The 277,898-nt window shown below is 45.0% G+C and overlaps 2 protein-coding genes across 2 annotated transcripts in view; both read left to right on the forward strand.

The window, feature by feature from the left end:
* Window positions 1-19,451: 19,451 nt before the first annotated feature.
* Window positions 19,452-242,187, forward strand: LOC115481021 (ephrin type-A receptor 7-like). The gene is made up of 17 exons (XM_030220005.1): window positions 19,452-19,817; window positions 68,820-68,930; window positions 71,458-72,127; window positions 148,459-148,614; window positions 152,492-152,827; window positions 186,220-186,344; window positions 194,155-194,317; window positions 197,406-197,514; window positions 204,562-204,617; window positions 209,440-209,565; window positions 216,377-216,562; window positions 221,134-221,195; window positions 223,641-223,844; window positions 232,013-232,162; window positions 234,234-234,427; window positions 237,989-238,153; window positions 242,073-242,187. Exons 1-17 carry the CDS (start codon window positions 19,452-19,454, stop codon window positions 242,185-242,187), a joined length of 3,294 nt encoding a protein of 1,097 aa, XP_030075865.1.
* An 18,698-nt stretch (window positions 242,188-260,885) lies between these two features.
* Window positions 260,886-277,898, forward strand: part of LOC115481022 (ephrin type-A receptor 7-like) — a 150,578-nt gene continuing 133,565 nt past the window's right edge. Inside the window, 1 exon segment of the mRNA XM_030220006.1 lies at window positions 260,886-260,994. Within this exon segment, the coding sequence (XP_030075866.1) occupies window positions 260,886-260,994 (109 nt within the window).

Genomic DNA, 277,898 nt, shown 5'->3' on the forward strand with positions numbered 1-277,898 from the left:
GCTGCTCCTCAGTGACGTAGCCATGGGGGTCCTTGGGGGCCTGGAACCCCCGATTTTAGTTTGGGGTTCCCCAAGCCCCTCCAACAGAAGCTTTCCCGCGGCGATATTTGCTGCCTCACCACCTGCGCTGTTTCCCCCTCCCCGTGCGCATGCTCATTTTTAGTGAATTTAAAAGAGGTCAGACAAGCCATAGTTAGGATATGCAACATCTGCCTTGCTCTGTCCAAAAAAAAAAAAAAAATCCCCTTGCCTTCTGCTCAAGGACAAGGAGAAGAGCTTAAGGGGAGCAGAGAAGTTCCAGCCCTAAAAGTACCCTGACATTGTGGCCTGCAAGTGAACATAGTAGATGACGGCAGAAAAAGACCTGCACGGTCCATCCAGTCTGCCCAAGGTAAGTACTTTTGGAAAGCGTAATTATGCAGAAATCCTCTCTCATCCAAAAGACTTCTGGATGCCAAGGTCACTAGAGCAAGTAATTACAGGTCATTAAAACAGCATTAGATCTCATGGAGCAGGGAAGAGGATGCCAAAAGGACAGCAAAGCACAGTCCTGCGGCTCCCTTGCTGCTGGGTTGGATATGCCAGAACGTCATTGCAAGACCTGCCTCGGGTTTATTAACGAAGTAATGCCAGTGAAAACCAGAAAACGGAAGAACATCAGGACAAAAGCGCAACAGGGAACAAAAGCTAGTTGCATTGATGTGGAGGGTTAGCAGAATTGGGTGGCAAGCCAGGGTTCAAATCCCAGCTTTGTGATACCCTTTGTGACCTTGTTCACATCAGTGTTTCCCAAGTCCCATCCTGGAGTACTCCTTGCCAGTCAGGCTTTCAGGCTATCCACAATGAATATGCATGCAAGAGATTTGCATATAATGGGAGGCAGTCTATGCAAAACGACTTCATGCATATTCATTGTGGATATCCTGAAAACCTGACTGGCAAAGGGGTACTCCAGGACTGGACTTGGGAAACACTGGGATAAATTCAGTATAGGGTGCAAAAAAATGCAGATGTTCTCAACCCAGTCTTCAGAAAACACATAGTCAGTCAGGTTTTCAGGATACCCACAATGAATATGCATTAGAGATATATTTGCATGCAAACCTATCTCATTAGAGGAAGAGTGGCCTAGTGGTTAGGGTGGTGGACTTTGGTCCTGGGGAACTGAGGAACTGAGTTTGATTCCCACTTCAGGCACAGGCAGCTCCTTGTGACTCTGGGCAAGTCACTTAACCCTCCATTGCCCCATGTAAGCCGCATTGAGCCTGGCATGAGTGGGAAAGCGCAGGGTACAAATGTAACAAAAATAAAACAGATACTATTGGAGATTCTACATGGAATTCTACGGGCGGTTAGCTTGACGGAGTTTAAAAAGGGGTTAGATAGATTCCTAAAGGACAAGTCCATAGACCGCTATTAAATGGACTTGGAAAAATTCCGCATTTTTAGGTATAACTTGTCTGGAATGTTTTTACGTTTGGGGAGCGTGCCAGGTGCCCTTGACCTGGATTGGCCACTGTCGGTGACAGGATGCTGGGCTAGATGGACCTTTGGTCTTTCCCAGTATGGCACTACTTATGTACTTATGTACTTATGTAACATTCCATGTAGAAGGCTGCGCAGGCTTCTGTTTCTGTGAGTCTGACGTCCTGCACGTACATACGTCAGACTCACAGAAGCAGAAGCCTGCGCGGCCATGAGGAACTGAGTTGGATTCCCACTTCAGGCACAGGCAGCTCCTTGTGACTCTGGGCAAGTCACTTAACCCTCCATTGCCCCATCTAAGCCGCATTGAGCCTGCCATGAGTGGGAAAGCGCGGGGTACAAATATAACAAAAAGAAAAAATTCATATTCATTGTGGGTGTCCTGAATCCTGACTAGCTAAGTGTGTCCCGAGGACTAGGTTGAGAAACCCTTCTCTAATAGAACATAAGTTGGTATTTACATGTCAACATTCAGGCGTGAGCACTTACGCCTGATCAATGGCAAGCAGGTTGGCATGCAAATGATGCTTGCAAATCTGATATGTACAGACGGGAGAGAGATCTAGGGGTGATGTATCTGAGGATCTGAAGGTGATGAAATAGTGTGACAAGGTGATGGCCGGTGGCCATAGCTAGAAGGTTGCTAGGATGTATAGAGAGAGGTGTGACCAGCAGAAAAAAGGAAGTGTTGATGCCCCTGTATAAGCCGTTGGTGAGGCCCCACCTGGAGTATCGTGTTTAGTTTTGGAGGCTGTATCTTGCTAAGGATGTAAAAAGAATTGAAGCGGTGCAAAAAAAAAAGCTACGAGAATGGTATGGGATTTGCGTTACAAGACGTATGAGGAGAGACTTGCTGAACTGAACATGTATACTCTGGAGGAAAGGAGAAACAGGGGTGATATGATACAGACGTTCAAATATTTGAAAGGTATTAATCTGCAAACGAACCTTTTCTGTAGATGGGAAGGCGGTAGAACGAGAGGACATGAAATGAGATTGAAGGGGGGCAGACTCAAGAAAACGTCAGGAAGTAGTTTTTCACGGTGAGAGTGGTGGATACTTGGAATGCCCTCCCACGGGAGGTGGTGGAGATGAAAACGGTAACGGAATTCAAAAAAGCGTGGGATTAACATAAAGGAATCCTGTTCAGAAGGAATGGATCCTCAGAAGCTTAGCAGAGATTGGGTGGCAGAGCCGGTAGGGGGAGGCGGGGCTGGTGTTTGGGAGGCGGGGCTAGTGCTGGGCAAGACTTTTACGGTCTGTGCCCTGAAAATGGCAGATAGAAATCAAGGTAAGGTATACACATAAAGTAGCACATATGAGTTTATCTTGTTGGGAAGACTGAATGGACCGTGCAGGTCGTTCTCTGCCGTCATCTACTATGTTACTATGTAAGTGCTTAACGTATAGTGTTCTCTAAGTTACATGCGTAAGTGTAGGTGCTGCCCATAACCTCCCCTCCCCAATGTGCATGCCCTGTTGTGCATTTGCTCACATAGACATACTGATGTGAATGTAACATTCACATGAAGAAATGCGACTATCCTATAATCTTAGGGTGGGGGGAATCTATAAATGGCGCTCAAAAATGGGCATCAGAAAAGATCAACGCTAAGTGGTATTCCGCGAAGATGCAGCCCCTCTGTAGAATAACACCTTGCACCGATTCTCCAGGCACCAGACAGACCTGCTGAAACCTGGTGTAAATCCTTATCTATTCTTTTTCTTTTTTTTTTTTTACATTTATTGGGGTTTATTAACCATCTTTGTGAAGAGATTCAACCAAGGCAGTGTGTAGCAGGTACAGTCTAACATCAAACTTGCAATTTTATTAACAGCATAACAATAGTAAAATGAACGAGACAGAGACAGAATAAAGACGAAAATATGAAAGCAGCAAATTGAGACCTAATAATAGGTCTGCCATGAAACAGGATAAAAAATATACATATTTAATAGCATTGAAATTCAAACAACAGAGATATGTGATGTGAGCATATTAGTGCTGGAATATCTAATAAGCACACGATTAGAACATTCAAACAACACTGCTCTGATACTTAATGCTTTTTTTACAGCACAGCTTAATTTATAGCTGAGGGGACAAGTGCAGATATATATAACACTGCATACAACCTTTAGGAACACCCCTGACCCGCCCATACCCGTCCCATTGCCATGCCTCCTTTTGGGTTGCATGCTATGGGATTTAGGTGCCCAGTGTTAAGAATCAGTGCCGATTAATGTCAGTAGTTGGTTGATAGCATTGATGGCTAGCCAATTAGGGAAAGGGAACTGGGACTTGATATACCGCCTTTCTGAAGTTTTTGCAACTACATTCAAAGCGGTTTACATACATTCAGGTACTTATTTTGTACCAGGGGCAATGGAGGGCTAAGTGACTTGTCCAGAGTCACAAGGAGCTGCAGTGGGAATCAAACTCAGTTCCCCAGGATCAAAGTCCTCTGCACTAACCACTAGGCTACGCCTCCACTCATTCCACCAATAAGAGCGAACCTCATCAGTGATGTCACAATGGCTTAAAGCCCATTGCACTAACCACTAGGCTACTCCTCCACTCATTCCACCAATAAGAGCCAACCTCATCAGTGATGTCACAATGGCTTGATTGCCCGATACTTGGCTCACTTCTGATATTGTGATGTCATAAGGGAAAGGGAAACGGGACTTGATATGTCACCTTTCTGAGGATTTTTTTTGCAACTACATTCAAAGCGGTTTACATATATTCAGGTATATAGGGGCAATGGAGGGTTAAGTGACTTGTCCAGAGTCACAAGGAGCTGCAGTGGGAATTGAACTTAGTTCCCCAGGATCAAAGTCCACTGCACTAACCACTAGGCTACTCCTCCACTCCATTCAGGTTGCATGCACATCTCCGAGTGTAAGTTCACTAGGAGGTCCTATTACTGAGCTGCGGTAAAAAGTAGCCCGTGGTAGTGTGGACGTGTGAAATTGGTACACACTGGGCCATTTTTTTACCGTGGCTGGGAAAAAGGGCTTTTTAAAAATTGGAGTCAGTAAATGGCTGTGCGGTAAAATTAAAAGTAGCGCATGGCTATTTACTGCCTGAGTCCTTACCATCACACATTAACCTAGCGGTAAGGGCTGACGCGCTACTCATGCAATGATCAGGTGGCGGGCGCCAGTGTGGCTGCGCTGCTGATTACGACTGGGAATGGCCCCAGCAGTAGGAAATAGAAAATGACTTTCTACCATGGGGAACAGCTCACACCAACTCTGGAATTACCACTGGGCGCCCTCGCTACCCCAGCGGTAGTTCCGACTTGGCGCGCACTACCCATGCGTTAGTCCTACCACTGCTTAGTAAAAGGGCCGCTGAGGTAGGTGTCTATGGTAGCATTTACCTGCATGTAACTCGCTGTGAGGTCAGAACTAGAAAAGGAAGTAAGAAATCCTTCACTTCCGCACATATGAGGGAATAATCAGCAGTTTTGTGTATCCGCATTGGTTTGCACAATCCTCGTGGTTTGTGTTTGCAGGAAGAAGGAATTTCAAAATAGCAGCTGTGTCCCTTCCACTCAAGCAGGAGGCCCAAAGCATGCTAGTGCCAAAATAGTCAGTGGCTTTTCAACAACCTGAGGCGGAACAGACCCTGGACTGCACCAAGGTGCATGTTCTGATTTTCTGTAGCTTTTCTACTTGTTCTCTCTGGCGATTCAGACTCTTTTGTGAAACCCCATCTAAAACCTTCTATCAGATAATTGAATCCTTTATATAAAATTCTAAATCCTTTAAAATCTTCTTTGCAATACTAATTACCTGTCCAGGGTCTCTTTTGTGTTGCCTTAATGCTTTCTGGTCAGCATCTTTCCCCCACATTGTCTCTTATCTTTTCACTGAATATGGGACTGTGAAATTAGGATTAAGACGTGCCACTGTCTGATGCTGTCATAAGGATGTGTAGGAACCTTTCCCAGAGGTGTTAGCAATGCTGAAGGTTCCTCCACTCTCCCCAACCCCCACACTGTTCTGGAGTTAAGCAAATTATGATGCTGCTGCTGCTGCTCTGATTGTCATCAAAACTCCTTCATCTGCATCTACCTTTCTGGATGAGGGTCTAAAACTGTTGCATGTAAAGTATGAATTGAGCGTGAAAGAGGAGATTCAGGGAGAATCACTTTAAAAACAGGTAGCAAAATAGTGAGCAAGTTTTTTAACATTTATTTTTATAAAGGTATAAGGGGAGATTTTATATATGGTGCCTAAAAGGTCAGCATGGAAATCAGTGCCGACTAAGCATATTCTACGTGGCACCTAGATTTAGGAATAGCTATATAATTTATCTGATATTGCTTTTATTTACTATAACATTTCTGACTAGTTCATATGAGATCTTTCCCCCACAGGTTTATCTTATTCACATATTAATTATTCTCCATAACACAAAATAACATACAGTTATCTCAAATTTTCAACTGATTCATTCAGACATAATCTATGTCTTATGTACAAAGCAGATCGTTAAGAACGTAATTTATTAATACAATTCAAAAAAATACACATAAATACATATATAAAAAATTAGCCTAATTGGGCTAATTTTTTATATATGTATTTATGTGTATTTTTTTGAATTGTATTAATAAATTACGTTCTTAACGATCTGCTTTGTACATTTCCCATCTTGGAGCTTGCAGACCGTCTGCCTTTGTGCTTTCTTGGATAATCTATGTCTTAGTCATGATAGTATTAACCAATGTCAGCTGTTCAAAAGTCCTTGTGATCAAAGAATAATATTATTAGTCCCGTAGTACCGTATCACTTTACTCCACAGTAGTTCTTGTCCAGCCAAATACACTGACTGGATGATCAAATAATAAGTGGTATCCACAATTTTCTTTTTATTTCAACAATCTGTGTGTAAAAGAATTCTTGCAGCTCTACACAGTGCTGTGTTTCGCCGTTGGCATCCTCAGGAGCTCTTCATAAATCTCTAAAAATAGCGACATACCAACACGATTCATCCACTGTATATTTTTTCAACTAGTCAGAAATGTTATAGTAAATAAAAGCAGTATCACATAAACCTATTTTGATTTTATTCTATATAGCTTTGGAGGAATAGTACAGAACGGCCATTTCCCCACCCATAACCGTGCCCCTTTTGCCTGCGCGTGTTAGAAATTAGAAAACAACACAGAGTGGAGGAAAAAAACAAATCCAAAGTGACCAGCCAAACACAGCAGTGAGAGCTCCAGACAAAGTTTATTAGGGACCCAACACGGTCTGTATTTTGGCAAAAAGCCTTCCTCAGGGGTCGATAGATCCTCTGCAGAACGTATAATCAACTGTGCGTGCTTGGAAAGCACAGATCGAATGCCACTGGAATCCGTGAAGGCTTTTTGCCGAAACACGGACCGTGTTGGGTCCTAATAAACTTTGTTTGGAGCTCTCACCGCTGTTCTAGTCTACCTTAAAGGTGGTCTTCTGTTGGTTCCTGGAAGTGGCAGCATTTCGCATATGCTGCCTGTGGCCTGACCTGAAACTTTCCCTCTAGCCTGTCCTGACTCCTCTGACATCCCTTCTTTTTTCTGCATGGGTGGGACGGGTCAGAGCGAAAGCTTTGGACAAGGCTGCAGACAGCATATCACCTTTAAGGTAGACCGGCTCAGGGGTGGGTGATGTTGAAACACGAGTTGGGGGGGGAAGATGTCGGATTGCGCTGAGGATGGGGGTTGATAGTGGAAGAGACCGGAAGAGTAGAAGAGATATGTGGAGGAGACAAGTGATGCTGCAATACGATTAACTGTTTTAATCGCGATTAATGGCCGAGGCATCCGTTGCAGAGTTAACTGCGATTAAAATAATTAGAGATAGGAAGTCATTGATGTTGCAGAGAATTGAGGTGGAAGATAGTACAGCACGTAAAAGCACTGTATGTCAGGAAAGGGGTTAATGACACAGGGGCCCAAGCAGAAAACGTGCATAATTTTAGGGTTTGATAGCAATGCAGGAAGGGTTTCAGTGCTGGGATAGGAAACCCAATTATGTCCCAGCAGTTTACTTCATTCTGCTAATTTGCTGGTAACCAAGCTTCAGTTTCCTTTGCAAACTGGCCCAGAAGAGAGGGTTGGGGAAGCAGAGCCAGGCGGGAGCGTGCTTTTTGCATTTCTTCTTGAATATAGACCACAGCATAAAGGTGGCAGCACCAAACACCTCCAGTGAGACTCGTACTCTGAAGTGGAACTATTAATTGGAAAGATGGTGTCTTAAAAGCAGTTCTGGAAGACAGAGCAATTAATGGTATCTGACATCTTTATAAAGTGCTCTCCAATTCTGACAGCCCTGCTGCTATCCTGGAAAACTCAGAGAAGGAACATCCACTGAGCCCCTTCATCACTCTCCCTCTGCTCAAAGGAATGGATGGAAACTCTTGTGAAAAAAGAATCTGGGTGAAGCTGAAAGTGTCGCTGTGCTGTTTGCAATCAGCGGCGCACCTGCACATGGGACTTCTATTGTGGAACAGGTCAGCTGTCATGTTTTTCCTTCTCTGCGTCTGATTCTTTAATTCATGTTTCAGTTATAAAAATGATCAACCTGGGCCTCTAAAGCCAAGTTTCCTTTGACCCCCCCCCCCCCCCCACCACTAAAGAAAAACAAGCGATTTCATAGTTTGTCTTAACGTATGAAAACTAATGTAAAGATACCAGCTATTAACACAACCGGAGGTTTCAGGTGACTATCAAGTATAGAGAAGTTTCCTAGTGGATAAAGCAGTGGGTTGCAGACCAGTGAAGCCAGAGTTCAAATCCTGCTTCTTCCACTAACTGCCTGAGGGGTCATTTTACCAAGGTGCGCTGAAAAATGGCTTGCATTAGGGTAGGCATGGATTTTGTGCACGCGCTGATCCATTTTTTCAGTGTGCCTGCAAAAAAGGCCTTCTTAAAAATTTTGACGAAAATGGACGTGCGGCAAAATCAAAATTGCCGCACGTCCATTTCGGGTAAGCCAGCCGTTGACCTAGCGGTAAAGTCTCACCTGGTAACCAGGCGGTAATGACCTACGCGCATCGAATGCCACTCGGCGCGTGTCCGACACATGCTTCTGAAAATAAAAATTATTTTCGGCTGTGCGTATTGGATTTGTGCCAAAAACGAAATTACCGCAAGAGCCACACGGTAGCCGGGCAGTAACTCCATTTTGGTGTGCATTGGACGCGCATAGACGCTTATGCGGCTTAGTAAAAGGGCACCTTAGAACTTCAAGCAAGTTACTTCACCTTCTATTCTCTAGGTACAACTAGATTATAAGCCTGCTGGAGCCGGAAAACGTCTACTGTACCTGTAGGGAAACTCACCTCAAGCATGTGTTTGGAAAGGTAAGAAAATCTAAACTACAAATCTCTTGTGAGATTTCAGCTTCGAACCAAAGGATTGGATTGACCACGCTAAAGAACCCACCTTACTCCCAGTGGTTGACAAAAAAATAGGCAAAGGAGAATCAGGAATAAGACTAACAATGACATATAAGAAGGAAATTGAGAGTTTGGCTGTATTACCGCCGGAGTTTGAAGTACAACCGAATTGTGTAGGTAGAAGATGGGAATTACCAGCTGGAGTATAATGAGTTTGGGATGATCCCAAGATGTGAGAAAGAGGTTTTACAGCCATTTCTGAAGGAGAGTTTATTCATGAGGTGCTATACATAAGGCAGGCAGCAGAGTTTATGAGAACTGAGCCCTCTGGGTCAAGAAAATCATTAGTTTATCACTCTATCCTCTCTTTAGGCAGAATTTATCAGAAGAGACCAGCAGCATCTCGTATCTCGTGCTGGACATTTTCTTTGCTGATATGGACTGATGGAGCAGGACAGTTGCTGGGGATGCGCTGCCAGTTAAATTAATATATACAGCAAGTCTGCTAATGCTCAGTTTTCTGGGGCTCATCTTATATAGGAAGGCTGCCCCTATGGCTGCATCTGAGAATGAAGAACCGGATTCCTGTCAGTGACAGTGCTGCAGAAAAAATTCTATTTGGTTCACTGCCAGATGGTCCTTGTCTAAGATCTCTTCTCAGGTCTGCAAGAGTGTCAGGTAGCGTTAATGGGAAGCTGCTGCAGTGAGACTGCCGTTCCCCTCTAATTACAGCTTGATTCTGATCTGATTTGCACAGGCTCCTGCATTCAGGGCCGGCTTAACCATTCAATACACCGGGAAGTTGCCATGAGCAGTAATTTCTGAGGAGCAGCTAAAAAAGAACAGCTGTACTCAAAACAAAACAAGAGATCCAACCACTCAGAAAAACTCTAAGAACCACCAGCGCTTACTGTTATCTGCAGGAGTGTGGTAGCCATGTTAGTCCACTCTTAAGGTTATCAATAGAAATCAAACAAAATAAAACATGGAAAAGAAAATAAGATGATACCTTTTTTATTGGACATAACAATACATTTCTTGATTAGCTTTCGAAGGTTGCCCTTCTTGCTCAGATCGAAAATAAGCAAATGTGCTAGCTGACAGTGTATATAAGTGAAAACATTCAAGCATTACTATGACAGTCTGACAGGGTGGGAGGATGGGGGTGGGTCGGAGGTATGCATGGGGACATCAAAGCATATCATTGATATTCTAACAGGATGGGTGTGGATAGGTGAGGGGTGGGGTGATCAACAGAGACATACAGCTTTATGGTTTATAATGGGCTAGGAACCCCAGATCCTTGTTAAGTCCTTTCTGTTGGGTGTTAAAATATTCAATCATTCTGACTTCAAAGGTCTTACATTCTTGTATGGTTTTAAAGTTACCTTTCAGGATTCTCACTGTGAAGTCACTGGTACAGTGTCCTGGTCCTGTAAAATGTTGACCAACAGATGTGGGAACCCTAATGGCACCAGTATTGTTCATATGATGTCTATGTAAATTGAATCTTGTCTTAAGCATCTGGCCTGTTTCTCCAATATAGCATCCTTCGTTACATTTTTTACACTGAATGATATATACCACATTGGAAGATGAGCAAGTGAAAGATCCCTTTATGTTGAATATCTTTCCTTTGTGGATGACTGTGGGGTCCTGTGAAATATTTTGGCATAGTTTGCAACTGGATAAATTACAGGGAAGTGTGCCCTTCTGTTCCTTTTCAGTCTGTGATGGAAGTTTACTTCTGATTAGCTTGTGTTTTAAGTTGGGTGGCTGTCGGAAGGCCAGTACTGGTGGGGATGGGAATATCTCTTTCAGTAATTCATCCTCCTGGAGTATAGGTTGTAGATCTCTTATGATTTTCCTCAGTTTTCCCAGCTCTGGATTGTATGTCACTACAAGGGGGATTCTGTCTGTGGATTTTTTCTCCTTGTACTGTAGCAGATTCTCCCTGGGTGTTTTGAGGGAGGAGGCAATATTCTTGGAGATTATTTTGGGGTTGTAGCCTTTCTGTTTGAAGGATGCAGTCAGGCTTTTAAGGTATCTGTCTCTGTCCCCCTGGGTCAGAGCAGATACGGTGGTATCTTGTGGCTTGGCTGTAAATGATGGATCTTTTTGTATGTGAAGGATGGAAGCTGGAGTTGTGGAGGTAGCTGCTAATCAAGAAATGTATTATGTCCAATAAAAAAGGTATCCTTATTTTCTTTTCCATGTTTTATTTTGTTTGATTTCTATTGTTATCTGCAGGGAAAGAGGCTGATTTTCACATAGCCCTATAACCTGGATAAATAGCCATTTAGTCTGGTAAATGACTTTTGGAAATTGCCCTCATTATATGTACATAGAAAACAAAGTGATAATAGTGGTTAGCATAGCAGGGTTTAAAAAAAAGGTTTTAGGCTCGTTCCTGAAAGAAAAGTCCATAAGCCATTATTAAGATGGGATAAGCAGCTTGGCTTATGGATTATAGTATTTGATTCACCACATTTTCTGAGAGACATAGCAAAGCAGTTTACAAAGTTAAAATTCTGAAAGAAAGGAACACCATTTTGTTATAGGAAGAAAGGAAAAGGAGCAAAGGAAAGGGGAGGGAGAGAAATAGGCAATCATCAGTATTAGTATCATGAAATCCATTTTGTTCTTTTGGGATCAGCAGGTACTTGTGACCTGGATTGGCCACTGTTGGAAACAGGATGCTGGGCTCGATGGACCTTTGGTCTTTCCCAGTATGGCAAGTACTTATGTACTTGGGATTCTGAATGGAATCTTGCTACTCTTTGGGGTTCTACATGGATGTTGCTATTCTTTGTCTTTCTGCCAGGTACTTCTGACCTGGATTGGCCACTGTTGAAAACAGGATGCTGAATGGAATCTTGCTACACTTTAGGATTCTATATAGAATGTTGCTACACTTTCAAATTCTGCATGGAATCTTCTTATTCTTTAGAATTCTAGAATCTTGGTACTCTTTGGGGTTCTACATGGAATGTTGCTACTATTTGGGTTTCTGCCAGGTACTTCTGACCTGGATTGGCCACTGTTGGAAACTGGATACTGGACTTGATGGTCCTTTGGGCTGTCCCAGTACGGCGATGTTTATATACTCGTGGGAGAACCATTGTTTATTCCTGAAAATGAACTATGGGAAATTAATCTACGATTTGGGATCTGCCGGGTGCTTGTGACCCAGCCTGGTTGCTGTTGGAGACAGGATCCTGGGCTCGATGACCCTTGGTTTAAATCATCTTAACTGTTCTTAGGTTCTTTGCACCTGAAGAGATATATCCAGCTTACGGGTCAAGAGGACAATTTACGCTTGAATATCACGTTCATCGTTGGTTTAATTATGAATTGATCATGAGTGTGACGGTTGGGCAGACTGGATGGACCGTTCATGTCTTTATCTGCCGTCATCTACTTTGTTTCTGGGTTACTGTGAGTAGACAGACCATGTCACAATTCAGAAAGCAGCTGAACTGGAAATAATCCTGACAGTGGCCAGGGGAAAAGACCTTTTTTTTATGAAGGCAGGAGGGGGAGATTGTAAGCTTAATGCTGGAGCAAAGGACTAGAAATTGAGGTCACATAGGTACAAAACCTTTGCTCTGCACTAACTCTTTCTGTAACTCTGAAGCTTTTTTTTTTTTAACCTCCCTAAGCTGCAGGTCACCAGTGTATTTGTGTTATAATAACCCAGAAGCTGTGTAGCTGTGATATCCACCTCAGAGATGGCTGCGCATGTGTCCAGGGGCCATGCAATCTGATTTTTCTCATAATAATCTAAGGCAAAGGTTTGAAATCTTTAGGGTAACAAGATAGTCACCTGGTACAATCTTTAGGTCAGGGATTCCCAAACTTCTTTGGTTCATGGCACCTTTAGTGTCTGAGCAATTTTTCACGGCACCCCCTTCCCCCGGCCACATAGGTCTTCACTCCCCCGCCACACAGGTCTCTACCCCCCGCCACACAAGATTCCACCCCTCCCTCCCCCCGCCACACATTAAGTCCAATATTTCTCTCCCTTTCTCCCCCATTCACCACCTGCCTCTTCACCTCTATGTCCAGCATTTCTCCCTCTCTGTGCAGCATCTCCGCTTCACCACCCCTTTGCTGTATCTCTCCCACTTACCACCTAGAGCTTAGCTGGGGGAGGAGGATGAAGAAGATCCTGGAGCTGAGCACGTGATGTTTCACAGCCCCGGACTCCCTCCCTGAGAGCTGAGTAGTGAGCAGCCAAAGTCCCGGGGCAGGAGCAGGCCTCTAAACTTCCAGGCTGCCGTCATCTGCAGCAATGTGTAAGCGCTGCCTTCATCCTGCCCTGGAAGCCTTCTTTCTGCAGCCACTTCCTGTTCTCGCATAGGCGGGATGCTGTACAAAGAAGGCTTCGGGGGGGGGGGGGGGGGGCAAGCTGGAGGCAGTGCTTACATCATGACCAGCAGCTGGCACTGAGCGAGCGAGCGGGCGGGGCAGGGGTAGAGAGAGGAAGGTGAACGATACTGCACCAATCGGGGGGGGGGGGGGGAACGGGTGCCCATGGGAGCACCCCTTCAACTTGTTCCAGTGCTTGGCATGTGAAGTCCCATCTCCCTGCGGCACCCCCCTGTGAGTTTGCCAGGGCACACAGTTTGGGAAACGCTACCTTAGATGTGAGTTCCCTCCCTTCCCCCTCCCCACTTTGTGGGTAAAAATACCTCATCTGTTAAAAAGCTGGGGTTTTGGTTGTGCTCCATGGGGTAGACAACAGAGACGTCACAATGACATTTGTTTCATTTTTTGCCCTCCAATACAACACACGTAAAGCAACAAACTACTTTCTTGTTTTGTTCTGGGCTTTCCTGTTTACTAAAACAATGTAGCAAACCTAAATACCTTTGTATTGTAAAATTGGATTCTTACAACAAATTACTTTCTTATGCATTATTCTTTGTTATGTATCCTATACTGTTTATTGTAAGCCACATTGAACTCAAACTTGTTTGGGATAATGTGGGATATAAGTGTTTTTGAAAATCTCAGCAGTCTTGCTGTGTGTCACCCTTTCTGAGGTCTTTTCCCTCCGTTTTTTCTTATTTCCTTCCCTGCTGAGTATATATTATGTGAAGAGACTCGTTTCTCGACCATTGTTAGATATAAGTGTCACAACGAAATGAAATTTAAAATTTTCTAAAGAAGATTAATAATATAAAAAAAAACAACATGAAAGCTTTTCCCACTCACAACCCTGTTACACAGATGGAGTTTGTTTTTAAAGCATTGACATAAATGAATTTCCTGGGTTTTCTGAGATTAAAAAAAAAAAAAAAAATGATTAGCATTGAATGCTCTCTTGCAAGTTGACAGGTACAAAGCATCCCGTGTCTTGAAGGGAAACAGCACCAGCATGAACCGGCAGCGAGTTTTCTATCATTTTCCCCCCAATTCCGGTGGATTCAGCACAGAACTTGAGATGTCAAATTCAGTTTTATTTCCGTATCTACCACTTCCTGTGTCGCCTATACCCACTGCTGAAACGTAACCCATAAGCTCTTTGGGGCAAGGGTCACTGCAAACCAATGGGGCCTTTTACTAAGGTGTGCTAAGCCCTAACATGGGTTTCATGTGCTGAAAAATGCTTATGAGGAACAAAAGAAGAGGACGAAGGGTTCCTCGCGCAAACGTGAGCAGCAAAACTAAAAAGGAGGATATCAAAATATAAAAGTCTTTTATTCTAAAAGGTTATCAATAGAAATCAAACAAAATAAAACATGGAAAAGAAAATAAGATGATACCTTTTTTATTGGACATAACTTAATACATTTCTTGATTAGCTTTCGAAGGTTGCCCTTCTTCCTCAGATCGGAAATAAGCAAATGTGCTAGCTGACAGTGTATATAAGTGAAAACATTCAAGCATTACTATGACAGTAAAATAGATACTATTGGAGATTCTACATAGAATGTTGCTACTATTGGACATTCTACATGGAATGTTGCTATTCCACTAGCAACATTCCTGCGCAGGCTTCTGTTTCTGTGAGTCTGACGTCCTGCACGTACGTGCAGGACGTCAGACTCACAGAAGCAGAAGCCTGCGCGGCCACATTGGTGATCTACAAGGGCCGACTTCTACATGGAATGTTGCTACTATTGGAGATTCTACATGGAATGTTGCTATTCCACTAGCAACATTCCATGTAGAAGGCTGCGCAGGCTTCTGTTTCTGTGAGTCTGACGTCCTGCACGTACGTGCAGGACGTCAGACTCACAGAAGCAGAAGCCTGCGCGGCCACATTGGTGATCTCCAAGGGCCGACTTCTACATGGAATGTTGCTAGTGGAATAGCAACATTCCATGTAGAATCTATAGAAATCAAACAAAATAAAACATGGAAAAGAAAATAAGATGATACCTTTTTTTATTGGACATAACTTAATACATTTCTTGATTAGCTTTCGAAGGTTGCCCTTCTTCGTCAGATCGGAAATAAGCAAATGTGCTAGCTGACAGTGTATATAAGTGAAAACATTCAAGCATTACTATGACAGTCTGACAGGGTGGGAGGATGGGGGTGGGTAGGAGGTATGCATGGGGACATCAAAGCATATCATTGATATTCTAACAGGATGGGTGTGGATAGGTGAGGGGTGGGGTGATCAACAGAGACATACAGCTTTATGGTTTATAATGGGCTAGGAACCACAGATCCTTGTTAAGTCCTTTCTGTTGGGTGTTAAAATATTCAATCAGACTGTCAGACTGTCATAGTAATGCTTGAATGTTTTCACTTATATACACTGTCAGCTAGCACATTTGCTTATTTCCGATCTGACGAAGAAGGGCAACCTTCGAAAGCTAATCAAGAAATGTATTAAGTTATGTCCAATAAACAAGGTATCATCTTATTTTCTTTTCCATGTTTTATTTTGTTTGATTTCTATTGATAACCTTAAGAGTGGACTAACACGGCTACCACACTCCTCTACTATTCTAAAAGGTATAAAGCCGACCCGACACGGCCGTGTTTCGGCACAAAGGCCTGCCTCAGGGATCAAGAGGACCTCTTGTGTTGAGACGACAAAACTTAAAGAAGATATCAAGAATCCTGGCTGCTGAATCGCTGTGTGATCCCCAACAGGAAGTTGCCAGCTAGACCGGTGACATAATCAATGCAAAATGCGTGCAGGACATGCTAAAGCATCTCGTGGTACATGTCCTTTTTCTGTGCGTTAACTGCACAGTATTTTTTTTAATATTTAATTTTTGGAAGGGGTGTGACAGCACGTGCTAACTGAATAATTCTAATTTAGGGGTGCTGTTACTGAAAAGCGGAAAAAGTGCCTTGAGTTAGTGACGGAGGTCATTTTTCCTGCACTTCAGGGCCCTTTTTACCGCAGGCAATAAAATCCCCCCCCCCCCCCCCAAACAATGGCCATGAGGTAAGATAACTCTTACCGCTTGGCCATGTGGCGGGGAGCACTTACTGCCCCCCCCCCACTGAGGTGGCGGTAAGGGGTCCTGCGGTAACCCGGTGGTAACCAGGCAGCGTGTGGCGATGCCCGATTACCGCCAGGTTAGCGCAGCGCTAGGGAAAAAAAATTTCCCAGAGCTTTGGAAATGGTGCGTGCTCCAGCCAGAACTACCGCCGACAGTGGTAATTCCAGGTTTTTTTTTTGTTGCATTTTTGCGTTGGGCTTACGTGGAGGGGCATAATCGAACGAAAACGTCTATCTCCATGGGCGTTTATCTCCGAGAACGGGTCCGTGAAGGGGCGGACCGAATCGTATTTTCGAAAAAAATAGACGTCCATGTTTTATTCGACAATTTGTGAGCTGGGCGTTTTTGTTTTTCAGTGATAATGGAAAATGAAAGCGCCCAGCTCAAAAACGAATAAATCCAAGGCATTTGTTCGTGGGAGGGGCCAGGAGTCGTAGTGCACTGGTCCCCCTCACATGCCAGGACACCAACCGGGCACCCTAGGGGGCACTTTTACAAAAACAAAAAAAAAAGGTAAAAGAGCTCCCAGGTGCATAGCACCCTTCCCTTGTGTGTTGAGCCCCCCAAATCCCCCTCAAAACCCACTGCCCAAAAGTCTACACCATTACTATAGCCCTAAGGGGTGAAGGGGGGGCACCTACATGTGGGTACAGTGGGTTTGGGGGGGTTGGACGACTAAGCATTAAGCAGCACAATTGTAACAGGTAGGGGGGGATGGGCCTGGGTCCACCTGCCTGAAGTCCACTGCACCCCCTAACAACTGCTCCAGGGACCTGCATACTGCTGCCAGGGAGGTGGGTATGACATTTGAGGGTGAAAATAAAAAGTTGTGAAACATCATATTTTGTGGTGGGAGGGGGTTAGTGACCACTGGGGGAGTCAGGGGAGGTCATCCCCGATTCCCTCTGGGGGGTAATCTGGTCATTTAGGGCACTTTTGGGGGCCTTATTCGTGAAAAAACAGGGTCCAGGAAAAGTGCCCTAAATTCTAGCTACAAACGCATACGTTTTTTCCATTATCGGCGAAAGGCGCCCATCTCTCCTCGGTCGATAACCACGCCCCAGTTCCACCTTCGCCACGCCTCCGACACGCCCCCGTCAACTTTGTACGCTTCCGCGATGAAGTGCAGTTGAAAACGTCCAAAATCGGCTTTCGATTATACCGATTTATTCGTTTTTGTGAGATAAACGTCTATCTCCCGATTTGGGTCGAAATCTAGGCGTTTTTCTCTTTCGATTATAAGGTGGATAGTAACATAGTAGATGACGGCAGAAAAAGACCTGCGCGGTACATCTAGTCTGCCCAACAATTTAAACTCATACGTGCTACTTTATGTGTTGATTTGTTTCTGCCATTTTCAGGGCACAGACCGTAGAAGTCTGTCCAGAATCAGGCCCACCCCCCAACCACCAGCCCCGCCTCCCCCCACCGGCTCTGCCACCCAATCTCGGCTAAGCTTCTGAGGATCCGTTATATCGTTTCATGATGCATCCACTGTCATTTTGTTTAAAAAAAGCCCCTTAATGCAGGAGCCTTCAGCACGTTTATTTTTTTTTCAGTGGCTGCACTTGAATGCTAACATTTTTTTTTTTAAATTTGTACCCCGCACTTTCCCGCTCATGGCAGACTCAATGTGGCTTACATGGGGCAATGGAGGGTTAAGTGACTTGCCCAGAGTCACAAGGAGCTGCCTGTGCCTGGAATTGAACTCAGTTCCTCAGGGCCAAAGTCCACCACCCTAACCACTAGGCTACTCCTCCACTGTTGCTACTATTGGAGATTCTACATGGAATGTTGCTATTCCACTAGCAACATTCCACGTAGAAGTCGGCCCTTGCAGATCACCAATATGGCCGCGCAGGCTTCTGCTTCTGTGAGTCTGAAGTCCTGCACGTCAGACTCACAGAAACAGAAGCCTGCGCAGCCTTCTACATGGAATGTTGCTAGTGGAATAGCAACATTCCATGTAGAAAATAGTAGCAACATTCCATGTAGAATCTCCAATAGTATCTATTTTATTTTTGTTACATTTCTACCCCGCGCTTTCCCACTTATGGCAGGCTCAATGCGGCTTACATGGGGCAATGGAGGGTTAAGTGACTTGCCCAGAGTCACAAGGAGCTGCCTGTGCCTGAAGTGGGAATCAAACCCAGTTCCCCAGGACCAAAGTCCACCACCCTAACCACTAGGCCACTCCTGCACGTTAGCGCGTGATCAGAAATTCAACAAATAGAAAAAGGCCTATATTATTCCTGTGCTAGAAATGCGTTTTCTAGCGCTGCTTACTAAAAGAGGCCTCATATAAATTACCACTGACAGTATCCTGCAGTCTGATATTACATAAATAATAATACTCCATCTCCCTCGCTAAAATCCAGCTTTATTGAAGTGGATCTTTTATATAATTCCAGTAATCCATATCCCACATAACTGCTCGTTTTATTATCTTTTCCACGGTACATGAGAATTTAGCTCAAACTGAGTGAAAGTAGGACTTGGATGATTTCATGCCAGCGCGTCAGTCGCATGTATGAATTATCTTACGCCATGTATTCTGAGAGATGCTCTCATTACATGACACATTTAGGGCATCTGAAAGAATTAGCATGCTAACTGCCTCTTTCTTTTGTTTAAATGTCTCTTTATTGAGCGAGTAATCAACATTACAGAAATAATATTTGTCATGAAATGATAACATTGAATAGAACGTGGAGTCCCTCCCCCCTTATAACCCTCCACACTAATAAGGCTACGCTCCCCTCCTCCCTGCACAAGTATCGTGCAAGACACTATTTTCAGGGGGTGTGTCAAGATGGCGCCGTGAGCGGACGCGTTGGAGCGAGCTCCTGCCTTCTACTTGCTTGAATTGAATTATTTACCTGTAATATCTCCAAATGCCGCACACCAAACGTAAGGGAACGACCCGAGGGATTACCCTTCATCCCACGACGTCTACCCCGGCAAGTGGAGGACTAGAACGCTTCTTCCCCGCATTATCCCGTAGAAGCGGAGCGGAATCCTTAGCGGGTGGAACCGGTGAAGCGAGTCCCCCGCAGGAAATTGAAATATCTTTATCCCCGCCTTCCTCTACGATGCCTCCATGCCCTGCAACTGCTCTGAGCACGACGGGGTTTCTTTCGGAGCCCGAAAAGGGTTATTCCGAAGAGCCCAGAAGGGAGTCTAACTCAGCAAAGACAACCGCAGCTGCAGAAGAGACGGAGGTGAGCCTGGGCAAGATTTGGTTGAAACTGTTGGAAATAGAGACAACTTTGAGACAGTCCTCGGAAGAGGTAAAGATATTAAATGTAAATGTACAGGAGGTGAAGGGCTCCCTAGATTTGGCAAAACAAGAATTTTCCTCAAAAATTGAAGCCCTAGAGAGAGAGTCAAAGCAAACTGAGGACTTCAAGTTGGCTGTGATAAAAGACAATATGGAACTTAGGAAAAAACTGGAACAGGTAGAAAACTTTAATAGGAGATTAAATCTCCGAATATTGAATTTTCCAAGAATATTGGGAGAATCCCCAAGAGATATATTCCAGAGATATTTGAAAGAAAATTTAAATTTTCCCCAAGAAGCTTTCCCACCTATGAATAAGATTTATTATATTCCTAGCACGATGAAAAAAGTTGGAACAACGAATATTTCAGATCTGCAAAATGTAACAGCCATCTTGGAGCAAACAATTGAGGATTCACCTGAAAGAGGGACGTTGATAATTTCCTTTGTATTTCAGCAGGATTTAAATGCTGTAATGCGCCTTTATTTTAAATCAACAAATCGTATTTTTGCCGGCCAAAAGATCTGGCTGTATCCAGATGTGACTAAATCTACACAAGAAAAAAGGAAAAAATTTCTCTCAATGAGGCCGAAAGTATTGGAAATGGGAGGTTCTTTCCTCCTGGCTTACCCCTGTAAATGTGTTGTTAAGTTAAACCAAGTTAAATATATTTTTTATATGCCTGATCAGCTTCAGACTCTATTAGACAATAAACAACGATAGAGAGTTGTGATATAATGGGATTCACGAAACCATAAAATTTTCCTTTATATGTTATCTTAATGTATATCTTCACTATATTCCTACCCCCCCTTTCTAAAATAGGGGTCTAAGGAAGCCAATATTATTTGTATTTTGCTTGTTTAAATTCTTCCAGTTCTTTATAGAATGGCTGTATTACACTTTGCAGTTAGATAAATTTCTGTAATAGTATATAAAACTCAATAAAAATTATTTAAACATAAGACACTATTTTCAGAAACTGACAAAACAACGAAATAGACAGAAAAACACAAATAAAATGAAAAGACCGCTAAACGACACAGAAAACAGAACAAAATGAAAATGTTCTGCCTGCCCATCTGTAGTGATTTCATGGGAGCATTTGTGTAGTTCTTCATGGCTTTGGTCTCAGATATGGTTCAATGTTTATTTTGATGAGGGTAATTCCATCACCCCAGTGTGTGGATCTCTAACTTGTGGGTTACCTTCAAGCTTCATGTCATTAGGGCTGTGCTGAACCAGGCCTGCTTTCACCCCCTCTGTCTTTCATAAGGTGTCTTTTAATAAGCCATGGTAGCAAAAATGCTACTGCGACTTAGTGAAAGACCCCCCTAGAGAATCTGTTTTAAAGGTTAGGGCAAGAAGTGGTGGAGGAAAATTTCCCTTCTTAACATAGTAACGTGGAGGGGCATAATCGAACGGGCTGCCCATCTTTAAGGGCGAAGGGGCGGGGCATCCCGTATTATCGAAACAAGATGGGCGTCCATCTTTTGTTTCGATAATACGGTTGGGGACGCCCAAATCTCAACATTTAGGTCGACCATCTTGACATTTAGGTCGGTCTTAGAGATGGCCGACCTCGGTTTTCGCAGATAATGGAAACCGAGGACAACCATCTCAAAAACGAACAAATCCAAGCCATTTGGTCATGGGAGGAGCCAGCATTCGTAGTGCACTGGTCTCCTCTCTCATGCCAGGACACCAACTGGGCACCCTAGGGGGTACTGCAGTGGACTTCACAAATTGATCCCAAGTGCATAGTTCCCTTACCTTGGGTGCTTAGCCCCCCAACCCCCCCCCCCCCAAACCCATTACCATAGCCCTTAAAGGGTAACGGGAGGCACCTATATGTGGGTACAATGGGTTTCAGGTGGGTTTTGTAGGGCTCCCATTTACCACCACAAGTGTAACAGGTGTGGGGGGGGGGGGGGATGGACCTGGGTCCGCCTGCCTGAAGTGCACTGCAGTACCCACTAAAAACTGCTCCAAGGACCTGCATACTGCGGTCATGGAGCTGGGTATGACATTTGAGGCTGGCATAGAGGCTGGAAAAAAAACATTTGTTAATTTTTTTGTGTGTGGGAGGGGGTTGGTGGCCACTGGGGGAGTAAGGGGAGGTGATCCCCGATTCCCTCCGGTGGTCATCTGGTCAGTTCAGGCACCTGTTTGAGGCTTGGTCGTGAACAAAAAGGGACCAAGTAAATTCGGCCAAATGCTTGTCAGGGACGCCCTTCTTTTTTCCATTATCGGCCGAAGACGCCCATCTCTTAACCATGCCCCCGTCCCAACTTCGGTACACTGCCAACACGCCCCCTTGAACTTTGGTCGTCCCTGCGACAGAAAGCAGTTGAGGACGCCCAAAATTGGCTTTCGATTATGCCGATTTGGGCGACCTTAGGAGAAGGACGCCCATCTCCTGATTTGTGTCGGAAGATGGGCGCCCTTCTCTTTCGAAAATGAGCTGGATAGTAACGGCAGAGAAAGACCTATACAGTCCATCCAGTTTGCCCAACAAGATAAACTCATATGTGCTACTTTATGTGTATACCTGACCTTGATTTATATCTGCCATTTTCAGGGCACAGATCGTAGAAGTCTGCCCAGCACTAGCCCCGCCTCCCACCACCGGCTCTGCCACCCAATCTCCGCTAAGCTTCTGAGGATCCATTCCATCCTTAAGTATGGGAATGTTTATTATCATTAGGCAGAATGTAGAAGACCAAGGAACTGACCTGTAGATGGTCCAGATCCACTAGGAGCAACTGGGAGCAACTGGGAGATATCCTTAGTTTAAGCAGTGTGGACAGCAGCAAATCAGGTGGTTACCTATCGTAGGTAGTGTAATTATACCCTCCTTCACGGCAGCTGAGATCTGAGAACGTTAAGCAACTATCAGTGATAAGGCTGAATTCTCTAAGTTATGTGGAAACCAAAACAAGACCTTTTTTGAATTGCAGGTCTAGTGTCACGGAACAAATTCCCGAGTCATCTGCGTTTTTGTTCTACTTTGTTGCAATTCACGAACTGCTTGAAGACTCAACCTTTTTATTCACGCGTTCTCTGGTACTTGATAAAGGTGGTTATACAGCAGGTTTATTGTATGATTTTAGATGAATTTTGGTGCATTTACATTTATTAGTGGATGCTTTGTTTTAATGTTATGTTTGTGTGGATTATTTTATATATGTTTTTATTTTGTAAACTGCTTAGTGTTGAGGCGGGGACATAAATTTTAAAAATAAATAAATGGGGTAGAGATGATTAACCCTTTCTTGCCATCAGTTACTATATTGCAATTCCATAGATAAACTGGTACTAAAAACCACACAAATTTAAAAAAAAAAAAAAACCAGAGACTATGGATCGGGTGGAGGTGAAGCGACTGTTCACGCTATCCAAAAATACTAGGACTAGAGGGCATGAGTTGAAGCTACAGTGTGGTAAATTTAAAACGAATCGGAGAAAATTTTTCTTCACCCAACGTGTAATTAGACTCTGGAATTCATTGCCGGAGAACGTGGTACGGGCGGTTAGCTTGACGGAGTTTAAAAAGGGGTTAGATAGATTCCTAAAGGACAAGTCCATAGACCGCTATTAAATGGACTGGAAAAATTCCTCATTTTTAGGTACAACTTGTCTGGAATGTTTTTACGTTTGGGGAGCGTGCCAGGTGCCCTTGACCTGGATTGGCCACTGTCGGTGACAGGATGCTGGGCTAGATGGACCTTTGGTCTTTCCCAGTATGGCACTACTTATGTACTTATGTACTTATGTACTATCCTTTCAGACACAGACCTATGAGGAGATTGGTGAGAGGCTATGAGCTAAATGTTGATAGAATAAGGGAAAGGGAAATGGGACTTGATATACTGCCTTTTCGGAGGTTTTTGCAACTACATTCAAAGCGGTTTACATAGTATATACAGGTACTTATTTTGTACCAGGGGCAATGGAGGGTTAAGTGACTTGCCCAGAGTCACAAGGAGCTGCAGTGGGAATGGAACCCAGTTCCCCAGGATCAAAGTCCGCTGCACTAACCACTAGGCTACTCCTCCACTCATTCCACCAATAACAACCAACCTCTTCAGTGATGTCACAATGGCTTGATTGCCCGATACTTGGCTCACTTCTGATATTGTGATGTCATAAGGGAAAGGGAAAAGGGACTTGATATACCGCCTTTCTGAGGTTTTTGCAACTACATTCAAAGCGGTTTACATATATTCAGGTACTTATTTTGTACCTGGGGCGTTAAGTGACTTGTCCAGAGTCACAAGGAGCTGCAGTGGGAATCAAACTCAGTTCCCCAGGATCAAAGTCCACTGCACTAACCACTAGGCCACTCCTCCACAAGGTTTTTATATGTAAGGGGTCCTCTTGCTTTCAGAGGCCTTTTGTTGTTCCCTCATACTTGTGGATGGACAGGTGGCCATGACAACTGTCAATCAAAGCAAACGCAGGAAACACAGGTTGAAAAATGGCAGATGTAGCCCTCACTAGTGATTAACCTCTTGTTCTAAACAAGGATTCTACACGTGTTTTGCTGTGTAAGTTGATTATTTTTGAAGCTATCCTATGGGCAGATATTGCTTGGTATATATTAGCATATATGTTAATATAGAGCAGTGGCATTTAAATATCCTCTGGCCATTGCCCACCGTGTAAATAAAGTAGCTGATCAGTGCGATTCATTAAGGTTAGACGGCTGTACTTGGAAAGAAGAGATGTGAAGTGATTTTCATGCTATGGATGAAACTTTAATTATTTTTTAACGATTTGTTCTCAGTGCCCAAGTTGGATAGGATTTGTGCATGCGTGAGACGAGATTTGCCTACAATGGAGATAGAGTATGCAAATTTATCTCATGCATATTCATTGTGCATATCCTGAACACCTGACTAGCTGGATGTGTCTCAAGGACTGGGTTGAGAATCCCTGTATTATAGTCAGGGGCACAATGGCCTTATTTGCCTAGGGCCCAAAGGGTTAATCCTGCCCCCGCTAACCAAGCTTAAAGGATGGAAGAGAATGTTTTGACAGATCCAGATGGTGATGTTGTCTTAAATATATTTGATGCAGTAAAAAGGGAGTTAACGGTTTTTGCATTAAAACCTCGGGGACCAGTTAAACAGGCTGCCGTGGAGAAAGTGCTCTCAGAGCAAGGAATACCTCGGAGATTACTCTGAAACGTTCCAAGATGCATAACTTTGTGTGTGGTTGCTGCCAAACTCCATGTGATAAGGTAGAGGAGACTGAGCAAGCAGACCTGGTTTTGCCTCAGTGTATTTATGAGACCTCAAGCCTTGGCTACTGCACCCTTGACCTGGGATTTCTGTTAGGTAGCCAGCCTTTGGGCCAACTCAACCGTCCATCCACTTTCAGTCAGTAAATGAGTCCGCAGCCTTAGCTGGGGGTAAAGGTGACTGGGGAGGACAATGGAAACCCACCCAGCTACCAAGAAACCCTCACTTGTGCCCAACCAAAATTGTGCCCAACGAGTCAACGGCTAAAATCAATGCCAGTTGCAAACCTAGGATTTTCAGTCCAAGGGGTTTCTGAGGGACCTTTCTCCTTTCTAAACAATAGAACAAGCTCTATTCTTTTGACAAGCTTGTTGATAACTGGTGATTTTGAGTACTAGTATAGACATACCCTCACTTTATTTATTTATTTATTTCCCACCTATTTGCAGGCTCAATGTGGCTTACAGAGTTTGGTTATGACATAATCATTACATGATATCAGATACAATTAGTAATGTACAAAGATTAGGTGAGGGAAGAGAGAAGGAAGGTGTTAGGCAAGATATTAGGTAGACTGTAATAATTGGGTGAGTTGAGAACCACTGCTGTAATACTACTACTACTACTTATCATTTCTAAAGCGCTACTAGACGTACGCAGCGCTGTACACTTGAACATGAAGAGACAGTCCCTGCTCGACAGAGCTTACAATCTAATCAAGACAGACAGACAGACATGACAAATAAGGGATAAGGACAAAGAGTAGCAAGATTCTAGAATCCCAAGGAGTAACAAGATTCCGGAATCCCAAAGAGTAGCAAAATTCTAGAATCCCAAAGACTACTATTACTACTACTTATCATTTCTATAGTGCTACAAGACGTACACAGCACTGTACACTTGAACATGAAGAGACAGTCCCTGCTCGACAGAGCTTACAATCTAATTAGGACAGACAAACAGGACAAATAAGGGATAAGGACAAAGACTAGCAAGATTCCGGAATCCCAAAGAGCAGCAAGATTCTGGAATCCCAAAGAGCAGCAAGATTCCGGTTCCCAAAGACTAGCAAGATTCTAGAATCCCAAAGACTACTATTACTACTACTTATCATTTCTATAGTGCTACAAGACGTACGCAGCACTGTACACTTGAACATGAAGAGACAGTCCCTGCTCGACAGAGCTTGCAATCTAATTAGGACAGACAAACAGGACAAATAAGGGATAAGGACAAAGAGTAGCAAGATTCTAGAATCCCAAGGAGTAACAAGATTCCGGAATCCCAAAGAGTAGCAAAATTCTAGAATCCCAAAGACTACTATTACTACTACTTATCATTTCTATAGTGCTACAAGACGTACACAGCACTGTACACTTGAACATGAAGAGACAGTCCCTGCTCGACAGAGTTTACAATCTAATTAGGACAGACAAACAGGACAAACAAGAGATAAGGGAATATTAAAGTGAGGATGATAAAATAAGGGTTAGGAGTTAAAAGCAGCGTAATACAAATACATTTTAAAACGTTCACAGACGGGGTTCCACATGGTAAGAAATACTGTTCACTGACTCCTTCTGCTTACTGGAGGGCGGCTACTAAAATAGTCAGGGGTCTCTTTCGTAAAGCGCTTGGGGACAGCTCTCTATACGTATACTTTGGAAGAAAGGCTGGGGAGAGGAGATTTGATAGAGACATTTAAATACCTATGCGGCATAAATGCACAGGAGTCGAGTCTCAATTGAAAGGAAGCTCTGGAATGAGGGGGCGTAGGATGAAGATAAAGGGGGACAGACTGAGGAGTAACCTGAGGAAATACTTCTTTATGGAAAGGACGGTGGATGTGTGAGATGGCCTCCTGGTGGAGGTGGTGGTGAAGACTGATCAGAATCCAAGAAAGCTTGGGACAAACACATAGGATCTCTAAGGGAGAGGAAGGGTGGGCAGACTGGATAGACCACATGGTCTTCTGCCTTCATTTTGTACATTGCTAATGTGTAGGAGGTAGGGAGAAAAGACTGACTTCTGTGAGCAGCAGTGGTTCTGGTACCCCACCCTCACCCTAACCCAGTGGTGTGCTGGAGCGGGCTCTCACGGGCTCGCGAGAGCCGTTTGTTAAGTTTTTAAGAATTTTGGGAGCCGGTTGTTAAAGTAGGCCTCCCCGTGGCTACTTTAACAACTGACTCCCAAAATGTGGGCTTGGGCCCCCTCCTGAATTCTCTTTTACTTTGCTGGCAGTGACGCTGGCCCCACCAGCCAAGTAAATAGACTGCTGCTGCTCCCTGCTCCTTGTTTCTGACTCTGAGCATCAGGCTGGGACTTTTCATGCACGCGCAAGAAGGTTCAATCATGCTGCTCAGAGCCAGAAACAAGCAGCAGAGAATGGTGGCAGTCCATTTATTGGCTGGTGGGGCTCGGCAAAGGTATGCCTAGCGTGCTCGCACAAAGGAAGGGAGAGAGAGGCATGTATTCTCCCTCCCCCCAAATTTCAGGGCCGGCTATGCCCGGAGAGAGAGCCCATTGTTAAAAATTTACCAGCACACCCCTGCCCTAACCCTACTCTTCTTTCTGACAGCAGGGCAAAAATCTGTACTGGAAGCCACTAAATTATCACATCTGTGAAGGCCCCTCAAACATTTGGGCCCTAGGCACGTGACTAGTTTGCCTATGCTGTAATCCTGCTCGGTTGGTTGGCTAAAGATTTTGTCCCTGTGACATCTGTTTATTAAACTGTGGTATAAATGAGCAGGTATAAATGTGTGGGGGGCTTTTCATTAGGCAATTTTCAGTGTGAAAGTAGGCGTATACTTTCATTTTGAAAATGAGTGCAGGCTGCTTGGGTGAAAAGCAGCTGTGGACTTTGTACCTATCTGGACCGCTTCATTACATTTCAGGGTACTTTTGAGTTAGTGTAATAAAAATGTTATATCTTATATTAGTTTTTTGCTTGTTGTTTCCTGATCTATTTTTAGCCGATTAGTTGCAAAATTCACTCTAGGCAGCTACCATCTTCCCCCAACACCTGTTTTCAGTAGCTAAATGTATTCATTGTGTGCATTTGGGGGAAACCTGGCCAGAGAGTGAATTTTCGGCCATCTACTACTACTATTTAACATTTCTAAAGCGCTACCCAAGTTGCGCAGCGCTGTACAATTAACAAAGGACAGTCCCTGCTCAAAGGAGCTTACAATCTAAAGGACAAAAAGTGCAGTCAATCAAGATTGAGGCAGTCTAGATTTCCTGGATAGAGGTACAATGGTTAGGTGCCGAAAGCGACATTGAAGAGGTGGGCTTTGAGCAAGGATTTGAAGATGGGCAAGGAGGGGGCTTGGCGCATGGGCTCAGGGAGTTTATTCCAAGCATGGGGTGAGGCGAGGCAGAAAGGGCGGAGCCTGGAGTTGGCGGTGGTGGAGAAGGGTACTGAGAGGAGGGATTTGTCCTGTGAGCGGAGGTTACGGGCAGGAGCGTAAGGGGAGATGAGGGTAGACAGGTAGTGAGGGGCTGCAGATTGAGTGCATTTGTAGGTTAGTAGGAGAGACGAACTGTATGCGGTACCTGATCGGAAGCCAGTGAAGCTTGCAGCTGGTTAATCCTTTGAAAATTCATCTTTCTTACTCCCCAGGTAACATCTAGCTCTCCTAGGAGATACTTTAAAACAGTCCCGTCCCTTCTCCTCAAGAAAATAGTTTGTCAGCAAAATGGTCTGTCAGAGACATTGGTTTTCCCTCCAGACTCCTCCTTCCTTTATCCTAAAGAATGGCTGGTCTTTTTTGTTCTCTCTCCTGTAGCATCTGTATTGATTTCTTAACCCTGAGTATTATATCACTGCTGTTTGGAAAATAAAATAAATGCTTTCTGTGTGTGCTTTGGGACAGCGCTTTGCAAGAACAGTGATACCAGTGTCCGCTGAACTGTGGTTACTCCATCAAACCCTCAGCGATGTGGTCCCAGGTTGAAACTCTGGTTCAAAAACCAATAAATAAAAACCTTATTACACAATCTAAGGAAATTCCCTTTTGCAAAATCACGGTCTAAAAAAAACCTGGCATTTCATCAAGTCGAACAGTATTTTATGCACAGAAATAGGTGTTTCTAAATGTACTCCTCCCCCCCTGAAGGGGGAGGAGCCACAGGGGCCATGGCCTCGCCAATATTTTGCCCAACACAGCCTCAGCAACTGTAGAACTTGGAACGGGGCTGGAGATTGGTGTGCTTGGCCCCTCCAACTGATAAAGGTGTGGCTTGGAGGAGTGGCCTAATGGTTAATGCAGCAGGTTGTAGATCTGGGGAACTGGGTTCAATTTCCTCTACTGCTCTGTGTGAACCCTGGGCAAGTCACTTAGCCCTCAATTGCCTCAGGTACAATATAATACTAGACTGTGTGCCCATGAAGGGACAGTGTCAGTACCTGAAAAAGAGAATTGTAAACCATTTAGGTCTAGGCAGTGTAAAAGTAAGGGCGTTCCCGCATTTGGGGTCCCAGCTTCACCTTTCTACTGCTGGCTATTGCAAATGTTTAACTCATTTTTTTGTTTGACATCATGAGTAGGGCAGTCTTCAGCTTTCAAGGGGTGCCCATAAGATTCTACAGATACTAATATCTGTCCTTCAGATGGTGCCAATTCTGAGCTTTTTTTTTTCTGATGTGTTTCAGCAACATCCCATGTTGTAGTCATTCCAGTGGCCAGGCGATCAAGCAGCTGATCTGTATCCTGGGTGTCTGTTTCAGTTGTTCCTTCTCTCAGCCACTGCAGGTCTATGAGATGGATGGGGTGAAATGGGAAGCAGATTTGGGGGAGTTCACGCACCCACAGTACTCAAGAAATCAGTGTCTATGGCTGTGCCTACCAGGGGCATAGCCAGACAGCAGATTTTGGGTGGGCCTAGGCAAAAGTGGGTGGGCACCAAGTGTTCTCCTCCCAACAGCAAAAAAAATATCTCAGCTGGTGGGAAAATGTTTGTCTCCACCTTGGCAGTCTGCAGCAAGCATGCGCTGAAAACTGAGCATGCGCAGGTGCCACTTAGGAATGGATCCTAAGGAGCTTAGACGAGATTGGGTGGCAAAGCCGGTGGCGGGAGACGGAGATGGTGCTGGGCAGACTTATACGGTCTGTGCCAGAGCCGATGGTGGGAGGCGGGGATAGTGCTGGGCAGACTTATACGGTCTGTGCCAGAACCGGTGGTGGGAGGCGGGGCTGGTGGTTGGGAGGCAGGGATAGTGCTGGGAAGACTTATACGGTCTGTGCCCTGAAAAGGACAGGTACAAATCAAGGTAAGGTATACACAAAAAGTAGCACATGTGAGTTTATCTTGTTGGGCAGACTGGATGGACCGTGCAGGTCTTTTTCTGCCGTCATCTACTATGTTACTATGGTACTATCGTGGAGAGCAGTGTTTTTGTTACCATCAGGGGGAAGTCCAGCTGGCCGAGCTAAATGTGTGCTACTGTTGGGTGGGCCTGAACCCTAACTGGGTGGGCCTCGGCCCACCCAGGCCCACCCGTGGCCACGCCACTGGTGCCCACTGCTGCTTGAGTGGTACTTTCCAGATGGACCATGCAAATGGTGCGGTGGCATAAGCCAGATTCCAAGATATGGCTGCTAACACATGTCTTCAGTGGCTGGGCATTGCAGATTGAAACGTTGCCTCAGTACTAAATAGAATTTATGATGCCTTTTCTATGGAAATATCGTAGACACTAGTGTTAGCACCCCGGTGCTAATCTGTGCTGTGGCCACAGCTGTAAATGAGACCCTAGAATAGATCTTTCTGGAAGCGCCGATCATCGCTTTAGCTGAAAGAAGACTGCAATCAATTTTAGTCCAAAGGAAAACAGCCCTCCACCTGACACACTGCATTTGAAAATGTGTTTCCTCAGTAGACAGCTCTCGGAAATATTCTGCATTTCTCCCTGAGCCAGTTGTGGTTTTATTTTGGAATGAAGCTGTCCCAATGGTCCCCGTTGACTTGCCGTGGTAATGTCTTTCGGTTTACCTGTAACACAATCCATTTCATGAATATTAAGTGGCAGCCCGTTGAGCCTCAGAGGCTGCTAAGTGAGACCCCATATATTACGCCGTGTGAGCTGTGTGTCATATCAGAGTAATGTAATTTTAAAGGGTATCTTTCAGGCACAAACTAGTTTATCTCCACGCTTGACTGATCACACAAAGGACCACCGATTAAAGGTCAAGTGCTTGGGTTTTTCTGTTTTGCTGCTTAAAAATGTATTTGCGAATGAGGACCCAGAAGTTAACATAGCATGAAATTGTTATGTGGTTATGAGTCTTTAACTACAGGCAAATATCACTTTCCATTCCAGGCAGTGTAGCAAAATGTCACTTCCTTCTGGATCATGATGGTTGACTTCCATTTGAGGAGGGGAACAAACTGACTCATGCATCAGCTTTTCCCAAAGGTAAGTGTTCCAAAAGCTAAACATAGTATCAGACTGTCCCAATCACCTTGAAATAGTCTGCCTGCAAGAAGCCTGCATTATCTCTTGGTCAGATTGCTTAAGGAAGTATGCAAAGGTCTACAGCCTAGTAGAGACTAACCGAAACTGAAGCTGAAACCGAAAACACCATGCCCTCCTTACCCACATCCATCCCAGCAGGAGCCAGCCAACCAGCCAGCTGCTCGCTCACCCACCCACAGGAAAACGAGTCCCTCTGGGCTGCCACCCCTTCCCCTCTTCCTTGGCAAAGAACTGACCCCCCCCCCCCCGGCTGCCCTGGCCTGCATTAAGAAGCCCTTGTGGCCTAGTGGCCTCTTTGGGGGCAGGAATGAAGCCCACTCATTCCTGCCTGGTGCCACTGCTAAATCAAAATGACTGCCAAGGCTTCCCACAGCAGCCTCATGAGACTGTTGCCAGAGGTTCCGGCAGCCATTGTGAGATTGGCACCAGCATGAGTGACTGCTGCTAATGTTCATTTTTTTGGGGGGGGGAGGCGGTTTCTTTATGTTGTTAAGAGTGTTTTCTTTCACAAGAGTGTGTACTCTTTTCCTGATGTTGCATGCATGTGTGATGGTTCCCCATGGAATGTGACAACATGGGTTTCAAGTCTGGCCACTAGGTGGCTCCACTGGCTGAGGCTGCAAATTCAAACTCTATCCCCACCCCACAAACAGTACAAAATCTCATTTGTACGAAAATTGAGCGAATGGGGCCAATATTCAGATCATTGGAATTAGCGCAGAGTCATCGCTAAACCCAGATTATTCAATGGCAGGCCGTTTGAAGATAACCGGCTACGTCAAAATTAAAGACGTAGCCGGTTATCTGCAAACCGGCCAAAGATAGTCCATGTATTCACATGACAAATATAGTCGCTAAAGTGGGCTGAAAATCAGCGGATAGCTGGTTAAATTGGCCGATATAACTGGCTATCCACTAGCTGCTAACCAGTGATATTTAGCAGGAGATAACCGGCTATCCCCTGCTGAATATCGCCAGATAGCTGGTTATAAGGCATTTAATCTGCCAGGTGCCGATCCTGACCAGTTAAATGCTTTTGAATATTGGGAAGATTGTCTTTTATTAAAAATGATGGAACAAGTTTGATGGAGTCTGAGCTTGCAGGGATGGGGTGGGGGGGGGGGTCAAAGCTTGCAGGGATGGGGATAAACTATCCTCCTGTGTCATTCCAAAGCAGCCTGGGCTAGAGCAGCAACAGGAAATCAAACCCAGGTCCTTCACTGAACCACCAAGCCAGCCCAACATAAATATTTTTAACTAAAATGTTATTGGCTTATAAACCGCTTACAACACAAGCATTGAGAAAGACACGGGAAGCAACTGCTTGCCATGGGATTTGTAATATAGAATGTTGCTACTCTTTGAGATTCTGCATGGAATCTTGTCACTCTTTAGGATTCCAGAATCTTGCTATTCTTTGGGATTCTACATGGAATGTCGCTACTCTTTGAGATCCTGAATAGAATCTTGTTACTCTTTAGGATTCCAGAATCTTGCTATTCTTTGGGGTTCTACATGGAATGTTGCCACGATTTGGGTTTCTGCCAGGTACTTGTGACCTGGCTTGACCACTGTTTGGAAATAGGATACTGGGCTAGATGAACCATTGGTCTGACCAAGTATGGCTACTCTTATGTTCTTATGGTATGTTTAAGTAGTAATGGCATTCTATCTTTGCAGAAGGACTCCAACGTTCGATTGTAGAGCAGGCATGCTAACAGCATGGTTCTTCTCCCAAGATTAATCCTGAGCTAAAAATACAAAGATTTTATCACTGTTGGGGGTCTAATCTAAACTTTAGAAGTAAAAGACAGTTCAGACACATCTGTTTCCTCTCACAGCAGAGGACTGAGATCTATAGACTTCTCTAGTTATGTATTTCCTTGGTCCTGGTGTGTCCTACTGAAAGAATAGAGTGAATAGGTTTTCTGCTTTCTGTTTTTTCTCTGTTCCTATTTTACAACAACAACAAAAAATCCATACATTGCAGTGCAAACAGAGAGGCTTCCAAGTGTCAACAGTGCAGGTAACTCCCGTTAGTGGTTCACTCTCAAAGGCACTAATGCGTGACTGATGGAAGGATGTTGGCGAAGAACAGTATCTCCAGGTAGCCTTCATATATTAGACATAGCACCCCTAATATTGAGTGAAATCCTTCACAGTGGCTGGGGGAAGTGTAATTTAGGATGAGTTTAGCACCCCCTAGTCATTGTGAAAACACGGATCCCATGCACATGTAGAGAGATGCCAACCCCTCACCCACAAGGGTTTCCACCAGCAATCATTGTGAATAAAACTCTTTTCTAACTGTAAGATATGTGGCCAAATGCAGTGACCGATGCACTTAACATTCTGAGATCTAAGGATCCTTCAATGAGGGGCCTGTTTTCTTCCAAATGTTCCTTGTAAATGCACCATGCTAAGTTTAAAATGTTTTCTTCGAGCCTTCTCAATTGATTGCTTTTCTTAGTAATAAAGCTATAGCACCTTTTGTTACATCTGACTCAGCAGGAATACCAATACCTAAATCCACTTGTTAACTCTGTGTAGTTCAGCTTCAAGTCCAAGTTTTACTTTATTTGATGTACTGCTAATATGTACAAAGACTTCTGGGTGAAACATGGGTGGAGTTAGGGTCTATACGCATATGTGTGATAATGTGTATTGCACCTGCTTTTGAGTAGACGTGGAGGGAGGGGCATAATCGAACGGGGTGCCCAAGTTTTCCTGAGGACGTCCTTGCAGGACATCCCAGCGAAGGGGCGGGGAAACCCGTATTATCGAAACAAGATGGGCGTCCATCTTTCATTTCGATAATATGGTCGGGGATGCCCAAATCTCAACATTTAGGTCGACCTTAGAGATGGTCGTCCCCGTTTTTCGGCAATAATGGAAACCGAGGACGTCCATCTCAGAAACGACCAAATCCAAGCCATTTGGTCATGGGAGGAGCCAGCATTCGTAGTGCACTGGTCCCTCTCACATGCCGGACACCAACCGGGCACCCTAGGGGGCACTGCAGTGGACTTCAGAAATTGCTCCCAGGTGCATAGTTCCCTTACCTTGTGTGCTGAGCCCCCCAAACCTCCCAAAATCCCACTCCCCACAACTGTACACCACTACCATAGCCCTAAGGGGTGAAGGGGGGCACTACATGTGGGTACAGTGGGTTTCTGGTGGGTTTTGAAGGGCTCACATTTACCACCACAAGTGTAACAGGCAGATTATGCCGATTTGGGCGACCCTGGGAGAAGGACGCCCATCTCCCGATTTGTGTCGAAAGATGGGCGCCCTTCTCTATCGAAAATAAGCCTGATAATGTCCATTCCTTTCATCTAGGCACGATTTCTGCTAGAATTTTATAAAGACATATAGAGGTGCGTTTTCGTTAGCACATCTAAATCCGCCTCTGGACATTTTTGTTTTCTTGAACCAAATGGCCATTTGCGAGACATTGTTGTGCTCAGTGTGTACCTTTTTGGACCATTTTTGGAAAAAAAAAAAACATCCAAGTGAAAAACGCACAAAATCAAGCCATTGGGATGTAGGAGGAGCCAGCATTCTTAGTAGACTGGCCACACAGACATCCCAGAAAAGCAATGGGGCAACCTAGGGGGCGCTGCAGTGGACTTCAAATGAAAGGTACCAGGTACACATCTTACTGATGCCCACTTATACTGTATGATGAGCCCTCCAAAACCCACCAAACGTCTACTGTACCTGACTATACACCACTACAGTAGACCTTATGGCTGGCTGCAGGTGTCACCTATATGTGGGTACAGTAGATTTTTGGTGGGTTTTGGAGAGCTTACACTTTTCACTACAAGTGTAACAGTTAGAGTGGGATATGGGCCTGGGTCCCCTTCTCTAAAGTGCACTGCACTGACCACTAGGCTACTCCAGGCACCTGCTTGCTGCTCTTATAGGACTGGCAGAGGCTGGTATGTACTGTTTCTTTTACATTTTTAGGGGGTGGGAAGGGGTCATTGACCACTGGAGGAGTAAGGGGGGGGGGGGGGTCACGCCTTAATCCCTGCAGGTCTAGTCCAAAACATCTAGGGTTTAGCCCTGGATGTTTTTGCTTTCTTTTATGGCAGAAAAACATCCAAGTGTTAGGAACCTCCAACACACCCCTGACTCACTCCCTTGTGATTTGGATGCACTGCAGATGAACTGCATAGAGAAATGATTTAAAATGGGTTTTGATAATTGCAATTTGGACATTTGGGGTGGGGGGGGGGGGGATTACATCAAAATGCTGCTTTGTGCAATGTTTTGCACATTTTTCTGTTTTGAAAATGAGCTCCATGGATGCCTAGTCTGGGCTGTATATATAGGCATCTTTCTGTTCTATTAACCCAGGCTCCCAGTTAGAGAATTACTCTATGTGTGCACTGAGTGTGTGGGGGTGGGGGTGGGGGGAGCGTTGTGAAAGAGAGATGGAGAAAAGATGTAGTAGCATTAGTGTGCTCTGATGAACCAGCACCAGGTGTCCTGTGATGTACAAAATATCGGGCTCCATTTTCATCAGGGATAGGCTGGGCCAGTTCTGCTTTTTACGTCTATTGCATCCATTGACTTGAAGTTCCTGCATTTCTTACAGAAATTGGAAAATGACAGAGAAGTAAAGAGAGTAAAGCCAGGATTGCCTGAGCCTGTGCAATGTGCCATTGGAGCACCTGGTCTTATTACAAAAGAAGACATTTTTTTTTCCATTCTGAAAATATTTATATTTAAAGAATGTTAATTTAGAAGTAGCTTATGATCAATTACTGCTTTCATGTTGCCGGTTGAATTTGAGCATGCTCATTAGTTGGGGACCAGAGGGAGAACACATGAGCCATCGGTGGCTAAGGTACAGCCAGTGTCATTCCTGAGTTTGGAACAGCTGCCGTGGGATATTAGCAACCCTGATTAAAAGCATGCATCAAAAGGACACCTTCTGAAGTGCAAAGACGGGCGGACGGCAAGACCTGGCCACCAGCAAACCAAATCCCTCAAGCATCTATTATACACAGGCAGCAATCAGAACAAATGGAAGGTTTCTTCATTCCTCACAGATGCCAGTTCTGAGGGTGCCAGCGAGAGCTCGGCAACCCCCCCCCCCCCCCATTCCTGAGCAAGCTCCTTCAGCGTGTCCAGAAAAGGGCCATTTGTATTGTGTTTGGCATGGCCAATCATTTTGAAATGTTGGCGATTATGGCTCCTCTTTCATTCTCATAGACAAAAAAGTGCAATTTTTTTGGAAGCTCTTTCTCTGTAGCTATTATGACTAAACTAGTAATGGAAAGGGAAACGGGACTTGATATACCGCCTTTCTGAGGTTTTTGCAACTACATTCAAAGCGGTTTACATATATTCAGGTACTTATTGTGTTCCAGGGGCAAAGGAGGGTTATGTGACTTGCCCAGAGTCACAAGGAGCTGCAGTGGGAATCAAACTCAGTTCCCCAGGATCAAAGTCCACTGCACTGACCACTAGGCTACTCCTCCACTTATTCCACCAATAAGAGCCAACCTCATCAGTGATGTCACAATGGCTTAAAGTCCATTGCACTAACCACTAGGCTACTCCTCCACTCATTCCACCAATAAGAGCCAACCTCATCAGTGATGTCACAATGGCTTGATTGCCTGATACTTGGCTCACTTCTGATATTGTGATGTCATAAGGGAAAGGGGGAAAGGGAAATGGGACTTGATATACCGCCTTTCTGAGGTTTTTGCAACTACATTCAAAGCGGTTTACATATATTCAGGTACTTATTTTGTACCAGGGGCAATGGAGGGTTAAGTGACTTGCCCAGAGTCACAAGGAGCTGCAGTGGGAATCAAACCCAGTTCCCCAGGATCAAAGTCCACTGCACTAACCACTAGGCTACGCCTCCACTCCAAGCTCGTTTTTTCTGCCAAATTCCCAAGTCACCTAACTGAGCAGATACTTGGAGAAAGTCCACAGACTGGATTTTCCCCTCTCATGCTTCAAATAAGAAGGCATCTGCTGTCTTCAGGGCGAGAAAAGACTGGGGCCAACTCCTGCGGGTGTTCTGCTCTCTCCTGTGGAAATTTGCTCTCGGGTATTTTATATGCTTTGAATTTGGCAGAAAAAAAAAAAAGCTGGTGTGAGTATGGTTGCAATAGCCAAAGTAACAGCGAGGGGAGAAAAGAGGTTTCAAAGGCAGGAGTCATAGACAGTAGTACATGGGGGAAAAATGTGAGGTAAGATATAACCGGAGGAGAAGTTGAGTCAATATATGTTTCTGCTTTGATGAAAGCACACTTTCCGGCTGGAAAGATTAGTTGAAATTGATGCTTTTGTGCAGGATTAGAACAGCATGCTAGCATGTGCCCGCCCCACGCATGTATGTGAATTCTCTGACATGTCCTGCAAATGTGGTGTGGATAGGACAAGTGGAAGGGCATTTTCGATATGTCTAAGTCAGACTATGAATGTTTTGTGCTAAACATCCTAAATCCGAGTAGAAAAAAATGGCCATTTTTGAAACCGCAAAAGTCTATCTTTCCATTTTCGAAAATGGTCACATGCAAGATGTTTTTGTGATCTGTGCGTTTATCTTTAGGGACCATTTAAAAAAAAAAAGATGTCTAAATGAAAAACAGAGAACATAGAAAATCAAGCCTTTGGGATGTAGGAGGAGCCAAGACATCCCAGGGGGCACCTCAGTGGTCTTCATATAAAAGTTCGCAGGTACACATCTCACCATTACCCCCTTAAACTGATGGTGAATCCTCCAAAACCCACCCAAAACCTTCTGTACGCAACTGGTCATCACTACAATAGCCCTTATGGGTGACGGGGGGGGAGGGCTCATGCCTTTCACCACAAGTGTAACAGGTAGAGTGGGATATGGGCCTGGGTCCTGCTCTCTATAGTGCACTCCACTGACCACTCCACAACTCCAGGGACCTGGTTGCTGCTCTAATAGACCTGGCTATAATATCTGAAGTTGTCATAGAGACTGGTAAGTAATATTTTTAATTACATCTTTGGGGGGGGGGGGGTGGAAGGGGTCATTGACCACTGGGGGAGTAAGAGGGGGTCATCTCTGATTCCCTCCAGTAGTCATCTGGTTATTTAGAGCACCATTTTGTTCAAGTCTAGTCCAAAATGTTGGAGTTTCACCCCTAAACGTTTTTCTTTTGTTACATAATGGCTGTAAAACATTCAGGTGTTAGGAATGGCCTAAGCCCGCTCTAAACCCACCCCCAAAATGCCCCAACACACCCCTCGTGATTTGGATGCCCTGCAGACGAATTGCATACATTAACGTCTGCAAAATAGGTTTTTAAAATACCGATTTGGACCTTTAGAGAAGAAATTTGTTTTTCTATTTTGACAATGAGTCCCTTAATCAAATAGTTACTGAGGGGAAAGGAGGTGCATATCCTGTATAAACACTTGCCCTCCCCTAAAAGCCTGGTTTTCTTCCTTCAGCAAGTAGGCTAAAAATTATTTTTAAAGTGGATGCAATCACTAAGACTTTGATCCCACCTAGGAAAAGCTAATGAAGCCCAATAACATCTGGCACAATACATTCCTTGACTTTGGATTTCAAAATCAGTTGATCTTGTAACCGGTAGCAGTGGCTGTTCGGAAGGGCCACCAGTTGGAACTTTTTCCTCTGTGCACCAGATATGACGATGTGTTTTGATTCAAGCACTGTTCCTTGTACAAGACATACAGTTTCTTAAACATGAAAAGATGTTCCCAAGCCTATTCACATTGCAAATATTAAGGCATACAACATATGGAGTGACATTCCTATATCATGAGTGGAGTAGTGGCCTAGTGGTTAGAGCACTGGTCTTGCAATCCAGAGGTGGCCGGTTCAAATCCCACTGCTGCTCCTTGCGATCTTAGGCAAGTCACTTAACCCTTCGTTGCCTCAGGTACAAACGTAGATTGTGAGCCCTCCTAGGACAGAGAAATATCCAGAGTACCTGAATGTAACTCACCTTCAGCTACTACTGAAAAAGGTGTGAGCAAAATCTAAATAAATAAATGTATCCCTGGGCACCAAAAAAAAAAGCTTAAATATATAAAAAGTACATTTAAAAGCTTACATTTGGCAGCAGGTGTAGGTGAGGTGAAACTAGACAACATTATTGAGGTCAGTGAAAACAGAGTTTACATTGCTATGATCTATCTGTGAATGCCAAAAACACTCCACTGATTTAGATGGAGCTGTCCAAAAATGTTTCTTGTGTGTCTTTCCGCCAGGCTGCCCCTGCCCCCCCCTCGTTGCCGCCCCCTCTGTCCACCACCGGGCAGGCCCCCCTGAATTAAAATCATAGCGCCTCACCTCGCTCCGTGTGAAAGAAGCGCAGCAGTCTGCAGATCGCCACTGTTGCGCTTCTTTCACACGGAGCGAGGTGAGGCGCTATGATTTTAATTCAGGGGGGCCCGGTGGTGGATGGAGGGGGGCGGGTGGAGGGGATTGCGGCGCCGGACCCTCCTTGGAGGCCCGGGCCCAGGGAATTTTGTCCCCCCTGCCCCCCCCTCAGCGGCCCTGAGCGGTTGTGCCGATTTGGTACACGCTACTTGCGCGTTAGCCCTCCTGCGGCTTTGTAAAAGGGCCCATTAGGGAGCAGAATGTGTAAGGGTGAACCGTGAACACACACTGTATTAAAATCCCCTCCCAAACCATAGGAACCGGCTCTGAGGGTGCTGAGCAGGGGCCCCCTCAATACTGGGCAAGCTCTTTCATTGTGGCCAGAGAGGAGGAACAATCTGCATTTTGTTTGAAACTCTCCTTTGCAAACTAGTTTCTTGAGCAGAAACACCTTAAGCTCAGTTCCAAGTGGAGAATTACCCTTTACCAACCATGCACTAAAATTATGCTCTCTTGGGGTAAAAAATACGGACCATAATGATCTTGAGAAATGGATCATAAAGTTTCAACTCAATTGAGTTTGCACCGTCCTCACCATTACCAGTTTTCAAGTGCAGCTTCTTAAAATGCCAAAGGCAAATCTAACTAGACAAACAAAACACTCCAAACTATTAGTACTGTCAAAGACCCAGGTAAGAGCTTTAACTACAACACAACGTTTATTTGGCAGAGATGTGTTGCAGTAGCTTACAAAAGCCTCCTTCTGTCAATTGCGATTATACATTAACAGCAGAGCTTTAAACACCGGGTGAATGATATAACCCACGAAATTCTAGACGTGACAATACCGTGGATTCATTTTATTCAGGCTTGACGTCTCCAGTCCATTTTAATGCAGCCAGACACTCGACTCACCATTTGTTTACTACAAATAGCTATTTTGTATCTATTTTTGTTCATTTTTCTTTCATCCGCCAATGCAAGCCTCAAGCCCTTTCTGGAAACAATCTTTCATGCACCGTACCCCTTTGCAAAGAACCAACGATTTCCATATCAACGTGAGGCACGACTGGCATCATTTTTCTTCCCTGCGCTAAGCTCAATGAGCGTTTCAGATAACAACAAAGAGACTGTCCAGAGGGAAAAGAAATACTTCAGCCATGCGAGAAGAGGAGACAGCGCTGGACGCATCGCGTTTGCACTTTCTCATTTGATCTCAGGCTCGTCGAGTTTAATTGAAGAAAAGATGCTCCCAGGAGCGATGGGTATTGGGTGTAGGAGCCAACGCTCTGGGTGCATGAGCCCCCCCCCCCCCCCCCAATATTGAGCAAATGCCTTGACTGTGTCTATGGAGGGCTCTGTTCTTTCCTGGGTTTCTTCTTATCTCTCCCAGCGTCCCTTTAGTGTATACTCTAGTGGATCCTCCTCTACTTCTATCCCACTGTCAGTTGGTGTACCTCAGGGATCTGTCCTGGGACCTCTTCTTTTCTCCATCTGTACTTCGTCCCTCGGTACTCTGATCTCATCCCATGGTTTTCATAATTTTTGTTTTACTTCTACATATTACCTGAGCCGGTAGGTCAAGCTCCATCCATCATGCCCCAATCTATCCACCCTATCAGATTAACTGTTCACTTGTCCTCTAGATTGTACACTTGTCTTTAGATTGTTCTCTTGTCTTTTAGATTGTAAGCTCTTTGAGCAGGGACTGTCCTTCTATGTTTAAATTGTACAGCGCTGCGTAAATGTTAGTAATGTAATGTAATGTAATCTCTGGCCATCCTCAAATCTAAGCTAAAAGCCCACCTTTTTGATGCTGCTTTTAACTCCTAACCCTTATTCACTTGTTCAGATCCCTTATTTTATCATCCTCACTTTAATATACCCTTATCTCTTGTTTGTCCTGTTTATCTGTCCAAATTAGATTGTAAGCTCTGTGGAGCAGGGACTGTCTCTTCAAGTTCAAGCGTACAGCGCTGCGTACGTCTAGTAGCGCTTTAGAAATGATAAGTAGTGGTAGTAATTTCCATTGGGTTTAGCACCCTCAGTCCTTTTGATGTATCCTAGGCGAATCTTCAGACTTGCGTCCCCACAATTAACTTTCAAGGCTCTAGGCACCCCCTGCACTCCCCTGCCCCGCCCCATTTTGAAAAACTCAACAGCCACCCCTCCCAAAACAATCCTGTAAAAGTCCCTAATTTCCCATCATGTATGTATACTGAGGGCAATTTCTAAAGGCTAATCAAAAAAGGCATCATCTTTCATTTTTGTTTTACTTCTACATATTACCTTTAAAGGTGGATTAACAGGGTTCCCACTCCATTTGACTAAAGGCTATTTGGAAATGGTCACATTCCTTGCGTCTAAAAGTACAGGTTGATGGACTATTGCTTTGTTGCCCCCTCCAAGCTGCTGCCTTAGGCGAACAGCAGTCTTGCCTAACGCTTGGGCTGGCCCACATGCCCCGCAAGGGGGGGGGGGGGAAGGGGAGAAGCCCAAGTGACCTAAGCATAGCTTTCACCTGACTCTGAGCGCGTACGGGTTAACCAACTCCGCCCCTCCCCCCTGCTTTTACTGTAATAATAATTATGAAAAGCACGTGCCGCTTGCCCCGCCCCGCCCCAGTGCCTCCTGAGTGGTCCGCCTGCTTGCCGCTCAGGGGCGGTACCGCTCAGCTCAGCCTATGGGCAGGCGGGATGGGCGTGGCTGCCGGCCCTGGGAGGGCGCGCGCCGCGGCAGCGCGAGCCGAGGGCTGGGCTATGCTGGCAGTGGCAGCCGCAGCCGGGGCCGAAGGATGGGGTGGCTCGGCGGGACCCTCTCCCTGCTCCAGGGGCTCGCGCTGCTGGCGGCAGAGGAAGGTGGGTAAGGCGCAAAAAGTCCGCGTTTCCCGGGGCCGCGTGCGTGCAGAATTCTTGCGCGGGGACGGTAGCGTCCGATGCAGAGCCGGAGCCCTCCGTCCGTGTGCAGTTGCGTTCGGTCCTTCTCCCCACCTGGATGTACCCAGCATCGGTCGGGTCTCAGAGCCCCAGGAGAGGAGGCGAAAGCCCGTCTGCCCTATGTGGCTGAGCAGAGCAGCTGCTGCTCTTAAGTGCAGGCTTAGTGCATCGCACGTGGAGAGCGGTTTAAAGGGGCATTGCCCCCCCCCCCCCCTCCCTCCACCGCCTGATCCGGGGCTGTGGTTCCAGAGTAACCCTGAAAAGGGATCAACGAGAAAAAGTGGAAAGGAAGCCCCGTAGTTTCACCGACAATCGTGCTAAAAGCTTGCAGTGCATTAGGTAAAAGTGCCAATCGTATTGCAGACGTTCTCAGTACTCGGGCTGGCGAGCTGGCAATGTCCCTTGATCGCCTCAGCATTGATGGCTATCTGTGGTTTAAAAAAAACAAACCTGGATGACCAAAAGCAGCCAGCAGTAAGGAGGCGATTTTTTTTCCCCACCGGTTTGTTCGGTGCCCTCTTTATTGTATCTTCTCAGTTTTCTTGTACGATGTGGAAAAGTAAGTTTAAATCGGATTGCTAATGTGGAATTTAAAAACCCTTCCTTAATTGAGTTCTCACGTAGAGATGCCAGTGCTGTGGTGTGCTTGAGAACTCCTTGACTGTGTCCAGGGAAGGGTTTAGCCCCCCCCCCCCCCCGATTATTTTGGAAAGTTGGCGCCTGTGGGTATTATAGCCATTGTTTTATGTAACTTAGGGGTCCTTTTATTAAGATATGCTAATGATTACCATGGGCTAAATAAGATGCCCCTAGGAATATATTGGACACCTTATCGTTTAATCATTAGCCCACCTTAGTAAAAGGACCCCTAAGAGCTTATTTAGCCCTTCTTAACCTTAAGGAGCTTTTAAATGAAGGGAGACTGTGATGTTTTGCTGTTCCAGCCTGTAAAAGAAAGGGACAGGTTCGAAGGTGTTTAAATGTCCTGTGACCAGGTTAACTACAGAGTACTACGGTCAGCTGGGAAAGGAAGGAAGCATTTATTCAGGATTTCAACCCGGATTGGGGTAAAAATGGGGGTGGGGGGAGTGAGACAGTAGGTAAAGGGGTCATGCATTTGATATACCGCCTTTCTGTGGTACAACCAAATCAGTTTACATATTATACACCCCCCCCCCTCCTAAAACAGGTACGCTTATTTATTATACACTTTTGAAATAATAATAAAGCATCCCTAACTCATCTGTGTGCTTTCATTATCTGGGAGTTGGTATATATTCAAAAGGTGGTAAATAAATCCTAATAATAAATAAATAAAATAGAGCAGCAACTATCAGGTTCTCTAAAATGATTTCTTATGCAATAAACTCCCTGGACTAGTCTGGTGACAGAGGTTCCAACGGACTTTTCCAGTAGCATAGAACCATGAAATAGGGTTTCTGTATGAGAGATAATTTGTGTGATCACACTACCCGTGTATCTGCTTGATGTACCTGTTGGCATGTTTCTTTTGTTTTTGGTTCTGCAGAGTGTGAATTGATGCTGTGTTTTTCATTTTCACACTGACATTTGGTCACTTTATAACCAATGGTACCAGTCAGCTTAATGAATCTTAAGTTGGGGAAATGAGTTTTCTGTTACTTCTACATAAATCTTGTATACTGATTAATCTGAAAGTAGGAGTGCCAGAACCTAAAGGTTGTCCAGGATAAGGGGGGGGAGGGGGGGAGGAAAACACTGGGAAGTTTGCTGGAACTGAAGTTTGTGCTCTCATAGGGTTGTACTAGTGAGCTATGAGGAGCTGTTCTTCAGCACCCTGGCAAGCAACCAAGAGTGATCAGAATGCAGTTGTGGCTGGGGTTGGAAGGAGCAGCCTCTGAAACTTTTTGGCAATGGTACCCGGGGATGTTCATGGTTCAGAAAGCTGCCCTGTATTACCACTGGCCCATCAGCAAAGAGTTCTTTTTACAGTTCTGTTTCCTTCATGCTTGTTTAAACTGTGCTTTTGAAGTAATACAAGGGATTTCTCTTTACGATCTTTGCAAAATAAAGGTTAACGAGCACGTTTAGCCCAAATAAAAATCCTCATCTACAATGTTTCTTTGACAAGCTATTTGGCAGCCACCCACCGTTCATCAGGTCAGTGAAGAAATAATGCAGGTGCTCTGTGTTTAAATAGTACAAACTCATCTGTCTGTATAAGTCATTACAGGTCGGTGAAAGGGGATGGCGCTGTCCCCTCATCTTGCTGTAATGACATATGCAGACAGCCTAAGAGATGAGTTTGTATTATTTAAATGTAGAGTAGCTACATTGTTTCTCCGCTGACCTGTTAAACAGAGCATAACTCCCAAATGCTTGTCAAAGATATTAGCCCGATAAAAAGTCTCGCTACAGCTTGCATGTTAACCCTTACTTTCCACAGATCCATGTGGGCTAATACAGCAGCTAGAATTCTCTCTCTGATCTGAAAGCTAACGCAACCTCCCTTGTATGCCCGTGGGTTACTTTTCTGCTGCTTGAACGGGGTCTTGGAGTAGCAGGTGCTTCTGAAATGGTTCGCGGTACTTAACAGATTCTCATGTTTAAAGACCTGCTGCTTTGATTTACTGTGTCCTTCTGTGCTTAAAGCTGTGACACGGCTACGCTGGAACATGTATCGTTGGCCAGTTCTAGGCATCGGGTGGAAATCAGTCACATGGAATGAGAGCACACTCCAGTCTGGGTTTGCTCCATTGCATTTACGCATATTTTTAAGATTTAGAAACGATGTCACAGCTGCAGTGGCAATGTACTGCACGACTTGGACCACGTTGCTAGTTACTTTGAGTTCTTTATTGGAACGCAGTTGCTTTGTCGGCATGTTTTACTGCTTCATTTCATTCATTTATTAGTTCTTATACCCCACATTATCCAAACAAGGTTTTGGTCAATGTGGCTTACTGCATAACAAGGTGAAAAACATTACATAGAACTATGAATCAGGGGCGTAGCCAGACTTCAGTGGGAGGGGGGTCCAGAGCCTGAGGTGAGGGGGCACGTTTTAGCCCCCCCCCCCCCGGTGCTGGCGACCTCCCCCCTGTCGCCGCCACCACCAACAACTTTGACCCCCCCCCAGCCGACGACCCTCTCGACCCCCCTCCCGCCACCAACCCACCGCCGTCGCCTACCTTTGCTGGCGGGGGACCCCCAACCTCCGCCAGCCGAGGTTCTCTTCTTCCGGCGCAAGGCTTCGTTCTGTTTCTGTGAGTCTGACATCCTGCAAAGGTAGGCGGCGGCGAAAGGGAGGTCAAGAGGGTCATTGGCAGGGGGGTTGAGGGCCAAATCTACGGGGGCCCAGGCCCCCATGGCCCCACGTAGCTAGCCACTGTTATGAATAACAATGTAACTAGGGTGTAGCAAGGTGAAAACTATGAATAACAATGTAACTAGGGTGTAACAAGGTGAAAATATTACATAGAACTATGAATAACAATGTAACTAGGATGGATATATGGGGTTGCTTGGGACTGATTAAATAGTATAGCTAAGGTGAAATACATGAAGTAGTGGGCTTTGGTGTGATTGGTTAGGTCAGTAAAATAACAGATTGGTGGAATTTGCCATTGTAATAATGTGAAAGATTTCTAGTAATTCTTAGCACCTCAGAAAGGTGGTATATCAAATAGATGACCCTTACCATTAAATGGTTTCACTCAGACTGTTCAATTACTCAAGTGCCCCATGTGTAGATATTGAAAAAAATTAATGATCATTTTCTGTCAAAAGATTTTTGGAGGACACCGCAGAGAATTTACATGGTTCGAGTGTCCCTGCCCCAGCGAGCTGCCACTCTCTGCCCGCGTATGGTAAATGATTTGCTTGGGCTGGGGGTTACGTTATTGGCAGTGGTTCGAGGACTCAATTGTGGCTTTCCAGAGCTGTTTCCATGCTGTCATACCCTGAGTGTGATGTAGACAGAGCAGGGACTGTGGGGTACAATCTATTCTTTGAGACTGAGAATAACACAGACAAGAAATTCAAACAGAAAAGTTTAATTGTATTATCTTTTATTCCCCAGGGTGACAAATATAGTTTATTATAATTGGATGCATTACATAGCCATTAAGGACGAATGTGTGGAATGAGCTGACAAATTCCACCTGTCTTAATTGCCCCCTAATTCCCAGAATTCAATGAAGTAAAATGGTCTAGGACATGGAAGGAAAGGAAAACAGACAGTCCGAGCTCCTGAAGGAGACATCTTTCTCTCTCCCCCTGCCCCTCTCCCTCTCCCCATATATTCCCTGTGTGCGCCAAACCTGACAAATTGTATGAAGCAGCATCTGTCAGCGGCCATTAGGAGGCACTGTGGTTGTGTTTATTAGTGGCTTGTCATCGCTGTCCTGTCAATCTCTCTTGGCTGCATTTTGTTTATTGCCAGTCGCTGATGCTCTCCATCTCTTGTCATTTCCATTAGAATGGAAACTATACACGCTTCTCCACATGTGAATGAATTTTTTCTTTTTTTTGCTATCAAGGACCTGGACAACTGTTAACTCGGCCAGTTTTGTGTTTTTACTGCTTTCTAGTGATAACCTAATGCCAGTTAGTCAAGTAAGACTCTTTCTAGTGGTCTGAAATATCCTGCTCCGCACTGACAATCCAACCCCCTGACTTGCCTCCTGAGAATTGTATTGTGTTGACCTACTGAGCTGTACGCCCTAAAAAAGGAAGGTAAATGAGGGAGGCTATATGGGTTACTTCTTGACCATTTGTCTAAAGCACAAGGTCTGAGCCCTGAACTGAGAATGGTCCCTTCATTTTTTGGTGGGCCTCTTATCCTTTGCTGGAGGGGGGGGGTAGGGTTGGGGGCTCACTGTGAAAATGCAGACCAGCCTAACTCCAGTGGGCGAGAGGTCATGGTAGCTATTTTCCTATAGCTGCCGCAAGGGGCAGGAGCGGGTGGGCTTTGCTCCTGCCCCTATCAACCCCACTTGGACCACCAGGGTTGGGGGCTGGATGTTCAGGGGGGGAGGCTGTGAATGATGGTGGGCTGGGGGGGGGGGGCAAGGGGTGATTATAGAGGGGATGGGGAGCATCAAAACGAGAAAAATAGTTATGCGTGTCCCGGCCAGTGTGCAGCCAGGACTGCGTAACTGTCTTATGTTGGCCGTGGCTGGATGTCGTCTAGGACTCGCAGAAGCCCCCCGTGGTCAGCACTGACTATCCAGGGCTAATTTAGTCAGCAATGGTTAGTGTTTAAAAAAACCATCTGTGTAGGGTCAAGGTGGCTTGTGGAGCTTACCAGGGCGATGCATGAAATTTTATGGTAAACATGAGGTTATGTGATGGGAGCCTGCTTATCTGCTTGACAACTTCTGCTGCTGAAACGTACGTACGTACGTAGTGTCCTGCAGTGAGGTGTATGCTCATGACCCTTTGACCCTTGGCATTGCTTCTTTGATAATCTTCCCTTGTTACTGTCAAGTCCACCAATCTGCATAGATTTAAGCTAGTCCCAGGAAAGATAATGATCTTAAACTGCGAGGCATCCAGGCCTTTGTTTGTACACTTAATCCTTGAAATCAATTTGAACAAAATTGCACTTAATTAATTTCAGGTGATTGTCGATAGAGCCCTTTTCAGGCCATTGGCTTTTTAGTCACACAGTTTCCAGGTCATCTGCTCTCGCTGGAATTGCAGACAAGAACCGTTGAGCTGTGGCATCACAAGCTTTTCTTTTGCTGCAACTTGGTGTTTTCGTTTTCTCTATACGCTGAATGTTTTCAACGTAGTCCATTCCAACTCTGTTCAGTCTTGGCTGTGACGGTCCTGGGCCAAGGTCTGGTGGCTGCAGCTCCCTTCGGAACCAGCTGGCAGCAAACCTAAGTCTGGCCCTCGGATGTCATAGATGAATGATGGTGGAGACTCTTCATGCCCGAGGGCTGTGTGCACTTCCTTCACGGCATCCCTGACTGGTTTGGGAAACAGAAATACAGCCCAGAATCTGGGTGGACTTTGTTTAAATTGATTTAAATCATTAGTTGCAAAGATTCTGCACTGATGCAATGAAAGGGTAAAAGGGAATACCTGCCTGTTTTGCCTGTTTTTTTCTTAAACTGATATTAAATAAAATAAAAAAAATAGTATCAACCTGCTGGGTTGATAATCCAACACAAGTTATGTGTTGCAAACCGTACGAGGAGAGACTTGCCGACCCGAACATGTATACCTTGGAGGAAAGGAGAAACAGGGGTGATATGATACAGATGTTCAAATATTTGAAAGGTGTTAATCCGCAAACAAACCTTTTCTGGAGATGGGAAGGCGGTAGAACTAGAGGACATGAATTGAGGTTGAAGTGGGGCGAGACTCAGGAGTAATGTCAGGAAGTATTTTTTCACGGAGAGGGTGATGTATCCGTGGAATGCCCTCCCGCGGGGAGGTGGTGGAGATGAAAACGGTAATGGAATTCAAACACGAATGGGATAAACACAAAGGAATCCCGTTTAGAAGGAATGGTTCCGTGGAATCTGAGCGGAGATTGGGTGGCGACGCCGGTAATTAGGAAACAAAACGGGAGCTGGGCAGTCTACGCCCTGACCGTGACTGAATAAATAGGGATGGGCTGGAGTGTAAATTTTAAGGAGCTTCTACGTTAGCTTCAGAACTTAGTACAAGAACAGTACTGGGCAGACTTCTACGGGCTGTACCCTGAGAAAGGCAAGGAAAAAATCAAACTCGGGTATACATATGAAGTATCACATACCATGTAAAATGAGTTTATCTTGGGCAGACTGGATGGACCGTACAGGTCTTTATCTGCCATCGTTTACTATGTTACTATGTGTTCAGTCAACAGTGAACGCATTACACACATATCTGTATATTTTCAAAAGTTATACAGACAGCATTAGGCTATTTAAATTGCTAAGCATCCAGAATTTATCTGTGTCGGGCACTGTGTTAGGGGAGTGGTGGAGGGGGTGCCAGCAATTGTCAGATTGGAGGAATAGCCCAGTGGGTAGCGCAATGGGCTGGGAATCAAGGGACTTGTGACCCTGAACTCACTTAACCCTCCATTGCCTCAGGTACAAACCTAGGGAGTCTTTTACAAAGATATGCTAGCAGTTTTAATGCAAGCTGACAATTAGCACGTGTTAAATGCTAGAGATGCCCATAGAAATATAAGTACATTATGCATTGCCATGCTGGGACAGACCAAGGGTCCATCGAGCCCAGCACCCTGTCACCGACAGCGGCCAAAAGAACAAGCAATTTGTCCCGCCCATCCTAGAAATACTGTATTATTCCCTCGTCCATTCAATAACATTCTATGGCTTTTTCCTCCAGGAAGACGTCCAACCCTTTTTTGAAGTCCGCTAAGTTAAACCGCCTTAACCACCTTTTCCGGCAGCGAATTCCAGAGTTTAACTACGCGTTGAGTGGAGAAAAATGTCCTCCGATTCGTTTTAAATTTACCACACTGCAGCTTCATCGCATGCCCCCTTGTCCTAGTATTTTTGGATAGCGTAAACAGACGCTCCACATCGGCCCATTCCATTCCACTCTATATAAATCCCCCCTGTATGGGGACTAGGGGTGTTCAAGAAATAAGGACCCCAAACTCTACATTAAGAACCATATATTAGGTTGAAGGGGAGGAGAATTCAGTACAGGCTGTTCCTTCAGCCGAGCTGTTTTTTAGTGAGATTAGCCGTGATGAAACAGCTCACTATAAACACTCAATACGTCATCAATACTCCTGTAAATGAAACCCTTCTACCCAATTCTAATACTTTTCTTTACAAAATATGTAATCAAGAAACGAGTGAAAGAAACTTTTTATGAACACCCTCTCTTTTTGTTTTTTTCCCCCCAAATGAGGATTTAAAAAAAAAAATTCTCATTACAAATCGACACACCATGATTAGTGATCTAGAGTAACAAAAATAAAATAAAAGTACAGCACCGGATATAAATAGGACAGTCAAACGGCAACAAACGGATGGACCTGACAGCAAACAAGTAAGTCAGCAAGCTAAGATAAGCATTAAAAAAAAATGTTTTAGCCCAGGACTGACTGTTCTATTTCTATCCACAAAATGTTAATGCAGGAATACTTACTGCCCTTCTGTTTAGGAGACGTTAAGGGCTTCTGCTTTAACCCAGCATTATCCAGTTAGCATGCACTAATTCTAATGCGTTAACTGGAAAACACTTCCATGCCCACTCTCTCCACTCATGACAAGCCCCCTCCAAAAAGATATTAAAAACAAAATAGCTAACAGGTACCACCTGCTAACCGGTAAAAATACTGCAAAACCCTTTAATGCATTTTGCGGTGGTCTATTGGTGCAAGCCAACCACTGTTAAGGGCTTTAATGCCTCTAAGTCAAAAGGCCCCTTAGATCAGAAGGTCCTTCATGGTTGGGAAACTACCTCACGCACCTGAAAGTAACTCACCTTGAGCTGCAAGTGAAAAGGTGCGAGCGGATTCCAAATAAGAGTGAAGGGAACAAAAGTGTGAAAGAACTGTGTGCCGACAGGCCCCTGGTAAATTCAGGGCAGCTTTCTGAACCAAGGAACACACTCTGGTATCGTAGACAAGGATTTGAGGCAGCTGCACCATGATCACACTCTGTTCCTTGCAAGGGATTTGGAGAACCGCTTTTTATGGGATTCACAAAGTTATTCTGTCTCTTCAGGTGCAGTAGGGTGTGAATTCCATGACCCAAGTCAGTGGGGAACACTTCCCACAACTAATTGGTTCCAGTTTTAAAGCTAATTTTAAAAAGCGTCTCTACTACTACTATAAATCACTTCTATAGCGCTACCAGTTGTACGCAGCGCTTTACAACTGAACATGAAGAAAAGACAGTCCCTGCTCAAAAGAGCTTACAATCTAAATCAGGACAAACAGACAGGACTAAAAAGGAGAAGGGAAGGACAGACAGAAGGACACATAAGGATAAGATAAAAGTTACAAGTCAGGAGTCGAAAGCAGCATCAAACAGGTGGGCCTTTAGCCCGGATTTGAAGGCAGCCAGGGATGCAGCTAAACGTAACGGCTCAGGAAGCCTATTCCAGGCAAAAGGTGTGGCGAGATAGAAGGAGCGGAGTCTGGAGTTAGCGATGGAGGAGAAGGGTGCAATTAGGAGAGATTTGCCTAGTGAACGGAGTTCCTGGAGAAGGAGTGTAGTGGAGAGATGAGGGTGGAGAGGCAGTGAGGGGCTGCAGAGTGAATGCACTTATAGGTCAACAAGAGGAGCTTGAATTGTATACGGAAACGGATAGGGAGCCAATGAAGTGATTTCAGGAGAGGGCTGATATGGGCTTAATGACTTTGGCGAAATATTAGTCGTGCGGCAGAGTTTTGAACAGATTGAAGAGGAGAGAGATGGCTGAGTGGAAGACCTGAGAGAAGCAAGTTGCAGTCTCGGTCATTATTTGTTGTTTCTTAAGCTGGGCTTAATAACGGTCTGTTTCTATTTCTGGAGGCCAGATCCATTAGCAGTTAGTGTAAACCAAGTAGATCTTTTTACCTCTGGCAGTGAGTAGCAGAAAATGGATGTCCCCAGAAAGATAACTTCCAGTTGATCTGGGAATGCAATCACGCTCCACTTGTTGTCGCATCTGAAGAAATAACTTTTTACGATCTTGCGTACTTTTAGTTAAATCAGAAAACATCCATATTTTCTGACCCATAAAAAGTTTTTGTCTGTGACAAAAATATGGCCGCAATATTGAGGAAATAAGAAAGTCACTAGTAAAAATCTCTCGAGTCACATTCTCAGAATCAGATTTTTCCAGAAAAGCGGTCCAGAAGTATTTCCTTTAAGTTTAGAATCTGAGCAGCCCCTAAGGCTTTATTCTGTTGAGGGTAATGTCTTAGATTGATTAGATATATGATATGCCTTAGTTGTAGGTAGAAAAAGCTTCTTCTGGCAATAAGAGAATTTCCTCAAAATAAGTTTTCAATAGATGTACTGAAGAAATAAACCAGATGCTTCGGGAAATTCAGCAGTCTCCAATTCAAATACCTCATAGAGTTCTCACGATTCTCAACTCTTCTAGCCATATAAACTTTATCTCTAATCAGGGCAGCCTGAACCTTCTGTGATTCCAAACGTGCAATGAAAATGCTATGCAAATGCATTGTAATTATCTGATTCTCATTTAAATGAAGACAATGCACGGAAAGGTACGCACACTTTTAAAGTGATATATTTAACGGGTGCTCTGGGGCTGCCGGTAACTCCAGAGAGCTGTCATCTGCTGTCAACATAAGCACATCCATAAAGTGCGTGCATAAGCGCTATCATCAATGTGTTATTTATGCATGCATGCGCACATGCCTACGTGTACATCCGTGTTGCAGAAGCCATGGTTGCACATGGTCCCCGCGGGAGAAAGCCCAACTTCTCCGATATGGATGTGCTCTGGCTTGCGCAGCTCAAAGTTATAAATGGAGAAGCACCTCTTCTCCCAACAGGGGAAGAGGAGAAACAGAATGGACGAGGGCTGGGCGGTGCAGTCCACAGAAAAAACAACAGTCGTCTCTCTCCTTCCTGCCCCTCTACCAATGCGAAAAATGAACAGAGAAACATCTCACACTCGCCAACAAAAAAAATGTGAAAGCCCCACATAAAAAGGGATGCAAGGAATATGGCAAAGCGCAGAGTGATTAAAAAAATTGCGCACAGATTGGGGCCTATAAGGCTCTGCTTACGAGTGATGTCTATCTCACACGCCTAGGACGCAATCTTTTTAGACATGCATAAAACAGCTACAATGCTCGCTGTGTGCTTAGTGAATGACTATTGTGCGCATGTGTTTGCTACACCGCTACCGTGGATTTCAACAGGTTAGCGAGACTTTCATGCATCGACCTTTGTATTACCGCATGGCTCATTTGCATGTGATTTTTTTTTTTGAGCATCCGTCGTTTTTTCATAATCAGTATCTTGTAACGTGGACCTTTACGTTTTTGGTTCTTCAATGTTTCTTTCATGCATCTGGGTCTGAAAGTCCTCGCCGCCTTTGTTAAAGAAGGAACAGCTTCGGCAGGGTCCTTTTTTATTGAACCCCTGTCTCTACCTTAGCTAGATTGTAACCTTTGTTGTATAATGTTTTTCCTCAGAAGTTCGCACATTGTTTCCTGGTTCTCCATTGTTGAAGTAATTCTGTTTCAGAACGTTGATTGTTCTGGGATTCTGTTGATAAAAGGTTCCAGAATACAGCAGTGGTACGGTTTATCAAAGGTGTTCGTGTTATGGCAGACATTAGCTGTGACACTTGAGGAGCCTTTAGGTTTAATGATTCTGGGATGTTGGAGCTGTTGAGATATCCAAGGAAATGCAAGCTTGTTTTTCTAAGCCTTTTATTTGAATGAAAGGAATTGTAAACATCTCTGCATGCTCGTTATATACGTCTCTTTCTGTGTGTTTTTGGTTCTGTGGTTGTAGCCTGGTCCCTGTTGCAGATGGAAATGCTTTGTCAACATTTTGACAAAATCATTTGCCAGCCCGTGATGGAGAGCAATACTTTCTGTGTGCACTTTGGTTGGATTTCAGATGGAATTGTTAGAGGAAATGATTTAAGCTGATCCCATGCTGCAATGCCTAAGTACAATTATGAGCTGCGCAGTCCACATTTCATTACACATCTTCTGTACTTCTGCCGCTCATATCATGCTGGATAGCAAGCGGTGGCTGTAACATGGCTTTTTTTTTTTTTTTAACTAGGAAAACAGTTGGTTCGCCCACGTTGCCCTGGCTGCTCTGCAGTAATAAATGGGCTAGCACGTTTCAACGTGGGACTTCTCATGTGTTAAGCGCATTTCCAGCACGATCGTAAAATAGGCATTTTTCTATTTGTTGAGTTTCTGGCTGTGTGCTAATGTGAACAATTGCGTGTGCCCAACGCGGGCTTTACCGCTCGCTAAAAAGGAACTACCGCTAGGGCTACCTCAGCGCGCCTTCATATCTGGCGCTACAAAATCTATTTCTTTTTGTAGCGCCAGCGTGTACCTGGCGATAATTGGGCAGCGCTATACACTGCCTAGTTACCGCTAGGCTCGGCGCGCATGAAAAACATGCTCCGACACCACCGTAAAGACCTCCTTTTGCTGAAGTTAGGGTGTCAGTGCTATATCAGTGTGATGTCAGTGCGCCCCCGTCCCAAAAAATACTGCGCACTCAGCACAGATGGCAAAACAAATACAGACTGCTTTCACACATCCTGCATTAGGACATTATTCCTCTGTTAAACTTACCAAAAGGATCCCTGAGACACATCTCGCAATGCTGTGCAAAATGCTTAATTTCATCACTATATATTCATATTAAGTTACTAGGCTCACATTGCCATGTGTATTTATCTTCTGTACAGCTAAGGGGGTTGAGATGGGGCTCGCGCGTGTCCCCACATTGTCCTGATGTAAATTAGTCAAGGATAGAGAGCATTCGGGGCTGTTTTGTTTATAAGACCCAACCAATCAAAAAATATAATTTCTTTCTTCAGCACGCACGGTAATGCTGTTCAATCCTTCATGATTCAAGCTTTAAAATGCAGAAGCATTGTAATGTGCCCACCTGTGGGTAGCCGGTATGATAAGAGGGGAAAAAGAACCCCCAAAGTTTGGCATTCACTATCTTCCTGGTGGTCAGAGGAGTTTGGAAAGTGAGGGCACACATGCTGGCATGTTTGACGCTCAGAAATTGAACTTCTTTGGATAAAATATGCGTGTTTATGATATGTATATATATATATATATAAACCAGACAGGCACTCAGAATAACACTATTTCTATATATAGGAAAGGCAACAGTCATGCCCAGAACCGAGCACCCTATTCATTAAAAAGAGAAAGTGCTACCACGCTCTCCTCTGACCAGGAAGTCCGAGCCAAATTAGACAAAGGCTAAAGTAACGAAATGGGGTTTAAGAAGTAATGTAAATTTCTTTAATGATATTTCTGAACAGATATACAATGGAAGCTTGTCATAGTAAGCTTGTTTAGTTGATGATCGAAGGCAATGGAACGGAGTGTAGGGGATAATTAATTTTGCCAAATACTCAGGAAGCCCTGTACACATCGCTTTATGGGTTAGAACAAGTATTTTAAATTGGATTCTATAGTGAATAGGAAGCCAGTGCAATTTTTAGTACAATGGAGTGAATGGTCATGCAGCGGTATTTTGCAAAGCTTTGAGCCTTCTCAGACACGTACTTTAATTAATTTATTTTTTATTAGGATTTAATTACCGCCTTTTTGATAGCATTCACTCAAGGTGCTGTACAGTTAGGATAGATCAAACAATAGACAAATACAGCGGAAAAAAACATTCAAATAACAAAAGAAAGTATGGCATAGTAGACTTCTTACAATGTCAACACAATACGTAATAGAACATTTTAATTGATAGTGAAGGATAAAGCGCAGTTGGAACATATAGATAGGTAAGAGAGTAAGAGGAGTTAGAAAGTAAGGTGACTAAAGAAATTTAGTGAAAGTAAATTGTAATTTTGCAGGAAGCCTGGCTTTGTCTCTGTTAAGTTGCAGCAGATGAAACGCATAACTTGTGAACCTTTGATAACATTATCATATCATGGCAATTTAGGGCCTTTCTTATCGAGCCATGCTAGCGGTTACCACACGGCATTGCCCAACACCAGGAGCCGCTAGCCTGGCTTGATAAGAGGCCCTTAGTACTCCTGTTGGATCTCTTATTTTGCTGTATAAGAATACATGGTGGGGCACTTTAAATATGAAGATTTTTTTAAAATAAAATTTCTAGCCAGTAGTTACTAGCTGCTGTTTCTATTCCTGTAGAGAAAAAGGAGCATGATTGCATTCCCAGGAGAGTGTCATTAAGTGCCTGATAACAGTCGTATTGCTCAAGTGTTAATCATTTGTAGATGTAACAGGACTGGTGATGCAGAGACACCTGCTCTGAAAGTAACAGTGAAACTCAGTGAACATAACGTAAGAGTAGCCATACTGGATCGGACCAATGGTCCATCTAGCCCAGTATACTGTTTTTCAAACAGTGGCCAAGCCAGGTCACAAGTACCTGGCAAAAACCCAAATCGTGGCAACATTCCAAGTAGAACCCCAAAGAATAGCAAGATTCTGGAATCCTAAAGAGTGACCAGATTCCATGTAGAACCCCAAAGAATAGTAAGATTCTGGAATCCTAACGAGTAACAAGATTCCATGCAGAATCCCAGAGTAGCAACATTCCATGTAGAACCCCAGAGAATAGCAAGATTCTGGAATCCTAAAGAGTAACAAGATTCCATGTAGAACCCCAAAGAATAGCAAGATTCTGGAATCCTAAAGAGTGACAAGATTCTACTCAGGATCTCAAAGAGTAGCGACATTCCATTTAGAACCCCAAAGAATAGCAAGATTCTGGAATCCTAAAGAGTGACAAGACTCCATGCAGAATTTCAGAGTAGCCATACTACACATCCCAGGACAAGCACTTGCTTCCCATGTCTGTCTCAATAGCAGACTATGGACTTTTCCTCCAGGAATTTGTCCAACCTTTTTAAAACCCAGATACACTACCACATCCTCTAGCAAAGAGTTCCAGAGCTTAACTATTCATTGAGTGAAAAAATATTTCCTCCTATTTGTTTTAACAGTATTTCCATGTAACTTCCTCGAGTGTCCCCTAGTCTTTGTACTTTTGGAACGAGTAAAAAAATCGATTTACTTCTACTACACCACTCAGGATTTTGTAGATCTTAATCATGTCTCCCCTCATCCGTCTCTTTTCCAAGCTGAAGAGTCCTAACCTCTTTAGCCTTTCCTTATATGAGATGAATTTTATATCTGTTGTTTTGTATAACCTGCTTAGATTCTTGAGACAATGTGGGCTTTAAATATGTTTCAGTAAATAAAATAAATTGATGTTTTGACTTGTAAACATTGTCCAAATGCTTTGCATGGAGGGACTTCTTGGAAACCTGATGCAGCTGTGAAGCACACGTGTGTGTATTGACACACTGAAAAGTAAAAAAGTCCACAAAAAAACCCCCAGGCTGTCACAGAATGTAAAAACTTGCTGATTATTCACAAGAGGGGTTATGCCAATACAAATATTACCTATGGTAGAACTGTGCCCGCATAAAGTCAGTGAGGTTTCCCCATAGCTTTTTTTTCAGTTTTGCATGTTTGTCAGTGGAAGCTTGAGGGATACTGTGTATTAAAATAATCTAATAAACCAGCTTTTAGTTCTGTATTCGGATTATAAAGGTTCCCGTTCTTCCTGGGGATGTGCGTTTGAGACGGAGCAGTTTATCTTACAGGTGGAGGACAGCGTGTGTAATTGATGTCACCTGGGTCAAGCTGCAGTTCACAGTCTCAATAAGGCTGCTGTAAATCTTTCTGTGTCATGGGCTTTACCAGCCTCTTGTAAGTTCCCAGTCCCGCTTAATATAAGGTGTTTTAGGTGAGGGTGCGGAAGGAAAGGTTGACATTTTGCATTAAGAATCTTTCTCGCCTAAGTGTTGCACTCGGTAGTGATTTAAAATTGCACAAACTTGGATGAGAAGCCAAACAAGGCAATGGACCAAACAACTCCCACATACAAAGCCAGACAAAACAGGAAGGGTAGGAGCGACCATGCAAGTGGATAGCAGCAATTCTTCTATTTAAAAAGTTGATGAAGGTCAAACTGTAGACCCAACATGAGCTTCTCAGGAGTCTCTGTTTGTTCAAATATAAGCTTACAAACGGTGAATGTAAAACCTCGTAAACAACAGCAAGATGTCTCTTGAAGAAATTTAAAAAAAAAACGTGCAGGTCAGATTGCTAAACCAGTCCTTGGGACACACCCAGCCAGTCAAGTTTTCAGGACACTTGCAATGAATATACGTGTAATAGATTTGCATACTCTGCCTCCATTGGATGAAAATCTATTTCATGCATATTCATTGTGGATATCCTGAAAACCTGGCTGGCTGGGTGCGTCCCAAGGACAGGATTGAGAATTCCTGCTCTAGTGCTTACTTCACATTGTGTGTGTGTGCATGTGCATGGTGGGGGTGGGGGGAAGCACGTTTTTTTTAGATTTCCTTTTTCTTTCACTCCTTCCTAGTCTGTGTAGTTTGCTCATCTGCGTTTTTCAGCCCTCTGCTTCATGTGGTGTTCTGGGCATATTACGATAAGAGACCCTTTCCTGCTCATTTTCCAACAGCTTGGCGTGAAGCCCCTCCCCCTTGTGACCAGGGGCGTAGCCAGACTTCGGCGGGAGGGGGGTCCAGAGTCCGAGGTGAGGGGGCACATTTTAGTCCCCCCTCCGGCGCCGCTGACCTCCCCCCGGCCATTGCCGACACCCCCCACCACCGCCAGCACCACCACCAACAACTTTGACCCCCCCTGCTGACGACCCGCTCGACCCCGCCTGCCCGCCGACGCCTACCTTTGCTGGCGGGGGACCCCAACCCCCGCCAGCCGAGGTCCTCTTCTTCCTTCGTTCTGTTTCTGAGTCTGACGTCCTGCACGTACAACGTGCAGGACGTCAGACTCAAACAGAACGAAGGAAGAAGACTTTGGCTGGCAGGGGTTGGGGTCCCCCACCAGCAAAGGTAGCAGACAGCGACAGCAGGAGGGGCGGTTGAGAGGGTCATCGGCAGGGGGGGCCAGGGCCAAATCTATGGGGGCCCAGGCTCCCGTGGCCCCATAGTAGCTACGCCCCTGCTTGTGACATCATTAGTGTCTTCAACACGCTCTCATGGAGGAACCTTATCAGCGTGGTAAGTCTGCTGAAGGGACACACTTAAGGGGCATGTCACACCCCTTAGTGGGCAGCTTTAGGGCTGTTTATTTATTTATTCATGATATTTATACCCCACATTAGTCCGAAATAGATTCCAGTTCAATATTGGTGGTGAAGGTACTGTTCAAAAGACTCTTTTGTAAAAGCATTATGCCTTGGTTGTTACTATTACAGCTGTGTTATCTAGGGTTGGGATGGGTGGAAAATCGGAAGTGGGGGAGTTAGTGGGTTTGTCAATACTAGTAATACAATCAGGTTACAAACGACTTTGCCACAGAAATAGAGTAATTAGACATTTGGGTAATTTCGGTAGATTGTATGACATCATGTATATGGATCTCAGAAGTGGTATGGGGTGTTAGACCTATTTATGATAATGTTAGGAAGAAAAGATTGAGAGACTTGATTAGTTGTATAATATACCTTCCAGGACGTCAGACTCACAGAAACAGAAGCCTGTGCAGCCTTCTACATGGAATGTTGCTAGTGGCCACATTGGTGATCTGCAAGGGCCGACTTCTACATGGAATGTTGCTAGTGCAATAGCAACATTCCATGTAGAATCTCCAATAGTAGCAACATTTCATGTAGAATCTCCAATAGTATCTATTTTATTTTTGTTACATTTGTACCCTGCGCTTTCCCACTCATGGCAGGCTCAATGCGGCTTACATAGGGCAATGGAGGGTTAAGTGACTTGCCCAGAGTCACAAGGAACTGCCTGTGCCTGAAGTGGGAATCAAACTCAGTTCCCCAGGACCAAAGTCCACTACCCTAACCACTAGGCCATTCCTCCACTGTTGCTACTATTTGAGATTCTACATGGAATGTTGCTATTCCACTAGCAACATTCCATGTAGAAGTCGGCCCTTGCAGATCACCATTGTGGCCGCGCAGGCTTCTACATGGAATGTTGCTAGTGGAATAGCAACATTTCATGTAGAATCTCCAATAGTATCTATTTTATTTTTGTTACATTTGTACCCCGCACTTTCCCACTCATGGCAGGCTCAATGCGGCTTACATGGGGCAATGGAGGGTTAAGTGACTTGCCCAGAGTCACAAGGAGCTGCCTGTGCCTGAAGTGGGAATCGAACCCAGTTCCCCAGGACCAAAGTCCACCACACTAACCACTAGGCCACTCCTCCACTCAAGAGGATTATGGGTCAATTGACTGCTTGTATTTAAATGCACGCTCCGTCTGTAATAAGACCATTTTAATTCATGACCTGATTAATGAGACACAAGCGGGTTTGACTTTTATAACGGAAACTTGGTAGCCAGACCCTAATTCTCCCCATATGTTAGAACTTTGTCCTATAGGTTATCGGATATTACATAATCCTAGACAAGACAGGAAGGGAGGTGGGTTGGCTATTACTTATGAAGATTCTTTTACCATCAGAAAGGCAGAAAACTTTATGGAGATGGGTTTAGAAGTGATGGTTTTTTTTACCAACTTACTGATTTTATGAAAAAGGAGAAACGGGGGATGATTTTAATCTATAGGCCACCCGGATCTTGGAATGGCATTAGTGAGCGGATACATCAAATCATAGCTCAATATACACTTGTTTTTAAGAAATTCATTATATTAGGAGATACGAATAGCCACTTGGAAAAGTATACTGATGTTTCAGTATAGCAGTTTTTAGACTTTTTGTTACAGTTGGATCTTAGGATTGATAGTAAACAAGTGACACACAAAGATGGTCATACGCTTGAATTTTTTTTGGCTTTCACCAAAAGGAATGGCTCGGAGACACTAATTTTGCAGTTCCTTGGTCAGATCATTTTGTTTTGATTTATTTTTTCTAAGGCCATTTAAGAACTTTCAGTCCAAGTCTAAGATTAATACATGTCGTGGCTGGGGAAACATTGATGCAGAACTTTTTTTGGCAGAAAGTGGGGGGAGAACTGGATACAACAACCAACAAACCAGCGGAGCAGCCTACAGGTTTGGAATAATGCAGTGTCTTTATTCTTAGATGAATTAGCACCTCTGAAGAAAAGGAACGGTTGCTTAAAACAGAATCACTGGGATATATACCAGAGTTAGCAAATCTTAAGAGGGGCTGAAGGAGGCTAGAGCAACCCTGGAGTAAAGCTAAGTATCCTGGTATTTATAGACAGTGGAAAGAAGAGATGAAAATATATAAAAATTCTGTTGGGTCGAAAAGGGAAATACTACGGAAAAACGATAGCCGAGTCAGAAAATTAATCAAAACAGCTTTCCCAAAATTTCAGCTCGTTAATAAGAACTTTTAAGGTGCAGGTGAGCTGGCAAATTATTTCCGCACTAAAATAAATATTATTAGGCAAAGTCTTGTTGAAACCAGCCGGGATTGCCAATGGTGGGCTATGAGTGGCCAGTCTACTGTCCCTTTAATACTGTTCCACTGTTTTACAAGCTATAACCAAGGGTTATTGAATCTTATCTCAAGGAGGTTTTGTATTCTGTCTTGTAAGGATTTTTTAATCGGTGGCTCGTCATATTTAATGTTATCACGGCGACGCTTTGTGGGCTGGCAAGAAGCTGGAGTGACAGCGAGTCTCTTGAAAAGATGTTATTGAAACTGTCCCCTGGTGACTCTGGACGTAGTGGAAACCGAGGGAATAGCTCCAAGCATCTCTAATTGAGCTCAAGTCCCATTACAAAAGCATCTGCCGCTGTGGGAATGGAACCCGTAGTAAACCTCTGATTGTCTTTTGGCTTTTTAGGATTTTCTTTTTTTGGGGAGGGGGAGGAGGGGTTGATGCTTTGACTTGTGCGCTTTTCATTTTGGTTGCAGAGGGAACATGTTGTCAGAGGGCACTGTGTGACGTGCTCAGAAACGCAACCCATTAGGGAGGAGAGAAACGGGTCCCACTTTCATCCTTCCAAGCGTTCTAGGTATTCACTGATGCTTGTTATGTAGCGCATGAGGACAGAGGAAAGGCAACCTACCTTCTAACAAGCAGACGGTTGAGTCCTTTTACCCTTCAGAAGGCATCTACAGTACCTTCTGTTTCTGCATTGGGCCTTCTGACGTGTATGGGAACAGTAGTGTTAGACGGAGATCTCGCTTGTGGGAAGTTCAGTGCATGCTCTCTGATTCATCCCTTATTAAGTCACAGGCCTGACCTGCTTCTGGATTTATCCCGCTAGTGCTGATGGTCAGAATGTTTTATTCATTGCAGACGCTGGAATTTGGAATTGGATCTTCCAAGTCAGATTAGGCCTACGATAGTATTAGGGAACACAACTGAAGTGAGTAGCTGTATAGTTAAGTCCTTGTATCCCTTAAAATGCAAAGGTCTTGGGGACAGACAGCTGCTAACAACCTTTGTATCTGTAGCAGGTGTCTGATTTCTCTTAAACATGCTAAAAACTTCAAAAGGGGTCATTGTGTTAGACTGGTGTAATAATGTTGGCAGTTCATCAGTTTTCAAAAGCTCAGGCCTGAATAAATTGATTGCCTATAAGGTCGCTTATCGTTTATTACAGTTTGCTATACCGCCTTATTTATCTGTGTTATTTGAATTTCAGTGCTGTTAAATATTTATATTTTTGATCCTGTTTTGATCTCAGCTGTTTTCAAGTTTTTCCTCCTTTCATTCTGTCTTTGCCTTTACTTGTTCATTTTACTATTGTTATTCTAAAACAAAATTGTAAGTTTGATAAGTACATACATAAGTATTGCCATACTGGGAAAGACCAAAGGTCCATTGAACCCAGCATCCTGTTTCCAACAGTGGCCAATCCAGGTCACAAATACATGGTAAGATCCCAAAAAAGTGCAAAACATTTTGTACTGCTTATCCCAGAAACAGTGGATTTTCCCCAAGTCCATTTAATAACGGTCTATTGACTTTTCCTTTAGGAAGCCGTCCAAACCTTTTTAAAACTCCGCTAAGCTAACTGCCTTTACCACATTCTCTGGTAACGAATTCCAGAGTTTAATTACACGTTGAGTGAAGAAAACTTTTCTCCGATTCGTTTTAAATTTACTACATTGTAGCTTCGTCGCATGCCCCCTAGTCCTAGTATTTTTGGAAAGCGTGAACAGACGCTTCACGTCTACCCGTTCAACTCCACTCATTATTTTATAGACCTCTATCATATCTCCCCTCAGCCGCCTTTTCTCCAAGCTGAAAAGCCCTATCCGCTTTAGCCTTTCCTCATAGGGAAGTCGTCCCATCCCCTTTATCATTTTCTTCGCCCTTTTCTGCACCTTTTCTAATTCCACTATATCTTTTTTGAGATGCGGCGACCAGAATTGAACACAATATTCGAGGTGTGGTCGCACCATGGAGCGATACAAAGGCATTATAACATCCTCATTTTTGTTTTCCATTCCATTTCCATGTTATACTGTACACTGCCTTGGGTGTCTCTCTTCATAAAGGCAGTTAATAAATTCCAATAATAATAATAATTTGCGGTGAAAATGCCACCTGCCTCTGTCTGTTTCTTAATCGTGTGTTGATGTGTCTGTGTCTCTTTAAAATCTTTTCAACCTGTCTTGTGTGGTAATTTGGGCTGTCCAGGTTGTAGCTGTGCCCATCCAATACTGGATCACTGAATGACCCTGGCCTACAACCTGACAGTCTTAAGCATTGAAGAACTACAAAGATGGGGGGGGGGGGGGGGGGGGGGGCAAATGACTTTTCCTGAGGCAGTGAGCTGAACTGACTGAAGGTTGTGTAGCTGTGCAGTCACTGAGGGCATAAAAGAATATGAGCAGCCATCAGGGCCCGGTACATAGACAATGAATAAAAATGTGATCAAAGCAAGAGAGGGTCCATAACAACTTTGAACCAGAGCATCAAAGCAGCAGCCTATATACTGTATTAACATGAGAATAAAAGGGAGTGAGTTTTCATCCCCCCCCCCCCCCCCGTCCTGAGAAGAAGAGCTTACCTACCCAAGATGCAAGATCCTCGGGGAGGCAGGGGATAGTGGTTGACCAGCCAGTGTGACAGCTAAAAAAAATATTTGAGTTTAGATGATATAACTGCAGGTTATTAACCCCGGATGTTGATATGCAGTAAAAGACGTATTGTAAATCTGGTTAAACCCTAGTGTGGCATCGTTGTTAAGGTACATATGTATGATATTCAAATCAGGCACGTGATAACTTGAGTAAATGTGGACAAACCTGACTCTGCTGAATTGCACCAACACCTGATCAATGTTGGTTTCAAAATCTGCCGTGGATGCCTTTCTTTCCTTTGTGTTGTGATTCAAAGACAAAAGCGAAAAGTACTACAGAATCCAGGTGGAGCTGTGATTTGTTTTTACATAGTAACCTAGTAAATGGCTGCAGATAAAGACCTGTATGGTCCACTCATTCTCCTCTCCCCCCTCTACATTCTAATTAAAATGTGAAAGCCATTTAAGTTGGGTTTTTTTTTTTGCTTTGAATCCATCGTCTGTGTTTATCCCACCGTTGTCTTGCTAATATTGTCCCCCAGGGTATAAGAGGTTATGATGCCGACCTGAAGACTGAATGGTGGTACTGTGTACATAAGTAATGCCACACTGGGAAAAGACCAAGGGTCCATCGAACCCAGCATCCTGTCCCCGACAGCGGCCAATCCAGGCCAAGGGCACATGGCAAGCTTCCCAAACGTACAAACATTCTATACATGTTATTCCTGGAATTGTGGATTTTTCCCCAGTCCATTTAGTAGTAGTTTATGGACTTGTCCTTTAGGAAACCGTCCAACCCCTTTTTAAACTCTGCTAAGCTAACCGCCTTCACCACTTTCTCCGGCAACGAATTCCAGAGTTTAATTATACGTTGGGTGAAGAAACATTTTCCCTGATTTGTTTTAAATTTACTACACTGTAGTTTCATCGCATGCCCCCTAGTCCTAGTATTTTTGGAAAGCGTGAACAGACGCTTCACATCCACCTGTTCCACTCCACTCATTATTTTATATACCTCTATCATGTCTCCCCTCAGCCGTCTCTTCTCCAAGCTGAATAGCCCTAGCCTCCTTAGTCTTTCTTCATAGGGAAGTCGTCCCATCCCCGCTATCATTTTAGTCGCCCTTCGCTGCACCTTTTCCAATTCTACTATATCTTTCTTGAGATGTGTAGCTGTGCGGGAAGCCTCAGTTCGACTTCCAGGCCCAGCTTCCTGGACTGGGAATGGTGTGGAATCTGTGGTGGTCCCAGTACCTTGATGGGGGGAAGCAGGAGAGGGGAACTGCAGTTACATGAAGATCTACAGCCTGAACACTGGCTGAACATTTTCTGGGTTGGGGTAGGGGGTCCAGGAGAAAGAGGGGTGTTTTGTGACCTGGTACATTCCTTTTGCTACCTTCCTGCTCAATAGGAACCAAGGCTGGGATTTAGCATCGTGAACTTTAATTTGCAACTTGGGGATTTTTCTCCTTTTTTTGTAAACCACCTTCTCTGTCTCTCCCCCTCCCCCCCCCCCATCAGTTACCACAGCAATGATCCTGGTCTGGGGGCCATATACAAGAGTTCACCCCAGAATCCTGCAGTCATAGGTCCTAAATCCAGTCCCCAGATTTCGAACAGTCTTCATAGTGTCCCTGGCTGACTCGACTTGGGGATCAAGCCAGAGAGCTTTCACGCGGTTCTGCTGAGATGCCAAACTGACCCGGAAAACTTTTGTATGGAGTTCAGTAATTCTAATTTTGTTTTTGTCCTTTATTCCTATTTTTCTATTGGCGTCTGGGTAATTTCGACATTGTTTGTAGATGGTTATATGGAGATGAGATGACTGAGTTGAAATTGTGTAACATTTGTGCATTGCCTCTGTAATGAGGTGATGAAGCCGAATGGGTTGCCGTTTTTCTAACAGTTCCTTGAGATGAACTGCACTTTGTACAACTTAGCTCAGTAAGCTTCATCACAGTGCCAGGTTCACAGATGTTTCACATTGTGTTCTATTGAGCTAAAGTCCTGTGGAGAGCGTCTCTAATATGACAATTTCAGTGAGAAACTAATTGCAGAGATCAAATCTCTTTATGGCTTTCAAAAAGATGGGTTTTATATTTATACCATCTGTCTCCGAGAGGCATGCATGGATCTTTTTACACCTCATTCACTACTAAATGAGATTTTTTTTTTCCCCGATAAAACAGAATTGCAAAGAAAATGTAGACTTAATTTATGAGTTGCCGACTGCCACCTTGGGGGTCTTGGCAAGGTTGCCAGCTGGCTGCATGGGATTTTTTGTGTCCTATGGCTGATCCAGTCCTACCTGTACCCCACTGCATGGTGTGGAGTGCATAAGCTGGGGCTGATGTCCGTACTGCATTTTCCATACAGGCAGCAGGGTTAAGCAATGACTGGAGCAGTATATTCAAGTAAAATGGAACCAGCTGGCAGCCATTACTACTACTACTTATCATTTCTATAGTGCTACTAGACCTATGCAGCACTGTACACTTGAACATGTAAGAGACAGTCTCTGCTCGACAGAGCTTACAGTCTAATCAAGACAAACAGGACAAATAAGGGATAAGGACAAAGAGTAGGAAGATTCCGGAACCCAAAGAGTAGCAGGATTCTGTGCGGAATCCGAAAGACTACTACTGCTACTACTTATCATTTCTATAGTACTACTAGACCTATGCAGCACTGTACACTTGAACATGTAAGAGACATTCCCTGCTCGACAGAGCTTACAGTCTAACCAAGACAAACAGGACAAATAAGGGATAAGGACAAAGAGTAGCAAGATTCCGGAACCCAAAGAGTAGCAGGATTCTGTGCGGAATCCCAAAGAGTAGCAAGATTCCGGAACCCAAAGAGTAGCAGGATTCTGTGCGGAATCCCAAAGAGTAGCAAGATTCCGGAACCCAAAGAGTAGCAGGATTCTGTGCGGAATCCCAAAGAGTAGCAAGATTCCCAAACACTACAAATTTGAAATATTTTTGCTGTGCCGGAAATAGCGTGCACTGGGGGAGGCAAGTACCGCCAGGCTGCTGCGGTAGCCCAGCAGTACTTCCCTTTTAGCAAGAGGTAAGCCCGCGTTGGGTTTGCCGCCGCTTCTTAAAAAGGGCCCCTTAATGACTTTGTACATTATATCAGGGGAAAGCTTTTTTTTTTTTTTTTAGTATTACTGCTAATCGAGAGCCCTGTTGTCTCTGCCAGAATAAGACCTTTCTCAGGAAGTCAGAACTCCTCTATACGTTTTATGACTTGTTTCAGGGCTAGTGGTACCTCCAGGAAAGGCTGAGCTCAAAAGAGAAGCCGGATATCATTGTTTAAGACCGTAAAATGTTCTGACACCTTTTGATTTCTTTATAAAATTTATTTACTCCAAACAGCCCAGAATACCGCAGCCCGACTCATCTTTGGAAAAACCAAACACGAAAGTGCGAAGCCCCTAAGAGAGAAACTGCACTGGCTCCCGCTCAAGGAACGAATTGAGTTCAAGATCTGCACGACCGTACACAAAATCATTCACGCAGATGCCCCACTCTGCATGCTAAACTTAGTGGACTTACCGCCCAGAAACGCCAAAAGATCATCCCGCAAATTCCTCCATTTGAACTTCCCCAGCTGTAAAGGATTTAAATACAAACAGGCATATGCTACTATCTTTGCGTACAAAAGCACACAGATATGGAACGCACTACCCATGACCCTGAAAACCATGGACAACTTAACCAGCTTTCGCAATGTGAAGACACATCTCTTCAACAAGGCCTACAAAAGACATCCTTAATGAATCAAATCATTCCTTAAATCACCCCAGTGCTTTAAAACACCTCTCACACGACCTTACCTAACACCTTTCCATATTATCGACTGTATCTAAGGTTATGTAATGACTATATCATATTAACACCCTGTAAGCCACATTGAGCCTGCAAAAAGGTGGGATAATGTGGGGTACAAATGCAATAAATAAATAAAATAAAAGGTCTTCTATTGAAAAACAGCAAATGAGAAACTCGTACATGCCCAACCCTCTAGCAAAATAGTATGAATATTGCACTCCACATTCCTCTCCCAATATCTTACTGACACTTCTCATCACCAAGAACGCATTGACTTGTTATAAACCTAGCAAGGCTTTGTTTTGTTTTTTTTTCTCAATTAAAGTTTGAACTCTCTACCTTAAAATGGCCAAAACTAAGAATTTCAAGATCAACTTTAATCTAAAAAAAGAATGAAACTTCCAGGTGGGATCTGCATAAGAAGTTACGAGCCCCATTTCCACCCACCTATTGCTGTTCGTACTCTGTGGCTAAATTACACATTTCCTACAGTTGACCTTTTATCAAGCATTTTCTTCCTGGGTTCCCATTTTGTTTCTCCAGAGAAGTACAGTTTTTGGAAAGAGCTTTTTTTTTTTTTTTTTAATAAACTTGAAAGACACGAATCAGATTTAAATAACAAAACCAAACGAAGACTGGGGGTAATTTTTCTAACCTGCTTTTCCTTCCTTCCTGTGCAGTTGTGCTGTTGGATTCCAAAGCGTCTCAGGCGGAGCTGGGATGGACCTCGCATCCGTCTAACGGAGTAAGTGAAACCTCTGTGTAGTGCTCTGTCTGCTCGTGCAAGAAAATTACTTTTCCAGTTTTTCAACAATTTCAAGAAACAGTGCAGGTTAATAAACTCACTGCAGAACAAAGAGATGGATTCACTTTGGGAGTTCTGACTTGTGCCGTAAAGCGGTGTAATTATTCTTTTGGAGGGGAGGCAGAGGCTTAATTTTCCCATCCCTCCACCCCACCAAGACCTAAACTGAAGTCCTGAAAAAACAGTCTGCATTGTCTTCTCTGAGTTACTGCATCAGACTCCATCTGAAGTGTTGTCTGCAAGATTAAACAGGCTGAAGATCTCTAAGGTGGTGATCCATCAAGTCACTCTTGTTTTCTCTGGCTTATTAAGAGAGCGAGAGTGAGGATCATAGTCTTCAGAGAGACCCCTGCAGGTTCCACAGTGGAGAAGAGCGTTCAGACTCCAGGCTGAACTGCTCCATTCTTGGAAATTCACATCAGCGGCTTTCCTATTTTCACAAATTCATACAGGGTAAACAAGGTTGTGGGTACTTACATAAGTTAAGGCAGGTATTTCTGTCTCCCTTTGTTAAAGAGCTTGCAGTTTGAGGGGGGAGAAGAGTAAACTTATGCATATGAGATGTAGGGTGGGGGCTGTTGCAACAGTGTGATAAAAGTACAGAAGTATTGCCACACTGGGACAGACCAAAGGTCCATCAAGCCCAGCATCCTGTTTCCAACAGTGGCCAATCTAGGTCACAAATACCTGGCAAGATCCCCCCAAAAAGTACAAAACATTTTATGCTGCTTATCCCAGAAATAAGCAGAGGATTTTTCCCAAGTCATTTTAATAACGGTCTATGGACTTTTCCTTTAGGAAGCCGTCCAGATCTTTTTTAAACCCCGCTAAGCTAACTGCCTTTACCACATTCTCTGGCAACGAATTCCAGAGTTTAATTACACGTTGAGTGAAGAAAAATTTTCTCTGATTCGTTTTAAATTTACTACTTTGTAGCTTCATCGCATGTCCCCTAGTCCTAGTATTTTTGGAAAGAGTAAAAAGATGGTCAGTTTTATTGGGGGGGACAGTATGGTATCTCAGCAAAGATGTACCTCCTTGAGGAGGACATAGGGGACTGGGGTGATGGAATTGGACTATTAAAATGAACAGCAGAATTTACAGATGGGAGACAGCCCAGGAAGAAAAGTAAGAGTAAGTGATGTCCACTGTCAGCAGAATGTTGGTTTAATAAAAAAAATGTATTCCTCTTTCTAGGCAGAGTGCAGTTTGACAATACGTAGTTTGATAGGCAGTTAATTGTGTTTTAATCAATCTTTCAGTAGCTGGTTCACACTTTTGAGCTGGTCTTCCAGGAAAGATGGACGCGAGATGCACATGTTATACCTAGAGATGCTGCACCAGTGAAAAAATAGACAGGGGCCCGGTGATGTTTTGTTCTGTCACGCCCAGGTACACAGCTGGTCAAAAGGGGCTTTGGTATTTTCAAGAGCCAGGGGTCTCATTTTAGACAGGCGTTCCTCATTCTATGCCTATGGAGCAAACAAAATCTGCACAAAATCCTGTGCAGAAGAATGGATCCTCAGAAGCTTAGCCGAGATTGGGAGGCGGGGCTGGTGTTTGGGTGGTGGGGCTAGTTCTGGGCAGGACTTCTATGGTCTGTGTCCTGAAAATGGCAGATACAAATCAAGGTAAGGTATACACAAGAAGTAGCACATATGAGTTTATCTTGTTGGGCAGACTAGATGAACCGTGCAGGTCTTTTTCTGCCGTCATGTACTATGTTACTATTGATTAAGGCCCATGCGCCATATTATTTAGTACTGATTGAAAATAGTGTATCTGAGTTGTTGTTTTTTTTTTTGGGGGGGGGGGGGGGGGGTTCTTAAATTTAAGCTTTTCCTTATAGATGACTTTGCATGCTCTAACTCCATTATATGCACCAGTGCCGTAGCAAGGGCGGCTGACACCCGGGGCGGGTCGCCGCTGCGCACCTCCCCCCGGGTGCAGCATGGCGCACCCCCCCGGAGCGCATTTTTACTAGCATAGGAAAGCGGGCGGGAGGGCTGATCCACCCCCGACTGCACGTCGCTGGGATCTGCGTCGGCTCCGCTGGTTCCCTGCTCTCTCTGCCCCGGAACAGGAAGTAACCTGTTCCGAGGCAGAGGGAGCAGGGAACCAGTGGAGCCGACACCCCCCCCCCAGCGGCATGCACCCGGGGCGGACCGCCCTACTGCCCCCCCTTCCTACGCCATTGATATGCACATCTATCTAATACATATATATTGTGGGTGTCCTGAAAACCTGATTGGCAGGGTGTGTCCCAAGGATTGAGGTGAGAACCTCTGGTTTAAACATATCAGGGTATTGGCACTCTTTGACTCTCTAAACTGCATTTGCTGTGATGATTGTTTGATTTTTTTTTTTTTTTTTTGTTCTAGCCGTCGGGAAGTGTTTAAGGTGAGCCTGCATCTGTATGATGTAGAGTCTAATGCTTCTTGTTTTTTTTTTTTCCTGTCCTCTTCAGTGGGAAGAGATCAGTGGAGTTGACGAGAACTACAAGCCCATTCGCACCTACCAGGTCTGCAACGTGATGGAGGCCAATCAGAACAACTGGCTTCAAACGGGCTGGATCCTACGGCAGAACGGCCAGAGGATCTTCATCGAACTGAAGTTCACGTTGAGAGACTGCAGCAGCATTCCCGGAGTGATGGGCACGTGCAAGGAGACCTTCAACCTCTACTATGCCGAGTCGGATTCTGACCTGGGCAGGAGCATTAGGGAGAGCAAGCACGTTAAAATCGACACCATAGCGGCCGACGAGAGCTTCACGCAAGGGGACCTGGGGGAGCGCAAGATGAAACTGAACACGGAGGTGAGGGAGATCGGACACCTTCACAAGAGAGGTTTCCACCTGGGCTTCCAGGATGTGGGGGCCTGTGTCGCCCTGGTTTCTGTGCGGGTATTTTACAAAAAGTGCGCGTCCACTGTGCAGAACCTGGCGTTTTTCCCTGACACGGTGGCAGAGGCAGCGTTTGCCACCCTGGTGGAGGTTAAGGGGACCTGTGTCAATAACTCGGAAGTGGACCCGGATAATCCTCCCAGGATGCACTGCAGCGCAGAGGGGGAGTGGCTGGTTCCGATCGGAAAATGTTCTTGCAGTGCAGGCTTTGAAGAGAAGGAGAGCAACTGTGCAGGTAACCCGCTGTTTTCCGTGTACGCAAATAGAAGCTTGATAAATTTTCTTTCAATTCAAGAGCCAGCAGCTGAAACATTTCTCCTCTCCCCCCCTCCAATTGTATCAACCAAAACTCAAGATCAAAGGAGAGAGGGGCATCCTCTCAGAAGCCTGTCACAGCTCATTTGGAGCTTAATATACTAAGACACTTTTTCCATTTTGTTTCCATTGGAAAAGAGCGCTTAGTAAGTCAGGCTTCTGTTGTGCCACTGTATAGCACTAATTGAAACCAGCAGGCCCCCTCCCCCCCTTCCTCAAGCATGCTATGGGCTGCATACTGGATCCTCTCAGACAGCTGTGTCAGAGGTAATTACCAGCTGTGGCAATGAACCTCCATCACTGTGTTCTTCTGCTGCCTCCCTCACCCCCTATACCTCCTCATTCTTTTTACGCCTCCACTCCTGTCCTGACTGTCTCCTCTTCCTCCCCACTCTCCCTTCTCGGTCCCAGTCCCTTCCTCTTATCCCCTCTGCCCTCCTCGGTAGTCTCCTGCTCAACCCCACAGTCTTGTCCAATTTCCCTTCTCGGTTCCAGTCAGTGCCGTAGCGAGGGCGGCTGACACCCGGGGCGGGTCGCCGGCGCGCACCCTCCCCCGGAGCACGATCTTACCTAGTTTAGAAGCGAGGGGCGGGCGGGAGGGCCAATCCGCCCCCGAGTCCACGTCACTGGGAGCTGCGTCGGCTCCATTGGTTCCTTGCTCTCTCTGCCCCGGAACAGAGAAGTAACCTGTTCCGGGGCAGAGGGAGCAGGGAACCAGCGGAGCCGACACCCCCCTAGCGGCGTGCACCCGGGGCGGACCGCCCCACTGCCCCCCCTTCCTATGCTACTGGTTCCAGTCCCTTCCTTTCCATCCCCTCTGCCCTCCTCGGTAGTCTCCTGCTCAACCCCACAGTCTCAGCCTTCCTGGGAACCCTCTCCCCGTTCCCATAGGTAGAGTCCGGGAAGTGTAGCACTTACTTCGCTATTTTCTTGTATCTGTCTATTTGATTTTTTTTCCCTCCTCAATATTTTCAGTTTTTCTTTTCTTCCCTGTTTTTTTTTTTTTTGCTTCTTACCACTTCTCCCCCTAATCTTTCCCTTTTCTGTTCCTTTGTCTCCCCCCCCCCCCCCCCCCCAGTTCTGTTCTTATTTTTTTTTCTCTTCTCCATCCCTTTGCTGTCCCAATACCTCTTTGCTGGGTTGCCCTGAAAACTTTTTCTACTCGGTACCACTCAAGTTTTGAGCCACACGCTGTAAGAACTCCAGTGCCGATCTCATAGTCTCAAATCTTGCGAGATTCGAGTCTGCAAAAGTAGTGTGGGCTCTGCGCTGGATGTCTCAAACTTAAAACCGAGCTAAGCTGTACAGAGGAAGATGTTTTCAGTCGAGCTCCGACAGTCGAGCCTGTTAAGATATGTTTAATACGTTCCTGTAGGATGAATAGATGGTACTGTGGTAGTTCATGCACTGTTTCTGGTGTAGTGCTATGGCATTCCATGTGCCATTTTCAGGCTTAATTTACCAGTGCTTTCCTCCTCCTCTGTGTCTCTGATGAAAAAGATTGGTGAATGCTCGAATGAGCTCTGTGTGCTTTACTGTTGTGATGCAGTGGCGTAGCCAAGGGTGGGCCCAGGCCCACCCAGTAGCAGCACAGGGATCCCGAGTTCCACCAGCCGAAAACTCCCAACAACTGTCCCTCCTGCATCTGCAGCGAGCAGCAACTGATACATACCGTTCGCACCGGCCCCACAGCCTACCCTCTGATGAACTCCCCGCCTATGTGGAAACAGGAAGTTGCATCAGAGGGAAGGCTGTGGGGCTAACATGAGCAGTGTGTATTAGTTGCTGCCGGTGAAAATCTGCTATTTAAAAGGAGAGGGGGGATGTTTGAGAGACCATATAGCATGCAGGCAAGAGGGAGGGACCAAATCACTTGTAGTACAGGGCGGAGTTCCGCCCATCCATCTTGAGCCCAGGCCCACCCAAAGTTGGGTATCTGGCTACGCCCAGTGTTGCCAGGTGGGCAGTTTTCCCGCCCAATTGGGCGGTTTTCCACGACCCGCCATGGGAAATTTTGCCCGCGGCGGGTTGCGGTTTTTTGGGCTTGTTTTGGGGTCTTTCGGCGTTTTTTTGAGTGGTTTTTCGGGCCGCGGGGGCGGGGTTAGTAACGTTTTGGGCGGGGTTAGTGACGTTTTGGGCGGGGTTAGTGATGTTCTGGGCGGGGCCGATGACGGGGAGGCGGGGCCGATGACGGCGGGGGCGGGGTTGATGACGGTGGGGGTGTCAGGGGCGGGGTTTGACTTTGGGCGGGTTTTGGGCTGGATTTGGGCTGATTTGGGTGGGGAAAAAATTTTCCACCTGGCAACCCTGGCTACGCCCCTGATTTGATGTAAACTTGGCTTGGTGTTGAAGTGGCCAGATTGCTGTGGCTGTGAAAGTACCTATTTTCCGCTAGACATCTGGCGCATGCTGATTTCTCCGTTCGATGTGCCCCTCTTGCTAAAAGTTTGTTTCGTGAAACAGAAGTTACAGTAATGTCGGTAATATTGCTTATAAAAGCAAGTACTCCACTGTGCTGGTGAAAAATAGGTCTCAGGTGAATTTCCCGTAAGTGACTCTTAACATTCTTGGAATACTTTCTCGACAGAAATAGTGATTTTCTTAAAACTCCTAAGAGTGTGATTACCTTAAGTACAGCGTACATTTTTCTTTACTGGACGGCAACCAAGATCCTGGTCTTGGAAAAAACACCAGGGGGTTGATTATTCAAAGTGGTTTAACCGGCCAGAAAGAGCTCCTGGCTGGTTAAAACCACTTGTTCGGGGCTAACCACTAATTTTCCGTGGCACTTAAAAACAGTTATTGCAGCTAAAAAAATAACCGGTTTGCCCAAATGAAAACCCGCTGTTTGAGGGGCGTTACAGAGGCGGAGTCAGCCCTTGGCCAATTCTGAATGTTGTTGCTCTGAATGTGTTCTGGGTTTAATGCCGGTGGCAGTCGGCAACATGGTGATCACCGCTGGCTGAATACCGGATGCTAGATCTCTTCAACTGCATTTTCAGGCTGATTTTATTGGCATTTTTTTTCTTTTTTGTTAATCTATAACTCAGAATTCTTTAATAATATTTTTTTGTGTTGTGTGAATCAGCGTGCATGGAAAGGTAGGACCTTAGTTTAGTAGCATTGCTTTGAAAGGGGGAAGGGGATTTTTAGGGGTCAGTATTCAGTGGGGTTTAACCGGGTACGAGGATCCTACCCTGTTGAATCTTGGTGACCAGCTTCCATTCATTTTAGTTGCATTTATTTGGCTGCCATGGTTCTATCCGTTTACCCCCAAATTCCATATAGCGTGCTTAGAGATCCGTGCCGAAATCGAAGCAGATTCTATAACGAGCAGCGGCGTACCGAGAGCAGGACGGTGGGGGCGGTCCGCCCCAGGTGCACACTGCAGGAGGGGTGCAGGGAGCAGCCATGCAGCTGTCGTCTCTGCCGGTTCCTTGCTCCCTCTGCTACTTCCTGTTCTGGGGCAGAGGGAGCAGGGAACCAGCGGAGCCGACAGCCATGCGGCTGCTCCCAGCACCCCAGCAGGTAAGAAGAGTGCGCTTGGGGGGGGGGGGGCTTGGGGGTGTCGTGCTGCACCCGGGAGCAATCCGCTCCGGGTGGCAGCTGACCAAGAAACACCACTGATAACGAGCCCTATTTCTGGTCCTGGTCCACTCTGCTCCCCATGTGCAGGGCCAACCCAGCTAATGGTCATTTTTGCACTCAGGACAAGACAGAATGTACAGTGCATTCTGGCTGACTTGTTAATATTGTGGATTCCAGTAGCGTAGCTGGCCAGTACGATTTGACTAAGATGCTCGTTATTGCTTTTGCATTGCGCGTTGACGCTCGCGAGACCGAGATCACTACACTTTGATACTATGACGGGGATGCTCATTAAGTCTCCAATTGCTTGGTGTTGAGTCATCTGGCCATTTGCCGCTCGCTCTCATTTCGGTGTCCTTGGCGAATAATATAATGAAAGAACCGGTAGCTGGGTGCTTGAGAGTAAATGGATCCTGACTGCGTACACCAGTTTAATTTGAGAAAGTACCATGCTGAAAGCAGATCTAAAGCTCGGGCTGTCGTTCCTCCCCCACCTTCCATGAAACGTATGTCTGTGTAATTTATTTATTTATTTATTTTTTTTACATTTGTACCCCGCGCTTTCCCACTCATGGCAGGCTCAATGCGGCTTACATGGGGCAATGGAGGGTTAAGTGACTTGCTCAGAGTCACAAGGAGCTGCCTGTGCCTGAAGTGGGAATCGAACTCAGTTCCCCAGGACCAAAGTCCACCACCCTAACCACTAGGCCACTCCTCCACTGTTGCTACTATTTGAGATTCTACATGGAATGTTGCTATTCCACTAGCAACATTCCATGTAGAAGTCAGCCCTTGCAGATCACCAATGTGGCCGCGCAGGCTTCTGCTTCTGTGAGTCTGACGTCCTGCACGTACGTGCAGGACGTCAGACTCACAGAAACAGAAGCCTGCGCAGCCTTCTACATGGAATGTTGCTAGTGGAATAGCAACATTCCATGTAGAATCTCCAATAGTAGAAACATTCCATGTAGAATCTCCAATAGTATCTATTTTATTTTTGTTACATTTGTACCCTGCGCTTTCCCACTCATGGCAGGCTCAATGCGGCTTACATGGGGCAATGGAGGGTTAAGTGACTTGCCCAGTCAGTAAACTACATTGGTATCAATTTTGCTCAATCTCCGTGAAGATTTCTGCAAGGAAATTTTGTATCAGCTAGTTTGGTCTTGTAAAAAGTCCCTCCTAGTTAAAAAAATATATATATATCTTTGTTTTACTCTGTAAGATTCTAATCCTCCTCGTGTCCATTTACTGCGTTACTTGGGCTCAAGCTGGTTCTGACAGGAGAAGTGGGGGTGGGGTGGAGTTTTTCACTCGCTCCTCCGTTTTCCAAAACTGTTTCATTCCAGGTGTGTGGCTTGTGTGTAAAATCAAGTTATGTAACATAGGTTGTTGTTTTGTTTTTCTGTTTCTAGTTTTGACAAGTCAAAAATAATTTTTTATTTATCAAAGGTACCTCTGCTGCTTCCTGTGGGTAGGTGATGCGCAGTTGTCCTGGTCTGTAAGCGCTTTGTGGGGCTTGGGGACGGGGTTTGATTCATGGCGTCTAGGCACAGGACGTTCATTACAGCGTTTTCAAGTCCCCATGTCGGTGTGAAAGGAGCTTATCCTAATGTTTTAGTCTGCAGGGTGTATCGAGCGTGGGAAGGCTTTCAGCTTTCTAATAATCACTGAGGAATAAAATTGTTGATTTCTGGGGCTCTGTGTGTGTGTGGGGTGTGTTGGATTTTTGAATGCTATAGACGAAGTAAAGATTACCATTCCTGTCACTTTGTAAATAGCGGTGGATTTGTCTCTGTGTTTGGGAAAAAAATAAGTCTGAAGAGAGCCCTTTTGTGTAACCACTGTGTTGAAGAGATTTGAGGTTTTCAAATTTCATTTTTTTTTGTATTCCGCTGCTGGTTTTAAAGGAATAGATTTCCTAAATGCTATCATACAACCTTCTGAAGTGTTTTACAATTTAAAACCACAGAAATGCAACACAGTATACAATGAAATAACATGCATAAGACCTCTTCGGTTCAACAGAGGTAGTTAAATAGAATAGGTCTTATGCATGTGTGAAAGAAATTGGTTCTCAACCAGTGTGTCTGAATACACTAGTGTGTCCCCAAGAGCTGGGATGTGTGTCCCAATAATTTGGTGTAGGCAGCAAGCCTGTTGTTTCCTTTATAACCATCAGTGCCTGGAAGCTGAGAAGACCAGCAATCTTGAGAGTTAGGTTCTTGAAGTTCCTGTAACTGGTCCTTATTTCTGCTTCCTTATGACTAGGGTTACCATATGTCCGGATTTACCCGGACATGTCCTCTTTTTGAGGACATGTCCGGGCAACCGGGCGGGTTTTGCCAATCTGCCCGTTTGTCCGGATTTCTGGACAAACGGGCAGGCTGGCCGTCCTATGCTAGCCTCCCGGCCCTCCCCTTACTTACTACTCCTGGTGGTCTAGTGACCTCTTCCGCCTTCGAGCCCCTCTTTCCTGCCCGGAGCGCTGCCCTGTATTCTGTTGCTGATCTCGGCGCTGATTCAAAATGGCCTCCGAGAGTTGAAGCGACCTCGCGAGACTTCAACTCTCGGCGACCATTTTGAATCGGCGCCGAGATCAGCAACAGGATGCAGGGCAGTGCTACAGGCAGCAAAGAGGGGGCTCTCTTTCCTGCCCCGAAGATGTCACTAGACCACCAAGGCAGTAGAGTAAGGGAAGGGGGGTGACGGGGAGGGGAGTGGAGGGGGGTGACGGGGTGTGTGACAGGGGGGAGGGGAATATGTGACAGGGGTTGGTGCGAGGGTGTGAAAGGGGGCAGGGTATTTTGGGGGGGACCAAATATGGTAACCCTACTTATGACCCCTAATAATAACTGCTGCTTCCAGGCCCAACCGAATGTGTTGCAGGTCTGCTGTCCATAGATTCTGTTTGCTATATAGTTTCTGAGTAGCATATTTGCAGGTTTTTGTGTTGCTTCACAGTATCTGGCAGTGTTGCTGTTACTGAGGTGACACTAGAATTTGAATATTGTTGTATGACAAGTGAGAAATCTGGGACTGATGTGTTGCATACAGCTCTTGATATAGGGTGAGCAAACTCATGCTGAACTGATAACTAAACAATGAAATATTTAGCCGTGCTTTGTTCAGCTGTGAATTTGTGTTCAGTGTGTCACGTGCAAGAACATTGTCTGTCACAACGGAAGAAACTTGGAGAACCACTGTGCTAAAGTGACCCGTTTTACAGAGATCCAACCGCAATGCAATGTATCTATAACTCGATCAGTTCTGAAAGGGGCATGGGCGTAGCCATACTTCGGTGTGAGGAGGCGCATTTTAGCCCCCCCCCCCCCCCGCCGCCGCAGCCACCACCAACTTTGACGACCCCTGCCAACGACCCTCTCGACCATATGGCTTATTATGGGAACATTGGGCACTATTGGGTTAATACCTTGTATAAATAAATGGGGTATGGCGTCCCAGTCGGGGGGGGGGGGGGTGGTCCATCGCTAGATTTGTACCTCAGGGACCCCCACAGGATATATTGTTACTACTCCCTATAAACATTTGATTTATAAACCTTCTCAGTTGTCTGTCCACCTTATCCTGGTCAGTTTTTCTCAGTGAGGAAGCCATTCAGTTCCCTTTACCATTGCTGTCAGTGGTGTTCCTAGGGGGGCTGACACCCGGGATGGATCACCGATGCGCCCCGCCCCCCCGGGTGCAGCGCCCCCCTGGAACAGCGCAACAACCCCCCCCCCCCCGGGTGCACGCCGCTTGGGGGGGGGGGGGTGCCACGTGCCTGCCGGCTCTTCGTTTTCATGCTCCCTCTGCCCCAGAACAGGAAGTAACCCGGGGCGGACCGCCCCCACTGCCCCCCCCCTGGTACGCCACTGATTGCTGCTGTTCTTTTTTTTAATTCTGGACTTAGGTAGGGTTGGAGAGAGGTGGGGGAGTGCAGTTAAAATCAAATATGGAGGGGAGGGGGGGACAGGGAACCTGGATTACTGCGAATGAAGGTTCTTTTTATGTAGTTTCAGGCTAAATCTGGTTACAGGCCGAAAATGCCCTAAAATTGCCAGTGTTTAAACTGCAGTCTGGTGCTCCCCCACCGCTCTCCCAGCAAAGAAAGTACAACCAGCTGGAGCATATGAAATCATAATTTGCATGCCTCTTGGCCTACCCTCGTTCTCTTTCTGCCTCATTCCTGGGTGTCCCTTCCTTTTGTCTTGACACTTACTTTATTTCGAGTCGTTTTAGATTTGCTGAAGTAATTCCTATGGCTTCAGCTTCTGCTCTAAACCCCAACGCTTTGTGCCCTGTCTTGTGGGCTGGGGGTGGGTAAGCATGCCTGAAAAGACTAGTCAATTTGATTTTTTTTTTTCCAGTCCGCCAAGTATAATGTTAAGTTTCTGTTTTTCTCGGCAGGTGGCCGAGCTCCTTGTTGGCAGGGAAATAACTTTAAGAGCCAGTTTGCTGATTCACTTTAAATCACTGTTTAAGAAGATGTGATGTAAACTCATCTTGAAAATCCTGCTGCTCCTTCATTGCTTCAGTGCATGGGATGGCGGCTGGCCATCTCCTGCCATCTGGCTGAAGCAGGAAATTAACATAGTGGGTCCCAGAAGACTTTTTTGCTAATGTTTCAGGTTTCTTTGTGTTGAGTTTAAATAATTCATCTTCTCCTAAGAAAAAATACTTAAAAGTAATCTAATGGATATAATCACATTTTTTTCCCCTTAAAACTGAACAAAGACCGTTTTGCCGTTCTCTGGGGTTCCAGGATGATCTGATCTAATCTAATGTGAACATTTTAATTCCGCTTAATCAAGTTAAGGCTCTAGGCGGATAACGATGAAAAAAAGATTGCGCTGTAGTCATACTAAAATTTCAATGACAAGAAAATCCTTAAAAGGTTAATTTCTTAATAAATATTGTTCAAACAAATACATTTTCTGGAGGTGTCTAAAGGTATAATAGCAATCAACTGCCCTAAGGATACGCAGAATCCTATTCCGTAGATCAGGTCCTCTGTCTGTGATTGAGCCTTGTCTTGTGACAGATTTTCAGCACAAGGTGATAGATGGAATTGGTAAATAGATTTCCTGAGATGAATGTAGACATTTCGTTGAAGAATAAAGAGATATGAGACTAAAGTACTCAGGTGCCAAGCCATGCAGAATTTTAAAAATGAATGATAAAAACTTGAACTCAATTCTACCTTTTATAGGTATCCAATGAAGTTTCAACAGAAATGGAGTGGCATGGTTGGTAGACTTAACCCCAAGAACCAATTCAATGGTGGCGTTTTTGAGCGATCTGAAGTCTACTTAACGGACAGTCAGGAAGACCTAACGGAACGATATTGAATTGGGTCTTGGTAGACTTAACCCCAAGAACCAATTCAATGGTGGCGTTTTGAACGATCTGAAGTCTGCTTAACGGACAGTCAGGAAGACCTAATGGAACGATATTGAATTGGGTCTTGGTAGACTTAACCCCAAGAACCAATTCAATGGTGGTGTCTTGAATGATCTGAAGTCTGCTTAACGGACAGTCAGGAAGACCTAACAGAACGATATTGAATTGGGTCTTGGTAGACTTAACCCCAAGAACCAATTCAATGGTGGCGTTTTGAACGATCTGAAGTCTACTTAACGGACAGTCAGGAAGACCTAACAGAACGATATTGCATTAATCCAACCGAGTCAAGCTAATGACCTGCAAAACTAATTGCAGTTGGGATGAATCCAGAAAAGGTTTAATCTTACATAGTAGTAATTTTACGTTAACAAATGTTTTCCTAATCATACCATTTATACGTTTTTCCATATTTAAATTTGAATCTACAGTCACTCCTAAAATTTTCTTACCTGAGCGAAGAGAGAGAGAGTAGAAGTAGGGAGTCTTACGTTCATAGCAGACGTGTCAGTTTCCTGACCACCCATCCACAATACGTTAGTTTTATCTGGGTTTAAGGGGAGAACCATGTGGAACACATAGAGACTGTGAAAAATTGCAGGAAGACCGTAGAAAATTGGAAGACTGGGCATCCAAATGGCAGATGAAATTTAATGTGGACAGATGCAAAGTGTTGCTCATTGGGAAGAACAATCCAAATCATAGTTAGCTGATGCTAGGGGTCCACCTTGGGAGTCAGCACCCAAGAAAAAGATCTAGGTGTCATTGTAGACAATATGCTGAATCTGCCCAGCATGTTGCGGCAGTCAAAAAAGCAAACGGGATGCTAGGACTTATTAGTAACGGGATGGTATATAGGACTGAGAATACTATAATGCCTCTGTATCACTCCAGAATGTGACCTCACCTTGAGTATTGCATTCAGTTCTGGTTGCTGTAACTTAAAAAGGTTGTAGCGGAATTAGAAATATTTCAAAGAGTGACCAAAATGATAAAGGGGATGGAACTCTTCTCATATGAGGGAAAGCTAAAGAGCTTGAAAAAGAGACGGCTGAGGGGAGATATGATTTGAGGTCTACAAAATCCTGAGTGGTGTAGATTGAGTAGAAATGAATCAGATTTATTTATTTTACTCTTTCAAAGAGGACAAAGACTAGGGGACACTTGATGAAATTACATGGAAATACTTTTTAAACAAATAGGAGGAAATAGCTTTTTACTCAACAAATAGTTAAGCTCTGAAACTCTTTGCCAGAAGATGTAGTAACAGTGGTTAGCATATCTGGATTTAAAACAAAGTTTTGACAAGTTCCTGGAGGAAAAGTCCATAGTCTGCTATTGAGACAGACATGGGGAAGCAACTGCTTGCCCCGGGATTGGTAGCATGAAATGTTGCTTCTCTTTAGGGTTCCAGAATCTTGCTGCTCTTTGAGATTCTTCATGGAATCTTGCTATTCATTATGATTCCGGAATCTTGTTACTCTTTGGGGTTCTGGAATGTTGCTACTATTTGAGTTTCCACCAGGTACTTGTGACCTGGATTGACCACTGTTAGAAACAGCATATTTGGGCTAGATGGACCATTGGTCTGACCCAGTATGGCTATTCTTATGAGATTTTAATCTCCCTATTGACGTCATTCTATATTTTGGTAATTTTATCTTGAAAGTAAAACGAAATTTGTACATAATTTGACCACCCTGCCAATAGAACTGTAAACAACTCTTTTGAGGAATTATTATTTTAGTGGAGAAGTATTTCCTTTTCTGCTCCTGATTCTGTTGTCGTTATGCTTTCTTCAGCTCGTCTGTTGGAGTATGGTTCCATGCTCTCTCCAGTTTCCTACATTCTTGTTTCTTAGCCTGTAAATGGGAGGAGTGGCCTAGTGGTTAGAGCAGCGGTCTCTCTGGTTCAAATGGGTTTTCTTGAATTTTGTTATAGGTTTTTCTTTCTGCCACTCGTATGGGAGGCTGTTTCATGCATACACCACCTTTTCTTTGGACAAATAAGTTCTGGTACTGCTCCTCAGCCTGATTCCTCCACCTTTCTCTGGAGCCTGGTAATATAGTAACATAGTAGATGACGGCAGAAAAATACCTGCACGGTCCATCCAGTCTGCCCAACAAGATAACTCATATGTGCTACTTTTTGTGTATACCCTACTTTGATTTGTACCTGTGCTCTTCAGGGCACAGACCGTATAAGTCTGCCCAGCACTATCCCCGCCTCCCAACCACCGGCCCCGCCTCCCAACCGCTGGCTCTGGCACAGACCGTATAAGTCTGCCCAGCTCTATCCTCGCCTCCCAACCACCAGCCCCGCCTCCCAACCACCGACTCTGGCACAGACCGTACAAGTCTGCCCAGCACTATCCCCGCCTCCCAACCACCAGTCCCGCTTCCCACCACCGGCTCTGGCACAGACCGTATAAGTCTTCCCAGCACTATCCCCGCCTCCCTACCACCAGCCCCGCCTCCCGATCTTGACTAAGCTCCTGACTTCATGTTGTAAAGCATGTTCTCTGAAAAAGGTTCTGTTGGATTCTCAAATTACCTAAACATGCCTAGCTTTTATCAGATTTACATAGGTTTCTCTTTTTGTCTGTCCCCTGTGTAGATGCCTTGAACATGATTATTATTATTTACTAGTAAAAAAAGGCCCATTTCAGGCAGAAAGGAAACGGGCGCTAGCAAGGTTCCCCCCTCCATCACTTCCCCCCCCCCCCCAGAACAGCAGGGTATCAAATGCATGATCTACCCTTTGTCAATGGTGTCATTGTTTCCACTGCGGTTGGGTGGCCGTGAATTAACACTCCAGTACTGTACAGGTTCTCTGTATCTGCCAAGAAGGAACCTTCCTCAGCTCGTAGCACTCAACGTGTGCTTGGGTCTTAGCCAACAGACTGAAAAGCTTGTTAATGTAAAGTTAATCTATCATTACAGATGTCGTTTCAGTAGCATTTTCATATTCCTAGCCAAGTATTTTATTTTTGAGCATAATGAATGCGTTTGCCTAAGTGAGGCACTTTAAAGTTATCCAGAAACTTCTGTTTTCTTGTACATACATTTTGGGTTCTCCATGGAAACCGTGTGTGTGATCTTAGGAGGTGATGATTCATGTGTAATAATTTTAAATGGATGGACAGCTGTCGGTGGAATGGAGGTGATGTGCGTGGGAATAAATGTTCCTGGTGTTCGTGTTATCTGCTCGTCTGTGTAGATGTGCACCTCAACATGTGAGCATACTCAATGAACATGTATCCACGTCCCACACCACCCCGTTACCCCTCTTTCTATTCCAGTCCTTCTCAGGCTCTGACTGGAGCTCAAGAAGGTGCTTTTCGTGCCAAAGATGCTCTGCCTTCTTCCAACCTTTTGTTGGGGTTGAAATCACCATCTCCGAGGTGCTAAATGAGGCTGAGGCACTTTGTTCTGCTACTGGAGCTCTTACCTGCTAATAATTTGTAAGCTTCACATTAAACCAGAAATTCAGAATGAATAGACTGAAATGATCTGTTGTCATGTTCCTCTCTTATCGGCTGAAAGCTTTCATGCAGTAAGTTTTGTGCTTAGTGCTTCTGATACTTCATCTGTGTTGGAGACTCGATGCCCCCTTTTCCAATCTTACACCGACAGTCTTCTTTGAGTGTCTGCCCTTAACTCTTTGCTCAAGTAATGGAACTTTCTCTGCCATCTCACAGTTTATGCATGGATCTCCGCGTGTTGCAATACATGTCAACTCTCCCAGTGGAAAAAAATCATTAAAAAAATAATTTAATGCTGCTGTATTGAAAATGTAAATGAACTGAATGACCTCTTTAGAAGAACAGAAGAAAAGAACCTCGGAATTTGTCCAGCCAGATAACTTTCAACGTTGGAACCTAGTCAAGGGTCATAAGAGAACCTGCACTGTTATAACTATCGAATAGTACTGACAGCACCCCTGAAGGAGGTCGTCAGGCGATCGAAACAATGGCCGCCATCAGCTGTGTTTTTTTTAAACGTTTTATATTTTTTTAATAATGGAATTTTACTCCTCTTATTCTCTTACCTATCTATATGTTCAATCTTTGCTTGTATTTATTTATTTATTTGTTACATTTGTATCCCACATTTTCCCCACCTGTTTGTAGGCTCAATGTGGCTTACGTAGTACCGGAGAGGCCTTTGCAGACTCCGGTGTGAACAAATACAGGGTGATGTTGTGGTAAGATCAAGTTCATGTGGTACAGCCACATTAGGGAATCGGAGAACGGAAGACTTGTGTTATGTCCATTATCTATTCAGTCATGATCAGGGCGTAGACCGTAGAAGCCTGCCCAGCACTGTTCAAGTTCTGAAGATTCTGGAATCCTAAAGAGTTACAAGATTCTGGAATCCCAATTAGTAGCAACATTCCATGTAGAACCCCAAAGAGTAACGTGAGTAACATAATAAATGACGGCAGATAGAGACCTGAACGGTCCATCCAGTCTGCCCAACAAGATAAGCTCATTTTATATGGTATGTGATACTTTATACCCGAGTTTGATTTGTCCTTGCCATTCTCAGGGCACAGACCATAGAAGTCTGCCCAGCACTGTTCTTGTACTAAGTTCAGAAGCTAATGTCGAAGCCCCTTAAAATTTATTTATTTATTTTGTTACATTTGTATCCCACATTTTCCCACCTATTTGTAGGCTCAATGTGGCTTACGTAGTACTGGAGAGGCCTTTGCAGACTCCGGTGTGAACAAATACAGGGTGATGTGGTAAGATCAAGTTCATGTGGTACAGCCACATTAGGGAATCGGAGAACGGAAGACTTGTGTTATGTCCATTACGTGCTTTAGTTTGGTTGTGTTGCAGAGATTAGGCGTTTAAGTTGGGTCGGTAGGGTTTGCCTTTTTAACCAGGTTGGTTTTTAGTGATCTGATTTATTTATTTATTTTATTTATTGCATTTGTATCCCACATTTTCCCACCTCTTTGCAGGCTCAATGTGGCTTACAATACATCATGAATGATGGAAATAGGTTAGAAAATAGACATTTAGTGTTATAGAAGGATCTTGGACAACGTGATAATGAAAAAACATAATAGTAGTATAACAAGAAGGATTTTGGGTAACATGATAATGATATAATGTGATAGTAGTATAGTAAGTAGATATTGTAAGACAGTTCTGGATGTATGTGGAGGAGCTGTGTATATTCACATTATACCCTACGCTGTCTATTAAAACGTTCTATTACGTACTAGTAAAAAAGGCCCGTTTCTGTAGGCAAGGAAACGGGCCTTAGGCAGGCAATCCCCCCCCCCCCCCCCGTGCTACGGCCCCCTCGAACCCCCCCTTCCACGAACCTGTCATTTCCCCCCCCCCATGCCAGCGAAAACTGCCGCCACCGCCGTTGTTGTGCTACCTTCCCTTCCCGTAGGTTCTTCAATCATCTTCTTAGAAAGTTTAACTCCGTGCGTCTGACGCACGGAGTTAAACTTTCTAAGAAGATGATTGAGGAACCCACCCGAAGGTAGTGCACAACAGTGGCGGGAGGGGGGTGCGATTTTTGGCGTTCCGGGGGGGGGGGGGATCGACAGGTTCGCGGGAGGGGGTGGGTTTCGAGGGGCCACAGCATGGGGGGGGGGGCCACAGCTGATTCTGAGGCAGTAGGAGGAGCATGTTTCCCTACTCCTCCCCTTGCCTTGGAATCAGCTGTGTTGACGTCAGTGACGTCCGTGCGTGTCTGCCTCGCAGACCACTTGCAGCCAGGGAGCCACGGTCCCAAGCATAGAACGCAGGAGGTGAGAATTATTATATAGGATTGTGTTGACATCGTAAGTAGTCTACTATGCCATGCTTTGTATTGTTATTTGAATATTTTTACTGCTGTAATTGTCTATTGCTCATGTTTGATTTATTCTCACTGTACACTTCCTTGAGTGAATTCCTTCGAAAAAGCAGTATATAAATCCTAATAAATACAGTAAATAAATATACTCATCACCAACTGGAGGTTTTTTTATGACCCTTGACAAAGTGAGTGTTTGGCTAGACAAATTCTGCAGGTCCTTTTTCTTCCATTCTCTTAAAAGGCCATTTACAATATAACCACATTGTGTGTTTTGATGTAATTCTTACACTTCTGTATGGTCCATAAGAGTCTCACTTCTGTGACCATAATGGAAATAACAGCATGGGTGGATTTTTTTTCAGTGTATATTTTTTTTGGTGTGTGGAATCATTATTACCTCCAGCCTCGACCTCCATTTTTTTTTTTTTTTTTACATCCACTCAGCATCACAAGGGGAAATTCAAACAAAGCCCAAGATTAATGTTTACCGACCTGATTGGCTGGATGTGGTCTCATTTACAGGCAGACGTGTGAATTAATGTGATGGATCTGGGCCTCCAGACCTAGCTGCCGCTTAAGTTCGTTTTGACAGCTACCCGGAGGCCATACATTTCCACTTTGCCTAAGTTTCTCGGTGGATTTTGTTTTGCCAGGTTTTGACAGCACTGGTGTGTGAAGCTGTTCGTCTCTCGATATGCTGCTGGTGGGGTGGGCTGAGGAACAGCATTTGATTTTTTAAATGCATAGATTTTTTATATAGGTGGATAATTTATCTATTTATTTATTATTACATTTGTATCCCGCACTTTCCCACTCAAAGCAGGTTCAATGCGGCTTACGTAGTAATAGGGATTACGGGATATTGATGAGAAAATAAAAGTTAAGTATAGCAGAATAACAAAAGTGATAGGTAGGTAAGGAAGGACAGGGGTGAGGAGTAGGAGAGGTGTAAACAAGGGTAGAAGAGGCAGGAGGGGGATGGGTACAGGATAAGCAAATGGAATTTTGGTTGGAAAGAAAGCCAAGGTCATTGTCGTCGTCTCCTGGATATGTGATGGGTAGTAGGATTCATAGAATTAGTTTGGGTTATTAGGAGAGACTTGCTTGAACAGATGGGCTTTTAGTGATATGGTATAATAAAATATAATATGGGTAAAAGTTTTGGGTTTTTGTTCCCTCGCGCGCCATGGTTTTCAAATTATTTGCTGGGGTGGAAAATATTTCACTGTGGAAATCATTTGTTAACTGTTGTTCTTCAGTGATCCCGTGGTGTGAACACTTCTGGTTACCCTTTAGGAGAGAGGTGCAAGGGGGGGAGAGGGTCTGTTTAGATCAACATAGTTTAACATAGTAAATGACGGCAGATAAAGACCTGAACGGTCCATCCAGTCTGCCCGCCAAGATAAACTCATTTCACATGGTATGTGATACTTTATACCCGAGTTTGATTTGTCATTGCCAGGGCACAGACCGTAGAAGTCTGCCCAGCACTCTTCTTGTACTAAAAGTTCTGAAGATTCTGGAATCCTAAAGAGTTACAAGATTCCGGAATCCCAATTAGTAGCAACATTCCATGTAGAACCCCAAAGAGTAACATAGTAAATGACGGCAGATAAAGACCTGTACGGTCCATCCAGTCTGCCCAACAAGATAAACTCATTTTACATGGTATGTGATACTTTATACACGAGTTTGATTTGTCCTTGCCATTCTGAGGGCACAGACTGTGCAAGTCTGCCCAGCACTGTTCTTGTACTAAAAATTCTGAAAATTCTGGAATCCTAAAGAGTTGCAAGATTCCGGAACCCCAATTACCAACATTCCATGTAGAACCCCAAAGAGTAACAAAGTAAATGATGGCAGATAAAGACCTCAACGGTCCATCCAGTCTGCCCAACAAGATAAACTCATTTTACATGGTATGTGATACTTTATATGTATATCCGAGTTTGATTTGTCCCTGCCTTTCTCAGGGCACAGAGCATAGAAGTCCACCCTGCACCGGTTTTATTCTCCAAATACCGGCGTCGCCACCCAATCTCCGCTAAGATTCCGTGGATCCATTCCTTCTAAACAGGATTCCTTTGTGTTTATCCCACGCATGTTTGAATTCCGTTACCGTTTTCATCTCCACCACCTCCAATCTTGGCTCTTCACCAGCCATGCCACCTTTTTGCATATTCATTTCTTTTTTTGGATATATGGCGGGCTTTTTCGCTTACCACGGAGATAAATAGTGCATGGAGATGAAGTTTTCATATCTACGTGTGTACTTTTCATTGAAACAAAATACCTGCACAGAAAGCAGCCCCAAAGGTACATGGGTGCGCTGGATCCATAGTGGAGCTTCAAGGCAATGCCCATCCCCCCCATCTATATACGGGCGCTGGCAAAGTACGAGAGGTAAATAATCCTTGTGGTGCTGGCCTTGCTTGGGATATTCAAGGGAAATCTCTGTACTTAGCTTCCTTAGGAAACTGACTTGCCAGGCTGGTGGTTAATGCAGTGGGTTCAATTCCCACTGCTGCTCCTTGTGACTGTGGGCAATTCACTTAACCCTTCATTGCCCAGGTACAAAACCTAGATTGTGAGCCCGCTGGAGACAGAGAAAGTACTTGCATATAATATGTGTAAATTGCTATGCTTGTACCACAGGAAGGTGATGTATCAAATCTAGGGTTACCATATGTCCGGATTTACCCGGACATGTCCTCGACATGTCCACTTTTTGAGGACATGTCCGGGGAACCAGGTGGGTTTTGCCAATCTGCCAGTTTGTCCGGATTTCTGGACAAACGGGCAGGTTGCTAGCCTCCCGTCCCCTTACTTACTACTGCCCTGGTGGTCTAGTGACCTCTTCCGCCTTCGGGGCAGGAAAGAGCCCCCTCTTTCCTGCCCGGAGCGCTGCCCTGCATGCATCCTTCCTGTTTGCTGATCTCGGCGCCGATTCAAAATGGCCGCCGAGAGTTGACGTGACCTCACGAGACTTCAACTCTCGGCGGCCATTTTGAATCGGCGCCGAGATCAGCAACAGGAAGGATGCATGTAGGGCAGCGCTCCGGGCAGCAAAGAGGGGGCTCTTTCCTGCCTTGAAGAGGTCACTAGACCACCAGGGCAGTAGTAAGGGGAGGGGGGAAGGGGGTGATATGGTGTGACAGGGGGCGGAGTGAGGGCGTGAAAGGGGGTGGGGTGGGGGCGGGGCATGTGTCCTCCTTTTTGAGGGACAAAATATGGTAACCCTAATCAAATCCATTACCCTGACCCTTACCCTTACTCAACACAAGGAGTCCAGGATAAACAAATAGGATTTATAAGGAATCCTGTTCTGAAGGAAAGGATCCACAGAAGCTTAGTAGAGATTGGGTGGCAACACCGGTCATTGGGAAGCAAAGCTAGTGCTGGGCAGACTTCTATGGTCTGTGACCTGAAAATGGCAGGGACAAATCAAGGTCAGGTATGCATACGAGTTTATCTTGTTGGGCAGACTGGATGGACCTTACATGTCTTTATCTGCCGTCATCTACTATGTTACTATGTTATTTGACGAACAAAGACCTGACCTGGCCACATTTTGGCAGCTGAAAGGAGCAGCTCGCAGAGTAAAAAACTTGCGTCAGGCGTGGATGCTGTTTAAAAACACCATCCTGGAGGTTCAGGACAAATATATTCCACGTATTAGAAAAAAGGGAAAAAAGACTAAACGTCAGCCGGCGTGGCTAAACAGTAAGATAAAGGAAATCATTAGAGCCAAAAAACAATCCTTCAGAAAGTGGAGAAGAGAACCAACTGAAAGTAACAGGATAGATCATAAGGAATGCCAAGCCAAATGCAAAGCGGAGATAAGGAGGGCAAAAAAGGACTTTGAGAAGAAATTAGCGTTGGAAGCAAAAATACATAGTAAAAACTTTTTTAGATACATTAAAAGCAGGAAACCGGCCAAAGAGTCGGTTGGGCCGCTGGACGAAAATGGTGTTAAAGGGGCGATCAAGGAGGACAAAGCCGTAGCGGAGAAATTAAATGAATTCTTTGCTTCGGTCTTCACCGAGGAGGATTTGGGGGGGACACCGGTGCCGGAAAGAATATTTAAAGCGGGGGAGTCGGAGAAACTAAACGAATTCTCTGTAACCTTGGAGGATGTAATGGGTCAGTTCAGCAAGCTGAAGAGTAGTAAATCACCGGGACCTGATGGTATTCATCCCAGAGTATTAATAGAACTAAAAAATGAACTTGCGGAGCTACTGTTAGAAATATGCAATCTGTCCCTAAAATCGAGTGTAATACCGGAAGACTGGAGGGTAGCCAATGTTACTCCGATTTTTAAGAAAGGTTCCAGAGGAGATCCGGGAAATTATAGACCGGTGAGTCTGACGTCGGTGCCGGGCAAGATGGTGGAGGCTATTATTAAGAATAAAATTGCAGAGCATATACAAAAACATGGACTGATGAGACAAAGTCAGCACGGATTTAGTGAAGGGAAGTCTTGCCTCACCAATCTAATGCATTTTTTTGAGGGGATAAGCAAACATGTGGACAATGGGGAGCCGGTTGATATTGTATATCTGGATTTTCAGAAGGCGTTTGACAAAGTGCCGCACGAAAGACTCCTGAAGAAATTGCAGAGTCATGGAATCGGAGGTAGGGTATTATTATGGATTAAGAACTGGTTGAAAGATAGGAAGCAGAGAGTAGGATTGCGTGGCCAGTATTCTCAGTGGAGGAGGGTAGTTAGTGGGGTCCCGCAGGGGTCTGTGCTGGGTCCGTTGCTTTTTAATGTATTTATAAATGACCTAGAGATGGGAATAACTAGTGAGGTAATTAAATTCGCCGATGACACAAAATTATTCAGGGTCGTCAAGTCGCAGGAGGAATGTGAACGATTACAGGAGGACCTTGCGAGACTGGGAGAATGGGCGTGCAAGTGGCAGATGAAGTTCAATGTTGACAAGTGCAAAGTGATGCATGTGGGTAAGAGGAACCCGAATTATAGCTACGTCTTGCAAGGTTCCGCGTTAGGAGTTACGGATCAAGAAAGGGATCTGGGTGTCGTCGTCGATGATACGCTGAAACCTTCTGCTCAGTGTGCTGCTGCGGCTAGGAAAGCGAATAGAATGTTGGGTGTTATTAAGAAGGGTATGGAGTCCAGGTGTGCGGATGTTATAATGCCGTTGTATCGCTCCATGGTGCGACCGCACCTGGAGTATTGTGTTCAGTACTGGTCTCCGTATCTCAAAAAAGATATAGTAGAATTGGAAAAGGTACAGCGAAGGGCGACGAAAATGATAGTGGGGATGGGACGACTTTCCTATGAAGAGAGGCTGAGAAGGCTAGGGCTTTTCAGCTTGGAGAAGAGACGGCTGAGGGGAGATATGATAGAAGTGTATAAAATAATGAGTGGAATGGATCGGGTGGATGTGAAGCGACTGTTCACGCTATCCAAAAATACTAGGACTAGAGGGCATGAGTTGAAGCTACAGTGTGGTAAATTTAAAACGAATCGGAGAAAATTTTTCTTCACCCAACGTGTAATTAGACTCTGGAATTCATTGCCGGAGAACGTGGTACGGGCGGTTAGCTTGACGGAGTTTAAAAAGGGGTTAGATAGATTCCTAAAGGACAAGTCCATAGACCGCTATTAAATGGACTGGAAAAATTCCTCATTTTTAGGTATAACTTGTCTGGAATGTTTTTACGTTTGGGGAGCGTGCCAGGTGCCCTTGACCTGGATTGGCCACTGTCGGTGACAGGATGCTGGGCTAGATGGACCTTTGGTCTTTCCCAGTATGGCACTACTTATGTACTTATGTACATCAGGGGTGTAATTTCTACCAGCACAGTCTGTGTGACTGTGGATTCATATTAATTTTATTCTTATTGCAATTTCAGAAATTTCACAAGAATACAACTCTTTTTACCAGAAACACAAGGAAAAAGAAAAAAAAACCATAATTCTACTTAAAAATCATACAACCTTTCTTAGTCCCTGATAAAGGGGAAAGTGGCTTAGTAATCTAGGGAGAGATAGAAACTAATACACAAACACAAAAAGGGTATTAACTTGACATCCCATTCGATATCCTATATTATCCAACAATTTCAAACCAACTTCTTTAGATCAAGAAATACTTTTAGCTGCTGCTCAGAGGGGAAAAAAAAACCATATTTGGACCCCCTCCCTCCCCCACCCAAACCTAACCAGGCACTTGCAAGGATAAGCTAACGGGAAACTGGTACCAAGCTTCAATGTCTCATGTCTCACGGATAAAAAGATCTTTCTTTGATCTTATCTAGATCTTCTGGGCACCAAATGGCACTGTTGAATGCTTAAAATAGTGAAGACCGCATTCAGATCTTGTCCGAAAACAAAGAAGTAAAGTAACCCTTTCATTTAGTTTCAATAATAGATTGTTCCAAGATGGCAGATATAATATTGCAAAGGACTTAAATACAAGACAACCCATGCGTCCAACTTCTCTTACATAAGCACACGACTGTGGAACGCACTGCCACAAGCTGTGAAAACAATCTACGATCACCTAAAATTCAGAAACTCATTAAAGACTCATCTGTTCGGAAAGGCATAGCCGACTGACCCAACTTAAATGCCTCAACTCTGCAACGCTTCACTACCAAAGATCGTATTGGACGTTATCAAACCCTCCTTACCTTTAACCCCACGTGTCTGAATCTTATCGTCCCTATTCCACCATAACATCTTTTGTACTTGTCCCCTACTGGACTTGGCGAACGCCTTTCCGGTACTATGTAAGCCACATTGAGCCTGCAAATAGGTGGAAAAATGTGGGATACAAATGTAACAAATAAATATAATATTCACATCCATAGACGCTTCCACCTGCTCGTCTCTCCCCACACCCCCTCAACCCCATCCTCCTGGATACTCTCTTAGATAGTAAAAAGTAAAATTTATTAACAGAGAATAGCATCTATGGAAAACTTCACATTCTCCATCAAGAATCTTTTGAAAAGATCCAGTGGCAAAACCCCAGGAGTCTTAGGGGAGTTAAGCGTTGATTAAAGTCCTCCACTTGTTCTGTCCTTTTATGCATGGCTAAATTATCCATCGCCATAGTCCCTTTAAACTCATGAAACATTATCACGCCCTCTTGCACTTGCCTGATTTGGCCAGTAAGGCCCTTGTTAACAGACTCAACCACCTTTTCCAGTTCTTAAAACTTATTAAGTATAGAGGTTAGCGCTGCAGATTTAGAGACAAGACAGAGGTCTATTTATTTATTTACCTACATTGGTTAGTTAGTGCTGCGAAAAATGGAAATTATAACTGCCGAAATGATGTGTCCAGTCTTGTTCATCAAATAAATCCTGTTTGTATGTCATATTGTGCTTTTTTCATCATTGGTTGTTCACCCTGGACTTCCTTGTGTTGGGTCTTTCTGTTGATCACTGCTCCTGGTTTGTTTCTATGTTGAATTGAGGCCTGTGGGCGAGACACATTGGCAGGCAGCCAATTGGCGGGGGCTTATAATTGTTCACATTATTCTTAAGCAGCTCTCTTCCAGATTTCTAACAAGCTCTTAGTTTATAAAGCTGGTCTTTTACCGTGAAGTATAAATTGTGTAATTTTCATAACCGTATTGTGTTGGGAAGTCTGTTAGGTTTACCAGGGGATTTCACAATACGCAGATGGGACTTGTGAACTGCCCAGGGACAGTGTACCTACCCATGCAGGTTTGCACCTTCTTTGTGTGGAAACTTTTTTCTTTGTCTTTGGAGAAAGTGTGCAGTTTTGCATTGTCGGAACGACACACGGGGTTGCTTCCCGTAACTTAACCCCATCTCTGAACCCACCTACTTTTGAAAATGAAATGCAGAGTCTGTAGCTACATTGCACCTGGGCCTCAAAGTAAGGGGGAGGGAAGTGGGTCTTAGTATATCGGGCCGGGCCCTCAATGGTACCTGCTTATAATTGGATTGTAAGCCGCATTGAACCAGAACTCTGGGATAATGCGGGATACAAATGTCATAATAAAAATAATAATAATAACAAAAATAACTATTCACAAATTACAAGTGAGTGATCCAGGGCTGTTCCTTCAGTTTTACAAACTTGTGGCAAGTCGGGCAAAATTATAGTAGTTGAAAGGAGAAGAACGAGACCCATGCTTCATGTTAAGATTCTTGCATGTGGTGGTTTATTGACAGCTGGTGTTCTATACATTGTCATCTAGGGCAAGATCAGGAACGAAGTAACTGGAGTGAGGTCTATGCTTCTTACACTAGCTCCAGAGGCGTCTTCTGATGCCTCCTTAATGAGCGGAGGTTCATGTGCTAACCCTGCTTGGCAAATCGTCATGCGGCCAGCTTGTACATTAATATTCAGAGCATTTAAGAAGGAGATGTGAGGCTTTGCTGAGTAATTACTGCATTGTGGGAGAAAAAGACACATTAAGAGGTAGGGGAACAGCATGGCAAACCGTCTGTGCTAGACAATTGAGAAAGAACTGTCCTCCATGCATTAAGCTCAAATAACTTTTAATTAACAAAAAGAAATGTGCAGCTCTTCTTAAGTTAATTATTGGAGATTGTATTATTAATGACTGTGGTGGGCTGAGGAATCTTAGAGTGTAAATACTGCAATTATGTTTTCTGACAACGCTTAATCATTGTTTGTAATGGTGTTTGACAAGATGTGCGGTGCTGGATTAACGTCGAGGTCTCCTGGTACCAGCTCTTTATTTACTTCAGTCATCGTTGGCGTAAACATTTCAGCCGCCCACAATTGTACATCTTTATCAATTGGAACCTTGCGTGTTAACCGTTGGGGTTACTAGACGTGCTTCCTGCTCATGCTGGATTCGTAAGGTCATTGATGCATGTTGCCAAAGACGTACAAGACGTGGTTCAAGGAATGAATGAGAGCAGACTGGTCCAGCCTGTTCGATCCTTTTAGAAAAGACAGCTTATTTGAATAAAATGAATTCCTAATCTAACATACCACTGCCTCCAACTTTTCAAAGACAGATATTTCAGCTCTCAAAACCAGACTGACTCGGTTAAACAGACCATTAGTCCATAAAAACAGATCTTTTTATTATGCAGGATAGCTCATAATGCCATGAGTTTTGGAGTAGACATTATGATACTGTGACTTTTTCACTTTTTAAAGGTAAGATACTGTGGGGGGGTTTTCTCCCTCCCTCTAGAGCAATACTGTACATTAATCTTCAAAATAAAGTATGAGATAATAGACATGATAATAGTCTGTCCAAAATTCTGCAGCACGGCTTATTTTCCGCCAAAATCGTTATACCCACACTAGCCCACTCATCAAGTCACTTCACTGGCTCCCTGTCCGCTTCCGCATTCAGTTTAAACTTCTCTTACTGACCTTTAAATGCGTCCACTCTGCAGCCCCCCATTACCTCTCCACTCTCATCTCTCCCTACATTCCTCCCCGTGACCTCCGCTCACTGGACAAATCTCTCTTGTCGTCCCCCTTCTTCTCCACTGCTAACTCCAGGCTTCGTTCCTTTTCTCTCGCGGCACCTTATGCCTGGAATAAACTTCCTGAGCCTGTACGTCTAGCTCCATCTCTACCTGTTTTCAAATCTATGCTGAAAACCCACCTTTTCACTGCTGCTTTTGGCTCCTAGCCACTACTCAACTGCCTCCCCCTTGTTCCTTCTCACCCAGTACTTCCCTCACCCTTAATTGTCTTGTCTGTGTGTATTATTTTAGATTGTAAGCTCTATTGAGCAGGGACTGCCTCTCTGTGTCAGGTGTTCAGCGCTGCGTGCGTCTGGTAGCGCTATACAAATGCTAATAATAATAATCACACAGCAAAAATTGCAATTTATTTATTTATTACATTTGTACCCCGCGCTTTCCCGCTCATCGCAGGCTCAATGCGGCTTACATAGTAACAAGAGAGTACAATCTGTAGTATCAGAATCAACAAAGGAGGTATGTGGTAGGACATAGATTGTAAGCTCTTTGAGCAGGGTCTGTCTTTCTTCTATGTTTGTGCAGCGCTGCGTACGCCTTGTAGCGCTATAGAAATGCTAAATAGTAGTAATAGTAGTCTCTTGTAACCAGAGCTAATATTGTGATGTCATAATGCCTCAGGCCACCAATAAGAGCCAACCTCATCAGTGATGTCACAATGGCTTGATTGTCCTATACTTGGCTCACTTTTATTACATAGCTCTTTGAGCAGGGTCTGTCTTTCTTCTATGTTTGTGCAGCACTGCGTACGCCTTGTAGCGCTATAGAAATGCTAAATAGTAGTAGTAGTAGTAGTAGGACAAATGAACAAGGGGTAAATGGGATAAAAGAGGTATGAGAGAAAGGATAGGGATAGGTAAGAAGGTGGAGCGATAAAGAGAGGTAGGGGAAGAGCAAGGAGGGTAGTAAGGTTGGTAGGAGGTAATTTCTGTGTCATTGTTGTTAATGATTAGATGAACCGGTAAATGGATGGGTTGCTTATGTTTGCTTATGGTAGGTCAAGTCGTTCAGGTAAATCTGTTTGAATAGATGAGTTTTCAATAGTTTCCTAAAGGGAAGGTATTCACTAGTTGATCGAATGTAGCTGGGCAATGACATCTTCTGTGTACTTATCAGGATATGTTGATTTTCCGGCAGGGTAGCAAGATCCATCATGTTTGTTTATGTTAAAGTTTGCTTAGTCGCTTTTTTATAGCATAAATCAAAGCGGTCATGTCCTTTCTCCTGTTTTCCCGAGGGTTACACTAGCTTCCTGCTCATGCTTATGTGGGAATTTTCACGTTTCCTCTCAGGAAGTGTGCGTCTCGCTTGTCTCTTGTATTTTGCTCAGTGTTTCTCTGAATTCTTGGTTTCCATTTCAGCTCTTGTCTATGTATTTGTTTCCATTCCTATACGACTCTGCGAAATAAGCTTAAAGTAGGCCGTCTGTTACAGAATAACCCTAAGGAGTGTCGTTGATTTTACAGTCTGCATGTTGCCGCTCGGAGTTCTTCAACCTTTTAATTGTATCCTGTGATGACTTTTTAATTGAGTGCATTAGAAATAATTCAGCCTGGGCTGTTAATTTAGCATTTTTTGTTTGTTTTTGAAATTGGTGCGTATTATATAGTATATTGAATGGGTAGCTAATGCCTTCATTGAGCTGATGTGTATTTTGGCTCCGACATCTGTTGACACAACGGGATGACTTAGATGCAGAGAGAGAGAGAGAGGTTCTAATATTTAGACATCCTTTAGCTGGATCATACAGTGTTTTTATTTTGCATAAATTTGCATATATTTTGGTTAATTTATATTGGCCTAGCTTTTCACAGAGCGTAGGGAAAATGATGATAAAACCATGGAGATGAAATTATTATGGTGTTCAGTTTCCTGTGTGACTTATCTACTAATTGTTGCGGTGATTTTGGACAATAGCAACATGGGACGGAGCATCAGGGCATCAAAAGTTCAAACCGTGAGGTAGGAAATCACTCTGATATAACTCCTTTCAGCCATTCTCCAAGGCCTCTTCTCCTTCTGTTCTTAATCATTAGAACAACCATTGTCAATGCTCTTAGCTCCAAACCATTAGACTTTCAGTATCATTTACCCTGTTGTTATTCTATTGTGCAGGAAAGAGGGTATAAGCTGGAGCAACTTCTTGTATGCCTTTTTGGAGAGGGCAATTTAGCTAGGTGAACAGTGATTTAATCAAGTAAATTGATTTGCTCTGCTTGAATGTACAGTAGCTCTCCCACAGTGTCAGTCCCAAGTGCCTACTTGGTGAGTCGTGTGGAGATTGAAAAGATCTTCAAGTATCAAGAAATACGGACTTGGTCCAAGAAAATGTAGCAGAAAGATTCAGAAATATTTCCCATTAGTTTCGGGTGCAACAGGCCTCATTAAACAGAATTTCCAAGCACATCTGGATAAATTGTTTATACACGTAGCTTCTTATGAACAATTTGAGAGACTGAGATCATACTCTGTGTACCCCAACTTAGGGAGACATCGCCCTGGGCTTTTTAACCAGGGTATGAGGAAGGATTTCTAGAGATGCATTTTAAGTTGAGGGAGGAAATTTATTTGTTTCTGACCAGGGGCGTAGCCAGACTTCAGCGGGAGGGGGGTCCAGAGCCTGAGGGGGCACATTTTAGCCCTGCCCCCAGCGTTGCCGACCCCCCTCCTGCCATTGCCGACCCCACCGCCGCTGCCACCACCAACTTTGCCCCCCCCCTGACGACAACCCTCTCGACCCCTCCCCCTCCCGCCACCAACCCGCCGTCGCCTACCTTTGCTGGCGGGGGACCCCAATCTCAGCCAGCCGAGGTCCTCTTCTTCCCGCGCAAGGCTTCCTTCTGTTTCTGACATCCTGCATAGACTGTAGAAGTCTGCCCAGCTCCCGTTTCATTTCCAATTACTGGCATCGCCATCCAATCTCCGCTAAGATTCCACAGAACCATTCCTTCTAAACAGGATTCCTTTGTGTTTATCCCACGCATGTTTGAATTCCGTTACCGTTTTCATCTCCACCACCTCCCGCGGGAGGGCATTCCACGTATCCACCACCCTCTCCGTGAAAAAATACTTCTTGACATTACTCCCGAGTCTGCCCCACTTCAACCTCAATTCATGTCCTCTAGTTCTACCGCCTTTCCGTCTCTGGAAAAGGTTAATTTGCGGATTAATACCTTTCAAATATTTGAATGTCTGTATCATTTCACCCCTGTTTCTCCTTTCCTCCAAGGTATACATGTTCAGTTCAGCAAGTCTTTCCTTGTATGGTTTGCAATGCAAATCCCATACCATTTTTGTAGCTTTTCTTTGCACCGCTTCCAGTCTTTTTACATCTTTAGCAAGATACGGCCTCCAAAACTGAACACAATACTCCAAGTGGGGCCTCACCAATGACTTGTAGAGGGGCATCAACACCTCCTTTCTTCTGCTTGTTAATACCCCTTTCTACGCAGCCTAGCATCCTTCTGGCCACGGCCTTCGCCTTGTTGCATTGTTTCTTCACCTTTAGATCCTCCGACATCAATACCCCAAGGTCTCTCTCCTGAGTCGAGCTTACTAATCTCTCCGCTCCTATCCAGCCAAATATAAATGGAGATATAAGACAAAGGAAAAAAAAGGGTAGATTGTGTATAAGGTCTTCCAAAAAGACAGACAGGCTATGAAGACAGTTAAAGACCATGAGACCCTGCTAGGTCAGCCATTCCCCTTACACTTCTGCTGTACCACTGACCCTGTTCAGTTTCTGAATTACGCTTAATTCACTGACTCTGAGTGTAACATGTAATGTTAAAAACACTGCAGGGGAATTATAATGGGGATGATAATGACTGTAAAACTGCAAAGTAATTATCCGGCTTCATAGTAAACTATCAAGGCAGCTTAACGGAAAAATATCAAAATGCTTCTCTCTCGGAAAGAAGGAGCTGCTTCATTATTGACCTCCGTCGTGTTGACTCTGTCCGGTTTCTCTAAGTGCTTGTACAAGAAATCCTTATTCTTCTGCACAGTAGGACTTCATCACAGGTATCCCTTGTGCTCTGCAAATTATCGATTTACAGTTTTTGCAATCAGACCAGGAAACATTTTGAAAACAGTATGTGCTGCTCAAGGACAGTTAGAAGGCTCCATTAGAAGAGCATCCGATCTGTGCGTGTGGAGAAGAATTCATTACAGTAAGAAAAGTTCAGCTCTATTTTTTTTACTCTTGAGTTAATTCTGCAGCACTTTTTGAAAAAGTGTGTCTTGAATGGTTTTTTTTTTCCTATTTATTTTATTTTTGAGATGCTACAGGACTTTAAAACTCTTCGGGTCAAAGCTGTGCAGGCGAAATTACTTTTGCCAATGTTCTCTTTTTATTTTTTTTTGTTCGTATTTTGACCTGAAATGTGAACGTGGTGAAAAATTTCGTGTTAGGGCCACATTTTCACTGAAGATCTGAGGAGGAATGACTTCGCAAGAACATCCGCTGGGCTGCGTCATGCAGTGCGACGTCTCTTAAAGAGTTGGAAAAGTTTATACCGGTGAGAGTTCAGTTGCTATTTTTAGTGCGTGGGTTTCCTATGCGCTGAGGCCACTTTTAGCGTGGCAGTAAAATGGCTGAAATTTCTATTTTTCCCTTAATGGCCATGTGCTAATTTCCTAATTTAGCGTGTAACAGGGGTATACCCAGACTTCGGCGAGAGGGGGGTCCAGAGCACGAGGTGAGGGGGCACATTTTAGCCCCCCCCCTGCCGCCACCACCAACTTTGACCCCCTCCTGCCGACGACCCTTTCAACCCCCCCTCCCTCCGCCAACCCTCCCCCGCCTCCGCAGTCGCCTACCTTTGCTGGCGGGGGACCCCAACCCCCGTCAGCCGAGGTCCTCTTCTTCCCGCGCAAGGCTTCGTTCTGTTTTTGACGTCCTGCACGAGCGTGACAGAGAAGGAAAAGAAAACGTGGCAATATCACTTGGTTTTTATCACTGCATAAGGGAAAAAGAATACACAGCTGGGTTCAAAGCATAGTTGTTCAACGCACCCCACTCTTGCCACATCCAGCCAGCCCAAGCTAAGTACTGTTTTTGCTTGCAAAGTAAATATTAGGCCATCAGTAAAATTAGATCTTAAACGTGATTCAGGCAGGAAGGGAGGGCTGACAGTGCGATGATGCGGGAACTGGTGTTGTGTCCACCAGCTGGTCTATAGCTTCACTCACGCACCCAGTTCTGAGCACTGTTCAAATATATGTATACAGCTATATTGTTTTACACTAATCACATAAGGTTTTTAGTCATTATAGGCAGAGATATAATAGGTTTCTATTTTTATGTATTTATTAAATATTTGGAGAAACCTTACAGTTTATAGGTCCCCAGAATTACTTTTTGTTAGTTCAAATTTAATGCCAAGAAGTGTAGAGTGATGCACTTGGGGTGCAGAAACCCAAAAGAGAGATACCAGATAGGATGGGAGAGATTAGTAAGCTCGACTCAGGAGAGAGACCTTGGGGTGTTGGTGTCGGAGGATCTGAAGGTGAAGAAACAATACGACAAGGCGACGGCCGTGGCCAGAAGGATGCTAGGCTGCGTAGAGAGGGGCATAACCAACAGAAGAAAGGAGGTGTTGATGCCCCTCTACAAGTCGTTGGTGAGGCCCCACTTGTATAGTGTTCAGTTTTGGAGGCCGTATCTTGCTAAATATGTAAAAAGACTGGAAGCGGTGCAAAGAAAAGCTACGAAAATGGTATGGGATTTGCTTTGCAAACCGTACGAGGAGAGACTTGCTGACCTGAACATGTATATTTTGGAGGAAAGTAGAAACAGGGGTGATATGATAGAGACGTTCAAATATTTGAAAGGTATTAATCCGCAAACGAACCTTTTCCGGAGACGGAAAGGCGGTAGAACCAAAGGACATGAATTGAGGTTGAAGGGGGGGGGGGGGGGGCAGACTCAGGAGTAATGTCAGGAAGTATTTTTTCACGGGGAGGGTGGTGGATATGTGGAATGCCTTCCCGCGGGAGGTGGTGGAGATGAGAACGGTAATGGAATTCAAACATGCGTGGGATAAACACAAATCAATCCTGTTTAGAAGGAATGGGTCCATGGAATCTTAGCGGAGAATGGGTGGCGACGCCAGGAATTGGAAACAAAACGGGAGCTGGGCAGACTTCTACGGTCTATGCCCTGATAGGGATGGGCTGGAGTGTAAATTTTAAGGGGCTTCGTCGTTCGCTTCAGAATTTAGTACAAGAGGAGTGCTGGGCAGGCTTCTACGGTCTGTGCCCTGAGAAAGGCAAGGACAAATCAAACTCGGGTATAAAGTATCACATACCTTGTAAAATGAGTTTATCTTGGTCAGACTGGATGGACTGTTCATGTCTTTATCTGCCGTCATTTACTATGTTACTCTTTGGGGTTCTACATGGAATGTTGCTACTAATTGGGATTCCAGAATCTTGTAACTCTTTAGGATTCCAGAATCTTCAGAACCTTCAGTACAAGAACAGTACTGGGCAGACTTCTACGGTCTGTGCCCTGAGAAAGGCAAGGACAAATCAAACTCGGGTATAAAGTATCACATACCATGTGAAATGAGTTTATCTTGTTGGGCAGACTGGATGGACCGTACAGGTCTTTATCTGCCGTCATTTACTATGTTACTATGTTATAGCTGAGTCGAACAGGTGTTTTAACCTCTCCTGTCTAGTTAAATCATTTTTGAGTAGTGACCCCCCCCCCCTACAAGTCTTAACTTGCCATGAAATGGGCCTGCTGGTGACCTCAGGGCTCTGCGTTTTGTGTGCGACTCCCTGACTGACTCTGGCTCCCACTGAGGACCAAATGAATCTCTCCGGTTTATTGCTGGCAGACTCTGCTCCCTTTAGTTGTAAATTCAGGCCTTTGTCTCCCCCCCCCCCCCACCCCCCATATCCATCTAGTTAATCACGCTATAGACTAAAGGGGGTTTCATGAATCACGGCAATTTCCTGGTACAGTTGCTTCCCCCTTTTTTTTTAATTTTTCATGTAGATTAATCACACATTTTATGGAGGGGATGTAAGGAAAAGCAAATGATTCATCTGACTGAAAAAAAAAATTAATTACAGGAAATCCTCAGTCAATTTCTTGTGTGTTTTTATGAACCCAGTTGAGTGCTTTACTATTGCTAGGTGTCCTGGGAGAAATTGCTGATTTCCTGCACACATCCTGCAGTGGGGATAGATTAGGCAGTAAAATTTGGAGGTTTTAAGGGCCCCCATTGCTCAGCGGCCCCCTCCCCCCCTTTATCCTGTGGAGAAACATGAAGATACATGTAACTGGACATTTCACCAATCCCCTTTGAGAGTGAACCCCCCCCCCCCCCCCCCCAATTTCAGCAAATGTTGTTAGGTTACTTTGATAAACTCTGCTCCTCCTCCCTTCCAATTTTCATAAAATCTTTTTTTCTTTTCCCTAATGAATGCCTTTTCAGAGTAAGTGCTTGTAAGGAAAGTCCTTCATTTTGGCTAATTGAATGCAAGATTGAATAGACAGCACTGTTATACTGTTAGAATTGCGAGCCCTCTGCTTTGGATGTTATGGCACATTTGTCCTTTTAATTGCGCTGTTGCACGTTTTAAGATTGGCAGGGTAACAAAAAAGACAGGGTTCAAAAGTACACAAACAAACGCGACCACAAGAATGCGTGAGAGCGGCGTAGGATAGTAGCGCAGAGCCCTTGGGATAAATGGTAACGGAGACGGTGTTCGACTTGCCGTTGTTACAGGAAGCAGATTATATAAGCTACAGCGTTTTTTAAATCATCCAGTTGAGTCTGCTTATAGAATTGCTTAAGGGAGTGTTGTTCATCCCTTGTTCCTTTATTTTCGAGAGCGACTGTATCTTTGGACCCCTGAGGCAGGCATTGGTATGCCGAAACACAGCTCGTGTCAGGTCTTTATTTATTTATTAATTATTTATTTTTGTTACATTTGTACCCCGCGCTTTCCCACTCATGGCAGGCTCAATGCGGCTTACATGGGGCAACGGAGGGTTAAGTGACTTGCCCAGAGTCACAAGGAGCTGCCTGTGCCTGAAGTGGGAATCAAACTCAGTTCCTCAGTTCCCCAGGACCAAAGTCCACCACCCTAATCACTAGGCCACTCCTCCACATTACATTTGTATCCCACAGTTTCCCCGCATAGAAGTAGGCTCAATGTGGCTTACAGGTTCCGGAGAGGAGAGTACCAACTCCGGGAATATATACAGAGTGGAAAATACAGTAGCAGTAGGTGCAAGGAAGCTGATAAGGTTCCGGAAAAGAGAATACAGCTCTGGGACGAATATATAGTAGCAATATAGAGAGAATTAATCCCAATGAGGCTGATATGTCATCGGGGATGGGACTACGGCTTCTAGTGAGCAATACAGAGTAGGATAAGGGTAGAAGTACACTTAATTATAACTGAAGTGGTAAAATTCGTACAGTTTGAAGTAATAGGATTATGTGGAAGGGGTATTGTCCATTTCTTAGTTCGATAGGTGTGATGCATTGTTCATGAATTAGTTCGGGTCTGCAGGGTAGGCTTTCTGGAAGAGGTGATGAATAAAGGACTCTCGATTTGTTCCAGACTTTATTTAGTTATTCATGACATTTATACCCCACATTAGCCCAAAATAGACTCAAAAGTTCAATGTGGCTTACAAACCAACAATAAAGTGAATAAAACATAATAATGTACAGAATATAACACAAATTACAGTAAATTCAAGAAGCAAATTAATACGTGCGGTAAGTAACCAGGGATTTAGACTATCTCAAGGACAAACAAGTAATTAAGGGTGGATAGATGAGAGTTTCATTAGGCAGGACTAGATGGGAAACAAGATTAAGAAAAGGGTGTGGGTAAAATTCAAATAGAGTTTGTTGTATTCCGAAAGGCCAGACTGAAGAAATGTGCTTTTAGAAGACTTCTGAAAGTTAGGTGATCATCTGTAAACTTGATTGATTTAGGAAGAGAATTCCAAATTTTGGTGCCTTGATAGTAGAAATTAGCAGAGTGAATTGTTTTATATATCACATTGATACAGATAGGGAAATGTAAGGCAAGATATTCCCTAGACAGCATTACGAGGGGTTAATTCAATAAGATTTTCCATATATGATGGGGTTTGACCAAACAGAGGTCCTATTTACTAAGGTGCGTTAGTGTTTTTAGCAAGCCTACACTTAGCTGTGTGTTAACCATGTAGGTGCCTATAGGGATATTGTAGGCAAGTACATGGTTAACGTGCGTTAAAAACGTTAACGCGGCTATAACACTGCTTAGTAAACAGGGCCCAGAATTTGGCGAATGAAAATGCATAATTTGCAAGATATTCTATCTTGAAGGTCCTGTTGTAATTTTTTTTTTTTTGCTGTAAGATTTGAAGGGTGTTGGAAGCCTAGGAAGTTGCGTCCTTGAGCTGAGAGAGCAGTGGAGTGCTAATAACCAACGAGGGGGATGGCTGGACTAAGGTGGGGATGAGATCGTTATGCCCTATGAGTCGCACACGAGATTTTCACAAATATTCGGAGCAAGTGTTTACACGCATGCGAACTGTAGCTTAGTAGACAAAGCGTTGGCCTTATGAACCAGGCGTTACCAGTTCATGCCTCATCTTTCTATAATGCCTTTGTGTTATGCCATGGTGACACCACACCTTGGGTATTATGTGCAATTCTGATCCCTGTATCTCAAAAGAAAAAGTATAGTGGAATTAGGGTAGAAAGAAGGGTGACCAAAATGACTAAGAGGATGGAATGACTCTCAAATGATGAATTCTAGAGAAGTTAAGGGATCTTCAGCTTGGAGAAGAGAGCTGAACAGAGAGATGACAGATCTATAAAATAATGAGTGGAGTGGAACTGGTAAATGCCTAGTTTAAAGGGGGTCTGGATAGATTCCTGAAGGAAAAGTCCATTGATCCTTATTAAATTTTGGGTTTTTGCCAGGTTCTTGGGGCCTGGATTGGCCGCTGTCGGAGACAGAGTGCTGGGCTTGATGGACCTTTGGTCTTTTCCCAGCGTGGCGGTGCTTATGTGCAAATCGATTGTTTAAGTTTTTAAAAAGTACAAATTTTTATGAATTTATTATGTACTACATTTAAAACAAATTGGAGAAAAGAGATTTTCGTTCAGCACATAGTTAAACTCTGGAGAATGTGGTAAAAGTCGTTAGTGTATTCAATTTGGCCAAATTCCCGAGGAAACGTCCATAAACTATTATTAAGGTGGACCTGCTGAAAGCCGCTGCTAATCCTTGGAATTACGTAGCATGGAATCTTGCTATTTTTTTTCGTTTGAATATCGGGCGGATAGTTTAAAGGTAATTCTGGCCTTTAATGGAAGCCAGCGTAATTTTAGAAGTAAAGGGGAGGCTTTCGAGTAACGTGGTACCCGGCAGGCCAGGCGGCAGCAGTGTTCTGTGCTTTGTAGTTTTTTAATTTAATGGTTCTTACATCCAGGATAAATGGCATTGCAGTAGTCGAGCTTGGAAAGCATTAAGGATTGGACCACCGTGTGGAATATTGACCTAGGGAAAAAAAAAAGACATGATTCTTTTTAACTTCCATAGCGAGTTGAAGATAGAGGAGACTATTTTTGAAATGTAGAAGTCGAATGTCAGATGTCAGGATTTTCATTGTTGTATCTAATGGGTATTTTATATTGTAAATAGTGAAATTACTTTACGGTGTGGGGTGAAAATGATTGGTTAATATAAGGAATCAGCTGCCCAGGATTCTACTAAGGTTAGGGCTGATTTAATAGCAGGTAAAATCTCTTGGTAATCTTGGAAATAAAAGCGCGCCTCGTTGCATAGGGGAAGTAGTTGATAGTTCTCCATAGTGACTTGACTGCACATAAAGACCAGCATGGCCCATCCAGTCTGACAAGAAAGGGTCACTGCTCCCCCCTCCCCTTTTTGTTAGGAATTGTAAGTGCTGTTCTGGGCTCCCTGGTTGCCTTTTTTTTTTTTAAAGTATGAAAGTCTTACAAGTTCCCCTTTGACCGCAAATGTTCTGATTCTCTTGGCATGCAAGGATCCTCTGTGTTGTTCCACTACTACTACTACTACTTAACATTTCTAAAGCGCTACTAGGGTTACGCAGCGCTGTACAATTTAACATAGAAGGACAGTCCCTCAAAGGAGCTTACAATCTAATAGATAAGAGTGAGACAAATATAGGACAATCAAGCCATTGTGACATCACTGATGAGGTTGGCTCTTAGGCATTGGTGGAATGAGGCATTATGACATCACAATCTCAGCTCTGGATACCAGAGACTGAAACTCTTCACACTAAGGGGGGAAGTGGGCCAAGTATAGGACAGTCAAGCCATTGTGACATCACTGATGAGGTTGGCTCTTAGGCATTGGTGGAATGAGGCATTATGACATCACAATCTCAGCTCTGGTTAAATCACTGCTATATGTAATACTACTACTACTACTACTTAACATTTCTAGAGTGCTACTAGGGTTACGCAGCGCTGTACAAATTAACGAATAAGGACGGTCCCTGCTCAGAAGAGCTTACAATCTCATCTTTTTGAATTCCGTCACTGTTTTTTTGTTTTTGTCCCAACTATCTGATTTTATTTTTAACGTTTTAACACATTTGCCCGATTTCCTGCTATCTACTCTCAGATTTTTCAGTTTATATATTTAACGTAAAAGATGACAGCAGGTGATGTCTGTCCAGCTGTCTTCCTCTCCGATTCTCTGCCACTTCGGGTAGCTGAACATAGTTCAAATTCTAAAAACCAACTCTCACCTGTCTGCCGTGTTCCTTCAGTGCCCCCCCCCCCCCCCACCGTGAGGACAAATTTTACACCTTGGGGAACTTAAAAGTTTTTCAGCTTCCATTTGAAAATCAGCTAGCTGAGTAGTGGTGTGGGGGTCTCTTACTCTGCGGATATAAAGTATATTTTTTAATTATTTATTTGTTACATTTGTATCTCACATTTTCCCATCTATTTGCAGGCTCAATGTGGCTTACATATTACCGTATCGGCGTTCGCCAATACCGTTATGAACAAATACAAGGTGATATTGTGGTATAATAAGGTTCCTGTGTGGCAGGCTCGTTAGGGGATCTTAGGGGGGAAGAGTTGGGTTATGTCCAATCCGAGCTTTGGTTTCATTGAGTTGCATGTATTCAGGCTTTTATGTGGTTCGGTGGGATATGCCTTTTTGAATAGGTTTGTTTTTAGTGATTTCCGAAAAGTTAGGTGGTCATATGTAGGTTAAACCTGCCAAAAAAAAAAAAAAGCAGGTACGAGATTTTCATAATGAACATTTTGAGGGTCTGCTCTGACCCTACCCTCAGCACTGTTTATCCCATAGGGAAAACTACCATCACAGTGCTCAGCACCTGCTTACACTCGGAGAATCCCTGTGAGCAGTGCCCCATAAATAAGCACTTCCCAAGCAATGGGGTTGCATGTGCCATGTTTGGGGTCATGACCTAGATGGGTACTCTATAGGTGTATCAGTTTGACGCAGCATGGCAGCGTTGCGGATGTTGCTGTGGCTGTAATCATGGGGTTGAGGATGGGAATACATTTTGTACTGCCTTGAAGTCCGTTGTGGTGCTGGCCCTCGCCACCTCCGCTGGGAGTCTGTTTCAGGTGTTTTTATTGTCCTCTCATTCCATATTTAATGCAGAACCCAACTTTTCTTCCATGTCTTACCATTACGCTCTGTAATAATCCATCAAAACTTGCAAGCTTGTTGCCTGACACATCCAGCCACCTCATACTCATTGATGTTAGAGTTAAAATCATGGCCACTGGTGTTATGGTTGTAACCAATTCTGTACCTCCAAACACATATTGCAGCCTGCCGAGGGGCTACCAGAGAGGTGTAGTGAATGCATTCACAAATGCGTAACTTTTCACCGCTTACACACTTTTCCTGAGGTGGAAATAAATCAGGGGGGGGGGGCTGCAACGATTACCACCCCAAAAACCATATGGAAACAAATCTTCCTTTTGTGTGATATTCTGAAATAATAACACTAATCTACTTCTCTACCGTGATAATGCCTTGCAAAAGATGTGTTTGCAGATTTTTATTTATTTTATTTATTTATTTGTTGCATTTGTATCCCACCTCTTTGCAGGCTCAAAGTGGCTTACAATACATCATGAGTAGTGAAAGAATGTTAGTAGATAAACATTTGGTATTGCAGGGTTTTGGTCGACATGATGATAATAAAACAAAGTTATAGTATACAAGCAGATATTAAGAGACAGTTCTGAATATAGATGGGCGAGTTGTGTACATTCACATTGGTTGATCTTTGTGGTAGGCTTTATTAAAGAGATGGGTCTTCAGTAATATGCGGAAGTTCGTTCTTTTGTAGATCGAGTTCAAGCTGCGCGGCAGTGCGTTCCATAACTGTGTGCTCAGGTAGGTAAAGTTTGACGCATGCATTAGTTTGTATCTCATTCCTTTGCAGCTGGGGAAGTGCAGATCGAGGAATGTGCGGGATGATCTTTTGGCGTTCCTAGGTGGTAGGTCTATCAGGTCAGACATGTAAGCTGGTGGGTCTCCACGGATAATTTTATGAACTAGAAGGCATATTTTGAACGTGATGCGTTCCTTAAGTGGGAGCCAGTGTAGTTTTTCTCGTAAGGGCTCGGCGCTTTCAAATTTTGGTTTGCCAAATATGAGTCTAGCTGCAGTGTTCTGGGCTGTTTGGAGTTTCTTGATTATTTGTTCTTTGCAGCCGGCATATAGTGCGTTGAAATAGTCTAGATGACTGAGCACCATTTGGTTTGGGGTCTACATTTAATGAAACATTTGACTGAAGAGTCTGCTGCCTAAGGGAAAAAAAAAACCCTGCAGATGAGGACACTTCCAGGTTCCTATTGCTTGTGCGGTAGATTCTTGGATGACTCGGAAATAGACTGTGATGTCGCCTGGTTTTACAGCGTAGTAAGTTTTAAATCGTCTCCTTTGCCTACCGCCCACCACTATTTGCAGACGGAATCTGCCATCCCAGAACCATTACGTGCCCTATAAGAATGAGAAACCTACAAGGATTGCTCCGAGACTGTGGGATGCACTAGGAAATGATTTAAAGGTGGTTCGGACTATATGAAATATAAGGGATCGTGATACTGGACTCTGCTTGCTAGGTTTTGTTTCTGTTACTCATAAGGTATTTTATTATTTATGCATAATTTTGTTTGTGTCAGGAGCGTAGCCAGACCTCGAGGTGGGGGGGGGGCACATTTTGGTCGCCGTCCCGCCGCCACCTCCCCTTATCCGCCTCGCTGCCCTGCCGCTCCCCACCCACTGCTGCCGCTGTACACCTTGGCTGGCGGGGGTCCCCCACCCCCACCAGCTGAAGCACCGCCGCTGCAAATACCTTGGCTGGTGGGGTCCCCGATCACCACCAGCTGAAGACTTCGTCCAGCGCTGCTCTCTGGCGCCACCGCATTACCTGCCCTGCTGTCTCTTCCCCTCACGTCCGGCATGCTCCTTTTAGTGAAACTTCTCAATTTGGACATGAGGGGGAGGGGGGGGGGCGAGAGCAGGGCAGGCAATGTGGTGGCAGTGTCGCCGCAGACCAACGCAGGATGAAGTCTTCAGCTGACAGGGGTTGAGGACCCCCGCCAGCCAACCAGGGACCAAGAGCAAATTTTGGGGGGCCCAGGCCCCTGTGGCTCCACATAGCTACACCACTGGCTTGTACAGATTTGTTCTGGAAATGCAAGTAATTAAATGTTTAAATTAAGATGCTGTAGGTATTAAACTAAACTTCCTTCAGCATTTCTCTCTACAAGATCATGCACGAGACAGCACGGCTTGTTAGAATTCCAGTTACATGATCGGGTTTACAGCAGGTCATGTTGATGAGCTAAAGATCCGGTGGGATGATTGCAGAAAATGGTCTGCAAGATAGTAAATCCAGTGAGTCTAAGCTCACTTCCCATAATACTGCAGTAATTAAAACAAATCCCCACAGAGCTGGAGTTAATGTGTTAGAAAATATTCTGCTCCGTCTTTGTTTCTGTTGGGTTTTATGGACTGATTTATTCCATTAAATGGATACAGCTCACTTCCTGCTTTTTCCTCTGAAATTGTGTACAGTTGATCCTTGTTATCCTCAGCTGGAAGAGTAACCAGAGAGCTGCATGTCATAAAGACAAGATTGAAGGAGTCCTAGTTTGACCCCTGTTTTAGACATTAATTTCCTCAAGAAAAAAAAGATCTATAACTCCATGTGGTGATAAAATGAAGGACAGTTAATCACTTTTTAATGGTTATATACAAATATTTAAGGATGTCCTTATGATGGGCTTTATTGAATGTTTTTTAAATATTTTATTTGTTTGATATTTTGTATTGTTAACTTGCGCTTTTTTAAAAAAATTGTTTTTATTGATTACTAGTAAAACATGGCCGTTTCTGGCGCAAATGAAACGGGCGCTAGCGCGGTTTTCCTCCCGAACCCCCTCCTCCCCCTCCCTACTCACCCCTTTGGCGTTGCTTGTGTTGCGGCTGCGGGCGCCGGGAACTGTTCTCATGCCTCCGATGCCCCGGATTCGCCACTTGCGTCCTGGCTCCACCTCCTCATGACCCATTCGTTCCCTACGTCAGTTCGGTCGTGACGTCGGTCGTGATGTCATGACGGTCGACGCGAGGGCGTGACAGACAGGTATGGGCAGTGGAGAGGCTTCACCACCATGAATCCACGAACCCTTCACGAAAGTGGGTGGAGCTTGAGTGGCTTCATTCGAACGTTGGGGTTGCGAATTATGTCCACATGGGGCGTGGCTGAGGGCGGGTGTATGAGTGAGAGTGAGAATGAGTGGTGTGAGAGGCTGCAACAGTACAGGGCTTCATTGTTTCCCTGCCACACAGTGAGCTTCAGAATTGGAGGTGAGAATTATTTATATAGATATGCTTGTTTTATTGTAACTCACTAAAGGGTCCTTTTACAAAGGCATGCTGAAAAATTGCTTGCGGTAGTGTAGGCGCGGATTTCGGGCGTGCGCCAATCTATTTTTTAGCGCACCTGTAAAAAAAAAAGGCCTTTTTTTTTGCCGAAAATAGACGCGCAGCAAAATCAAAGTTACCGCCCGTCCATTTTGGGTCTGAGACCTTACTGCCAGCCATTGACCTAGCGGTAAAGACTCACGCGGTAACCGGGCGGTAATGGCCTATGTGCACCAAATGCCGCTTGGCTGCGTCCGTTATGCGCGCCCAAAGATTAAAAAAAAATATTTTTCAGACGTGCGTATCGGACGCGCGCCAAAAATGAAATTACGCGGTAACTCCATTTTGGCATGCGTCGGGCGCGTGTAGACGCTTATGTGGCTTGTTAAAAGGGCCGTTTAGAAATTTTGGTGGGCAGGATATACATTTTATAAATAAACAAACCTTCATCCTCTTCTTTGACATGGAGCTCTCTGGTTGCCAGTGACCCTTGTTCAACCAGTTTAGATTTTGATGACTTGATAATGCAGAGATGGTCAACTGCAGGTCAAGAGAGTGACCTAGAGGTCTGCTTTTCAGCACAGTCCAAACGCGCAGACGAACGGGTCCTCCGGCCATACCTACGCAACCAAATCTGAATATTTATTAAGATATGTTAAAAAGCTGAACCTGTTGATGACTCTGCAGGAATTTTGGCCCCCCCCCTCTCGGCAGCCCTGGTGGCTAGGGCTCTTCAGCTTGGAGAAAAGGCGACTGAGGGGAGATATGATAGAGGTCTATAAAATAATGAGTGGAGTGGAACGGGTAGACGTGAATCATTTGTTTACTCTTTCCAAAAATACTAGGACTAGGGGGCATGCAATGAAGCTACTAAGTAGTAAATTTAAAACGAATCAGAGAAAATGTTTCTTCACTCAACGTATAATTAAACTCTGGAATTCGTTGCAAGAGAATGTGGTAAAGTTTTAAAAAGGTTTGCACGGCTTCCTAAAGGAAAAGTCCATAGACCATTATTAAATTGACTTGGGGGAAATCCAATGCTTATTTCTGGGATAAGCAGCATAAAATGTATTGAGTTTTCTGTGATCTTGCCAGGTATCTGTGACCTGGATTGGCCACGGTTGGAAACAGGATGCTGGGCTTGATGGACCTTTGGTCTGTCCCAGTGGGACAATACTTATGAACTTATGTACTTGGGATTCTGAATGGAATCTTGCTACTCTTTGAGGTTCTACATGGAATGTTGCTACATTTTGAAATTCTGCGTGGAATCTTGTTGTTCTTTAGAATTCTAGAATCTTGCTACTCTTTGGGGTTCTACTTGGAATGTTGCTATTCTTTGTTTTTCTGCCAGGTACTTGTGACCTGGATTGGCCACTGTTGGAAACAGGATTTTGGGCTTGATGGACCTTTGGTCTGTCCCAGTGTGGCAATACTTATGAACTTATGACCCCAAAGACCCAATGTTTGACCCCTGCCTCAGTTGTTGGAAGAACAATTGAATTATTGGTGCCTAAAGCAATGTTATGTAAAAATATGTGATGATCACTTGTCAAAAGATGCCTTGGCGCCAGAAACTCTGTGGAATCTGTTTTTTTTATGGAGACCAATAACGAAGGTCACATTTCCCCCCAGAACAAATGCAGATCCATCCCCAGCTTTCAAGATTATGCTGAAGAATCCTGTCTTCCTTTCTTTTCCTTGTGGATTGCACGGAGATGAGCTGTGAATTGCCTGCTGCGATGACATCCTTCCTTATTGTCACAATATACAATGGAGGCTGCAGCGGAATGTGTTACAAAGTATTATTTCAGCATCTCCACTGGATACAGAAGCATTAATGCACGACGCAACGCTTCAGTGTATCAACTTTTCAACTAACGTGTGCGGCGGTGGCACCTCTCCTTGACCAGCCGTCTTGGAATGACGAGAGAAGCTCTTTTGTAACATCTGTTCTCCCCGTGTGTCAGAGGAATCTGTCAAAGCTGAAAAGCTGCTTCATTGAGATGTCAGTAAATAAAAACCCCTCAAGCAGAACAGTGAACGTGAAGCGAGTCTCTCGCTGGCGAAAACCCTTTTAAAGAAGACTTCATCAGCCATGCACAAAGTTCAGCAGGTGTACCAGGATTTTCTGTCTGAAGTGGAAGAAAACCGAGCAGACCGCAGCAGGCAGACATGAATTCATTATCGGGGTCTTTTTTTTTTTTATCAAAAACTTTTCATTATGTTACAATCCAAAACATAAATCAGAACATGCCAATAGGAAAAAGAAATAAATCAGTAAATAACATAAAATAGTATTTAGTATACATGGCGAACCATCTAGTCAAATATACTAAACCTTTTAATAGTAGCAGGCTTGAGATACAAATAAAGATAACACTATTAACCTTCACCAAATTTAGAGTACTGTGTGCAGTTCTGGAGACCGCACCTACGGAAAGATATAGACAGGGTGAAGTTGGTCCAGAGGGCGGCTATAAAATTGGTAAGCAGTCTTGGACATAAAATGCATAGGGACAGGCATATGAACCTCAATATGTATATGCTGGAAGAGATTTATTTATTTATTTTAGTTACATTTGTACCCTGCGCTTTCCCACTCATGGCAGGCTCAATGCGGCTTACATGGGGCAATGGAGGGTTAAGTGACTTGCCCAGAGTCACAAGGAGCTGCCTGTGCCTGAAGTGGGAATCAAACTCAGTTCCTCAGGACCAGAGTCCACCACCCTAACCACTAGGCAACTCCTCCACTGTGGGAAAGAGTGGATATGGGGCAGGACGTGAGACTCATAGAAACAGAAGCCTGCGCGGCCGCATTGCTGATCTGCAAGGGCAGGCTTCTACAAGGAATGTTGCTAGTAGAATAGCAACATTCCATGTAGAATCTGAAATAGTAGCAACAGAATTTCAAATAGTAGCAACATTCCATGTAGAATCTCAAATATTTATTTATTTAGATTTTGCTCACACCTTTTTCAGTAGTAGCTCAAGGTGAGTTACATTCAGGTACTCTGGATATTTCTCTGTCATCACAATCTAAGTTTGTACCTGAGGCAATGGAGGGTTAAGTGACTTGCCCAAGATCACAAGGAGCAGCAGTGGGATTTGAACTGGCCATCTCTGGATTGCAAGACCTGGTGCTCTAACCACTAGGCCACTCCTCCACTCCCCACTAGGCCACTCTTCCACTCCTGGGTGGTAATTCTGAATTTGGTGTGCGCCAAAAACACGGGGTAGAAAAAAACTTTTTTTTTGTTTTCTACCGTGTGGCACTTACCTGGCGGTAAATGGCAGTGGGTGCGCGCCGCATATCGCCCAGGTAGCGCGTAAGAACTTACCGCTAATGGGTGGCAGTTAAGGACTCAGGGCCAAAACCGTACATGCACTGTTTTTTAAAAATTTTCGGGCCCCTTTTAAAAAGGCCCTTTTTCCAGGACGCGGCAAAAATTGGCCCAGCACGCGCCCAAAAGATTCTCTCGCACTGCCGCAGTCCACATTTTGCTGTGACTTAGTGAAAGGGCCCCTTAGTGCGGATCATACATCACCTGACTTTGGGGGCTATTTATTGAATCCAGTCCTTTGGGCTTAGAAGCATTAATCAGGTAACACCTTAAGTTTAGTCTGAATAAATTCAGACTTAACGTGGGAGCAGTTATTGCTTATTAAATAGGAGGTGATAAGTGTTCCCATGTAATTTGCAGTTGCTATGTGCTAATGACATCAGCGAGTGACCTGCAAATAGGAAGAAAAAACATTGACTATGACGCAGTGGAAGAATGAGGTTTATCATCTGTTTAAACTGGAGCATATGGATGCAAAGAGAGGTTCACCGAGGGCTCAGAACATTTTTCTGGACTATAGTTTGCCTCCGTAGTCATTTGTTGAATCGGTGACTTTGAGCGAGACTGGATATTTAGGGTTTTGGGATGGGAAAGACTGAGGTGGTTGTTTTTCTTTTTTTTTAATCAAAGAATCAATTAGGGATCCAATATCTATAACCTGGTGTTGGTAATTAAGTCAATTTATACAATTTCACCAGAAACTCACTTAATAGAACAGGCGATATAATATTTTTAAATTTTTTTTAACTTGCAGTGCTCAAGTAATGCTGTAGTGTCTTTACCGTAAAATGAGTATGGAGTCTGTACTCAGCCGCCAAAATGTCTTCTTTATAGATCTCCCGTTTATTAAGAAGATTGGATATAACATTCCCTTGAGAAAGCTCAGAGTGAAACGTGGCCCCACGTTGGGAATAAACAAGACATTTTAGGGGTTTTTAAATCACGATGCACTGAGACACGGGTGATATTTGGCGGCTGAGTACCGACTCCATACTTTCTTTTTTTAATGACAGTTTTTCATCATTGTGGTGCAGAAAAAACATCAGTGATGTTTGTTTATTAAATAACCTGCAAATTCTGAATACAGCGGTTTACAATTTAAAACAAAATGATGATGGTTGCTGTTTGCCAGGGTTTGTTTGGGTATTGTTTTGATATGGGATGTTTATGGTTTATTAAACATCCATACTGTTGTATGAGATTGCCTCTTGAAGTTGTAGCTTGTTGGTATTCTGTTATTTTGAGGCATTGATATTGCTTGTTGTTTTTGTCTTCGCTTGGTATGGTCTAATAAAGATTATTTAAAAAAAAAAAGAAAAAAAAACATAATTTTGCTGCTGCTTTAGAAATGGACAGGGGGAAATTCTGTATATGGCGCCTTAAAATTGGCACTGTAAAACAACGCAGTTAGCGTGATTCTTTAAACTACGCCTAAAGTTAGACATAGTTTATAGAATATGCTCGCGTGCCGTTCTTGTGCCTAAAATGCACCTAAGTTAGGCGCAGTTTGGGTGTATTCCATAATACTGCGCCCACAACCCACCCATGGCCACACCCTCTTTTCAACCGTGCACATTAAAATTTGCGCACACCGTGTTGTACAGTACGCCTAGAAAGTTGTGCGTGCAAATACTAATTAAAGTCAATTAGTGCTGCTAATTGATTAAGTACCAATTATCAGCACCGATTGGCTTATTAATCAATTACGTTGTGCTTGCAATTTGGCCATGAGCAAAACTTAAGGTGCCATATTTAGAATTAGGGGGTCAGCGTGTGAGAAAAGTCCCATGTTAGAACCTGCTAAGCCAGTTTTCTAATATGGGTTGCTGGAGTCCTTTTATTAAGGTGCGCTGAAAAAATGGCCTGTGAAAGTGTAGGCGTGGGTTTTGGGCATGCGCAGAACCATTTTTCAGCACCCCTGTAAAAAAAGGCCTTTTAAAGATTTTTGCCGAAAACGGATGTGCGGCAAAATGAAAATTGCCGCGCATCCATTTTGGGGCTGAGACCTTACCGCCAGCCATTGGCCTAGCGGAAAAGTCTGACACGGTAACCGGCCGGTAATGACCTACGTGTGCCAAATGCCGCTTGGTGCACGTCCGATACGCGCGTCAGAAAATAAAAAAATTATTTTTCGGCCGTATTGGACGCGCGGCAAAAATGAAATTACCGCAAGAGTAGTCGTTGGGTAACTCCATTTTGACACGCATTGGGCGCGCGTAGACGCTTATGAGGTTTAGTAAAAGGGCCCCCCCTAAGAGAATCAAGATAATCGGTGCTTGCCAAACAAGTGAAACATTTATTTAAGAAATACTTTTTACCCTGCTTTATTTAAAGAAAGATGGAATAAAACAGGAGTTAGACCCAGGAGTAGCAGAAGTCTCAGCTGTCCGATATCTATGCTGGGTTTGGGGACTCTCTAGTGAAAGGAAGAATCCATCCTGAAAGGTAGATAGCTGACTTCCTGACGTTCGCTCATCTCCACCCCCAGCCCTTCATCTAATTAGGACGTTAACGTTATGGATTTTGCTGATGGATTTTATTTGACTTCTGGAAGCACTACACATTCATAACTAACAATATGCTAACAAAACAGCTCATTAAACATTAATAAACATTTACTTAGCGGAACGAAATTCAAGCAGGCGTTCGGTGAAATACCACCAAAAAAAAAAAAAAGGCAAAGTTGAAAGTCATTTTCTGTTGAAGGAAAGGTTTAAATTACCACAGTATTAGAGATTATATTGCCCTGTTTACGGAACAGCTGGAAAAGCCGAGAATTATCTAATTACTAGGGAATACTAAAATCAACTCTAAATTTACTTTAATGGCCATAAAGTCGCTCAAAGGCAACCGTGCGATTCCGCTTTATCTTCTGTACTTTTGACTAGCCCTGGAAGACTTATTAAAGACATTATTGATTGCCTGTTCGTGAATTAAAAAAAAAAGAGAGAGAGAGAAAGACAGAGCAGGTAGTAACATTTTTAGAAAATTTACACTCACAAATTTTATAGATACGGGGAAAATGATAGAACTGACCTCTTAAGGAAAGGAGAAACAGGGGTGATATGATACAGACGTTCAAATATTTGAAAGATATTAATCCGCAAACGAATCTTTTCCATAGATGGGAAGGCGGTAGAACTAGAGGACATGAAATGAGATTGAAGGGGGGCAGACTCAAGAAAAATGTCAGGAAGTATTTTTTTCACGGAGAGAGTGGTGGATGCTTGGAATGCCCTCCCGCGGGAGGTGGTGGAGATGAAAACGGTAACGGAATTCAAACATGCGTGGGATAAATATAAAGGAATCCTGTTCAGAAGGAAGGGATCCCCAGAAGCTTAGCGGAGATTGGGTGGTAGAGCTGGTGGTGGGAGGGGGGGATGGTGCTGGGCAGACTTATACGGTCTGTGCCAGAGCCGGTGGTGGGAGGTGGGGCTGGTGGTTGGGAGGCGGGGATAGTGCTGGGCAGACTTATACGGTCTGTGCCCTGAAAAGGACAGGTACAAATCAAGGTAAGGTATACACAAAAAGTAGCACATGTGAGTTTATCTTGTTGGGCAGACTGGATGGACCGTGCAGGTCTTTTTTTCTGCAGCCATCTACTATGTTACTATGTAATTGAATGGGTTTATTTCAGGTCATGCTGGATTCGGTTCTGCAGGTGTCTAGACTTAAACCCTTTATTGGGTGGAAGCAGCTTCCATGATGCCACTCCGTCACCTACCCCAGGGAACAAGGGTGCCTGGCTGTCACTCTATGGTGACCCCTGCTGACTCGGAGGGAGCCATGGTTCATGCCTCTTAACCAAGGGCTTTCGCTGCAATCACCAGATTGTAGAGAAAGAAGGGGGTCGGGTTAGGGGGTACGCTCCAGCGATCAGTCAGCGGAAGCTTGTGGCACTCCAGAGGGTGTCCAGAGAGCCACACTGAGCAGCAGGAGGCTTCTGGGAAATGATGATTATGATGGGTACTTGTAGCCTGCTACTCTCCGTAAATCTAGGTTCAGAGTAGGTAAACAATATACTCGGTAGCACAACAGATATCAAATAAATAGAACTTGCAGGAAAAGCAGACCTGACAACGTGCCTTGAAGAGAGACGGTGCCTTAAGTAGGCATTTTAGTGCAAAAAAAAATCATATTTGCACTCTCCCTCCCCCCCGTGTCATTTTTTCCACATATTAAGAATAAGGGGTGTCGAATAGTAGTGATGAGTTTAATTAGCATATGGGCTATGTAAGTGGAGTGAGAAGGCACCGACGACTAGACTGCTTTAACATTTAATAAGATAGCTTAGTTTATTCATGAACATTTAATAAGGTAACTTATTCAGAAAGACGACAGTTCCCATTTCTGCTTCAGATTTGCGGTTGCCATGTTACCCTGTGCTGCGTTTCCCTTTGAAAATGTGCTTTCACACCTTTAAAATGGCTCAGCTGCTGTCGGAGGGGGTGAGTTAGAGCCCTGGTTCTGCGTAATAAGAAAACTTAGGCCCTTGCGTATTAATGCTGAGCAAGTGATGGACATTACTGTGCATCGTTCCACACTAAGCATTAATAAATAGGACTTAAATTGTATACCTGTAATAGGTGTTCTGTAGGAACTGCGAAATAATCGGTCAGGCAAGTGAGGGGGTGACTGACATCAGGCACTATTGGATTAGGGTTACCATATGTCCGGATTTACCCGGACATGTCCTCTTTTTGAGGACATGGCCAAGCAACCAGGTGGGTTTTGCCAGCTTGTCCATTTGTCTAATGGTGTCCTATCCCCTCCCCTTACTCTACTTAGGGTTACCATATGTCCGGATTTACCCGGACATGTCCTGTTTTTGAGGACATGTCCGGGCAACCGGGCAGGTTTTGCCAATTTGCCCGTTTGTCCGGATTTCTGGACAAACGGGCAGGCTGGTGGGCGGACAAACGGGCAGATTGCTAGCCTCTCCTCCCCTTGCTTACTACTGCCCTGGTGGTCTAGTGACCTCTTCTGCCTTCGGGGCAGGAAAGAGCCCCTATTTCCTGCCCGGAGCGCTGCCCTGCATGCATACTTCCTGTTACTGATCTCAGCGCCGATTCAAAATGGCCGCCGAGAGTTAATGTGACCTCACGAGACTTCAACTCTCGGCGGCCATTTTGAATCGGCGCTGAGATCAGTAACAGGAAGGATGCATGCAGGGCAGCGCTCCGGCCAGGAAAGAGGGGGTTCTTTCCTGACCCGAAGAGGTCAATAGACCACCAGGGCAGTAGTAAGGGGAGAGGGTGACGGGGTGTGTGACTGGGGGAAGGGGAAAATGTGACAGGGCGCGGAGCGGGGTGGGGCGTGTGGTGGGGCGGGGCATGTGTCCTCCTTTTTGGGGGCCAAAATATGGGAATCCTAACTCTACTGCCCTGGTGGTCTAGTGACCTCTTCCTGCCCGGAGCGCTGCCTTGCATTCTCTCTCTCTTCCCTTTGCAATGCTGAGTAAGCCAGGGTTCAACTCCCACAACCTCTGTTTGTGATCTTGGTCAAATTACTTCAAACCTCCACTGCTCCAGGAACAGACCTAGGATGGTAAAAAATGGTTTAGTCTGCCTTAATGCAGGTCACTTCCATGTGCTAAAGCCATTTTTACAGCAGCCGTAAAAACCCTGTTAGTACATAAGTAATGCTAAGCTAACAGCCTTCACCACGCTCTCCGGCAACGAATTCCAGAGTTTAATTACGCGTTGGGTGAAGAAAAAGTTTCTCCTATTTGTTTTAAATTTACTACACTGTAGTTTCATCGCATGCTCCCTAGTCCTAGTATTTTTGGAAAGTGTGAACAGACACTTCACACCCACCTGTTCCATTCCACTCATTATTTTATATACCTCTATCATGTCTCCCCTCAGCCGTCTCTAGCCATTAGCGTGCGGCTGTTTAAAAAAAAATTACCATGGGAGCACTTACTGACACCTAGGGCTCCTTTTATTAAGCGGGGGTTTACCGCTCGCTATACAGGAAGTACCACTGTGCTACCGCACCAACCTGGTGGTATGTCCCACCCCTAGTGCACCATCATTTCAGGCCGGAGTGTACCCATAAGCACATAAGCACCGCCATACTGGGAAAAGACCAAGGGTCCATCAAACCCAGCATCCTGTCTCCGACAGCGGCCAATCCAGGCTTCAAGAACCCGGCAAAAAAAAAAAAAAATGTTCAATGGACTTTTCCATCGGGAATCTGTCCAAACCCCCCTTAAACTCCGTAAGGCCAGCTGCTGTCACTACATTCTCCGGCAACGAGTTCCAGAGTCTAACTACACGCTGAGTAAAGAAAAACTTTCTATTTGTTTTAAATCTACCATATTCTAGCTTCGTCTTGTGTCCCCTGGTTTTGTTGTTGTTTTAAAGTGTACACAAACGCTTCACATCTGTCCACTCTACTCCGCTCATTATCTTGTAGACTTCTATCATATCACCCCTCAGCCGCCTTTTCTCCAAGCTGAAGAACCCTAACCTTCTCAGCCTTTCCTCATAGGGAAGTCGTTCCATTCCCTTTACCATTTTCGTTGCCCTTCTCTGCACCTTCTCTAATTCCTTTATATCTTTTTTGAGATGCGGCGACCAGAATTGGACAGTGCCATGCGCTGCCCGGTTAACGTGGGAGCCCTTTACCGCCAGCTCAGTGGGTGGCGGTAAGGGCTCCCGCCAGAAATGGCCGCATGGCATGCGCTTTACTTGCCGTGCGGCCATTTCCTGCAGGAAGGCGAGACTTCCCTTTTACCAGCTGCGGTAAAAGGGGGCCTCAGCGCGCGTGTAAAACACGCACCGATGCCAGCGCCAGCCCCCTATTGCTGCAGCTTGGTGAAAGGGGGGCCCCTAGTTTATAGGTAGTAACGTCTCCGGCATTGTTAGTATTGTTGGATTATTTGTAGTAAATAATTAGCAGATTTTAGTACACACAGCTTCAGCTTTAGAAATGTTAATTTCTTTCTTCATCTCTCTCTCATTCACCCCTGAATAATTCACTGCTGAGTCACTTTAAAGTTGAAGTAACAAAACATCTGTTTACTCACAGTTTGTAGTTAGATTATAATCAGACAGGCTTATATATACATATTACTATACATTTGTATTATCAGCTCCTTCCATGTGCTTAGATGGTAATGGATGCTCACACCACCATAGATCCTCTCAGGTTAGGAGAGATCATGAGCTCCATGTGCTCCATGTGCTGCATCTGCTGTGTCTAAACCCCCACAGGAAGTTACATAGCTGTGTGACCTCTCTAAGTAATTCACATCAGAGGTCACAGAGTAATCACAGAGAAATAATAGGTGACAGGCAATGCATGTAAAATACAATTACATTCCAACAAACCCCTTCTCATGCATAACTGTCATGCAATTATTTATTCATACAAAGTCCAAGCTTTATACGCAGATTCACAAAATGTTCTCTGGGTAACGGTTTGGTCATGATGTCAGCTGTCATCTCACTGGTGTGACAATAGTGTAGACTGATGACCCCTTCTTTCGCCAACTCTCGCACGTTGTGGTATTTCGTTGCGATGTGCTTGGTACGTGACTGAACCTTGTCATTCTGTGACAGTCGGATGCAGCTCTGATTATCTTCCATTATCTGGATTGGTCTCTTTTCAGCTATTCCGAAATCCAGCAAAAGTTTTTCAATCCACATCAGTTCTCTGCACGCTTCCGATACGGCCACATATTCAGCTTCTGTAGAAGACAAACTCACAATACTTTGTTTATGACTGGCCCATGAAATTTGTACATTTCCATACATAAACACATATCCACTTGTGGATTTATAATCAGAATGATCCCCTGCCCAATCTGAATCACAGTAACATATTAGTTTTGGATTACTATTGGCTGAAACCTTTAATTTACAATCAATGGTACCCTTTAAATACCTTACCATCCTTTTAACTGCAGTCCAATCTGATTTGGTAGGTGAGCTGACCCTTCTGCTCAAAATTCCTACTGCATTTGCTATATCAGCCCTGTACGTGGTAGCTAGATATAAAAGCTTACCTATGGCTGATCTATATTGGATGTTATCTGGTAAAGGTTCTCTTACTGTTTCATCCTTCAGAAAATCAGTGATCATGGGAGTGCTTACAACTTGGGCATCTTGCATACCTAAACTTTCAATAAGCTCATTTATTTTCTGCTTCTGGCTTAGAAGATAAGAACCATCATTTTGTTTCTCAATTTCTATACCAAGATAGTATGACACATTACCAAGTTCTTTTATCTCAACATTGAGGTTTAAACACTTTACAATGTCCTTGTACTCTTGCTCACTTTTGCTTGCAATGAGCAGATCATCAACAAAAGCTAAAATGTATGCATATTGTCCATTTGTGCACCTAGTGTACAAACATTTATCTGCTTCACCTTGCTTAAATCCTAAATTTGTCAATATTTCATGCAATTTTTCATTCCAACATTTTGCACTTTGCTTTAATCCATAAAGACCTTTGTTTAATTTACACACTAGCTGTCTTTGTTTTGTATTTATGAAACCTGTTGGTTGTTCCATGTACAAGTCCTCAGTTATATCTCCGTGAAGAAATGCTGTTTTCACATCAATGTGTTTGACTTGCATGCCTTTTGAGACTGCAATGCTCAGAAGTGTTCTTATTGTCGTGTGTTTCACTACAGGTGCAAACACTTCATCAAAATCTTCTCCATATTTTTGAAGATATCCCTTTGCGACTAATCTGGCTTTATACCTTTCCACTTTTCCTTGTGCATTCCTTTTTAACTTGAATACCCATTTGCATCCTATAGCTTTCTTGCCAGGAGGTAATTTTGTAAGAATCCAAGTATTATTTTTATCCAATGCATCAATTTCTTCTTGTGCAGCTTTATGCCATTCAGCAGCTTCTTCTGCTGGCATTTTCTCAATCTCATCCCATGTTAAGGGCTCTTGAGCTTCTGCTGACTTTGTTAGGTAAGACAGTCTTGGGGGTGGAACACCTTTGTTTTCCCTGGATGAGCGTCTGACAACAGGTTGGTCTGACCTTTCTGCATCCTCTATATCTGAGAGTCCTTCTCCAATTGATTCCCCTTCTCCAACTGTACTGTCTTCTTCAATGATCCTTTCTGTGTCTGCTTCCTCTGCCTGTTCCTCGTTAGATACAGATGAGTTGCTTTCAGACATCTGCCTTGGTATGGCATTTATATACACTGGCATGTCTATTATGGTTCTAGTTTCATATTCTGGATGATAAGGCTCATCTGGGATAATCCAGCCTTTATCAACCCTTTTGTTTTCATCAAAATATGTAACATGTCTTATGCCAACAATGCCAGTTTTCAGATTCAAAATTCTATATCCTTTGTGTCCTGGAGCATAGCCAACTAAAATGCCCCTTTCTGTTGTGGAATCCAGCTTATGCCTTCTTTGCTTTGGTACATGAGCATATGCTGTACTTCCAAATGTTCTTATGTGTGACAGGTTTGGCTTCCTACCATGCCATGTCTCATGTGGTGTGCGCTCAGCGCCTTTAGTTGGCATTCTGTTTTGTAGGTACACTGCTGTGAGAATGGCTTCCCCCCATAGTCTTTTAGGGAGATTGCTATCTGACAGCATACATCTGGTCATTTCCACAAGTGACCTAAATTTTCTCTCTGCAACAGAATTTTGCTCTGGTGTATAAGCTACTGTTGTGATATGCTGAATGCCTTCTTGTTCTAGAAATGTGTGCATGCTTCGTGAAATGAACTCACCACCATTGTCGGTCTGAAGAACCTTTGGTTTTCTTTCAAATTTATTGCTCACCATGGCTACGTATTTCTTCAGCATGTCTGTGACTTGACTTTTCTCTTTCAGCAAATAGGCCACACAATATCTAGAGAAATCATCCAAGAATATTAGCACAAATCTGTTATTTCCCAATGATGGGATATTAAACGGTCCACATAAGTCACTGTGTATTAAGTCCAGCACTTTATTACTCCTATTTCCTGTGTATGCAGGAAATGAGGGTCTTACACCTTTTTGAGTAACACAGTCTATGCATTTCTCCATTTTACCAGCATCTGTACTTATCTGAATGCCGGTGGCCAGTTGCTTACTGTAAAGATCCTGGATCACCTTAAAATCACGATGTCCCAGGCGGCGGTGCCAGATTTCCAGACTACATTTACCATCATTCTTCCTTACTTGCGCCATATGTGAGGCTTCACCTGAAATGTTCAGCTTATAAACATCATTATGCATAAAAGCTTCAGCATACACTTCATCATTTTTAGAGATTGTGCACTTACTGTTTTCAAAATGAATCGCAAATCCCTTCTTATCTAATGTAGATACACTAAGCATATTGCAAACTGCTTGGGGAATATACAAGACATCACTTACAGGAATTTCTTTAACTTCATTAGACACTTTGCATTTTAAGAATCCAATACCTTTTGCTTGGATCTTAGCAGTCCCTGCGTTTGCAGTTTTAAGAATACCTTCCTCTGGACACATCTCCTGAAAGAAATCTTTACAATTGGTTAAATGGCATGTGCTCCCCGAATCTAAAATCCAAGTACTTTCATTTGAATTATTATTTACCATAGTCAAAGATTTTTCTGTCATTAGAAAGCCCTTGTGTTTATCTTTGTCCTTCATACATTTCCTGGTTTGAAAATTCTTTAGTTCCATTGGCTTAGGTGAGCTAGAGGGAGTGTTTTGTGTTTCCTTACACCATTTAGATACATGTCCCTCCTTTCCACATGAGTAGCAAATCAGCTTGCCCTTGGGTGGAGTTTTCCCATAGCTCCGCCTTCCTCTGTTCTTTGCCAAGAAATTTGTTTCATTTCTCTCTGACTTGCTTTGAGAACACATCTCCTCAGAATCATTTATTATGCATTCCTGCCTTAGTTTTGATGTTGCCTGTTCAAAAGATTGCCCTTCAATGGCCTCATTTACAGACCTAAAAACATCAAACTTCTTTGATAGTGAGGTAAAAAGAAATGCTCTTTTCAATGCATCACACATGGGAATTCCAGAAAGTTCTAGCTTTTGAAATGAAGACATAAGATGCATAATGTGATCATTACATTTACTTTTATCCCTTAATTTGGTTTCATTCAACTCTGCCAGCCAAATTGGTTGCTGCTTTGCATATGTAGTTGCATACATAGTTCTCAGTTTATATAAAATGTCCTTTGGTGTATCTTTTCCCTCCACTAATATGGCTTGTTTCTCTGAGAGAGCTTCCAAAAGCATGCACTTCACATAATAGTTTGCATTGTCCCATTCAGCCATATTTTCAGCTGTTCTGTCTTGGTCTAAGCATATATTTAATCCTTTTGCTCGAAGGAGACATATGAATCTTAGTTCCCACTGCCGATAATTAAACTCATTTAATTTAGGCACCTTGAGAGAATAGAACAATGGTGAATTTCTTCCCTCAGCCATTTTCTTAGCCTTCTGTCTGCTGTGTGGGGGGAGAGAGAGACAGACTGAATCTTTCCTTTAAAACTTAAGAGAAAAATGTGGCCTTTTTTTCTGCCTGGTAATATTTCTCTTCTTTTTCAATTCCTGGCCCTGGGCCCATAACCCTTTTGTTGGATTATTTGTAGTAAATAATTAGCAGATTTTAGTACACACAGCTTCAGCTTTAGAAATGTTAATTTCTTTCTTCATCTCTCTCTCATTCACCCCTGAATAATTCACTGCTGAGTCACTTTAAAGTTGAAGTAACAAAACATCTGTTTACTCACAGTTTGTAGTTAGATTATAATCAGACAGGCTTATATATACATATTACTATACATTTGTATTATCAGCTCCTTCCATGTGCTTAGATGGTAATGGATGCTCACACCACCATAGATCCTCTCAGGTTAGGAGAGATCATGAGCTCCATGTGCTCCATGTGCTGCATCTGCTGTGTCTAAACCCCCACAGGAAGTTACATAGCTGTGTGACCTCTCTAAGTAATTCACATCAGAGGTCACAGAGTAATCACAGAGAAATAATAGGTGACAGGCAATGCATGTAAAATACAATTACATTCCAACAAGTATGCAGTAATGTAGATGCGCTAATCAGTGGCATACCAAGGGGGGACGGTGGGGGCAGTCCGCCCCGGGTGCACGCCGCTGGGGGGGGGGTGCTGCGCGTCTGTCGACTTCACTTGTTCCCTGCTCCCTCTGCCCCGGAATGGGTTACTTCCTGTTCCGTGGCAGAGGGAGCAGGGGACGAGTGAAGTCGACAGGCGCGCAGCACCCCCCCCAGCAGGTAAAGATGCACCCAGGGGGGGTGTCGTTTTGCCAGGAAAAGGTTCCATTGTTTCGCCACTGGGGGGCCCGTTCCGGGGCAGAGGGAGCAGGGAACGAGTGTTGCCGACAGACGCGCGGCACTCCTCCAGCTGGTAAAGATGCATCCGGGGGGGGGGGGGTATCCGTCGTTTCGCTGGGGGGTCGCGCTGCACCCGGGGATCGGCGATCCACCCCGGGTGTCAGCGACCCTAGGAACGCCACTGGCTCTAATTGGTTAACGCAGGAATGCCCACGCTCCACCCCTAACACGCCCCTTTAAAAAATTACTTTGCAGTTAGTGCATGTAGCGTATCCCAAAACAGGGAACACAGCGCATCCCACTGAACTAAATCCAAAATCCAGTCTCTTGTCTGTGGGGAAGAGCAACTTCAATACAGAACTGGGGCTCTGAGAAACCAAGGGGTCCTCTTTACTTAACCGCGTAAGTGTCTACGCGCGCCCAACGCACGCCAAAATGGAGTTACCACCCGACTACCACGTGGCTGTTGCGGTAATTTCATTTTTTGGCGTGCGTCCGGAAAATATTTTTTATTTTCGGGCGTGCGTAGGTCACTATCACCTGGTTACCGCGTTAGTCTTTACTGCTAGGTCAATTTTCATTTTGCCGCACATCCATTTTCGGCAAAACTTTTTTTTTAAAAAAAGGCCTTTTTCACAGGCGCTCTGAAAGATGGATCGGTGTGTGGCCAAAACCCGTGCCTACACTACCGCAAGCCATTTTTCAGCAAGCCTTTGTAAATGGACCCCCCCTCCCCCAAAATAAGCCGCCTGGGAAGGAATTACCTATTTCTGCTTACAGATTTCTCAGATTCTAGATCGGGGATTCCCAAACCTGTCCTGTGGGAACCCCAGCTATTCAGGTTTTCAGTACCTACAATGAATATTCATGAGATAGATTTGCATACCCAGAGGGCAGTGTATGAAAATCAATCTCATGAATATTCATTGTGGATATCCTGTAAACCCCAGGTTCCCTCAGGACAGATTTGATAATCACTGTTCTAGTTAAATAGTATTTCCAAGGGGATTTTTTTTTCCCTGCCTACATTTGCAAGGCGAACGTCTTTCTTTTCTGTGGTTCCCGTTTGCAAATAATTTACCTGAACTTGCTGTCAATAAAATGACAATTGTTGTGTGAATTCAGCTAACGGGAAGTAGCAGCACATAATGGAACAAGCTGCAGTGAGGCAACCCCCCCTGGGTAGTTTTTACCTAAAGAGTTTTCCCTGATAATTGGAGGAAAAGGAAATCTGTTCTTTGTCTTCACTTGTTGCCTAGGGAAAAATGCTGACATAAAATTTATGCAGACATTTTAAAGGCAAAAGTAGTCTCGTGCTTCGGGGTCATTCCCTAAGTCATCTTTTCTCCAATCTGAAGAGCCCTAGCTGCGTTAACCTTTCCTTTCCTATTGTAATCCCTTTGTGTCAACCAGTGGCATTCCTAGGAGGGCTGACACCTGGGGCGGATCACCAATGCGCCCCGCCCCCCGGGTGCAGCGCCCCCCCCCCCCCCCCGGAACAGCGCGACGCCCCTCCCCAGCGAAAGAACCCCCCCCGGGTGCACGCCGCTGGGGGGGGGGTGCCGCGCGCCTGCTGGCTCTTCATTTTCATGCTCCCTCTGCCCCGGAACAGGAAGTAACCTGTTCCGGGCAAAGGGAGAATGAAAACAAAGAACTGACAGGCGCGCGGCACACCCCCCAGCGGCGTGCACCCAGGGCGGATCGCCCCCACCGCCCCCCCCTTGGTACGCCACTGGTGTCAACTGCTCCTCCAAAGGTAGTTCCCACCACAGCATTTCTCAAGAAGCATAGCAGTTCAACAGCATAGTATTCAAAACAAAAAAAACCCCCAAAAGGTTCCAAAATCTCAGCAGTTCATATAAAGCAGCAGAAGCGTAGCGAGGGCAGCTGACACCCGAGGCGATTCGCCGCTGCGCCCCCCCCCCCGGGTGCAGCATGGCGCACCCCCTGCAGAGCACGCAACCCCCCCCCCCCCGGAGCGCAGTCTTACCAAGGGGGGGCGGGCGGGAGGACCCCTCCACCCCGAGTGCAGTCGCTGGGAGCTGCGTCGGCTCCATTGGTTCCCCTGCTCTCTCTGCCCCAGAACAGGAAGTAACCTGTTCCGGGGCAGAGAGAGCAGTGAACAAGCGGAGACGACATCCCCCCAGCGGCGTGCACCCTGGGCGGACCGCCCCCCCCGCCCCCCCTTCCTACGCCACTGTAAAGCAGTTTTGCAAAGCAATTCTTCAAACAAAGTAGCTCAGAAAGGGCTCAGACTCCCAGCAGTTCATGTAAGCAGTTATGCAAAACAATTCCCCAAACACAGCAGTTCAGAAAGGGATCGAACTCCCAGTAGTTCATGTATAGCAGTTATGCCCAAAACCACCACTCCTCCTCTCTCCCTTTCAAAAGAAATCAACCTAGGGAGAGTGGCAAGGGTCCCTCACCAACCAGGCCAGCATTATACCCTGACCACCACCCGCATGACCCTTCCGTGGTAAACCTGTTCTCTCAGCCCCCCTCGTGGGATAGCCACCTTTTCCCTTCTTCTACCAGGCTCGCCTCCCAAGCAGCCCTCTCCTGTTTCACCTCCTTTCCTTCCAGTTTACTCAGAGCAGCAATCTCCATTGGCTCCTCTTGCTCTAGTTCCTCCCCCTTTTCTTCCTCTTGCCAGTCCATAGGTTCCTCCCCACACCCATTGCTCAGCTGCTCTCCATTTCCTTGATTGGGCAGGCTCAGAACTCCTTCCCTCATCCTGGCTCTCTGGGACAGGTTTTTCCAACTCCCTTCTCTCTTGCCCTTCTCCTGACCTCCTCTGGGGGCTGTTGGGGATTGAAGTCCCTGTTTCTACCATGGGACTTACTCGGGCTGCTGGGAATCGTAGTCTTTTCCTTTTCTCCAATCCCCCAGGGGAAAAGACTCCTTCCTTTCTCTACCCAGTCTCCCTCCCTCTCGAGCCTCCTCGTTCCTCCATGTGCCTTCATTCTCCCTCTCGCCCTCATATTCCTCACAATATATGACGCCTAGATTCCACGTGGAGATACACGTGTAACTTAATTGGCATAACAAGGTAATCAGCGTTTTTAACAGCACTTAGCAAGCAATAACAACCACTAATGGGCAATAATTACTGTTTATGCGTGGAAATCGCTAAGCGTATTCTATAAAGAATTGTACCTAAATTGCAACGCGTGCAGTTCAAAATAAATGCGCATAGCTTAAAAGGGGTGTAATTATGGGCGTTCCAAAATTTCCATGTGTAATTACAGAATATGTGTCAGTGTGTGTAAATCTACATGCACAGATTTCCACCAGATTTTTATTGGCGTAAATGGATGCGCGTAGATTTAGGTGCTACGATGTCAAGTGTATTCTATACACCGCGCCTATATCTATATAATAATTGGTAACTCTGCCTCCCTGGATGGCTGGCTGGCTGGGTTTGTAGCAGAATGCAAATGAGCTGATGTCAGCTCGCCTCCAGCGTTCCCTTCCCTCTGTGTCCCGCCCTCATGTAAAGACGAAATGACGTCAGAGGAGGGCGGGACACTGAGAGGGAAGGCAAGGGAAGGCTGGAGGCGACGCAAGCCAAGCCGAGCCTGCCGCCTCTGTGACCTGAGGTATGGATGGGAAGGGCGGGGAGAGGAGAATCGCTGGACACAGATGGGATGGGAGGGCAGAGGAGGGGAGGGGAGAGTCGCTGGACATGGAGGGGAGGGCATGGCAGAGGAGAATCGCTGGACATGGATGGGATGGGAGGGGAGAATTGCTGGACATGGAGGGGAGGGCAGGGGAGAGAGGAGAATTTGCTTAGATGACAGCCTTCCTAGGCCCGTTTCATTTTTCACGAAATGGGTTTGTTTTGCTTGTCTTATAGAAACGCGCTTACTTCCACGCTGATCTTTTTTTTAGGCGCCATATATAGATTCCGGCCCTAAACGCAAACTTGTCACAGGCTTGCTGCGTGTTTGACAAGGAGTTTTCAGGCAATAAGTGCCTGGAGCTTATCGTGTTCCCTGGAGCTCTCGACAAGGCAGATGTTACCTCCGCAGGCTGCTGCCTGTCAGTCAGACAACCAGAAACTGAAGCTGTTTATTTCTGGAACTCAATTTTTTGTACGTGGGGAGAATTGAAATAGGCCCTTTTTTTTTCCTTCTCTTTTCCCATACTGCTCGTTTAAAGATCTCAGTCATTTCTAGACTGCCCAACTTGACATTTCGTTCTTTAGATTGTAAGCTCCTTTGAGCAGGGACCGTCCTTCTTTGTTTATTTTGTACAGCGCTGCGTAACCCTAGTAGCGCTGTAGAAATGTTAAGTAGTAGTAGTAGTAGTAGTATTACATATAGCAGTGATTTAACCAGAGCTGAGATTGTGATGTCATGATGCCTCATTCCACCAATGCCTAAGAGCCAACCTCATCAGTGATGTCACAATGGCTCGACTGTCTCCTATACTTGGCCCACTTCCCCCCTTAGTGTGAAGAGTTTCAGTCTCTGGTATCCAGAGCTGAGATTGTGATGTCATAATGCCTCATTCCACCAATGCCTAAGAGCCAACCTCATCAGTGATGTCACAATGATTGTCCTATATTTGTCTCACTCTTAGCAGGGACCGTCCTTCTTTGTTTATTTTGTACAGCGCTGCGTAACCCTAGTAGCGCTGTAGAAATGTTAAGTAGTAGTAGTATTTCCTGGCTTCTGTCATCTTTACTTTGTTAAAGATGATCTTATAACCTGCAGTTACCATCCGGGTTCAAAGCAACTAACAAAAAGAGCAACTAGTCAGTAAGTAGGAATTACATCAAAATAAAAATGATAAAATCAGAACGACAATTAAAAGATATTGACTAAAATGACAACGGATACCCGAAGCTCATTACAGGCCTGATACGTATTTTCTAACCAAAACATTTTCACTAGTTTTCGAAAGCAAAAGGAAATCTGTAGTTCACCTAATAGATAAACGATGAACGTTCCAGATTAGAGGTGCCTGGTAGGGTAATGAATTGCCTGACAACCAGTGGCGTAGCTAGGTGGGGCGCAAGGGGAGCGGCCGCTCCCCCAATCAGATTTCAAATGAAAACGGCGCCCACCTCACCTGCTGCTGAGCCGCCACACAGCAGCATGGATTTTATATTAAACTTTGCCTCACCAAACAACTGAGTCACTGACCACACATAATATGCCTATGAGGATTTTAACCCTTTCCTCTCTCCCGGCCCTTCAGCCTCGCACTGGCGCCTATTTTACAAAAATCTGCTCCCCCTGATGTCAAAACCTGGCTACGCCTCTGCTGACAACTTATGAGATTTTATGAGTTTCGGCGATTGGAAATCCCACCAGTAGTTTCTGTCGTATTTTCTGAGGATAAACCTGACGACAATTGGAAATGATTTGCCATATGCGTAGGTAATTCTCCATATAAAAACTTATAAGCAAAAATTCAAGCAACCTGGCTTCAACCGGGAGCCAGTGTAATCTTATCAGTAGGGGATTTATTGAATCCCATTTAGACACAGAACAAATCAATCTGGCTGCTGATTTTGAACTAACTGAAGTGGAGATTCCTGAGACTTGGTACAACCTAAGAAAATGACAGAACAATAGTCCAACTGTGAAAGGATTAAGGGTTGAACCTAGTTCAAAAAGCTTTCTAACTGCTCTCAGTTTTTCAGGAATATTAATGAGTTCTTAATAATTTTATCTACTTGATTTCTCAGCGTGAGAAAACTGTCCACTTCCACTCCCCAAGGATTCGGGAATTTATGTGGTTAAGTGGCCGTAATAAGACCACTAATCAGGAACAGATGTCTTAATTTTCTCAGGTTTGTTTGTTTATTTATTTATTTACAACATTTGTATTCCACATTTTCCCACCTATTTGCAGGCTCAGTGTGGCTCACGTATTTCCGTAATGGTGATTACCAGTTCCGGATAAAAAGAAATACATACCGTGTTTCCCCGAAAATAAGACACTGTCTTATATTAATTTTTGCCCCCAAAAATGCGCTAGGTCTTATTTTCAGGGGCTGTCTTATTTTTCAGGGAAGCATCGGGGTTTGATCGGGGTTGGCCCGCCCGCCCTCCTTCACTCCCGAAACTAACCTTAAACGCCTCCTTTCACCTTCGCAGCAAGCAGCAGCAGGGCAGGCCACTCCTTCCTTCCATGTCCCACCCTCACCTGATGTAACGTCCGCGAGGGCGGGGCACGGAAGGAAGGAGAGGTCTGCCCTGCTGCTGCTTGCTGCAAAGGTGAAAGGAGGCGTTTAAGGTTAGTTCCGGGAGCGACGGAGGGTGGGTGGAGGGGGGGCCTGGTGACCTCGGGTGGGGGGGGGGTGGCCCGGGGGCGGCCTTGTCCGGCTCTCAGCAGCCCTGCTTTCAAACAGAAATTTGCTAGGTCTTACTTTCGGGGGAGGCCTTATATCTACCAATTCAGGAAAACCTCTACTAGGTCTTATTTTCGGGGGATGTCTTACTTTCAGGGAAACAGGGTAGTTAATGGAGTACGTATTCAGGAAGGAAAGTTCATCTTATAATAAAAATCGGGATAACTTAGTTTGAAACAATCATGAATATTAAACTTCAAAATTAGTATGAGCAATTAGGAAATAAAGAATTAGATATTGTGAAAGTCCAGTGTACATCTTGTTAATTGACAATTAGGGTGCGTTATTATGGTAAACTTTCTTGAATAAATTGGTCTTCAATAATTTACGGAAATTACTTGGGTTATCCAGTTAGCAGTATGAATGTTGCGGCTAACACTTCCAGGCTGGGGCTGAAACTGGATTTTCAGCGCCAGCTGGTATCTAGATCCTGCCAATGGCTGCCATTGAATATTTGGGTTCAGTTTAACCACAGCAGTTGGTGTATGCCAACCGCCGCGAGCTGAATACTCACCCCAACATTGTTATGAGGTGGCTGATGTGTAACTTCATATAGAATCTCATATCAATTAGTGTGATGTGGAGGTAATTTTGCTTCATATGTGCTGTAGGTATGTTTAAGGGTGTGGCATCCTCTTGAAAGACTTTTTGGTTCTATCGTTGCAAAATTGACTTAGGAACATGAGAATAGCCATACTGGGGCAGACCAATGGTCCACCTAGCCCAGTATCCTGTTTCCAACAGTGGCCAATCCAGGTCACAAGTACCTGGTAGAATCCCAAAGAGTAGCAAAATTCCAGAACCCCATAGAGTAGCAAAATTCCGGAACCCCATAGAGTAGCAAAATTCCGGAACCCCATAGAGTATCAAGATTTCGGAACCTCAAAGAGTAGCAAAATTCCGGAATCTCATAGAGTAGCAAGATTCTGGAATCCCAAAGAGTAGCAAGATTCCATGCTACCAATCTCAGGGCAAGCAGTGGCTTCCCCCATGTCCATCTCAGTAACAGGCTATGGACTTTTCCTCCAGGAACTTGGCCAAACCTTTTTTTTAAACCCAGATACGCTAACCACTGTTACCACATCCTCTGGCAACATGTTCCAGAGCTTAACTATTCGTTGAGTGAAAAAAATATATTTCCTCCTATTTGTTTTAAAAAGTATTTCCATGTAATTTCATTGAGTGTCCCCCCCCCCCCCCTAGTCTTTATACTCTTTGAAAGAGTGAAAAATCGATTCACTTCTACTCGTTGTACACCACTCAGGATTTTGTAGACCTCAATCATATCCCCCCTCAGCCATCTTTTTTCCAAGCTGAAGAGCCCTAACCTCTTTAACCTTTCCACCTATGAGAGGAGTTCCATCCCCTGCATGTCCTTATGTGTATTTTGGCAAATGGGAACATGAAAAGGATGAAACGTGTGAACTGTGCTGAGCATCGGTGCATGCTAAGCTGCCACAGCGTGTAAGTCAGTGCGTTGAGCATCAATAAGGTTACCAGTCAATGTGGGAATTTAGAGAATTTAATTTCAAAAGAGGCAGTGCTTTCCGAGCTTTCTAGCCTTCTGGGGTCACAGTGACCTACTTTTTTTGACCCAGCATTTTTATCCTGCTCTGCTAGAAAGCTAAAATCTATCACGTCTTTTAGAAAACAAATAACAGCTTTTTCGGCATATGGTTTGACTTGACTTGTGAAATATTGTGCTTGAATTTTATTGCTGTTTTATGTGGTTTTTGAGACATACGTTCATTGTATGCCCTTATGAGCAACTGCAGATTTTAGAGATAATGCAGGACAGAAATTGGTTAAATAAATAAAAGTTGGAAGCAGGGCTGGGAACTGGGATCATGAGCCTTTATTCACAACCCCCTCAAGGGATTTTTCCCCTCCCTTTTGTTTTCTCCAGACAGTTATTTGCAAAAGGTTAGGCCCTGCTGTTTAATTATGTACCATCAGGGCCGCCGAGAGGGGGGGCAGGGGGGGCCAAAATTCCCCGGCGCTGCAGTCCCTGGTCTCACCTGCCTGCCTCCTCGGCTCCGGGCCTCTGCATTTAAGGCGACAGTCGCAGATCGCATCTCTTCTGGCCTTCCCTCCCTGTGTCCCGCCCTCGCGGAAACCGGAAGTTACATCAGACGAGGGCGGGACACAGGGAGGGAAGGCCAGAAGAGACGCGATCTGCGACTGCCGCTTTGAATGAAGGGGGCCTGGAGCCGTGGAGGCAGGCAGGTGAGACCGCGGACTGCAGCGGCAGGGGGAGCGACAGGGGGCGGCAGGGGACGGAGGCGGGAACAGGGGGGGGCAGAGGTGGGGTGGCCTTCTCCCGGGCTTGGCCTAGTCTCTCGGCGGCCCTGTGTACCATGCAGAGGTTGTGTCGGTTTTGAGCAGGGTGCCCAAACGTTTGTGTATAACTGTACCTAGTCGGTCATTGCAATGAGAGTTTTGGCGGGGGATCATGGGTTATGAATACAGTCACCAGGTGTCACAATTAAGCAATAATCAGGGGCTGTGAGCGCTACTTCCGAAGTGTTCCCAGTCCCAGCCGACCCAGGAAGCAGAAGGTCCAACTCGAAGGTCAAACCAGAGACCACCTTCTAACCATGCCCAACACTTGCTCCATGTAATAGCCTCTTAATCGCCATCTGTGCCCCCACCCCCAGCCCTTGGCATTTGATTAGAGTAGCAGCTATTGATAATCTGGGGACTGGCCGTTACTTAATTCTACATTTATTTTGTGGAGGATCAAATATTTTACAGGCAAATTTTGTGCAAAATAATCCTCTGATTGGACGAGTAGCCCAGTGGATAGAGCATTGGGCTTAACAGCCAACGAAGCCTAGTTCACATCCCACTGCTGCTCCTCGTGATTTTGGGTAAGTCACTTAGGGGGCTTTACTAAGGTGCGCAGGCATTTTTAGTGCACGTTACAAATAGGCATGTGCTAAACGCTAAAGTTGATAGAGGTCTATAAAATAATGAGTGGAGTTCAACGGGTAGATGTGAAGCGTCTGTTTACGCTTTCCAAAAATACTAGGACTAGGGAGCATGCGATGGAGTTACAATGTAGTAAATTTATAACAAATCGGAGAAAACTTTTCTTCACGCAACGTGTAATTAAACTTTGGAATTCGTTGCCAGAGAATGTGGTAAAGGCGGTTAGCTTAGTGGAGTTTAAAAAAGGTTTGGACGGCTTCCTAAAGGAAAAGTCTGTAGACCGTTATTAAATGGACTTGGGGAAAATCCACTATTTCTGGGATAAGCAGTATAAAATGTTTTGCACATTTTGGGGATCTTGCCAGGTATTTGTGATCTGGATTGGCCACTGTTGGAAACAGGATGCTGGGCTCGATGGACCTTTGGTCTTTCCCAGTATGGCAATACTTATGTATTTATGTACTTGGGATTCTGAATGGAATCTTGCTACTCCTTGGGGTTCTACATGGAATGTTGCTACACTTTGAAATTCTGCATGGAATCTTGTTATTCTTTGGAATTCTAGAATCTTTGGGGTTCTATATGGAATGAGTGGAGGAGTGGCCTAGTGGTTAGGGTGGTGGACTTTGGTCCTGGGGAACTGAGTTTGATTCCCACTTCAGGCACAGGCAGCTCCTTGTGACTCTGGGCAAGTCACTTAACCCTCCATTGCCCCAGGTTCAAATAAGTACCTGTATACAATATGTAAGCCGCATTGAGTCTGCCATGAGTGGGAAAGCGTGGGGTACAAATGTAACAAAAAAAATGTTGCTATTCTTTGTTTTTCTGCCAGGTACTTGTGACCTGGATTGGCCACTGTTGGAAACAGGATGCTGGGCTTGATGGACCTTTGGTCTTTTCCAGTATGGCAAATACTTATGTACATATGCCAATGTATTCCTATGGCCGTCTTTAACATTTAGCGCATGCCTATTTTTAATGCGTGCTAAGTAGAGGAGTGTGGTAGCCATGTTAGTCCACTCTTAAGGTTATCAATAGAAATCAAAGAAAATAAAACATGGAAAAGAAAATAAGATGATACCTTTTTTATTGGACATAACTTAATACATTTCTTGATTAGCTTTCGAAGGTCGCCCTTCTTCGTCAGATCGGAAATAAGCAAATGTGCTAGCTGACAGTGTATATAAGTGAAAACATTCAAGCATTACTATGACAGTCTGACAGGGTGGGAGGATGGGGGTGGGTAGGAGATATGCATGGGGACATCAAAGCATATCATTGATATTCTAACAGGATGGGTGTGGATAGGTGAGGGGTGGGGTGATCAACAGAGACATACAGCTTTATGGTTTATAATGGGCTAGGAATGCGTGCTAAAAATGCCAGCACCCCTTAGTAAAAGACCCCCTAAAACCCCTCCATTGCCTCAGCTACAAAATTAGATTGCGAGCCCTTTAGGTACATGAAAATACCTACTGCACCTGAATGTAACTTGCCTTGAGCTACTGTTGTAAAAGCTGCAAGCTAAATCCAAATATTAAAAGCAACAAAACACAGCATCAAAATACATATAACCTATTTTTTACACTGAGTTGCCAATTAATTCTAGTGAGTGCCTTCTTATAAATCGGATGTTTCTTCCACTCCGTCTCCCTTAGATCTAATAATAGTTTGCCTGCGCTTTGTATTAACCGATACATAATATTTCATTTGTCAGAGCTGTGCATTTTTACGGCACATAATATGAATTGAGTCACCTAATAATCATGCATTTGCATGGTTGATTGCATGGCTCGGTGCCATGTGAGGTGATGTTTATCCTGACTGCAGGAAAAGAAAGCGTCCTTGATTGAAGCAACAGAACATCTTCAGCTTGAATGGGTTATTGAGATCTCGAATAAGTGACTTTCTTGATTGCCGGGTCTGGTTTGAAGATCCTGTTCAGTTATTGCTCTTCAAACTGTGCACGGATTAGAGAGCCGGTGATATAAACCAGCGTTTGTTATGCTGGAAGAGTTTGCTGGAAGGGTATTTATAATGATGTTTCTCGTAGCCTAATGAGATGGGCACAGCAGGATTACTGACAACCGAAAACAGAAATACAGAACTGGGGATGTGCTCGGGCAAGAAACATTTGTTTAATTTTTTTTTCCAGGAACCATTTCCGATTGTAGCTGTGCTTACAGTTATTTTTCACAACTTCATTTTAATAGGGGACTTTTAGTGCGCATTAAGGAGGAAAGTTAATGCGGGGTATGGACTGTGAATGCAGCTTGGAAACATGAGCCCTAGCTTGTAGTACTGCGAGATTGCCACTAGGGGCAGCTTATAGGTGGAAGGCACCAACAAGGGCAGGAGTTGACTGGGGAGGACACCTTCTCAGAGATCCTCTAGACCACTAGGGATGTGTTGATAAGCCCATGGGGGTTGGAGGGTCTTTTGGGAGAACTACTGATCTGTGGGGTGGGGGGGGGGGGGGTCAGCACTGTGACTCCTATAAGATGTGGTCTGGGAGCATTGAGCCTACAGCACGGAGATATTGCAGATTTGTGATTCCCATAGTACAACAAGGTGTACCTTAATAACCCCCCCCCCCCCCCCACTAAATTGATTTAACTTGCTCTAAGGCGTGCTAAATCAATTAGTGCACCTTAAATCAATTAATAAGAACATAAGAATACCCATACTGGGTCAGAGTATTGTAATGGACTGTATGCAGGATGTAAAGAACTACTCATATAGAAACTACAGACTGCTCAAAACACAGCAGCCAGGCTTATATTTGGTAAATCCCGATTCGACAGCGCCAAACCCCTACGAGAAAAACTGCATTGGCTCCCAATCAAAGAGCGTATTACTTTCAAACTCTGCACCCCGGTCCACAAGATTATCTGTAGCGATGCCTCGAGTTATATGGCTGATCTCGTAGACCTACCAACCAGAAACAGAATTAGAACATCACGAACATACCTAAATCTTCACCACCCTAGATGCAAAGGACTCAAGTACAAATCAATTTACGGATCCAGCTTCTCCTATATAAGCACGCAACTATGGAACGCATTACCGAAAGCCATAAAGACAACGCAGGATCACCTCAACTTCTGGAAATCACTAAAGACCGATCTGTTCGAAAAGGCATACACTACTGATCTTAAGTAACTGAACTCAGCAACACAACGAAGCCATAACCTGCAATGAACAATAGATCACTCTTCTTCTCTTGATTCTCGAATGTTTTTTTTTTTATTTTTTTTATTTTGTTACATTTGTACCCCCGCGCTTTCCCACTCATGGCAGGCTCAATGCGGCAGGCAATGGAGGGTTAAGTGACTTGCCCAGAGTCACAAGGAGCTGCCTGTGCTGGGAATCGAACTCAGTTCCTCAGTTCCCCAGGACCAAAGTCCACCACCCTAACCACTAGGCCACTCCTCCACTCTGTATTTGTTTCATCACCGGAGGTGGCTAACACCTCACGGTACTATGTAAGCCACATTGAGCCTGCAAAGAGGTGGGAAAATGTGGGGTACAAATGCAACAAATAAATAAATAAAGACCAATGGTCCATCTAGCTCGGTATTCTGCTTCCAACAGCGGCCAGACAGAAACCCAAATTGTAGCAACATTCCATGCTACCAATCCCGGGGCAAGCAGTGGCTTCTTGCACGTCCATCTCAATATGGACTTTTCCCTTGGGAACTTGTCCAAACCTTTTTTAAACCCAGATACGCTAGCCATATTTTTTAAGGTACAGTAATGAATGCAAACCCCTGTAAAGGTAATCACAAGCCCATTGCAACAGTCACAGAGATCTCTTAATTAGACAACTTCAATGTTTCTAAGTGGATTAAAACAGTGACCGTGTTACTTGATTGATTAAAGAATAGTTCTTTTTATAAGAAGTGGTGGCCAAAGCCATAAGGATACTAGAGAGGGGCGTAGCAGCAAAGAGGCGACGAGGCCTCACTTGGGGGACCTATTACTAAGGCGCGCTGAAAAGTGGCCTGCACTGGTGTAGGCACGTGTTGTGGACGCTCGCAGGTCTATTTTTCAGCGCCTCTGGAAAAGAAAGACCCTTTTTTTTGTGGCAGAAAATGGACGTGTGGCAAAATGAAAACCAGCACGCGTCCATTTTCCGCCTGAGACATTCTCGCCGCCCACTGGCTTAGTGGGAAGGTCTCGCACGCTAACTGAGTGGTAAGCATCATCGCGCTTAAACTGCCGGGTAAGCGCCACGCGGTAAAAAAAAAATTGAAAATATTTTCTACCACGTTTTGGACACGTGTCAACAATGGAATTACCGGCCGGGGCACGCAGTAGTTCCAATTTGATGTGTGTTCGACGTGCATAGGCGCCTACGTGCCTTAGTAAAAGGGCCCCTTGGGGTACTGTGTCTAGTTTTGGAGCCCATATCCCATGACGGATCTAAAGAGGCTGAAAGTGGTCTAGGGGATCTGCACCAGAAGACATATGAGAAGGGTCTTAAAGACCTGAATATGTATACCCTAGAGGAGAGGAGGAACAAGGAGATATGGCAGGGGCGTAGCCAGACTTCGGCGGGGGGGGGGGGTCCAGAGCCCAAGGTGTGGGGGCACATTTTAGCCCCCCCCCGGCGCCGCCGACCCCCCCCCCCCATTTTTGACTCCCCCGCTGCCGCCACCACCACCAACTTTGACTCCCCCCTGCCAACGACCCTCTTGACCCCCCTCCCGCCGCCAACCCTCCCCTGCCGCCACCATCGGCTACCTTTGCTGGCGGGGGACCCCAATCCCCACCAGCCGAGGTCCTCTTCTTCCGGCGTAAGGCTTTGTTCTGTTTCTGTGAGTCTGACGTCCTTCACGTTGTACGTGCAGGACATCAGACTCACAGAAACAGAACGAAGCCTTGCGCTGGAAGAAGAGGACCTCGGCTGGTGGGGGTTGGGATCCCCCGCCAGCAAAGGTAGCCGACGGCGGCGGGGGGAGGGGTGTCAAGAGGGTCGTCGGCTGGGGAGTCCAGGGCCAAAGGGGGTCCAGGGCCAAATCTACAGGGGCCCAGGCCCCCGTGGCCCCACGTACCTAAGCCACTGAGATATGGTGCAGACATTTAAATACTTGAAAGGTATTAATGAGCAAGGGGAAGCTGTAGAACTTGAGGACGTGAAATGAAACAGCAAGGAGGGAAGCTTAAAAGCAGCATCAGGAGATGCTTTTCCACTGAAAGGGTAGTGGATGCCTGAAACGTTCTCCCAGTTCAGGCCTGGATTGGCCGCTGTCGTGGACAGGATGCTGGGCTCGATGGACCCTTGGTCTTTTCCCAGTGTGGCATTACTTATGTACTTATGTACCATTTTGTTATGTAAAAGATTAATTTTGAAAGAAGCTCAAAAGAAGGGGACAGGAATTTACTGTTTCTGATTTCATAGCTAGGAGGACTTTTTAAGAGAAAGTTTGACTCTTTCCTCCCCTTTCCTAGTTCTCTTTGTTGGAAGCTGCCAAGTAGCATTTGATAAAGTGTTAATGTCATATATTATATTTTTCAAACGGAGCAGAAGGTCTTCTCTTATTTCATACGATCAGATGACATTTTGGCTTTTATGGTACAGTGCAAAGAGCAGAATGACCTTGAAGTTGCCTATGTTTCATTTCAGGCTGAGTTATGATCTCAGTGGAGTTTATTATTCCTTGCAATATATACAGAAACTGAGAATCCACAGAGAAAGATTTATTAACCAGTATCTGAAACTTTCAAAATTGATTTAACCTCTCACTTTTTCTTTCTTGTAGGATAGCGGATTTCAGGACCAGACTCTGTAGGCCTCACCTTTTCTTCCCCCCCCCCCCCCCCCCACAAATATATATTTAACACCATAAATGACCCTCCTATATTTTCTTGCCTAATTTTTCCACTTGTTCCTTGTCTTCTGTAGTCGGCTGCCAATTTTCCAAAGTATTTCCCACGGATTACATCTGTAGCATAACTGTACTGGATTGTGATAAAAATTAATGATCCTGTGCCCTAGATAACAATCCTTTTGGAAAAAGAACAACAATTTCAGCCGCACGACCGAAAGCTGATAAGATAACATTGCTTCTGTTTGAAAGCTATTGATCGGGCGTATTTAGACCAGAATTGGGTGGATGATGAGAGACGCCAGGGAACCTGCTACAATATCGATTATTATAGAAATGCCCTGCTGTGGATAAGTTAGCTCTGGACAATTTTGGAAGAGCTGCACATGAGGACAAATAAAAACAGTAAGAAAATAAGTAGGTACAGAAAGACCGAACTGGCCCGTTTGATCTCCTCAGTTGCGATTAGTCCACTAAGAAATGTTATATGTTCATCTACGTCAATATAGCACAGCATCAACTTCCCCGTCCCATCTTGGATTTTTTAAATTAGATTCTGCACCCTCTTTCTCCACCTGCTCCCCATCACTGTCTTTATTTGTCAGAAGCATGACCCACATCTGTTTAAAGCGTTAACCTTCCAGTCTGTTCCGCCCCTTTATTCAAAGTACTAGCCGTTCAGCCCGTAGAAATGGGCTAGTATAGGAGGGGGGGGGTTGAAAGGCCCCCCACCCCGTCGCCGAGTTCGCCGCTGCTGCTCCCTCTCTGAGTTCGTTCCCCCCCCCCCCCCCCCCGGAGCTGTCGCCACCCACCTTCCACCCGGTTGGGCCCTCGCTCCGCTATTGAAACAGCGAGGGCACGCAGCACACAGCTCTGCTGAGCTGCCGTGGCCTTCCTTCTTCTCTGCCTGTGTCCCGCCCTCGTGTGACGTAACGTCGTCGAGGGCGGGACACAGGCAGAGAAGAAGAAGGAAGGCCGACGGCAGCTCAGCAGAGCTGTGTGCTGCGTGCCCTCGCTGTTTCAATAGCGGAGCAAGGGCTCAACCGGGTGGAAGGTGGGTGGCGGCGGCGACTCCGGGTGGGGGGAGCGTTAGCGACGGCGGTGTCCCTCGCAAATGCGCAGTAGAGACCCTCTCTGTTCCGCCCTCGTCATCACGTATTGATGCGGGGGTGGGGCAGAGAGGGTCTCTACTGCGCATTTGCGAGTGAGTACGACACTCGCCATTTATATATATTGATTTTTATTCTGTCTATCCCTAGAGGATTCTAATTAAAACATAAACAGTCATCATATAAGCATAAACAATAACCAAATAAACATACTTATTTACAAAATACTTATTTACAAAAAGACATAAATATGCAAAAACAGAGAACTGCTGACCACAACCAACACTTTCTTGTTTCTTTTTAAATTTTTTCTTAACACTTTCTTTCAAAATACTAAAATTGTGGGTTGCTAAACATTAGAGACGCCAATGCATTCCTATGGGCGTCTGTAACGTTTAGCGTGCCCACAATCAGTGGCGTAGCGAGGGTGGCTGCCACCTGGGGCGGTTCACCGCTGCGCACCCCCCCCCCCCTGGGTGCAGCATGACACTCCCCCTCGGCGCATCACCCAAGCCCCCCCCCCCCCGAGTGCATTCTTGCCTGCTGTGTGCATGCTGCTGGGGGGGTGTTGGTTCCGCTGGTTCCCTGCTCCGTCTGCCCTGGAACAGGAAGTAACCTGTTCCGGGACAGAGGGAGCAGGGAACCAGCGGAGCCGACACCCCCCCCAGCGCCCCCCTCCTTGCTACGCCACTGCCCACAATTTTTGCGTGTTCTAAAAACATGAGTGTGTCTTAGTAAAAGACTCCTATTTTCAGACCTTATTACCAAGGTTTGTAATCGTCCCCACAGCCACCAAAATTCATGAAGCTGTTGCCCAAAAGAGTCTGGCCTGCCCAAGTTTTATCCATGCTCCCTCCAGGCGGGCTAGCTGTGCCATCTTGGAAGCTTCAAAGCAGTTACACCACTAATGTTTGGTTGAAATTGCAACGCCATGTGGGTTACCACAAAATAATGTGCATTTTACATAGAATGTTAAAATTGGAAATGACGCGTCCAGGGTGGGGTGCGCTAAATTCTAGCGGTATTTTACAAGGATCTACAGAATCTTAGTGGAGATTGGGTGGTGACATCGGTAATTGGAGAGTAAAACCGGTGGTAGGTGGACTTCCACGGTCTACACCCTAATCGTGGCTGAATAGATATGGATGGGCTGGTGTGTAAATTTTAAGGGACCTCGACGTTAGCTTCAGAACTTTTAGTACAAGAACAGTGCTGGGCAGACTTCTATGGTCTGTGCCCTGAGGATGGCAAAGACAAATCAAACTATATTTGCCTACCAGCAGGGTACGTGTCGTCACACGTACTTTTACGCTGGTCATAATATTAGAACAGGCCATTTATACGCTTTTGTATGGTTCCTTTGCCAAGTCAACACTTGTTATGTTGGATGGATAACTGTGATTAACGGATGGTGGTGGGTTACTGTGGGGATCTAGGACAGTGTTTCCCAAATCCGGTCCTGGAGTACCCCTTGCCAGTCAGGTTTTCAGGATGTCCACAATTGAATATGCATGAAAGAGATTTGCATATAATGGAGACAGTGTTATGCAAATCAAGTTCATGCATATTCTTTGTGGATATCCTGAAAACCTAGCTGGCAAGGGGTACTCCAGTGATCTAAGAGGGTTGGCTGCCTGGGTAGCATTGATGGATCACTGTGATCAACTGGTGGTAGTTTGGGGGGGTATTGTGGGGAGCTAGGAGGCTGCAGTGGTGTAGCCACAGGTAAACCTAGGTGGGCACAGGCCACCCAATAGCAGCACACTGATCATGCGCAAAGTACCAACGTCAGTGGGCTCAGGAAGCAGCAGCTGACTGCCGAACTGTGCATGGGAGTTTCTGGGTGCCTTCAGGGAATCCCACCAGCTCAGATCTTATAGTTTCTTTTAAAAGTTGGGTGTGGGGGCAGGTCAGAAGTGGAGAGGACAGTTAGTGCCCACCCATTACCCCCTTAGGCCCACCCAAAATCTGCTCTCTGGCTACGCTACTGTGAGGCTGGCTGCTGGTTAGCAGTCATTATGCTTTTGGTAGTAGTTTGGATTATTGAGCAACCTTGATGGTTGAATGTGGGAGGGTTGGTGGATGTGAATGAACTAAAAAGGAATCTCACTGGCTCAGTTACCTGGGAGGATGGAGTAAGAGGAAAGAAACTGTCTTGCATAAGGAGTGAGATTCTACAGGTGGTCGTCCTCTGTGGCTGGCAGCTGGAAGAAAGCAATGACCAGACAGCTGCTGTGTTTCTCTCATACAGCGAAAGTGGTTTTTTCCACAGCTTTTTACCTGGGAATAACCTCCTCCGTTAAACTTCTTTTTCATAGTTGGAGTTCCTCGACTTTTTAAGTATATGTGGAGATGTCTTTAGGGTGAGCAGGTGAAGGACTCTAACGCTATGATGTGCAGAGAGTGATCTGCGACATCTCTGGAAAATTTGGGGGGGCTTAACAGTGTGACGAAAGGGTTTTAATTGAACAGAGAAGCCTTCAGTAACTAGTAACCCTCCTTCCCCGTGTTATCTCCTTAACCACGCTTCTGCTTTATCGAACATTGCCCAGATAGGATTCATGGCTCAGTTGTTTTGGTTGTGGTTCGAGTAATGGAAACGTGTTTTTTTTTTTTTTTTTTTTTTTTTAATTGGAAGAAAGAACTGACTTTGCGGAGGCAAGATTATGCGTTTGGTGTGTCTGTATCTCTCTGCATACACACAACCTAGGTTTGAGCAGAACAAAAAATGTCCTCTACATTTCTTATAGTCTGCATGTACCCACAGAGTTCAGTGCGGACCGCAAACGGGCAAACCCTGGGCCCCTGTTTACTAAGCCGCGTAAGGCTCTACGCACGTCAAAATGATCTTACCGCCCAACTACCACGTGCTTCTTGTGGTAATTTCATTTTTGGCATGCATTCGCTATGCGCGGCTGGAAAATATTTTTTATTTTCGGATGTGCGTAGCGGACAAGCGCCAAGTGGCATCTGACGCACGTCGGTTGTTACCACGCAGATTCCTTACCGCTAGGTCTATGGCTGGCGGTAAGGTCAGACACCCAAAATGGACGCGCGGCAATTTTAATTTTGCTGCACGGCCATTTTTCAGAAAAAATGTTTTAAAAAAAGGCATTTTTGGTACGTGCACTGAAAAATATTTCTGTGCGCGCCCAAAACCCGCGCCTACACTACCACAAGCCGCTTTTTACAGCGGCTTAGTAAAAGGAGCTCCCTGTGAATTATCAGCTAGTCATTAAATACCTCTCGCCTTGACTACTGCAACCTACTCCTCACTGGCCTTCCACTTAACCATCTATCCCCCCTTCAATCTGTTCAGAACTCTGCGGCACGTCTTATATTCCGCCTGGACAGATATGCTCATATCACCCCTCTCCTCAAGTCACTTCACTGGCTTCCGATCAGGTACCGTGTACAGTTCAAGCTTCTCCTTCTAACCTACAAATGCACTCAGTCTGCAGCCCCTCACTACCTCTCTACCCTCATCTCCCCTTACGTTTCCACCCGTAACCTCCGCTCACAGGACAAATCCCTCCTCTCAGTACCCTTCTCCACCACTGCCAACTCCAGGCTCCGCCCGTTCTGCCTTGCCTCACCCTATGCTTGGAATAAACTCCATGAGCCCTTGCGCCAAGCCCCCTCCCTATCCATCTTCAAATCCTTGCTCAAAGCCCACCTCTTCAATGTTGCCTTTGGCACTTAACCATTATACCTCTATTCAGGAAATCTAGACTGCCCCAATTTGATTGTCTGCACATTTTGTCCATTAGATTGTAAGCTCCTTTGAGCAGGGACCGTCCTTCTTTGTTAAACTGTACAGCGCTGCATAACCCTAGTAGCGCTTTAGAAATGTCAAGTAGTAGTAGTAGTAAATACATGTTAATATAAGGAAAGTTTATCATATTCTAATCATAGAACTTCTTAAAGCAGAGCTGCCAAATTACAAATGCATGAGGTAAAACCAGGACACTCTCGCTCTATCCATAATGGCCAGGAACTTAAGTATTTGATTGTGTTGTGGGAGAGGGAATGTCATCAGGTCACTTTACCTTCCTGTGAAAAAGGGGCAGACGATTTATAAATCTGTGTGCACCAGTCTGGTGAAAGATTTTTCTTTCTCTCTCTGCAGCTTGTTCCCCTGGATCGTTTAAGTTCTCTGCTCGGATGCCTCGCTGCTTTCTCTGCCCCGAGAACAGTTATACTCAGACGGAAGCTGCCTCTTTGTGCATCTGTAAGAGGAATCACTTCAGGTCTCCGCTGGATCCCCCGTCTGCCCCCTGCACGCGTAAGTGCTTGGTAAACTCAGGCCTTCTGCAGATTTTCACAACCACAATTCTTCAGATACTCGGCACACACTTATGTCATGTGTAAACCAGTTCAGAATCTCAGCCAGCTTCTCTTGTTTGCCCAGTACAGGAGACAGAATAAAGGAGACAACCCCCCCCCCCCCCCTAAAACTAAGAAACTCTTAAGGAACTAAGGCTGTGGAAACTGGGTTGTCGGGAACAGGGCCGCCGAGAGCCGGAGCCGGGCCCGGGACAAGGCCGCCCCCGGGCCCCCCCCACCTGAGGTCACCGGGCCCCGCCCACCCGAGGTCGCCGCCAACCCGAGATCGCCGGGCCCCCCCAACGCCCCCCCACCCGAGGTCGCCGGGCCCCCCTCCACCCGCTATAGGGCCGGGCCCTCAGAACTAACCTTAAGCCTCCTTTCAATTCGCAGCAAGCAGCGGCAGGGCAGACCTCTCCTCCTTCCTTCCGTACCCCGCCCTCGCGGACGTTACGTCAGGCGAGGGCGGGACATGGAAGGAAGGAGTGGCCTGACCTGCTGCTGCTTGCTGCGAAGTGAAAGGAGGCTTAAGGTTAGTTCTGGGAGTGACGGAGGGTGGGCCAGGCGGCGACGGAGGGCGGGCCAGGCGGCGGTGGCGCCGGGCCCCCCTGGAGGCCCGGGCCCCGGGACTTTTGTCCCCCCTGTCCCCCCCTCTCGGCGGCTCTGGTCGGGAATATAAACATCCACTTGGAGAGTTATTCCTACAGGAATGTGAAAAACTTCTGGCTGGCTGCGACTCTTTTGTCACTTCCACTGCTCACTGGAAAAAAATCATTATTTATGCCGAGACCTTGTGCATGGAGTTTTGCATTTCAGAATGAATGCCACTGAGTTCCTGGGGAAATAAATACATGAAAAGGGGAAATAATGAGCTACCCTGTGTGTAAATCCCATGACAGAGTTCTCATCATTTAAATTCATGCACATTTCCTGTGACTTGTAGCTGCGAACAGAATCACATCGGCAGATTAAGCTCTGCTTTTATATACAGGAAAGCACAACAAATAAAATCAGTTGTTTTTTTCTCTTTTTAGCCCATCATTATGATATGCAAACAGCATTTTTTTTTTTTTTTTGCACTTCTGAGTCCCTGGTGGTTTGACTTTGAGGTCTTTATCCTGAATCTGCCTCCAAGAATTCTGCGGCACACGAAACAATAAAGTGTTTCTGTGAGTGAGACTAGGGATTTTAGAACACACGTGCTCAAATGTTACTTTTTTTTGGGGGGGGGGGGGAGTGTTATCAAGGTACAGTAAAAGGTGAACTTTTTCTGGGCCTTGATTTCCCACAGAAGTCGGCAACCTCTGCAGGTTGCTGATTACCAATGGTGATTAAGTAATGCCGCTTGTAAGCCATCTCACAAGCAGCGTTATTCCAGAGGGGCAAGTACCGTTTGCACTCCCCTTCCCCCCAAATGGACCCCCACCATCTACTAGGGCCTATCTGGTGCTCCACTGGTTCTTGCCCAGGAGCAATCCTCGTCACTTCTGCCCTGCTGGCACTGTCTCCAAAATGGTGCCCCTAGCAGTATATTGCGTATGAGGCAGAATGACTCCTAGTGGTAGCATCGTGAAACTACAGCTAGGGGCACCATTTTGGAGATGATACCGGCAGGGCAGGAGTGACCGGGGATCACCTTGGACCACCATCATTTTATGCCCGTAATGCAACCTGCAGAATGAATCCAGCGCACACTGTAGGTTCCATTATGGTTTTTTTGTACATAGTAATGAGCTGTTTTGCATCTCATCCTATATAATAATTCTCACCTCCAACGTTCTGAAGCTGCCTGGGACCGTGGCTTCCGCCGGAGGTGGTCTGCTTCATGCAGTAGATAACTCTGACGTCACTGGCCTGGAAGCATTGAAGCGCGAGCAGGCTCAGCGAGTCTGCTGCCTTCCCTTCTGTTCGCTCTGAGCTGTGACTCTGCTCCCGCCCTTGCGGAAACAGGAAATGAGGGCGGGACCAGAGTCCACAGCTCAGAGCGAACAGAAGGGAAGGCAGCAGACTCGGTGAACCTGCTCGCTCTTCAATGCTGCTGCCGGGACCCCGGTAAGAGAGGGGGAGAGGAGGGTTGGGGATTTTGGAGGGGGGCGACGTGCACGATGGGGGGAGGGGGGACTGGAACTCGGAGGGAGGACAGAGTGAAGGACAGTGACAGAAGGAGGGAGGAAGCCATGGAAATCGGAGGGGAGGAAAGGGGGCCGTGGGACTTGGATGGGACACAGGGACAGAGCGAGGGGAAGGGGAGCAAAACCTTGCTAGCGCCCGTTTCCTTTCCTACAGAAACGGGCCTTTTTTACTAGTTACTATATAAGCCCCGCGGTGACTTAAATATCACCATGGTGGTTGACCTTAAAGTTTCCAAACAGGTAGAAAAAGTGACGGACACAGCCAGAAGGATGCTTGGGTGCATAAGGAGAGGGAGGAGCAGCAGGAAGAGAAAGAGGTGATGGTGCCCTTGTATAGGTCTCTGGTGAGGCCCCATTTAGAGTACTGTGTGCAATTCTGGAGACCGCACCTACGGAAAGATGTAAACAGGATGGAGTCGGTCCAGAGGGAAGGTACAAAATTGGTAAGCGGTCTTCGACATAAAACATATTAGGGACAAGCTTATGAACCTCAACATGTACAAGCTGGAATAGAGGCGGGAGAGATGGGATATGATAAAGTCATTTAAATAGCTCAGGGCCATTAATGTACAGGAAGAGAGTTTGTTTCTCACTAGTTGTGCTTAGGGGCTTGCAGGAGCTTCCTTCTGTTTCCAAATTGTATAAAAACCTGCAATTTTTAAAGAAAATACCTGCTCCAAGGGCTGGCCTTAATTTTTGACAGTGGTAAGGGTGGGTTTGTTTTGTTTTGTTCTCTGGTTATTGGGAGGGAATAGGAAATAACCTAATTAATATGCATTTTACTCTAATTTCTGGCGCGGTGGCTGTTTCCCACGCTAGAGCGTCTGAGCGTTTGCGCTCATTAACGTGGGTGCTAAATTAGCATCTGTGTTTGCTTCTGAGCATTGAGGCTTCAGTGGCTAAACTGTCGTCTGAGTTACTACTACTACTTAACATTTCTAGAGCGCTACTAGGGTTACGCAGCGCTGTACAAATTAACAAGGAAGGAAGGTCCCTGCTCAAAGAAGCTTACAATCTAAAGGACGAAATGTCAAGTTGGGGTAGATGAGATTTCCTGAGAAGAGATGTAGTGATTAGGTGCCGAAGACGACATTGAAGAGGTGGGCTTTGAGCAATGATTTGAAGATGGGTAGGGAGGGGGCCCGGCGTATGGACTCAGGGAGTTTGTTCCAAGCATGGGGAGAGGCGAGGCAGAAGGGGTGAAGCCTAGAGTTGGCGGTGGTGGAGAAGGGTACTGAAAGGAGGGATTTGTCTTGAGAGCGGAGGTTACGGGTAGGGACGTAAGGGGAGATGAGGGTAGAGAGGTAAGGAGGGGCTGCAGATCGAGTGCATTTGTAGGTGAGTTCACGTAATCTGTCTCTTTTGGCTCTTATACTGGAATACTTAACACTATGATACAGCACCCGTAAGTCCAGTTGGCCTATAAAGCTGATCTGTTCTACGTATATTTAAAACGTAATTATTTTTTACTGGGTGGGCTTCCCAATCTTTTTTTTGGCCTTCTTGCATAAAGTGGATGCGTGGATTTCTAGGTGCATATTTACCAACCATTTTCAGTGGTGGAAAATTTGCACCAGATTTATGGGTGAAAATGTCACAGTAACAACCTTGGTACTGGAACAAGGTTTTTTTAGTAACTCTGCTCCTTGCGTCATCCGTATTTTTAATCCTTTCTCAAGATTCTCACTTTTATTTTCCTCTCAGGTCCCCCGTCTGCCCCAAGGAATCTCGTGCACAGTGTGAAGCACTCCACCCTCATCCTGGAATGGAGCGCGCCCACGGACTCTGGGGGGCGCAGCGATGTCACCTATAACGTTTTGTGTGACCGATGCACCTTCGCCTTGAGACAGTGCGAGGCATGTGGCGGTAGCGTTGGCTTTGTGCCTCAGCAGGTGGGATTGGTTGACCAGACGGTTAGCGTGGTGAATTTATTGCCACATGTGAACTATACAATCCGAGTCGAAGCGGTGAACGGAGTGTCTGAATTCAGTGCTTTTTCACGGCAATATGTGGAAGTCAGCATCTCTCCCAGCCTATCAGGTACTGTGCAATAACTATCATTCTTGTCTCTTTTCTGGTGGGTCATCTAGTCAGGGCCGCCGAAAGACACAGCCGGGCCCAGGGCAAGACTGCCCCCCTCCACCTGCTCCGCCCATACTCAGGCTGCCGCCCCGCCCCCTTACCTTTCTGTGTCTACTCTTCCCTTGGTCTGTCGTCTTCTGTTCCTTTGTGCCAGGACCTGGGTTATCACGTTAATGCAATCATCTGGGTCCTGGCACACAGGAGCAGGAGAAAAACGGACCCAGCGGAAGCAGGCAGGCAGGAAGAAGCTTCTGCTCCCTCGAAACTTTGCTGGTGCCGGGTTCCCCCCCCCCCCCCCCCTTGGAGGCCAGGCCTGGGGAATCTTGCCCTCCCTCTCGGCGGCCCTGCATCTAGTTATCTGTTTATCATCTATGTAATAAGTTTGCCATGGGTGGGGGTGGGGTGGAAGGGGAGTAAAACCAGAGCTGGCTCTGTCTTTCCAGATGACATGGGTTCACTTGTTAACGGTGCTATAAATTTTTGCCATTATAAAGTGTTTAATGAGAAAAATACACCTTGAAAATGTTGCATCTTTACTTTTCCAGCACCTTAGGGAACGAGGACAGCTCTTCGGCTCCCAGCTGCGTTAGCTCATGATGCGCCAGTGCATATCGCAGTCAGTACGAGGCAATTGTGTAACTGGGCGTTGGATGTATACGCACTGAGCACAATTCTATAGAAACACGCATGGAAGTATTTTTTTATCGATTTACTAGTGTAAGTTGACAGAAACAGGCTTACGTTTAGGTTCGTCTGCTTATGTCGTGTTATTAGCACATGTAACTGTGCACCAGGGGCGTAGCCAGACCTCAGCGGGAGGGGGGGCCAGAGCCAGAGGTGGGGGGGCACTGTTTAGCTGCCTCCTCCCGCCGCCGACCCCCCCCTGCCGCCGCAAACCGCAAAACCCCCGCCGCCCGCCCCCCCTGCCCTGCCCCACCGCTGCATCAGGTACCTTGTTTGCTGGCAGGGGTCCCCAATCCCCGCCATCCAAAGAGTCTTCTTCAGCGCCAGTCGACTACGACGCCTTCGTGGTGTGATCATCTGTTTCTGACACCTTATGTTCTCCACCATGCATGTAGCCCCCTGCAGGACGTAAGGCGTCAGAAACAGATGATCACACCACGAAGGTGCCAGAGTCGACCAGCGCTGAAGAAGACTCTTCGGCTGGCGGGGATTGGGGACCCCCTCCAGCAAACAAGGTACCTGATGCGGCAGCGGGGCAGGCGGCGGCGGGGGGGGGGGTCAAATGTAGAGGGGGGGCAGGGTGTAATCTGTGTGGGCCCATGCCCCCGTGGCCCCACGTAGCTACGCCCCTGCTGTGCATGCCGCTTTCCGGTTCTAAGGTGCTAAACTTACAGAATACTGTAAGTTGTGTGCGTAAATGTTGGACACACTCAGGCTCCCGCCCCCTACGCACACCCCTTACATTAGCTTCACTGCCCAGGAAAAGGATGTAGGTGTCATCGTTGATGATATGTTGAAACCCTCTGCTCAGTGTGCGGTGGCGGCTAAGAAAGCAAATAGAATGTTAGGTATTAGGAAAGGAATAGAAAACAAAAATAAGGATGTTATAATGCCTTTGTATTGCTCTATGGTACAACCAAAATTCGAACACTGTGTGCAGATCTGGTCACCGCATCTCGAAAAAGTACAGAGAAGGGCGAAGAAAATGATAAAGGGGATGGGACGACTTCCCTATGAGGAAAGGCTAAAGTGGCTAGGGCTGTTTAGCTTGAAGAAGAGACTGCTGAGGAGGGAGATATGATAGAGGTTTATAAAATAATGAGTGGAGTGGAACGGGTAGACGTGAATTGCTTGTTTACTCTTTCCAAAAATACTAGGACTAGGGGGCACGACACAATGAATCTACAATGTAGTAAATTTAAAATGAATCGGAAAAAATATTTCTTCACTCAACATGTAATTAAACTCTGGAATTTGTTGCCAGAGAATGTGGTAAAAGCAGTTAGCTTAGCAGGGTTTAAAAAAAAAGGTTTTGATATCTTCCTAGAAGAAAAGTCCACAAGCCATTATTAAGATGGACTTGGGAAAATCCACTGCTTATTTCTAGAATAAGCAGCATAAAATGTATTGTACTGTTTTGGGATCTTGCTAAGTACTTGTGACTTGGATTTGCCACTGCTGGAAACAGGATACTGGGTTTGATGGACCTTCAGTCTGACCCAGTATGGCAATGCTTATGTTCTTACGTTCATTTACACGCTAGACTTATAGAATTCTGCTTAGCCCGGTTAACACTACTTGCATGATTGTGACAGGTACGCACGTCAGTGCTGGGTATTGTGCAGCTTTACGCATGTACTTGGCATATAAATGTAGGATTTAAGTTCCAGAATGAGGGGGTATCTGCTTAATGCCAATTTTTTTTGTCGGTTCTTGAGATAGTTGCATGTGCACAGAACATTTTTGCTATAGATGTAAAGGGGACAATTTTGAGTGACTCTCTTGTGGTTTGCAAAGGGCTCATTTTCAGACTCCCCATGTAGTTTTTCTTTGAAAATGCCTGTGCAGTGTGCTTTGTGGGCTAGATTCTGTATATGGCGCTCACCCCCCCCCCCCCCCCCACACTATTCTATAAGCCAGGCTTAAAGTTAAGCACGGTTTATAGAATAGTTCTTATGCCCGAGAATCGTGCCTAACTTCAGGAGTGGTCATTTGCACCAGCTGAAACGTGATGCAAATATATGCATCCCCGTTATTCTGTAACAACGGGTATTAATTTTAGGAACGCCCCCATTACGCCCATGACCCTCCCACTTTCGCGTGTGCAGGAGTGCCGACATTGGTGGCTGAAGTGCGCTACCGACTTGAGAGCGTTCCTCTGGCAGCACAGGTGAGACTCGCAGAGGAGACCTGTTCGGCTAGAGGGGCTTGGCATCCCCACCAGCAAAGGTATGCCTCGGTGTTGCCGGAGGGGGAGGGGGAAAGGCTAGCTGGCCCCTTCAATCCACCTGTGGGCCTCCCCATATGCAGTTCTGGCTACTCCCCTGCTGTACTGTGCACTCCCATCATTCTTTCTGTTTGAAATTTGATAGGGAAGAATGTGAAATAATTACAGAAGCTTTCTCAATTGTTCTTTCCAACCCAGTGGAAGTTGGAAAGAATTATACGAAAGAGATAGAGATAGCCCGTCCGTCTAGCTGGGAGGAAAATAACTCTGAAAATTTAACAGAATGGGGGATGAAACTTGGCATAGGGGGAAAAACTGGTAAAAACACATATCAAGTTTGAAAATGGGCCAGATATTGGACAGCGGGAGCTGGAGGTTATCCGGCTAGCGTCCGTATTCAGACTACTAACAGACCATAAGTACACAAGTACATACGTAATGCCACACTGGGAAAAGACCACAGGTCCATCGAGCCCAGCATCCTGTCCACGACAGCGGCCAATCCAGGCCAAGGGCACCTGGTGAGCTTCCCAAACGTACAAACATTCTATACATGTTATTCCTGGAATTGTGGATTTTTCCCAAGTCCATTTAGTAGTGGTTTATGGACTTGTCCTTTAGGAAAACGTCTAACCCCTTTTTAAGCTCTGCTAAGCTAACTGCCTTCACCACGTTCTCCGGCAACGAATTCCAGATAAGTTAGGACATCAAAAAGGCGGTAAATAAACCCCAACAAGTAAGTAAGTAAATAAATACATAAAATGATGATCTTACTTTCTCATTAACTATCTGGTTAGTGATTGGAGAATAAACTTTGCTCACCCTGGACTTTGTGGTTGGCTTTTTCCACTTTTCGTGGTTTGTCTGTGTGGCTCATGTGGACACCCTTTATGCCTTTTGGTGTTTTGCTAGTAATCTGCATGTCACTGCTTACCAGATAGCACATCGGGTTTGCGCTGAAACCAAATCTTTGGCACTGGCTGAGAAATGGATACCGGCATTGAATGTACAGCTTAGTTTTAACCATGGTGGCTGGCGTTTTGCTTAACCGCTTACTGCCGTGGTTCAGTATCAGGCTTGAACTTTCTTCATATGGTGGGAGACGGAAGAGAAATAGAGCCACCCCTCAGATGGGAAAAGCAGTTCCCAATAGCGGCAGGATACGAACCCTGATTCACAGTAACAGAGAAACGACGGGATTGTACCTCTCAAACATTCCTCCCCTCTCATCTCCTCCTGATCAGACACACAGTTCCATGAGCCCTGCTCTGCATGCTTTCCCCACTTGTTAAAAGAGGTTTTAAGCTTAGCTGGGCCAGTCTTAGCTAAGTGCTATACTGTCTATGCTCCAGATGGCATAAATGCCCCTGAGCAGCCCAGCTGAGTTCAGTAGGACCTTCATGTGCTGGCACTTTCTAAGCAGTTGCTGTATGGGTGTTGTACGTGCTTCTGTTCCTTTTTCAAAATTTTTGGAATCAAATGCATACGTTTTAATTCAGCAAATTGAATTGTCAAAGCTTTCAGAATTCAAGTGTTGGAGACTGAGTGAGTCCCTTTGGGTCTGGCTGATTGATGAAGGCTCAGATGTTTTCCTTTGTACCCTCGGGACGACGCTGAAACTTACGAGCAAATGGATTACTCCGGTTTTTTTCTGCTCTAACAAACAGAAATAGCTGGAAGGGGAAGCTCCACAATTTCTGTGTCAAAGGAGATATAACATTGGTTAGCCTGACTGTACTACATATATGATCCTTCCGTCTCAACTGCAGGATTATAAGTACAGTGGTGGAAATAAGTATTTGATCCCTTGCTGATTTTGTAAGTTTGCCCACTGACAAAGACATGAGCAGCCCATAATTGAAGGGTAGGTTATTGGTAACAGTGAGAGATAGCACATCACAAATTAAATCCGGAAAATCACATTGTGGAAAGTATATGAATTTATTTGCATTCTGCAGAGGGAAATAAGTATTTAATCCCTCTGGCAAACAAGACCTAATACTTGGTGGCAAAACCCTTGTTGGCAAGCACAGCGGTCAGACGTCTTCTGTAGTTGATGATGAGGTTTGCACACATGTCAGGAGGAATTTTGGTCCACTCCTCTTTGCAGATCATCTCAAAATCATTAAGAGTTCTGGGCTGTCGCTTGGCAACTCGCAGCTTCAGCTCCCTCCATAAGTTTTCAATGGGATTAAGGTCTGGTGACTGGCTAGGCCACTCCATGACCCTAATGTGCTTCTTCCTGAGCCACTCCTTTGTTGCCTTGGCTGTATGTTTTGGGTCATTGTCGTGCTGGAAGACCCAGCCACGACCCATTTTTAAGGCCCTGGCGGAGGGAAGGAGGTTGTCACTCAGAATTGTACGGTACATGGCCCCATCCATTCTCCCATTGATGCGGTGAAGTAGTCCTGTGCCCTTAGCAGAGAAACACCCCCAAAACATAACATTTCCACCTCCATGCTTGACAGTGGGGACGGTGTTCTTTGGGTCATAGGCAGCATTTCTCTTCCTCCAAACACGGCGAGTTGAGTTCATGCCAAAGAGCTCAATTTTTGTCTCATCTGACCACAGCACCTTCTCCCAATCACTCTCGGCATCATCCAGGTGTTCACTGGCAAACTTCAGACGGGCCGTCACATGTGCCTTCCGGAGCAGGGGGACCTTGCGGGCACTGCAGGATTGCAATCCGTTATGTCGTAATGTGTTACCAATGGTTTTCGTGGTGACAGTGGTCCCAGCTGCCTTGAGATCATTGACAAGTTCCCCCCTTGTAGTTGTAGGCTGATTTCTAACCTTCCTCATGATCAAGGATACCCCACGAGGTGAGATTTTGCGTGGAGCCCCAGATCTTTGTCGATTGACAGTCATTTTGTACTTCTTCCATTTTCTTACTATGGCACCAACAGTTGTCTCCTTCTCGCCCAGCGTCTTACTGATGGTTTTGTAGCCCATTCCAGCCTTGTGCAGGTGTATGATCTTGTCCCTGACATCCTTAGACAGCTCCTTGCTCTTGGCCATTTTGTAGAGGTTAGAGTCTGACTGATTCACTGAGTCTGTGGACAGGTGTCTTTCATACAGGTGACCATTGCCGACAGCTGTCTGTCATGCAGGTAACGAGTTGATTTGGAGCATCTACCTGGTCTGTAGGGGCCAGATCTCTTACTGGTTGGTGGGGGATCAAATACTTATTTCCCTCTGCAGAATGCAAATAAATTCATATACTTTCCACAATGTGATTTTCCGGATTTAATTTGTGATGTGCTATCTCTCACTGTTACCAATAACCTACCCTTCAATTATGGGCTGCTCATGTCTTTGTCAGTGGGCAAACTTACAAAATCAGCAAGGGATCAAATACTTATTTCCACCACTGTACATAAGTGTTGCCATACTGGGACAGACCGAAGGTCCATCAAGCCCAGTATCCTGTTTCCAACAGTGGCCAATCCAGGTCACAAGTACCTGGCAAGATCCCAAAACAGTACAATTTAATTTATGCTGCTTATCCCAGAAATAAGCAGTGGATTTTCCCAAATCCATTTTAGTAATGACTTATGGACTTTTCTTTTAGGAAGCTATTTTTTAAACCCCGCTAAGCTAACTGCTTTTACCACATTCTCTGACAATTAAAAATGATGGGGAGGAGGTCACTGTCTTACTAAAGATTCCATACAGGTGTTCATCTTCCAAGGGTTAATTGAAACTTGTGCATAAGAAATCTGGATTTCCTACATCTGAGAAATCCATGTATATAATTACTTGCATAAGAGGGCTGTTCTGGGAGGTTTTTTGGTAGGGAAGGGGCTGTTGTGGATTTACACACTTTATGATATCACATACCCTGCTAAATTCCAAACCAAATGGTGGTTCAAAGTGGGTTACAGACTAATCATCTATTAAACCAGAAAAAAAAAGAAACATAATAATTTCTACAGAATTGAGGCATAATATTTCCTTTAACCTTTCACAGAATTTCAGGGAGGGGGGGAGGGGGGTGAGGGAATTTGAGCCACATATCCCCTGATCTTCACAGACTGAAATCATACCCCGGCTTAGGAATGAGGTTCATTACTGTAATTATTTGTACAAAACAGCCTTCCTTGGAGATGCTGCCCCAGAAGCCACCTTATTTAAAAAGTGGCCTGCTTCTTTGCATGCTTAAAATCATGAGGACACTTCAAGGCTCGGAGCAGCTGGGAGTTAGCATCTTTTAAAAAATTTGTTACAAAGTTCATGCGTGGAACGATGCATGCGTTACCCTGCACCTAGGGGTGGGGGCTGTTTAGAATCACCCCTGCGTACGTATCGCTACCTTTATGTGCGTTGCCAATAGTGTTGGGTTGTGAACAGTGGAAAAGTGATTTAGGAAAGTATCATAATTCATAATTGAAAAAAAGCCTGGGACAAGCGCTGAGGATCTTAGAGGAAGCCAAGGTTGTAGTGGATGGACTGTTGGTTTGGATGGGTGACTGGATGCAACGTTGCGTCTTTTTTCATTTCTGCATTATTTTCTATTGGCAGTGTTCAGCTGAATGAGATCTGGATATTCTATGCCAGCCCCTATCCAGGAACCAGCCTGCGGCCTACTGGGAGTTACCCAGGTATCGTCGATGTTCAGAAGTAGTTCCTGGATAGTTACCAGGCCAACAATGACTGAATATTGTCGATGCCCAGGTAACTCCTCACTTGGCCGTGACTCTCTTCTCCCCTGGTCTACCCCGACTCTTAACTAGATAGTAAGCAAACACAGCGAAGATAACAGTGGAACCTCACGCAGTCAATAACGGTGCTGTTAAAACTTTAATCCAAACAAGGCACGACTCGACACGGGTCTGTGTTTCGGCCACCTGGCCTGCATCAGGAGTCCGATACCGCTAACGATTCTGAACACAAGTTTCTGTGCACCATTGACGTTATTGATCAATAAATGATGGCAAGCATACAACAGTCGCGCTCGCTTTCACGATTGCTCGTCAAACTACAATTGAACGCTCTAATCCTAGGAGCGTTCAGTTGTAGGTTGTTTTATCAATACACCAGACTCGACATGATCCCATCTTTTGGCGCAGTTCAGTGGTGATCATGGTATTGAACAGTTACAAGGTCTGTGACATGACATTTATTGATGCTGTTGTACCCTTGTGGTGCTTGTTTTCATATACTGGATAACAAAAGCGTACTTTGCTTATGATACACTCAGAACATGGCAGCCAGACTTATTTTTGGTAAGTCGCGTTTTGAAAGCGCAACATCTCTCCGTGAAAAGCTTCATTGGCTCCCTATTACTCAATGAATTTACTTCAAGGTTCACACCCTGATCCACAAGATTATCTACGGAGAAACCCCAGGTTACAAGTACAATCTGATTGACCTTCCAGCCAGAAACAACTCAAAATCTTCTCAAACTTATCTCAACTCACATCTCCCCAATTGCAAAGGATTTAAGTACAAAACTTACTACGCATCCAACTTCTCCGTCATAGGCAGCCAACTATGGAACGCCTTACCAAGATCCATTCGAACAGTCAATGACCATCTACCTTTCCGGAAGTTGCTAAAAACTTACCTCTTCAAGCAAGCCTACACAAATGACCTTAGACTATGAGTCCATCTGCGCTACCTGGATCAGACTATGAAGACTGAACCTGGAATACGCTCCCTATTTAACCCTTTCTAACACATCCCTCTTCCTACCCCTCCCTATACATTCTACCATACTTAACAACACGCTAATCCCAATATACACGCTCCTCCCATTCCCCTACCTTTACCATCTTCCTTCTTGTCCATCTATCCACATCTAAACAACCACCTCTTTCCTTACTATATTACAGCTGCGTCCACTCTATGTTACTTTGTTAACCTGATATACTATGTAAGCTGCACTGAACCTGCTAGTGAGTGGGAAAGCATGGGGTATAAGCATTACATATAAATAAATAAATAATACAAGACTGCCGAGGCAGGCGCTGTGCACCAAAACACGTGTACGCGTCAAATCTGCTCGCATAACATTTCTTCAGCACTACTGTACGACTCTGCGGTTGGACTGGAAGGCTGTTTGTGCATCCCTACTTTTTCCCTGCTCCAAATGGCACGCACCGCGACTGGCGTGAACCTCATCTCATAGTATACACAAGAGACACATTTGAAGACATCAGATTAGTTCTTCTCAGGATAGGGAACCAATCTAACTTTCAGCACAGTGGATTAAATCTTTTCACAGCTGCGGAGACTGTATTAAATTAATGAGCCTTTACATTGCATTTTTTTTTTTTTGTTTAACTCAACACTCGTGTTTTTGGAGACGGTTCCTGCAGGAATAAGCCGTGTTGAAAAGTAATCACGGCTGAATCTGCCCTCGTTTGTGCTGGCTTTAATCAGAACAGATGGACCTGCCTTAGAAAACAGATTAACAGCTGATGTGCAGGTGCCTTGGTATTCTTTAAGAAAATATTTGAAGGAGAAGTTAATTTATATTGCCTTTGTTTCATGCATTCATCTGTATGCACAATGAAGACTTCAGATTAGCTACTGTGCATGAGGAATTCTGGGTCTGTGAACTTGCTTTAAAGTTGGCACTGCACAGTCCATGCCTGATTCAGTACTTGCAGACATCCTTTTTCATAAGGCTCTTAACACAGATGTCTGCATTAAAGAGTCTTTTCTTTTTCTTCGGACTTCCATTGGGGGCAAATTTTCAAAGTGATGTAACTTCTTAACTGTAGAGTTGGTTGGAGAGATACAAATCTTTGTTAAAAATCTGCTTCTGTTCCCCCATTAAGTCAGAAAGAATGAAAGAACATGAGTTGCCATACTGGGACAGACAGAAGGTCCATCAAGCCCAGTATCCTGTTTCCAGCAGTTACCAGTCCAGGTCACAAATACCTGGTAAGATCCGAAAAGAGTAAAACAGATTTTATGCTGCTTATCCTAGAAATAAGCAGTGGATTTTTCCAAGTCCATCTTAATAATGGCTTATGGACTTTTCTTTTAGGAAATTATCTGAACCTTTTTTTAAACCCTGCTAAGCGAACTGCTTTTACCACATTCTCTGGCAACGGATTCTAAGGGTGTCTCTCGGCTATTTTTTTATATGATAGCCTTTCTTTAAAATGTCATCTGTTCGTCAGGATTGCTGTTAAGGCCATAAAACTGACTGCGTTTTTAAAGGCTGGTCTATCCTACAGTGGGATTCTGGCTGGTGATTTGACTTCTGTTAGGGCTGCCGAGGGGGGGGGGGGGTGCAAGATTCCCCAGGTCCAACCTCCAAGGGTAGGGTTGGCGCCAGAAGTTTCTGCTCCCTCAGTTTGTCTCTCTCCTGTGTGTTGGGACCTGTCTGATTGCGTTAACATGATGCATTCAGGAGCAGGGGAGTGACAAACTGAGGAAGGAGCAGATGCAGGGAGGTAAGGGGCTGGGGGGGGGGGGGGCGATGGCCCTGCCCCAGCTCTGTCTCAGCCCTGATTTCTGTTGGGGATTCTTAATACTTAGAATGTGGTTTTTGGTCGTGGTGCTTACATACATATGAATAGTGGAGGGAAAAAAGCCTCTGTATCCCCAGTCAATATTTCAATTTTTTATATGACTCACGAGGCGGACTCTTCATTAGCTTAAAAAAACCTCCAATTTTTCTTTTAATCTTTATTTTTGTGAGAACAGCGGAGAGGAGACAAGCTGAATAATTAATACAGGCATAAACACAAGGTTTCCTCGATAAAGCCGATACGGCGAAACAGGACCCCGTCGGACAATTGAGATAAGTGAAATATGCTCAAATTCAATTAAAAGTTACACATATTAATTAGACATTATAAGTTCAGAGTTAATCACAAAAAATAAAGATTAAAATAAAAATCGGAGGTTTTTTTTTTAAAGCCAATGAAGAGTCCACCCCACCAGTCATATAAAAAATTGACACATTGACTGGGGATACAGAGGCTTTTTTTCCCTCCACTATTCATATGTACGTAAGCACCACAACCAAAAACCACATTCTAAGTATTAAGAAGCTTTCTTCGTAATATTGTGGTAAAGTCCGTTCCAGTTAAAGGGTTCTGTTGGGGATTGCCGTAATCCTGATGAGGTCTTGGCTTCCAACCAGTGACTGCAGCAGTCAAAGACTGAGTGGAGGAGTGGCCTAGTGGTTAGGGTGGTGGACTTTGGTCCTGGGGAACTGAGGAACTGAGTTCGATTCCCACTTCAGGCACAGGCAGCTCCTTGTGACTCTGGGCAAGTCACTTAACCCTCCATTGCCCCATGTAAGCCGCATTGAGCCTGTCATGAGTGGGAAAGCGCAGGGTACAAATGTAACAAAAATAAAATAGATACTATTGGAGATTCTACATGGAATGTCCTACATGGAATGTTGTGGTTCTAAATGGAATGTTGCTATTCCACTAGCAACATTCCATGTAGAAGGCTGCGCAGGCTTCTGTTTCTGTGAGTCTGACGTCCTGCACGTTACGTGCAGGACGTCAGACTCACAGAAGCAGAAGCCTGCGCGGCCACATTGGTGATCTGCAAGTGCTGACTTTTACATAGAATGTTGCTAGTGGAATAGCAACATTCCATGTAGAATCTCAAATAGTAGCAACAGTGGAGGAGTGGCCTAGTGGTTAGGGTGGTGGACTTTGGTCCTGAGGAACTGAGTTCGATTCCCACTTCAGGCACAGGCAGCTCCTTGTGACTCTGGGCAAGTCACTTAACCCTCCATTGCCCCATGTAAGCCGCATTGAGCCTGCCATGAGTGGGATACAAATGTAACAAAAATAAAATAGATACTATTGGAGATTCTACATGGAATGTTGCTACTATTGGGGATGCTATATGGAATGTTGCTACTATTGGAGATTCTACATGGAATGTTGCTATTCCACTAGCAACATTCCATGTAGAAAGCTGCGCAGGCTTCTGTTTCTGCGAGTCTGACGTCTATTCCACTAGCAACATTCCATGTAGAAGGCTGCGCAGGCTTCTGTTTCTGTGAGTCTGACGTCCTGCACGTACAGACTCACAGAAGCAGAAGCCTGCGCGGCCACATTGGTGATCTGCAAGGGCCGACTTCTATATGGAATGTTGCTAGTGGAATAGCAACATTCCATGTAGAATCTCAAATAGTAGCAACAGTGGAGGAGTGGCCTAGTGGTTAGGGTGGTGGACTTTGGTCCTTGGGAACTGAGGAACCGAGTTCGATTCCCACTTCAGGCACAGGCAGCTCTTTGTGACTCTGGGCAAGTCACTTAACCCTCCATTGCCCCATGTAAGCTGCATTGAGCCTGCCATGAGTGGGAAAGTGCAGGGTACAAATGTAATAAAAATAAAATAGATACTATTGGAGATTCTACATGGATGTTGCTATTCCACTAGCAACATTCCATGTAGAAGGCTGCGCAGGCTTCTGTTTCTGTGAGTCTGACATCCTGCACGTACATGCAGGACGTCAGACTCACAGAAGCAGAAGCCTGCGCGGCCACATTGGTGATCTGCAAGGGCCGACTTCTACATGGAATGTTGCTAGTGGAATAGCAACATTCCATGTAGAATCTCAAATAGTAGCAACAGTGGAGGAGTGGCCTAGTGGTTAGGGTGGTGGACTTTGGTCCTGGGGAACTGAGGAACTGAGTTCGATTCGCACTTCAGGCACAGGCAGCTCCTTGTGACTCTGGGCAAGTCACTTAACCCTCCATTGCCCCATGTAAGCCGCATTGAGCCTGCCATGAGTGGGAAAGCGCGGGGTATAGATATAATAAAAAAAATTGAATCCAGGTGAGCAGATGGCCTTGTTCCGTGAAAGCAGACCACGGAGCACCTTACTGACGATATAAAAAAAAAAAAAAAGCTTCCCTAATCTCTGAAGTAAAGAAGTTTTAGTGTTTTAGAAACTGCTTTATGAAATATTTAATAAAATGTGATGTTTTATATAACTACAGATTCCTGGGCTTAATCTGTCAGCAAGGCCTGCTTCTATTGATCTGACGGGTTGGCAGGCGAATTAGCCTTTCATCGCATTTTCAGCCTCTCATCTTTCTGTGGGACGTGATGGTCCGCCCGCTCTTCCTTTTTCCTTTCTCTCTTCTGATTCACGTACCGATGACAGCTAGACCAAAGGGCAGCCTTCTGCATGGTTAATGAGCGCTCAGGAAACCATCCCCAACAGCCCAAGGGTCCAGACCAGAAGCCAGTTAAGAAGGGAACGAGGTGCTCTGCTCAGCCCAGCATCTGTCAACCTCTGGATCCAATCTAATTTATTGGTTTTGTGGTCCATTAAGGCATTGAACAGCGGCATGATGTGTCTTTTTCATACTTCTGTCACTGATGTATACTCCTGTTGATTTCTAAGGATGTAGCTTCCAGCAGAACCTTGCGATTTTTCTCTCCTCTCCCTCCCTCACTGTCTTGTCAGCTTCTGTTTAGCGATGGAATTTGTCATATTGGAGATCTTCAGACTTATGTCTCCCAGGGGAGGGGGTGTTCAGGGGACAGAGGTTCACAGTAAGCAAGCTGCTGTGTCTGAGATAATGATGTCTGACGTTCTGATTGACCATGAGCTCTGTGGTTTTCAGGCTGTCCTTCTGACCCATCTTGTCATTTACGAAGTTGTGCGTTCCGTCAATGCTGCACTCGGCAAACAGGGGGAGGTCGCGGATGCCTTGAAGACGAAGCCTGGTGTAATCCCAGCCTTTACAAAGTTCAAATCTGAATTTTATAGTACATACACAGAATAAAAATAAAATATAATTAGACAGCTGTGACTGTGTGCCAATCCTCCATCTTTCCAGACAGAACCCCCCCCCCCCCCCCCACTCCAGAGCACTCGCACCTTCTTAACTGGTGTTTGTTAGATTCAATTACAGGGAAGTAAAACCATTTGCTCTTGAGTCAGCGGGTTGGAATCCGATTCTTGTATCTTCTCAACCTGATCACATTTATCTCTACATTTTGGGTTTTTAATTGTTGTAACCTGCTCTGTACAGTTTTGGGGCCGAAAGCTCGAGGCTATACAAATTTAAATTACTTGCTGCACTATACAGAATAGTACAAATATACCGTAACAGGCAGCGGTTTTATCATTTGGACCCATTAGGAAACGCAGAAGCCCCAGTGAAGGTGAGGTGCGGAGCGGGGAAGGAGTGCTGCCCATCTGGGATTCGCCCTCAAGCATGCCCCGATTCACTCACTTTTTTTCCTTAGTCTTTTGAAATATCTTAAATGTGTGCTGGAGGGCCTGGTGAGACTGGGTGACGAAAATGATAAAGGGGATGGGACGACTTCCCTATGAGGAAAGGCTAAAGCAGCTAGGGCTCGTCAGCTTGGAGAAAAGATGGCTGAGGAGAGATATGATAGAGGTCTATAAAATAATGAGTGGAATGGAATGGGTAGACGTGAATCGATTGTTTACTCTGTCCAAAAATACCAGGACTAGGGGGGGCACACAATGAAGCTACAAAGTAGTAAATTTAAAACAAATCAGAGAAAATTTGTCTTCACTCAGCGTGTAATTAAACTCTGGAATTCGTTGCCAGAGAATGTAGTAAAAGCAGTTAGCTTAGCGGGGTTTAAAAAAAGGTTTGAATGGCTTCCTAAAGGAAAAGTCCATAGACCGTTATTAAAATGCTCTTGAAATGTATTGTACTTTTTTGGGGGGATCTTGCCAGCTACTTGTGACCTGGATTGGCCACTGTTGGAAACAGGATGCTGGGCTTGATGGACATTCAGTCTGTTCCAGTATGGCAATAATTATGTACTTATGACATCCAAATGGCTAATGAAATTTAATATGGACAAGTGAAGACTGATGCACTTAAGGAAGAATAACTCAAACCATAGCAACAGGTTACACACTAGAAGTCACCAGCTAGAAAAAAGGGTTTTGGTGTCATTCTGAGCAGTACATTGAAAACTTACCTTAGCGTGCCAAAAAAGGAATTAGGAAAGGATGAGCTCAATTACGCATTAGGAATTATTAGGAAAGGACGAGAGAATAAAATAAGGAATATCATCTCTGTATCACTTCATGGAGTGACTGCATATGATGATCAGAGTTTTCATTCTCCCACCACATACCACCCCCTAAAAAAAAAAGAAAGGAACCAAAATAAAAGACATCACATCTGACCTTTAGACAAGAACCAAAAAAACAAACAAACCTCTCACTCCGGGGAATTTTGCCCCCCCCCCCCTCAGCGGCCCTGCTCAGCGCTCTATGACGTCTGAAAACAACGCACCGAATCATGGAGGTATCAAAACTGGAGCGTTCACGGACAAAGTCGCAACAGGGATTCCTGAGGCAGGCTTTTGTGGCCGAAACACGATTTGTGTCGAGTCCATTACGTCGTTTGAATAAAACTTCTGATATGAACTAACTGAATCCTTTGGACGTTTTGCGTTGACATCATCTTTTGTGTCACCTTCGCAGTGTTTTGTCTGCTTGCTCGACCTGTGTGAGGGTCTTTTGTTCTTCTGTTGTTAATAGTATTACTTCCAGACATAACTCTGACTTCTCAGTTTTGGTTTCTCTCCCTATTAAGCTCCCTATTATTCTTACATTTTTTTATTTTTTGCTTTTCGATATTTTGTTACCTGCTTTGAACCACTGGTAGTGGAAGTTGGCGGCATACGAGAAATACATTACATTACACTCCAAGCTTTCCATGAGGTGGCGATACATACCAGCTGTTGAAGTTATTCTTGTGCAGCTGTGCAGTAGGGGTGTAGCCAGAAGTGCATTTGGGAGGGGGGGGGGGACAAAGGTGGACTGAGGAAGCCAGCTATACTCTCCCTTCCTCCCCTCCCGCCACTGCAGCTGCAACATTGCCAGCCGAAGAAGTCTCCTCTTGCGAGTCCCGCTTGTGCCTGCTACAGCAGCGCTCAAGTTGGCTGCCAGTGTCGACACTCTCGTGCATGCTCAGTTCAGTCATTGAACTGAGCATGCGCAAGACAGCTGGCATTGGAGGCCGAAGTGCATCTGCTGACTTGGACAGCACAGGCGAGACTCTCGTCGGAGACCTTTATGGCTGGTAGGGCTTGTTATCCCCATCATCCATTAAAGTGGAGGGGCCCCAAACCCGAGGGTGAGGGGGCCCAGGCCCCCGAGGCTATGCCACTGCTGTGCAGGTCTCTGTGTACCTGGACGTTTTTCAGAAGGGAAAATTCTTGTGACCCTTCTACCTCTGCATACTGGAAACGTTATCGTTGATTTGCATAAAAGGTCCTCTCTGTGACTAAGGTTAATGATTTCCATGTTGAAGGAATTATGAACAATTCAATTTTTAAGAGATTATATTTTTAATTCTGTTGTGAAATCATTTTTTTTCCAGCTGTTAGATGAAGCAACTCTGCTCTCGCTTGCTTACGTAGTAATTAGTATCATCAGCTGCAGGTATCCCTGACCAGTAGCGTAGCAAGGTCGGCTGCCACCCGGGGCAGATCGCAGCTGCGCACCCCCCCCCCCCCCCCCGGGTGCAGTGGCGTCCGTCCCCCAGGGTGCAGCACGACACCCCCCCTTCCCGGTGCAATGACACCCCCCTCCCCGGGTGCATTCTTGGCTGTTGGAGGGTGCAGAGAGCAGCCGCGCGCCTGTCGGCTCCGCTGGCTCCCTGCTCCCTCTGTCCCGGAACAGGAAGTAACCTGTTCCGGGGCAGAGGGAGCAGGGAACCAGTGGAGCTGACAGGCGCACGCCTGCTCTCTGCACCCTCCAACAGCATGCACCTGGGGCGGACCGCCCCCACCGCCCTTTCTACGCCACTGTCCCTGACATTCCTGTTGTTGAAAACTGCTCACAGCTGCAGGGAATGGTCTAGTGTTTGGACTTTGGTTATCCGCTGTGCTTGTCCACCTGTTGACTCCAGTAAATGTCCGTAGAATTAAATCATTTGGTTTAATGGAGGATTCTTGATGAGATGCAGCATCATCGATAGCCGTGTGTTAACATGGGTTATGAGTTATGGAGTAGACACAGTGGCGTTCCTAGGGGGGTGGACACCCGGGGCAGCGCCCCCCCCCGGGTGCAACGGACCCCCCCCCCCGGTTGCAGCACCCCCCCGATGTAGCGCGGACCCCCCCGGGTGCACGCCGCTGGGGGGGGGGGGTGCCGCAGCGTGCGCCTGCTCAGAGTTCCCTGACTTCGTGCGTTCGCTGGAGCTCCCTCTGACCCGGAACAGGAAGTAACCTGTTCCAGGGCAGGGGGAGCTGCAGCGAACGCGCGAAGTCAGCAAACTCAGAGCAGGTGCGCACCGCGGCACCCCCCAGCGGCGTGCACCCGGGGCGGACCGCCCCCACCGCCCCCCCCCCCTTGGTACGCCACTGAGTATACAACATGGTCATGATTTTGGCTTGGTGAAGCTTCTGGAACTGTTAGAAATTGCTAGAGTCTGTAGCTCCCAAAAGCTCATGCATTGCGAAACATTTGAACTTGGCCCTTTGAAAGGGTATCGCAACCTACCGAGAGATCCAGGACCCAGTATGGCTATTACACCTCTGCTCTTAGAAACTACTAGAACCAGTCCAGGCTTCTGCTGCCTTGCAGTGTCTGTGCTGGGTAGAGGGCAACTTCCTCTGATTAAAACCTGCGAATAGCTCCTGCAGAATAATTACAAAGAATGCATTAGTACTGCTCCACGGATGGCTGTGCTTGGAATATTTGAGCCTTCCTAACCTTTCTGACAACCCCCTCCCCTCCCCCCCCCTTTATCTTGTGCTTGGCGAAGAAGGGCATCGTGGACACACTCAACAGCCTCTGGGATCTGGAGTTCAGTGTGAATCGGGCATGTTTAATGAACTGTCAGATCCAATTATTTTTCAGGAGCCTGGATACTTAGTAGCTAAAGCACATTAAAGTGGTGTCAAAGATCGCTCTGCAGAATCGCCCCAATGCCATAAAGGAAAATGTCAAACTGGCACGGTAATTCTCATGGTTTGCTCCTGTGTAATATTATTAGAGCTTCCTCGGCATATCTCAGGCACATTTCTTTTTCAACATCTGTCACTCAACTATAAACAATCAATTTCTCGTGCTAGATGAAGTCCTTAAGATGAATTCAGAGACGCCTAATATATCAGCTGTTTGGAATTGTCGTGAGCAGAAAGACTGCCGGACCAGTCTATCTACAGGGTTTGCATTGATACAGGTGCCCAAAGCTTGCAATGAATGTGATTTATTTATTTTTTGTTACATTTGTACCCTGCACTTTCCCACTCATGGCAGGCTCAATGCGGCTTACATATTGTATACAGGTACTTATTTGTACCTGGGGCAATGGAGGGTTAAGTGACTTGCCCAGAGTCACAAGGAGCTGCCTGTGCCAGGAATTGAACTCAGTTCCTCAGTTCCCCAGGACCAAAGCCCACCACCCTAACCACTAGGCCACTCCTCCACTGTTGCTACTATTTGAGATTCTACACAGAATGTTGCTATTCTACTAGCAACATTCCATGTAGAAGTCGGCCCTTGCAGATCACCAATGTGGCCGCGCAGGCTTCTGCATTTGTGCAGGACGTCAGACTCACAGAAACAGAAGCCTGCACAGCCTTCTACATGTGAAATAGCAACATTCCATGTAGAATCTCCAATAGTAGCAACATTCCATGTAGAATCTCCAATAGTATCTATTTTATTTTTGTTACATTTGTACCCTGCGCTTTCCCACTCATGGCAGGCTCAATGCGGCTTACATGGAGCAATGGAGGGTTAAGTGACTTGCCCAGAGTCACAAGGAGCTGCCTGAAGTGGGAATCGAACTCAGTTCCTCAGTTCCCCAGGACCAAAGTCCACCACCCTAACCACTAGGCCACTCCTCTAGAAGGTCTACCCTGTGATTCATAGACCCTTTCCTATTCGTGCCTTTAAATTTGAATTCCTACAAATGGGATGTGGGCCTAGGAACCCCTTTCAAAAATTCTGGGGACCCTGAATTTATCAAAGAAACAAAACTTGTGTGTGTAAGCACTCTAGACAGTGATGGGCGAGTATAATGAGGCAAACTATTGTTTGAAGCTCAAGTTTTATCTTCTGTTGGATCTACTTTCCGTGCTTTGACGGTTTCACACCCTTCAATCCTTTTTGGAAGACTCTGCTCAACGTACTCTGATTCGCGTTATTGTGACTTCCCATCTAGCCCTATAGTAACTTTGTCTACTCCAGTGGTTCTCAACTCGGTCCTCAGCACACACCTAGCCAGTCAGTATTTCAGGATACCCAGAAAGAATATGTATGAGACAGATCTGCATACAGTGGAAGTTGGTCCATGCAAATTTATCTCGTGGATATTCTGAAAAGCTGACCAGCTAGGTTTGTCTCTGAGACGGGGTTGAGAAAGGGAATGGAAATGGGACTTGATATACTGCCTGAGGTTTTTGCAACTACATTCAAAGTGGTCTACATACTATATTCAGGTACTATTTGTACCAGGGGCAATGGGAGGGTTAAGTGACTTGCCCAGAGTCACAAAGAGCTGCAGTGGGAATTGAATTCAGTTCCCCAGGATCAAAGTCCTCTGTACTAACCACCAGGCTACTCCTCCACTCATTCCACCAATAAGAGCCAACCTCATCAGTGATGTCACAATGGCTTAAAGTCCATTGCACTAACCACTAGGCTACTCCTCCACTCATTCCACCAATAAGAGCCAACCTCATCAGTGATGTCACAATGGCTTGATTGCCTGATACTTGGCTCACTTCTGATATTGTGATGTCATAAGGGAAAGGGAAATGATATACCGCCTTTCTGAGGTTTTTGCAACTACATTCAAAGCGGTTTACATATATTCAGGTACTTATTTTGTACCAGGGGCAATGGAGGGTTAAGTGACTTGCCCAGAGTCACAGGGAGCTGCAGTGAGAATCAAACCCAGTTCCCCAGGATCAAAGTCCACTGCACTAACCACTAGGCCACTCCTCCACTCCTCCACCTCTAGTCTAGTTGGAAACCAAATTAGTTGATAAACTATTAGAGAGCACATCTATTATGCAACTGTGCTCAGGCCAGTTATATTTCAAATTTGTTTTAAAATCCTTTTATTGGCCCATGGAATTTGACGTACAGCCTTTCTCTTATACATTTCTTCCTTGGCCACTCCCTCCACTCTACAACATAGAAATATGACGGCAAATAAAGGCCAAATGACCCATCCAGTCTGCCCATCCTCTGTAACCCCTAATTCTTCCTGTTCCTAAGCGAACCCACATGCTTATCCCATGCCTTTTTAAATTCTGGAACAGTCCTCGACTCCACAACCTCCAGCGGGAGGCCATTCTACGCCTCCACCAACATATGAACCCTGTCTGACTTTAGCATCTATTGCTCATTTCAAGATTCCTTCAGGAAATTCAAGATGGGACTAAAAACTCAATTCTTTGAACTTGCCTATACTGGGACAGGGCAGTGGTTGATGCCACTTGGTTTATTTCTTCCTTCTTATTTATGGCCTTTTCTGCACAATCGCAGATGGCGTTTCCTTTTCTTATCTAGTCCCCAGTTACTATGCATGGTAAACCGCGTTTATTGATTGTGAGTGAAAGGTGGTATCTTAAGTATTAAAGATGAACATTAAACAGAGCCAGAAAAAAGGGCTAGGAGAGCCTGGGGTGGAACACACTTAATGGAATGACCATTTGGTCTTTGTGAAACTTTATAAATGAACCAGTCTAGTAAAGCAGGGCTTAATTTTAAAACTTGCCTAAGATGCAAAAAAATACCATGTACCACCATCTCCTTAACATGATTTGTTAATTGCCTGTACAACAAAGCTCAAGGTGATTTACAACCATGGTTAACACACACAGTATAAAACAAATCAACCCCTGTAAATTGCCCTTCTTCCCAAAGCCCACACCAAATAATAAAATAAAGCCCCTCACCGCCTACAATAGCACTACCTCATCTTAAAACTAACCAGTACAATCGTACCCTTCTTGAAAAACGAAGAAAATGTAAATCCCGCCTCATCTCAGAAGCTAACTGCTATAACCAAGCCTTCATCCCTTGTCGAAAGATGGAGGTAATTTGTTGACACTGTAGAAGCATTTACAAAACATCTCCGGCTCTATGAAGGCTACAGTTTAATAAGAGACCTAGATTAAAATGAAACAAGGTTTACTGAATTTGAGGAAGTGAACGTAGTCTCTGCCTTTTGAGAAGTCCACATGTTTATGTAACTAATAATCCCTTCGTGGTATCTTCAGCCAGCCAAATGGCAAGACCCATCCAGCAAGGACTCTTGAGAGTACGTCTACCCACCCATGCAAATGAAACAACGGAAGATAAGATCGGTTTTCATTTTGCAAGATCACCGTCTGCTACGTATTATGATTGACAGCAGAGGAGTTAGCTTTTCAAAATGATTGGGGGTGTTTAAACCGAATAGAAATGACCCCTCGTTGGGCACAGTCAATGAACTTGCTCAATATTGCGGGTGCTCAAGAACCCACAGAGCTGGCGCCTATGTTTTACAGCAACTCCAGAAACAGTTTTCCATTCTGTAGAAGATGTGAAGGGGAAAAAAAATTCCTCCCCCCCCCCCCCCCCCCCCCCCGCAGCCTGTATGGTGTCTTCTTCTGGCACTCACTCAAGGCTTAATTAACAGGTTTACACCGTGTTTCTAGAAAGAACCCTTCGTTCAGTCCTCGCAAGGCGGAATTTAATCGGTTTTTTTCCTAATCTACAAGCCACATGGTGCTAAGTAAAATAGCTTGAGGAAAGATGAAACGTAGGTCCTACCTGTGGGAGGGAAACTTGGCTTTCGGCTAGTAATTCTGCTCTATAATAGAAGGTCACCTATTATACTCTAGCGCAAACTTAATCTACTGTGCCGAGATTCACCACTCCTGTCATTAAATCTGTTGCGGATTCATAACGCATCCCCCAGGCTCCAGCTCAATAAATTGTGGTTTTAACGTGGTTTAAAGATAATTAAAATCAGCTAGTATGCGGTGTTTGAAGTGAGCATTAATTTATAGTGAACACAAGCTTTGCAGATGTGAAAATGAATTTGCTTTCTGAGTGAGAGGGGTTTTTTTTTTTTTTTGGTTCTTGTCTAAAGGTCAGATGTGATATCTTTTAATTTTGTTCCTTTCTTTTTTTTTTTTTAGGGGGTGGTATGTAGTTGGAGAATGTAAACTCTGAGCAGACAGCCTGGTTGTGCTTTCGGTTAACCAAAGCGTTCGGTGGTTTATAAACGGGTGTGAACAATCCAAACTGAGCGAGCCTTTTATACGTTCAAATTGCAAAGACAGGGATGTTGGATCAGGAGGTCTTAGCAAGTCATTATTCCATGAAGGCAGGAATATTATAAATCTGCAGAGTGACCAAATGAAAAGAAGATACGAAGCTGGAAGGAAATGGGTTGCTTATTTCTAGGCCTGTACACAGGTAAAAGGATTTGTGTGTCAGCTTTTATGCATTTGTATTCTTGCATTTTTGTAGATGTTCCAGACTCGAATGTAGGTTGGGAGAGGCAACAGTGTGTGGTATTAAACTCTGGAATTCATTGCCAGAGAATGTGGTAAAGGTGGTTAGCTTGGCGGGGTTTAAAAAAGGTTTGGCCGGCTTCCTAAAGGAAAAGTCCATAGACCGTTATTAAAATGGACTTGGGGAAAATCTACTGCTTATTTCTGGGTTAAGCAGCATAAAATGTTTTGTACTGTTTTGGGATCTTGCCAGGTACTTGTGACCTGGATTGGCCACTGTTGGACACAGGATGCTGGGCTTGATGGACCTTTGGTCTGTCCCAGTATGGCAATACTGGGAGTACTTATGTACTTACGTATAAGTTTTCCCCATAGAAAAAGTAAACACAGATGTGTGAGGGTTTTATTTTATTTGTGGTGCACGCACTTTGATGACTTTGGCAAACCCCCAGGAAAAGCTACAAGGCTGTGGGTGACTTGATTTACTATATCATCAGGCTATTTTCAGACCCTTATCTGGATAAATAGGTTGTCTGAAAATTGCCCAGCCCTTCCCTGAGCAAAAATGTTAAAAAGGCTTTTTTTTTTACAGGCACACTGATAAATGGATCGGCGCGCACCCAAAACCCACGCCTACACTACCGCAAGCCATTTTTTCAGTGCACCTTAGTAAAAAGAACCCCATAGTTTTCCACAAACAAAAGTGCCCACACAGAATGCAAGTGCAAATCTCTGCAGGCACTTTTTCCTTTTTGCAGTATTTCACCTTAGCAATCGTTTGCTTGCTTTTTTTAAAGACGATGTACTGTAGAAATATAATGAGGAAGAGTTATTATGTGTGCGCATAGTTTTCCTTTTTAAGACTGACACAAAGCCTGCGTACAGGAGACCCCAGAGATGAGCAGGTTTGAAATTGCTCCGTCACTGCACAGTCGTTATGTCCAATGTAGAGCACGTTGTCAAAAGGCCCTGACAGTGGGGAACGTGTTACGGTGCACCAGTATTTTCCTTCAGAAATAAAGGCTTTGGCAGTTGATTTGCATAAGTACCTGGTCCATCTACAGTCTCAATTTAATTCTTTTATGTGAAGGACTCGTTAAAAATAAATCATTCGATACAGGATGTCTCTTGCACTCCATTCAGATACCTGGCAGAATGTTTGAGAATCTGAGATGGCAGTGGAGTCAGAAGCCCGTTTTGCTTCTTCCTGTCCCCCTCCCCCCATCGCTATCCTGTAGCATTTCCCACTCCCAGGCTAAGCTGCCGCTGTCTCCCTACCAGTGTACGTGCTTCTGTGGTTACCGGATTTGTTGCCAAGAGCAATGCATAACCGAAAGAGTTTGCTACGCTTATCTCTCCTGCCCAAAGCCTGCAGGTCTCATGAGAATCCTGATGTGCAGATGTTGACCTCTGTTCTTGGGGGGAGGTCTAGTACATCCTTGTAGTCCAGATTGATTGCCTTGTGGTCTTAAAGTCTGACTCTTTTGAGGTAGATCACAGCCTTGTTGATTTTTAACTATTTTCACGTCCTGAATTCATTTCTTGAAACTTTCTATTTGTCTGTTCTGCGTGTTTTGACCAGACTGTAGACTCTGTGGAGCAGGGACTGTTTGTTATGTGTATTGCCGGTGCTGCATATGTCAGGTACTGCTACGGAAATTGTATAAATAGTAGAGAAGTGGGTAGTAATTGAAGAAATGTCAGCAGATCATATTGCCTATCCAGTCTGCTTTTCATACCATCTACTCTCCCTTCTACGCCCTTCGAGATCCTGTGTGCTTATCCCAAGCTTCTTTAATTTAGACAGCCTTCATTTCCTCCACCGGGAGGCCGTTCCACGAACTCACCACCCTTTTTGTGAAGAAGTATTTCCTCAGGTTACTTCTCAGCCTGTCCCCTTTCACCTTCATCCTATGCCCCTTCGTTCCAGAGCTTTCTTTCAGTTGAAAGAGACTCACCTCCTGTGTATCTATGCCATGGAGGTATTTAAACTTCTCTATCATATTTCCCCTCTGACATCTTTAAGTCTGTTCCCATATGTTTTACGATGAAGACCGCTGACCATTTAAGTAGCTATTCCTGGACCAAGTCTATCCTATTTAACTGTTTTGAAGATACAGTCAGTAGAATTGTACACAGTATGCTAAATGAGATCTCACCAGAGACTTATATATGGGACCTATCATCACCTCCTTTTTGATGCTGGCTATTCATCTCCCTATGTACCCAAGCATCCTTCTAGCTTTCACCTTCTCCTTTTCTACCTGGTCATTGACCCCAGAGATCATGATTACTAAAGGGAAGCATGTTTATTTATTTATTTATTTATTTATTGCATTTGTATCCCACATTTTCCCACCTATTTGCAGGCTCAATGTGGCTTACGTAATAACCGTGGTGGCGATCGCCAGTTCCGGTGTAGCAGATACAGAGTGACAGTGTAGAAGGTTCATGTAGGATAAACACATCAGGGAATAAGGAGGAAGGGTTGAGTTGTGATCAATTCGAGTCTTAGTTTCATTGTGTTGTGAGATCGAGGCATTTAAGTTGGGTCATCAGGGTATGCCTTTTTGAATAAGTACGTTTTTAGTGGTTTCCGAAAGTTTGATAGGTCGTGCGTTGTTTTCAAGGTGTTTGGTAGTGCGTTCCGTATTTGTGTGCTTGTAAAGGAGAAGCTGGATGCATAGGTTGATTTGTATTTAATTCTTTTGCAGCTTGGGTAGTGTAGGTTTAGGTATGTGCGTGTTGATCTTGTGGTGTTTCTGGCTGGAAGGTCAATGAGGTCTATCATGTATCCCGGGGTTTCACCATAGATGATTTATGCACTAAATGTATATATTATTTACTTATATGTATATGGTCTTTGAATATTTCTGTATATCTTTCTTAACACTAAACTGAAATCTAATCATTCTGTAACATTGTGAAACAATTTGCACGTTTTTCTGTTATGATGTAAGATTTATTGTAAAATACATTATGCTTAATTACAGTCAACTGCACTATTCATTATATAGTTCTCTAAATATTTGTATCTGTAAGCCACATTGAACCTAAACATTGTTTGAGAAAATGCTGGATATAAATGTCTAAATGAATAAATGAATGTCTTCGTAGACATGCATTCCTGTTGCATAAATCGTTCAGCTGCAGTGCAGTGTTGTGTGTGGGCTGCCTGTACCTTCCCTTTCCTTGGTTGTGTATTGACAAGGCTTGAAGCCACAGTCCACCGAAATAAATACACACATGACATAGATAAAAACTTAAGAACATAAGCGTTGCCATACTGGGATAGACCAAAGATCCATCAAGCCCAGTATCCTGTTTCCAACAGTGACCAATCCAGGTCACAAATACCTGCAAGATCCCAAAACAGTAAAACAGATTTTATGCTGCTTTATCCTAGAAATCAGCAGTGGATTTTCCCAAGTCCATCTTAAATATAAAATCTAATCATTCCAGGCAAACCTGAAAAACCATTCAGATTTTGACTTCACGTGATGGGGGTATAGTTTTCTGTTTGATCCCTGATGCACGGCACAAGGGTTTAGAAAGTTTTTTTTCTGAAAGTCTATTTACAATACCCTCGTTATAATTGACCTAAGTAAATGGCATGAGTGGGTTGTGATGTCATCCTTGTGTGTGCCTGTAATATGTACTAGCATGCCCCTAAACCTAAGACCAGGGACGCCGAGAGACTGGGCCAGGCCTGCCGCTGCCACCCCACCCCCCCCCCCGAGGTCATCACCGCCCCACTCCGTCCATCACCGGATCGGACCCCCCTGAATTCAAATCATAGCGCCTCACCTCGACCTCGCTCCATGTGAAAGAAGCTCAGCAGCGGCAGTCTGCAGATTGCCTCCCTTCGGGCCTTCCCTCCCTGTGTCCCGCCCTCGCGCAAGTTACGTCAGACGAGGGCGGGACACAGGGAGGAAGGCCTGAAGGGAGGCAATCTGCAGACTGCCGCTGCTGCGCTTCTTTCACACAGAGCGAGGTCGAGTTGAAGTGTTATGATTTGGATTCAGGGGAGCCAGGCCCGTTGGTGGACGGAGGGGGGTGGGTGGAGGGGACTGACGCGCCGGGCCTAGGGAATTTTGTCCCCCCTGCCCCCCCTCTTGGCGGCCCTGTGTAAGACCAAAACAGGGAGATACAGTCCACAATGGCCCTCGTATATGGGTAGAATGGTTGTCGTTTTGAAGGTTCACGGTACAACCATGTATTTGAACTAAGTCTTAACGTTGCAGGCATGTCCTCCTGCTTGTACCACCTAAAGACACACTGAATCGGGGTGTGATGCTAACTGTCTTTGCGTTACTTGCATTTCTGTGCTGCAGCACAGATTTACAGAGACACTGAAATCCCCTGATGCGTTCTGTCATTCTTCTTACTAAGTTGGAGAAAAAGTCAAGCCTGCCTGTTACGGCACAGAACATGCCTTGTTTGCTGACAAGAGCTAATACAGATGGTTTTGCTACAGTTGCCTGAGCAGAACTCCAGGAAGAGTGTAGAAATAAAGAGGTCAGTCATGATAGTCTATTCTCCTCTCTCTGCACGTATAGGAAAAGCCCGGAACGTGCCCAAATGAGTCTTAAATTGTATTTATGATGGGACTTGTTCCAAGAATTAGCATTCCTCTGAGAAAAGTAGCAATTTATTATCTTTTGGCAAAATGTGCGGTACCTTGATGACCTTCTGAGAAGGTGGAAGTGATGATCCTAGTTTCTCCCCCTGTCCCCTCCCACCAACTACATCCAGTTAACTCAGATCTTTATTGCTTTTCTTTCTGTTGCTCGTTATGGGAATTAGCTTGGCTAGGAGGTGCTTTTTGCCACTTGGTTCCTCTTCGTGACTGTATTTGTGAAACTGTTTCCTGGAGAGCCTGGCCCTTATGTGCTCTATGTACCTTGGAAGCTTCTGAAGGCTTTTACGATACAGGAGAAGACCAGAGCTTTAAGTGAGAAGATAGAAATTGAGATTCCAGGGGAATTGCAGCTAGATTTCTTTCATTCCTGTATTGTGAATGGTATTCGTGCCATATTTTTGATGTATCATCCATTGAAGACTTGATATTTCATTCATCCGAAACCCGGACTAGATGTCAACATCGTTTGAGCGAGTGAAGAGTGACTGCTGAGCAGGAGAGTCCACTGAGCGTAGGGTTCTGGAGGTGAACGAATCCTCCGCGGTCCTACATGAGCCCAGAAGCTACGAAGAGCACCTTCCTTTCATTTCAACTGTCCTCTAGATCCAGAAGCAAAGGAAAGTGGTTGGAAGAACCTAACACTTGTTGAATACAGAGCGCTATTTTTATGCTGTTATGCCAATGGTTGTTGAGCACTCTTTAGCCTTGAAGTTAAACTGGAAAGATGGGGGATAATTCACTGCACTCTAAAATAAAGAAGATGACCCAAAGGGTTTAAAACGGCTTTGGATTATGTAATTAATATGAGACAATTGACGGGTAATGAATAAAAGATTTCATTTCATTTTAATGTGTGCACACAATTTTGATTAAAGAAAAACCCCACAAACAGCATCACATTTAATGTAATTAGCATTTTTAATGCTCTCTCCTGGTTGCCAGAAGTAAAATAGAAAAAAAAAATATTAAAGCTTGTTTTAAGCTCATTATCCTGTTGGAGGACGGCTCAATGAGGCCCGTTTCAGAATACCAAAAACAAAATGTGCGGTGCTTTCTTTCTGCCCTTGGGATGAGCTTTGCCCCCTACCTTTTTGTCAGAGTGGCTAAATGTCAAAAGCATTGCAGCGTTCAGAAGCTCAATAATAAGGATGTTCTGTCCCCCTTTCCCCCGTTGCATAACTTTCAGATGAAATTACATGAACAGTTCAGAATTGTGATGCGAATAGAAGCTTCTCTGATTCTCAGCTCTGATTCTTCCAACATTTAGAATTCCTTTCCCATTTTGTTTCCGGTAGGCAAATGAGTCTGTTCAATTCAGTTCATTTTGAAATCGACAAGGTCGGAGAGCGCTGTGATGTCACTACGCTGTGTGTTGACCTTCAGTAATTTGAAAACCGCTTGGGTATCGATTCGACACAGTAGAGACAAAAAATATAAGGGCCAAGGAAGGGTAAGGGACGATAACAGTGAACAAGAAACACAAAGATAGAAGGTAAAGCGGACACGTACAACCAAATGGTGGGGAGTTCCAGTCAGGGAACAGCACGAAGTCTCTCGCCATCTGCCGAGCCCTGATTGTGCATTCTATGTACAAGTCGCCTCATGATTGACTTGATTATATTTGGGATGCTGGGGTAAGTGGGGGCGTGGGGGGATAAAAGCAGAATAATCTGCTTTGGCTGGTCATGGTATTCCTTAAGGTTCTGTCTCCAGGAGAGGGCGCCACTTCTGTTTCCCCCACTTGTGTAGCAGCAGAGGAGGGGGGGGAGAACCCTAGTCCAGGGTTTAATTATAGTACCAAGATCGGAACAGACCCGTCCAGGGGGGTTTGCAAATTACCTGGAGGAGTGAGACAAGGATTCCCACTCTCTCCATGGGGGGGGGGGGGGGGACATAAACATTGGTGGTACAAACACAACCAACAGTAGAAGGTGCTGACAGTTGCAGCACTAATGGTTTCTACGAAAGATTAAGATAAATAGATTGTGCGTAGCCGGCGAGGTCTGTGGAATCAGCTTCAGCACCAAGATGATGAAAATCACAATCAATGGTAAAAGGAAATACTAACGCTGTAGAAATATTTGCTGACAGACAGAAACTGGAATAAACCTGAGTAGGAGAAGCTAAGATTTAATGCTCCAGAGTGTGACATCTTGCTGGTAGGAGACAGGCATGAAACGTGGAATTACTGTAAATTACTGTAAAGAGGGAAACAGGAAATTGTGTTAGAAGAATTCTGAAGATGGGGAGGGAGAAGGGAGAGGATGTGGGGAGAGGAGACAGAGAGCGGGAAGCAGGGAGGGACAGCGGAAGGAGAAGGCTGCACGAGGATGGGGTAAAGGGAAAGAGGGAAGAGAGGTACTGAGTGAGAGGGCTATACTGAGGTGAGGAGGGGTGTGTGGAACCAACCCTCCTCCTCCTCAAACAAAACAAATTATTCAGGTAAATATTCAGCCTGTTGTTTGTTATTATTTTTAATGAAAGGGGTGGGGTGGGATTTGATATACCACCTCTGTGCTTAGATCCAGGTGGTTTCCATACAGGTACTTATTTTGTACCAGGGGCAATGGAGGGTTAAGTGACTTGCCCAGAGTCACAAGGAGCTGCAGTGGGAATTGAACTCAGTTCCCCAGGATCAAAGTCCACTGCACTGACCACTAAGCTACTCCTACACTCATTCCACCAATAAGAGCCAACCTCATCAGTGATGTCACAATGGCTTAAAGTCCATTGCACTAACCACTAGGCTACTCCTCCACTCATTCCACCAATAAGAGTCAACCTCATCAGTGATGTCACAATGGCTTGATTGCCCGATACTTGGCTCACTTCTGATACTGTGATGTCACAAGGGAAAGGGAAATGGGACTTGATATACCGCCTTTCTGTGGTATTTTGCAACTACATTCAAAGTGGTTTACATATATTCAGGTACTTATTTTGTACCTGGTGCAATGGAGGGTTAAATGACTTGCCCAGAGTCACAAGGAGCTGCAGTGGGAATTGAACTCAGTTCCCCAGGATCAAAGTCCACTGCACTGACCACTAAGCTACTCCTACACTCATTCCACCAATAAGAGCCAACCTCATCAGTGATGTCACAATGGCTTAAAGTCCATTGCACTAACCACTAGGCTACTCCTCCACTCATTCCACCAATAAGAGTCAACCTCATCAGTGATGTCACAATGGCTTGATTGCCCGATACTTGGCTCACTTCTGATACTGTGATGTCACAAGGCAAAGGGAAATGGGACTTGATATACCGCCTTTCTGTGGTATTTTGCAACTACATTCAAAGTGGTTTACATATATTCAGGTACTTATTTTGTACCTGGTGCAATGGAGGGTTAAATGACTTGCCCAGAGTCACAAGGAGCTGCAGTGGGGATCAAACCCAGTTCCCCAGGATCAAAGTCCGCTGCACTAACCACTAGGCTACTGCTCCACTCCACTATCTGGGAATAACGTAGCCACTGGCACTCATCCAGGAACTGGCGGAGCCGACAGCTGCGTTGCTGCTCCCTGCACCCCCTCCTGCATAGTGCGCCCGGGGTGGACCGCTCCCACCACCCCACCCTCGGTACGCCGCTGACTGTGAGTGTTTTCCTGTTAAAATCGTACTGATACTCGGGTAGACAGAGGTGTTCTGTCCTTCTCCCTCTAACCAGAATCACTTTATGCAAATAATGAAGTCATTGATGTTGCACAGCTCTTGCTGCTTTCTGGGTCATATCTTCTGTTTTGCAAACAAATAGAAAACCAAATGCGCCAGTTTTCACAGGTAAAGAAATCTGGCAGGAGTGTAGTCTGATAAGAAGCCAGAAATTCTCTTTTTGTGTTGGCAGGTTTCTGGGAGAAAGCCATTACAGGCAACATTCATCTGAAATAAATTTGTACCTTACCTGTATTACTGGAATTTCCCTGGCCCACAGACAAAACCCCTCCAAGTCAGTATTTCCTACCTGTGACCAGTGTTTCTTCTAACGAGTGGCCTGGTGTGTGCACATTTTTTTTCATGTGAGCAACACGTTTTCGGTCACCAGTATCAGCAATGCATTTCTGTATACAGAACAACATCAACAAAATTTTTTGTGAGCAACCGTGTAAAATCTGTGAGCGACATGCCTAAAATGTATGAGTAATCGCTCACGTGTTCTCCGTTTAGAGGGAACATTGCCTGTGATCAGCAGTACAATTTTTTTGTGTGGCTGTGATCCAAGGCTGACCAGAGGCGCCAGTTCTTCAGCAAAACAAGCCGGGGTAAAGAGCTGGAAGCAGAGAGTGGCTAAGAGCCAGCAGCTGGCTTGTATCAGCCACAGTGGAAGGCTTGTCGGCATGACTAGAAGTGAGAGGGGATGGGGGTGGGGAAGAGAGCTCGCCTGCGCAGGTTGGAAGAGGATTTGGTACTGCTGATGTGTGAGAGCCACTGAAAATCCTGTTTCTGTGTGATCAGAAGAGCTGAGAAAAAGATATGGAGAGGGAGGGGGAAGAAAAGGGGCTAAGGAGGGAAATATTGGAGGGAGGTGGAGGGATTAAGGGCAAGAGATGGGCAAAAAAGATCAAAGCAGAACTAAAAAGAGGCCCAGGATTAGTGAGATAAAGAGGGGTGGAAAAGAGAAAAGTCGGGGAATGCCAGTGGAGGGGGAGAGGTACAGTAGAAGGGAAGTCAGTCCAAAAGTAAATTGAATATCTGTTTAGATAGGGTTACCATATGTCCGGTTTTACCCAGACATGTCCTCTTTTTGAGGACACGGCCAGGCAACCGGGCGGGATTTGCCAGCCAGTTTGTCTGGATTTGCGGACGAACAGGCAGGCTGGCGGGCGGACATGCAGGTGGGTGTCCTTCCCTCCCCTCCTTTACCTTAGCGTGGTGCCCTGGTGGTCTAGTGACTTCTTCGGGGTAGGAAAGAGCCCCCTGCCCAACGCCTCTGCAGACTGCCTTTCTCCCGCTGCCGAGAGTTCAACCGTGGCCTTGCGTGACTTCCACAGACGTCTTGCAAGGTCACTGCAAGGAGGAGGGGTTTACTGTTGAATTGGCTGCAGACAGGTTTTGCATCGGTTTCTGGACACCATGCTACGGAGAGATTTGTCAGGCAACCAGTTGACGTCTGGTAATCTTTCAGCCGAAATCACGTGACCCCTCTTAAATAGTCCGTAATCTTCCAGTGAGAGCCATCTGACAGTAGATCTCCTGGTTTTCAACTCAGCAGTACTTACCAGTGACCGCGTGTTTGCCAAATATTCTGTGTCCTGCATAACGCTGGTCGCTGGAGTCTGTGGGCCGTTCCACCTTCCAGGGAAGGCGGGGTACCATGCAGTGCCAGTGGGAATCCATTGCACTGGTGCTGGGTTTACTATACTGTATGGTACTGCCCATAGCTAAGTTCAGAATTGCAACCTGTCTTTCCCCCCTCCTCCCTTCGTATAGAGTGGTGGATACTTGGAATGTCCTCCCGTGGGAGGTGGTGGAGATGAAAACGGTAACTGAATTCAAACATGCGTGGGATAAACATAAAGGAATCCTGTTCAGAAGGAATGGCTCCTCAGAAGCTTAGCGGAGATTGGGTGGCAGAGCCGGTGGTGGGAGGCGGGGATGGTGGTTGGGAGGCGGGGATAGTGCTGGGCAGACTTATACGGTCTGTGCCAGAACCGGTGGTGGGAGGCGGGGCTGGTGGTTGGGAGGCGGGGATAGTGCTGGGCAGACTTACACGGTCTGTGCCCTGAAAAGGACAGGTACAAATCAAGGTAAGGTATACACAAAAAGTAGCACATATGAGTTTATCTTGTTGGGCAGACTGGATGGGCCATGTAGGTCTTTTTCTGCTGTCATCTACTATGTTACTATGTATTGTGAAGAAATGCAATGAGTGATATAGCCACAGGACAGGAAGGAAGATTTCAGTATTTTCCACTGCAGTTCAAGTGTCAGGGTGTACATATGTTTGCATAGTCTATTGTATACTATCAAGAAAAGTTCCACAGCACCTCCCCCCCTCCCCCAGAAACTTGTAGGAAGCTGCAAATTTAGGTAAGTTTCTGACGGGCATTAAGGGCTGTGTTAATCTGTACCGAGAGCATGGCTAAGAACTCACTGCTGAATTTTCAGATACTTCACTATAATCCGTAAACAACTAAATAAAAATGTGCACAAGAATGCAACGCTCTATATAACAGAGGGCATAGATTTTTGTAATTGCCTTGAGGTTGGTGGTGATCGTGGGGCTTTTGTGAGAATGAAGGTTTTCCAGCAGTTCATATTTTCCCGATTGACTGATTCTTTGATTTCCCCCCCCCCCCCCCTCGTCCTGTCCCTTTCTTTCCCCTCCCTCTCTCTCTTTCCTGCCTCTTCCTTCTCTCTCTGTCCCCCTTTCCTCCTTTCCTTTTCAGCTCCGTTATTTATCACTGATATCCGCGCAGATAGGATTGAACAGAAAAGCGTGATCTTGTCTTGGCAGGAAACGGGATACCCACCCATGAATAACACAGAGTATGAAATCAAGTATTATGAGAAGGTATGTCGTCATGGAAGGTTTTTGTTTTGCGTTTTTACAGAATACAGCATAATATCAACCATTACAACTACATGACAAAATTAAGGTGGCCAGGAACTGCCTTTTTGTCATTTGGCATGCTTGTGGTGATTTGTCTGCTGTGTGTTTGTTTGTTAAACTGATCACCAGTTAACTGAATTGAGTACAGCAATGTAACGGTTAAATCCCACCACCCCCTCTCATTATAGAAACATAGTGAAGGCTTGAGATCATAGAGGGCACTCTGTCCATCTGCTGGTGACAGTCTCTAAGGGGTCCTTTTACTAATGTGCGCTTAAAAATGGCTTCCGGTAGTGTAGGCGCATGTTTTGGCCGCGCGCAGAATCATTTTTCAGCGCACCTGTAAAAAAACATTTCTTTTTTTTTTGTGGCCGAAAATGGATGTGCGGCAAAATGAAAATTGGCCCGCGTGGTGTGTGCAAGGGAGGTTGGGTAGTAATCGTCATTGCACATGCAATCCCGATTACCACCGTACGCCGGAAAATAAAATATATTTTCCGGCACGCATAGTGGGCGCATGTGAAAAAATGAAATTACCGCCCGGGCCACGAGGTAGCCAGGCGGTAGTTCTGAATTGGCGTCTACGCAACTTAGTAGAAGGGCTGCTAATTGACCCCCTTAGGAAGGGAGATGCACTGAGGGCAGTTTGTGGGCAGACCCCGCACTACACCAAGACTCAGCTTTGCCACGGTGCGATCAGGACACACGTAACAAAAAGAAAACCCGTTAAAATCTGTTTGCACTAACACGGCTACCACACCTCTCTACTTTGCACAGACATAAAACCAAGCAAATATTCATTAATTACAAAACGTGTACGAAAGGGGGATTTGCTTGCCGGATTCAACTTGCGGAATGAAAACAATCACACGGACGTTTTTCTGTATTACCTGAAATAAATAACCACCAGTTTTCACCACTGTATCTGTAATTTTCACGGCAGAGCTGATTAGAGCACTTTGTACTGCACGTGTACATGTGCAGCGCTAGGGCCATATGTCACGGGACGTATCCTCTCTGTCTGATGGAAAGTAATCTCAGTTCCTGCTGAGCTGCGGAATTCAAATATCCAGATTTCAATGATGTGGGAATTGTAAAATGTTTTGTTTTTTTATTGACTTCAGAAGTGCAGAACAATAATTGTTTTCCCTAATATGCTTTTAATAGTATGACAATTAGAAAGAATAGCTTTACAAAAAAAAAAAGTATTTAATCCCCTGACAAAAGTCTTCAGCAGTGTCCTTTGTCATGGCAGAACCACTCTAGCACTTAAAAATGTTTGACTCATCAGCAGAACTCGGGCATTTGGCACACACTCAGACGTATCAACCCCCGCCCCCTTCAATACCACACTACAAGCCGTATCTTCGATAGAATTGGCTTTATTTTGGCCGCAGCCAGGAACATCAAAACTGTTACAACTTAAACAAATTACATTACATCTTCTAATAATCATTATGCCAGCATTTGCATTTCTACCTGGGTACACAGCTTCTAAACGTAGTTGCATATTCTGGGCCACAGGCCAAGCCGTACCAAGCCCCTGTGGCCCCCTGTGCTGTTTTCCTAGCACCCGACGTCACTAGGTGTCTCCCGTTGAAGGAGGCACCTACCACATTTACAAAATGACGTTCTAGGCCTCCCGGCCGCCGAAGCCAGGAGACAAGCTGTATACACGTTGTTTCCCGTTGAAGGAGGCACCTACCACATTTACAAAATGACGTTCTAGGCCTCCTGGCCGCCGAAGCCAGGAGACAAGCTGTATACACGTTGTTTCCCGTTGAAGGAGGCACCTACCACATTTACAAAATGACGTTCTAGGCCTCCCGGCCGCCGAAGCCAGGAGACAAGCTGTATACACGTTGTTTCCCGTTGAAGGAGGCACCTACCACATTTACAAAATGATGTTCTAGGCCTCCCGGCCGTCGAAGCCAGGAGACAAGCTGTATACACGTTGTTTCCTTATAACAAGGCTGCTCACATGCAAGCCTACCATTTGCATCAACTTGATAACTTTCCACACAACTCTTTCTGCAGCAGTAGTTACCCCAAACTTGTAACTGTTATGTGTCAAGCTGCTGTGTGCCCATTGCTGGCTGTGCGTAAACATTGTAGTTTTAACGCCTCGCTGCGACAAACCTTGCCTCTCGGGTGGGTGGGCGTTGCTCTTCTCCTGCCTCCAAATTCAAAAGGACTTCCTGTGCAGTTCGAATTCCTCTCTCCTCCTCCCTTGCTCCTCCCCTTCTTTCCTGCCCCCTCCCCTTGCTACCCCTTGTTTCCCTCCCACTAATACCTCTGCTGTCTAGCTGGCCCTCCCTGTACCCTCCCCCACACTTCTGTCTTCGCTGGCCTTCAGCCCGGTTGTGGTTGCCCCCCCCCCCTTTAACGGGTGTGCCTGGTTCTTTCACATTCAAAGGAGAGATCCTTTTGCCTTTTTTTTTTTTTTATTCTTCTCTGCTCTTTACCACTCACTTTGCATAACCTAGACCCTTGGTATTCACCCCAGTCCTTGAGGGTCCGCAGTGGGTCAGGTTTTCAGGGTATCCCTAATGAATATGCATGAAAGAAAATGTGCATACATTGGAAGTAATAGGCATGCAGACCTTTCTCATGCATATTCATTGAGGAGATGCAAAAGCTGACCCATTGGCAGCCTTTAACAACTGGGAGTGAATACAAAGGAATTACAGAGCCAGTAAGCGGCAGTAACCTGATATAGTTGGGAGGAGTTTGGTTAATCAGGCTTGTAAGTCGTGGGTGGAGAGTAGTAAGTCTTATTGACACAGCTTCCAACAGGAGACGTTGCTATATGTCAGAACATGAAACGTTGAGGTCTTAGGAGAACTTTGGGTTGATATGGAATGTTGCTGAAAGATGATGTCAGGAATGAAAACCACCTTGGCTATTGTATTTGGGGATTGTAGAAGCCTTGGTGAGATAAGTCCATCTTGAAGAGGGAAGCTTTGAGATATGTGAGGAACTATGGAGTCCTTCAAGGTGAATACTGATTCTTGTAGGCGATCTGCTCCTAGGCCTTCTCAGGTAGAGGTAAGGTGGAGGCTTAGTTTCACGCATGGCCACAGGGCAGATGAAGATTCTATGAGGGAGTTAGGGCTGATTCTGGGCACCTGTACTCCTGGGATAGATATTCAAAGGTGTTTAAGTGAGCAGGTAACATAAGTAACATAGTGAATAACGGCAGATAAAGACCTGTATGGTCCATCCAGTCTGCCCAACAAGATAAACTCATTTTACATGGTATGTGATACTTTATACCCGAGTTTGATTTGTCCTTGCCATTCTCAGGGCACAGACTGTAGAAGTCTGCCCAGCACTGTTCTTGTACTAAAAGTTCTGAAGCTAACGTCGAAGCCCCTTAAACTTTACACTCAAGCCCATCCATATCTATTCAGTCACGATCAGGGCACAGACCGTAGAAGTCTACCCAGCTCCCATTTTGTTTCCTAATTACCGGCATCGCCACCCAATCTCCGCTAAGATTCCATGGAACCATTCCTTCTAAACAGGATTCCTTTGTGTTTATCCCACGCCTGTTTGAATTCCATTACCATTTTTCATCTCCACCACCAATGTGAGGCTCCTTGCCCACTTGAACCCCAATCAGCAGACCAAGAGAGAATACTGAGTGGCACTTGACTGGACAGTGCCACTGATTTTCCATTCCTGCCATACCGCTGTCCAGGGTGGTTATGAGTAGAGTCATGGCGGACACGGAGCATATGGAGTTATTCCTAACTGGACAGAAACGGTTGCCTTTTGCGCTCTTCTGTCTTTACCAGGTTAGGTACCTGGGTGGCCGCACCTGCAAAACTTCTGCGCCTGCTGAGTAACCTAGTAAATGTCGGCAGAGAAAGACCTGCAGGGCCCATCCAGTCTGCCCAACATGGTAATTTCATTTTTTACACGTGACCACCACGTGTGCAATAAGTACATAAGTAATGCCATACTGGGAAAAGACCAAAGGCCCATCAAGCCCAGCATCCTGTCCTCGACAGCGGCCAATCCAGGTCAAGGGCACCCTGCAAGCTTCCCAAACGTGCAAACATTCTATACATGTTATTCCCGAAATTGTGGATTTTTCCAAGTCCATTTAGTAGCAGTCTATGGACTTGTCCTTTTAGGAAACCGTCCAAACCCTTTTTAAACTCTGCCAAGCTAACCGGTGCGCAGCGCTATCTGGGCGGTAATCGGCATTGCATGTGCGCTGCCAAGGTGACTGGAGTCCCATCTGACACTCTGCACATTTCTGCTTCTTCTTGATTAAACCCTGGCATTGTAAACACAGCAGTCGGCATTTCGCCAACCTCATATGATGCAATCTCGAAACATATCGTTGCTTTCAACCCTAAGAAAGTCATCCCCTCTACCGCTGACTAGCATCATTTATTCACCAATATCAACTTTGTGATTCTACACCTCCCCCCCCCCCACCATAGAGATATATATTACTACTACTTAACATTTCTAGAGCGCTACTAGGGTTACGCAGCGCTGTACAAATCAACAAAGAAGGACGGTCCCTGCTCAAAGGAGCTTACAATCTAAAGGACAAAATGTCAAGTTGGTGCAGTCTAGATTTCTTGAGTAGAAGTGTGGTGGTTAGGTGCCGAAGGCGACATTGGAGAGGTGGGCTTTGAGCGGTGATTTGAAGATGGGCAGGGAGGGGGCCTGGCGTATGTGCTCAGGGAGTTTGTTCCATGCATGGGGTGAGGTGAGGCAGAAAGGGCGGAGCCTGGAGTTGGCGGTGGTGGAGAAGGGTACTGAAAGGAGGGATTTGTCTTGAGAGCGGAGGTTACGGGTAGGAATGTAAGGGGAGATGAGGGTAGAGAGGTAAGGAGGGGCTGCAGATCGCGTGCATTTGTAGGTTAGTAGGAGAAGCAGCACCTGCAATCATAGAATATGCTTTGAAAGAGAATAAATATGCACATATCATATCTCAGTTTGGGGCACAAACCATAGATGAAATTTAATGTCGACAAATGCAAAGTGATGCACATTGGGACGAATAATCCAAGTCATAGTTACACCTGATGCTAGGGTCCACCTTAGAAGTCAGCACCAAAGAAAAAGTTCTAGGTGTCATTGAAGACAATACACTGGAATCTTCTTCCCAGTGTGCATCAGTGGCCAAAAAAAAAGCAAACAGGATGCCAGGAATTAGTAGGAAAGGGATGCAAAATAAGACCAAGAGTATCATAATGCCTCTGTATCGCTCCATGGTGCGACCTCACCTTGAGTATTGCATTCAGTTCTGGTCACTGTATCTCAAAAAAGATACAGCAGAATTAGAAAAGGTTCAAAGAACAGTGACCAGAATGTTAAAGGGGATGGAACTCCTCTCATATGAGGAAAGGCTAAAGAGGTTAAGGCTCCTCAGCTTGGAAAAGAGACGGCTGAGGGGGGGGATATGATTGAGGTTTACAAAATCCTGAGTGGTGTAGAACAGGTAAAAGTGAACCGATTTTTCAGTCTTTTAAGGTTATCAATAGAAATCAAACAAAATAAAACATGGAAAAGAAAATAAGATGATCCCTTTTTTATTGGACATAACTTAATACATTTCTTGATTAGCTTTCGAAGGTTGCCCTTCTTCCTCAGATCAGAAATAAGCAAATGTGCTAGCTGACAGTGTATATAAGTGAAAACATTCAAGCATTACTATGACAGTAAAATAGATACTATTGGAGATTCTACATAGAATGTTGCTACTATTGGACATTCTACATGGAATGTTGCTATTCCACTAGCAACATTCCTGCGCAGGCTTCTGTTTCTGTGAGTCTGACGTACGTGCAGGACGTCAGACTCACAGAAGCAGAAGCCTGCGCGGCCACATTGGTGATCTGCAAGGGCCGACTTCTACATGGAATGTTGCTAGTGGAATAGCAACATTCCATGTAGAATCTATAGAAATCAAACAAAATAAAACATGGAAAAGAAAATAAGATGATACCTTTTTTATTGGACATAACTTAATACATTTCTTGATTAGCTTTCGAAGGTTGCCCTTCTTCCTCAGATCGGAAATAAGCAAATGTGCTAGCTGACAGTGTATATAAGTGAAAACATTCAAGCATTACTATGACAGTAAAATAGATACTATTGGAGATTCTACATAGAATGTTGCTACTATTGGACATTCTACATGGAATGTTGCTATTCCACTAGCAACATTCCTGCGCAGGCTTCTGTTTCTGTGAGTCTGACGTCCTGCACATACGTGCAGGACGTCAGACTCACAGAAGCAGAAGCCTGCGCGGCCACATTGGTGATCTACAAGGGCCGACTTCTACATGGAATGTTGCTAGTGGAATAGCAACATTCCATGTAGAATATATAGAAATCAAACAAAATAAAACATGGAAAAGAAAATAAGATGAGACCTTTTTTATTGGACATAACTTAATACATTTCTTGATTAGCTTTTGAAGGTAGCCCTTCTTCCTCAGATCGGAAATAAGCAAATGTGCTAGCTGACAGTGTATATAAGTGAAAACCTTCAAGCATTACTATGACAGTAAAATAGATACTATTGGAGATTCTACATAGAATGTTGCTACTATTGGACATTCTACATGGAATGTTGCTATTCCACTAGCAACATTCCTGCGCAGGCTTCTGTTTCTGTGAGTCTGACGTACGTGCAGGACGTCAGACTCACAGAAGCAGAAGCCTGCGCGGCCACATTGGTGATCTACAAGGGCCGACTTCTACATGGAATGTTGCTAGTGGAATAGCAACATTCCATGTAGAATCTATAGAATCAAACAAAATAAAACATGGAAAAGAAATAAGATGATACCTTTTTATTGGACATAACTTAATACATTTCTTGATTAGCTTTCGAAGGTTGCCCTTCTTCGTCAGATCGGAAATAAGCAAATGTGGTAGCAGATAGTATATATATATAAGAGAAACATCACTTGCTTATTTCCGATCTGACGAAGAAGGGCAACCTTCGAAAGCTAATCAAGAAATGTATTTATATCCAATAAAAGGTATCATCTTATTTTCTTTTCCATGTTTTATTTTGTTTGATTTCTATTGATGACCTTTAAGAGTGGACTAACATGGCTACCACACCTCTCTACTCAGTCTTTTAAAAAATACAAGATCAGGGGACACTCAAAAAAAAATTACATGGAAATACTTTTAAAATATATAGGTGGAAATATTTTTTCACTCAAGAATAGTTAAGCTCTGGAACTTGCAGCCGGAGGATGTGGTAACAGCGGTTAGCATATCTGGGTCTAAAAAAGGTTTGGACAAGTTCCTGGAGGAAAAGTCCATAGTCTGTTATTGAGATGGACACGGGGGAAGCTACTGCTTGCCTTGGAATTGGTAACATGGAATGGTGCTACTAATTGGGTTTCTGCCAGATACTTGTGACCTGGATTGGTCACTGTTGGAAGCAGGATACTGGGCTAGATGGACTGTTGGTCTGACCAACAGGATACTCAATGCCAGGCATGGCCTAGCAGTGAATATGTTTGTCTAATTCAGTCCATGGCTGTCAGTACCTTTAAAACCGCCGGCTGCCACAGCCTGAATGTCATCCCGTAAGAGTTTAAGGAACCATTCCATTATGGTCCCGAGTCTGCCTATTCAATGGCCAATTTTCTGAAACACTCAGACTGGAAAAAGCTACAAAACAATTTAATGGTCGACCAGCCTCATATCCTTGGGAATAGATGTATATTATTTTCAGCAAGCTGAATGTGTGGTGTGTTTTTCCCCTTCCCCTCTCCAGGACCAGAGAGATCTGAGTTACTCTACGGTCAAAACGGCATCAACAGCTGTCACTGTGAACAACCTTAAGCCTGGCACAACTTACATATTCCAAATACGCATCTCTTCCCCTCATGACTACGGGAACTACGGCCCCAGCATTGAGGTGGAGACTGTGGGAGAAAGTAAGTGCTCAGACAGACTGGAAGATCTGCCTTTGTCTTGCAGACAACTCTGTGCTCATGATTTATTCACCAGATAAGTGTGCCTTCAAGAAAAAAAAAGATACCTGCACATTGAGGAACTGCAAAATCACATGCATTCCCATAGTCAGTTGATAAAGACGATCCAGGTTACAACCCTAGCTTGCATTTCTCACTGGTTTTAGAGGACAGAAATGCAAGAACAGAATAGGATGCATAATGGGGCAGGGTATAGAGGAAAGACATTGGGGATCTCCAGGGTCAAAGGTCCAGTGGTACAACCGCTCTTTCACACTGTCAGCCCTCTGTACAGCCTTGTAGCCTACATTTAATGGTGGTGGTTGGGGATGTTAGTTGAAAATGACATTTAACTGTTCCAATTTCTGTCGTTTTGATTTTTTTGCCTGTGGATTTCAGTGGAATCCCAGCTTCTTGTCTGAAATCAGGAGTTGGAAGATTACAGGGTGTCAGTTAATAGCTCACCTCAGCTGTAAATGAATCCTGAGAAGAATGCCTTTGTGACTTTGTACAGATTGCGTTCAGCAAGGCCTTAAATTGCAACCCTTACTAAATGCGATTTTTTTTTTTTTGAATGAATCAAGTTCAATAACAATTTCTTTTTAAATCTGAATTCATAGCTGTTTACAATCTGCCTGCCAGGTATAGGCAGGAAGGTATTAACCTGGTTAAGAAAGACATTTTTGTCCCATCGGTTCTACATAACAGAAAGTCTAGTCAGTGCATGGAAATGGAAGCTTGCTTATTGGTTGACAGGTCCGTATTTCCGAGCCTAGAGTTCCATGAAATGTACGGTGCATCACCTTCAGAATGAAAATAAAATCTCTTGCCTTTCACGAACAGCTGTTGATAGGTTCACTGAAAAGCAGCAAGCTGGCTTCTTATGTCTTAATGTGGTTAATTTTGCAATATGGAAGGAAGCCGTTTTAAAATTCGTAGGGTCGATGGGGTTGGGCGATTCATTAGCTTGGCCAGCAGTCCTTCACCTCTTTTCCTTTGACAAAAAGGGGCCATCGCTAGCTGAGGCATGACCGTTTGCTTCCAGGAACAAATTTCTCTCTAACTTTCACAGATGGACTTGCGTTTCATTTCATTTTAGTTTTGAAAACATTCGGCTGAGAAGTTTCCACACAACCGTTCAAGGGATAAAGAGCAATTTATGGGTCCTGAGAATTGCGTTGAAGTATCACCGTGGCTTGGTAACATTGATTAATTGTCATTTATGTATTGGGATTTACTGCTCTTACTGCTCAGTGTAGAAAGAAGGAATATGCCTGTGGCCTTCTACAATGGTTGTACCTAGAAACGAAAATAATATCCACTGTATGAAAATGTCCTAAACAGTGTTTCAGATACTGTAATTTTTTCAAACACTATGGTTTTTTGGAAGGAAAAAAGGCCTCATTGAGCTCATGAACCATATAGATTTAATAGAGATGAACAGAGCTTAACGATCGTCTCATCATCATAGATCGTTAAGATCTATTTTATTTTTGTTACATTTGTACCCTGTGCTTTCCCACTCATGGCAGGCTCAATGCGGCTTACATGGGGCAATGGAGGGTTAAGTGACTTGCCCAGAGTCACAAGGAGCTGCCTGTGTCTGAAGTGGGAATCAAACCCAGTTCCTCAGGACCAAAGTCCACCACCCTAACCACTAGGCCACTCCTCCATTGTTGCTACTATTTGAGATTCTGCTATTCCACTAGCAACATTCCATGTAGAAGTCGGCCCTTGCAGATCACCAATGTGGCCGCGCAGGCTTCTACATGGAATGTTGCAGGTGGAATAGCAACATTCCATGTAGAATCTCCAATAGTAGCAACATTCCATGTAGAATCTCCAATAGTATCTATTTTATTTTTATTACATTTGTACCCTGCGCTTTCCCACTCATGGCAGGCTCAATGCAGCTTACATGGGGCAATGGAGGGTTAAGTGACTTGCCCAGAGTCACAAGGAGCTGCCTGTGCCTGAGTGGGAATCAAACTCAGTTCCCCAGGACCAAAGTCCACCACCCTAACCACTAGGCCACTCCTCCACTGTTGCTACTATTTGAGATTCTACATGGAATGTTGCTATTCCACTAGCAACATTCCATGTAGAAGTCGACCCTTGCAGATCACCAATGTGGCTGCGCAGGCTTCTGCTTCTGTGAGTCTGACGTCCTGCACATCAGACTCACAGAAACAGAAGCCTGTGCAGCCTTCTACATGGAATGTTGCTACTGGAATAGGAACATTCCATGTAGAATCTCCAATAGTAGCAACATTCCATGTAGAATCTCCAACAGTAGCAACATTCCATGTAGAATCTCCAACGGTAGCAACATTCCATGTAGAATCTCCAACAGTAGCAACATTCCATGTAGAATCTCCAACGGTAGCAACATTCCATGTAGAATCTCCAACAGTAGCAACATTCCATGTAGAATCTCCAAAAGTATCTATTTTATTTTTGTTACATTTGTACCCTGCGCTTTCCCACTCATGGCAGGTTCAATGCAGCAGGCAATGGAGGGTTAAGTGACTTGCCCAGAGTCACAAGGAGCTGCCTGTGCCTGAAGTGGGAATCGAAGTCAGTTCCTCAGTTCCCCAGGACCAAAGTCCACCACCCTAACCACTAGGCCACTCCTCCACTCTATTTCTGTTCAGCTCTATTAAATCTATATGGTTCATGAGCTTATGAGGCCTTTTTTCCTTCCCAAAAATTCTAGTATTTGAAAAAATTGTAGTATTTGAAACACTGTTTAGGACATTTTCATATGGTGGATATAATTTTTGTATTGAGTCTAGCGATTTCATATTTCCACATCCAACTCTATTTTGATGTAGTGTATCTAGAAATGCCACTAAAGTCTGAGGAAAGACGGATTTTTAAGATTATCATGCACTGTTATTTAATGACCTTTTATATTTGTTTATTGCCCTTGTGCCTTGTTTGCTTTTATACATTTTGTGTGTGTTGTTCCTGTCCTTAAGTGCTTATTGAGCGTTTTCAATAGACTGTATTGCATTAATAAGTGGGATCTCTCGCCTCTTTTGTTTTTCAGTGGCCGTGGCCTCTAGTGAACAGAATTCCATTGTCATTATCCTTGTCCTGTCCTTTGGCGGTATGATAGTCCTGCTTTCCATGGTGGTTGGTTTGATGATATGGAGAAGGTGAGAAGGTCGTTGAAGTTTTCCGTTTTTCCTTGTTCTCTCTATGCCACGTGCTCCTGGGACTGATGGTGAAGCACTTGTTACCTATCACTTGTGCCCAGAACTGATTGAGCCTGCAAAGAGGTGGGAAAATGTGGGATACAAATGCAATAAATAAAAAAATACCTTCCTCAGATGTAAGAGCTGAGCAGTATTCTGTTGAATTATGGATCCTCTGTGCTTAACCCAGGTCCTTTTTGAATTCTGCTGTGGTTTTTACTCCCACTAATCTGGAGACCATTCCATCCTACACCCTTTCCACGAAGGGTTGAATCGTGTTCTGTGTCATCAGGCGGGAGAAGCAGTGTTTGATGCTCTACTGCAAGTTGGGCTGCTGGGGGTGGGAACCCTTCTGACACAGCAATGTTGGGGTTAGTTGGAGGAGCCAGGAGTATTGAAAGCAGGGTCGTTCAGTGACCCACCTGACTTGAGAATTGGTAAGGGAATGCATGTTACCTGTATCAGAATACATTAAAGAGTTTTTAAGGGAAATGGGGACTTGATATACCCGCCTTTCTGAGGTTTTTGCAACTACATTCAAAGCGGTTTACATATATTCAGGTACTTATTTGTACTAGGGGGCAATGGCGGGTTTAAGTGACTTGCCCAGAGTCACAGGAGCTGCAGTGGGAATCGAACTCAGTTCCCCAGGATCAAAGTCCACTGCACTGACAACTATAGGCTACTCCTCCACTCCTTACTCTTGGGATTCCGGAATCTTGCTATTCTTTGGGGTTCTACATGGAATTTGCTACGGTGCGAGATTGTGCATGGAAGCTTGTTAATGGACTGATATACCGCCTTTCTGAGGTTTTTGCAACTACATTCAAAGCGGTTTACATATATTCAGGTACTTATTTGTACTAGGGGGCAATGGCGGGTTAAGTGACTTGCCCAGAGTCACAAGGAGCTGCAGTGGGAATCGAATTCAGTTCCCCAGGATCAAAGTCCACTGCACTGACCACTAGGCTACTCCTCCACTCCTTACTCTTTGGGATTCCGGAATCTTGCTATTCTTTGGGGATCTACATGGAATGTTGCTACTCAGATTCTGCATGGAATCTTGTCACTCTTTAGATTCCAGAATCTTGCTATTCTTTGGGGTTCTACATGGAATGGTGCTACTGTTCGAGATTGTGCATGGAATCTTTGTTATGGGACTTGATATACCGCCTTTCTGAGGTTTTTGCAACTACATTCAAAGCGGTTTACATATATTCAGGTACTTATTTTGTACCAGGGGCAATGGCGGGTTAAGTGACTTGCCCAGAGTCACAAGGAGCTGCAGTGGGAATCGAATTCAGTTCCCCAGGATCAAAGTCCACTGCACTGACCACTAGGCTACTCCTCCACTCCTTACTCTTTGGGATTCCGGAATCTTGCTATTCTTTGGGGATCTACATGGAATGTTGCTACTCAGATTCTGCATGGAATCTTGTCACTCTTTAGGATTCCAGAATCTTGCTATTCTTTGGGGTTCTACATGGAATGTTGCTACTGTTCGAGATTGTGCATGGAATCTTGTTAATGGGACTTGATATACCGCCTTTCTGAGGTTTTTGCAACTACATTGAAAGCAGTTTACATATATTCAGGTACTTATTTTGTACCAGGGGCAATGGAGGGTTAAGTGACTTGCCCAGAGTCACAAGGAGCTGCAGTGGGAATTGAATTCAGTTCCCCAGGATCAAAGTCCACTGCACTGACCACTAGGCTACTCCTCCACTCCTAAGACATCATAATGATGTCATTGTAATTCTCAAAGACTTGCATTGGATTTCGTTTACGCATAATCTGCATTGAACCTGGTGGTGGTTTCGGACTGTAAGAATAAGCGTAATGCAGTGAAGTGTTACGGTGTCAAAAATGGTGTAGGCCCTGCATGAGTACTCTTGACGGAAGAATGGAGAATTGGCTGTAGGGAAGAAGGTAGATCTGCAAAGGAGGCAGTGGTGTAGCGAGGGCGGCTGACACCCGGGGTGGGTCGCCACTGCGCACCCCCCCAAGGTGCAGCACGGTGCAGCCCCCCTTGGCGCGCACCCCCCCCTCGGAGCGCATTCTTACCACTGGCGCTCCGCCCTGAATGCACGTCGTCTCTGGGAGCTGCGTCGTCTCTACTGGTTCCTTGCTCTCTCTGCCCTGGTACAGGAAGTAACCTGTTCCAGGGCAGAGAGAGCAGTGAACCAGCGGAGCCGACACCCAGCCCCCCAGCGGCGTGCACCCGGGGCGGACCGCCGCACCGCCTCCCCTTCCTACGCCACTGAAAGGAGGTGATGAATGTGTGTGGTCTGCCCCAAAATCTCTATGGAATAAGACTTAGAGGCCTAATTCTCTATGTCCCCAGAGCAGTATTTCCCCAAGTCCGGTCCTGGAGTCCCCTGTGCCAGTCAGGTTTTCAGGATATTCAAATTGAATATGCATGAAAGAGATTTGCATATAATGGAGGCAGTGGATGCAAATCAAGTTCGTGCATGTTCATTGTGAATATCCTGAAAACCTGACTGGCAAGGGGTACTCCAGGACTGGACTTGAGAAACACCGTCCTAGAGGTGTAAGACAGATATTTAAATACCTCAAAAGTATTTTACATGCATGTAAAGCAGAATAAGAGGACATGATATGGGATTCAAAGGTGCCACATTCAGAACAAAAAATTATGGAATATTTCTTCATGGAAAGAGTATAGGATGGAATGGTCTCCAGATTGGAGATAGTGGGAGTAAAAACCTTAACAGAATTCAAAAAGGATCTGGGTTAAGCACTTTTCCAAAACTCAGTTCACTTTTTCTCAGTTTTGAGCTGTGGTGATTAGTTTCATTCCTCAAGGCAAGATTAATTTACTGTAGCTTATTCCTGTGCCCAAACTCATGGCCTTAGTGAATTCTGGCACAGGACTAAAGCTACGATTAACGAATCTTACCTTGATGAATGAAATTAATTGCATCGCTCAAAACTGACAAAAAGTGGATCGAGTGAGTTTTAGAAAAAGTGCTCTTCAATTTGGGTTTTAGATTGAATTACTAAACTTTCCCAAATCTCAGCTTAAGGTGAGCTGTATACTCAGGTAGGCCGGTCCCTGCTCGAGACAGCTTACAATCGACGCTTCTGTGGTCATAAGCATAATGGAAAATGAAGCGACTCGCCAGGTTCCCAAGGCGTATCAGTGGGAATTAGGAAAAAAAATAAGGGAAAAGAGATCAGCTGGAGTCTATGACTAGGATAAAAATTATACAGACTAGATAGACTTTACAGGACTTGTCTGTGGTCGTAGTCTGTTTGTATGATGAGCACTTCAGTTTTTCTTGACATCTGACATTTTCAAAATTGCTTCAGAGAAGGTATTTGTCTGCACTTACTTCAACTAATGGTATCTGTGGTTTATCGGCTGTGCTGTCCACCTTCATTAGAATCCACCATGCTTCTGTAACAGAAAGAACATTGGTTGCACGCACTTAAATGCAGTCGCCAGTATCGGACGCAGGATCTGAGTTCTAACAGCCATTGTGGTACACGATTATTGAAACATGACACATAAGTGATTTAAGAATCAGCCATGAAATCTGTGAAAAGCATTAGTTGAGGCATCTGGAAGTCCGAGGAATGGCTTTTAAGACTGGGCAGATGGGAGAGAGAATAGGGTCATGGTGAGGGAAGGGAGACAACCTTTTTATTCTGATAAGGTTGCTTGGGTCGGGATGGGGATGGGGGTAGAGGCTCTGAAGGGAGGGTTGGTAAGCAATGGAACAGCAAAACCATAGACCTGCTGTAACCGTGCTTAAATTTAGTAAGTCAAGTTAGGTGGCAGCACTGAAAACCAGAGACATTTTCTCTCGGCAATGAGCCCCTCGTAATTTAGGTACGCTTGTTTAGACTGCTCAGTGGAGGTTCACTCTTATCTTCGATGTAGCTATGTCCCTTAACAAGATCCCCTTTGAAAAACTGATATCATTCATTTATTGGTGTATAAAATTTGCAAAAAAAAGTCATCTCAACATTATAAACACACTTTTAAAGAAGTGATTGTATAGTGATTTTTCCCTTAGATTTTTATTGCTCAAGCCTATTTAAAATACGGTAAAAAAAATGCACGCATGCTTTTCTAAGCTTGAGGGTAGGTGGCAGTTGGACGGCTGAAGCTGCAGATTGAGGAATGAACCCCAGCCCAGCGCTGTTCTCACCAGACCTCTTAGGAAGACATGGAAATCAGGCTTTATGACCTCCAGTGCAATCTTGTTAAAGGGTACAGTGGCACTTTGTATTAACCCCACAGACGTTCGGATTAGGCTGCTGGCAAATATCATTCATTAAGAAGTAAGCTGGGGTCTTTTATTTTTTCAGAGTTCGATGTAGTAAATAATTTTGCATCAAGAAGAAGCAGCAGCGCTGAATACACTTATTAAGACAGACATCCGACGTGGCCATGTTTTTGCCCCACGGCTGCGTCAGGGGTTGCGAACTATTGGGGATGAAACCTCCTGCACTCCCCTAATAGTTATAAACCGGTGCAAATTCGCAAAGCAGTTCTTCTATCACAGAAGCAGATTCAGCACCTCACTAGCTGTATTTGACAGCACTGGATTCATCCCCAATAGTTTTCAACCCCCGACGCCGCCGTAGGGCGAAACGTGGCCGTGTTGGGTGTCTTGTCATAATAAATTTGTTCAGCGCTTCGTTCTTTTTGGTCCGCTTCTTTCTTTGCTGCTACGTTGGTTTGCAGGTCGGGCCAGGAGCTAATTTTTCCTGTTCCCTACGTGTCTGTCAAAAGCGCATTCTACTTGGTCTCAGATTAGTTTTTTAATCGCCATGAGTCTGTTCTTGCATATGAGTGATGCTGTAGTAGGCCCTGTTGATATACCAGATCATATGATCATTTGGATGGATCTGTATACATACCATATGTAATGAGTTTTTCTTGGTGGGCAGACTGGATGGGACCGTACAGGTCTTTATCTGCCGACATCTACTGTGTTACTATGTTATGTTATGTATGAGGAGAGCAGTTATGTAAGAAAACAGGCCCTTCTGTTATAACCAGGAATATTTGCGCAAGCACCATGCCAGCCTTAGAGCTGGGGTAATTGCTCGTGCCTTGATTGGGAGATAGATGCATAACTTGGCGGATTCTATACGTTTTGCAATTGTGTGTGTGCCCCGCCCATGCGACCTCACACCTGCAAATTTGTGTATTTACAGAAGAGCAGATAACTAGACTCTTTTTATGTAAATTCATATGTTTATATGCAAATGAATAAAATACAGCGATACCTCGGTTTTTGTCGATAATCCGTCTGAAAACAATCGGCGAAAACCGAGGCGGTTATTTCCATATGAATCAATGAGCAGGAGAACACGTGGGTCGCCCTTTGATTTCAAAAAATTAGCACAGCGAGGTCATGTGGGAACACCGACGAAATCCGAGACAAATTTTTCGCAGAAAAATCGACGAAAACCGAAACTGACGATAACCGAAGTCAACAAAAACCGAGGTATTAGTGTACTGGTATCTACATACTTATTGCCTCATTCTACAGAGCTTCTTTTGGAAGGACCTCCGAGATGTACAGCACCGAATCAGGGCAGCTCATTGTTACCATGTGTCAGGATGTCACATGTGAGGAACTGGGGTACATTAAGGCGGTGCTTCTTAACCCCCTCCTCAGGGCTCACGAGCCAGCCATGTTTTCAGGATATCCACAATGAATATCCATGAGATAGATTTGCATACAGAGGGAGGCAGTGTATGCAAATCTATCTCATGCATATTCAGTGTGGGTATCCTGAAACTTCTTTGTGCCGCAAGGACTGGGTTGAGAAGCACTGGATTAAGGGCTCCAGACCATCCCCGTTGTGGAGGTTGTTTTTTTTTTTTTTTTACCTCGTTATCAGTTAAATAACATCTTCTTTTGTGTTCCAGAAAATCTGAAAAATCTTTTAGTAATGGATACATTCATTTTTAAAATCCTTCCTCGAAAGCACTGAACTGTTAAATGTTATCCTTGCATGAGCTGCTCCTGCATTCAGTGCCTTGTTTAGTAGCTCTGAGCACCTACTGCTCACCACAGCTGGAGCTAAAATGTGGAGCCTTGCTGTGATCATTTTAGTGGGAGAAGGCAAGGAATTTAGGCCAGTAGTGTCTGCCTGCTCACTTGGGCTTCCAGCTTAACGGAGTGTGGTTTGGCGGGTTATGTACTGCGGGGCCTTCATTTAGAACTGTCAAAGGATTCTTTTCCTTCTCTCACAACTCCCTAACATAGACATCACATCAGGGGCGTAGCTACGTGGGGCCATGGGGGCCTGGGCCCCGTAGATTTGGCCCTGGACCCCCCTGCCGATGACCCTCTCGACTCCTGCCGCCAACCCGCCGTCGCCTACCTTTGCTGGCGGGGGACCCCAACCCCCGCCAGCCGAGGTCCTCTTCTTCCTTCGTTCTGTTTCTGACGTCCTGCACGTACAACATGCAGGACGTCAGACTCAGAACGAATGAAGAAGAGGACCTCGGCTGGTGGGGGTTGGGGACGTCCACCAGCAAAGGTAGCAGACAGCAACGGCGGGTTGACGGCGGGAGGGGGGACCGAGAGGGTCGTCGGGGGGGGGGGGGTCAAAGTTGTTATTGGTGGTGGCAGCAGTGGGGGGGGTGTCGGCAATGGCGGGAGGGGGGGTCGGTGGCGCCAGGGGGGCTAAAATGTGCTCCCTCACCTCGGGCTCTGAACACCCCCCTCCCGCTGGCTACGCCCCTGCATCACACGGACACTGAAAATGATATAGGGAATGTTTCAGTCAAATGCTCTTCTCTACTTCGACGTGTACAAAGCAGGCCCAGCTGCCCCTGGCATCCCCTTTAACCACAAGGGAACATTTTACTTTGGGATTCTGCTTGTCAACATTACACAAGATCCTAGCCCAGGAGGAGGAGGGCCAGTTCCCTGTGCCCCAGGGCAAGATGGCTCATAATATACCCATTTGATGGGATGGCCGGACACTTAAGGGTCATTTTGTTTCTCTTCCTAGACAATGCGGCTACAGCAAGGCCAGCCAGGACGGAGATGATGAGCTGTATTTCCACTGTAAGTAAGAGCTGAGCTGGGCCAAGCGCAATTTGTAATGAGTTACTTATGTTTAATAATGATGTGACTCTCCCTGCAATGTCATCTGATGATTGTCACAATGCAATAGTCTCCCTCGTTGAGTTGCTTCAAATAGTTGAATTGCTCTAATACTTCCATTTGAAATGTTGCCACTTTGTATTTTTTAAATATATATATATTTTTTTTCCCCTTTAAATTTATTTATTATTTTGCTTTGAGCGTTAGCTCAGCAAAAACAAGACACTCTGGAGAGAACAGACTTGACAGCTTCATAACCCGATGTCCGTCCATCCTTAAATGCGAGGCGCCAAGCAATCTAGAGAAAGGCTGAGGCGCCAGGGGAAGGCTGGATGCTCTTAGCTTTCTGGAGGGCTGCATGAATTATTCTGTCAGCATTTCACACACAGATAGGAGAGAGAGAGATGTTTTGTTTTCACAAGGCACCGCTGCATTAGCAAGCTGTGCTGATTTCACAGGTACTTCTCCTCAAAGGAAATTCAAACGTCAAAACTGATAAATTTATTTGATTTCTGGCACGTGCCACTTCAGCATGCCCCCCCCCCCCCCCCCTTCTGCTTTCTGAAGTATTTCAGAGGCGAGTCAGCCAGTTGGATCTTTAGCACGTTACATCCTGTTGGCCCAACACAAGCTGACTTCTGAAGGTTCAGACTAGCTCAGGTTTTCTTCATGTCCAGGGCAAAATTCTACCTAAATAAAGATCTTGGTGGTTTTCCAGCAGTGATGCTGCATCTCTTTGTCAGTAAATTAACCACCATCTGATTTGGCCGCTGCTGCCAAATCAAATGGGTTTAGGCTGCAACCATGGTAATATCTTTTGTAGAAATGTAATGTTAACTGCTGCCTCTATAAAGTACTTAGATAAAATACTAAAAGCATTCAGAAAATAATACCAGCAAAATATCTCGGTTACGTTTATTGCCTGCAAATGTTACAGCTAATTGTATTTGTTTCCATACACATATATTTGCCTATCGACACACTTCTGCGCAGTGTACAACATACCACACATAAGAAAACCAAACGTACAAATAGACAGTCATCAAAGAATATTAATTAAAAAAGCATAAACCCAAGTTGCCTGGACAGGAGAGTGTGATTCCTGGGTTCATAGGCGCCGACTCCGTGGGTGCTGTGGGTGCTCGCGCACCCCCAATATTTCGCCCACCGGAAGATCGTTCACCCACCGGAAGTTCGTTCCCTCCCTCCCTCCTCCCATCGAGTTCCAGGTCCGCCCCCTCCCTCCAAATTTTAAAAGTCATCTATCTTACCTCTTCGGGGTTAGGGCGGCAGCAACGGTAAAAAGCATGCAGGCTCGGCTCGGTGCTTAGTTGTTTTCCCTTATCTCTCTCTCAGCTCTGGTCCCACCCTTGCAGAAACAGGAAATGAGGGCGGGACCAGAGCTGAGAGAGAGAAGGGAAAACAACTAAGCACCGAGCCGAGCCTACATGCTTTTTACCGCTGCTGCCGCCCTAACCCCGACGAGGTAAGATAGATGACTTTTAAAATTCGGAGGGAGGGGGCCTGGAACTGGGAGGGAGGGAGGGGGGACCCTGGAACTGGGAGGGAGGGGGGCCCTGGAACTCGGAGGGGGAATGCACCACCTGTAAAAAAAAAAATAAAAAAATTCAGTACCCCCAATCATTTTGAAAAGTTGGCTCCTATGCCTGGGTTGCTGATGTGTAGATATTGCTCCCAATCTCAACAAAGTATTTTAACGCAGGTCACTGGTAAAATCGCTACAGATGAAAGCAGCGATTTGCCGAGTGTCTTGAAATTGTCCTGGTGGAGCCTGGTCGTGAGGATATGATTTCTGGGTCAAATGCAGAAGTAATCATTTCACATGTGAAAGGACGTCATAATGGAAGGCTGGAGGAAGAGAAACATTTCATATTTTCATTTTGACCTGGGAACCAACATTTCCTTATGGCCCAGATTGTGCTTAAAGGAAAATATGAAATGTTTTTATATTAAATACAATAAAACAGGAATCGGTCAGTGGTGTAGGGATTAGATCTGTAATTAATAACATTTAAACAACAAAGAGATACACAATATATCAGAAAATATTTTTTTGTTACATTTGTACCCCTCGCTTTCCCACCCATGGCAGGCTCAATGCGGCTTACATGGGGCAATGGAGGGTTAAGTGACTTGCCCAGAGTCACAAGGAGCTGCCTGTGCCTGAAGTGGGAATCCAACTCAGTTCCTCAGGACCAAAGTCCACCACCCTAACCACTAGGCCACTCCTCCACTAATCATGAATCATGACTTCTGTTTAGATTATTGATAAATATATTTTTTCTTGGTCTGTTTACGCTTTCCAAAAATGGTAGAACAAGAGGGCATGCGATGAAGCTGCAGTGTGGTAAATTTAAAACGAATCGGAGGAAATTTTTCTTCACTCAACGCGTAGTTAAACTCTGGAATTCGCTGCCAGAAAAGGTGGTTAAGGCCGTTAACTTAGCAGACTTCAAAAAAGGGTTGGACGGTTTCCTGTAGGAAGAAGCCATAGAATATTATTGAATGGATGAGGGAATGCAGTATTTCTAGGATGGGCGGGACAAATTGCTTGTTCTTTTGGCCGCTGTCGGTGACAGGGTGCTGGGCTGGATGGACCCTTGGTCTGTCCCAGCATGGCGATGCTTATGTACTTATATACAGTCTTTTGATATAATTTCAGGAAGAATGGAGGCAGATTTCAGGAGAAACACCAAGAAATAAGAGGGTGCATGGACCAGTATTCCAGGGGGGGTGGAGGGGACAAAAAGCAAGAGAGAGAGAGAAAGAGAGCAGGAATTCCTAAGAAAAGCACAGAGGGTCCTTCCCTGTGGGGTGAGAGAAGGGTAAAGCCCGGGATAAGCACCAAGGATCTGTAGTTTGAGTGGGGGGCAGCCTCTCTCATAGACACTGGTCTATAACCAAGTGCTCACTTCACCCTCTGAGTGCCCCCAAAATAGCTGGTTTTCAGTTTAGCGCTAACCAGTTAAGTGCCCCTGAAAATGACCAGTGATGTAACTGGCCGGGAGATGTTTCTACCCAGTTAAATTGCTTGGAATATGAACCCCTTTCTCGTCATACCTAAGTAGAAACTTTTCATGCATGCTCTGCACAGATGAGTTGACCGTCTTCCCCCTTATTAATCTTGGGCATTATAAGAAGTCATTTCACTGTACAACAGAAAATGCACCACACGCGTTCCTTATAATTGTATCTGTTCTCAACTAGTAATTGGTGTCCTCACTTCTGCTCTTTAAGCAGATTCCATCCCCCCACCCTATCTGATTCCCCTGTGGTAATCACATAGCCATAAGTATTACCCGAGTCGTTGAAAGTGTGGTGAAGATGGCACCACATCTTTGAAGACACATCTCTTCAACAAAGCCTACAAAGAGAACCCTTAACGACACAAAATCACCACACCAACCCACCCAGATATCAAAATATACCTCTTACACTACCCTATCTAACACCTTCTCTAATTCCTCATCCAATCTCTGCTTATTATTGATTGTATCTAAGATCCTGTCAAGACTATGTCATAACAACACTCTGTAAGCCACATTGAGCCTGCAAATAGGTGGGAAAATGTGGGATACAAATGCAGTAAATAATAATAATAATAATAATTTTGTGTGTCTTTTCTACTGTGACATCCACTGGTATTAAATGGCCACGTTTCACAAATGCCTTGTCTCATGCTTAGAAGGAAGAAAGGGCAGCAAATCTGTGAGACTCTGTGCCAGCAAATGATAAAGTGAGACGAGGTTTGTCATTGCACCCAGAACTCTTCCCACCATCTCTTCATGTCAACAGTAACAAACTGCATTAAGATGTGATGGCGCTCTGGATACCAGAGGTTTAAACAAGTTGTCATGTCCATTGTCCTTGTAAACCACTGCCAGTAGGTCTCAGATACATCCAGAGCAGCCAATCTCCAAGGACCAGTAATTCTCTCCTTGATTACAGTGTAATACAGTTAAAAACACCAGCACTGCAGAAACGGTGCTTGAACAAAAGGAGAAGCAAGAGGAGGTGGTATGGTTATCTGCCTTGCTGGAAGGGATATGATTTCTCCCAAGGATTCAGTGAGAGGAGACAGATGATGGCTTCACGTTCCCTCCCCTGGCTTTTGGTAAATAGCATGTAGGAGGACCCAGGGTTCTCTGTTCCCCTTCTGAAGTTGGGTGATCTGTGAAGTTGAAGAGCTCTGTTCTTCACTGGCTTGACTGATGTGCTTTCATTTGTCTTCAGTAGAGCGAGATCTAAAGACACTGAACAATCGTGACATGTGTGAATGTCTATGTAAAAGGGAAACCTGTCGGCATGGGCTGCCAGTTGTGCCTGCTTTGAAAAGCAGCAGCAAGGAAAGAGTGCAAATTAAGGACCACATCCCCCACCCACCACCCCCACCACCATTTCCTGCTTCTGTTTACACATTGTAGAAAGGATCCTTTCCTGCTCTGAGAATACAGAGGTCATTTTAGGATGCGTGCAAAGCTTTTACATATGTAAAGAGCAGCATTTACATATGTAAATGGCCAACACATGTAAATACATGTTTAGTGAGCCTTTTGTAAAATACCTGTCCCAACATGGAAGTTGCATTTCCCACATAAACGTCCTGTGCAAGACTTTGTTCCATGTCGTTGCTTTCAACAATGTGAAGGAGAGTTGGGTGTGACTTGTCTTCCTTACTCATTTTCTTTAGTCCCATAACTCAGAGCAGTCTCAAGGCCATCTTCACATGTTCATGTGCGTTCTTTCTCTCTCTCTTTCGTAGTTAAGATACCAACCAGACGGACCTACATTGATCCAGACACCTGTGAAGATCCCATGCAGGCTGTACATCTATTTGCCAAGGAGCTCGACATCTCCAGCATCAAAATTGAGAGAATCCTTGGAACAGGTATTACATAAACTGTCCTGCTGCGATCAAGCAAGATAGGAATAGAGGCAGAGAGTACCAGGGGGTGTTCAAAGCCTGTGAGAAGGGTTAGAGCAAATGGGTATGAACCCAACAGTAACTGAACAAGAAAAAATCCCACGGAGGACCAACAGGAAGTGCGAGAACTGGGAAATGAAGGGCAGCTGGACAAGCCACGGGTTCAACCAACCCACTTTATTCTTTGAACATGTAATGGAGACTCGACACGGCAACCGTGTTTTGGCACACAAGATGAGGTGGTCCTGTGGGTGCGATCAAGGGGAGTAAAACAATGCCAAGCACTCTTTAACTGGGCAATAAAGTCCTGAGGCAAAGCATCTTGTGTGCCGAAGCATGGTTGCCCTGTCGAGTCTCCATAGACGTTTGAAGAATAAAGTTGAACCAGTGGCCTGTCCAGCTGTCCTTCATTTTCCAGTTTTCACACTTCCTTAGAGCAAATGCGTAACATTTAAACTCCACAGGTTTAAGTGCCAGTTCTGGCATTTAAATACAAGTACAAATCAACTTACGTCACCAGCTTTACGTATATAGGCACCCAATTATGGAATGCTCTACCCAAACAAGTAAAATCTACCCAGAACTACCTAAATCTCCGAAAATTATTGAAATCCGTATTGTTTGAGAAGGCATATTCCCCAGGTTTAACCTAACTTGAATTAACTATTACTATAAATTCAGATCCAAGGACAATAATTACCTGTTTATTATCACTTGCCTTTTTGATGTTTAATTGTTATTTTGTATCTTATTCTCAATTTGAATAATTGTTTTTCTTGGACTGTAGCTTGCACTACAGACTTTGTAAGCCACTTTGAGCCTGCGATCAGTGGGAAAATGTGGGATATAAATGTAATAATCAAACCTATAAATGGCAAGTGACCGACTCACCTGCAAATGCGCAGTAGAGACTTCCCTCTCTGTCCCGCCCCCGTGTCAAGACGTGATGACGGGGGAAGGGGGGCGGGACAGAGAGGGAAACTGCGCTGAAGGGAGGGAGGGAACCGCTGACGTCGCTACCGCTCCCCCCCCCAAGGTAGCCGCTACCGCCCCCCCACCCCCGGAGTCGCCACCACCCCCCCTTCACCCGGCCCGTGCCCTCTCTTCGTTATTCAACTTACAGCAGCGCCGAAACAGCAGCAACCAGCTCAGCTTCAGCTCCCGTCGGCCTTCCTTCCCTGCCTGTGCCCCGCCCTCGCCGACGTGACGTCACACGAGGGCGAGGCACAGGCAGTGAAGGAAGGCCAACGGGAGCTGCTGCTTGCTGCTGTTTTGCCGCTGCTGTAAGTTGAATAACGAAGAGAGGGCCCGGGCCGGGTGGAGGGATGGCGGCAACTCCGGGGGTGGGGGTGGGGGGGGAGTACCTCTGCTATACAGATGCAGGGAAATTCTATGCATTTATTTATTTAATTTATTTGATACTTGTATCCCGCATTATTCGAATGCAATTATTCAGCTCTATGTGGCTTAAAGAAGTAATAAACAGTAGAAGTTAATGTACACTACACATTATGAAAACACACGTTTTTGGCACAGTAAAGCATTCTAACAGATGCCTTACATGCCTATTTCAAGAATAGCGCCTAAGTGTTTCTGTAGGTTCTGCAAAAGGGGGTGGGACATTAGCTTAAAATGTGCTCAGTGTTGTAGAATAGTGAAGATCTGTGGCCAACTTTTATGCCAGTATTGATACCTGGTTTTCGTTGGTGTAAATCCTCGCGCCCAAAGTTAAGCGCGGATCCCGGCACGACGCACCCTTCTATGAAGGGCACCAATCCTGGAATGCCTGTTCTAGAATACACCGTTTTGAATGCCCTTTACCGAATCCAACCCGTAACAATGATAGTCGGATAACTCTCTTGAGTAAAGTTTCTGTCCTAACTTTATCTGGATCGTTATTTGGGTGGTAGTCTGAATAGCACCAGTAACGGGATGCGTTCCTACTCCTCCCACACATCACCCCTGCCCTATCCAGATTAGAGCTCAGGCAGTTAGAAACATAGAAACATGATGGCTGATAAGAGCCAAATGACCCATCCAATCTGCCCATCCTCAGTAACCACTAACTCTTCCTTTTCCTAAGGTATCCCACATGCTTGTCCCATGCTTTCTTAAATTCTGACACAGTCCTTGTCTCCACCATGCATCTATCACCCTTTCCGTAAATTAATACTTTCTTAGATTCCCCCATAAGCCTATTTCCTCTTAACTTCATCGTATACCCCCTCATTACAGAGTTTCCCTTCATTTGAAAAAGGCTCAGCTCCTGTACATTAACGCTACTGAGAGGTATTTGGTGAAGATATCCAGTGGCATTATCTGTACAAAGTCACTGAACACTGAGGGACAGCCGGGGGGTAAACAATTTACCTGGATAACAACCGCTGTTATGCGGATAAATGTCATTGAATATGGGACCCAAAGCGTAGTTGTCCTTGAGGAATGCGGCCAGATAAGACCTAAATCAGAGGAGGTGTAGCAGACTAATTGCCATCGTTCTAATAATAAAAACAACACAGATCTCTGAAGACCCTACTCCACTCAACCAAACTGCAGGCAGTGGGAGATGGTTTGTTTCTACCTGCCCAAGGTATCCACATCTGCTCTCCTGGTCAGGCAGGGATTGTGTTGAAAAGGAACAACCCCTCTGAACTGTAGCACTGCTTCAAACAAAACTATGAGATATGTCAGAACTAAAGATAAGAAAAGAGAGCATATGGGATAATTCTTCACCCTCCAAGCAACACAGTGAAAGGACCACCACCACCCCGGTATATTCTGCCTCCATGTTGAATACTGAAAGACGCTTTTTAAAATTCCATATTTGCAGATTGCCCTGTTACCAAATGGCACGTAAACGTGAACAAAGTGTTATTATATTTTTCCATTATTGACTGAACTGAGTCAACAGGAAAGTAAAAGCGACTCAAACCAAAGACTGGATCTTGTAAGAAAAACGGACAGCCAGTTTCTAAATGCACAGATGACCCCAGCGAGATGCAGAGGGGCAGGAAACCAAAACCAACTGGAGAAACCTGCTAATGCCACATGATTGGTAATGCTGATGATAACAGTGGCCATCTCCAGCCAGAGAGTGAAGGGCATAGGAAATCCCTAAGGGTAGGCGTGAATAAATCCCAAGTGTGATTTCCTTGGATCATCTTTAGATTTTTTTCCCAGCATTTGGTTAATCTGATAGATTTTTCCAGTGTTTCGCGAATTGGGCAGCAAACCCCTTTTAAAGAAAATCACAGATTCATACTCGCGATCAAGAGTTTTTGCACCCATCTGATACATGGAACAGTGTTTTGGTGCATTTTGTGTTCAAAAGTAAATCAGCAAAGCCTGTGGACAGAGAATGCGCCTATCTAAAACTGGGAAGCGTTGAATGAAAATGTAAGGTCATCTTCCTTCTAGGGGTAGAGGAGCAGCCTAGTGGTTAGTGCAGCGGACTCTGATTCTAGGGAACTGGGTTTGATTCCCACTGCAGCTCCTTGTGACTCTGGGCAAGTCACTTAACCCTCCATTGCCCCTGGTACAAAATAAGTACCTGAATATATGTAAACCGCTTTGAATGTAGTTGCAAAAGCCTCAGAAAAGCGGTATATCAAGTCCCATTTCTATAGATATCTTTGACATGTTATTTTTGGTGTGATAACATGGTACTCTATCATCTTTATGCTTAAAGAAGGGAAAAGTGAAAACTCCCCCCCCCCCCCCTAAAGTTGCCAGTCGTGATTCTAAAGCGGGGGGGGGGGGGGGGGTTTCAACCCGGTCCACAGGACACAATTAGCCAGTCAGGTTTTCAGGATATCCACAATGAATATGCATGAGATAAATTTGCTTGTTACTACCGTCATTCTATGCAAATCTATTTCATGCATACTCATTGTAGGTATGCTGAAAACCTGACTGGCTAGGAGTGTTCCGAGGACTGTGTCGAGAATCCCTGTTCTGACGTGTGGAACGCGGAAGAATCAGTCAATCCGAAGCCTGCACAAAGTTATTTTCAAGGCTGGGATTGTTAAAACCTTCCACAGTTGACTATCGTAAAACACCTCGGAAGATAGCAGAAGAAGAGTGGGTGCATTTAAAGGTCATTTTACTGACCCTGGTATCACGGTGGTGTTTTTTTTAATACATAGATTTTCTCTTGATAGAAAAATAGAATGAATTTGTGGGGAGAACCTACTTCAGATATTGATTTAATTAACACATGCCTCATTGAAATTATTCATTTTCCAAGGAGAGAGAAGGTATGTATAATAATTGTAATGATTTGTCATATGTATTACAAATATTGGAAAGTTAATGGATTAGAATGGCCCATCCAGAGGCACACTTTATTAATATCCAAGCTAGGAATTAGCTTCCGTGGCTGGCTCAACCTTGTTTTGTTCTTTAGAATATGTATGTGGGGAGATGGGGTTAGGGATGGGCCCGGGGACTGACCTAAAACTTAACTGGAGAGCGGCAAAACTCAGCCACTCATCAGATAACATCTGTTTTAGTCAGGACAATGAAATAGCAAGCACCAGTCACTCCAGAAGTATATTTAACAGGGCTGTTTACACACATAGCACCGCTGAATAGACAGATAAAATGCAGTGGCTGGTGCTTCTGAAAATTGGGCCGGTTACACCCTTGTGCATGGTCATTTGTATTGCACTGGTGTTACAATGTTGATCATAAAGATGCCCCACTGTTTAAGAGCTTTCAGACCATGCAACTTGCTTCTAACATAGTCTGTGATGGCAAATAAAGACCTGAACGGTCCATCCAGTCTGCCCAACAAGATAAACTCATTTTACATGGCATGTGATACTTTATACCCGAGTTTGATTTGTCCTTGTCATTCTCAGGGCACAGACAGTAGAAGTCTGCCCAGCACTGTTCTTGTACTAAGTTCTGAAGCGAACGTTGAAGCCCCTTAACATTTACACTCCAGCCCATCCTTATCAAGTCACAATCAGGGCACAGACCGTAGAAGTCTGCCCAGCACTGGTCTGAAGATTCTGGAATCCTAAAGAGTTACAAGATTCTGGAATCCCAATTGGTAGCAACATTCCATGTAGAACCCCAAAGAGTAACATTGTAAATGACAGCAGATAAAGACCTTATGGTCCATCAAGTCTGCCCAACAAGATAAACTCATTTCACATGGCATGTGATAACTTTATACCCAAGTTTGATTTGTCCTTGCTATTCTCAGGGCACAAACCGGTGAAGTCTGCCCAGCACTCTTCTTGTATTAAAAGTTCTGAAGCTAACATCGAAGCCCCTTAAAATTTACACTCCAGCCCATCCATATCTATTCAGTCATGATCAGGGCAAAGACTGTAGAAGTCTGCCCAGCACTGGTTTTGCTTCCCAATTACCGGCGTTGCCACCCAATCTCCACTAAGAATCTGTGGATCCATTCCTTCTAAACAGGAGTCCTTTGTGTTTATCCCACTCGTGTTTGATTTCCGTTACCATTTTCATCTCCACCACCTCCTACAGGAGGGCGTTCCATGTATCCACCACCCTCTTCTGAGTTTGGGAGGACTGAGTAAGGATGGTGTGAGTTGGCTCACCCATGAGCTGAAAGGTTCTGAGAATGGCAGAGGTAGAATATTCAGAGGGGTTTAAGGGGGCAGGAGAGGCCTGTTGCCAGCTGAAACCCTACTCAGTGGGCCAAGAGGGGGATAGTCAGCAGCACTTATCCAGGGCAGGGCTATTAAATTCCCCCTTTGACCCCCACAGCACTGTCCAGTTAGTGGCAGGGTAGTCTTTGGATGGAGTCAGGATGGACCCAGAAGATGCATGGGTTCCAGTGATAGTATTGGTGCCTATTTTCCATAAATACGTTCATAAGGCAGTCCTATCGCAGTCAGTGAGGAATCCAGTTGTATTTCTAGGGCTGACAGCTGCTACTTGAAAGTCTGAATGATAAATAATGAAGATTGGTCGGCAGTGGAAAACAGCTGTGACAAGCAGCCCCTTGGGTTTTCAGGATATCCAAATGAGTATGCATAGTTAAGTAGGCGGGTAGCCGTTCCAAATATTAGCCAGCACCCACGTACCATTTGGGTTAGCCAAGGACCTGGAATTCAATGCCATTGCCCAGACGCGGCTCAGGCTTCAGTATCCGGGTCTCATTCAGCCTGCAGCTGTCAGCGGCTTTAAAAGTGCTGACCGCCGTGGGCTGAATATCACCCGGAAAATAAATTGTCCAGTTGGCCGGTTCCTGTTGGGACCCCATCTCTCTCTCTCTCCCTTCATGCCGAGAGAAAGTTGATTCAGCAAAAAAAAGAACTTTCTTACCTCAGCATTACTTGAGTTGTGGGCTAATTAGGGAAATACAAGGCAGCTAATTGAGGCTGTTAAAATGAATATTGTATATGAAATTTCTGAATATATTATATAACCAGCTGCTGCAGTGGGGGCTAACGTGCCTTTTTCCTAAAGAGAAGCTCATTTGCAGTAATGGTGGCGGGTACAGAAAGGGAAACCAACGCCAGCTATTTCTCGGGGCTGCTCCTGCAGGCTGTTAGTCACAGCTCTGCTGGCTGGTGAGAGCTAATGGATTAATGCAGCTGCACAGAGTGAAAACAAAGGTAGTTACAACATCCAAAGTGCTAAACGCAGCTGCCAGAAAATCTGCAGCGTTTTGCTTTTGTGGAATTTCTCCTTGTGCCGATCATCTGCCTCTTGTCAAGTAGGCAGCATTGCCGGTGTGCCTGGGCCAAGACCTTTCTCCCGCTAACCGTGCTGCATTCTGTCTCTTTCACAGGGGAATTTGGTGAGGTTTGCAAAGGTTGTCTAAAGCTGCCCAGCAAGAGGGAGCTGCCAGTGGCGATAAAGACCCTCCGAGCTGGATGCTCAGACAAGCAGAAACGCACCTTCCTGGCAGAGGCAAGCATCATGGGTCAGTTCGATCACCCCAACATCATCCGCCTGGAAGGAGTAATCACAGGGGGTAGGTACCAGAAGGCAGAGAGAGGCAGCGGGCTTTGACCCTAGTCACACTGTTATCAGCACCTTTAGTAGGGGAGAAATAGTCCTGATGGACTCCTTAGGGGGTTCTGGGGATTACATATGTGTTCTGTGTTGACCAAGGGCAGAATGTCAACAGATGTCAGCCACAGAGGTGCTCGTCAGGACATCTACTTTAATAAGCAGGCCACGTGGTATCTGCTTCATTGCACACGGTTCACAGTTTGTTACGCTGCGACACAGAGCTTCTTAGGCTCTGACAGGAATATTGCTGGTAAGGCACACTTCCAGACTCTCATCAACAGAAGAAGAGATACTAGTGACCTGTAGAGGTCAGCAGTTTTTTCAACCCTCACTTTTAGGGTAAGAAAAAATAAAGTCCTGAGTAATAACCCAGATCGTTGTCCGTGGTGCTGAAAATCAAAGCTCTCTGGGCAAGTTCCTGCTCTATCCCCAGACCATCCCCATACTATCCAGATGTGCTGTGGTGGTCAAAGGAAATATTCGGCGACACTGACCGGATGGTACCACCAAATAGTGTTCTTGCTTGGACTTATCCAGTTCGCAGATTCTGCCAACTGGATAAACCCTTTTCAATGTCAACCCCAAAATATCTGCATTATTACAGTGCTGTGTTGATAACCCTCTGCTGGACCCGTTCTTTTAGTTTATCTTGAGTTACACCTCTAGTTGAAGGGTGGTGGTCCTGATGGATTGATTCGTTTATGTCTGATTGATTAATCGCCTCGCCTGTAGGGTCATGGCATTTGCACAAACAATAAAAGTAACAGTTGTACAACACAGAAAATACAAATCGACTCTGGAATTCGTTGCAGGAGAATGTGGTTAAGGCGGTTAGCTTAGCAGAGTTTAAGGGAGGTTTGGACGGGCTTCCTGAAGGAAAAGGCCATAGAATGTTATTAAAGGAACGTAGGGAAAAATCCACTATTCCTGGGACAAGCAGTACAAAACGCTTTGCTCCGTGGATCTTGTCGGGTGATTGTGACCTGGATTGGTCACTGTCAGAGACAGGGTGCTGAGTTAGATGGACCTTTGGTCTGTCCCAGTGTGGCGATGCTTATGTCTTAAGTGTCTAATGGAGGAGTAGCCTAATGGTAGTACAGTGGCCTGAGAACCAGAGGGAACCAGGTTTGATTCCCACTGCAGCTCTTTGTGATTCTGGGTAAGTCACTTAATTCTCCATTGCCCCAGGTACAAAATAAGTAAAACCGCTTTGATTGTAACTACAGAAAGGTGGTATAATCAAATCCCATCTTCTTTCCCTTTAAATAGCTTTTCATGGAATCTGTCAAGCTGTTTCAGCCAAAATGGCAGTACCCTCCTGAGAACCCGCACCATGACAATCTGTCTCTGTGAACAGTAGAAAAGTTGCACCCTAGTTGAGAGAATTTAGTTACGTCTTCTGAAGAAGTAGGGTCTTCAGAGGCCACCTAAAGCCAAGGTATTCCCCTTCCAGAATTCGGGAGAGAATTCTGTGATACTAGAGCCACACATGAGAACATGCATGCATAATTCCACTTGGAGACACGGCCACGTGGCAGGTACTTTCCATGGTTACAGGTGATGTGAAGGCCAAGCATGTAGGTTTGCACACAGGAAAGGTTAAGAGGCTTGGTTGAATCGGAGAGTGGACAAAGTAAGCCTGAGGTAACTGGGTTGGAACCCTGTACTCTCTAACCACTTGGCCGTGCCTTCCGCCTCATCTGTTTCTCCCCCTTTGGACTTTTCTGGGGTTTGCTATAAAATTAGCAAGGAGTTCAGAGATGTATACTGGCCTTGCTGCATTTGTTGGGAAGCATTTTGTCCTGTGTTTTGGCTAGGGACTTGGCCAGTGAACGTCCATGGTAGGATGCTGTGCATCACCGACTCCCCCCCCCCCCCCCCCCCCACACACAAACACAGACACACTTTGCAAGTAGGATACTGCTCTTAAAATGGAACAATTTGCAGAACCATGTTCAGTGTCAGATAACCCTGATCGGATTTCTGTAGCAACAGTACCGTCTCATTTACATGGCAATTCAAGCGCTGTGGAAACAAATTATCATGCAGAATGGTTCTTGTTTTCTTAATTACTGTCTTGGAGTTTGTCATTATCGCGAATGAGCCTTTGAGTGCTCGTTACCTTTGACCTCATCTGGGCGCCTGCATTTCATTTCAGCTGAAGAAAGGGGGTAGGATTAGCTGCTTTCTGCAAGAACAAGAGTCCTGCAAATGAGAATGTAGAAGGAGAAGCCGCTGTAGGGTGACTATCTAGACTCATCTGTTCCTGAAGTGCTGGAGTTGATAGTGTAATTAGGACAATTAAAGCACCTATGCAGAGGTGGAAAAAACCAGACCAGATGGAAGAGACAAACTATCCTAATGCTTAGTTCTTTTTGAGTAGACTTCTGGCTGTTTGTGTGACATATTTGCTAAAGATTGTTGCTAGCTTGGATTGATGCCAATTTAGACTGCATCCATGATCATTTATTTATTTAGATTTTGCTCACACCTTTTTCAGTAGTAGCTCAAGGTGACTTAGATTCATGTACTCTAGATATTTCTCTGTCCCAGGAGGGCTCACAATCTAAGTTTGTACCTGAGGCAATGGAGGGTTACGTGACTTGCCCAAGATCACGAGGAGCAGCAGTGGGATTTGAACCGGCCACCTCTGGATTGCAAGACCAACGCTCTAACCACTAGGCCACTCCTCCAAGCGAGTAAAGCGTTGACAGCTGTGATCACTCATCAGTGCTTTCTGCATGAAAAGGACATGGGGTCCAGGAACGTCCTCGTGTAAAGCAGTGATCGACTGTTCCCTCCTGTTGGCGTTGCCCATTGGCCACAGGTGCAGCAGCAGTACAAGATCAGCTTATGCCGAACCTGCCCTGGAGGCACCCCAGCCAGTCAGTATATCCACAATGAATATTCATGAGGTAGACATGCATGCAGTGGAGGCAGTGTATGCAAATCTGCCTCATGAATATTCATTGTGGGTATCCTGAAAACCTGACTGGCTGGGGTGCCTCCGGGACCAGGTTTGGGAACCACTTGCTTATGGTATGGATAGCCTTTGCTCTCTGGACACTCAGCCCTGTTAGTACTGGAGAGAAGCCAACTTAACTCAAGCTTGCACTGAGTAAGTGATCAGTTGGTTCTCTCTGTACATTGTTCTCCGTTCTGAGTGGCTCGGCACCTCATTCGGTGCAGCCATGGCAGTGCTGCATAGCCTGTTCCAGCCTGCCCAGCTTCAGTTTCCTACCATCACCTTTTGCAGTCTGATATGAAGTGTGCCATTGTTCATGCTTCCATTTAAATTGGCAGCTCTAACTGTGATAATTAGGTAGCTATAAAGACGAACTAGCTGCTTTAGCTATTTTCATGATTGCAAAATTGCACATGTCCCTTGATCTGGGGGGGGGGGGCACTCGTAGTGGCTCAGGAGAGCAGTTCAGCAGCAGAAGCGAGTACCAGTGGAAAAATGAGACGAGTAAAGTGGAGGAAATTCTATAAATTTGCACCAAAAGCTAGATATCAAAATGTTAGGCGCTGAACACGAATTCTGTAACAGGAACCGAGCGCCCAGATTTTTGATTTATAAAATACTAACTCAGGACTTACACGCAAGCATTTAGGTGCACCTGCTTATGCCATATCTATTATTCTATAATGTGTGTGTAATGGTAGAAGAGGCCTATGCTCCGCCCATGTGAATACCCTTACGGTTGTGTGCTCTACAAATTGTGCACTAAAATTATATAATACTAATAACCACATAGTACGTGTGAATCTGTAACATTGACCTGTGTAAAACTTTGGACCTGCTCTAGAACTGGGGGTAGGTGTAGACTGCCCTGTACACCATAGCTCTCTAGCACACTCTAGTGAGCGTTCTTTTGGTCATAGTAGCAGAGAGACATCGATTGATGTACCTCAAAGTCGCACTAATAGATGAACATACAAATGCTCAGGACAGAGTAAAACCAAATGCTGCTTGTCTCAAAAAAGATATAAAGGAATTAGAGAAGGTGCAGAGAAGGGCGATGAAAATGATAAAAGGGATGGAATGACTTCCCTATGAGGAAAGGCTGAGAAGGTTAGGGCTCTTCAGCTTGGAGAAAAGGCGGCTGAGGGGTGATATGATAGAAGTCTACAAGATAATGAGCGGAGTAGAGCGGACAGATGTGAAGCGTTTGTTTAACAATAATAGAACCAAAGGACACAAGATGAAGCTAGAATATGATAGATTAATACAAATAGGAGAAAGTTTTCTTTACTCAGCGTGTAGTTGGACTCTGGAACTCGTTGCTGGAGAATGTAGTGACAGCACCTGGCCTTATGGAGTTTAAGGGGGGTTTGGACAGATTCCTGAAGGAAAAGTCCATTGAACATTATTAATTTTTTTTTTTTGGGGGGGGGGGGGGGGGGTGCCAGGTTCTTGAAGCCTGGATTGGCCGCTGTCGGAGACAGGATGCTGGGCTTGATGGAACATTGGTCTTTTCCCAGTATTTGCTTATGTTCTTATGTGTCAAATCTTCTGTTTCTGTACAGGTAATACAATGATGACCGTGACAGAATATATGGGAAACGGGGCGCTGGACTCGTTCCTCAGGGTAAGAGATTTTCATTTCACAAAACATCTAGGTATTATGGGAACTGTTTTTTTTTTACTTTATTTTTATCCATTTTCAATACTACACAGCAGCCAATCAACTTGTTACAGAATAGTGGAGGAGTGGCCTAGTGGTTAGGGTGGTGGACTTTGGTACTGAGGAACTGAGTTCGATTCCCGGCACAGGCAGCTCCTTGTGACTCTGGGCAAGTCACTTAACCCTCCATTGCCTGCCGCATTGAGCCTGCCATGAGTGGGAAAGTGCAGGGTACAAATGTAACAAAAAAAAAAATCAAAGACTCTTACATAAATTATAGGAATGGAATCAAAACAAGGAAAAGTCAAAATTGTTATAAGAATCTAATCAGTCCATTAGTAATGGAATATCCAATTCACAGGAAGTAATATTATGGGAACTGATGGTTCATTCCTGCAGGGAGCCCTAAAGATACCATGTTCCAACCTCTGTTCATTTCCCCCCAGTGCATGTGTGCCCCCCCCCCCCCCTCCCCATCTCCATCCTCTCTTCTTTATCAAATCCTACATTGGTCAACCAGCCAGCCCTGGGCCTTTCTGACGTTCTAAGGCCAGTCTCATTTCTGCACCTGTTGTGCTTGATCTTGTGACCACATAGTGGCAGCTTTCGTAGAGCTGTGGGGGGGGGGGGGGACCCTTATGGTGTCTTCTGTCTTTAAAAGAAAATACAACCACCAAAGACGATGAACCTTTTGAACTTCCTTCATTTTTAATTTTTCTAAAAGGGAGGAGAAAAAGACTCGGCAGTCACAGGTTAACGCTGTGGAAACTGGGCACTGTTTAACCAAGTAAACTCTTACCATGAGAACCACAGCTTCCTTCTGAGTCAGATCAATCATCGGCAAAAACCTCCCAATAACTCTTTTTAATTTCTTCACAGTTCTCGCGGCAAACATGCAATCAAACATATAAACGGCAAGTGACCGTACTCACTTGCAAATGCGCAGTACAGACTTCCCTCTCTGTCCCGCCTTCGCGTCAAGACGTCATGACGTCAGAGGGCGGAACAGAGAGGGAAACGACGTCGAATTGTCGGCTGCCGCCTGGAAAGGAACATCGCGTGAAACAACCTCCCCCCTCCCCCCCATCCCTGCCGCCACTCCCGCCCCCCTCCGTATCGGGCCCCCTGCACTGACCTGACAGCGCCTCTCACCTCCGTGTGGAAGCGCTACAGGCAGCAGCAGATCGCTCTGCTGCTGCCTGTAGCGCTTTCACATGGAGGTGAGAGGCGCTGTCAGGTCAGTGCAGGGGGCCTGGCCCGGAGGGGGGGAGGGAGCGGCGGCGATGAGGGTAGCTGGACATGGGAGGAGGGCAGGGGGGAGAGGCCATGGTTGCTGGACTTGGGGTGAGAGCAGGGCAGAGAGGAGGGTTGCTGGACATGGGGGGAGGGAGGAGGCCAAGGGAAAGAGGAGGGTTGCTGGATATGGGGGGGATGGGGTGAGGCCAGGGGAGAGAGGAGGGCTGCAAAACTCGCCCGTTTTTACGGGCTTAACGGCTAGTAAACCTGTATATCTGATCAGTTACACAGCAATAAAAAGCACAACTTAAATGTGATCCATCTTCAACCTGATCCCAACGGGGATGCATTTCACCATCATAGGTTTCTTCAAGGGAAATTGTGAATCTTATAATTATAATTTCTCGTCTTGCTGGATCCTTGCCGGTAAACATGAGGTATCAACAGCAAGATGAGAAATTGTAAGATTCACAGTTTCCCATGGGGAAGTAAAGCCTAATGGCTTTAGTTTTTTTTTTTTCTATAGCTGACCTCAACTTTCTCTCTTTTCTTCCCTGTGCAAATCCTAGAACTAGACCTGCCATTAGGCTGGGATTACTGTACCAATGCTCTCGGTTCAAAGACTTGCACAGGGGCACAACAAGTGTCTGAAGTTTGGTGGAGTTTTATTTCTACAAGAGAAGAGACCAATAGGTGCTGCTGTTTTAAATTTTTGTTTGATATGCAAGAGAGCAAGTAGGTGAGCTTGACTTGTTATGAAGGGTCATGTTATTTCTGTTATGGGAACTCAAGGCTCCTATTAAATGGTTTATGGGGAATGTTCAGGCTCTTTTCCCTCTTTGGAAGTAAGGGGGGGGGAGATGATAATAAGGCTGATATTAGGTTTGGAGGGTTAGGGACATGAAGAAGCAGGTGAGGTATGTAATCATAATAGAGTGGTATGTATAGGTTGGTGATGAGAGCTGTTGTACTGAGAACTAATGATATTGGGGTAAGAATTGGTAATTGTTCAGTGCTGAATTGGTATTGTTGATATGTTCTGTTGCCCGGTAAAAAAAAATGATAATGCAGATCTGTTAAGATGAATTTGGAATGAGCTAAGGATTACAACATTTTGACTGTCTTGTGAAGGGGAGACTCGCTCTCTAAATCGTTAGCTTCTTGTCCTTGCAGAAACACGAGGGCCAGTTCACAGTGACCCAGCTGCTTGGAATGTTGTACGGCATCGCATCGGGCATGAAGCATCTGACGGAGATGGGCTACGTCCATAAAAGACTGGCAGCTCACAAAGTTCTGGTGAACAGCAACCTGCTCTGCAAAATAGCAGGCTTCCGCCAGCTGCAGGATGACAAGATGGAGGCTGTCTTCAGCATGATGGTAAGTTGCTTTGGGGCAAGAGGAAAAATTAGTTGCTCTTCGTGGCTCTAAAAGTGAGAGGATTTTCAAATCTGACTGTATAGCGTCAACGAGTCTCACCCCTCGCCCTTTCCTGGTCTGCATCATCACTGGTTCTCAGCCTATGGCTTTTCACCCAGGGGTTCTCAACCCAATCCTCAGGCCACACTAACTCGGTCAGCTTTTCAAGATATCCACAAATGAATATGCATGGGATAGATTTGCATACAACAAGTCAGTGTATGGAAATTTCTCTCGTGCATATTCATTGTCAAGATCCTGAAAACTTGACTGGCTTGATGTATCCTGAGGATTGTGTTTTGAACCCACTGCTCTAAGCACTAGGGTTGCTTTCTCTCCCAACCAATGGGCAGGGAGTGGAGGATACAGGTGCATCAGCCATTAGAACCCTGACAGCACTGGTTAATCTGTACGTGAAGGTGGTTAAAACTCTTTAATAGCAGTGATAACATCTGAACTAGTCTTCAGTGAAGGCTGGGGTAACATTCACAGCTGTTGCATGAGGTAAGCTGCGTGGTGTGACTACAATTGAAACCAACAATGAAGGATCATGAGGAAGTTGGATATCTTTAGAAGTACCAAAAATTTGTAGGAAACTCGGCAGTATGGCACAGAAGAGGGATATCCTGAAAATCTGGTTACGTTATGTCGCTGGTATCCCTTGCCAGTCAAAGACCATAACTGGACATATCTTAATCCTTCCTCTCCCTCTCTAAGTTCCCCCCCCAATGGTCTTTACCATACATGTACCTCAATATCACCTTGTTCACACCGGAATCGGCTAACGCCGTTTACGGTACTATGTAAGCCACATTGAGCCTGCAAAAAGGTGGGAAAATGTGGGATACAAATGTAACAACTAAATAAATAAATTATTATTGGAACCAAGCAGAAAGACGACAAGGCCTAAAAAGTTCTTCTGCAGACACGTCAAACGCATGACTAATGATGGGCTGCTACAGCAGCTGCACATTTATGAATGGGCCGAACTAAATATTTGTCTTTCCTATTCTCCCAGTTTCTATTACTTTGGAGCCAAATTTACATTTTGTGATTAACCAGATGTTAAATTTAGAATGCTCATTGGATACTATGACTCAGGCCGCACAGAACTTCTCCGCTGGCCATATGCTCGACATGTCTGTCCTAGTAGCAGAGGGGGGTCGTAGAGCTGCACTGAGACAGAACTTTAGCTATGCTTGAGATAGTAGAAGGCAGTGGTAGGAACAGGGCCGATGTGCTGACGGAGAGGGCTTAGGCATAGAAATTATATACTTACCTACCCAACGTCAATAGGAGAGAAGGAATTGGGACTGGACAGACACTTTAGCTATGCTTGAGATAGTAGAAGGCAGTGGTAGGAACAGGGCCGATGTGCTGACGTAGAGGGCTTAGGCATAGAAATTATATACTTACCTACCCAACGTCAATAGGAGAGAAGGAATTGGGACTGGACAGACTGAATGCACCAACTAGTCCATATTTGCCATCATTTGTGAATGTCACTATTTTAGCCCGAGTTGGCCAAAATAAGTAGGGTACAGATGAATATGATAGCTGCCACCTAAAGGTCATTAATATGCTTATAAATTCTGAAGATTTTAAAAAGAGTCATAAGATATTAACACATTGTAAAAGCAAAATAATTGTTTGAACAGTGCAACTGTTCTGATTCTTGAGTGCTCGGCCACTCGGAAGACTGGGCTCCTTGGGTGACTCTTTAATCCTGAACCCTTAGGATCCCAAAAATGATTTCATTAGCATGCAGCCGAAAAGTGCAAAGTCCATGAATGTTTGCCTCGGCCTTAATAAAATACGACATTATGATAAAATGTTTTATTTCTTTCTACTGCAAAAATGTTCACGTTTATTGCCCGATTCACACCCATTGAGTTATTCTAATAAATATAATTCTATTCCATAGTTACCCAGGCACCGAAACTAATGCAGATTCACCCAAACTCCATTATGTTGCCATGGAAACCAATACGTAGGTGCTAGAATCCGTAACCTCTCATATCGTATTCTTATGTAAACCATCACATTTTCATTCAGCCTGATGTGTTCACACTGGCTCGAATTGATTTTAATCTAAAATAATACATATTTCAAATGAAATGTGCGTAATTGAACTCTGTGCATTGGTCTTTGATTCCCTCCTCCACCCCATACTGCCAGGGCATTTAGAGAGTACGATACAGTACCTTCATTTAGAGAATGATACGGGAACACACTTTGTCCCCTTGTTATTCTCTAAAAGCGCGAGACTGGCCTTAAACAGGCTCTTGTAACTAGATGGAACAGCATCCTATATAATAAAACGCACCTCCAACATTGTGAAGCTGACTGCATGGCTGAGGCATTCCTGCTCTCTGTATCCATCTCCTGAATTGACATCACGTACTTCCGGGTTCGTCACAAGCAGAAGTGACCAACCACACGAGGTTTCTGGGCTTCAGAATGTTGGAGGTGCATTCTATTAAATAGGATTGGTCAGTTCCTTGAAGCACAGCCAGAGCTCACCGTCCTGCACAGTAACGCTCAGACACCAGAGAGAGGAGGGGGGGGGGGGGGGGCTGACACCAGAGAGAGGGAGGGGGGCTGACACCAGAGAGGGGGGGGAGGTATCTCTGTCACACTCTCTCTCACAGTCAATGTCTTTCTCTCTCTCACTCTCACACACTCTTTCTCACACTGTATCACATTCACTCTCTATGTGTCACACAGTCACTCACACACTCTCTTGGTCTCATACACTCAGTCTCACAGATAGTCTATGTCTCACACACACTATTTGTGTGAAACACACTCTCTCTCACACACTGTCTCACATACGCACTTACACAGACTCTCATTCTGACACACACACACTCTCTCTCTCACAGACACACTCGCACCCAGACTCTCTCTCTCTCTCACACACACACACTCGCACATTCACTCTCTCTCACACACAGTCAGTCTCACACACACTCTCTCAAACATACACACTCCGAGGAAATCCTTGCTCTCGCCCATTTCAGTTGTGTCAGAAATGGGCCTTTTTTACTAGTCTATATAGAATAAGATGCTGGTGTGAATGTGTAAAAACTTAACACATGTAACTGGCAACTGAATTCAATGACTAAAAAAAAAAAACTGTAGAAGCTGCTTTTGGATTTAAATGACATCAGTCGTGTCTCGTCTGCCTCTGATGTGTCAGCAAGAGTCTTCTCTGCTGATCAGACTCCTGTCTGTCATCTGCAACATCCTTCCATCACGTGCTCAGGTGCTCAATCATCTCTCACTGTTGATTCATCCATTGTTGCTGGCATCAAGGAACATTTCCAACACTTAACGGACACTTTTTTTTTTCCTGATCAGCCACTGCATGGTGTTGATTCTTTTCTACAACCAGATCTGAAAGACAATTCAATTATCTTCCCAAACGATGTAAAAACACAAGGCAACCGAACCTTTGAGAAGGTCCTACCGAAACTAGATTGAAATGGAAGGCTCGAGCCCATCAAAGTCCACAACTCAGGATCCCTCACAATACACATTCCCAGAGAGCAAAACATCTGAGGAACAGCCCCCTCCAAAAGAATGAAAATGGAATGTTAAGTGACGTTTATGGAACAACTAGTAGAAAAAGCCCGTTTCAGGCAGGAAGGAAACGGGCGCTAGCAAGGTTCCCCCCCACCCCCGCCCCAGTTCCAGACCCCTCCATCGCTTCCCCCCCCGTCCCGCTCCGAGTTCCAGAGCCCACCTCCCTGCCTTCTTGCCTCTGAATTGGACCCCCCCCCCCCGTCGCAACCCTCTCGAGCCTGCCTTCCCGCCGCCAAACCTCTGCAGCCGCCATTGCGTACCTGGCCGCCTGTGTCCGTAACTTTCTGGGTCTCCGAAGCCTCAGCTGACGTCACGACGCATTACGCATCGGCGTAATGCGTCGTGACGTCAGCTGAGGCTTCGGAGACCCAGAAAGTTACGGACACAGGCAGCCAGGTTTTAGAACGTTGGAGGTGAGAATTATTATATAGGATGCCTCATTTGAAGGCTTGTGTTAGTGAATTGGACAGTTATTTATGTTTGAGTGATGCAGGTGATGATTTGATTTTTTTTTTGGTGGGGGGGGGGCTAAAACTGGCAAATCTTGCACAGAGGATTCTCGTACTCTCAAAGGCCATTTTCTATTGCGGGAAGAACTGTGGAAGACAGGAGAGTTAGATTGAATCCTGTGATTGTTGATGACTTCTTATTCATCCACAGATTAAAAAAATCATAACTGTGCTTCGTAGGGCATATTTCTCCCCCCAATAGGGCATACAGAATGGGTTGTATTTTGTCCTCCTGGACATTTTAACAAAGTGGATTAGGGTTCCTTGGAGTAGTTAGAAGTCTGATATTGGTGGGGTTGGAACGGGCCGGTTATTTCAGTTGCTTGTTGTTTCAGCATTCAATTCAAACTTCTCTTATTGACCTATAAGTGCATTCACTCTGCCGCTCCCCAGTACCTCTCCACTCTCATCTCTCCCTACGCCCCCCCCCCCCCTCGGGTACTCCGTTCTGTTGATAAATCTCTATCATCTGTCCCCTTCTCCTCTACTGCTAATTCCAGACTCCGTTCCTTTTATCTTGCTGCACCTCACGCCTGGAATAAACGTCCCAAGCCTGTACGTCTAGCCCCCTCTTTGGCCGTTTTCAAGTCCAAACTTAAAGCCCACCTCTTTACCACTGCTTTTGACTCCTAACCACTGCTCACTTGCCCTGTCCTTTTATCCTCACCTCTTTATTCCCTTACCCTTAATCGTTCTGTCTGTTTACCTGTCTTACCTAGATTGTAAGCTCTTTGAGCAGGGACTGTCTTTTTTGTGTATGGTGTACAGCGCTGCGTATGCCTTGTAGCGCTATAGAAGTGATAAGTAGTAGTAATGTAGAGCCTGCCCTTGCAGATCAGCAATGCGGCCGCGCAGCGTCTGTTTCTGTGAGTCTGACGTCCTGCACATACGTGCAGGACGTCAGACTCACAGAAACAGAAGCCTACGCGGCTGCATTGCTGATCTGCAAAGGCAGGCTTCTACATGGAATGTTGCTAGTGGAGGAGTAGCCTAGTGGTTAGTGCAGTTGGGACATGGGATGTTTTTACTATTTGAGATTCTGGAATGTCTCTATTACTTGAGATTCTACATGGAATGTTGCTACTATTGGAGATTCTACATGGAATGTTGCTACTATTGGAGATTCTGTTGTTACTATTTGAGATTCTACATGGAATGTTGCTATTCCACTAGCAACATTCCATGTTTAGATTGTGAGCTCTTTGAGCAGGGACTGTCTTTTTTTATGTATGGTGTACAGCGCTGTGTATGCCTTGTAGCACTATAGAAGTGATAAGTAGTAGTAGTAGTTATCGTTTTCTATTTGTGATTGACAAACAACAGTTGTACAGAATATTGTTCCTTTTTATACTTTGATAAAAAGATTCATAAATGTTCGAGGCTTGTGCAGGTGAGGACAGAGCCTGCAGGGACAATGCTTTAGTGAAAAAGAAAACTTGTATTTCTACTTTGAAAACCGCACAGTTTTGGAAAATCTAAATGCCACCCTCAAATCTTGCAGGGGGATGAATAGATGCGTCTCACTTATTCCCCTGGCCTTCCTGCAGTGCTGACCTGTTTACCCCTCCTACGGACGTAGCTGCACTACCCCTTTTCTGAAAGAGTTGCATGCAGAATATAAGGTGGAACTTTTTGGTAACTTAGGGTATTAATTGTAGATGTCCTGAAACCCCGACTGGCAACGGTGTTCCCAGGCCAGATCGGGGAAGTCCTGGCATACTCTTGAGCTTTACAAGCATTGCTGTAATACCAGGGCTTCCCAAGCCTCTCTTTAGAACACCACAGCGCTCGGGGTGTCAGGCTATCCAACAATGTGCTGTGGGGGTCTCACTCTTAGCTGTGGCATGCATCCACTTTTTTAAAACATTTATCTAAGTTTTTTTTTCAGTCATTGAATTCAGTTGCCAGTTACATATGTTAAGTTTTTACACATTCACACCAGCATCTTATTCTATATAGACTAGTAAAAAAGGCCCATTTCTGACACAAATGAAACGGGCGAAAGCAAGGATTTCCTCGGAGTGTGTATGTTTGAGAGATTGTATGTGAGAGTGACTGTGTGCAAGAGAGAGAGTGAATGTGCAAGTGTTTGTGTGTGAGAGAGAGAAAGAGAGAGAGTGAGTCTGGGTGCGAGTGTGTCTGTGTGAGAGAGAGAGTGTGTGTGTGTGAGAATGAGAGTGTGTGCAAGTGCGTATGTGAAACAGTGTGAGAGCGAGTGTGTTTCACACACATACAGTGTATGTGCGAGAGAGAGTGTGTGTGAGACACAGACTCTCTGTGAGACTGAGTGTATGAGACCAAGAGAGTGTGTGAGTGACTGTGTGACACATAGAGAGTAAATGTGATACAGTGTGAGACACAGAGTGTGTGAGAGACAGTGTATGAGAGTGAGAGAAAGACATTGACTGTGAGAGAGAGAGAGAGAGTGTGTGTGTGTGTGTGTGACAGAGATACCTCCCCCCCCCCCCTCTCTCTCTCTGGTGTCTGAGCGTTACTGTGCAGGACGCTGCGCTCTGGCTGTGCTTCAAGGAACTGACCAGTCCTATTTAATAGAATGCACCTCCAACATTCTGAAGCTGAGAAACCTCGTGTGGTTGGTCACTTCTGCTTGTGACGAACCCGGAAGTACGTGATGTCAATTCAGGAGATGGATACAGAGAGCAGGAATGCCTCAGCCATGCAGTCAGCTTCACAATGTTGGAGGTGCGTTTTATTATATAGGATGCTGTTCCATCTAGTTACAAGAGCCTGTTTAAGGCCAGTCTCGAGCTTTTAGAGAATAACAAGGGGACAGTGTGTTCCCGTATCATCCTCTAAATGAGGGTACTTTATCGTGCTCTCTAAATGCCCTGGGAGCTAAACCTGTGAGACTGCTGGGTGGTATGGGGTGGGGGAGGGAATCAAAGACCATGCATAGAGTTCAGTTAGGCACATTACATTTCATTTCATTTGAAATATGTATTATTTTAGATTAAAATCAATTCGAGCCAGTGTGAACACATCAGGCTGAATGAAAATGTGATGGTTTACATAAGAATACGATATGAGAGGTTACGGATTCTAGCACCTACGTATTGGTTTCCATGGCAACATAATGGAGTTTGGGTGAATCTGCATTAGTTTCGGTGCCTGGGTAACTATGGAATAGAATTATATTTATTAGAATAACTCAATGGGTGTGAATCGGGCAATAAACGTGAACATTTTTGCAGTAGAAAGAAATAAAACATTTTATTATAATATCGTATTTTATTAAGGCCGAGGCAAACATTCATGGACTTTGTACTTTTCGGCTGCATGCTAATGAAATCATTTCTGGGATTCTAAGGGTTCAGGATTAAAGAGTCACCCAAGGAGTTCAGTCTTCCGAGTGGCCGAGCACTCAAGAATCAGAACAGTTGCACTGTTCAAACAATTATTTTGCTTTTACAATGTGTTAATATCTTATGACTCTTTTTAACGTCTTCAGAAGTTATAAGCATATTAATGACCTTTAGGTGGCAGCTATCATATTCATCTGTACCCTACTTATTTTGGCCAACTCAGGCTAAATTAGTGACATTCACAAATGATGACAGACTAGTTGGTACATTCAGTCTGTCCAGTCCCAATTCCTTCTCTCTAATCTAGATCTTAGATCGAGATCTATCTAGTTCTTGATTTATCTAGATCTTAGATAGAGATCTAACTTGTTCAGTCTAGATCTGTCTAGAAAGCTATTGATCTAGAGTTAGATCCATCAAGATCTAGTGCTATCTAGCTCTAGATAGAGATATATTATATATAAATAAATAGATATACATAATTATATATATAGCTAGAGAGATCAAAGACTTCCCCCCCCCCCCCCCCCCCCATTATAGCTCCATATGCCTTTCTTTTTTTATGGCAGAGGGTGGGGGAGGCATCTGGAGCTATAATATGCCTCCCCCCACTCTCTGCCATAAGAAAATATTTTAGGGGAACAGGATAAAATCATACTCTCTTGCCCGATGACTCTGTTTTTCAAATCTGCTTGGTTTTTCATTTCAGGGTGGGAAGAGCTCTGTACTGTGGACCTCTCCAGAAGCCATCCAGTACCAGCGATTCAGTAGTGCCAGCGACGTCTGGAGTTTTGGGATAGTGATGTGGGAAGTGATGTCCTATGCAGAAAGGCCTTACTGGGACATGTCCAATCAAGATGTGAGTTATGTGTTAACACAGCACATTTGGATCGGATACAGCGATGTGCAGCCTTTGCTGATCGTCTTACGATGAGCCACAAAGTCGGTGTCTACTGCTATGCAGCGATAGTTAACCTGGTTATCACCACAGACTGCTAAGCTCGAAACTGGATATTTTATGGGTGGTCAGAGGGCAGGGTCAGCTCTTAACCACATAACCACCTATGTTTTTTTTTAATTTATTTATTTATAAGTTTCACATAATTACAAGATATACTTGTTTAAGATAACTCGGAATTGAAAAATCATTCAAAAGAAATCACAATAATATTTCACATATCCTTAGAAACAATATTTTCCTATCTTAGACCACAAATAAGGGGGAGTTAAAGAACTTGAGGAGACAAAATCAAATTATTTCCCTTATTTAGGTAATAGGACCTAGACCGCCCCACGGGTTCTCAATACTTCATTGTTCCCCTTAGTCCAAGAGGTCACTTGACAATCTTCTTTGTTTCAACAAAACTTTTCAATTGTTCAGGTTCAAAAAAAATGTACTTATTATCCAAATATTTAATTTGACATTTACATGGATATGCTAGCAAAAAGCTAGCCCCCAGAGCTTTAACTTCATCTCTCAATAAGAGGAACTCCCGTCTTTTTTCCTGGGTAATTTTAGTGACATCTGGGTAAATCCACAAGCGAGATCCCAAAAAAGTTTTTTGAGCATTTTTGAAATACAGTTTCATAATTGAATTTAGGTCTTGTTCGAAGACCAAAGAAACAAGTAAAGTTGAACGAGTATAAACTGCAGGTAATGAATTTTCCAGAAAAGCCGTTAAGTTTTGTAATCCTTCAGCTTGGATTCCGTGTTCTTCTGATTTTCTCCCTTGTTCCTCCATTTTTTTTTTTGGTATTGGAAGGTAATATATTTTATTTATAGGAGGAATCATCTCAGAGGAACAACCGAGAACCTCAGTAAGATATTTTTTGAATAGTTCCAAACCACTCAGTTCAACCATTTTGGGGAAATTTAAAACTCTCAGGTTAAGTCTCCTATTATAGTTCTCCAATTGATTTATTTTGCTATGAATAAAAGTTTTATCTTTTACCAGAGAGAGTGTTGTATTTTTTATAGTAGAAATCTCTTGTTGAAATACTTCATTCTGTATAGCAGTATCTTGCTTGATTTTTTCAAATGAGGTTTGCAAAGAGTCTACTTTAATCACTAAAGAAGCTGTATCAGCAGCTGCCTTTAGAACTGTTTGATTTAAAGTTTTTAACATTGCCCATATGGCCTCAAGGGTTACCTCCGTGTGAGCTGCATGCTCTTGTTGTTGAAGATCCCTCCCGTTCACTGCCTCAGCAGCGCCAGCCGCCGAATAGTCCACAACGTCAACTTCGGACGTTGTTGGAGAATCCACCGCTTCTCGGTAGTGCGCGGGACACGGGGGAGGGGAAATATCCGGTGAGGATAGAGTGATGGCATCGTGTTCCAGGGAAGGCGTCGCTCCTCCGACCCCCTCCACAGCAGAACTCCTCACCGCTGTAGCCCGTGGCGTGCTTGTAGCGAAAGCGTCGAGGGTCGACTGGACCGATCGGGTGGTCGTCGCTGCGGGTGGTAAGCTCTTGACCACCCCTTTCCTTTTAGTATGGGGCATTTTAAACGAAGAAATCTTGTTTCAGAAGTCAAAAAGGAAAGGTCCAGGGAGACTCGGCGAACGCTAACAAGCTGCGTCCGCCATCTTGAAACTCCCTCATAACCACCTATGTTTAACAGTCAGTCCTATCTTTTTGAAATGTCACTTAGGTGGTTAAGCACTGAATATCGCACTTAACAGTATAAGCGATAGCTGGCCTCATCCAACAACTAATTCTCCAGCACGGAGCTTAGGAAAAAGCACATACGTGTTTGTGGTTGTGAAATGCAATATGAATGAATGTCCACAAATGCTTGCAGTTTCTTGGTTAAGATATCGTAGGAGCAATGCTCATTATTTATATATTATTAGGAAAAACCACATGTTGCCATCTCCATATCTGTGTTGAAGGCTGATCCCCCACCACTGACCTGCATTTCATTCTCCCAGGTTATCAAGGCAATAGAAGACGGATTCCGCCTTCCTTCCCCCATGAACTGTCCAGCTGCCCTTCATCAGCTAATGTTGGACTGCTGGCAGAGAGACCGAAGCAGCAGGCCCAAATTTTCACAGATCCACAGTATTCTAACCAAAATGGTTCAGAATCCAGAAAATACTAAGTTTGGAACTTCCACTTGTCCAAGGTAAAAAAAAAAAAAAAAATTCCCCTAAAGCATCGTTTTGTCTTTTTTTAAAAGTGGAGGAGTGACCTAGTGGTTAGGCTGGTGGACTTTGGTCCTGGGGAACTGAGGAACTGAGTTCGATTCCCACTTCAGGCACAGGCAGCTCCTTGTGACTCTGGGCAAGTCACTTAACCCTCCATTGCCCCATGTAAGCCGCATTGAGCCTGCCATGAGTGGGAAAGCGTGGGGTACAAATGTAACAAAAAAAAAATAGATACTATTGGAGATTCTACATGGAATGTTGCTATTCCACTAGCAACATTCCATGTAGAAGGCTGCGCAGGCTTCTGTTTCTGTGAGTCTGACGTCCTGCACGTACGTGCAGGACGTCAGACTCACAGAAGCAGAAGCCTGTGCGGCCACATTGGTGATCTGCAAGGGCCGACTTCTACATGGAATGTTGCTATTCCACTAGCAACATTCCATGTAGAATCTCAAATAGTAGCAACAGTGGAGGAGTGGCCTAGTGGTTAGGGTGGTGGACTTTGGTCCTGGGGAACTGAGGAACTGAGTTCGATTCCCATTCCCACTTCAGGCACAGGCAGCTCCTTGTGACTCTGGGCAAGTCACTTAACCCTCCATTGCCCCATGTAAGACGCATTGAGCCTGCCATGAGTAGGAAAGCGCAGGGTACAAATGTAACAAAAATAAAATTAAAATAAAAAACTGTAAATCTTTGGAAGGTTTTTCTATCCACAGAACAGGTTATCACATCGTCCCAAAGTAAAATGAGCCATGCAGCGATGATCTTATGAAATTCCACCACTCTGAGAAAGGGAGGCATGAATGTAGATTGGATAAGTTGTATTATTAAAGGATAGCGGAATCAGATAGGAATGGATATTTTCTCTCCTGCTATATAACAGCCTGGAAAGGTTAGTGGAAGGCTCCACATTGAGCAGGAAACACAAAACCTGTAAGGGAATTAACGGAAGTCCAGGGCAGGCACAGTGAACCCCCTAGTTCTAAGGAAGCGAGAGGATTTCTGACACTGCACCAGGAATGAAATCGGCCAGACTAGCCGGGGCCTTCTGGTCGTTGAATTTGGTGTTCACATTTTAAAATCTAAAGGGCTTCATTTCCTAATGTGCATTAGGAAAAGGGCTTGCATTAAATCACATTCATGCATGCTGATAAACGAGTTCCCAGCGGCGCAATTTCTTCCTAAATCTTACCCCTCAAAAATAGGCAGTCCTGAGGATGTGGTTTGTATGGGGAAAGGAAGGTAGGCAGTAAATCCTAGGTGCAAATTTTGCAGGCTCAAATCTAGCCAGCCAGTTTCATATTTCAGCCTGTTTTTAACTCCAGCCTCACCTGCTCTGGGCTGAAGCGACTTCTCCGCAACTCTGTGGAAGGTGCTGTCCAAGGTGCTGAAATGAGTGACCTGCTAATTGAGATGGACTGGAGCTCATTTTATAATAGCGCACCTCTGTGAAAAATCAAAAAAGTTTTAATAAAGTAACATAGGCATCTTTGTGACTTTGTTAAAATAGATTCTCAGAACCACCCCCCCCCCCCCCAATAGCTCAGAAATTCTTGCCTGCTCCAAAGAAGATTTAAATGTCTGCATACGTTCTTATTTTATAAAACATCCGTGCACTGCACATCACAGTTTTCCTGTGGGTGGCGGCTGGGAACAACCGGGGTAATTCCTGTGCACGGAGATCATTAAAGTGCAGGAGCTCCTTTGGGAGCACACACATGCATGTGTATAATAGCAATTTTCTACACGTAAAACATGATTAAAACCTGGAGAGATGAAAATTACACTCATTTTATGTTGTTAGCAAGGGGTAGTGTTGTGCGTCTGCTGTGTGGGTTCAGTTGCCAACTTAAGTCCTCCATAGCCCAGTTCAGAATGAGTTGTCTGCGTTGCGTGATGTGGGAACGTTGAACGTGCTGCCTGGTCCAAGCAGCTCTTTCAGACAGAGCGAAGACGATTCTCGACTCTGTGAGTAATTTAGGGAAATGTGAAAGCTGCAGAGAGGCGTATTTTCAAAGCACTTAAGATTTACAAAGTTGCACAGTAACCTGTGGAACTTTGTAAGTCTACGCGGTTTGAAAATGAGTCCCAAAGTGTCCTCGTTACATGACTCATACTCATTGCTTTGGGGCTCCGACCCCCTCTGCTCAGGAAATGGACAATGGAATGGAACAGCCAAGCTGACAGTGGTGTAGAGACTTTGCTGCCATATATCTGTTCACTCAGGCCCTACGTCACTGAGTTATCCCTACTACTACTAACATTTATATAGCGCTACCAGCCGCACGCAGCGCTGAACACTTGACATAGAGACACAGTCCCTGCTCAAAGAGCTTACAATCTAAGTAAAACAGACAGACAAGACATTACGGGCAAGGGAATTACAGGGTAAAGAGGTACAGGGAAGGAGGCGGGCAAATGAGTAACGGTTAGGGGCCAAAGCTAGACGTATGGGTTCGGGAAGACGGTTCCAGGCATAAGGTGCCGCAAGATAAAAGGAACGAAGTCTGGAGTTAGTGGTGGAGGAGAAGGGGGACGACAAGAGAGATTTGTTCAGAGAGCGGAGTTGACGGGGAGGAGTGTAGAGCTCCTGGGCAGAACAAGCAGCTTACTGGATGGGCCATGCGGGTCTTTTTCTGCCGTCATCTACTATGTTACTATGTTAACAGGATGCAGCCACCTTTTATGTACAGGTCTTCCTTGTCTAGATTTGCAGCTTATTTAAATGACTTCTAGCATAATATTAATTTCCACTGTGTCTTCAGTTGTCTTCTCTGGGGCAGCGACCTTATTGTTGTCAGTCTGTTGCTGGGTAACATATTCCTATTTATAATACTACTACTACTACTTAACATTTCTAGAGCACTACTAGGGTTACGCAGCGCTGTACAACATAAACAAAGAAGGACGGTCCCTGCTCAAATGAGCTTACAATCTAAAGAACGAAATGTCAAGTTGGGCAGTGTAGATTTCCTGGGTAGAGGGGTAGAGGTGTAGAGGCTAGGTGCCGAAAGCGACATTGAAGAGGTGGGCTTTAAGCAGAGATTTGAAGATGGGGAGGGAGGGGCCTGACGTATGGGCTCGGGGAGTTTGTTCCACGCGTGGGGTGAGGCGAGGCAGAAAGGGCGGAGCCTGGAGTTGGCGGTGGTGGAGAAGGGTACTGAAAGGAGGGATTTGTCTTGAGAGCGGAGGTTACGAGTAGGAACGTAAGGGGAGATGAGGGTTGAGAGGTAAGAAGGGGCTGCAGATCGAGTACATTTGTGTACATAATACACATGCGAGTTTTCTTTTGTAGATACCTGAAGATGATTTACCCCCCCCCCCTTCCTCAGCTTCCCTCTTACTCCACCCTAGGATATATGAACTCTGCCTCAACCCCCACCCCCAAATGAATCCACCACTAACCAGAAGGATAGTGCACAACCCTGCTACTGAACCACTAGGCATGGCACTAGCTCCCTCCCCCCCCCTCCCATCTTAACATTCAAGGGATCCATTAATACTCTGTCTCATGCAGTGATTCTGTTTCCTCTACTCAGGGCTCCTGGCACATCGATCCCCCTCGTGGAGCGAACTTTCACTGCCTTCCCTTCTTTCAGTTCCGTGAGCGAGTGGTTAGAGGCTATCGAGATGGGAAAGTATAAAGACAATTTCACAGCTGCAGGGTACTGCTACCTGGAGTCCGTGGCAAGGATGACAGTCCAGTAAGTAAAAGATGCAGGACATCAAAGTGCTTATTTGAGACGGTGCTACTCCGGTTTTAGATGTGCATAAACTAGAATTTGGATTTTTATATTGCATGAACCTAGGGCTGCACATTTAATGTGATTAACACGTTAGATATTTAACTCGCAAAATTTTTAACTAGTTAACATGTACCTTTCCCACCCAAAAACATTCTTACCTCTCTGGCACTCTCCTCTCCCCTCTGTGGCTCCTTCTCCTTGCGGCCGCTGCACTCAAAGCATCTGCGTGTCACCTGGCTCCAAGTCTCTCTCTAAAACAGGAAGTTCTGTCAGAGGAGGTGGAACTTCCTGTTATAGAGAGGCTACAGCATGGATGACAGCGGGCTTTCAGTGCAGCGGCTCTGAGGAGCAGGGAGAAGGGGCTGCCAGAGGTGCTGGAGAGGTAAGAAGAGGTGCTGCTGCCTGAAAAAAAAGGGAGAAAGGAAGATGCGGACCATGATGGGGGGGGGGGAACTGCGGCAGGAGAAAGAGGAGGAGAACAACCAGAGATGAGAGGGACAATGGTGGGAGAAAGAGGAAATGAGCCAGATAAGTGGGGGGGGGGAGGCAGCAGAAAGATGAGAAGAGCGGGGGAGTGGGAGAGGAGGGGGGACACAAGGGAATAAAGAGGAAATAAGCAAGAGATGCAGGGGGCGTGATAGAGAGAGAGATGCAGTTGGGGGGGGCACCTGACAGGTAAGAAGAGGTGCAAGGAAAAAAAAAGGAGAGAAAGAAAGTGGGGAGACGGACAGATGCTAGAAATAGGGGATGGAAGAATCAAAGAAGGTAGAAAGTGCCCATAGAAGGGGAGGGGGAGATGGAATGCAATGTGTGTTTGTGTTTAGGATCAATTAAAAAAAAATGTAAACAAGGATGGGGCTGATTTTCAAAGCACTTAGTAATCTATGGAACTTTGTAAGTCTAAGTGCTGTGAAAATACTCCTCCACGTGTACAGGCTAAATTTATTTCAACTCCCTCACATTTGGATCATGTGATTAATCACACGATTAAAAATCTGAAATGATGGACAGCCCTACATGAGCCTCTGCAAACCCTGAGTTTACACATCTAAAAGCATTGCATATTGCAAGGGAGAATGGCCTGGGCAGATTTTAGGCCCCACCCTAGTCTTTCCCCATTTCACAAGGGGAGTGAGTGCATGTCTGTCCAAAAATATTCTGCACCACTTCCCAAATCCAGCTGTTTCACCTAGATGTTCTGGGTAACAGCTGTAAATCCCAACCTGGATCTAAGAACGTTTAAATACATAACATATTAAAGCACTTCTACTGAGCAGCACTCCATTGCAGGAAATGACCTCTCATAATCCCTTACAGGCAGATGATCAAAAGCCCGCGCTCTAAAATAGCGCTAGAACAGCGCGGGGCACTATTAGACCTATGATCACAGATAATGCATGCAAATTTAAGCAGCGCAATTATCTCTGATCATGGGGTAGAAGTGCGGGCAAATTGTGCCTCGCATGCGCTCAGCACAATCCTCCCGCACTTGTTTGACAGGTCTGGGCTGTCAAAAGTCCAAACCTGTCGAACACAGGGGCTGGAGGTCCATAGGACCACCAGGCCCTGACTACTCCTGCCCCAAGCAACGGGGGTTGGAGGTCCAGCGGACTTCCGGTCCCCCCTGACGATCCCCCCCCCCAGGTTCAGGGAGGGCTGGAGATCTGGTGGGTCTCCAGCCCCCTCCCCAAACCCCAAGAAAATGGTCCCTGGTGGTCCAGTAGCCACTGGCCAACCCCCCCCCCCCCCTCCAGTGGTTACTGCCCTCCAAACAGCAAAACTGGCAAGGGATACTAGCTTCAGTTTAGAAACAACTGTTTATCAATGGGGGGAGGGGGGAATAGGGACACATAATTTAGGGCCCCTTTTACTAAGTGGTGGTAAGCCAAATGCGGACATACCACTCGCTAAACTGGAAGTAACTTCCCACCCCTAGTGCACCGTCGTAACAAAAATATATTTATTTTTGTAGCACCGGACTGTACCTAGCTATAATCCCGGTTACCGCTGGGTTAACACGGGAGCCCTTACCGCCACCTCAATGGGTGGCAATAAGAGCTTCCCCCTCCTCCCCCCCTCCGAAATGGTCGCATGGCAAGTGCTTTACTTGCCGCGTGGCCATTTCCCGCAGTAAAAGGGGGCCTGGGCGCATGTAAAAAAAAAAACCATGTGCCGACACCAGCACAGGCCCCCTTTTGCTGCAGCTTGGTAAAAGGGGGGGGGGCTCATTTTTCTAAAATGGGATTCTTCTGCTCTGTAACTGGTGTATAAATGTTCATTTTCCATGTATTTTAGAACAGACTGGACAGTGGCAGATCCTGCTTTTAAATACCAACAGAACTTAAGGCGTCGCTGAACTGTTGTGTTATGCCAGCTCTTGTATTCCGCCTATACTTAATCGATTTCAGTTTGTTCTTTCTAAAAATCTTCTTCTAAACAGGCCAGGAGAAGGGTTTAATTTGTTTTTAAAGGCCTAGCAATAGTTTTGGGGGAGGGGTGGGGGGATGCTTACATCAGACGATGCACTTGATCATTCTGTAAGTAGACTTTTTGTGAAGATCAGTTTTGCATTGCAGCACTTCCTAAGTTCATGTATTTTAAGATGTCTCAAACTTAACAGTTGTTCTTTGATTATTAATTGGCTGGAGCAAAATGTTTCTAAAAGGTACTTAAGAAATAACTCTGCATTTCATTGTAGCAGCAGCTGAGTACCAGATGGCCCTGGCAAGCTGCTGTTTTTAATTTCTGATGAGGTATTTAACATCCAAAACTTGTTTCTAGTGATGGAATATTATTAAACAAAAAATGTTCTTAGGAAGGGACTCCTTTTCGAAACAGAAAAATGTCCAAAAAGCTGCACAGAGTGGCAGATGGATTTTTTTTTTTAACGTACAAAATTGCTATTTTCCAAACCCATTTTTAATGACTTTGCTATGCAGTTTGTCTGCAGTGCATTCAAAACAAGGGGCATGTTGGGGGGCGGGGTTTAGGCATTCCCAGAACATAATGGAATAATGCAAAAATGTCCAGGGCTAAAAGTTAGATCTTTTGGTCTACACCTTTTCAATCATGATTAAGTGACCAAAAGGTGCCCTAAATGACCACTGGAAGGGTTGGCATGACCCCTTTACTCCCCCAGTGGTCACAGAACTGGCCACAACATCTCAAGCTGTACTGTATCTTTCACATCTTTGGGGGTGGGAGGGATTCAATCAGAGCAGCAAGCAGGTCCCTGGCATAGCCTAGTATTTTGTGCATTGTACTGTAGAGAAGGAGACTCAGACCCCTATCCCACTCTTACACTTGTGGTAGAAAGTGTGAGCCCTGTAAAATCCCCCAAAACCCTACTGTACTCACATATAAGTGACACTTGCAGCCATCAGGGCTACTGTAGTGGTGTATAGTTGGGTACAGCAGGTTTTTGATGGGTTTTGGAGGGCTCACCGTACAGTATAAATGGGTAAAGGTGAGATGTGTACCTGGGACCTTCTACGTCAAGTCCACTGCATTGCCCCCTAGGGTGTCCCACTGCTCTGCTGGGATTCACTCTACTAAGAATGCTGGCACCCATACATCTCAATGGCTTGTTTGTGTGGGTTTTCCCCTTGGACTTTTTGTTTTCCTCCGATAATGATTGTTAAAAAAAAAAAAAGCCACACTGAGCACAAAAAGTCAAGGAAATGGCAGTTTCAAACCAGAAAAATGTTTGTTTGCCACTTGATTTTTGGATATTTACAGCAAAACGTCCAAAATTGAATTTAGACTTCATGTCGAAAATGCCTCTCCACATCGTGTTAACAAGGGAAAGGAGTATGGTAATCAAAATTCTACTCACGGTTGGTACTGGATAAGAATTCATGTCTTTGTCATTTTCTAGAGACGTTATGAGTCTGGGGATCGCATCTATGGAACACCAGAAGACAATTCTGAGTGGTATTCAGACTTTGAGGTCCCAGGTTGTACAGATGCACGGGCGTGGTGTACAAGTATAACCCTTTGGCCCTTTCAGATGGGCCGGCTAAGACTTGAAGCTGGAGATCCTCGTGGAGAGAGTACACCGGGGCCCCCGTTATCTGGGCAAGGAACTGGAACAGGTGAATTATACCTGCAAAGAGAGAAAAGGGCGCAAAGACATTCCGCTCATTTCAGAAATGCATTGGAAATCCACATCCTGGCATGGCCCCCAGCGTGCCAGGATGGCTCCGATTCTCTCCATCAAAGGTACTCCCGAATCGTAAAGGACTCTACATTTGCACAATACTTAGGGATACAGGGTGCACCGTTTTTAAAATGAAGTACACAAAACGCAGCCTCTCGACGCTCACCTTGTGTATTTTTATAAAAGAAACATTTGGGGAGTCTGCAATTTTTTTTTTTTTTAATTTTCTAGAGAGTGAATGCAATGGTCTGTTTGTTGCCTAATATGTTTAATGTGGGCTGGAAGTCGTCCATAGGGTGCTGAAAAGAACTTGGGAGTCAAAGTTACTGTATCTATTTCAGTCATTTATTCTAATTCATTATTAGGAGTGTTCTGTCTTTTTCTGAAGTCCCCCCCCCACCCCCTACCCGCCTTTAAAGTGCCATGTAAAAGGTGAACTTTTGAGGCTTAACAGACAACACCTTTTCCAAAAGTTGAATTCATGAGGAAAAACAGGGTTTGAGCCTTAGCGAGATGGGAACGGATTAATTCGATTTGCACTAAGGGGGGGGGGGGGGGGGGGGGGGAGTCATTTGTAACCGAGCAAGCCGTTTTCTGGTGCATTTTCAAAACAAAATGTGTGCAAACTTCTGTTTATGAAAATAGTCCTGGAGAATTCTATTTTCACCTGCCCTTCGCAGTGCACAATTTTTCTAGGCTAATTTATATATTACATGCATATTTTTAAAAATATCTATGAAGGCAAGCCCCTTCCCACCCTTCTCCCAGCAAATGCTGCTGCTCAGTTATCAAGTTGCACAGATAGAGGCTGAACATATGTATCATTACATGCATATTGGACAGGTGGTTTTGTTAAAAAAAAAAACCACATTTCTCTGGATAAAGCATTTTATATACGGAAATAAATTTAATTATGCCCCTTAGTGTATAAGTATTGATGCGTGCAGTAGACGAGAGTCACGGCAGAGCTAGACTTGGTACAGTGTGTCCAAAAATGTAGGGAAAGTGACAGAGAACCGACAGTTTATTAGAAAACCAGATCCAATGGACTCGAGACGGTCTGTGTTTTGGCAAAAGTATGCCTGCTTCAGGAATCGGTATCTTTGTAAGTGACATCTGTGGTCTCACAAAAACGAAAAGAGATGGCTCAAGCCAGTGACATTCGGGTAGATTCAGGTGATCGTGACAACACACGAGTCGGCTTAGCCAGTGCGGGAGAAAGTGTCGTGAATGTTCAGTGGGGGACAGAGCCTCCCCTCTAGAGTCACAGCCAGTCTGCCTGAGGGGAACTAGGAAATACCCTTTCTGAAGAGATGGTTCACAGGAATTTTAGTTCCATGGTGTCAGGCAGGGGATCCTGAGCAGCTCCATTGAGTTTGGTTATCAGGGCCGCCGAGGGGGGGGGGCAGGAGGGACAAAATTCCCCGGGGTCAGGCTGCCGGCACTGCAGCTCCCAGTCTCACCTGCCTGCCTCCTCGGCTCCGGGCCCCCTGCATTCGAAGCGGCAGTCACAGATCGCCTCCCTTCGGGCCTTCCCTCCCTGTGTCCCGCCCTCGTGGAAACCGGAAGTTACATCAGACGAGGGTGGGACACAGGGAGGGAAGGCCAGAAGAGAGGGGATCTGCGACTGCCACTTTGAATGCAGGGGGCCCGGAGCCATAGAGGAGGCAGGTGAGACCGGGGACTGCAGCGGCAGTAGCGGGAGGGGGTGGGGGGGTGGGGAGGAGTGATGGGGGTGGCAGCGGCGGGGGCCCCAGGCCTGGCCTCGGCCTAGTCTCTCGGCGGCCCTGTTGGTTATGAAGCATAGCTGTACATGCCTGAGCTAGGTTACTGCTCTACAGGATTGGGCAGGGTGTCAATACAACACATTCACCTAAAAAGACCAGTAGTACCTACTGGTATCGCAGGCAGCACCCCTCACTTTTAGCACCCCTTGCTTTTCTTTGGAGCTGCATACAGATGTGTGAACCACCTGTTACTGACACCTCCCAGAAAAAAAAACCAGGAATGATTTAATAGAGGAAATGCAAGAAATTTAGAACTTACATCAACTGAGTTCTGTACCCACAGTTGAAAGGGCATTGTGAAGAAATTAGCAGTCTGGACTTCAGCGCTGGGCTTATTCACGCTGTGTATTTTATTAAAAATCGGGTCGGTACAGGAAACCCTTCTCGGTATGTAGAATTATGTATTTAGCTGCAGTTTTCCCAAAGCAGTCCCTGTCAAATAAAGAAGTTTCATAATTCACTGGCCCCCGCCATGCTCTGTTGAAAATTCACATGTTGAATTCATCTTCCAATGAATATACTTTTTATTACAGATTGTGAGCCAACTAGGGACAAAGGAAGTACCTAAACTGCTTTGGTAGCACAGAAAGGAGGTACATCAAGTCCATGACCCCTTTACCCTTTGAATGGATGCACTGCTTACCCCCGGCACTTCCATAAGACTCCTGGATGTGGTTATTTCTCCATGAGTCACCCTACAAAAACATAAAATGCTAATCATTTTCCATTGTAATACGTATGTTAAAAAAGGGGGGGGGCTTCCTGGCCGGGCCTAGACTGACCTTCATTAACCCTAATCAACCATGCTCTTTAAAAGCCGCCTCCTTTGAGTTTCCATCTCCAATTTTTCATGAACTTTTGCAACTTACAGTACAATGAAATAAATTTAGTAGTGAAATTAGTAATTTGCCACTCTTATGTGCATTAAACCTAAATCAAATCCCAGCAGCCACATACAGCCACATCGGGGACTAGACTACTGAGCAGGTATGTTTATTGACCATGTGCCATACTGCCTAATGGGTGAACACACAAGACAGTGTACAGCAAAGGTCCTTAAATCCAGTCCTGGAGGTCCACAACCCAGCCTGGTTTTCAGGATTTCCACAGTGGATATATATATGTGAGATATATTTGCAGCAATGGAAGCACTGAATGCAAAGAGATCTCTTCCCCCCCCCCCCCCCCCCCACTAACCCCAAAACAGAAAAACTGGCTACGTAATTTCATAAAGTCCAACATGGTTATGGTGGGCATCCCTTATTAAGAGAGCACTAGTTAACTTTGTGGTGATATTTCCAAAAATACTTAATACATTGTCATGTGGGGCCATGGGGAGAGCAGTTATACACTGCAACATCCCTAACTTGTACAGACCAAAACAACTGAAGATACCTCGGAGAGGATGCGCTTGTTACTGCAAGAATTTGAGTCCTGCCTAGGCGAGAGCAGCCTGCTCTTCCCCTGAATGAATCAGATCTTGGCTATTGTCCACGCTGGAACCAGGGGCGTAGCCAAACACCCAATTTTGGGTGGGCCTGTACCCAAGATGAGTGGGCAGAAGAACCCCGCCCTGGTCTCTCCTTCTCTCGCCTGCAGGCCATACGGTCTCTGAAACATCCCCCCATCTCCCGCATACCTTTTAAATGGCAGATTTTCACCCGCATCGAGCAGCAACTGATACCTACTGCTTGCACTGGCCCTACAGCCTTCCCTCTGACATATTCCTGCCTATGCTGAAACGGGAAGTTGCATCAGTGGGAAGGCTACAGGCCCAACATTAGCAGGCAAAGATCTGCTATTTACAAGGTATGCAGGAGGGACAGTTGTTGAGAGTTTGCAGCTGGTGGGGCTCTGGAATCCCTGCCAGCCTGAGCCCAAAGTGGATGGGCCTGGGCCCACCCAGGCCCACCCTTGGCTACGCCACTGGCTGGAACAGTATCTTTATAGACTTAACTTTTGGTAAAAATACTGTAGTACATTCCGAATCGAAGTATGGGAGACAGACTATTCACCTGTTGTTATTAGTCACTACGATCCTCTCGTGCAAATGGTGCTGCTTTCACAACCAGATTGGCGGTCAAGTCCTGTATTTTCACAGTTTTTCAGCCCTATTCTTTATACAGCCCAGGGACACCCCCCCCCCCCCCCCTCTTGTGCAGATCAGAACACCTTCACTTAAGGCAGGCGTGTGAAATGTCCTCCAGTTTCTTAAATGTTTGTTTCCTTGGATTTTCCAAAGCATTGTCCGTTTACTTCTTACAGTAGAAAGTGCAATAATTAAAATAAGGCCGCACCCTCTCCTTCCCTATTTACTAGAACCAAAAATGTCTTGTTTAGAATACATCTACGAAATGCTAGGAGTTGATATTTTAAAATGTGCTGCATTTTTAAAAAAAAGTAAAACAGTAAAATAAAAGTTAGTCATGCTAGTGGGGGGGGAGGGAGTTATATTCGCAATACTAGCATTTAAATATGTTTAGCAGCACTGTATATAATATATATATAGAGAGAGAGAGCTGCAACAGTGGCGCTGACATCCTTTGAATTAATTCATGTAATACGAACTCTTATAACCTGTAACTTTCCTCAGTCATACAGCACAGGGTTCAAAAATATGTAACAATACAAATAATTCCCCCCCCCCCCATCAACCCAACCTACTGATTCCCAATCACTGTACATAATAATGAGCAAAAGGCCATTGGGTAGAGATTCGGCTGGCAGCGATCAGTTTGTTTGTTTTTTAAACACTGACCATGTCTGGCTAAAGTAACCCTGGATCATCAACACTGGGCCACGTGCAGGCCTACTACTACTACTACTTAACATTCTAGAGCGCTACTAGGGTTACGCAGCGCTGCACAGTTTAACAAGAAGGACAGACCCTGCTCAAAGGAGCTTACAATCTAAAGGACGAAATGTCAAGTTGGGGCAGTCTAGATTTCCTGCGTAGAGGTGTAGTGGTTAGGTGCCGAAGGCGACATTGAAGAGCTGTGCTTTGAGTAAGGATTTGAAGATGGGCAGGGAGGGGGCCTGGCGTATGGGCTCAGGGAGTTTATTCCAAGCATGGCCTCAGTACTGAAGAGCCAGGGTTAAATGGGCTACTATGGCCTCTGGAGCTTATGCGGGTGCCGGACAGTATTCAGCCGGGGTCTGCATTAGAAAGTTATACGGGCCTTGGCTGAATGTCAGTAGTGAACCGCATAACTTTTTTTAAAAATTCCCTCCTTCCCCCAATCCCACACCAGTAAGTGCCCCCTCCCCCTGGAACATACCTCCAACTCCCACCTTCCCCTGGGCCTCCCTGTATCCCTGGTGGTCCTTGGGGGCAAGAGTGAATGAAGCCCACACGCTCTTGCCCCTCGCAGCTGCGTTTGGAGAATGGCTGCAGTGACCTCTTGTGGTGGCTCACAGTACTGTCCTACCTTGCCACCCGCATTACGGCCAGGTCCTCCCCGATACCACCCCCACATTTTTATGGGCCGGGTCCGAGTAGAGATTCAGCGGTGCTGCTGAATATCAATGGTTGGAGAGCCCCAGGCAATTTAAGTGGGCCGGAGCCTCTCTGGCCCCCTTAAATCATTTAAAAAAATTGGTCAACGGGTTTTTTAAATTTTCTTTTAACTGTTTCAGAAAAGTTATCTATATAAATAATTCTCACCTCAAACATTCTGAAGCTCACTCTGTGCCAGGGAAACACTGGAGCCGTGCACTACCACTCACTGCCAGTGAGGCACCACTCACTCTCACTGATAGCCCCACCCTCAGCCACGCCCCTTCCGCACATAATTCCCTACCTGAACGTTCTAATGAAGCTGCAACTTCCGGTTTGTGAGGCGACATAGCCTGGTTGAGTTCAACAACAAAAAGCCGTGGATCCCTGAAAAGCTATGGCCAGTTTTGTTCAGACAGACTACATTTCGGTGGACCTGACCTGGCTTGTGCAGGTAACAGGTCACTCTCTAAAAACAGAGGTTCTAAAATAACTAAATGCACTGTCTGGGTTTGTTAACTTGAATTGTAAACGTCTTTAGAAGATGGTTATGAGGCTCATTTTCAAAGCACTTAGCCTCCCAAAGTGCTTTGAAAATATGCCTCTATATGTCTTAGTTGGATACTACTAGAAATATCCATAGCTCCGGATGGCATTAATTTGAATATTCCTGATTTATATTAATGTGAAAAAATGTATTGTTGCTTATTTTTTTATTTCAAGGGATGATGCAGAATATAATCACTTAAATAAAAAGCATTTTTTTTAAAAAACCTATTTCATTGTTTTCTCTCAAATGTTGTCTGGGGCAACCCTTAAGAGCAATAAGAATCTGACTAATAGTTAGAAGTTCCGTTATTTTTTTCAAGCAGCAGTTTTAAAATTTGGGGGGGGGGGGTGGATGTAGTTTCTAGAAAAAGTTTGTGTTAGGAATTCAGAGAGTCCATTTTCGACTCGTTCCTCTCTAACTCACTAAGTTGTGTTTGCTGACCATGACAAGGGATTTAACACTCCTCCACTTTCATTCTTTTTGTGGTTATCACCAAGTTGAGATATGAACCATTAATCAAAAGGATAGAAACCTCTTTTGTTATACCCAGCACACTTGGTTGCTCACTTGTTACTAAAAACTGCCTGAGCTTGGACTTTTCCAGAAGCAAAAACTGCAAATTGTGCGTAGATCGAGCTAGACTCATGAGAATCCATTGTGTATAAGAGTGAAATCTAATGTATACCATTGTTCGTTGAAGCAAAATGTAGCGTTGTAGAAGGGATTTTGCATCTGACCTCTAAAGGGTGCAACAGGACTTGTTCCTTGTTCTGTCTAGATTTCTAAAACTCGTCTTTTGCACCTCTCATGGTCCCTTTTCAAAATGTGGAAAAATGTCACTGCTCATCCGTGGGACAAATATTTCATAATCTGACACATCGGCTGTTCTTGGTTTCTATGCCTGACAGAGGAATATATATGTAAATAGACATATGAAAATATGAGATCCTAAGGATCAAATGAGATTTGTATGTGATTTTCTGTTTACATTGTGTTTACACATACATTATGTATATTAGATTGGTTGGTAGAAAACATGAACCAACTTGATTCCTTAGCAAGTTAATTGCAGTTGGAACACCTCGCCTTCCGTTACTTAGCCTGACCTGTATCCCCCAATTGATGGGCCACCTGGAATTGTCATTAAATGCAACTTCCATTCCCCAGGTCCTAAATGACAGCCAGCATAACTGACCATGAGCTGCTGCTGCTTCCTGCTACACTCAGTCCAAGGTCAAGGAGTACTTTCCACCACAATTTGTACCTGCTTTGACTTCTGAAGTGGTCGTCTCCCTACTCTCACCCTGCCCAGAACCACCTTTTTCCCTACGGGTGTAAAGTCTACCTGTCAATTTTCATGTTTGCTCTTAACTTGGAGGCTCAGCAGGTCTTTAGGCTGTCTATGTACTTGGCTAAATAACTTCTTAAAATTACCCTTTTAAGTACGGGTGCTGTCCTTGAAAAAACAAGCACATCCCCCCCCCTGCCCCCCCCCCAAACTATCGTGCATTGTATTAATTTGCTTGTTATGAGTGGTTAGAGAGGCAGTATCTAAAATCCACTCTTGAGGCCTTTTGCTAAACCATGTTATGCAGATCATTCCTGTGTTAACACGGAAATTTCACGTCCACAAAGGACTGGATTTGGTACCCAGTGCCGGAAAAGGTCGGCGCTCTAGAAAGGGCACAGAGACCCAGAATTCTGTAATGCCCCGAACACTCCCATGCGCCTTCCTGCCCCTGCTCCCGCCCCTACCCCCTTTTGAGGGGATTTGGGCACACTGCATGATAGGATTTGCGCATATCTGGCTATGAACTAATTGGTGCCAACATTAGTAATTAGCATCCAATTATTGTTGATTAGCTGATTAAGTTGTGCACGCATCTCACGATGGTGCTATATATAGAGAATCGGGGGGTGAATGTGCTGGAGACGGTGGGGAATGTGCCTTCTATTTATTGTGCATGTTAACTATTGAGGCAGCGGATAACACGGAGCAGTTAAGGGCGTTCGTGGAGTTGCATTAGATGCGGTGCAGTTAATGAGTACTAACGACACAGGTGGCTGCCGTGAATACCCCCAGCAGTTAACACAACGGCTCTGCAGTTATGGTTTAATAATTTTGGCAGTTAGACAATGTGTGAAAGTTGCCTGGGCTGTGCAGATAGAGTTAAAAGGAAAAGGGGGAATGGAAGATGTACTTTGCACTTAACCTTGTATATTTTACAGTTTCTCACTATCGAAGAACATAAGTATTGCCATACTGGGACAGACCGAAGGCCCATCAAGCCCAGCATCTTGTTTCAGACAGTGGCAAATCCAGGTTACAAGTACCTGGCAAGATCCCCAAAACAGTACAGTATATTTTATGCTGCTCATCCTAGAAATAGGCAGTGGATTTTCCCCAAGTCTATTTCAATAATGGCTTATGGACTTTTCTTTTACAAAGATAACCAAACCTTTTTTTAAACCCCGCTAAGCTAACTGCTTTTCTCTGGGTACTCACAGCTCCTTGGCAGTTTTTAATATGCTTTCCTTTAGACTGTAATTAGTCTAACATAGTGTTACCTGACCCTGAGTGGATAATGAGGTGTTTGTAGTATCTTCAGCACACCTTGGTTATAACAAATGAACATTTCCTTACCCAAAAGTAAATTTGGTGCAACTCCAGTACAGAAAAATGTATTATTTCTTAAGTTACTTGTTATGAACCCATTATTATGAAGTGTTATCGATCCCACAATCAATCTGTAATCAGCAAAAGTGGAAATACCTGATTCTTATTTTACCGTGACAGATTAATATTCCTGTCCCTGCTCTCAGAAGGTATTAATATAAAATACGTATTATGCGCAAGAGATAAATGTCCTCCTTGACGGATATCAGCAAATGTTGAGTGTGTCAAGAGGATGAAATGGGCAAAGTTAGGAACTTGGCTAGTTGTGAATCCTCAGCTAACAAGGCTGTTAATCCTATAATATTATTTACTAATTTAAATCGAAATACAAGGCTTGACAAGTTTTACCCTGGAGGCTGACGTCATTGGAGATTAGCAATTGAAGATAATAAATTCATAAACCAAGCCATTTGCACAACTATGCTTATTTTACAATAAGATTTAATAATATCACAAACGAAAACAAATCGCCATTTAAAATATTGTAGAGCCTGTGTGCTAATTAGAATAGCATTATTTAATCACCATCAAAACAAAGGGAGAAAAACAAAAAAAAAAAAAGTAACCTCAGATCAGGCTGAAATGCCCAGATTTGTACTGAGTTTCCCAGTTGTATTTATTGTTCCAAAATGTGTGTCTAGGGTCAGATGCTAATGCTAAAAGTGACATTTTTGATTGACTTGGTGGTTGTCCCTTTTGTCTATCCAGAGTCAATTTCATTAAGGGGCCCTTTCACAAAGGTGCGGAAGGGGCTACACGTGTCCAGCATGTGCCAAATCAGCATTACCGCCTGGCTACCAAGTGCCCTGGGTGGGCATTCTGAATTTGGCATACGCCGAAAACACACGGTAGAAAATAGTTTCTATTTTCTACCACAGGGCACCTACCCAGCGGTAAACAGCCGTTGGCACACACTGCATGCTTACCGCCTAAGTCAATGGGTAGCAGCAGTGGCGTAGCTACGTGGCCCTGGACCCCCCTGCTGACAACCCTCTTGACCCCCCCCCGCGCCGTCACCTACCTTTGCTGGCAGGGGCCTCCAATCCTCGCCAGCCGAGGTGGTCCTCTTCTTCCAGCGAAGGCTTTGTTCTGTTTACGACGTCCTGCACGACGTCAGACTCACAGAAACAACGAAGCCTTGCGATCAGCCAGCGAGGTCCTCTTCTTCGGCGCAAGGCTTCGTCTGTTTCTGTGAGTCTGACGTCCTCCCCAACCCCCGCCAGCCGAGGTCCTCTTCTTCCGGCGCAAGGCTTCGTTCTGTTTCTGAGAGTCTGACGTTCCTGCACGTACAACGTGCAGGACGTCAGAAACAGAACGAAGCCTTCACGGGAAGAAGAGGACCTCCTTGGCTGGCGGGGATTGTGGGCCCCGCCAGCCAAAGGTAGGTGCAGCGGGAGAGGGTGGCGACAGGGGGGGGTCGAGAGGATCTCGGCAGGGGTCGTCAAGTTGCACCGGGGGAGGGGGGACTAAATGTGCCCCCTCACCTCGGGCTCTGGACCCTGTCACGCCGAAGTCTGGCTTACGCCCCTGGGTGGCCGTAAGGTCTCAGGCCTAAAATGGACACGCGCTAGTTTTCATTTTGCCACACATCTATTTTCCGGCCGTTAGAAAAAACAATCCATTTTTTCCCAGACACAGTACAATAAGGGGTCCCGGTGCTTGCCCAAACAGTTTTTTGGCACTTGTAAAAGGGGTCCCTAAGTCAGTCAAGTTCCCATATAATAGTCGCTTTACCTGTAACTTGTACCCATGGACACCAGGACCCGGTTCTACGTTAAAGTTAGCGCATCATGGAATCAAGTTGGTTTCTAAAATTGTTTTTTGTATATATTTCATTAGTCACTTGTGATATATTTGTAAATATATCGAAAGGCAATATATTTTGTAATTTTGTTTCATTGAAATGTAATCGGAACAAAAACAAACAAAAAAAAAAAGCACAGTGTACATGCATTTCGCAGTTTAAACTAGGGCTAGGAGCATTGGGTGTCACCATTTCTGAATATTACGTAATCTCTTTGAAAATTTAGGGGGAGGAAATGGTTTGTGTTCATTTTGAAACTTTTCCATTATGTTTTAAAGGTTGCAATAATAAAGATTAAAGTACATAATTAATCTGAGTCTGTGCCATGTCTTTTTTTTTTCCCCCTGCGTTTTCTATTCATGGTGCCCTGGTGAAAAGTGCCATAGCATATATGACAATATCACATAATTAGTAGATTAGTACGCCTGATGCTAGAGCTTAATGTGCAAATGAGTTATTAACCCACTCCACAAGCTGCGTAGAAAGCCCTGGGCTGCTTTTGAAGTAAGAACGCTGCATGGATGCCCACCTGGTGGTACTTTCTGTCATTAAAGTGGCACTTGAACGAGTGTGCTTTTATTTACTGTAGGTGAAGCATCCGTTCCCTGTTCTCCCATCTGCTCATTTGTCTTTATGAACCTGAGCAAATAGGGAGGGATTGACATTTATGAGCCCAGGCAGAATAACCAGATGTCACGATTAGCATAGACCCCCACCGTTAATATCCGTGCAGGTCTACTGAGCAGCTTACTCTGCCTGTACAGAGGCTCTATCAGGCTGGACATGTCGCACCCGCATGGACAAAGCAGTGTGGTCACTCTTCATCAGATGACTTCTAGCTGTGGTCAGGTTAACACGTTGAAGTCCATTTTCTTTCCAACAAATTTACTATTTTTTTACGAAGGATAATCTAGACCGTTACAAAAATTGATGCCAGGATGTGGGCACTACCCTGAATCATACATGTCAGGGCAGCTGGTTTGTAGTGGCTGGGATTCCTCCTTATACTGGGAGTTAGTAACATAGTAAATGTCAGCAGGTCAAGACCCCTGTGGTCCATCCGCTCTGTCCGACAAGGTGGCCAGAGTTGAATCTGGCACTCTGCACCAGTGGTGTACCTAGGTCGGCTGCCACCCGGGGCGGATCGCCGATGCGCACCCCTCCCCGGCGCATCAACACCCACCCCCAGGTGCATTCTTGGCTGCTGGGAGCCGCCGCGCAGCTCTCGGCTCCGCTGGCTCCCTGCTCCCTCTGCCCCGTCTCCCCCCCCCCCTGTCAATTTTGGGCACAGACTGTAGCACCAGTCCTATTTCTCAGCTACTGGAGTTGGCAAAGCCCATGCCAACCTTGATCCTGGATCTGTATTTTTTTTTCTTTTTTTGCCCTTTACGAGATCCAGACTGTAGAAGTCTGCCTAGTTTTGGTCTTACTTCTCAACCTCTGAAGCTGCCGTCAAAGCTCTCACTCCAGTATGAGGTCATTTAAGTTTCACTTTAATTGGATTCATCCTTTTCCATAGTTTATAGTTACAGTTTATTTCAAATTTGCATATACCGCTAAAGCCAACTAGCAGGTTTCAGCGGTTTACAATAAGCAAAATAGAAAGAGAACATAACTACAATTTGTATAGGAACGATAACAATCCTGCAAAAGTCAAACTTACTACTTAAAGTAATAAACAAACAAACAAACAAAAAAACAACAGCTATCTAAAAGCAATAATATACAACCACAGAATCCATTCTCAAGGGAACACACTTAGTTTCAAAAAGCCAAGCCTTTAGGGCAGGTTTACAAGTTTTAAAGGAAGATTCTGCACAGATTATGCACAATTTCTGGTGGTTTCTAGCTGAGCAAATTTAGGGCCAGGCAAAGCAAGTTGGTGATTGTTGAGAGAACGGAGCAGATGAGCAGGAGAATAAGGAATAGTAAGTGTATTCAGGTAAAGAGGAAGCCCTACCCTGTGCGCTTGAAAAGGAAGGGTCAGTAGTTTGAAATTTATCCGTTGATGAACAGGTAGCCCATTGTAAAGCAACATGGTCCCTATGTTGAGCATGGCAGAGCAATCTAATGGACATATTTTGCAGGGCTTGAAGCCTTTTTATATGGGAACGGGCGCAACCCATATACACAATATTGCAGTAATCCAATCGTGAAGTCAGTAGCGCAAGAATGAGGGAATGAAAAAAATGTTGGTAGTGAAATAGCGGCAAATTGAATGAAGTTGTCGAACAATGAAAAATGCCAACATTGGAAATCTGAGGGGTAAATGTAAGATAGGAATCAAGTATTTACCCCAGATAATGGAAAGAATCCACTGATTGGATAGATGACCCAAAGAGGTTCAAAGGAGCTGTGGGGATTGACAGTCCTCCAAGTAAACCAGCAACTAACCATTGTCCTTTATCAATCAACTAACTGGAAATGAGATTCAGGCAATCATTTAATGGACCCGAAGTAGGATTAAAAGGGTTGTGGGATAAAGAACATTCATCTGCATAGAAGTGAAACTGAATAAGGATGGCAAGGGAACTTAAAAATAAATTAAAAAAGGAGAGGGGGAAAGAACAGAAACCTGAGGACCACCACAGTTTAGGGGGGGTGACCTCGTGCCATGGAAGAAGAAGTGACAACTGTAAAGGATCTATTTCCAAGGAAAGAATAGAACCAAGAGAGAACAGTGCCAGAAATACTTGACGTTGAGAGACGTGAATCAGAAGACAGTGATCCACCAAACCAAATGCTGCAGAACGATCGAAGGAAAAACCAAGAACTATCCTATGGTTATCCAGCCAAGACTAGACTTCATTTAGCACTGCAGTGAGGACAGTCTCAGTACTGTGGTGCGACCTAAAACCAGATTGTTTCGGATGAAGAGCCAGTGATTTTTTCCGAGAACTGAGATAATTGAGGAAAAAAAAACCCTATGCGATCCAAAATTTATGCCCATATTCCTGGATTCTGTCATGGGGGGGGGGGGGGGGGGGGGGGTGTCTTCACAACCTCCCGCGGGAGAGTATTTCAGTCATCTACCACCCCCTTTCTGTGAAAAAGTATTTCCTGACAGTGCTCTCAAGTCCTCCCACCTTGCAACCTCATGCCCCTCTTGTTCTACCACTCCCCTCGTCTCTGCTGTTTCTGCAGTTGGCCCAATGAGCTTAAGGTAGCCCTGGGAATTAAACCCCCATCTTCCCTGTGTTGGTACAGGCTTAAAAGCTCATGAATTTGACATTTATGTTTGTTTACTGAAAATTTCTCAAATTTAACAAATTAAAATACGACATAAAATCATGGAAATCAGAACTCCAGTACAGGAAAGATTAGTACCATATAATGAAAAGGAAAGGAAAGCATACATAAGTATTGCCACAATGGGACAGACCAAAGGTCCATCAAGCCCAGCATCCTGTTTCCAACCATGGCCAATCCAGGTCACAAATACATGGCAAAATCCCCAAAAGTACAGAGCATTCTATACTGCTTATCCCAGAAATAGTGGATTTTCCCCAAGTCCATTAATAATGGTCTGTGGACTTTCCCTTTAGGAAAGCATTCAAACCTTTTTAAAACTCTGCTAAGCTAACCACCTTTACACATTCTCTGGCAACGAATTCCAGAGTTTAATTACCCAACAGGATCAAAACTTAAATAAATGCAGTAATCCTGAAAGCTTGCTGGAAAATATGTTTTTAATTGTTATCTTAAATTTAAGTAAGATAGCTTCTGATCTAATGTCTCAGGGCAGTCTATTCCAGAGACTAGGGACCAAAAAGCAGAATCATGGGTAGTTTTCTAGTAAGCCTGTGTAGGAGAAGGATTGAAGCACACAAGATGGGGGGGGGGGGGGGGGGGGGTATAAGGAACAACCAACACAGTCAGATAGGGCAGACTACCTAAATGTAGAGCCTTATGGGTAAGAAAAAGTACTTTGAACCAAACACGATATGGATTATCTAACCAATACAATTGTAACGGAGACACTGGATCAAAATGTTTGGCCTTCAAAAGCACACGAAGAGCAGTGTTTTGTAATGTTTGAAGACGTCATACTTGATAATATGGCAAACGAGCATATGCAGTGTTACAGTAATCTAAAAGGGACACAATAAAAGCACGTATTAAAGTATATAGTGAGGAACAAAAACCAGAAAATGCCTAATTTATTATTCGCAGATACATTCAATCTAAGGTGTTTGTTGTACCTGGGGCAATGGAGGGTTAAGTGACTTGCCCAGAGTCACAAGGAGCTGCAGTAGGAATTGAACCCGTTCCCTAGCTTCTCAGCCCCACTGCGTTAACCATTAGGCTACTCCTCCAATTTCTGGCCTTTTCCTTATTTCATACATTTGTTTTTAATAAAATTGTTCAATGCATATTAACACCTTTTAAAGCATGCTAACGAAGCAGCGCATGTTAATTTATAGGTTAATATGCATTTAAGTCAACTTAGCGTGCACTAAATAATTCACGGTGATGCCCCGACCTACATGTTAGACCTTATGGACCTACCACCCAGGAATGCTAAAACATCGGCAGGCACATTCCTAAATCTTCACTTCCCCATCTGTAAAGGTCTAAAATATAGACTAATACATGCTTTTCATACTTGAGTTCACAATTGTGGAATTCTCTACCTGACCTGAAAATAATTCACAACCTAATCAACTTCCATAAAGCACTGAAGACACATCTCTTTGACATACCATAATGACTCATTTAGAACCGTAATTCTCCATCATTTACTTAACTAATCGGATTATTTTCTCCCTATATCATATCGTCTAATTTTATTATATAATCCATGTTCAATATGTGATACCAATTGTTTGTTTTCCCCTTTTTACCTGATTGTTCATTATCCAGCTTATAATTGAAAAAGAAAAACGCCTATATTGCGACCCAAATCGGGAGATAGACATTTATCTCACAAAACGAATAAAGCGGTATAATCGAAAGCCGAATTTGGACGTTTTCAACTGCACTCCGTCGCGGATGCGGACAAAGTTGATGGGGGCGTGTCGAAGGCGTGGTGAAGGCGGAACTGGGGCGTGGTTATCGGGCGATCAGAGATGGGCACCTTTCGCCGATAATGGAAGAAAAATATGCGTTTTTAGCGAGAATTTAGGGCACTTTTCCTGGACCCTGTTTTTCCACGAATAAGGCCCCAAAAGTGCCCTAAATGACCAGATGACCACCAGAGGGAATCGGGGATGACCTCCCCTGACTCCCCCAGTGGTCACTAACCCCCTCCCACCACAAAAAAATGATGTTTCACAACTTTTTATTTTCACCCTCAAATGTCATACCCACCTCCCTGGCAGCAGTATGCAGGTCCCTGGAGCAGTTGTTAGGGGGTGCAGTGGACTTCAGGCAGGTGGACCCAGGCCCACCCCCCCTACCTGTTACAATTGTGCTGCTTAATGCTTAGTCGTCCAACCCCCCAAACCCACTGTACCCACATGTAGGTGCCCCCCCTTCACCCCTTAGGGCTATAGTAATGGTGTAGACTTGTGGGCAGTGGGTTTTGAGGGGGATTTGGGGGGCTCAACACAAGGGAAGGGTGCTATGCACCTGGGAGCTCTTTTACCTTTTTTTTGGTTTTTTGTAAAAGTGCCCCCTAGGGTGCCTGGTTGGTGTCCTGGCATGTGCACTACGAATCCTGGCCCCTCCCACGAACAAATGCCTTGCATTTATTCGTTTTTGAGCTGGGCGCTTTCATTTTCCATTATCACTGAAAAACAAAAACGCCCAGCTCACAAATTGTCGAATAAAACATGGACGTCTATTTTTTTCGAAAATACGGTTCGGTCCGCCCCTTCACGGACCCGTTCTCGGAGATAAACGCCCATGGAGATAGACGTTTTTGTTCAATTATGCCCCTCCATATCATCCATGTTCTATATATATATATTACCAATTGTATCTGTACTCTGAAATGTCATGACGGAAAATTGTAAGCCACATTGAGCCTGCAAATAGGTGGGAAAATGTGGGATACAAATGCAACAAATAAATAAATAAATAAATAAATATTTTAAGGTGCACCTAACAAACCAAAAGTGCATTAATGAATTCACATCCCTCTATCTAGAAAAGGGTACAGTTGATATAGAGTAATGGATCCTGCCCTATGACCCATTTCAGAGGAGTACAAATTTTACTGTTGAGCAGCTGTCATGGAGTGGAAGAGTAGCCTAGCGCAATAGTTCCCAAACCTGGTCCTGGAGACACCCCAGCCAGTCAGGTTTTTAGGACACCCACAATGAATTTTCATGAGAGGGATTTGCATGCACGCACTACCTCCACTGCATGTAAATTTCTCTCACGAATATTCATTGTGGATATCCTGAAAACCTGACTGGTTGGGGTGCCTCCAGGACCAGGGTTGGGAACCGCTGGCTTAGTGGTTAAACCAGTGGGCTGAGAACCAGGAAATCCAGGATTCAAACCCCACTGACCCTCCTTGGCATCTTAGACAAGCCACTTCACCCTTAATTGCCTCGGACGCAAAACTTAGGTTATAAGCCCTCTGGGGACAGGGAAACACCTATTGTACTTGAATGCAGATCACCTTGAGCTGCTACTAAAAAGGTATAAAACCATATCTATAAATTAAAAAAAAAATCCATAAATCCATCACTGGTTACTTTAATGCAGCTCAGATCAACTGTATGCAAATATACTTAATATTTAATGCAGGTGTCCTGTTTGGGAGGCTTTGGGGATCAAATTGACTGGTTAATTTGTATCGAGATTTGCTTTGGGCTCTTAAGCCCAAAGTTAAGAACAGCTGGAACTGTAATCTTCATCAAAGCCAAATTGCATCTTTCTTGATCATTGCTGAGCTCCTTTATAGAAGCAGTGAGCTGGAAGTGAAATCACAGCTGCCTCATGATTATCTCATGCCATGTGCATTCTGTCATGTCTCTCGTGCTTCTAACAAGACTGTCTGTGCAAACACGAAATGGATGAGGAATAAAAGTCTGAACTGCAAAAAAAAAAACGTAGTGATATCAATGAGCAGTGGATCTCATTTTATATCTTGTCATGTTTCCCACCTGGATTCGGTGAGAAAATGTATTTCTTCTGCTCTCCCCAAAGAAATAAATGCCAAATTAAAAGAAAAATTTTTTTTTCGAATGATTTTGTTTTTAGTAGCCGAAGGTACAACTGAATTGGATTTTTTAACCCAAACTCCAAATTGAGTTCTAATAGATCATAGCTGCTGATGTCACAGGGCAGCTTTTTGTTTTAGCTTTGTGATGTCATAAATGAATCTGGCATGGGAAATACTCTTGGTGGCTGAAGAGCAGCAGGGGCGTAGCCAGACCCCCAATTTTGGGTGGGCCTGGGCCCAAGATGGGTGGGCAGAAGAACCTCGCCCCGTCCCACAAGTGATTTTGGTCTCCTTCTCTCGCCTGCATGCCATCTGGTCTCTCAAACATCCCCCCTCTCCTGTATACCTTTTAAATAGCAGATTTTCACCAGAATCGAGCAGCAACTAATACACACTGCTCGTGTTGGCCCCACACCCTTCCCTCTGATGCAACTTCCTGTTTCCGCCTAGGCAGAAATACATCAGAGGGAAGGCTGCGGGGCTGGTGCGAGCAGTCTGTATGTCACTGCTCACTGCAGGCGAAGATCTGCTACTTACAAGGTATGCAGGAGGGACACTTGTTGGGAGTTTTCATCTGGTGGGGTTTGGGGATCCCTACTAGCCATATCAAAGGTATGCTGCTACTGGGTGGGCCTGATCCCAAAGTGGGTGGGCATGGGCCCACCCAAGCCCACCCTTGGCTACGCCACTGAAAAGCAGGAAGACAGGACAAGTAACGTAGCGACCATATGGCCTCTCAGATCATGGCGTCATAGTTAAGGACTTTTCTCCTTTCAAAAGTGTTAATACATCAGGTTTTTTTTTTCCTTTTCTTCCTTGTTTATTAAAAGGTTTTGGGAGAAAGCGTTAGGCCTGTCGAGAGCTTCAGCACTGGTGAAATTAAGTGGAAGCCACTCAAAGGCCCGATGCTCAAAACCCCGGCGCTGTTCCTTACAGCACTGGAAAAATAATCGCCGGATCGGCATGGTGATGGAACTCTAATGAGATGCAAATTTAGGCACACTCGAGCGTTAAGCGTTAGGGAGACCAGGGGAAGGATGGTGCCTGGCGCATGCACTCAAGAGTTGTGCATGCCCAGAGCGCCAGAAGGGGTGTTGACGATGAGAGCTGTTCACTTCCTGAACAAGAGGCAGGGCAGTGGTGCCGATTCCTGCGACCACAAAACCAGTTTTGAAAAACAAGTTGTTGAGTTTGACATAATCACATCAGGTAACCTGGGCAATGTATATCCAGAGGCCATTTCTCCCCCCCCCCCCCCCCCCGAAAAAATCCCCCTACTAGCATTTGACTTTGGAAACAAAATAAATGCAGGACATGCCCGAGTGGTTCTCCGAGCTGCAGCTTCTTTTATGTCCAGGTCCATGGACTTCGCTTGTTGTGGCTTCGTTTGCTCCGATGCTGTTGTAAACTTGCTTCTCCTTCCTGGGACCCTAATGCCAGCTCTGAGCTGGCGTAGGGTTTTCAGCAGCAACAGCACCCTTGTTTGGCATGCTTGTTGCTGAGCATTGCGGAGGAATAGGGAATTAGCTCATTAGCATGCATTTGCATTCTAGTTATGCTTGTTGCTAAGCATTGCAGAGGAATTAGCTCATTTGCATGCTGGTTGCGCTTGTCGCTGAGCATTGCGGAGGGATAGGGAATTAGCTCATTAGCATGCATTTGCATGCTAGTTATGCTTGTTGCTGAGCATTGCGGAGGGATAGGGAATTAGCTCATTAGCATGCATTTGCATTCTAGTTATGCTTGTCGCTAAGCATTGCAGAGGAATTAGCTCATTTGCATGCTGGTTGCGCTTGTCGCTGAGCATTGCGGAGGGATAGGGAATTAGCTCATTAGCATGCATTTGCATGCTAGTTATGCTTGTTGCTGAGCATTGTGGAGGGATAGGGAATTAGCTCATTAGCATGCATTTGCATGCTGGTTGCGCTTGTCGCTGAGCATTGCAGAGGGATAGGGAATTAGCTCATTAGCATGCATTTGCATGCTGGTTGCGCTTGTCGCTGAGCATTGCAGAGGGATAGGGAATTAGCTCATTAGCATGCATTTGCATGCTGGTTGCGCTTGTCGCTGAGCATTGCAGAGGGATAGGGAATTAACTCATTATTTATGTATTTGCTGCATTTGTACCCCACCTTTTCCCACCTATTTGCAGGCTCAATGTGGACTGACATCTATTGCAAAAGGTATAATCATAAACAGAGTAAGAGGTATGGTCTAATTAACATATTACTGTGTAAGAAATTAGGTAGATAGGTCAGTAGAATTATTTACATAACGCAAAATAAAACAGGTGAGATATAATGACCAATAGTGATAATGTGATTAACATAATCAAATTAGAAGGGATCAGTATTAGTTGGTTTAGATGTAGAATGGAATCAAGTCATTAAGGAGGATTTTTATTGTCTCTTTGAACAGGTGCGTCTTCAGCAACTTCCGGAAGGTTGCATGCTGCTGGCGTTCTCACTTGGTACAGTTGTTATTCCCCGGGGTAGGGGCCTTTAAGCATGGTGCACCGGCAAACATGGGCGCTAGTCCAGCAGTAAAGGCCTCTAGCGCCTGCGTTTGCTTCTGAGCACTGGTGCATGAATAGGTTTTGAACTTCCACAGCAGGTCTAAGTGTTTGGGGGGGGGGGGGGGGGGAGCGGAGGGTAAATCAGAGCCACTCATGCCTGCATTTTCAAAGATGGACATGATTTACTAGGCATTCCCACATTTAAGTGAAAAATGCACAGAAGCTTCACGGACCATGATGCATGGCACTTTTACAAACCGTCCTCTTTATTAAATTTTAAGTAATGCCATATTGATTGCAAATCATGCACAGGCCACATGCACAAGGTATCCAAGATAAGAGGGAATTATTAGCAGCAGTTTCCCCCTCCCCACAATGATCCCTGCCTTGGAAGGGAAGGGCAGTCTGAAGGGCAGTTTTCTGAAGAGAATCTACGGGGCTCATTATTTCTCTTAACAAAAAAACAAGAGTGCTAATAAACCTTTTTCTCCACAAAAGCGGCTCAAGCAATTGACGCTATGCAGATCTTGCAATCGATCCTGTCAACACACAGGTGAAGTTACAATATCGCCAAGCAGGAAAGTAAGAGATATATTTTTTCCCCCTGTAAGCTCTTATTTTATTTAGCATATGCAACTCCAACTTCGCTGCTCTTCGGGGCCCTTTTATAAAGGCGCGCTGAAAAATGGCCGGCGGTAGTGTGGACACATGTTTTGGGCGCGCGCAGAATCATTTTTCAGCGCACCTGTAAAAAAAAATGCCTCCGTAAAATGTTTGCCAAAAATGGACGTGTGGCAAAATGAAAAATTGCCGTGCGTCCATTTTGGGTCCGAGTCCTTACCGCCAGCCATTGACCTAGCGGTAAAGCCTCACGCGGTAACCGGGTCGTAATAACCTGCGTGTGCCCAATATGCGCATCCGAAAATAAACATTATTTTTCAGACGCGCGCATCGTACACGCGCCAAAAATGAAAATACCCGCAAGAGCCACGCGGTAGCCGGGCGGTAACTCCATTTTGGCGTGCGTAGACGCTTACGCGTTTCTTTTTATTGATACCACAGCTGAAGGCCAACTTCCCTTGTTTCCACAGTTGGCAGAGGGGCCGCCATTGCTGGACGACAGACAAAGAGTGTGACTAGATTTAGATTGGCTATTAGCATCGATTGCTACTGGACACTGTTCAGTCACCTGTGACTTCAGCTCCAGTTGCTTGCTTTAATCCTAGGCTGCACTTGCTGGATTTACATCACAGCCACAAAATGATGAAACACAGTCCTTCAAACCTCAACTAATCCTATTGAGTAGCGACCGCCGCTGCTGTATTGTAATATGCAAATTTCCTCCTTTGTTTATGTAAGATTTTTCCTTGCCAAAGTTTGATCAGATTTGTCACGGTTGCCATGAGCAATTGAAATTCACAGTGCATCGGCCTCCAGAAATCATTATGCACCTTAACCGCGCAAGGATCTGCTTTTCCAAAAGCTGAAAATTTCAATCTAGAAGATATTGTCAAGTGAGATTAAAGGAAGGCATCTCTCCGTAACGCAGAAGCTTTAACAAAAAGATGTTTAGTGTAACTGCCCCATCCTGCTGACAAAAACAAAAAAAAAAATGTAATGCCTTGGGTGCTAAGGCATAGTTTGCAGTTTTCTTGTGCCTTTCTGCTCAGTAATGGAACACTCGCCTCCCTACGAACGCTATTTCACCCAGATCTAGTCAAGCATCACAGTCACCAAAAGTGGCTGCATCTCCCCGCTGATAAAGACGCTCTACTTTCATTTGCCTTCTTGACAGAATGGATTTCCACCATTCCACTGATGGATGAGAACAATAAAAGCACAAGGTCTGCCCCCCCCCCCCAACTGTGTGCAAAAATCTAAAGAGCACATTTTAAAACGATTCGTATTATAGATGTGCGAACAGGTTAACTAGGCAGCTTAAGAATCATTCTAATGACACCCTCCTCCTGCCCCCCCCCCCTCCAATAGCCTCCTGTGCACATTTCTATCTAGGTGTGATCGTGTGGCTTCCATGACCCTCATGGAGAGCTTGTTTCTGAAGGAAAATTTGGGCCAGTCCTAGTTTCGACACCCCAATCCCCAAAGCATTTTGCGACCAGCAACAATGGATTTGATCATGAAGGAACCGAGACTACGAACAACATCCTACCCAGCAAATCAATCAAAGTCGGCTCAGAATAGCCCTGTTGCATATGCATGAGAGATTTGCAGTACGCATGCAAACCTGTCATCTGTATATTCATATTACGGATATTCCAGAATCTTGTGGCCCTCAAGGAGTCAGCTTGTGCATCCCCAATCTATAAACTTTTAAAATATTATTATTATTATTTTGGTACAATTATACCCCACATTATCCCAGAAGAGCGGGCTCAATGTGGCTTATTATTACAAAAGGATACAATTCAGGGTGGGTACAGTTTCAAGAAATCAAAGGGAGGTGTAAGAACATGAGGATAAGACAAGGGTGCATGACGAGGTTGGTACAATCGGCGGGCAGGTGGGTTCAGTCGATATGAGGAACGTTAGGACTTAGTATTGGCGGTGGGCAATATCTCGCCTTTGCCCCATCTGCCTGGTTTAGGTACTTCTCTATTAGGGAAGAGACACTTGAAAATATCTAGAATAATAGCAGCATCGTCAGAGGGAAAAGGGAAGGACATGGGTTTTCATGAATCAAATTAAGAGAGAAATTAGCTCTTGAGCGAGCTTCATCCTACACCCTGGACCAGTACAGCTGTTGACCCCCTGGGGAAAAGAGAGGTTGCACAAAAGAGCCCACGGGTGGGGATTTGATTGAGAGTACAGAAATCAAAGGTTATCAGATTTTTGTACCACAATTTTCCACTCGTTTTTGAGACAGTAAAACGATATATGGCCCTAGATACAGGACGGCACTTGGATAACAGCCCTTCAGGCAGACTCCAGAAATTAATGCTAGCCATGTATAGATGGATCTCAGTATCTGGGAAGATGAAAGACTAGATCAGTATATGGAGGTCTGCATCTCTAATCCTCATGTTTGAGAGGAGTTATATAAAGGAAAGAAATCTGGAGCTTAAATAACTGACCGTCCCCTCCTCTCCCCCACCCCAGCCCAATCTTCCATCCAACTTCTGGATTAAATTTACGTGTTCCTCCTCTGAAAATAAATGAGTGTATGTATGTTTTAATTATGTATTTAATTATTCTTGTGAGCCACCTAGAACATTTCAGATTGTGCGATAGCAAGTGATGTAAATACATAAATAAAATAAAAATGATATTACTATTAGCTATGTATACACCATCATCAAAGGCCTCATACTGACCCCAGCCATTTCATGTAATTGTTAAGTTTCTCATTCAGGGGTCCTTTTACTAAGCCGCAGTAAAAAGTGGCCTACGGTAGTGCAAGTGCGTCTTTTGGGCGCACGCTGGGACATATTTTACTGCGTTTAGGAAAAAGGGCCTTTTTTTAAGGGGCTGGAAACTGGACGTGTGCTAAAATTGAAACCAGCACCTTAACACCACCCAGTGACCTAGCGGTAAGATCTCACATGCTACCCGCACGGTAAGCATGCAGCGCACGCCAAATGCTGTTTACCCCCGGGTAAGCAGCCCCCGGTAGAATTTTTTTCAACTGCAGGATTCGGCGCACGAACAAATTTCATTTGACAGATTCAACCAGGGGAGCAGAGAGGGGATCAGCAATGCCTTTCTATAGCGCCCTCATGTGTCCAGACTGACTAATAAGCCAGAGATGGTTTCTCTCATTATTATTAGCATTTGTATAGCGCTACCAGACGCACGCAGCGCTGAACACCTGATACAAAGAGACAGTCCCTGCCCAAAAGAGCTTACAATCTAAATAATGTGGCTAGGTGTGTTGGTCATAGGCACATACAAGAAAAAGAGGACATTTCCCAAAAAATTAAAAATCCAGGAGGACATATCTGAAGAAGTCCGAAAAGAGGACATACGGTAACCCTAGTTTAGGGAAGGGGGGAGGCCCCCACCTGGAGCAGAGATGGACAGGTTAAGCCTCTCTACCTCTTGCAAGAAGCCTCAGATTCTGCTCGGCATTAAATTCTCTAGTGAATCCTCTCCTTTTAAACACTCGATTGAAAAGCTTAACTGTAATTGAAATGTATTGTTCTCCAGCCACAGAAAGCAAGATCAATAAGCTGTTACGGCAAGAAGTGCAGCAGAAGCGAGCGAGCGAGCGTGCAGGCAGGTGCTTATTAGTGAGCTGCAAGCCCTGGTGAATGGATAAAGAGGCTCTGGGCAGCAGGAATGCTGCTTCCTGTGGATGCCAGCAAGCCTCATCAGTCAAGGGCACTGGATTTGCCTCGTCCTTGATGTTACGAAGCATCGCAAATGGGCAGCAATTCCAAGAACAGCGAGTCCTTTCCCCCCTTTCCAGGCCCTCATACCTGGATCGACTCAAGCGTTCTGAAAAAGTCACCAAAATTACATCTCAGATTTATTTCTGAGAGGAATTTTACACTGAGGAAGGGGACAGGATTATTCCAGAAATAAATGAAATGAATAACCCCCCTCTTTACTGACTCAGGGGCTCTTTTTACTAAGCTGCATGAGGCAGTGATGTGCCCCTAACACAGCACAAATGACCTAATGCTGGACACACTGTAGAGAGAGGTTTGTCATTTATTTACTTTTAAATTTAAAAATTAAGGGGTCCTTTTACTAAGATGCGTTGAAAAATGGCTTGCGGTAGTGTAGGCGCGGGTTTTGGGCGTGCGCCGATCCATTTTTCAGCGCGCCTGTAAAAAAAAAAAAGACCTTAAAAATTTTTTTTGCCGAAAATGGACATGCGGCAAAATCAAAATTGCCGCGTGTCCGTTTTGGGTCTGCGACCTTACCGCCCTGCCATTGACCTAGAGGTAAAGTCTCACACGGTAACCGGGTGGTTATGACCTACGTGCGTTAAATGCCACTTGGCACACGTCCGAAACTAAAAATGATTTTTCGGACGTGTGCCGAAAATGAAATGACTGCAAAAGCCACGCGGTAAGTCCATTTTGGCGCACATTTGGCGCTTGTAGATGCTTACGTGGCTCTTAGTAAAAGTGCCCCTTATAGACCACCTATGACTAGGTGGTTTCTATAAAAACATTCATAATAAAAACAAAGTGATGCACGTGGGAAAGAGGAACCCAAACTATAACTACGTCATGCAAGGTTCAGCGTTGGGAGTCACGGACCGAGAAAGGGATCTAGGTGTCGTCGTTGATGATACGTTGAAAACTTCTGCGCATAGGAAAGCAAATAGAATGTTGGTATCATTAGGAAAGGGATGGAAAACAAAAATAAGGATATTATTCTGCCCTTGTATCACTCCATGGTGCGACCGCACCTCGAGTATTGCGTTCAATTCTGGTTGCCGCACCTCAAAAAAGACATAGTGGAATTGGAAAGGTGCAGAGAAGGGCGACAAAGATGATAAAGGGGATGGGACGGCTTTCCTATCAGGATAGGCTGAAGAGGCTGGGCTCTTCAGCGTGGAGAAAAGGGGAGATATGATAGAGGTCTATAAGATAATGAGTGGAATGGAACGGGTTGATGTGGAGCGTCTGTTACGCTTTCCAAAAATACTAGGACAAGGGGGCATGCGATGAAGCTGCAGTGTGGTAAATTTAAAACGAATCGGAGGAAATTTTTCTTCACTCAACACATAGTTAAACTCTGGAATTCGCTGCCAGAAAAGGTGGTTAAGGCTGTTAACTTAGCGGTCTTCAAAAAAGGGTTGGACGACTTCCTGGAGGAAAAAGCGATAGAATGTTATTGAATGGACGAGGGAATAATACAGTATTTCTAGGATGGGCGGGACAAATTGCTTGTTCTTTTGGCCGCTGTCGGTGACAGGGTGCTGGGCTCGATGGACCCCTGGTCTGTCCCAGCATGGCGATGTTTATTATGTTTATGAAAACATATACACAATACACATTAAAACTAAACAGTATTTATTTAATTTATTGCATTTGTATCCCACATTTTCCCACCTCTTTGCAGGCTCAATGTGGCTTACAATAGTCATGAATAGTGGCCTTCCCTCCCTGTGTCCCGCCCTCGTATGACATAACTTGCACGAGGGCGGGACACAAGGAGGGAAGGCCCGAAGGGAGGTGATCTGCAGACTACCGCTGCTGTGCTTCTTTCACATGGAGCGAGAGCGAGGTCGAGGGTGAGGCGCTATGATTTGAATTCATGGGGGCCCGGCCCAGTGGTGGACAGAGGGGGACGGGTGGAAGGGGGGGGACAACGATGACCTCGGGGGGCGGTGGCGACCGGGCCCGGCCCTGTCTCTTGGCGGCCCTGGTTGACATTTGACATTATTTACATCTTTTATCAGGATTTCCAATTCCTTGCATTATTGTCGTTTCCTGGAAGCCTAAGGTGATTTTCTTTTCTGTACTGGGAGCAACAGAGGGTTAACTGACTTACCCAGGGTCACAAGGAGCGGCTGTGGGAATTGAACCCAGTTCCCTAGGTTCTTAGCCCACTGCAATAACCCTTAGGCCACGTGCCATTGCTACAGTTTAAACCCATTAAATGACCTTCAGATTTCTTGAATTGAGCAATTGATACTAAGTCGAACTATTTCCTGGATTTTTTTCCCCTGCAGCGATCCTGTGACCAATATTTGGCCTCTTCAGAGAACATGAGCAGCAGGAAAAAATATTGCATGGAACTATGGACAATTATATTAATGGCTAGTACTTCTCATATAACATTTAGAAATAACCACACAATTTCAACAGTAACCTGCTGGAGCATTGGCTCAATGTGCCAATAATCCCCCTGATTCGGTGCAGCTCTCCTAGGGAACTCTGGGTTCACAACAGATGAACACAATACATGATCCAGGGGCCCATTTAATCAGCTCGATTTCATTCCTAATGCAGTGTCAAGACTCCAGTAAATCTCTGGTTTGTCCTTCACGTTCTTCAGGTGTAAAAGTCTCTCATGGGTCAATTTTGCACATTCCTTGAAAGGAAAGACTCTCACCCCATGACAGGTTATGTTGGGAGATTATTTTTAACTCTAATTTATTTCTAAAGCTCAACTCTATATTACATTGTTTCTAAGACAGCCTCCTTCTGGAATTCCTAATGTGTAACATGTACAGGCAACATAAATCACAAGCCTCACAATTACAGATCCTCTGTGTGTATCCCAGGCTTTCTTCAGCTCTATCACGGATACCACTGCCTCCTGTTGCAATTCTGATGAATTTACAGAAAACTGGCATTAAGGCTCTGTCAAAACAGTACTTTTTTTGCGGGGGGGGGGGGGGGGGGGGAAGGGGGAGAAGCAGAAGGAAAAAGCAGCAGAATATGGCAATGATCTCTTTCTACTTTGGAATCCTTGCATCTAATTCCCCCTCCCCCCCCACCAATGTGCAACCCATGGCAGTCAGTGGTTTTCAAGTTGAATTACACCCAGAAATTTAATGACAGACTATGTCCGAGCACCAACATTGAGTATCTGGTCAAATACAGGACTGTCGATCTGGTTAGGTAACGTGGAGGGGCATAATCGAACGTTGCCGGCGAAATAGATCGCTGGCAATCTATTTTGGCGGCAGCACAACAGCTGGCCGGAACTGTATTATCGAAAAAGATGGCCGGCCATCTTTTTTTCGATAATACGGTTTAGCCCGGCCAAATGCCAGAGTTCGCTGGGTTTGAGATGGCCGGTTTTGTTTTTCAGCGATAATGGAAAAAAAATGTCGGCGATCTCAAACCCAGCGAAATCCAAGGCATTTGGTCGTGGGAGGAGCCAGCATTTATAATGCACTGGTCCCCCTCACATGCCAGGGGCACTTCTAAAAATGTTTTAAAAAATACAAAAAAAGCTCCCAGGTGCGTAGCTCCCTTATCTTGGGTGCTGAGCCCCCCAAATCCCCCCTCAAACCCACTCCCCACAACTCTACACCATTACCATAGCCCTTATGGGTGAAGGGGGTACATGTGGGTACAGTGGGTGTTGGGGGGATTTGGAGGGCTCAGCACTTAGCACCACAAGTGTAACAGGTAGGGGGGGGGGGGACCTGGGTCTGCCTGCCTGAAGTGCACTGTACCCATTAAAAACTGCTCCAGGGACTTGCATACTGTTGTCAGGGACCTGGGTATGACATTTGAGGCTGGCAAAAATGTGCTTTATTTTTATATTTTTAGTGTGGGAGGGGGTTGGTGACCACTGGGGGACTATGGGGAGGCCAAGTACCTGGCAGAAACCCAAATCGTAGAACCCCAAATAGCAAGATTCTGGAATCCTAAAGAGTGACAAGATTCCATGCAGAATCTCAGAGTAGCAACATTCCATACTCCAAATCCCTGGGCAAAAGTTGCTTCCCATGTCTGTCTCAATAGCAGAGTATGGACTTTTCCTCCTGGAATCTGTCCAAACCTTTTTTAAACCCAGATACGCTAACTGCTGTTACCACATCCTCCGGGAAAGAGTTCCAGAGCTTAACTATTCGTTGAGTGAAAAAATGTTTCCTCCTATTTGTTTTAAATATATTTCCATGTAACTTCGAGTGTCCCCTAGTCTTTCTACTTATGGAATGATTTTATTGGAATACAGGACCCAACCTTGCCAAGTTTCGGACAAACCTTCGTCAAGGGTCACAATCTGGCTTTAGCTGTTTTTCTGGCATTTGTACTGAAGAATTGCTCACGCAGGAATCAAAGCACCTGCTTTGAGCTTCATTAATTTGGTCTGTAAACCTGCGGGACCCCTGACGAAGGTTTGTCCAAAACCTGGCCAGGTAGGGACCTGTTTTCCAATAAAATCTTGTTTGGATGAACTCTTGCCTACTCTTCGTTCCCTGGATCACCGCTGCTGTTGTGTCATTCATTAAATAAAAATAAAATCACCATCACTGAATTAGGAATGCTTCAGGAAAGATGGACAGTAGCCGGGGTTGAAGCCTTGAAGTATGGCGTCAATGCACCCAAGCTTTAAATTTGTGATAATTCAACCCTTTGTACATTACTCTGTATACAATATGAGGGTGATTTCAAAAAGAAAATCCATGTATAAAACATGGATTAATGCATGTGAAAATGGCCTGCTTTGTGGGTAAATTATTTCCATCATTCACAATGTATTGTAAGCCACACTGAACCCGCAAATAGGTGGGAAAATGTGGGATACAAATGCAATAAATAAACAAACATGCAGAAATTTATCTGTAGGGAGAATAGGGGTTTGTGCATCGATGCAACCTCCACCCACTGACAGCTGTCATATGTAGAGAAATACAAGTGTAATTTTACCTGGAAAACATATCTGCACAAGTATCACCGGTTCCTAAACACATTTTTCAAAATTGCAAAAGTCTTCAGATTAAAATTTAGGCGCATTTTCAATTTTTTGTGTATTTTTCTTTAAAAAAAAAAAAAAAAAAAAAGAACAGGGGAAAACTAATTCTGGCCTGAGAGAAAGCTGTCCAAATTGTGATAAGTTGTTAATTAGTTTGCCCTGCAAGGCACTGAGCTTCTGGTCTTACATGGTAGTGCTGAGACTAGGGAAGAGACATCTTTACATGTCTGAAAACAGAACTGTCTGGTCCTATTTCATCATTGTTGAAGAATTTTACTTGCTTTTCACCTGGTGCGTTATTCTGAATTAAATGGAGGAATTTTAAAATTATTTCTACATATAGGCATGTGTCAGGTAGGGAATCGCTCGTGCTGCTTTGCCACCGCTTCTTACAGCATCTTCAGGCTATTTGAAACGTTGAAAGATTGCTCGCCTGCCGTACAAGAAAGCTTTCTGGAGACCAACCCATCTGGGAATTCAAAAATAAAGGGATTTCTTTCCTTCAGCCTCAATTACCAGCTGAATTGCCACATGGACAGAGTAAGATTGACTTCTCATGTGGTGAAGAGACATGCTGGGCCCAGACAAGAGACAGATAGGCTCTTCCAATAACCAATGCCTCCTGCAGGTCAAGCACTTGCCAGTGCACCTCGCTGTACCTCCTTCAGGAGCTCAAGGCAGTCTCTCAATTTCTGGTACCGTGAATGTGAAAGAGAAGACTCAACACCGAGGACTTTTCCTGGGTCAAGAGGTGCCTCAGGAGCTCAAGGCAGTCTCACAATTTCTGGTACTGTGAATGTGAAAGAGAAGCCTCAGTACCGAGGACTTTTCCTGGGTCAAGAGGTGCCTCAGGAGCTCAAGGCAGTCTCACAATTTCTGGTACCGTGAATGTGAGAGAGAAGCCTCAGCACCAAGGACCTCTCCTGGGGCAAGAGGTGACTCAGTTAAACCCCATGGGGTATTTCAGAACTTTAACCCCTTCCCCCCCCCCCCCCCCCCCCCCCCCCCCAATGTTAATCATTTAATTCTCTCTCTCTATTCCCAGCAATAAACACACTTTCCACATTCTCCCAATGTTCCTCTCATGAGCTTTGTAGCTCTTTTCTGAATTCCTTCCAAGTTATTCATCTCCTTCCAGTAAAGGGATAATCAAAATAGTATTTTCTACTTTCAGCAAAGCTTCCTTCGGTGATAAGAATCTCTTTCCATTTCTCTTAAATGCTCTTTTAATCATCCCAGTACTTGGATGGGTAATGACTAAACTCTGATCTTAATAGGGTTTGTGACAAAGCTGCAAACTTCAAAAGTATATGGGGTCAGATGTAAAGGGAGGGAGGCTAGGGAAGACATTTAAATACCTCCATGCACAGGAAGTGGGACTCTCTCAAAAGCCGACAGGCTCATACAGTGGCATTCCGAGGGGCGCTGACACCCGGGGCGGATCGCCGATGCGCCCCGCCCCCCCACTTGCAGCGTGACCCCCCCCACTCTAGCAAAAGAACCCCCCCCCACCGGGTGCACGCCGCTGGGGGGGTGCCGCGCGCCGGTCAGCATCGTTGGTTTCCATGCTCCCTCTGCCCCGGAACAGGTTCCTGTTCCGGGGCAGAGGGAGCATGGAAACCAACGACGCTGACCGGTGCGCGGCACCCCCCAAGCGGCGTGCACCCGGGGCGGACCACCCCTACTGTCCCCCCCTTGGTACGCCACTGGGCTCATAGGATGTGAGCGGAAAGGGGTGGACTCAGACGTAATCAAAAGAAATTCCTTTACAGAACAGGTAGTAGATTCTTAAAAGAGCCTCCTAGTGGGGGTGGTGAAGGCAACAATAAAAAGGGAATTCAAGAAACATGGGACAAACACAGAGGATCTCCGAGGGGGGAGAACATAGTAACATAGTAGATGACGGCAGAAAAAGACCTGCACGGTCCATCCAGTCTGCCCAACAAGATAAACTCATATGTGCTACTTTTTGTGTATACCCTACTTTGATTTGTACCTGTGCTCTTCAGGGCACAGACTGTATAAGTCTGCCCAGCACTATCCCCGCCTCCCAACCACCAGCCCCGCCTCCCGATCTCGACTAAGCTCCTGAGAAAGCGTTGATGTGGTTGACGTGGATGAGCAGACCGGCTAGGCCGAATGGTCTTCCTACCTTCATGTTCTATGTTTCTCTGTTTATTGTAAACCTGAATGGCCAAGTGCATTTTGGATTCACACTTCCCTTGACAAACCTCCAATTTTGTACAAATATAGGTGTTTTTTTCCCCTTTCCGCCTTCTACCATGTACACAACATAATAGAAGCCTATAAAGCTTACCCAAGTGGCATCTCTCTTTAGTCAAAACAAACAAACCCACAACAACATCAACAAAACCCCACACCTTTCCACATAACCAGAGGGTACCGGTGAAATAATTTCACACACACATGCTTGCAATAGTCAAGGTGTTTAAATCTCCATGACAAGTACATAAAATGAAAACTCAGTCCCCAAAATGTCAAAAGTACTTTCAAACACTCCGTACATGCAATAAATCAAGAAAGTTAGGGCAGAACAACTAGAAATTATAGTGGTTTTTTTTTGGGGGGGTGGGGGGGTTGAATTACCATCATTGGACCAGATCAATAAGAATTATTTTACAAGCTGTACAATGGTGTCTTCAAATGGTTCTTTTCAAATCCCGCCTTTAATTGCTCAGCTACAACGAGGCACCTGTGCGGAGGAAAACCGTCAAAAGACGGGAATCAAGAGACCGACTTCTGAAGGGCTAGCAGCGGGGAAGAAGGATGCAGTGAAAAGAGAAGAGGCTGAGGCATTATAGGGCTGAGCATGCGAGACAGCAAAACTGATAAAACGAGAATAGGTGTCTTTTGAAATTCAAGCATGGTAAATTGCTTTATCTGCTAAAAAAAGGAGGAAAAATGGAGCACATTTCTCCAAGGCACAAAATCTCCATGGAACTCACCTGCCACTTTACTAAGGTACAGCATACACACAATGTCCTTCTGTAACGTTTACTCACGGACATCACAGCACAAGGCCGGCATTAATTCCATTCCTTTTCCCATCCCTTTGCTGAAAACACAGGTAACCGATTGACTGTCTGCACGGGAACGGTTCTGCGGGGATGGAAGCAGTTCTGCAGGGTTCCCATGGAAGTGTAAGCTGCACCTGCACCAGCCTCTCCAGTGCCGTAGCGAGGGCAGCTGACACCTGGGGCGGGTCGCTGCTGCGCACCCCCCCCCCAGGTGCAGCACGGCACACCCTCCCCCCTCCGGAGCGCACCGTCTCCCCTCCGGAGCGCATACTTACATGGGAAAGCGGCGAGGGACGGGCGGGAGGGCCTAACCGCCCTGAGTGCATGTCGCTGGGAGCTGCGTCGGCTCCGCTGGTTCCCTGCTCTCTCTGCCCCGCAACAGGAAGTAACCTGTTCCGGGGCAGAGGGAGCAGTGAACCAGTGGAGCCGACACCCCCCCCCCCCCCCCCAGCGGCATGCACTGGTGCGGACCGCTCCACCACCCCCCCCCTTCCTATGCCACTGAGCCTCTCATCTACTGAGTACCAAGTTCTTTGAGTGCCGTCTCCTCCTCCTCCTTGCTTTAACAGCACAAATGTGGAAAGTCTTCCATTAAGGAGGCGGTAGAGACACAAATGATGATGGAATTTAAAAAGGTGTGGGATGAACACAGAGGATCTCTAATTAGAAAATGGAAGTTATAAAAATCCTAACCTTAAATGGCTGCATGTGTGTGGATGTGTCAAGTGATGCTCAGATGGTGACTCTGGCTGTGATGAACTAGAGCTGATACCTGGCAGACTTGTATGGTCTGTGTCTCATATGGCAATCTGGTTTAGGATGGGCTGGAAAGGGCTTAGACAGCAACTTCAATGGCTGAAGCATGAGGACAGTGCTGGACAGATTTTTACGGTCTGTGTCCCACAAATGAGAAGACGAATAGACTGGAGTGGACTTCAATGAGAACTCCAGCAGTTGGAACACAGGGATAGGGCCAGATAGACTTCTATGGTCTATGTTCCAGAAACACGAAAGAAAGACCATAATCAAGTATATAATATCACACTCGTTGATTTAATCATGAATTGATAATGAGTGTGACTATTGGGCAGACTGGATGGACCGTTCAGGACTTTATTTGCTGTCACTTACTATGTAACAATTTTGCTCCCGAACTGACGCGCAGACCTCAGCTTTGACACAAGCATGAGCACCAGATGTCACCTGACCTACTGGCACATGGATGTGGTGACCTCTCAGCACACAGTGCCAGTAAATCAGAGACAAATCTTACATGTGCACACCAGAGTGTTCCAAGTTTCAACTTTCATTCCCTCCTTGCCTACCGTGCTGTGGCTCAAAACCAGAGAGAGACTGAGGGAGCTGACTGGAATTTTCTTTTATGTACCATAAAATTCTTACAGGGACGGGTGGGGATGGGTAAGATTCCAGCAGGGACGGGCGGGGATGGGTAAGATTTCTGTCCCCGTGAAACTCTCTAGTCTGCACTTACTGGCTTTAAAAGTGGAGCTAGAACATCAGTCTAGGGCAACTGTACTATTTCCAAAGCATTTAATTATGGAGCGCCTTGCAATTGTTTTAAGGCAATGCAATGCTTGTGGCTCCTACGTGCTAGAATCAAGTGCTCCAGAAGATTCTAGAGGACCCAGGCTGGTGGGCTGCAATGAGGCATGGGGAATCTGCACTGGCATAATGGAGCCCCTAAAGACCCTCTAGTGTTCGAGCCTCATCCAGCCTGGAGCAGCTATCATTGATCTTTTCCCCGTTAAGACCCTGAAGCAGCTATAGTCCGATTTACAGCACAGCGAAACGCTGGCCATCGTTGGTCAGGGGAGATCTGGATGAGGCAACTGTGGATTCCATTTGAGAATACAACATAAGCTAAGTCTACTTTGATTGATTAGTTTAAGAGAAAGGTAGTTTGCAGGCGATGATTTCTGGGAAGGGCGAGATCTAAGAGAACGAATAATAGACGCCCAACACACTTGGTCAGCACTGCATACTCCTACATGACATCACGGAGGTTTTGCCTATGATAAAGATCAAATCCCCTTAAAGACCGAAGAATCGGCAAACGGGATTGATTGTGTGCCGGAAGGAATTACTTTAGACCTTGGCACTTTGGAGGCTTTTTTCCTCCATTGACTATAACACAATTATATTAGAATATAATATCATATCTCTTCTTACTAAACAGTGGAGATGTAAATAAAGTACTATATTCATTGTGTTAACCCCACTACCACCCAATTGTGATTTACTTGATTTGTATCTGCCATTTTCAGGGCACAGATCGTAGAAGTCTGCCCAGCACTAGCCCCTCCTCCCACCACTGGCTCTGCCACCCAATCTCGGTTAAGCTTCTGAGGATCCAATCCTTCTCAACAGGATTCCTTTATGAATTCGGAACCAGCTTGTGTTTATTAGGAATGAACCCATAATACAAGTCTTTAAAATAAGGTACAATTTTTTGGATATGAGGTTTTCGTGGTAAGCTGGGAATCAATGACCTCCTCCCTCAGGTGGCCATAGTTGTAGCTATAACTGAAGTGAAAATCATACTATGGCCTCCAACCTACTCTGAGGGCATCACTTTTCTAAATATTAATAAGCTAGTCCACTTTTAGATAGCCACTGAGCTGTAGCCTCTAAACCCCCTCGGCCATAGTTCTACTCAGAGGACCCAGTTTTCCTGGAAAAGGGACAACCAGGAGACCCACCAGCACGTAACAGAGAAATACAGAAATACAGATAAGAAGGATGAAGATAAAGCAGAAGTCTGCGTGAACCTCCAATTCAACAGACTCAAACCAGGTCAACACGGTGGAAGTAAGCTCCATCATCCATTACTTTTGGCTCCTTCACCTTTCATGCATCGAAAATGTCTTCCATGAAGACAATATTTTCCCGATACTGCTCTTATGACTGTCCCCTTGGGATCCTGCCATGGTCTCTTGTTCTACGATGATCTTACCACTAAAAAAAAAAAGTTTATCTTCTTGTTCTTTAGATATAATTTGAAGTATTTCTAGATCTCCATCATCCCCACCTCTTTTCACCACGGTGTTCTCAAGCTAGTACTGACAAAGATACGACCGTGTTAAGACTAAGGTCAATGACCTGGTAGATATGCGTTTGTGATCTCAGCTATGGCTGCCAACAAGCCCCTTCCCTTAAGGAGAATTCGGAACCAGCTTGTGTTGCTT

The sequence above is a fragment of the Microcaecilia unicolor genome, chromosome 11, assembly GCF_901765095.1.
Source record: "Microcaecilia unicolor chromosome 11, aMicUni1.1, whole genome shotgun sequence".
Lineage (NCBI taxonomy): Eukaryota > Metazoa > Chordata > Amphibia > Gymnophiona > Siphonopidae > Microcaecilia > Microcaecilia unicolor.

What these genes read in the sequence shown, in the direction of transcription:
- LOC115481021 (XM_030220005.1), top strand. Translation starts at nt 19,452, where the DNA reads ATGCCTCCATGCCCTGCAACTGCTCTGAGCACGACGGGGTTTCTTTCG. An exon ending in TGAGAGAATCCTTGGAACAG is followed by an intron (nt 209,566 to 216,376) that starts GTATTACATAAA and finishes TCTCTTTCACAG; the next exon opens with GGGAATTTGGTGAGGTTTGC. An exon ending in GTGGCAAGGATGACAGTCCA is followed by an intron (nt 238,154 to 242,072) that starts GTAAGTAAAAGA and finishes GTCATTTTCTAG; the next exon opens with AGACGTTATGAGTCTGGGGA.